At 43.2% G+C, this 272,245-nt stretch overlaps 8 protein-coding genes across 15 annotated transcripts in view; 4 read left to right on the forward strand and 4 right to left on the reverse strand.

Annotated features, from left to right (window-relative positions):
* Positions 1–2,051, reverse strand: part of PDP2 (pyruvate dehydrogenase phosphatase catalytic subunit 2) — a 13,095-nt gene extending 11,044 nt beyond the window's left edge. Inside the window, exons 1-2 of one of the 3 annotated variants that reach the window (XM_084813245.1) lie at positions 1,964–2,051; positions 166–266 (exon numbers count right to left, since the gene is read on the reverse strand). The gene's annotated coding sequence lies outside the window, so the exon portion shown is untranslated. Of the gene's footprint in view, positions 1–165; positions 337–1,537; positions 1,742–1,963 lie in introns of those variants that run through there. The other 2 variants (XM_084813243.1, XM_084813244.1) reach the window with 2 other exon arrangements.
* Positions 2,052–22,736: 20,685 nt separating this feature from the next.
* CA7 (carbonic anhydrase 7) lies at positions 22,737–42,806 on the reverse strand. The gene is made up of 7 exons (XM_084813255.1): positions 42,727–42,806; positions 39,440–39,637; positions 34,991–35,109; positions 31,015–31,110; positions 30,261–30,323; positions 25,571–25,726; positions 22,737–23,918 (listed from the first exon to the last, which is right to left on the reverse strand). The coding sequence occupies exons 1-7, from the start codon at positions 42,764–42,766 to the stop codon at positions 23,796–23,798; spliced, it is 795 nt and encodes a 264-aa protein (XP_084669381.1). The 5' UTR covers positions 42,767–42,806; the 3' UTR covers positions 22,737–23,795.
* A 7,341-nt stretch (positions 42,807–50,147) lies between these two features.
* On the forward strand, positions 50,148–71,244 carry NAE1 (NEDD8 activating enzyme E1 subunit 1). Of its 4 annotated transcripts, XM_084813248.1 has the most exons (21): positions 50,148–50,245; positions 50,936–51,072; positions 53,025–53,128; positions 53,213–53,273; positions 55,387–55,417; positions 56,036–56,107; positions 57,048–57,127; positions 58,701–58,810; positions 59,246–59,355; positions 60,075–60,137; positions 61,223–61,286; positions 61,580–61,671; positions 62,391–62,450; positions 62,535–62,668; positions 63,077–63,152; positions 65,219–65,258; positions 66,036–66,122; positions 66,877–66,969; positions 67,341–67,455; positions 67,536–67,585; positions 69,880–71,242. In XM_084813248.1, exons 2-21 carry the CDS (start codon positions 51,059–51,061, stop codon positions 69,987–69,989), a joined length of 1,566 nt encoding a protein of 521 aa, XP_084669374.1. In that variant the 5' UTR covers positions 50,148–50,245; positions 50,936–51,058; the 3' UTR covers positions 69,990–71,242. The 4 variants fall into 4 exon arrangements, with proteins under 4 accessions (XP_084669374.1, XP_084669373.1, XP_084669377.1 ...); XM_084813247.1 differs by lacking the exon at positions 50,936–51,072 and having other exon boundaries at positions 69,880–71,244; XM_084813251.1 differs by lacking the exon at positions 67,341–67,455.
* Positions 71,245–80,645: 9,401 nt separating this feature from the next.
* On the forward strand, positions 80,646–106,923 carry TERB1 (telomere repeat binding bouquet formation protein 1). The gene is made up of 17 exons (XM_084813252.1): positions 80,646–80,769; positions 80,920–81,048; positions 83,609–83,740; positions 90,330–90,390; positions 90,486–90,598; positions 90,713–90,835; positions 92,251–92,403; positions 92,880–93,011; positions 93,945–94,070; positions 95,743–95,906; positions 100,431–100,801; positions 102,115–102,179; positions 102,630–102,719; positions 103,282–103,452; positions 105,167–105,261; positions 106,299–106,508; positions 106,885–106,923. The coding sequence occupies exons 1-17, from the start codon at positions 80,661–80,663 to the stop codon at positions 106,903–106,905; spliced, it is 2,265 nt and encodes a 754-aa protein (XP_084669378.1). The 5' UTR covers positions 80,646–80,660; the 3' UTR covers positions 106,906–106,923.
* Positions 106,924–116,752: 9,829 nt separating this feature from the next.
* DYNC1LI2 (dynein cytoplasmic 1 light intermediate chain 2) lies at positions 116,753–140,874 on the forward strand. Of its 2 annotated transcripts, XM_084813254.1 has the most exons (14): positions 116,753–116,896; positions 121,617–121,690; positions 122,248–122,364; positions 124,683–124,913; positions 130,315–130,478; positions 131,259–131,352; positions 132,270–132,405; positions 133,530–133,641; positions 135,110–135,169; positions 135,841–135,882; positions 136,480–136,597; positions 137,009–137,125; positions 137,681–137,748; positions 138,795–140,874. In XM_084813254.1, exons 1-14 carry the CDS (start codon positions 116,766–116,768, stop codon positions 138,825–138,827), a joined length of 1,497 nt encoding a protein of 498 aa, XP_084669380.1. In that variant the 5' UTR covers positions 116,753–116,765; the 3' UTR covers positions 138,828–140,874. The 2 variants fall into 2 exon arrangements, with proteins under 2 accessions (XP_084669380.1, XP_084669379.1); XM_084813253.1 differs by lacking the exon at positions 138,795–140,874 and having other exon boundaries at positions 137,681–137,885.
* Positions 140,875–153,296: 12,422 nt separating this feature from the next.
* Positions 153,297–201,114, forward strand: CMTM4 (CKLF like MARVEL transmembrane domain containing 4). The gene is made up of 4 exons (XM_084813256.1): positions 153,297–153,874; positions 177,013–177,189; positions 195,000–195,098; positions 197,115–201,114. The coding sequence occupies exons 1-4, from the start codon at positions 153,689–153,691 to the stop codon at positions 197,286–197,288; spliced, it is 636 nt and encodes a 211-aa protein (XP_084669382.1). The 5' UTR covers positions 153,297–153,688; the 3' UTR covers positions 197,289–201,114.
* A 5,689-nt stretch (positions 201,115–206,803) lies between these two features.
* Positions 206,804–236,570, reverse strand: CMTM3 (CKLF like MARVEL transmembrane domain containing 3). 2 transcript variants are annotated; one of them, XM_084813259.1, is made up of 5 exons: positions 236,153–236,570; positions 219,227–219,382; positions 215,699–215,794; positions 213,466–213,586; positions 206,804–211,512 (listed from the first exon to the last, which is right to left on the reverse strand). In XM_084813259.1, the coding sequence occupies exons 1-5, from the start codon at positions 236,270–236,272 to the stop codon at positions 211,469–211,471; spliced, it is 537 nt and encodes a 178-aa protein (XP_084669385.1). In that variant the 5' UTR covers positions 236,273–236,570; the 3' UTR covers positions 206,804–211,468. The 2 variants fall into 2 exon arrangements, with proteins under 2 accessions (XP_084669385.1, XP_084669383.1); XM_084813257.1 differs by lacking the exon at positions 206,804–211,512 and having other exon boundaries at positions 213,330–213,586.
* Positions 236,571–241,667: 5,097 nt separating this feature from the next.
* On the reverse strand, positions 241,668–257,399 carry LOC146338989 (chemokine-like factor). The gene is made up of 4 exons (XM_084813260.1): positions 257,096–257,399; positions 248,534–248,692; positions 244,227–244,322; positions 241,668–242,233 (listed from the first exon to the last, which is right to left on the reverse strand). Exons 1-4 carry the CDS (start codon positions 257,156–257,158, stop codon positions 242,129–242,131), a joined length of 423 nt encoding a protein of 140 aa, XP_084669386.1. The 5' UTR covers positions 257,159–257,399; the 3' UTR covers positions 241,668–242,128.
* Between the last annotated feature and the right edge of the window lie 14,846 nt (positions 257,400–272,245).

Here is a 272,245-nt window from a genome sequence, read left to right on the forward strand (position 1 = left end):
ACTGGCTTCTGTAGCTGTCCTTTTTACCGCAGTTTTGATCTACAGCAATTAATAGTTGATAGTATTAGGCGATAGCCACCTTGGAAATGTATCTAAATACTGAAAGAGAAGGAAATATTGCAAATGAACAAGCAGTATTTATCTCCAGGCCATGAAAAACCTCACCTGCTGACTTCTTGGACATTTAATTTCTGTCTTTGAAGAAACGCGATCTGGCTAGGTGGTTGGCGCTACTCCCTTCACTCCCCTCAGTTCGCAACCATCCCCTTTCCGTTGCACAGAGAACAAGCGATGAGAAAAATCACCCCATAATTGACAAAGCAAAGCTGGTGTGGTGTGCAGGTAGGAGGGGCAGCAGCTTGGCTCCTCCCCCAGAGCGCACAGCCATTGGCTGTGCCGAGGGGCGTGAGGAGGCAACCGCGGTGGGTGTGGGCGGAGTCGCGAACACGGCCATTCCCGGCCACGCTGGTCTACCTGGGGAAGCGTCTCAGGAAGTGGAGGCTGGTGGCTCTGGTTCCGCTTGGGCCGCGCATCCATTCTGGGTTTTGGGCGGGACCAGCCAGAATTCTAAAGGAGCTGCCCGAGGTGTTGAGCCCTGGCCCCCAAATAGGGTTCAGCACCTTGCGTAACTCCGTTAGAGCGCTGGCTGGCTCCGGCTGAAACCCAGAACGGACCCTCGGCCCCTCCGAGATCGGAGCCACCAGCCGCCCAGCACACTTGTCACAGCGACCAGCGTGCGGCTCGCGCGCGCGCACAGCCCGAGCCCATGCGCGTTTACGCGGGGAAGGCCCCGCCGAGTTCGACGGGGCTACTCGCTCCCCGGGCCCCGCCGCCGCTGCCCCGCCAACGCGCGCGGAGGGCAGTTCGGAGCGCGTCGAGCAGGCGCCGCACGGGCGCGGCTGGGGACTCGGCTCTGCCAGGCGCGCTTCAGCCCCAGCGCCGCCTCTTTTCAGGAAGGCCGGCCAGCCCCAGGCTAGCACGCTTACTCGGGAGCGAGCCCCGCAGCCCGGCGGGGCTCCCTCGCTCGCCGCCTGGGGCCTCACAGTACAATCCCGCTGTTGCTCGGAAGGAAGCCCCTTTCGGCTCAACGGGCCGTGCCCGGCGCCGGTTCTCCGGGGCGCGGACCAAACCGAAGTGAATCGGGGCTAAAAGAGTCGCAGCTGACTCGCCCCATTCATTTCAACGGGTCAACTCTGCGTAGCGCTAACCTCGGACGCGGCCCAGTGGGGGCTGAGGGAGGGAGGGAGGGGGGCTTACTCGTCGGTAAGCGCGGTTAGGGCTGCAGTCTTAGGGCACGATCCGACGCATGTTCCGAGGGAGGAAAAGCCCTCCGGCTCCCGGCACTCCCCAGCCGGCGCCCCCGCGCGAGGAAAGGCCGCCTCACGCGGGCGCCCACGGCTCTCCCGCACGGGCCGCGCGCGGCCTCGCCTCGCCTCCGCCCTCCCCCCGTCCCCGCAGCCTCCGCCCTCGCTGCCGCCGCGTGCGGCGGGCTCCCTTCTCTGCCTCCGAGCGAGCGGGCGGCGCTCGCAGCCCTTACCCGCCGAGCGCGAGCGGGGAGGCCGCCGCTACTCGGCCCGCGCCCCGCCACCGTGTCGGGTCGCCTCAGAGCAGCGACGGCCGCCTTTCGCCGGCCCCGCGCTCTGGGTGTGATCCGCGAGCGACGGCCTCCTCTCCGCGCAGCCCGGCTTCGCCGCCGCCGCCGCCGCCCTGGGCTCGCTTCGCCCTCCGGCGGCTCCGCCTCAGCGGCCGCCCGGCTTCCCTCCCCCAGCTAGGGGCGTGACAGGCAGCCTAAGCCCTGTCTGCCCTCGCCAAGCGAGGCCCGCGCGGGCCCGACCGCGTTATGCATAACCGTTATTTTATATGTCCGTCTGCCGAAGAAAGGGCGGCTTCTCTGCCTCAAGGGGCTTATCGCCCGAACTTAGGAGACGGCCCAGACAAGGAAAGAGGGGCCCATGAGGGTGACCTGTGCCCACTACTCTCCTGCGTGCCCGGTGGCGCTTGCTGTCGCCCTCATAACGCCCCTCTTCCTGAGGGCAGGCTCAAAAAGTCACGAAGGAGGGAGCAAGCTTTCGAATCCACCAAAACTCTTCTTCAAAAATATCGGCGGCTTTGTGTGACGCCTTACACTGCTTGGGAGGGCGACGTGTAGCCCTTCAGACGTTTTGGGCCCACAAGTCCCATCAGCCCTAGCCAGCATAGTTAATGGTGAGGGATGATGGGAGTTGTAGGTGCTGGAGGTCCACAATTCCCATCATCCCTCACCATTATGCTGGCTAGGGCTGATGGGACTTGTAGGCCCTGCAGATATTTTCACCTATGAGTTGCCCGCTCATGCCTTAAAGACTAACATTATTATTACTGTTATTTGCATTTCTATACTGCCCCATAGCCAAAGCTCTCTGGGCAGTTTACAAAGCCGGTGTGGTGTAGTATTTAGACTGAAATAGGCCTGGAGATCTCTAGTTCCTCTGCCTCTTCGAAACACAGCTTGTACTTCCGGTAGTTCTCGGTTCGTATACTGCTGAAGCCTAGCTTGTAGGATTTTGAGCATCACCTTGCTGGCATGTGAAATGAGCGCAATTGTGCGGTAGTTTGAACACTCTTTGGCGTTGCCCTTCTTTGGAATTGGAACGTAAACTGACCTTTTCCAGTCTTGTGGCCACTGTTGAGTGTTCCAAATTTGTTGGCATATTGAGTGCAGCACTTTAACAGCATCATCTTTTAGGATTTTAAATAGCTCAGCTGGAATACTGTCATCTCCGCTAGCTTTGTTGTTAGTAATGCTTCCTAAGGCCCACACAACAAACTGTAGCAAATTCTTAAAGTGATGGGAGTACCAGACCACCTTACCTGTCTCCTGAGAAACCTGTACGAGGGTCAAGAAGCAACAGTAAGAACCGGACATGGAACAACCGATTGGTTCAAAATTGGGAAAGGAGTACGACAAGGCTGCATATTGTCGCCCTGCTTATTTAACTTATATGCAGAGTACATCATGAGAAACGCCGGGTTGGATGAATCACAGGTCGGAATTAAGATTGCCGGGAGAATTATCAACAACCTCCGATATGCAGACGATACCACCCTAATGGCAGAAAGCGAAGAGGATCTCAAGAGCCTCTTGTTGAGGGTGAAAGAGGAGAGTGCAAAAGCTGGTTTGAAACTCAGTATTAAAAAAACGAAGATTATGACATCTGGCCCCATCACTTCCTGGCATATAGAAGGGGAAGAAATGGAAGCAGTGACAGATTTTATTTTCTTGGGCTCCAGGATCACCGCAGACGGTGACTGTAGCCATGAAATTAAAAGACGCTCCTTGGGAGGAAAGCTATGGCAAACCTAGACAGCATAGTAAGAAGCAGAGACATCACCTTGCCGACAAAGGTCCGTCTAATCAAAGCTATGGTTTTCCCAGTAGTAATGTATGGCTGTGAGAGCTGGACTATAAGGAAGGCTGAGTGCCGAAGAATTGATGCTTTCGAACTGTGGTGCTGGAGAAGACTCTTACGAGTCCCCTGGACTGCAAGGAGGTCAAATCAGTCCATCCTAAAGGAAATCAACCCTGAGTGCTCATTGGAAGGACAGATACTGAAGCTGAAGCTCAAATATTTTGGCCACCTAATGCGAAGAGAAAACTCTCTGGAAAAGACCCTGATGCTGGGAAAGACTGAAGGCAAAAGGAGAAGGGGACGGCAGAGGATGAGATGGCTGGATAGCATCACCGATGCGGTGAATATGGACTTGAGCACACTCCGGGAGAGAGTGCAGGACAGGAAGGCCTGGCGTGCTATGGTCCATGGGGTCACGAAGAGTCGGACACGACTGAACGACTGAACAACAACAAAGGCCTGGAGAGGGCCAAGTTTCAAATCCCCACTGAGCCTAACTACCTCACAGTGTTGTAGTGAAAATGGGAGGAGGAAGAATCACTTTGAGCTCCTTGGAGGAAGGGTGGATAGAAATAAGATAAATGTCATGTATTGTGGCATATGCTTTCATGGACTACAATCCCCTTCATCAGATGCATCATGAAGCGTTATCCTCATTTGGCAGGTTGAGTTGTACATGGATGTAGAGGGATGGGGAAATGGTTAACCGTGGGATGAATTGGGCATGAAGTGTAAAAAGGTCAGTCTTTAAAAAAAAATTAAAAACAGAGGGAAAGAGGAAGGGAAAAAAAAAACGGATATCAGTGGGTGTGATGGAAACCCCCGGTCTGATGTTAGTCACAGATCGCAGTGGCAAACTGTGACAAATTGCAGACGGGATTTTCCATCACAGCCAACAGACTTTCTCTTCCCCTTTTAAACTCTTAATTTATTTCTGGGGTGTTTTTGCTTAGTTCTGAGGAACCCAAAAGCTTGATCAGTACTTTGTGAGGTTTTACTTGGACCTAATAAAAGTATTACACTACAATTGCTTGGGGGGGGGGGGCGGGTTGTAATGAGCCAAGACAGCCACCTCCAATTTTTGTTATTTCTGTGAGCCAGTACTATGAAGTGGCTAAAGCACTGGACTTAACCAAGGAAAACTGAGTTCACATCCACACTCTGAATAATAAAATTAAAAAGTGAAAAAATATGTGTTCAGCTCAGAGCTTAATAGGAAGGGTCAACCTCTATCTCCCAGCCTAACCCATCACATTGGGTTGTTGCAAGGATGAAGGATCCTCCAAACACTAACCATGAAAGTTTGCCACGATACATTTGTTGGTCTTTATGGAGCCACAAAGCTTTGTTGTTTCTGTTCCAACAGAAAGAGGCTACCTTTTCTGATTCTTTTCTGAAGGTATCTTAAAGAGGGTCATTTGTAAACACTGTGGGATGGGTAAACCACTATATTGCAGGGGTGGGCAAAAGGGCAGGATCTACTGGTAGATCTCTGGGTGATTTGCAGTAGATTGACAAGGGTTTCTGACTTCCAATTGTCAAACAATAGGTGGGCAATTTCAGAGGGTCTGGGGGTCACTTTCCATCCTCTGAGCTCCCATGGGCCACGCTGTGGTGGCAGAAAAACTCATCGGGTTTGCTACCAAATTTATTATTTGTTCGTATACCGCCCAACAGCTGAAGCTGTCTGGGTGGTTCACAAAATTTCAGCCATAAACCACTATGGAGCCTTCAAAAGAACACATTTAGTTTGAAAACAAGTCAATCTGCCCTTTTAAGCCTCTGTAATGGTTTCCCATCGAAATAAGGAGGCAAAAAGCCTTATTTTTTTTTTTTGGCTGCCTCTGCTGGATTACCAAATTCAGCAGTGCAGTGGCTGGGGACGGGGGGCATAAGATGACAGGGAACTGCATATGACCAACGGGCTGTGTGTTGCCCAGCCCTGCTGTAAAAGAACACTTCCAGGAAAACCAGAAGTGGGTTTTTGCATGAGCTTGGTTCTGGTGCTGATCACAAATTCCTGGGCATGTGCTCAGAGGCCCCCTGTTCCTTAATTCTTAGTGTATGTGTACTTGCCTGAGCCAATATTTTGCACCTGGTTCTCGTTGGTGAATCTCAGTGTTCAAATAAAAAACAAGGTAGATCCTGCAAATCTGAAATCTGCCCACCATCCTATATTGATAGCTTGTATGCTAATCTTTGATCTACTAATTTTGTGTTATTATTATTATTATTAATAGTAATAATGGTGTGCATTTAAAAAAAAAAAAACAATGAGAAGAAGAAAATACAATTCCAGCACTAAGATGCTTTCCACATATTCTAGGTTCCCTGTCGGTGTATTTGTATGAGTAGCAGTCACATCTTAGCTGCATAGAAGCTAATAATGTGATGCAACCAGGTGGGTAGGTGTTATCTGGCCTGATTCAGATGCTACTGTTGTACAGAATCCAGTTGTATATTACACTAGTACCATCCATAAAGAAGAACCATGTAGGCCAGACATAAGTCTCAGGGGCCTAACCTGACCTCTCAAATAGTGCAGCCAACAGCACCTACCATGCCTAACATGGATTACTGAACTATTGTCAGATTTAGCTAGGAAAAGGGCTGGGCTACAAATGGCAGCAATTGCATGCAGCTAGAGCCCAAGGTCTTGTGATTAAACATATATTGTGAGTAATTGGAAACAAACATAACATACTACTGAGTTAATAAGTAATTATGTTTTTGCATAAATAAGTATTTTATTGATAAGGGCATTTAAAGGTTCAGCTCATTCTTCAAGGGCAGGAGCTCTTCCTGCACAAGCCCATTTATGTCTGTCTTCAAAGATAATGTTTAATATTATCCGTTTGAACACTGTTTACTTTTTATAATATTATATTATTATACATAAACCTAACTGGTAAATAGCATTGATTCTATTCTGTACTGTGATCCTGTGTGCTTGTATCCTGTTCATTTTATGCAACCCTCCAGATGTGTTGACTGCAACTCCCATAATTTTCAGCTAGCATGGCCAATGGTGACTGGGAATGATGGGAGTTGTAGTCCAACATATCTGGAGAGCATAAGGTTGTGGAAAGCTGTGGAAAGCTGCACTATAACATGGAACTACCTGCAAATTGCAATAGAGGCTCACTAGCCAAACCAAAACAAGAAATGCCTAGAGAAGAGGTCACCAGATAACAGAAAAACACCTTCGTTATATGACCACTGGAATAACTGCATATTAGGATCATACATCTGATCAAGTGGACTCTAGTGCAAAAACACGTATGCAATTTTGTGTTTAAAATTAAACACTTATTATAAAATAATATGTATAAAAGTATGCATATTTTGCTACAAACCTCTTTGTTGCTTTTGCACATTAGGATATTTACTTTAGGGTAGATAACATTTTTTCTCTGCTCAGTTGTCTTATAGTTCACCATCTGACAAATTTCATTCAGAAAATGGCTTTAAGATACAATTACGTACAATTTTTAAACACTTACAAAATTGCAAAGTTTTTCCCCCCAATGTAAGAATATTTTATTAATGCTGACTGCAGCCCATTCTGTGTTTATTTCCATAAATACAGTCAGGTTTACCCGGCATGATATCAAACCTCACAGAAATACAGTTAGGGCCAGAAATATTGGAACAAGGATAACTGCTTTGGCAGTTGGGCTCTGTACACCACCACACTGAAGTTGAAAGGAAACACACCCAGATGGGAGCGAAGTCAGGACTTTCAGCTGTAATTCAAGGGGTTTGGCAAAAGTGGAGCACTAACCATTCAGGAAGTACACCCATTATTGGTGGCTCATAAGTAATGGAATGAATGGCTGACAAGCAACTGCATGGCCAGGTGTGGCCTATTTCCTGGGTACCCCATGACCAATCAAGCAGATAAAAGGCCTGGAGGTGATTCTGAGTATAACATCTGTGTTTGGTAGCTATTCCCTGGAACTCCCAACATGAGGTCCAAAGAGGTGTCCATGCGAGTGAAGGAGGCCACCATTAGGCTGAGGAAACAAAATAAACCCATCAGAGAGATAGCAAAAACAGTGTGAGTGGCCAACACAACAGTTTGGAACATGCTGAAAAAGAAGGAATTAACTGGCAAGCTCAGCAACAGCAAAAGGCCTGGAAGACCATAGAAAACTAAAGTGGATTACCGCAGAATGCTGCTCATGGTGAAGAGGAACCCTTTCACAACATCTAGCCAGAGCACTCTTGAGGAGATAGGCATGTCATTGTCAACATCTACAGTCAAGAGACGGTTTTATGAATGTAAATACAGAGGCTTTACAACAAGGTGCAAACCAATGGTAACGTTCAAGGACAGGCCAGATTAGCCTTTGCCAGCAAACACCTAAAAAGCCTGCCCAGTTCTGGAATAAGATTGTTTGGACTGATGAAACCAAGATTAACTTGTACCAGATGGGAAAAGTATGGAGAAGGAAAGGAACAGCTCATGATCCAAAGCATACCACATCATCTGTCAAACATGATGGAGGCAGTGTTATGGTATGGGCATGCATGGCTGCCAATGGAACTGGGTCAGTGGTGTTTATTGATGACCTGACTGCTAATCAAAGCAGCAGGATGAATTCTGAAGTGTATAGGCTATACTTTCTGCTCAGATTCAGCCGAATGCTGCCAAACTGATAGGACGCCGCTTCATATTGCAGATGGATAATGACCTAAAACATACAGCAAAAGCTACCCAAGAGTTTCTCAAGGCAAAGAAGTGGGATGTTCTTCAATGGCAAAGTCAATCACCTGATCTCAACCCAATAGAGCATGCTTTTCACTTACTGAAGACGAAACTGAAGGCAGAAAGACCCACAAACAAGCAGCAGCTGAAGGCAGCTGCAGTAAAGGCCTGGCAAAGCATCTCGAGGGAGGAAACTCAGCATTTGGTCATGTCCATGGGTTCCAGACTTCAGTCATTGACTGCAAAGGATTTTCATCCAGGTATTAAAGGCGATCCTTAAGTTTGAAATGATGTTGGTTTGTTCCATTACTTATGAGCCACCAACAACGGGTGTGTGTGTATGCCACTGCCAGTCCTTCCTGAATGATTAGTGTCCCACTTTTGTCAAACCCCTTGAATTACAGCTGAAAGTCCTGACTTCGCTCCCATCTGGGTATGTTTCCTTTCAACTTCAATGTGGTGGTGTACAGAGGCCAACTGCCAAAACAGTTATCCTTGTTCCAGTATTTCTGGCCCTGACAGTATAACTGTGGATAAGGGAGTCGTACGTATAACCCTAGAGGAATTTGCCCATCAAGAGTGTTATGTGTGTGCATATGTATGTATATGAATGGATGTGTGTGTGTTTAATGTGTCGAGGTGTATGACTGGGGCTGTGAAGATGTGGATAGGTGGGAGGGAGGGAGGGAGTGTATGGGATGCCCCTGTCTGCTTTGGCTATGACGAGCCCTAACATTAGGCAAAATGAGGTGGCTGCCTCAGGGACTGAATGGTGGGAGGGATATGGGGTGGCAATGAGCTGTCAGGACAAAACTGTGTGTGTCATGTGGCCTGCCCTGTACCCTCTAAGCTAGCTTGCTGCCTTAAGGAACAGTGGAAGGTGTTGTCCTATCACCAGCTTTGTAGTACAATTTATCTACCAGTCTGTATGTGGACTAGAGTGGATCTTGTCCTTTGCCTCAGGGAGTAAAATAACTTGGACTGGCCCTGGCTTTGGCTCAGCCTATCCCTTCCCCCTGCCCCCCCCCCCAATGTATGGGGAAGCCTATCTGTGCTTTATCAGGACAAAGTAACTTCTACCCTCACACAGAAGGATGTCCTCAGGAAAGGGGAACAGGTTAAGAAGCAGTACTCTGTGCTTTCACATTTTCACAAATGTGATCAACCCTACAGCATATTAATGTTCCACAATCTGCAACAAACTCTCCAAAATATCCGTTTCCTTGTCACACAAAGCCACGGTGCAGGGGGAACGGGGTGCGTGGCGGGTAGGATGCACAATTCAGAATCTTAGGAACAACTACCCAAAACAACCTTGAATGTCTTTTGTTTCAGAAGTGTGTAACACAAACAAGAAACTTATGGCAGAAAAGCACCCAAATATCACTGTCCAGCTTCCTGCCTTGATTAAAATTCCTCAATGTATTAACTGCCAACCAATTGACCCGTATCATCCAGTTTACCCCAAGCAGACAATAGGTGCACCATGTGAAAGTCACCTGAGGAACAGACAGATCTAAGCATCATAAAAAAGTGGAGACTGTTTTTTACCCACAAGTTGATCTCAGATAATGGTAAATATCTCATGACGAGCATGAACAAGCTTTTGTTCAAACACTTCACATTAGTAACAAAGGTTAAGACAGCACAGTTTGCACAGCTGACCGATGGGTACAATGGCTCTAATGCTGTTTCATGCACAGCTCTAAGAGATTGGATTCCAGAAATAACAACAAAAGAAGAGGTGGCTTGGCAAAGGTCCATCTAGTCCAACACCCTGTTTCTGACAGTGACTGGCCAAATGCCTCCAGAGTGTCCCCAAGGAGGGTAGATGGGAAACAGCCTTCCCCACAGTTGCCCTCACCCAGCAACATCTTCTACTTTGGGATATTTCACTGAATGATCATGGGTAACGGTGCAATCCTATGCATGTTTAGACAGAAAAAGTCCTACAATTCCCAGCATTCCCCAGCCAGCATGGGGGGAGTTGTAGGACTTTTTTCTGTCTAAACATCATAGGATTGCATCCTAACAGAAGCACTGACACCGCCAAATGTCATAATTCATTGGCTCATTGGTTAAAACTCGTCCATTTGTAATGGACAAGCAACTTGTCACCTTTGCAGCAAGCCTGGATAAATGTATTGTGAATTCACTATTACATTTAGAATTGATTGTGAGCTTCAGAGCATGTGCAGTCTGCATCTAAACAATATCATTTCTGTGTGCGCACTGAGTTGGTTTAACCCCTGAATGATCTGGCACATCCACCACTGCTTTCCTCATCGCCACCACGGCAACTCTGGTTCTGCGAGGAGGAGGACAATGACTCTGCAAGTGCATCTTCCTCCATACACCCGTAATTGGTGAGTAAAACATCACATGACATCATCACACAAGCAAGCCATGCAACAACAACCAGTCACAAAGGGGACACATAATGTGGTGTCACATGGCATCATGCCACACTACATGATTCCAAACTACAGCTCCCCAGATGTACTCTGATACTGCGCATGCGCAAAAAATCATATGCACGGAATGAGATCTCGTATTAAAGAAGAACTCTCATCTGAACTGAGGTGGACAAATTCATTAGAATCCTGGGGGCAGAAAATTCCATAAGTTAATTAGGTGTTGTTTGAAGAAGTACTTTCTTTTGTTTGCTCTCAATCCACAGCCAATGTCATTGCATGATCCCAAGTTCTAGTGTTGTTATGAGAGGGGGAGAACAAAAATTCCCTCTCTCCATTTTCTCTACACCATGCATAATTGTATAAACCTCTGTTATGTCCCCTCCCTTTCTAGGCTAAAATCTTGTGCAACCTTTGTACGACCAGTTTTGCACCTACCTGAGTGAACAAAAGTCTACTGCCAAATTTTTCTGTATGTATTCAGTGAGTTTTTCTGTATGCATTCAGTGAGTGAATCAAGGCTGCAATCTTGTATAAAGCTAAACTGTTCAAATCCCATTACTACAAAGTGCTGGGCATACTGGAGATGTACAGCCTGATATTATGCTTTTGATATGCTTGTTTTCTCAGAAGCAGATGTTGGATCCAGATGTCGGCATGTGCAACTGGGCTGGCAGAAGTGGACTTCCCCAACCCTCCTCCCCACAGCAGCTCCTCCAGCCCCCTGAAAATGCTACTCAGAGGGTCAGGAGACCCTGCTGAATGGGGTGAGCTGTGGGATGTGTGTGGGGGTCTCTGTGCTTCTCTCCCTCTGCATAGAATGTCTATCAGCCTCTGATTGCTCCCTTAAAAGCTTAAACTTCAGTGAGGGGGCCAAGCCTCAGCATATGCCTCCTTGTGGTTACAGTCCTGCTCAGAAGTAAATTCAGCATGCTTCAGCTATAACTGGAAGAGAGCAGGGATTTACTTCCAAGGAAGTATGCAAAGGCTTCCAGTCCGAATGCATGATGGAATGATTGCCACTGGAAGGCAATGCAGAAAAAATATGCTTTCTATGTTACAATGTTTCCTTTGAGTGTTCAATACATACACCATCTTAATAATCCTTAGAGCAGTCCTGCGGAACAGGCATTATGAACCCCATATTGAAGATAGGGGTCTAAAGATGAGAAATAGCAGGTTCCCTAAGGCTCCATGACTAAGAGCTTTTCTACACAAAGCTGTTAATCCGCTGTATCTACTTTTGGTTTTGTCGCAGAATTGAGATCTGAGCACTACATGAGGAGCATTTCCTTTCCTGCCTTTCCACTACATAACCGCTAGATGGCACTGTCATATAGCGAAATAGTGCAATTACACACATGGAAAAAGTGCTTACTTTCACTTTAACAAATAATATTTCATTTTCCCTGCTCCAAAAAAAACCTCGCCGAAAGTTCTGTTTAAAAACAGAAGCAAAACTGGAGGGTCACAACATCATCTAAAGAACCCATGAACAACTGTGGGTAGGAAATGACAAATGCACAATAAATGTCTTGTGTCGAAGCAAAATTTGGAGCAGGAACTTCCTGGCTCACAGCTCATGCTCTTAATCCCTACTCTGCTACCCAGCTGGGTTTCCATGAAAGCATCCATTCATATGTCATTAATCCAGATTAGTCCTTCAAGGGTTTACTAGGAGTGAACTGCCTGAAAATAGGTAGCTCTTGTGATTAACTTCAATTGACAGCAGGGCAATCTATAAAAAGCACACATGATTCTAATCAGGAAGACTTGCAGGTAGGAACTGGGGGAGGACTAGCCAGAGAAGAGAATCCAGGCTGTCTGTACACATGGGTTGAAACAGGGCACTTGATACTATGAATAGAAACATGTGTGCAATCTCTGTCTCTGTGCCAACTTTGTCCTTTCTGCTCAAAAAGGAGCCATGCAATATGAAGTGGAAAAGGCCAATGTCACTCTAATTCGACTACAAAAACAAAAATAAGCCTTCTTAATTGGATCTACTTATTTTGCCCAGCCAATATATAGCAAGATTCACTCCGTAACTTGGCAAAGGGTTTGGAGTATGAGTGGGGGAAACACCTGAGCAAAGACCCCTTTGCTGTTTATTGTAATGACCACCAAAGGTTGCCAAACTGAGGCAAAAGCTCAGGCAATACTGAGCTAGATGGACAAATAGACTGAGACAGCAATCCTATGGTCCTTGGGCAAGAGTCACTGGGACCATAGGATTGTTTGGACACCCCCTTCTGAGGTCAGAGACAGCGCTCTGACCTCAGAAAGGGGAGTCAGAGATCCGACACTCTCAATCCCCCTCACAGGGGTGTTGCGGACCCATTTGGTGCAGGTTCTGAAGTTAAACAAGACCAAATTTACATTGGTGTGTTGGTTGGGAGTCAAACCTGGGTCAACTGCTTGGAAGGCAGCCATGCTATACCACGGGGGGGGGGGTGTTTCAGTGGGCGGGGAGGGGAGGGGAGGGGAGGAGACCAGACCAGACCAGACCAGACCAGACCAGACCAGAGAGACAAGGATTTAAGTTATCCTAAGACTCCTCCAGCCTCCTTCCTTACACTCCAAAGTGCCCTGGCTAGATGGGCTAGCAAAATCTGCAGGGCAGGACAGAGAGACAAAGATTCCTGGAAAACACCACATCCTATGGCTGTCTAGCCACTGTCTAGCAGCCATAGGATTGCTCCCTAAACCTTTCCTATGCATTGAGGCTTTAATAAAGATTACCAACTGCAAACAGCTAACCCAGGAATACAAAATTCACAAAAGAGCAATCAGATTTTTTACAGCCTACAGCAGCTGATCTCTCCCACTCTCTCATGCTGGTGCAGTTCTCAAGGCTCCAATGGAGACAAAGGTGGTGGTAATGGTGGTGTTTAGCCTCTTCCCCTGTGCTCTGGATGTTTCTGCTAATTGAAACATTACACCTGTACATTTTACATGGTCATTTCAGTAGAGATTATGAATTAAGAATAAGATAAGGAGAATGATGCCTTTGAAAGGGCCAATCTACTGAACACTTTCTACACAGACGGACAGAACTACTCACACTGTCACACACCTGTGCTTTCTCTTTTAAGAATCCTGTGCAGGGAGAGGCTACATTTATATCTGACAGAACTTACAGGGGTAATTTATCACCAAATTATGCTCCCAGCTTCAGTAGGTGGCATTCCCAGTAGCATTTATAGCAGTAAGGTAGCTATTTATGCATCACCAACATAGATGAAATGCATCACCCCCGCCCCCAAAGGATGCAAACACAGTGCATGTTGCCATAATGGTAAAGACTGTGACAAGGTGACCTCTGTGTCTATTATCTCTGTTCTCCAGGTGCTAACTGTTAATGGGCAACTGTCAAGACCCCTAATTGTCAAGGGCTCCTTGGCGGCCTCTTTCAGTCTAATCCAGTAGCCAAGCCCAGACACAGACAAAGGGATTCTTTTCAAAGCTTTATTCCTTTTTTACAACAACTCTACTATTAGCGACTAGCTATGAGCAGCGGAGTACCTATGCCCTCAGTTGGAACAGTTGGTCCCGGTTTGAAGGAGAATCACTGGCAGACCCTGAACCTATGGGCTAGGGAGAGTCCCTCCCCTTTTCCCTTGGATCCTCTGGGCGCAACCGTTGCTTGCGCGCCAGCCAGGCGCTACACCTCCTTTCCACGCCCTCCATTTGGCGCCGCTCCCTGCGTCGGCGTCGTGCGTCCAGCAAGCTCTCTTCCTGCGCTCTCTCACTCCCGGGACTGCTATCTATGTCAGGAATGCCAGCGGGAGGAATCTCTGCCAGCTGTTGGCCCTGGGAAGGATGAGCTCGCTCCTCTCCCAGGAGCGGCTGCTCCACCTCAGAATCAGAACTACTCTGGGATTCTATGGGCTCAGTGTCCACCTTGACACTAATCTCCCTTCTTATTATAGTTCTTTATCTTTAAACTGGATTTGGACTGGACAGACCTTCAAATAGAGGACACCTTCAGATCGAGGACTCTCCTCTGTAATGTAGGACACATGGACACCCTAGCACGTGCCATATTAGTATTTTATATGCACAGCCATATTTTTCATAAGCGTTTTTCAAAATGCCCATCACAGCAAAACATTCTCCTGTTTTATCAGAGCAGACTCTAGCCTTTCAACCTACAACATAAATACCAGAGAGCATGTTCTGTAGCCCCAGAAATGAAAAAACTTTCAAGCAGAGTAAATACAAGAAGGGATAGATATAGTACATCTAAGAGCCAGGGGTCAAAAGGCAACTTTCTTTGCCCTTTAACCTTCATTTCAGTCCCATAAATTCCAGTCATATAAGCGCCAACCATTCTTTGGGTGTTAATTGTTTACCTTCCCTTACTGAGCAAAGCATTTGAGCCTGGCATACAGCCTGATGTGGTACGACCTGGCCCTACTTCCTTATTGTGTTTGTGTGCGTGTCCGTGGGCAATACGCATCCCAGCCCCTGCCAGTTCCACATGCAGCTGGGGTAGTTTAACACTCAACAGCTCACCTGGGGAGAACAAGTACCTGCCCAGATGAGTAGAAATGTTTAAATTGAAGCTGTAACCCTATAGTTTGCATACATACTGTTTAATCCACCCATCCAGGAATTGATGTTGGGTCCTGACATCTGAACATCCTGTATAATAAACCAGCTGGAATTATTCCTCTCATCTGTATAGGCTGGCTGGTTGCAGGAAGAGATCACCTACCTGGCATGAATCTGAGATTAGGGGACAGCATGTCAAGAAGGAGTGATCCTCAATGTTTCTCTTTCTTAAAATTAAAATCTTGTTTTGCTTAGCATGGACAGTGTGGATCATTTATATCAGGGCTGTTGAACTTCTTTCAGCCCATGGGCTGGATTCCATTTCAGAGATGCTCTCAGGGCTGTATTTCAGTGGTGGGCAGGGCCAAAGCCAAATGGGTGAGGCCAAAAATCCCAGCATATTGTAATTTAAATTTCTTGCTGCCAGTGACCAAGGGCCGATCTACACCTATGGGTTTTTTTTTGCTTCCAATGAGGTTTCACCACCCGTCTTTCACACTATGCAGTACCTACCTCAAATTGGAACCGGAATTTCCCGCTTCTGTGCTCCCGCTTTCAATACCCTGATATCCCGGTATTTCCCCTTAATGTGCTCTGATTTTCCGCCTTCGCTACCGTATCTGGTCGTAGTCCCCTCCCCTGTCTGTCCATATACGGCAGTGTTTGTATTTCCCTCCTGTCCAATCACAGCTCTTGACGGCCCCATGTTGTCTTCTGGCTACTGATCACATAGCTTCCTCAGCACTCAATGTTTCCTCAGCAACAAGCAAAGGGCTGCATGTGTGTGTGTTTGTCTGATCTCGGAAGCTAAGCAGGGTCGGTCCCGGTCAGTAGTTGGATGGGCAACTGCATGGGAATCAGGCTTCCTGCACTGAGCAGGGGGTTGTTCTATCCCTTCAAATGAGACTAAGTTTTACCCCCTTCTATCCCCCTCATTGTTTTTATTTTTTTTAATTAAGGCGTTATCTTCGAAGAATCGTGGCTTCTCCACAATGTTTTTTTTTTTCTAATTCAGGCATGATCTCTGAAGATTCGAAAATTCAAAGATGTGAGGCTTCAAGGCTGTCAAGGGCTGGCATGGGGAAAAAAGCATTGGCAGACACCCCCCAGGCGCTCGCCCTGGCCTCCAGCAGGTGGGCGGGGAGAAGAGGATAGGTGCCTCCTACTTCCCTCCACCCCCACCTGCTACAGCAGCGGCAAGGGGCAAGCTGGTTGTTTTCCCCAAGGCCAGGAAAACATGCAGAAAACTACAAGCCTCTCCCATGCCACTGCCCTGCGGTGGGCGTGGAATCAGCAGAAACAGGAAGAGTTTATCATCCTCCAATGAGAGCCGCTGTCTTTAAGAGCAGGAAAACAGCGCAGCACTCAAGTGTGAACCGAGCTCGCACGTTCGATGAAGTACTGCAACGGGAAAAATGTCTGAGTGTGGACAATCACATTTTAATGCAAGAGTGTTTAACCTGACACGACACCGAATTCGTTGCGATGGCAGGCGCAACGTAGATCGGCCCCAAGTGTGAAGAGAGGCATTTCAACCTTTTAGAATGGGGAAAAACTTCATAAGAGCCAGGAAACCACTAAACGCTTGGCAGTCAGGGGCAAAGAGGTGTGGCCAGGGAAAGGGGGCAGGGCCACCTGGTAATCACAAAGAGCCATATTGGGAACCGATGAGGGCCTAATGTGGCCTCAGGGCCTGAGCGTTCTGCACCCCTGACTCATACTGCGCAGATATGACTGCCTCATTTGCACTGGAAAGGATAAAATCCATGGCCCAGTTTATGTCATTAAATAAATAAGCATTTCACAACATCTGCCATTCAGCGCCCAAATATCTTCACTTCGAGAGCAGTCCTATGGCCCCTGGACAGTGTCTGGGAGGCCATAGGATAGTTTGGATTCCTGGATCTGAGGTCAGAAACAGTGCTCTGACCTCGAACTCAGGAGTGTGAGCTCCCTCCCCCCCTTTCCCCTCATAGCCAGCACGAAGAGAACCATGCTGGCTGCCACTCTGAGGCTGCAAAAGTGACCTTGGAGAGGACGGAAAAGGGACGGTTCTGTGGGCAGGGAGGGGAGGGGACTAGGGAAGCAGAGATATGAGCTCTCCCCAGCCTCCTTCCCTCCCCCTCTGAGGAGGCCTAGCTAGAGAGGCAAACACTCCCGTCTAGCAAAAATGCAGAGCGGGAGAGGCACGGAGGCGATGATCACCTCTGCGCTCTGCCCGCTCTGCATAGGATGCTTGTCAGCCTCCAAGTTCAGAGGCTGCTGGGCATCCCGATAGGGCTGCGCCGTTACTCTGCTTCCAGCTTCCTTTCCTGTCAATTCATACACTAGGTTATACTATAGATCACTCAGGACAGCTCAGTGGCAGATCACAGCCTTTGCTTATAGCAGGTCCCCAGCTCCATCCCTGGCATTTCTGGTTTTCTGGAAAGGGTCAGATAGCAGGTGATGGAGAAGACTCCTGCCTGAGACCTTGGAGAGTAGGGCTCAGTAGGCAATGCTGCTGCCACATGGACAAATGGTCTGGCCTGCCTCTGCCATGTCCAAACGCTCACAGTGGAGCGCAAAGCCAGGCCAGACCGATTTGCCAGAAATGCACCAAACAAAATTGCATCTTTTCTTCATACTGGATGGCAACATGATCAATACATTCTTCACATTTTAAACTTATTTCCCAGTCTCTATTGGAAGCAGAGCTGGAATCAAGGGTAGGCATGGTCGGGCACTCGCCGAGGGCCCACACTCTTGAGGGGCCCACTAGAACTGCCTCTCCTCTTCACCCTTGCAACCTGCTTGTTCGCCTGCCCCTTGCTCTGGCCCAAACAACAATGGTCCTGAGAAGGGGGAGCAGGAGATGCCACGGCCTACCTGCTCACTGGCTCTCTGCCTGCCAAGCAAGCAAGTGGTACCAATGATGAGAGAGAGGATGAGGAGCAATAGCTGCTGGTAGCAATGGTGGTGAGAAGGCGGACTCCCTGAGGGAGGGGGCCCACAGGGGGTGTCTTGATCAAGGGCCCTCCAAAACCTGGAGCTGGCACTGATTACAATACATTTCATTTTCTTTTCATTTTGGTCTTTGTACATCTCCTTCCAAAAGGGAGCCCAAAGCAGCTAACAATAACACACTAACCCAAATCCAGTAATATCAAAATCAACTAAACAGTATGTTCGCATTTGACACCAACATACAAATGCATAAAAGGGCTAAACTAAATGTGACAGTAATTTATACAATTAGGAATGATGTGGATTTTTTAAAAAATGAAAAGCATTTAGTAGGTGTGTGGGATCTGGATTGGGACCCTGCCCCTCCATGATGCCTGCTGTGGACTTTAAAAAACAAAAAACAAAACATGCCCTCTCTCATTTCGCCCTCTGATACCACCCTGCTAAAGGAACTGCTTACCTCTCCAATTACCACCCTGTTGTATACTTTCAAAACCTATTATCTGTCCCTGGCATAGTCATGTCTTCAATATTGTTAGTTACATCAATTTCCCAGCCTCTATCAGGGAAATGACAGTGCTCATTTCCAGGCAAGTATGTTTGGAATTACAAGCACAGGAATGATACGGAAGTTTTATGGTGTATCATTTTCAAGGAGAGTGGTCAAGGAAAAGTTGCACACCTGGTAGCGCAATGTGTTTTTCATTCCTATCCAGAATTACCTGAAATGCCTTCAGAAGTGAAAGAGGGGTGTCACTGAAAATGCTTATAAGAGCTCTGTGATAAGGGATTTATCTTACGGCCTTATTATGCAACCATTGTTATTTTTCCTGCTACATTCCCATTTCTATCTTTTCAGCCTTTGTGCAACATTGAAACGCCATTGGTGCAGGTCGCCTCACTGTGCTTTGTCACTTACACCCGTTTCCAGGTCGCTCATGCCTGGCATGTATCTCACACGATTGCTTGTGCTGCAAGAGAGTCTGTGTGTGTTTCTGGCAACACCAACCCTTCGCTCTTTGGGGTCTGGAAGATGAAAGGATTCACAATTCGCTTTTTATTTAATCTCAAGTGTTACATGTGTACAGCTGTAATTGTGACTGAATTGCCAGCTGAAACAATTTTTGTAGATAATGGAGAACTGAAATTTAGAATGATCTCTATTCTTGTAAAGCATTATTTCAAGGCAGTGGCGCAGTCAGGGTTATTTATTTATTTATTTGATTTATAGCCTGCCTTTTTTCCTCTTGCAAGGAACCCCAGGCTGGACCTTGCAGCCATATTCCAGGGACCAATAGCCCAAATGGCCACCCAAAGAGCAGCCAGTGATCAGGAGAACAGAAGCGGACTCCATTTTATTCCTGTAATCATGATGGTGCTATGATTTAAGTGAGTTAAAAATGCAAAACTGCACGTGCTCAGAGTGTTGTTGTTGTTGTTGTTTTAAAAAAATCAGGGTTGGAAAACAGTCTTGTTGATGTTATCCTAACATATCAGGAATGTAGTAGAGCAAGGAAGGGAATGGGGGAAAGAAATGTTGGCTGTGTGCTTCAGGAATACATATGGCCGTCTACAGATCCAGCCCCCCCCCCCCCCACACACACAAACACCATTAAGTCAGGGCGTAAAATTACCTACCTGAACCACTGTTCCCAGGGCATGGTCTTTCCAGGCAAGTTCTGATCACTTGTTTAGTGATGGAAGTGGATCAATAAAAGAATATGCAACAGTGCAATCCTGTGCATGTTTACCTGGAAGGGAATACCATGAATTTCAAGGGGCTTACTCGGCCAAGCCAGGTAGGCTGAGAAGTACATTCAGTGGAGGCTGGTGGCTCTGATGTCAGTGGGGCGGTGAATATGCTTTGGGTTTCAGACAGAACTGCTTTGCACCTTGGAGAGCTCCTTTAGAGTTCTGACTGAAACCCAGAGCAGATGCACCGCCCCACTGACATCAGAGCCACCAGCCTCCACTGAGTACATTCCAATTAAATCAGGACATATGCATAAAATTGCAGACTTACAATCCTATACATGTCTACTCAAAAGTTAGCCCCACTGAGTTCAATGTGACATTCTCAGGGGGGTGTAGAGGATTACAGCCTAAGTTAATCAAGGCCACTAGGTGGCATTTGCAGACCAGTTATTTCATGTATCAAATCAAATTAGGGATGTACGAAAGCCACTTACCTTTTCGAAGGGTGACATTCACGGTGGGGGGGAGGCGCTCCGTCCCTCCCCCCGAAATTCTCTCCGGCCGGCTCCGGGCATCCGGCCGCTGGGCAGCCTGCAGGGACACAAATGGCAGCTGCCGTAGCTGCCCCATTTGCGTCCCTGTATTTTGCCGTGATAGGCTACGTAAATATTTACGTAGCCTATTACGACAAAAGAGATGGGCGCAAATGGCGGCCACTATGCCATTTGCGCCCCTCATTTTTGCCATGATAGGCTACGTAAATATTTACCTAGGCTATCATGGCCAAAAAAAAAGGGGGGGGGAACGCAAATGGCAGCCGCCGTAGTCGCTGCCATTTGCGTTCCCTTTTTTTTGCCGTGATAGGCTATGTAAATACTTACGCAGCCTATCATGGCTTCCGCAGGGATGCAAATGGCATCCCTGCGTTAGCTGTGATAGGCTACGTAAGTATTTACGTAGCCTATCACGGCTATAACGAAGAAGTGAATGGCGGCCGTGGACGCGGCCACCATTCGCAAAGCAGCGCGAATGGCAGCAGGTAGGTGTCCCGTTTTGCGTGCCTTTTGCAGGGTGGGGGGGCAGGGGGCTTCGTTCCACCACGGATTTCGGGGGGCCAAATGCACTGGCATTTGGCCTCACCGAGATCCATGGTGGAATTCTCTGACATCCCTAATCAAAGTCCCTAAAGAGTGATTTATTTGCCATCAGTTTATGGACATGGCCTGCGGCCATAGGGAAATAAGGTGGTTGTGAAGATGGGCCTAGGAGCAGGTTGGTAGCTCAGTGGTAGAGAACATGTATTACACGCAGAAGGCCCCAGGTTCAATCCTCATCATATTCAGGTAAGGCTGGAAAAGACAGTACATTCCAGTTGAATCAGAATTACCAGGCGATATTAATTTGTGTATACTTCATCACTGTCCAGAAAAATGGATGAAAGAAGATGACTCCATTTCTAATTCTTTGCATGTGCATTCCATTTCCAAGAAGTGAGAAGATTCAGGGGTTCCAGTGCTTATTCAGGATTAAGTCCCTTTTGAAGGAGATCTGTTTTCCATCAGATGTCTAACAGAACCCATAGCGCCACAGAATGAGTTGGCTCTCTGCCTCATCTTCAAACATCCTTCCAGAACAACTACATACAGACATCACTCCCTCCCTCTCCTTGCTGAGTAAGGCAAGAAAGATGAGTCACCTCCACCCATCACTTATGCCTTCTTGGGCTATCCTAACTCCCATTGACACACAGCACCACAATATTACTGCCTATGAACTGTCCTTTGAGCAGTATTGCCTCAAGGCACCCACACTAATAGCTCTACTTTCAGAAATCTTAAGAGTCAAGGATTACATAGTTGGAAGAGATCCTGAATCTCTGTGCAATCATAGGCATTAAGGCTGTAAGGGATGTCTGAAAGGTCATTCTGAGCAACCCCGAATCTGTAACTTCTGTTGATGAGATGGCAGGAATGGAATTGTATTTCAGCATCAGTCCTATAGATCTGGAGGAAAACTGGCATGTGAAGATTATCATTAGGCTGAAACTATGTTAAAAAAAAATCTTGGGCAAAGTCAAATTCATAGTACATTTAAACAATTGAGATACAACTTGGAAGAGGACTGACTGAAACAAAAGCTTTGTACCACAAAGTTCAGCCAAGAGCAACGAAATAGCCCACAGCTTTAATCAAGCGAGACATTATTTTTTTCTTTTTATAGGTTTTGCTACAATGAGAACACTTCAGAGTACAGCTATTCTTAGTCAATGACTCTAAATATATATCACCCTCAGTGCCAGGTTAATTCTAGTCAGAAATACTGCAGGACCTTTCTTCTCGTTTCCCAAGTTCTCCTCCTAATTTTCTTTGGTCTACAACAGGCAATTGATTATATAATAATAGCTATCTCAGTTCTACAAGTGTCAGTTATTAGGTAGCCAAAATAGCACCACTCATGCACAAGAGGGACGTAAAAGCAGCCTCATGGGAAACCCTAGGTTTGCGGAAATGCAAAAAATGGAACCCTCTGTGCCCTCCCCCCGGACACACACTCACCAGAACAGCCTGATGAGGACTGAGCATGCTTAGTGGCCACAGAATGGAGTGTTTTTGAAAATAGCATGCCTAAACGCCAGGAACCGTAAACAAGACCACCCAATACTGCAATATTTTGTGAGACTTTGTTTCTCCTGTCTTGGTGTCACACACGTTTATGCCAAGGTAGATGGGTCCATGGTGGTTGCTAGGACTTTTCAATAGTGCATGAACGATTCTCCTCTTCCACACAGTTAGCCTGCACTCGTGCTATGAATAAAACCAAATGATCAGTAGAATTGCTATTATATGAAATATATACTTATCCAAATTTATGGATTCATTCATCTGTAGCTTTTTATCAAAATAGCCACAGATGGAAAGACTTAGGTGACAGTCCTAGGCACACTTAACCTGGGAGTGTACCCAGCTGAACACAGACCATGGGCCTTATTGCTAAGTAAATATGCAAACGATCCAGTAAACCATGCGATTTTAATGTGCTTTATTAGCACAATTTGTTTCAAAAGCCACTTTTGGTTTCTCCAAGAATTCAGTGTTTGTAATAGGCTAAGCAGACTGCTGTAAGGAGCTGTTTGGGGACTAGAACTCCATGTTGCAACTACCAGAGACTCTGCTGAAGGCATCGTTTGCTTTCAAAGCCCTCAGCTATGCCAGTACATTTTCAAACTGTATTCTGCAACCTTGAGGGCAAGAAACTTGCATGCCCCCAAGTTAACAGATGAAAATTGGAACATTCTTGTAAGACCTTACTCTCACACTAAACATGCCTCCTACCTAAACAAGCTTACACAACACCCCCAGCATTTCTCCCAAGGCAGAAGAAGGGCAAAACCGGGGCACAGTGTTCCCCAAAGGATATGGCCACAAAGGGACACAGCAGAGGCACTTTTTTATTAGCAGGCACACTGATGTCATCTGCCACCCCTCTCAGGCATCCCTGTTCCCTCTAAGCTTAGCTACACTCCTCACAATAGCTGGGGGAAATGAATTCTACAGCAACAAAATATTGTCCCCTGTTTTAATGCAAAGTCTTTGGGGGTGGGCTGGTCTTGAACTGGTAATTATGACCCTTCAGCTTTAGCTCTTGGTGATGAAGACTCCTAGAACTGGGTTGTTGGTGTGGATCAACACAGCTGCCTGTATTTTTGGACTGTCCTTGGGGGTGTGGCTATGGGGACTGTCACGAGGACCACCTGCCTGTCAAAATTTATAACTACCCACCGCTTGTCAATAGGGAGCAGTGGAGTCCGTGAACCTGCTTTTTCAGAAAAGAAAGCTGAGATTCTAAGCATGTCTCTTGAGGAAGTGCAGATTAGCATGATTAGCATGAGGGTCTACAACCGATCTTCTTTCATCCATGCTTGGATGGCAAACCCATTTGGCTGTCCCACAGTCTCTTTGATCTGGCTTTCTAAAACTGAGGATCATAGATTATCCAACTTTTGTGTTTGTAGATATGGAAGCAGTTTGGATGTTTTGAAGTTCCCTTGTCGTACGCCCCCGCCACTACCAGTGTTTCTCCTCCTTATGCCTTGAACGATGCACGCACTACCCTTCCCTTCAGAGGCTGAGGAGGACGGAAGTTATTCACCATCTGGATCCTTTCATCTTCTTCTGCAGTAAAGAGGAGAGTTCGGAATTTCTCCATCTGTAAATTCAGGTGCAATAGTATTACTGCTTAGAAAATTGGTCAGTGTCACTGCTCACAAACAAGGAAATGGCAGCCCTTTTCACCATTAATTGATTTTTATTTATTCATTCTATGTAATTTCAATAACAATCGTTCTCTGGGTGACATGCAAACATTGATGAAAACAGTTTAAAGCCCCAAATCTGCATACAATTCTGCATACAATTCTGCAAACAATTCTGCATATAATTCTGTAGAGCAGGACTCACACTAAAAAGCAATCATGTTAAAGCGGAGAAGAAATCTATAAATCACAACAAGCAGCAATCTCTTAAATGATTTTTTAAATATTTTCATATTTTTGTGTGTTATTGTCTTAGTCCCTGCAACGTTGTTTATTATCCTAGTCCCTGGAATGTGATATTGACTTCATGCTGTGTTGGCACAGTTATTAGTGTTATATTATTGATATTAGTGTGATTTTATTAGTATTTTTATCACGACTGTAAAATGTCTAATGAAATTTATTTTATGAGGCATTGAATAGATTTAATAAATAGATAAATACAATTAATCTGAGGCATAACAAATTCTACAGAGTTAAACAATCACAGTAAAATACCAGAGATTAAAATCATGGAGTTTACGAAGCTTGTGACAAAACGAAACAAAACAGAGTGTGTTCTATATTTGAATTCTCCCCCACATCAAAAGCTCCGTTCATAAAATAAACCAGGATATCAGACTATACTAAAGCGTTCTCTCGTTTGATGGCACTAATTTCCTACATACAGAATGTTGTTTGTTTTTAAAGTGTGTGTTGGTGGTGATTCTATTCTTGGTAAGGTGTTGGGCTCGGACCAGGAAAATCTGGGTTCAAATCCTGCTTTAGCTATGAAGGTCACTGAATGATCATGATGGGCCAGTCATGATCTCTCAACCTTCCTTCACAGAGTTGTTGTAAGGATAAAAGTCTGATGCGCTTCAATTCCTTGGCGGAATGGTGAGATACAAATTTAATCCTAATAAGAATGCTGCAGTTAATGGGTGACTGCCATGTATTCATGAACTTGCACTATGCAATAGTGGCATGCCATGATCTTAAAATTTCCCCAACTTTTGAAGATGCATAATACCCCAAATATTAAATCCTTGTGTTTGCTTCCCTGGGCCTGCTAATAGTGAACTTAGGTGGTGAGTGGCAATACAAATGGAGCTAAAATGGGATGACTTAGAAACACAAGGGAGGTATCGGCATGCGTGGGGAGGCCTCCAAGTTTGCAGAAGTACAACAAAAATGTTTCAAACCTAAGAGGGCAAAAGAGCAACAGAGCAACAAAACAATGAGGACTGGGAATTCTCAGTAGCCTCAGGATGTTGCGTGTCATTTGGAAAAGGAAGCCATAGTGCAAGGTGGAGAGAGTGGAATGTCCAGCTGGAATCCCTTACAACATAAGAGGAAAGCATGGCTGGCTGGCAGGAGCCCTGAACAGAAGTACTTCTCCAAATTGGTAGGGATGTACAGCAGCATTTTGTTGCAGACCTTACTTGCCATTCCTATATAAATAAATCAACGTTTTGGGACAGGGGTGGGCAGATTTAACAGCAGACATCATGAACCCTATGGCAAAAAATGGAAGAATAACTCTCCCCCACCCCAAAGGATTTACCTGTTTATCAGATATTCTGATAGTCTCCTTCAGCACTATCCATGTCACACTCTCATTAAGAGGAGGTGTCGTCAGGGATCCAGGATATGTCCAATAATCTAGACATGGGGGCAAGAGGCTGCTTGGATTGAAGCATTTGAACTGGGCTTTGGTTCCCTAAGAAAAGCATTGGCATGAATTAGATTTTTTTAAATTGTTGCCTTTTTAATTAAAAAGCAGAAAATAAAGTTATAAAGTAAACTACATTTACAAAACCTCCTGGAGTCTGCAAACAAAACAAAAAAAGCAAACAAAAATTGTTCTCGCCCAGAACTAGAAAGCTGTGTCAATGCCTTCAGTAACAGAGTGGCTGATCAAAGTACTGGATAAAATTAGCACAATGGATAAGTGAACAGACAAAATACATAGGCAAAATGGATTTTTCTGATGTCAGGTGATTTATGAAGAAAACGGACTTCATTTGTTCCTTATTGGAACACCTATTGTAACTAGATAAGACTGGAAAGAAATATCTTTTGTAAAACCTGTCTTTTGAAAATTACATCTTTTTATTTTGGGCATGGATAATATAATATAATCCAAAATAAAATACAAAATGGCACCTCAGCTCAAAAGGCATCAGTTCTGCAGAAATGAGCACCATCATAATATTGTCTTTACGTAAGACATTTATGTAGAAATATCTTCACTATGACAGTCAAGGTAAAATAGCACCACCATAAACATCTGGTCCTGTGATTTCTAATGAATTCACTGTCATGGAAATGCTATGCCACTCAGAAGTGTTAAAAGTATACCAGGACAACATAGCCAAGACACAAGTTTTTATACTTTTTCACTAGTATTTGTTGCCACAAAAACAGTAACCCTTTAGTAGCTTGATCCTGGCCATGTTTGTTGTTGTTGTTGTTCAGTCGTTAAGTCGTGTCCGACTCTTCGTGACCCCTTGGACCACAGCACGCCAGGCATTCCTGTTTTCTGCTCTCTTCCGGAGTGTGCTCAAGTTCATATTCATTGCATTGGTGATGCTATCTAGCCATCTCATCCTCTGCCGTCCCCTTCTCCTTTTGCCTTCAGTCTTTCCCAGCATCAGGGTCTTTTCCAGTGAGTTTTCTCTTCGCATTAGGTGGCCAAAATATTTGAGCTTCAGCTTCAGTATCTGTCCTTCCAATGAGCAGTCAAGTAATTCCCATTTATTTTAATGGCATTATTTATTTCCAAGTAAGTATGCTTGGATAGCATATGTACAGCACAATTCTAAGCATGTTTACTCACCATTTGCCTATAGGTTTTGCATGTTCACTTATCCTACATAACGATAAGCCAGGAATCCTGGCTTAATAATCCATGATGTGAACAAGCTGAGTGCTGGTGCGTGCAGCTTGTTCGCTCCTCCCTTCGCATGAACAAGCAAGCAGACCAGGAAAGGAGAGCTTTGTCTGACTCCCCACCAAGATGTATGGTTAAGTGCATCCAAACAAGCCAGGATCAAAAGCCAGCTTTAAACCAGGTTTTGTTGGCTTATGAATCCTGGCTTGTTATGTGCCAATATGGCCTCTGAGTTTATCAATGCTTCGGCTGCAATCTTATGCCCACTTACCTGGGAGAAAGTCCCACAGAAATCTATGGGACTTACATCTGAGTAGACACACACAGTAGACACTGTTAAAAACTTAAGACAGGAACCCTGCTGGATCAGTCTTTGCTCCAGTTGGACTTCTCCCTTCCTCACAGAACCAACTAATATCAATTGTCCTGTGGGAAGGAACTTCAAATGCTGGCTGATGCTCAAGTAGAGCTGGTTGTGTTGTTCAATTTTGTTTTTTGACCGTGCAGTTCTTGATGAATCTGTTGTATTTTATCAATGTTGCAAGCCACTTTGAGAAATATAGTTGAAAAGTGAGATATAAATGTACTAAATCAATCAATAAAATAAACATACCCTGCTGGGAAGTGGATGGGAGTGTGTATGTGGCGGGGGAGCATTTTTCCTTTCCCTTTCTTGGCCACTTTTTCACTTTTTCTTGATATTTCCCTCCTACCGGCCCCAATGGGAGGGAAATTATATATGCCAGCTCCAGGTTCCAGGGGCATGTCAGGCAGTGGAGGCGGGCTGCTCCAATTTTGGTGGGGCTGTGAAGCCATTCTGGTTTCAGTCAGAACCAGCCAGAACTTTAAAGGAGCTATCCATGGTGCTTAGCCCTATCCCACAAATAGGCTCAGTACTGTGGAGAGCTCCTTTAGAGTTCTGGCTGTTTCTAACTGAAACCCAGAATGGATGCACAGCCCCACTGAAATTGGAGCTGCCAGCCTCCACTGATGTCAGGGGAATGGGAGTCCCTGTGATCCGCCCCAACACACCCCTGGAATGCTTCCTTTTTGCCCTGTCATTTGTCAGAACACTGACAGTGGAGGCGCAACAATGTCAGAGCTTTCTGCCACTGCTCTGGGGAGGTAGTCCGATTCTTCTGGGATGCCCACCAGTAGAATATGATGAAAGAGGCCCTCCCTGCCTGTATCCTCCGGCAAACGCCATTCAGAGGCACGCTGCCACATCTGCAGCATTTATGTATGTAGTAGAGCAGAAACAGCACTAGAACAGCCTTCCCCAACCTGGTGCCCTCCTGATCCCTTGGACTACAGTTCCCATCACCCCAACCAGCATGATGCCATGGTGGCTGAGGATGACTGGAGTTGTAGTCCAACATCTCTTGGGGGCACCAAGTTGGAGAAGGCTGCCCTAGTCCTCACCAGGGCCTGGTAGGGGGCCTGGCGGGCAGGTGGGCTATAGAATCAGAGACCTGGTTCACATGATCACCGCAGCCCACCATAGCTTATTTAAGCCATGGTGCATTGCGGAGCATGCTGGACGACGTTTGCATATTCAAGTGCAACTGTGCCTCGCTGTATCACGGGAACCCGGCAAGGGTGGGTTGTTGGTGTGGTTAGCAAACCACTCACAACCCTAGAACAGCCCATGGATTGCAGGTGGTTTGTTAGCTATGCCAACAACCCACCCTTGTCAGGCTCATATGACACAACAAGCCACAGTCACAGCTTGAATATGCCAAAAGGTTGCCTGTCCACGTTGCTCAGCCCCGGGGGTGAATTGATCCGTTGTGGCTTAGTGTGACACGCAAACAGGCCCAGAGCTATGTGATCTTGAAAGGGTGAATGGCCCCACTTGCTCCCTGGAAGTAGCTGCTGGGGTGGGGAAGAGACTAAGCTCTACAAAGGTCTTTAATACTGGGGCAGGAGGGAAGACAGACAAAGAGGGAGGACTAGGAGAAAGCCGGTGCTCTCTGACAAATAATGCAGAGGGTTTGTTTTTTCTTGGCGGCTGCTGCATTGTCAAGGTCCTTCAGTAAATATGTACATAGTTTTGTTGCACAATAAACCAGACTATTTGACTTTGTAATTTCTGGCTGAATTTGAGTCTAGCATAATTGCAGGCTATCCATGCAAAGTGATCATGGCCAATAGCTACTGGCGGACCATTAATGCATCAAAACTCCTTTTAAAAAGCTCCCTAAGATAGCAGCCAACTCCACATTCAGTGTGGCAGTGAACTCCACAAGTAAACTCTGCATTGCTTTATGAAGCAATACTTTGTTTTGTCTCTCTTGAACCCACCACCCACCTATTTAAAGCTTAGGGCCAAAGCGGACACTTCTATTTGCATGGGAAGAAAAGCTGCCATTTGTACCATTTTAATTTCCCACAATGCCTCAGCAGGAGCTGATTTTGGGCTACAACTACCATAATCCTTGACCATTCACCATGCTGGCTGGGGCTTATATGGGTTGTAGTCCAAAACATCTGGTTGCTTAACCCTGCTTCAGAGCTTTTCTACATGAGGCATTTATTGTGCACTCATCATTCCTTACTCACAGTTGTTTATAGGTTCATGATGTCATGACCCTCCAGTTTTGCTTCTGTTTTTTAAGAACATTGGGGGGGGGGGTAGAGCAGGGAAAATGGATTATTATTTCTGAAAGCGAAAGAAAATGTATTTTCCTACTTGTGTAATTGCTTTATTCCACTGTGGCACAGTGCTACCTAGAGGTTATGTAGCGGAAAAGCAGGAGAGGAAACTCTCTTTGTGTAGAGATCAGATCTCAGTTCTGCAACAAAACCAAAAGTAGATACAGCGTTTTAACAGCCTTGTGTAGGAAAGCTCTCAGAGTGATACTACAACCAGGCCATTGTGGGAAATTGACATGATAGCTAGACTTGGCCACCTGGTGCTGCTCAAACTACTGTGCTGGAAAAGAAAAAAAATAAAGCGCAGATGTCTGTGGTGGGCCCTGCTGGTGTGCTGGGGCCTTAACTGCTGCCCAAACATGCCAGGCGTTGGTGCTGGCCCTGGCATCCTTAGATCGTCTACTTGATTCTTCAGGTGACGTGCAACCACATCCAATCAGGTTGCATTCCTCCACACAGATCAGCAAAGTCCCCAGCCAACAGTACCTCCGTCTTGTCTCAGTTAAGTTTTGGCTTGTTCCAAACCTGAATAGCCCCCAAACACAGGCTCAGTTTTTTCACTACAGCAGAGTTGAGTGAGAATAATATACACGGAAAACTTATTTTGCATTTTTAAAATTAAAAATACTTTATTTATTACATTTTATATATACAGTAAACAATTTAGAACCACCTTAGCTACTCTGGTTTTTGATTTAATACTTACTTTATATTTGATCATATACAAGGCATCTGTCAGTCTGTTCATACTGGCATGTTCTTGTCCAATCTAAAAGTTTAAAATGACAGAGTTGTATAAGAATGTGTGGAATCTGGAAACAGCGACAGAGAGAGAGAGAGAGAGAGAGAGAGAGTCAACTTCTGCCCCCAGACTTGCTTCTATTACTGATTTGATTTTTAGGCATCTTATTTCCCCCTCAAGCACTACTTTTAAAACAAATGTCTTGGTTCTTAAACACAGGAAAATGTTGCATTAAAAAGGGTGGAGTTCTTTAAGTTCTCCTGATCCCTCAGGCAGCTCTGTCCTGTCTCCCTTCTTGCCCCCTATACCTGGAACTGCCTCCCACGACAGCAGATTGATGCCACCTCTCTTAATTCCTTCAGTACCCTCCTTAAAACCCACTTTTTCCATAGCAGAACCCCTCAGACTTCATCCCTTGCTGCAACTTAAGCCTCTAACAATGAAATCCTATACATGTGCTCAGAAATAAGCCCATTCTGTTCAATGAGAATAACTCCCTGGTACATGTATATATGATTACAGCTTGTGTACATGTAATTAACTGAACACATATCCTTTTCCTGTTAGATTCCCCTCTTTCCCCCTCCCTCCATTACTTCCCTGTGTTGAATTGTAGTATGTAAACTCTTTGGAGCAGTGATCTGTCTTGTTACCCTGTGTCATGCACACTGAGTGCTATCTCTATAATAAATAAAACAGCAACTTCTATATCTCTCACCTCTAAGAAAACGCCAACCACTGCTAAGCCATCTGGGGCTGCCACTGCCTCTCCAAATGTCATATATTTCTTGGCATTCCAGTGAACTAAATGGAGCTGGGGAGGAGAGCCATCCATCATTATTATATAAATGTTAAGCGACAAGGTCCTGTCCTCTCTTTGGATTATTATGTTGAGCAAGCAATAACAGCATTTAATGTATTGCTTTGCTCAGAAGAGAAAGTTGCCAGAATTTCTGGGAAGAACCAATCAGATTCAATGAGCTTGCAAATAGCCATTATTTTATTGGATCAGTCCAACAGCTAGATCCAAAAACACGAGAGAAACTCAAGTTTCAGAACCCAGTCTGTGGATTCATGCATGCGAGCTAACAAGTGCTTAGACCACAAACCTGTTTTTAGAGCTACAGTTTTATTGCGGAACAACATATCTTACATTGTAATAGCTCATTCTCTTAGTACTGATCCTTCTGTAGCCAAAACAGCACCACCCATGCACAAGATGGAGGTATCAACAGGCTCAGGGGAATCCCAAGGTTTGCAGAAGTACCAAAAAAGGGGTTGGGGGGGGGAACCTAAGGAGGGGAAACTTCCAAAACAGTTCAACAAGGACTGTGCACAAGACACCAATCAACTGATGTGGGAGGGGGGCAGAAACAGAGGGAGAGGAATGGTATCCTGGAAGAGGGCTTGGCTAGCTGGCTAGAACCAGGTGCATTCCACACTGCAACATTTTGTTGCAGGTTCCGCTTACAGAGATATAAGAGCCAGTTCTTCAGTTGTGTCTCTTTGTTCATTCTAGCAAAACCAAGAAAGAGCACCCAGAATGGAACTATGCAGATCAGGAACAAGGCTATGTGGATGGGAAAGGCTAAGTTCTCGGTGGGCCTGTTTGCACTTCACGCTAAACCATGGTGGGTTAAATAACTCCCGGGACTTAGGGGTGCAGATGAGCGGCCATTTTGCATATTCAAGCTTGCTGTGTCGTGCAAACCCAGCCAGGGTGGGTTGTTGGCTGGTTAACAAACCACTCACAATCTATGGACTGTTTTAAGGTTGTGGGTGATTTATCAACCATTCCAATAACCCACCAAGGCCATTTCTCTGCCTCCCGCATGTCATCGTGATAGACATTTTACTCCATACAGCTCCCTCTCCAATGAATAGCTGCAGCCGATCTCTGCACATGGAGGTATTTAAGCAGAGGCTGCATGGCCATCTGTCAGGGATGCTGTGCTGCAAGATTCCTGTGCTGAGCAGCGGGTTGGACTAGATGACCTCTAAGATACCATTCAAAAATGCAGTGATCCTATTATTCCATCTGGGATTAGGAGACAAGGCTTTCGGATCTCCCACAACTCATCTGCTTTAGCTGTTGTAATGGCATTTCAGTTCACGGAGGAATCTGGAGAGCCTGAAATCTGTGCTTATTTCAGGCGAGTAGGCCTGTTTCATCTCTAAAAGAAGCCATTCATGGCACCTTGTCGGGACCTCGCAACCATTTTTGGCAGTGGCGTAGTATTACATTTTGAAGTGCAGGCGCTCTTTGTGATAGTCCCTGTAGACACGCCCCCATGGAGAATCCAAAATTGCGGGCAGCTGTGTTGATCCATATCAACAAACCAGTTCTAAGAGTTTTCATCTGTTAGGAGCAGGTCTTTTGTAAAGAAAGTGGGCCTTAATTGCCCGTGCAAGACCAAACCACCTCAAAATACTTTGCATAACAACAAGGGACAATATGTTGTTGCTGGGGGAATTCATTTCCTCCCCACCCCTCCTGCTGCGAGGATTGCAGATAAACTCAGAGGGAACAGGGATGCCTGAGCAGGGTGGCAGATGACATCAGCGTGCCTGCTCATAAAAAAGTGCCCATGCTGCGTCCCTGTGAGCCCTTGCTCCACTACACTACTGTTAACAAGGGAAAGTCGTTATTTTGTGGCCACATCCTTTGGAGCATTTCAGCATTTCTGCACAAGGCTTTTATTGTGCACTTGCGATTGGTCACTCACAGTCTTTTGCAGGCCCCTTACACGATGTCACCAACCTCCAGGGCCCCTCCTGTCCCTTCTGGCGATTATAGCGGCTTAATTCTCTACCGGGGGTGGGGGGCAAACACGATAAGGGACTTCAAAGCATAATAACTTTCTGGTGAAGTTCTGGAGTCATACTATATCGCAGCGCCATCTAGTGGTTGTATAATGAAACATATAGAACTTGCCCAGAAAGAAAACAGTGGATGAAGCCACATGAAAAGGAGCCGACCTTAATCCTGCAAGGAATATGGAAGCAGAAGCCCTGGTAAGGATGCGGGATTTTAGCCTGGTGTAAAAATGCTCTTCATTTCCCCCAGTTACTACGAGAACTGCAGCTTAGCTCAGAGGGAACAAGGAATTCTGAAGGGGTGGTGGTGGTGGTGGCAGATGACATCAGCGTCCCTGCTGATAGAAAGTGTCAGTGCTGCACCTCTGTGAGCCCTGGCTCCACTACACCACCACTGCTTTTAGGAACATAAGAAGCTAGGTCAGACTGCTCGTTCATCGAGCTCAGTATTGTCTTCTACCCTGACTGGCAGTGGCTCTCCAGTGTTTCACGCAGGAGTCTTTCCCCCAGTCCTATGTGGAGATGCCAAGACTGAACCTGGCAAGCAAAGCAGAAGTGCTGCGCTACCGGGCATTTGCATCCTATGCAATCTGTCTGGCCTTTCTTTTAAAATTCTTTTATAGTTGGAAAAAGGGGTGCATCACACAACACATTAAAAAATCTAAATGGAACCCAAATAGCCCCTACCAAGGCAAGCATGCCTTTTGTGTTTTTGGCCTCCTCCCCCTATTCCTCCAGCAGTCTAAAGATTTCATCCACTAAAGCTTATGCCAACCTCCCCCAATGTGGAGCCCTCCAGGTGTGTTGGACTACAACTTCCATCAACCCTAGCTATTCTGGATGGGTGATGGGAGTTGTAGTCTAACACATCTGGAGAATACCAGGTTGGGCAAACTAGTATACTATAGCATTATGACATATGTCATAAAAATGTTATGAGCCTTTACTGCTCATTGGAAGGACAGATACTGAAGCTGAAGCTCAAATATTCTGGCCACCTAATGCGAAGAGAAAACTCCCTGGAAAAGACCCTGATGCTGGGAAAGATTGAAGGCAAAAGGAGAAGGGGACGGCAGAGGATGAGATGGCTAGATAGCATCACCGATGCAATGAATATGAACTTGAGCACACTCCGGGAGAGAGCGCAGGACAGGAAGGCCTGGCGTGCTATGGTCCATGGGGTCACGAAGAGTCGGACACGACTGAACGACTGAACAACACAAGGTGCTAAAAGACTCTTTGCTGGTTTTGTTGCACAGGCTAACAGAGCTACTCCTCTGGAAACATTTTTTGCTTATGAACCTGCAAGCAGGGCCTGTTTTTGTGATTTCACTTTTTATACAGAGCTGAGCATACTTTAGGTGTGCTCATGAGACTTTGTTTTTGGAAATCCTGAGAAAATTAAGTCATTTTTGACTACATGTGAGATTTTTGACGAGAAACTACAGAAATTCAACATCCTACGATTTCCTTTGCTGCCCCAGCACACAGGGGGCAGTATCCAATGGGGCGTTTATGCCCCCACCAATTCTCTTCCACCTCACTGACTGTGTTATGTAACTGACCCCCACCCCTTGCACAACAGTGTTTTAGTGCTTTCGGGGCAACCCGAAATGAGCAGAAACATTCATTTCTGGCAGGAGACAGGGCGGCAGAGCTCACATAAGTGAGCTCCACAAACCTGCTTCCTTCCAGAAACAAGCGTGCAGGGCTTCCCTTAGGGTTGCCACAAGTGCACAATGCAATCAGTGGAACCCACTTCTTGTGGAAGGGAATCAGCGGGGTGGAAAACAATCGGTGGGGGCGTAAGTGCCCCATTGGATTTTGCCAGCATTTCTTTATAAATTTTTATAAGATATCCTAGATTTATGGCTCACCTCACAAGGAAAAGATTTGCCATCAATGGTATGCTCTGATCCGGAATCTTGGCTTGCCCCCCAATGAAAATGGAACTGCTTCAGCCTATAAGGATCTTCCAGCGGTCCCCCACTGACAGCTGCAACCCAAAAAATAAATTGCAAAGGGACAAGGCTTCAGTGAAACCGACAATTGTTAGGCATCCTCCCCTTCCCACCTTCATCAGTAGGCATAGCCCAGCCCAGCCCAGCCCAGCCCATAAACATGTGGACAGGATAAAGGTATTGCAGTGAGAAATTCCAGGCCAATTATACAGGATTTGGTTAACTTTCAGTAAGAGAGAAGCAAAAGAGATTTATACTTCAAGCTTGGAAGGATAAATACCCACCACCTATCTTTCAGTGGACTGAAGATCATACTGCTCTTGCTACATTTGAACTTATCTCCTACAGCCTTCAATCTTATATGGATGCTTATTTAGATATATGGATGGCTTATATTAATGTATATGTTTGAAACAGAAGTGTCAAATCCTTCCTTTCCCCTCTTTTTTACAATGAGAGTGATGTAAATTATTATTGCGTATGGATATGTTTTATGATATGTTTTCCTCCTTTCCCCTGCTTTTTCTTTGTTTTTCTTTTGTGGCTTCCTTTATCCCCTGCTGCCTTTCTTAGTTTTTATTATTGTTATATCTGCAAATAATAATAATACAAAATAAGAGAGCAGCAAAAGAAAACCCATGAAACCTATGGCTGGGGTGGTTTGCAAACCACCCCAGCTATCCACGCTTACCTCTTTGATTGTCAAGGGTATGTCATAATTATGGGTAATTATGCTAATTATGAGGCTTGCAGGTGGGGAGGGAAAATAAGCCACCCTGACTTATTTTTCCTCCATGATCCTGCAAACCAGCTCTCTGTCGATGACCTTAAGGTAGCCATTCTTAAACAAAGGAATTTCAAAGACAGGCATAATTGCTGAAGTATAATTCATCAAAAGATTCAACTGTATTTCCTGTGGTTTGATTAAGGTTCTGATTTAAAAAAAATAAATCACACTACCTATGTTAATTGGGTCTCCATTGCAATGATGTCTGTGTTATAACCCAACAAAAGTGTTGTGAATGGCAACTGTTAAGGTAATTATCACAGTCTGTACTTCTGCAAAGTTTAGGTTAACACTTCAAGCATTTGATGAAGCGGACAGTGTCCATGAAAGCTTCTGCCAGACTTAAGACTAAATTGTTAGTCTTTAAGGTGCTACAGGACTCTTTGTTGTTTTTGCTGCAGCAGACTAACATGACTACCCCTCTGGAATGTATGATGTCGGTTTTGTTACAACCACAGCAGAGCGAAGCAGCAGGCACCCCTACAAGGCAGGTCTTGTGTCAGATCCCCAGCTAAGGTTCTTAGCCCCGAGCCATAGCTCCAAATATCTCTGGGTGTTTCCAGTTGAGGCTCTTATTAAGCAACTGCCCAGCCCCTTGCACGGAATTTTACAGGGGGTCCAGACAGCATCGGTCTTCCACTTCTAACCCTCTCACCATTTCCCACTGCTTTTTCCATCTTTTTTTCCTTTCACCAAAAATCTATCAAGGAGGAAAAGATGGAATAGCTGCACCATGCCTTTTGATCAGTAGTACTAGGAGCCATCTATCACACTCTGTCTCCATCCTATTCTCTCTTAAAGCAAACTGGCTCCAAACTATTCTTTCACCTCCTCCTGCTAGATAAAAGTTGTCACCTTCCCAAACTCTGATGGATATTACACCTCAAAAATTGGAGGGAGATTCCCAGATATCAGAAGATCTCCTGTCTTTAGCTTTTGTTGATGGGCCATCAACCCATTATCCTGGACCATCAGTAAGCCATCAACCTAACAAAGGATGGTCTCCCAGCATGCAACAATATTATGCTAACTAAAAAAGGTAAAGGTGTCCCCAACCAGTCGTGTCCGACTCTAGGGTGCGGTGCTCATCCCCGTTTCTAAGCCGAAGAGCCAGCGCTGTCCGAAGACGCTTCCGTGGTCATGTGGCCAGCATGACTGAACACCGAGGTGCACAGAACGCTGTTACCTTTCCCGCCGAGGCGGTACCTATTTATCTACTTGCAATTTCTTGCTTTCGAACTGCTAGGTTGGCAGAAGCTGGGACTGAAGACGGGAGCTCACTCCGTCATGCGGCACTCGTGTCTCGAACTGCTGACCTGCCGACCTTCCAGTCTGCAGTTCAGTGTCTTAACCACTAAGCCACCGCGGCCCCGTATTATGCTAACTAGCAGGGCCCAAAGTAATTGGAGGGCCAATTTCTTCACCAAGCAGATGCCCAAGCAGATAACTTTTTCCTCCCGTTCTATCTCAATTCGATGAACAGCGGTTAGTTCCCTAAACTCCTCTTCCTGAGACCCATCACCAATGCTACAACCCCTGCTGGTTCAAATGGTTTTGTGTGTGTGTGTGTGTTTGCCATTCACTGCATTTTATTTACTTCACTTTTATTCCACCTGTCTTCCAAGGAGCTCAAGGCAGTGCACATGGTTCTTTTCTCCACCTTTATCCTCATAATAACCCTGTGAGGTAGGCTAGGCTGCAAGATCTTGACTGGCCCAAGGTCACCCAGTGAGCTTTTTGTATTGAGTGGGGATGTGAATCTGGAACTGCCTGGTTCTACTCTACCACACTGGCACAGCAGGAATGAGAGCAGCCCTGGTGCCATCATCTGGCTTCCTTGGGCAGCTGCCTGGGTTCAACTGCCCTGACCAGGCCCACTGGTGCTGACAACTTTTTTGGCTCACCCTCCCACATGCCATCTGGGGTCCTGTCTTACTGATTGGTAGCTGTGGGGTGTTTTGAAGCTGCCATTTCAAACTGTTCAGTGTCCTGGAGTGATGCTATATCAAGCCTTTGTGGGGAACTACTATGTGGGCAGTTACAATGGCAGGTGGCTACACAGATCACACTGCTGCTACTGTTGCTGCCTATTGCCATCAAAGCTTCCCACTAATGATAGAGGGAGAGGGCGCTTTCCCAGGAGCCCCCTTACATCTGGAGCCAGATCTGAGTGAGGGCATCCCCATGCAAACTGAGTGTGTGTGTGTGTGTGTACATCAGAACGACTTGTGACATTGTAGACCTGGGGTCTCCAACATGGTGCCCACAAACGCCAGAGTGCCCATGGACACCTGTTGTGGTGGCTGCCAGCCTCCTTGGCCCGCCTTGTTTTTATTTTGTTTCTTAAAGTTACAACAACAACAACAACAACAACAACAACAACAACAACTGGGATGGTCACTTGCTGCAAAGTAAAGTGCTGCCTTCCAGCACCATCTTTATTCAGGCTCAAAAGAGTGGTTTTGTGTTTTGCAGCTCAGACCCCACTTCTGCCTTGTACTTAGGTTCTTCGGGAAGTTACATCACCAATTTGCCTTCTGGGAAATGAGTTCTGTGCCCACCAAGGGAGCTACTTTATACATGCACAAGTTCCCCCCATGGCAGCCATTTTGTGAGAGCACTCACAACATTCTCTCAAAGTTCCAAATATGCCCACTGATCCAAAAAGGTCAGGGACCCCGGTTGCATAGACTCTATAATGTACAGGGGTTTGAGGCACCAACTGCATACTGAGCTTGCCATGCCAGGAATTGCACATGTCTCATGCATTGTTCCAGCATGGAAAATGTGCTCTATTCAGGGGCCGAGGTCCACTGTGGGACAAAGCTCCAGGGCCCCACTCAGCAGAATGTGCAGGAGGACCTGCTGGCTTATTTTAAATTCAATTAAGTAATATACACTACCCCTTAAAGAGGAGGGTCCCTGTAAGATCATTAAGTCCAAAAATTGCCTAATTGTGCTGCTGCATAGAAGCACCCTTCCTAAATTTTGGTGAGAACAGATTCATTGAAGTCCCTTAACTACAACTGGAAAGTACACATTCATTGATATACATCTGCTACTGGCCTTCCCAAGGAAAGTCTTAAGTGATCTAATGGCTGCAACTTAATACTGTGCTTGATAATGGTAGCAGCATCCTGAATGGCCTCGTGAACGTTCCTCACCTGTCACCGGAGACTCGGCTGCCCCATAACAATAGCAATTTAAACATCTTTCTGTATTGTACTCTGACCAGAGAAAAGCTGGAGCAGCACAGAGAAAAGCTGGAGCAGCACAGCATCAGTGTCTGGCCACAGACAATGAATGACCTGGTTCGCATGTCACAGCAGCAATTCCTGGGTTGTTTAATTTCCGTTTTAAATCAACAACCCAGGAACCCTGTTTTGTGATGTCTGAACCTGGACACTCTGGGTTGTTTAGGGGTTAAACAACCCAGAGTTAACGCAACAACAAACCATGGTCAATTGTTCGGTTAATTGCTGGGTTCTTGATTTTCCACTCAAAAGGCACCAAGCATAGAGACAAGAAGACTGCTATTCTAAGACACTCACTCATCGTACCTGCCACACACCACTTACCTGTTTTGTCATCAACATCCTTAAAGTCCACGGTGACTGAATGTCCATTGTTGGAGATGTTAATAGAAGAACATGACTCATATGAAATGCTAAGGGGCTTCAGACAAGGGTCATAAATGGCTTGTGTGGGGATGATGTCAATGGGAGACTGATGACTTCCCTGGGCAATGGGGTAAGACTTGTACCACTCAGAAGGTCCTTTGGGGGGAAAAAGGAGAAAAGTTACTTGATTCATGTCTTCAGAACCACAGAAGATGTGTGCATTTTTCTCTCTCCCTGGTACTGTGGTTTCCCTTTAACAGGGACAGCCAAAGCTTGTCACAACTGGGATTATCCGGGAAGAAAAATGAATTCATCAGACTAGTAAAGAATTGTTTTGCTGAGTAGATAACTTTACTGAAATATGGTGAGCTAAGGGCAGAAGATCACAGATTCCATCTCTGGCATCTCCAGTTAGAAGCTTTGGATAGCAGGTGATGGGAAATACCTGTGCAGGGACCCTAGAGGCATTTTTAAGGACGGGGAATCATGGCAGTCAGGACATGATGAACATTGCCTATTTTTCAGGAACATTTTTACATTTGCTTATTTAAGGGGCAAACAGGGTACAATTCTATGCATTTTTACATTTGTATATTTAATAGGCAAATAATACAATAGTTAGGATGCAATCCTATGCCTGTTTAAGTCCTACAACTCCCAGCTCCAAGGCTGGGAGTTGTAGGACTTCTTTCTGTCTAAGCAGGCATAGGATTGTGCCCTTAGAAACTATCACATACAGTATTGCTGAAATGAGTTTATAAGAATAACAAATACACTTGAATAATAAAAAAGGAATAAAAGAATTTGTAATTGGTCGAAGTAAGAATTATAGAACATCCATCAGCTTTGACTACAACAGCAGCCTTTTTTGCCTGATCATACTCGGCGGGGTGGGGGGGCCTCTGGCCCCTCCCAGCCAATCTTAGGAAGGGGGGCCTCTAGCCCCTCTGCCCCACTTCCAGGGCCCATGCGCCTTTGCCTGAGACACTGGAAAGCCACCACCAGTCAGAGCAGATGGTACTGGGTGGGATGAAAAATAGCCTCCTCTGTTTGAAGGCAGCTTCTGACCACCCCTTCTGACATTACCTTAGAGCTCTTCCACATGAGGCATTTATTGAGTGCTTGCCATTCTCTATTCATGGTTGTTTACAGGTTCTTTAGACAAAGTTGTGACCCTCCAGTTTTGGTTCTATTTTTAAACAACACTTTCAGCCAGTGTGGATTTTGTTTAGAACAGGGGAAATGTGATATTACTTGTGAAAGTGAAAGAAAATGCTTTTCCACTTCTGTAATTGTGCTGTTCTGCTATACCACAGTTCCATCTAGAGGTTATGTAGCAGAAAAGCAGGAAACACGCTTCGTGTAGTGCTCAGATCTCAATTCTGCAATGAAACTGAAAGTAGATACAGCAGATTAACAGCCTCATGTAGAAAAGCTCTTGGTGGTATGAAACCCACTGTAGCACATCCTCCCTTGCAGCAGTCTGGTAACATCAGAGTATGTGGGTCGGGTCCCTGATGGCAGTGAGGCAGCTAGGACATTTTAGACCAAGGGTTCCCAACCTTTTTGCGTTGGTGAGCACATGTTGAATTTTGAGAGAATGTTGTGGGTGCTCTCACAAAATGGATGCCATTTGGGGTGCTCTCCCAGAATGGGAATATATGGAATGCATGCAGTTACATTACAACAACAAACTCAGAGCTTAAGTATTTTTCCTAGGTGAAAACCTAGGAGAAATGAATAGGGCTTCCAATGAATAAAAGAAAAAATGTACAAAAATAATCAGGATGTTTCCAGCAAGACTACCTACAGAAATAATGGTTGTTGTTGTTTTCAGATGGGCTTTTAAAAATTAGGATCTTCATATGGTTCCAGTGTATGAAACTTGAAGATAACCTAGCCTTTTTGCTTTACTGAGAGGAATGTGTCCGAAACTATCAGTACTTATGTTCATTTGTATTCAGACATTTAGCTTCCAGTGATGTGTAAATGTACAAAAATGTAAATATTTTCAGAAGTAACCCCCCAGCCCCCAAAAAACAAACCTGGGAGGCTGGTATGCTACAAAGTGAAGGGCTGCCCTCCAGCACCATCTTCAGTGGTTTTTGAAAGAGTGGTTTTGTGTTTTGGACCTCAGACCCCACCTCTGCCTTGTAGTTAGGTTCTTGAGCAAGATACTTTTCTTTTAAGCTTAGCTAAGCAGGCTGGGGAACGCTGGGAGCTGTAGGACTTGCTTCTGTCTAAACATGCATAGGATTGCGCCCTTAGTCTCACCAGTTTGCCTTCTGGGAAATGAGTGTTATGTGATCAGCCATGCCCACCATGGCAGCCATTTTGTGAGAGCACCCATGACAAATGACAAGTGTGATCACCAGCCCCAAAAAGGTTAGGGACCCCTGATCTATTCCCACTGGCGAGAGCTCCCCAAGGTCTCAGGCAAACGTCTCTCAAGGGCTTGCCACCTGAGAGCCATTTGTTGGAGAAGCCAAGGACTGAATCTGGGACTTTCTGCATGCAAAGCTCTCATAAGCTCTACTACTGACCTCTGACCATGCCATTTTTTGCCACCTTTGAACACATTCCCGTTGCGCCACTTCATCACAGGAGTGCACATGTAGCCCTTCCAAAACAGAAAAGGGGAACACCAGCAGGGCTATCTTTCCCTGTCAAATAACTTTGTGGACCATTATTTATTTCTTTAATTTATTAATTTTTAAGCTGTGTGCTTCTCCCTGGTCAGTGCTGGAGCACTTCTGTTCCCTCTGTGGTATGGCTTTTCTCCCACAGCTAGGCAATCCCATTTTCCATTGCATGCTGATTGGCGTTTCATTGGCACTAGCCTTCTTCTTGCTGATTATTATCTGGTTATTTGGGAAGACCAAATAACCAGATAGAAGGGGCACAGCTCATGAACAAAGCTCAGTGGCATTATACACCGGAGGTCTTTGCACTTTTCTAATGGAAAAAAAAGACCTTGCAGGAGTATCCTGCAAAGAAAGGTTAAAATGTGACCAGGTTATGCTTTGACTAAGCACACAGAAAGGCAAAGAAATCGGTGCCTCTTCCAAGCAATAATTTAAGAGCGCCTTACTGGTTAACCTTTTGTGTGCCTGTTGCACTTTGCTGGAAATGATGGCATGCAGTTACCATCTGCAAGGAGTGCCACACAAGTATATTGAGAAGAAGAGGAGAGGAAGGATGGGATAGATTAACATCAGAAACAGAAAGGAATGCAAATAACCTACCTTCTTTCTGCCCATAGCCCCAGCTGTTATGACCTGTCATGATGTAGGCTGCTTCCTTCTGCTTTGCTGCTGCCTCTTTTAATCCCAAGCGCTGCAGCTTACCTGCCTTTATAATAGCTCACTTGTGGGACAGTGTCAGTCTCTTAAAGAGGCAGCAACAATTCCTGCTCCTAAGTCCACTGTGCGCAACTGGAAAGGTTGAAAACAGTATCCCAGAAAAGGAGATACCCTGTTACATAGGGTTTTGCATCTCTCTTTCTTGCATAGATTATGCCACACAGCTTCCACAATTCCGCTGGTTCTCTCCATAAGGGCCATCACCAAGAATGATATGGAACATGTGTCAATCTGGTGCATCTGATAGGTGCATTTTAGCTTTGAAGGAAACCCTGTGAAGACACGCCTTTATGGAGTAAGAAAGGTCTTAACTTTGAGCAAGGGCTTGGGAGAACAGTAGCATTTTCCTAAGGTTACATATTGACAGACACATAATATGGGTTGTTTATCCTAACACCCTTTAATCCCCCTGCAGAACTCATAGTCAGGTGGTTAAAGAGGGGCAAAAGCATAGTTTCTCCCCTCTTTCCACACACACTCATGAGCGAAGTGGAAATTCGGATTCATTCTACAGACTGTGAATATGGAATGGCAGATATTTCACATTAACTAGTGTGGAATACAAGGACACTAGTTTGGAATCTGTTGCAGCCAATATTTTTTTTGTGGTAAGGCTATGTAGTGGTTCCTAAACTTTGCATGAAGAGGGGAGGCCTCAAAAATCGACTTCTGGTCTTCTTCATGACACAGTTATTAAGTTGTTAAACATGGCCCAGAAATGAAAGCCCAAGAATTCCGCTGCGTCCAACAGCTACAACCAGGGGTGGCACCACCATTAGATAAAGTGAGGCAGAAGCCTCAGATGACAGATGCTAGGGGGTTGGCAGTGGAAGACTCCTCCCTCACTGTTCCTCCAGAGTGCCCCAACCCCCAACAGGGATAGGATTAGCTGCACATGTAATTCCTCATGGATGAATGCAGCAAAAGTCAGCATTGGGGGACCATGTATAAACCCATAGGATATACTGTACCATGCAGCAAATATTTATCTCTGGCCTTGTCTCAATCCTCCAGAATGAAATTGATGAAGTAGAACTCCTCAAGAAGTTTGATTGTTCATTTGGGTTTGAATTGAGACAATGGTTCCCTGTCCCACTACAGGGGTTAATTAACACAGGAAAGCTTGGATGATTGTATTATTGTCAGTTACTGCTTTACGAATGGTCACTCTGCTTCTCTTAAGCTTTTTGCATTTCATGGCCATTTGGCCCCATTTTCTCCCTCTGTACCCATGTATATATTTACCTACTTATAGTGTATGTTAGCCTACAGTTCCCATCAACCCTAGCCAGCATAGTCAATGGTGAAAGATGATGGGAGTTGTAGGCCAAAAAAACATCTGAGGGGCACAAGTTGCCTAGCCCTGTTGTAATGTATGTTTGTATTCATTACAGTTATATCCCATCCTTCCTCCAAGGAGCTCAGGGTGACATACATGGTTCTCCCCCTTCTCATTTTATCCTCACAACAACCCTGTGGGGTAGGTTAGGCTGAGAGATAGTGACTGGGCACAAGGTCACCCAGCGAGCTTCATGGCAGGGTAGAGATTTGAACTCTGGTCTCCCAAGTCCTAGTATCAACATGGTAACCATTATACCACACTGCCTTTGTTAGTTTTTCAGGTGCTAGAAGACTCTTTTTTGTTGTTTTTGTTGCAACAGGCTAGTATAGCTACCCCTCCGGAATCTATTTATTAATGACATTTTTAAACAAAAATTCTCTGGGTGATGTACAAATTAAAAACATAAAATACAAAGTAACAATAAAACAATGACAATAAAACAAGTCACAGGAAACACAGAATAAAACCAGGTTGAAAACAGCAGTGGAACATGCTAAAACCCCAAAGTAAAACTAGCTACTCAGGTAAAACAGTACAAAGTTGCAGAAGCCTGAAAAAAGTCACTAAAATAACTTGTGGAAAAATAACTGTGGAAAAATAAAAAAGGTCTTCATCTGGTGCCGGAAAAGCCACAAGTGTGCACAAGCGGTGCACCTAGATAATTTTAGGCCCTGGACTTCATGGTCTTGTGGAGGCTCCATTTAGGCGCCCATATGTATTATTAAAGTTGTGAAGCATACAGCTGACATTTTTCCGTGTCCCCCCCATTCAGTTACCACCAGGGCTGGCATCAAAGGTGGGCATAGCTGGGCAGGTGAACAAGCAGACTGCAGTGGTGAAGACAAGGAGCAATTCCAGGGCTCTCTTGTCAGTGGGCCTTCTATTGAGCTGTTGGCCCTCAGCAGGTGCCCAGGCATGCCTACCCTTAACCCAGCTTTGCCACTGCCTATAAGATTAGAATCAGAAGCGAGGAGAAAACTTTGCTCCAACCATGGGAGTGCTCTGGCTTCTTACTGTGTGTGGACACACCCTTGGGGGCAGTATTTACTGACTGCTGGACCTTATGGCAGGACACATGTGAATTTCCTTAGACGTCAGGGCATTATTTGGCTTACCAGCACGGCTAAACCCAAAGCAGATGCTCCATCAGCCCAGTGCATCCAAGTTTAGAAGGGTTGGGGAATTTTGCTTTTTTGCTTTGGAGCCTGACCTGTCCTTGTACAGAGGTAATTTAATTTAGTAACAAGGTTGTAGTTCCTTCTGTATTTGTTAGCTCTTACTGAAGAGAGGCATATCATAAAATAATTTGTTCTGAGTAGGTTGGTGAGAAACACCCATTCAACCTGTAACCTTTGAAGTATACCTGGAAGCAATCATGGGGCATGATCCATCAGGGATGTTTTTCTGTGCAGCACCAATAGGGCTCTGGTACAGGTCCCATTCATTTCAACCTGGCTACTCCAGGACAGCATCTCATTGGATTCTGTCCCCTATGAACCTATCAATTTGCTCCAGAACTTTTTATCATGCTTTTTGTGCATTTTGTTTTCCCCAAACTATGCTACTTTTACACAGCTTCCATTCATTTCTATGGGGTGTGACCAGAAGAACATCCATTGCATTGTGCTAAATATGCTCTGCTCAAGAATTCTCTCCACTCACATTTCTGAAATAGTATCTTATCCTCGTACAGTGTCCTGCCCCTTAAGTTACATTGGAATTACTGATACTCTGCACTAGCTACAGTACTTGTTCAAGTTATGTGCTTAAGGAAGGTATAAATAACCAATTTCTTTATTGTGAGGTTATATCATAAATATGATCCCCCCAAAATAGTTGCACTAGATTTAGAGATCAGACTCCATTATGTTATTTTTTTTCTTTTAAAAAGCCCTTTTTTAATGTTTACTTGGAAATAAATCCCACTGTGTCCAATGGAACTTGCTCACTAGTAATTTTTTAGAAATGCAACCTTCATGTATATTGTCCAGTGAGGATGCACCTTTTTTTAGAAAATCAGTAAAGAACAAACAGTAAAGAACAGCCAGCGTGGTGCAGTGGTTAGTGTCAGACTGGGATTCAGCAGATCCAGGTTCTAGTCCCCACTCAGTCATGAAACCCACCGGGTGACTTTGGGCCAGTCACTGACTCTCGGTCCAAAGAGAGGATAAAATGGAGAGAAGGGGGAACATATGAGCTGCCTTGGGTTCCTTGAAGAGGAAAAAAGTTGAATATAGATGAACTACCAGGCATTTAATGGCATATGTTGGGGCATTTATACCAGCTGTTTGAACAGATCTAGTTTTTACTGAAATTGTTTTTAGCTGTTTGAGGGAGCAATCCCATGGCCACTAGACAGCAGCTAGATGGCCATAGGATATCTGGTTTTCTGGGAAATGACCTTGGAGCCCATGCTCCAAGGTCGGTTCCTGAAGAACTGACCTCCCCCAACTTCTGTGCTGCCTCGCAGGAAGCGTGGAACAGCCCCGTGCTCTGCGCTTGCAAGAGGAGTGCGGAGCAGCCGAAAAGGGGCATTCCTGGAGGACGTTCCAGGGCGGAAATGCCTGTATGACTCATCCAATGTGTCGTGTAGCAGCGTCCTCCCCCGATCTGCCCTCCCGCGGCTACATGGCCGCAATCGGCTGTTTAGCCGAAAATGCAGGGCAGGAGAAGCCCGGAGGGAACAATCCCCTCCGTGCTTCTCCTGTCCTGCATTGGATAGGTGGTCGCCTCCTAGTTTGGAGGCGGCCGCCTATCTGAATAGGATTGTGCCCTAAATTGTTTTAAAATGTTGTATATTTAATTTTTTTGCTGTATTTTATCTTGTGAATTGTTGTGAACCACCCAGAGAGCTTCAGCTATTGGGCAGTATAGAAAATTTTAAAATAAATATAAATAAATAAAATATATCTATAATCCAGCTATATAAGAAGCATTTGCTTGGTGATCAAAATTAAATATTAGGCAGGAATGTTTGGGGCAAAAAATACAATAACTGAATTAAATGGGATTGTTTCATTATTAGTTCTCTTCTGACTACTTGGAGCCTCATGTGGTGCAGAGTGGTAGGCGGCAGTATTGCAACGGAAACTCTCCCCATGACCTGAGTTCGATCCCAAAGGAAGCTGGGTCTCAGGTAGCCGTCTCAGGTCGACTCAGCCCTCCATCCTTCCGAGGTCGGTAAAATGAGTACCCAGCTTGCTGGGGGAAAGGTAGTCACGACTGGGGAAGGCAATGGCAAACCACCCCGCTACAGTCTGCCATGAAAACGCCAGTGCAAGCGGCGTCCCTCTAGGGGTCAGTAATGACCTGGTGCTTGCACAGGAGGAACCTTTCCTTTTTTTCTTTCTGACTACTTATTTATTATTATGTATGTTTACATCCTGCCTTCCTTCTTTCATGGAACTCAAGATGGCGTACATGGGATGCCCAGGCAGTCAGTTCCCATCCAGGCATTGATCAGATCTAGACCTACTTAACTTTAGCAAGGTAGCCAGATCATGTGCCCTCAGAGCACAAAGGAAATCATGGAGGGGGCCATTTGCAGTCAGTTTGACGAGGGAAAGCACCCACAAAAGGATATATCACAGAAAACAATAAATCTCAAAATGTTATTGTTGGATCACTTCAATAAACAGAATGTCAAATATTTCACTGTTGCTAAAATTCCCAGAATGAGGAAGAGTGTTCTGGCATAGCAAATACAAAGCCTGAGAAAAAAGCAAGTGACACGAGATAAGGAGGTTGGGAAAGAGGGAACAGTTCCTCATCATAAATCATTTATTCACTATAAGATATGAAGGCCCATCCCACACGCACTGACCTAGGAATAAGCCCCTGTTGAATGCCGTGGGACTTGCCTCTGTATAAACATGTACAGGATCCAGGTGCAAATCACATGAACATTTATCCTGCTACAACTGCCCTCATTAGCCCAGTTTGCACATAACAAGAAGTCACCATGGGTGAATTTCCCTGCAGGATTTCTCGTTGCAGTGGCAATCGCCATTGTAAATATTCGGGGTGCACTGGGGATGCACTGTACCTTCTTGTGAGACTGGCAAAGGTAGGTTGTTGGGGTGGTTGAAAAGCCACACACAACTCTAAAACAGGCCATGGGTTCTGAGTGGTTTATCAACCACTCCAACAACCCATCCTTGCTGGGTTCGCATGTAATAAGAAGCTGTGGTAGCGAGGGCTTGGATCTCCAATCTGGTGCCCATGGGCATCACTACCTATTGTGGCATATAAGCTTCTCCAGTCCAAATCGCACCACCCCAAAGCCGCTTCACACACAGTAGCAACCACGTCGAGTTTGAAAATGGGGAGAATGAGGTCTACAGTGATCTGGTTCACATGATCACTACAGCCCATTGTGGCATCAAGGGGTAGGCATGGTTGGGAACCTGGCAAGGGCCGACACACCAGCAGGGGCCCACTGACGAGCCCCCTGGAGTTGCTCCTTCTCTTCACCATTGCTACCTGCTTGTTCACCTGCCTTTTGCTCTGGCCCAGACAATAGCATTGGTGAAAAGGATATCATCCATCCATCTTGCCCTTGGTCGGCCCCCCTTTCTTTTGCCTTCCATTTTCCCTAGCATCAGCATCTTCTCCAGGGTATCCTGTCTTCTCATTATGTGGCCAAAGTACTTCAGTTTTGTCTTTAATATCATTCCCTCAAGTGAGCAGTCTGGCTTTACTTCCTAGAGTATGGACTGGTTTGATCTTGCAGTCCAAGGCACTCTCAGAATTTTCCTCCAATACCACAGTTCAAGCGCATCTATCTTCCTTCGCTCAGCCTTCCTTATGGTCCAGCTCTCACAGCCATAGGTTACTACGGGGAATACCATTGCTTTAACTATGTGGACCTTGTTGTCAGCATGATGTCTCTGCTCTTAACTATTTTATCAAGATTTGTCATTGCTCTCCTCCCAAGAAGTAAACGTCTTCTGATTTCCTGGCTGCAGTCAGCATCTGCAATAATCTTTGTGCCTAGAACGACAAAGTCTGTCACTGCCTCCACATTTACTCCCTCTATTTGCCAGTTATCAATCAAGCTGGTTGCCATAAGCTTCGTTTTTTTACACAGCTTCTCTTGTTTCGTGTGTCCCTGATGGACCAAAGCCAATTCCATGAAAATCCGGATAATGCTCCAACATGCTTCATTGTCATGAAGATGCCCCCATGTTAACTGGCCCACCATTGCAATGATGTTTGTGTTATCACCCGACAACGTTTTGTGAATGGCAATTGTTAAGGCAATAATCAGTCTGTACTTTCCTGCATTTCAATTTTGCATTTCAGTGTGAATCCACTCACCATTGCAACGATTGTATTATCGCCCAGCAATGTCTGGTGAACAGCAAATGTTAAGACAATTATCATTGTCTGTACCTCCTTGCATTTCAATTCCTGCTAACAACACTATTGACATCTCCCCCACCCAGCACTGCACCTGAAGTAAACAGCGTCCACGAAATAAATAAGGGCCCGAGCCTGTGCATGTTTAGACAGGAAAAAGTCCTAAAACTTCCAGCATTCCCAGCCAGAATGGGGAATGCGTTAGTCTTCAAGGTGCCACAAGACTCCTCGCTGTTTTTGCATTTTCCACGACTCTCTCCTTTCCCCGATGCTAACTAGATGTACATCTGGAAATGCCCTTTTATCATGCGGGGGGGGGGGCAGCAGAGTAGACGGTGAGAAAAGGATGTCATCTTCTTGCATGCTCCGGCAGAGGTGCAGCAATGCAAATACCAGCAGCCGCAGCTTCAAGCCACCGCGCAGCCCGGGGCGGGGGGGATAAAATCCAAACGGTCAGCAGCAAAAGCAGCACGCGGGTGGGGTGGGGTGGCGGGAATGAAATGAAAAAGACCCTGCGGAGAAACCCGGCCCTGGGGACGCACAGGCGCGGAGGCGGCGCGTTCGGGCGCCCTCTTCAGGGCGGCTTAGGGAGGGCGCGGGCGGGCCGGAGCGAGCGGGCATCATCATGGCGTCGGCGGCCGTGCAGCCCCAGCAGGGCAGAGTCAGCACGAAGGAGCAGCGCTACGACCGGCAGCTCAGGTCGGCCTGGAGGGCGAGGAGGACGGGCTTCAGCTGCGAGAGGGACGGGAGAGCGGCTCCCGTCGCGTAGCCTGTCTTGCTCTGCGCTGGAGGGAGGCGGCTTGGGCAGGGGGTCGGCGGGGAGGCTGCGCCAGCCCCCCGGGCAGGGTCCTTCCTTGGGCTGTTGGCAGGGACGCCCCACGGCTTGCCCTGGTTTCCTCCCGGGGCCTTCCCCGGCAGCAGCAGGAGCACTCGGGCCGGGATTCCTCGTTCCGTCTCTTGCAGCCCTAGCTAGGCCTCTCTGCGTAAGGCTTAGAAACCCTGGGCTTAAAAACCGAACAAAGCTCCTCTTAACAAACTGCTGTACTAAGGCAGTGTGGTCTAGTGGTTACTGTGCTTGATTAGCATTGGGGAGACTGGAGTTCCCCATTCAAATATGAGGCTCACTTGGTGACACACACTCGCCCCCCCCCTCTCTGTCTCCCCCTCCCCGCCCTACTTCTCAGGTTTGTTGTGAGGATGAAATGGGGAGAGGAAGACCCAGGTACATCATCCCAAGTCCCTTGGAGGAAGGGTTGGACATAAATGTATTTATTTAATAGAATTATAAACCGTTTACCATATTAAAATAAATTTATCTAAGCTGTAGTAAATTAATAATTTATTAATATAATTATGAATAACAAATACCATTTTCTAAATGCTGTACAGATATTAAAAGATGAAAGAGGCCTTGCCGGCAGGCTCCTGAACAAATAAACACGATAGGAAAGGGAAAAGAAATGGAGAGAAAGGAGCAAGCAAGCATTGGAGCAATTACTCCTTCTTTGGCCAATGAATGAGGCCAGGTTAGTCTCTCCCTTGGCATGATGTTCTTCCTGGGAGACCAGGGCTTCCACTTCCAAGTGGCCTCTTCATCCTCTGGCTTATGCCAAAGGCCAGATAGTGCCTCCTTTCAGCTCTGCAGAGCCGTTAAGGGCGCAATCCTATGAATGTTTAGACAGAAGAAAGTCCTACAACTCCCAGCATGCCCCAGCCAGTCTTCCTGGCTGGGGCATGCTGGGAGTTGTAGGACATTTTTCTGTCTAAACATGCATAAGATTGCTGCCTAACATGATAAAGGGTAAATAAACAATATTGCAATAACATTTCTCTCCCCACCCCTTTTGCTTTGCTTTTTTTACTTAACATCCAGCCTGAAAATGAATGTCAATAAACTCAGAAACTTGCTCACTTGTTTGTGACTTTTTAGTTGGTCCCAAGATGGCTATTATGGCACTGTTGCTTTTGGATATTTCTCCAATTAAAGACAAACATGGCTGCTCGCAATTTATTTATTTATTTATTTGTAAAATGCCTTTTTGCATCATTGCCCCTATGTGAGCCCCTTGACCAGCAGGCTGACCTAAAATCAGGTCACTAATCAGCTTCATCACCCTTTTGATGCTGATCTAGCTATATAGCTGTTAGCTATCATCACTAAATGGAACCTGCATGTTCAGACACAGCATACCTTTGATTGCTTCCATTATCTGGTAAACCAAGTATGGCCTTTGCTTCTGTCCTGCACTCATGCTTCTGGAGGTATCTGACTGAGTGCTGTGGGAAACAGAAGGCTCAGTAGACCATGGTTTGATCCAGCAAGGCAATTATTTTGTTTTGAATTTCTTTTCTTCACTCAGGGATTGCCAACTTTTGAACTAGACACTGTTGTTGTCCCTTCAGCAGCAGCTTAGCAACAGCTCCATTTGACTCCCCCTCTATGAACCATTTCCATTCCAGGTGGTCATTACAATGATTTATTTAAAATATTTGTAGGCCGCCTTTTAGGGTAAAACCTTCCCAAGGCGGTTTCCAGCATATTAATAAATATACACTATAACAATACATTTGTTAACACTGGCTAAGTAGTGTTCAACCTGTTCTGGAGCGGGTAGCACTCCCTGTAAAGATCAGGTTTGTAGTTTGGAGATGCTCTTGGATCCAGCAACGTCACTGGAAGCACCGGTGGCCTCAGTGGTGTGGAGCACCTTTTATCATCTTAGGCTGATATACCAACTGAGACCCTATCTGGACAGAGGTAGCCTAGTTAGTTATCCAAACTCTGGGCACCTCACGTTTGGATTAATACAATGTGTTATCCGTGGGTTTGTCTTTGGAACAGTCTGGAAACTTCAGCTGGTCCAAAATATGGCAGTGATACCGTTAATAGGGACTGGTCAATATGATCATATTATGCCAGTGCTCTATGATCTGCACTAGCTTCCAGTCCATTTCCCAGCCCAATTCAGAGTGCTGATATTGACTTGTAAAGCCCTAAATGGTTTGGGGTCAGATTACCTGAAGAATCGTCTCCTCCCATATATACCTGACCAGACCTGAAGATCATTTTCAGAGGCCCTCCTGTGAGTACCCCTGCCAAATGAGTTAAGGCAGGTGGCTGTGAAGTAGAGGGCCTTTTCAGTGGTGGCATTTTGATTGTAGAATGCCCTCCCCAGAGAAGCTTGCCTGGCCCCTACATTGTGATCCTTTCAGTGCCAGAAGACCTTTTTATTTTGGCAGCCTTTTTAGTTCAGTTTTGTTTTTAAATGTGTGCTGTTGTGTTTTTAGATCTTTCCCTGATGCTGGTTTTTAGTCTGGTTTTATTCTGTTTTAAACATTCAACGGATTTATGTTATACTTTATCATGTTTTTTTTTAGAGTTTTATTTTTTGTGAACTGCCCAGCGATCTTTGGCTATCCTCTCTCCCCAAAATTGAATTTGTAGTATCATCATCTTGTCTGTATTTTTGTGTTGCAGGTTATGGGGTGACCATGGACAAGAAGCTTTAGAATCTGCTCATGTTTGCATGATAAATGCAACTGCCACAGGAACAGAGATCCTCAAAAACTTAGTTCTGCCAGGTATCAATAAAAACAAAGCTATAAATTTATTTAGTATAAGAACTGTGCTTTGGTATAAAGTCCATCTTTGTTTTTGTCTTCAAGGTGTTGGATCGTTTACAATTGTAGATGGGAACCAAGTCACTGGTGAAGATGTTGGAAATAGGTAATGTTTGTTCAACAAATGTTTGGTATATTTTCATAAACATGAAAATGATGAACTATGGAACCATATAAAAACATATTATGCACTGACTACATAATTAAAAATTGAAAATATATAGAAACTGAAAACAACCAGGTTAAATTGTGAGCAAAAGTCACTGAGATGGAATTTGACCAAATCTTACAGTTCAATCCAGTGCATATTCCATTGAGTTCAATGGGGCTTATTCCCCGATAAATGGGTATGGGATTGCAACCTTAAAATACTTTTGTCCTGCTGCTACAGCAAAATTTGCTACAGCCATTATGACTACAATCCTGCTGCTCCTTAATGGTCTCTGGATGCATTTGCATGTTACAGTTGTAAATGACCCAACGTGCTGGTGTATGCTGCTCAATCCCTCCCCCTTGGCTCCCCCTGGGATTTCTGATCACAGAAGGTCTGTAAGCACATTCAGCCAAATGTGGTTATAGTGCCTGTTTCAAGCCTTTGTGCTGAAAGTGCAAAGCTCTTAAAGGCAGCTGGACGTGCAAGGACATTGAGGGTGGGTCTTACGTGTGTGCCCAGATCCCTGATCTACTTTAGTCCTATGTGTGTTCAGGTAAATGCCTGCCTAGAGCTCATGTTTAGCTCCAAATTAGGGTTTGCAACCATGATTAGAAATAGGCTTACAAACTGATTTGGAGCTGACCATGGTTAGGAAAAATGCAAGCACGGAAAAGATGCTGCACCATAGTTAACTCTGAAAATCAATAGGTTGGGGGAATTTTGTGCAAAGGGTGGGGGGGACTGACAAGCCCATAGGGTGTTCCTAATCTCCAAGCTATGGTAAGAAGGTTGGATAATGCTATGTCTGTATCAGGCCTATTTCAAAATTACCCTTTAAAAGAGATTGTAAATATTCATTGTGGCTCTCCAGAACACGACAACAATGAAACAAAAATGCAGAGATCCTGTATATTCAGCTGTCCAAAGTACTATCACTATGAGTTTATTGAAGAAAGAATGATACTCCAGTTCTAAGCACAGTCAAGCTATCTTGTTGCTGTGTATATGGTTTGGATTGATATGTGGTACTTGTCATATGCTGATGTTGAGTAGTTTACTACATATGCAACTTGCAGCTCAGCCCATGTTCACCATGCCAGTGTTAAGCTCACTCTTGGCACCTTCTTGATAGTGTAACAAATGTTCAGTATGGCTTGAACAGGAAGATGTATATGTCCGAAATAATTAGATGACTATTTCAGATTGGGCTGAATGATGCACAGATCCACACAGCCTGGATTGAAAACACATCAGCTATGTGAATGGGCCACTGTGTCTCATTGATTTCAGAGGGAGCGCAAAGGGTGGCAGCCTGACACTGGCCAGGTTCGCATGATTGCGTGGGTGAAAGGACCCATCATGGGTTCTTTTCCCTTCCCCGAGCATGTTGTTTGTGTGACTGTCATTTGCATCGTTACCCCACAATGCAGTGGGGGTTGCTGCGCCATCTGAACCTGGTGCATGGTGTGGATAGTTTTGCACCCACCCTACAACCCACGATTGCAGTAGGGGTTGTGGGGAGGGTACGAAGCCACCCATGCCATGCCCTGGGTTCAGATGACACAGCAACTCCCACTGCATCGCAGGTAATTATGCAAGTGGTGGTCGCACGACCAGCAGGGACGAGGAAAGAACTCATCATGGGTTCTTTTGCCCCTGTGATAGTCTGAACTGGGTTGTTATCTCTACGACTTCTTGTTTGTAGTTTTCATGATCACTCATGTTGGGAAATGCTGTACAAGAATCAAAAGTACTGATTTCAAACAAATCGTAGGAATCTGGAAAAATTTATTGGAGAGGGGAAACATAGATGAGGTATTTTCTTGGGGTATATTTCATAAAGTAAAACAGCCTTCCCCAACCTGATGCCCTCCCACAGATGTTTTGGACTTCAATTTCCATCAGCCTCTGCCTGCTATCATGGTCTGGAATGCTGGGAGTTGTAGTCTGAAACACCTGGAGGGCACCAGGTTGGGGAAAGATTAAGTGAATTAACATGTTTGACTTCCAGAAATGTTTCATCAGAGTAAAACTCTAAAGGAATGTCTTATTTTTCTGCTTTCAGTTTTTTCCTGCAAAGAAGCAATATTGGCCAGGTAAGAAAAAATTAAATGTGTTTTACTAAAACAGAAACTGTCCATACAAATGCACAGAAGGGCTTATTCTAATTGGTTCACTTTTCACCATACTCCTAGCCACCAGCTTATGTAGGTCAGTGGGTTCTCCTGAACAGAACTGTGGTCAGTTCCTCATCCCCCCATGATACAAGTGCCTGTGAGGAAATAGAGTATACCTCCCCTCTCAGCACTACTTTCCATCAACTGCAATTGCCTGTTCTTTTCTTGGCCCTTTGTGTTTAGCCCTGAATATTCCATGACATCACCCCAAAGCAACCAATGTCTTGTATTTTCAGATTAACAGACACTACCAGTCTCACTGGTTCCTGTGACTCCCCCACCCCTCTGTTCTTTATTATGATAATTCCATTCATATTTCTCCAACCACAATAAGCAGTCAAAAATGGCATCTACCTTGAAACTCTGTTTGGAAATACAACATGCAACCCAATCCTATGTACATTTACTTAGAAAAAAAGTCCCACTGTAATCAGTGGAGTTTTTTTCCCCCCCCCAGGTAAGTGTGTACAGGACTGTAGCCACAGCAATTATTATTATTATTATTATTATTATTATTATTATTATTATTTTAAACAGAATCGAGCCCAGTGTGCTACAGAACTGTTACAAGAATTGAATAATGATGTCTCAGGAAATTTTGTGGAAGAGGTTTGTACCAAACATTTTTGTATACATAAGTGTGTTAGCGTATTGGAAAAGTATAAAAGCAAAGGTTGCACGTCCATACCACCTAGAATAGTGACATATGATTAGAGAAGCTGAAGCGTGGAAAAATTTACTAAAAATTTTAGTAAAACCAGCGGAGTTGTAGCATCTCTCCTCCCCACACACACACACCAACATACTTCCCCGGAATCAACATCATACTGCAGGATAGGCCTATGTCAAAAGTCATCATTGTCCTTACTTTAAAGAGCAAATCCTGATCATGTTGTCTGTATTGATATCACGAAGCAGTAGATTTACTTCAAACATAGACTAGTTTTCTGCAGTTAATGAAGCTTTAAGCAGAATGTGGAGGGGGAATTGTATTACGTATTATCCCTGGCCAAGATGCATCACACAATCAGTTCGGTGTTGTGTGAATGATGCAAGTTCTGGGTTCGCACAGCATGCAGAATAACCCAGGAATGGGGTGTTCTTGGGTTGTTTTGGAAACCAGATGCAAAATGGAAATAGTGAGTAGGCGGGAGGCAGCGCTCTCGCTCCAGTGTGACCCTGGCAACCCACGGGTTGTCATTATGTGGAAACTGGATCAATAGCTGGGCTGATGTGGTACAGTCTGTGTTGAAGAGGCTTCACCCTAACCTTGCAGGTGATGTATGCCAGTTTGGGGATGAGGGAGATACATTTTCAAGGTTGATTTGTCCATATTGGTGCCATTTAGGAAAAATAAATTTAATAAATAAACATTTAGGGAAAAAAGATTAAATTCAGATTACTTCTACATTTATGTATATATTAAAAATATGTTTGCAATTCAGGAAAAGGGGCACCTAACCAGATAAGTGAAAATACTTTAATTTTGCGTTGTTTTGTGTTTATTGCTTTATCCCATATGTGTGTATATCTTTTGTGTTTTTTCAAGAATCCAGATAAACTTCTAGACAATGATCCTTCATTTTTCTGTCGGTTTAATGTAGTGATTGCCACTCAACTCCCAGAGAGGTAAGCGGGAGTCAGCTTGATACTATTGTTGTCTTCATCTAAGATTCATGGTTTGTTTTGAAGATGTATTCTGTGAAAATATAAATCATGGAAAAGATAGTGTTTCATTTTTGTTTTAAACTTTTAATCATTATAACAAATCTGTTTTCCTTATCCCTGAGCATAACCCCATTTACACAAATTGTGCTTTTCTCCATCTTTTTGCCATTCCAGTGAAATCAAGAAAATGTACCATTAGCTTTGAAACTGACTAGATAAGGGCTAAACTAGATGTTCTAGGAACTTGATTTGCCACATCATTACAAAGGGGTGGGGGTAGAATTTGCAGGGGAGAAATGGTGACCCTTCCATCCTCTCTCTCTGTCTGCATTTCCCCACCTGACACACGTCTGGCAACAAAGTGGGTGGGGGTTGCAGGGGGAAAGTGGCAAGCAGGGAAGACCCCTTCTAAGATCTGCTTCTCTGTTATATGTAAATTCCTCCACCCCAGCCACTCCAAACTACCTTGCAGTAGAGAAGCAGCAGCCTGGGTTTGCAGCCCTGCATTTGTTGCTAAATGCTTAAAGGTGGTCTTGCTGAAGCCTTGTTTCTCCACACGCACCATCTCCCATTTTAGCCTGCATTAATCAACTTGTTAACCTTCCCTTCCTCATAAAGGAATACTTTATGAGGAATGTGGTCTGTATTTGGATAATGGATGAATCTGATTCACAAAATCTGGTGCCGTATGTCATCTATTTTACTTTGAAATACATTTCAATTATTTAAGATACTTTGGAGTTTTCTACTTTTGGGGGCAGGGGGCTCATTTGGGCCCTTGTTGATGGCCTTCTGCCATCAGGCAAGAAAACCCTTCTTATTTATGGCGTTTGCCCTACAGAACTTATTTGTTTTTCTGTCTTGTCTCACGTTTTAGTGTATAATTTAATGATGGTTTAACCAGCTACCATTTTTATATATTTTTCTCTGATTTTGGGATGGTTTTATATTGCCTATTTGTTGTTTTTATTATGGATTTTATTATTGTTAAATATTTTTTATGGAAAGATGGGGTACGAATATAATAAATAAATAATATCTTTTGAGGTTTTGCTTAAAATCTCTCTAGTGGTTGTATAACTTTATACAATCATATTCAACAGAAATATAGGCTATTATATAAAACTGCTATTCATAGGAAAAGTTCCTATTTCACAATTTTGCGGTTTGAGTTAGTAATTGTGCAGAACAGTCCTAAGCATGTTTACTGAGAAGCCCACTAAGTTCAATGGAATTCCACAGTAAAAAATATTTAGGACTATAAACATAGGAACGAATGAGTTGTAGATCTACATGTGGAAAGTGTCTTTCATGGAAGTACTCTTCTAAACCTCACACTAGAGTATTGCATGAGAAAAGAGAAACTCAATGCAAAAATGTTCCTCCACTTGAACAAGTGCTTCTGCATGCCTGAGAACTACTTATAGAACCTGTGTATTTTAGCACTGTGCAAACATTTGTGGAATAGTGCTAGTGGCTATATTCCTTCCACTCATTGTTCTTTTGATCTGACCCCTTACTGTATGCTTTTCAGCGCACTGCTCCGGCTAGCTGAAGTTCTCTGGAATTACAGCATCCCACTGTTAGTTTGTAGGACCTATGGATTAATAGGATACATGAGAATCATTATTAAAGAACACTCAGGTAAGATATTTATTTAGTAATTAAAAGTTCCCTTTATCTATCAGTGTCCACCTGTTAAAAGCATAGTGTTGAAGTTGTTTCTGTGGATGACCTTTTAATCATACGTTGCTGGTTTTATGAGGCACTTTGTGTTTAAGTATGATTGTATCTACTAGAAAAATATGTCAAGAAATGGATATGACCTACTGAGAACCAAATATAGCCATAAATTAGCCTGGTGGGTTGCTAAGTAAAATATATAATCCAGTTCCAAACTGTAAATCTGATGGACTATATGTCATGATATGCCATTTTCCAGTCGTATTGTAATGTATGTAACCATTTCAGGATATGATATTAAATAGCCATACAAGTTTATATAGCTTACAGATTCAGATGCAGTCTTTTAATGTCTTCAGCTTTTGTTTCGCACTAAAATGTTTAACTTTTCAATAGTTGTAGAATCTCACCCAGATAATGCATTGGATGATCTGAGACTGGACAATCCATTTCCAGAATTGAGGGAGCATGTTCAGTCTTACGATTTGGATCATATGGAAAAAAAGGTTGGTTCGAGCTTGGTATTCTGCTTAGTAATATGCATGCAAGCTTTAGTCAAATCACAAATTTATTCTAGAAGAACTGGATTACAGGCTGCAGCCACTGCCTACAAAAGACTCTTAAAAAAGAAGAAGTGGGAGGTTGACTTGGAGATTTTCAAGTCAGTTCACCTATTATATATAAAATCTAATTTTATTCTGTTGAAGATTTTAATGAGGCTACTATAGAAATTCATGTGATAAACAGTGTGAGGCCTGTTTTGTTCTAGGAAAAATTTATTAAGCATGCTTTTTGAACAAAATCTTTTGTCACAGGCTTGCCTTCTCTACAAAGTTCCAACATAATCTCATCTTAAAGCCATGGCAGCCAGCCCAACAAGGGTCAAATAACCCCCAAATAACTACAGTATCTGAATATTTTAAAAAATTTGTTATGGCTACACCTGAATATTATTGGGACTTTCAAATACAGAGCCAAACTGTGAATCTTCAGCACTAACTGGGGATTTTCAAAGTCACATATGAACTCCTAGAAGTAGGTTCTTCAGTCTCACAAAGTGAAAGAATTATGGTGCAAATACCTTATGGTGACTGTTATTGAAGGCAATTCTGTTCACCTACCTATTTTTGTTGAACTCTGAATTTCTGTGGTGAATTGAGTTCATTAGCAACACAGCTTCCCAACTTTTTTTTTTGCTATACTTGCTTTAATTTTGCATTTACAGGAACACAGCCACATTCCATGGATTGTGATTGTATCCAAGTATCTAGAAAAATGGTATAATGAGGTATGTAGATACCTTGGTAGTAATCTAACATATATTATCTGTCTTTTATACTGCAGAACTATAGGAATGATGCTTCCCTCCAAAGAGGCTTATGCACTATTATATGTTTTAGGACAAAGGCTATAATCTTTCACACAATTAGGTTGCTTAAATCCTCTTGACTTTAATGGAATAATCAGCCAAACTATGTGTAGGATTGCTGCTAAAAATCAAACCTGTTTAATGCTATATAGAAACTTTTATTGGGTACAAACTTTGGGCCCAGTGCAGTTAAATGTGGATGAAGCACCAGTGTGTTGAGACCCACAGGATTCAGTAGAGCCCTGTTTCGTCATGCTCTCCTTCCCCTCCCCCCACTCCCCACTCAACCACACAAGCTCATGTGCATGAAGAGCATGGAGACATTGCAGGGAATGGAAGGTCTATGTGTACTTCCCATATCCCTATTCAGACCCTGCGCTCTGCACCATGCAAGTTACTTGTGCTCTGGGTACATGGTGTGTGAGGGTGGACAGATAGGGAAAGCAGAGCATTATTGAGGATTCCTCTGTGTGAGGGCTCTGTCTTATGCTTTTGTATTAAGTGCACTTGGTTTAATTTATCATCTCTTAAAGATCTTGCTCCTGGTTTAGCTTGATATTGGTGGTTGCTTTTATGTAAAAGTTTTTTTAAATGTTGGAAGCTACACTGAGTGCTTTCTTTAAAGGAAAAAAGTGGGGCAGATATATATTTCACTGTAGTAAAATTAAGAAGAATACTGGGTTGGATGTAGACAGGTGTAGAGCAGACCCAAGGAAATCAGTGGAACAAGCTAATCATGAATGACTTAAAACCAATTGATTTCAGTAGGTCTATGCCTGGATCCAGTCCATCATGTCTAGGTAGCTTATCTTTGTTACTTTCACATGGTCAGGCAAAGCCTTAAATGGAAATAATTGCCCCAATTCAGTGTCTGGTATGTCCTGGAATACAGATGCACACCCAGTACTCCTCTGTTGCTTGGGCTACTCTATTCACTTCAAGTAGCTTTTAAGATTGAATGTATGTTGTTTTTACATAGTTGAAATGTATAATTTTCCATTTAGAACAGTGGTCAGTTACCTAAGAACTACAAAGAAAAGGAAGCTTTCCGAGAGATGATTATGCAAGGTAATGTCAAGTGAATGCTTCTAACAATATACCAAATGCAGCTGATATGTGTATATTTTTTGCCCGTATTTTATTTTTATCGTGAGTGTTACTGTGTTTAAGGATGCATGTAAAATATACATTTTGATATCTTTTGTTTAATGTATGCTGTTATTAAATTATTAAATTAGTATGCCAGAAACTCATTAACATTTAAGCAAACCTGATGTGTTAACATGAATTTTAAGAAAGCAGTGTAAATAACTTTTATGTTTAAGTCCTGTTCCTTAAGTTGGTAATTTACTTATAACTAGGAATCTTAAAGAATGAAAATGGAGGCCTAGAAGATGAAGAAAACTTTGCAGAAGCTATTAGAAGTGTGAACACAGCTGTAATTGCTACTAAGGTAACGCAAGATCCCTCTCCAAATATTGTAGCTACCTAAATACTCCTTCAATGGAAAAGTTGCTAACATTTCTGGAAACAAATACAGTCTTTAGCTCAAAGAATATTAAAGACTACTATAGAACTAAAGCCAGAAACTTTTTTATTGGGACTAACAGATAAACATGTAAAAGAGAAGGGGGGAACCCTCTTTCTCTACATGATAATGGCTGCAAGGTTATTGTATGCACAAAAGTGGAAGAATGAAACAATACCAACTGTGAGCAAGTGGATCATGAAAATGGTGGAACTGGCAGAGATGGCAAAACTTACTATTATAATTAAAGAAGGGTCAACAACTAAATTTATGTTAGATTGGAAACCTTTTATAGAATTTGTACAAGAAATAGAGAAAAATGATAAATATGTATGTGGATTTTGAACTTTGAGATGGTTGATTCTCTTCTTTCTGTTGTTAAAATTAGGAGAAAGGAGATAATGTCTGTGAACTCAATGTATGATATACAACTAAGATAAGAACTAGAGAATAATAATAATAAGCATTTGTTGTGTAAGGGGAGCCAAAGGTAGATATTTTACAATCTTAAGAGATATTTTAGTGTATGTGTATTGTTGCTGTTGCTGTTGTTGTGTTTTTCTTTTTTTAAAAAATAAAGAATTATTATATCTGAAAAGAAGAAAAGTTGCTAACATTTCTATCTTCTTTAATTTTTCTTATAGATACCAGGTTGTATTGAAGACATTTTCAATGATGATCGTTGTATCAATCTCTCACAGCAGGTAATAAACATAGCTTGAGTTGATGCCCAGTATTCTGCTTCTCTGAATAGAAGAAGTCAGTGTCATATTTTTGTTTACACTTAGACTCCACCCTTTTGGATTTTGGCTCGAGCTTTAAAGGAGTTTGTAGCAAAAGAGGGTCAAGGAAATTTACCTGTCCGGGGCACAATTCCAGATATGATAGCCGATTCTGGTAAATTTATCAAATTGCAAAATGTGTAAGTATTACTTACTCTTTAAAGCTTTATATTATAACAATATTAAAACAAGAAATTTAAATGCTTTCTGTAGTTTCATGTCAGCTGCCTATTTAAGGGGTTACTGTCACTTTGAAATGGTTGTGTCCATAAACTACTTCCAAAGTTGTGGATCCTAATATTGCTAAAAGTGTTAGAGAGAAACCCTTTTTTAAAACCTAGACTATAAATCATAGTAAAAATAGAACAAAACTCTCCCTAATTATACTTGTTAAGAAAAACTTAGCAGATTGAAATAAACAAGGCTTCTTGCACTATCCTCTTCTATGTGTACTGAAGTTTTGACACTTCATTAAATTATCCATGTAAAATAAGCCTACAGATTCTTAGAAACAGTGTTAATGAAGTCTTAATTTTGGCCTTTTAAAGATACCGTGACAAAGCCAAGAAAGATGCTGAAGCTGTGGCTAACTATGCTGCCAAACTGCTACAGTCGATAGGCAAGGTGAGCTAAAGAAAATTATGTTTTTAATCTCTCTGCTCTTCCTTAACATGGAAATGCACTGAAATAAGTAACTCCTACTAATGGTTCAGACTGAAGAAACCATTAGATGTGTTCACATATTTATATGTGATCAACAGGTCTGTTGGCATTGCAAGTGGCTTTTTCAAATTTGGAAGATAAAAATAAAGTTGGGGGGGGTTCAGTTTAGGAGAGTCAGTAAAAACTTGACTTAAAAGTTCGGGTGGCTTTCTCTCTGTGGATCAGTATAATTGCATCTAGGGTGGGCCATAGCTGACAGCCAAATGAATTGACTTTTCATGTACGAAGAACAGTGATGACAGATTAGATTTAGGTAGGAACAAGTGGGAACTTGCTGGGGGAAAAGAACAAAATTCACAGAAGAATCAAATTCTCTTTCCCTTTGCAATCATTTTGGTGGAGGGGGAATTGTGCTGTTGGGCCCAATTCCTTCTCCACTCATAATCAGTTCATTGTTCAAGCAGGCAAGAGTGAGTGCCTGCATGCTGCTTTCTGCTGCAGGTATGCACATATACAACCCTCCCTTGCCCTTTCAGGAGTTTGGGGAGGCTGTGGGTCACTATTGTGGCTAGAGACCCTCAACTACCATTACTCCCTTCCTCATGTCACATGTGGACTTTGGAAACAGACAAACAGGCCTTTGAACTGCTTCATTTTATAATTAGTCCACAGTTGTGACCAATTACAATTGCCTTCTTCAAGCTCCCCCCTCCAGGCTTCCTCTGTTCATCTTATTCTTGTGATGTGTTGCTTCCTTTCCTGTAACCCTTTTTCCAGTGTCCCTCTGTGACATTAGAACAGCTCATCCAACCAGTGGTTGAGGCTTCACTACCAGTAAATCCTTAGCTCTTGATATTTTTTTAGAGAACAATAAAGGAGTGAATTAACTTGCACTGAAGAAAGACTTTCTCTCTTAAATTCTGTCACACCGAAAAGTCTTACCAAATCAATGGCATATTTCTTAATATGCTTGTTTTGTTATTTGCTGTTTGTACTTATGGCAGTGCAAAATGTGGGGATTGACTGTACCAATCTGGTCTCTGGGTCACACGTACCCCAAGCAACTCATACAAATAAAATACATCGAGGAAGTTATTAAGCATGACATGACTCCATTTACAAGTGTTCAAAAAATCCATGCCTTTATTTAGACCTTCCCATTTACAGTAAAACAGTACAGTTGCAGATTAGTTATCAGGGTCAATAATGCCTCCGAAAGATTCTAACTGGGGGGAAAATGTTTACAAATTCAAGTTTGCAAACCTGTGGGCTGGTATTGACCCTTAATACTCTTTGCAGTGATATTAAGGAAAGTGAGTCATTTTTCTATTATGAAAATAGACAAAAAAAAATTTTTCATTCTGTACAATTCTTTCTCATGCAAATGGCCAGAATATGTCCTGGGCTAAGCATCTGTAGACATGACAAATAGCTAATAATTTTAAGTAGGATTTGGTCGGTTCATTTGATCCCTAGCACTTTATGACCCAGTTCACGTGATCAAAATAAGCCATGGTGGCTTGTTTTAATCCCCGGTGCATGCTGGGTGCCATTTCCCCAATTGTTATGTCATTCAGATGACATGACAAGCCATACTTGGGCAGGTAATTATTAGGGAAATGGCCCCCAGCATGCACCAGGGCTTAAAACAAGCCATCCTGGCTTATTTGATTGTGCAAACTGGCCCAATGTGTATGGTTTTTCTGTTGTTCCAGAGATTCCAATAGGGGGAGAATTGACCCCAGAAGCTGCAAGAATGAAAACATAGATTTTCCACTCACTTGAAAGGTGGGAGGACCCAAAACACAACATGGCAGTTCAGACCTCATTGCAGTTGAGGACTGTCTGGAATATGGAGCTGTGGAAGACGTTTTATAACTTTTTCCCAGCACTGTTGGGATGTATTTGACCCCACCTGCTGGTGGAGAATTAAATCAGTGTTTAATTCTATCATTTAACAGGGATTTAGAAAACAACTGTATTAGAGAATTGGCATGTTAACATGAATTTTTTTTTTAATTTCATAGGCACCGGAATCCATTTCTCAGAGAGAATTAAAGCTACTTTGTAAGTATTTTTAAAAATTCTTATATCATAATTACTATGTAACTACTTAGAAACATAGGAAGCTGCCTTATACTGAGTCAGACCATGGGTCTATCTAGCCCAGTATTGTTGACACTGACTGGCAGTGGCTGTCCTCTCTCAGGCATGATTCTTTTGTTGCCCTGCCTGGAGATTGAACCTGGGACATTCTGCATGTAAAGCATGGATTGTATCACTGAGCCGTGGCCCCTCCCATGAACATCATTGCTGAGAACGTCTCAGGATGTTTTAAATTTCATACTTTGTAAATTTTACTAGGTATCTGAGTTGGCTTTGCACAGTAGTTTATATCCCCCTGAATGAAGAAAACATGCTTACCTGAGTAGTCATGCATTGGAGATTCTGTGGAATTTTGTGGCAGGGTTGTTATCTGGCTCTTCCTGGATAATGTTGTATGATAAATCCTACTGATTTTAGGGGAAGTTAGAGGGTGTTCAGCTTTTCTCTGACCAGAAAAAGGCCTAGGAAAAGCTATTAGTAACAAGTCTTTGGATCCGATCTGATCACTTACGTAAAGAAATCACTTAACGTAATTTCAGGAATTACGAGATTGAGTCGCTAAAAGTAAAAGTGATTTTTAAATGAGTGTGAGGTTTATCCATATTCTTTTAAATAATTAAGTTTCAGGAAGCTAGTTTTGTTTTAAAAAGTAATATCCCTGCATAAAGTACTGTTTTGTTTTAGAAAGTAATATCTTTGTATTCAGTACTGTATTCTCTCCCCCCCCCCCCTTTTTAGGCAGTAACTCAGCATTTCTTCAAGTAGTGCGGTGTAGATCTCTTTCTGATGAGTATGGGTTGAGCACTTCAAACAAAGATGAGATAAGTAAGGAGATCACTTAATTATCCATAGACTTATGAATTTTCATCTGCAGTAGTGAGATGAAAATTAAGGCCTATTCAGACCTCAAAGGGGGTGAGTTATACTGCTGCTTTCTTCATTTCTGCTGTAATATGGAAATTAGAATTGGGAGTTTAGTTAAAGGGAGCTAGTGAACCCCATAGGAGTGTTCTGATCTTTGTGTATATCATTACAGGTGGAATTCATGAATTGTTGCTTCTTGTGTTACAGCAGCGATGAGAGCATCAGTGCAGCTTGCTTTAGCTGCTTAATAAGAAAGCTTTCCTTGTTTCTGTGCAATATCTAAACCAGTCCTTGGTGAAAACGTTTTTAGGAACTATTTTGCTAAATCAGTTGAGAGACATATTTTAAAAATTTGTATTGGGTTAGATCCAGAGTTACTTATACTTAGAGTATACCAATTTATATAATAGGATTTCAGTTAGTCATAATTAACAAGTCCAACTGATTTCAGTGGGTCTGCTTTAAGTATGACTAAGTCTGGACCCAACCCACTGAATTTAGAAGGGTAAACTCTTAGGGTAAAAACTCAGATGCCATGCAAATAATTAATCTTTCCCATGAAGAAGAACCATGAAGAACCAATGTGTCTGGTATAGGTTGTGAAATAGTAAACATATATTAAGTTCAGGTGATCTTAGTTTTTTTTAATTAATGAAACTCTCTTCTCCAAATTATTGTTAAGCAATTAACAGAATGTTGTTGTTTTTCCTTAAAGTTTCCCATATGGATAATCCAGATAGTGAGATGGTGCTGTACTTAATGTTACGAGCTGTGGATAGATTCTTTAAACACCATGGTAGATACCCAGGTAAATTAATGTTCAATATTGCCCATTTTCTATACAGCAGTATAAATAAAAACCTAATAGTAGCCATTGATTCTTAGTATAGTATAATTTATTGAACAAATACTTCAGGGGACCCTGTGGTATAAACTTAATAGTATTCAGTGTTAGATTCATAGTTCATAAATGTATAGATTAATTGTATGTCAGACTGGTGTTCTTATGTTTGCGGCATATATTGTTGTTAAACTTCTATATATTTGAACAATCAAATTAAAAAATTACTAAAGCTTTGGAAATGGGAGGGGAACTTTTGTGTTCTCTTGTCTTACAAAATTATATCTTATTTTCAATAAAATGTTAGTTTTGTGTATAACTTTTAAAATTATTTTCAGGGGTTTATAACTACCAAGTGGAGGATGATATTGGAAAACTGAAATCGTGCCTCAATAGTTTTCTTCAGGAATATGGATTACCTGTAACAGTGAAGGATGATTATGTCCATGAATTGTAAGTGCTGTATAAAAGAAAAATAATGTTTTCCTAGATCTTGTTATGATCTCATAAATATTATTGTTTTTTCTCTGTAGTTGCCGCTATGGAGCTGCTGAGCCACATACAATTGCAGCATTTTTGGGAGGTAAGAATACTATTATCTTCACATGTCCATGCCAAATTATAAAATTATCAGCATGTGAAAATATTATTACAACTTTGGATTCTGTTTTTTTTTACATTAGTAGAATTTTGAACACTTGTGCATGCACATTTCTATTTTATTAACCTCTGTGTATGCTGTTGGAATACATGCTGTGTTGAATTAAAGGTTTGATACATCACTGGACTAATGTTTTTGACTTTGCCATTATAAAAACAAATTGCTTCATTTTAAAAACTAAAATATTTCCGAAATGTACACATTGTTCAAGTAAGAACCATACTAAGTTCTGTGTTTATTTTGATGTATGCACTGAGATACTACAGAAGTGAATTTCTCTGTTCGCATTCAGTTTTCTGTAAGTGTCCCTTTTGAGGGTAGTGAGCTTTGTTTGCACGTCTAATGCTGATCAAATTTGCAGATGACACAAAATTGGGCGGGATAGCTAATACTTTGGAAGACAGAAACAACATTCAAAGTGATCTGGATAGACTGGAGCACTGGGCAGAAAACAACAGAATGAAATTTAATAGGGATAAATGCCAAGTTCTGCCCCTAGAAAAAAGAAACCAAATGCACAGTTACCAGATGGGGGATACGTGGCTCAACCACGCTACAAACGAGAAGGATCTTGGAATTGTTGTCGATCACAAGCTGAATATGAGCCAACAATGTGATGTGGCTGCAAAAAAGGCCAGTGCTCTTTTGGGCTGCATTAATAGAAGCACAGCTTCCAAATCCTGGGAAGTACTAGTTCCCCTCTACTCAGCACTGGATAGGCCTCATCTGGAGTCCTGCATCCAGTTCTGGGCACCGCACTTTAAGAAGGATGCAGACAACCTGGAGAGGGTTCAGAGGAGGGCAACGAAGATGATCAGGGGACTGGAAAAAAGCCCTATGAAGAGAGACTGAAAAGACTGGGCATGTTTAGCCTTGAGAAGAGAAGACTGAGGGGAGATATGATAGCACTCATCAAGTATTTGAAAGGTTGTCACAGAGAGGAAGGCCAGAATCTCTTCTTGATCATCCCAGAGTGCAGGACATGGAATAATGGGCTCAAGTGACAGGAAGCCAGATTCCGGCTGAACATCAGGAAAAACGTCCTGACTGTTAGAGCAATACGACAGTGGAACCAATTACCTAGGGAGGTAGTGTGCTCTCCCACACTGGAGGTGTTCAAGATGAGGCTGGACAGCCATCTGTCAAGGATACTCTGACTTGGATTCCTGCATTGAGCAGGGGGTTGGACTAGATGGCCTTGTAGGCCCCTTCCAACCCTACTATTCTATGATTCTAATCTTCCAGTAAAAATCACCAGATTGTAATGTTTGTATTTTAATTGAGGGAACGGCTAAGCTGAATGGAGTATGAAACTCCAGGCTGGTATTTATATATACCATTGATAACATCAGACTGGAATACAGTTAGTTGCCTCAAGACTTTTTTTTAATGAATACAGGAAGCTACCTTATACTGAGTTAGAACAGATAATGTTCCTGAGGCAACTAGCTGTATTCATGTGTTTGTTTGTTTATTTATTTAGCGTATTTATGAATTGCCTTTGTGATCAATTGCTTACAGCAAGGTACAAATAGGATAAAAAACTAATAGAAAATACATCAAATATCAACAAGAGGCAGAAGCAAAAAACAACCTTTATTACAATAAAACCACTGAACAATAATAAAATCAGAGAGTGACATTAACCACTAAAAGCTCAGCGGAACAATGTCTTCACAAGTCATCTAAAGGACACTAAGGAAGGAGCTAACCTGGCTCCCTAGAGAGGGAGTTCCACAATCGGTGTTTCTACGTAAAAAGCCCTGTCTCATGCCTCTGGGTGGATGGACATATAACAGAGCCTCAGATGACAAATGTAAATTACAGGCAGGCTCATAAGGAGGAGCTGGTCTTTCAGATACCCTAGACCCAAACCGTTTAGGGTTTCATAGTCCATCAAGCCCAGTATAGTCTACTCTGACTGGCAGCAGCTCTCCAAGGTCTCAGGCAGAGTTTTCTGGCATGTGAGATCCTTTTAATTGAAGATGCCAGGGACTAAACCTGGGACCTTTTATATGCAAAGCACTGAGCTAAGTCACCTATGGGAATTATTATGCCCTATTTTCAGTTCACTGGCGTAAGGTGGTGGTTGAAGAAAAAATGAAACTAACAGACTTGCATTTGGGTTTGTAGTAATTAGACTTCTAATGTCATGTCAATTCAATTATAAAGTTCTAACTTTTTTTCTTTTTTGCCATTCCCCTGCTGTTTTACAGGAGCTGCTGCCCAGGAGGTTGTGAAAATCATTACAAAACAATTTTTAATTTTTAATAACACTTACATCTACAATGGTATGTCACAGACCTCAGCAACATTCAAGCTGTAGGCTAAGCACAGCACGTTGTTCAAAAGTGTAATTGCCTTTGGTTTGCATTTTGTTCTGTAAAGTAGTTGCTTTTCTTTGTATTTTTCATCATTAAAAGTTCTTTTAAATTGGAATATTTTTATCTTGCATTTTAATAAAAAGTACTGGAACATGGAAGAGAAGTATTTTTTAAAAATAAGAGTAGTCTGTCATTACCATATCTTCATATTACTTTAGGTTGTAAGCACTTTTTTGTCCTGTACTGTTGGGAACAGGATTTAACCTTTTACACAGACTATTAGCTTGCCTGTATGACTCAGGAAAGTCATTGGGTTAAATAAATAACGACATGAAACAAATGTACAGCAAGTAATATGTTTTGCTTTTGAAATAAACTGCCGTTACTTGCTTCTGAGTGAAAAAAAGTGTTTCTTGCAGTGTATATGCACAGGGTTGGAAACAGACTGTCCTGTTCACAGAGAAAACTGGGATCCAGTGGAGGCTTCCTGCTGGAGAGAGGAAGCAAACTGCAATTTTTATTGGTAATTCCTTCCCCCTGCCAGCCCAGCTTCCCCTCCCAGCCCAGTTTCCCCTCTCATGCTGTTCTAGAGGGTCCCCCAGCCCAGCAGAGCAGCTTTTCAGGGGACACAGCTGCAGTGGTAATGAGGAATTGACAAAAATTGCCATTCCAACCCCTTCCTCCAGTGTGAGCAGACCTTTGCTGGGCACAGGTGTGGATCCAACCCATAATAATACACGATGCATATTTGAATATTATAATGGGTCTTAAACAATGAACAAGTTTTAAAGCATTTTGGAAGAGAATGGGTAAGAAGTATTTCATGATACTTGGTGCATTCCTCCAGCTCACATGAAACAATACAAGAAAATGTTTTTTCTAGGTCTTACAATTATATTTGTATGAACAATTTAAGATTTGCTGCTCCTTTATTAGAACTGTTCAGTGCAAAACTATTATTGAAGTCTATAATGTTGCTGGAGAAAGTATTAAATGTGTTTGGGGTTAGTAGGAAGACTTGTACTTGAAGATTACTTGAACAAAATATACCTGATTTTGTTAGCTGTTAATAGCAAAAGACTTTGCTCCAGAACTGGGTTCATTAGAAATCAAACAAGTTAGATGAATACAGTGTTCAACATATAAAAGATTATGTGCCCCAGCTTAAGGTTTTTGTGAACTGCTCTCTAAGGGCTTCATGAGATCCAAAGGCATGTTAAAAGAATTAAAAATAAAGTCTACCTGGATTTTTGTGTGATGGAGGGGTATGCTCATTCCTTACTATCCAAAAGATGAGGAGCAAGCTACCTTTTGAGTATATTAAATCTGTCATTTACCCACCTGTGGCATATTACATTCCATACCTTTGAGAATGGAATGTATTGGCTAGGATAGTTAATATAGTGGGATCATTCAGCCTGAGCCTTGAGGAGCTCAGGCTTGCATGTTCCCTCCCTTTGCATATTGTGATACCCTGCGTCATGATCCTGGGTTGTGCTTTGAAATCAGTTTTTTTACCGTTTGTGCGAAATAATCTTTCTATTAGAATATTCTACAAGCTAAAAGGTAAGCAGTGAAGCAGCATATACCATTCTCTGGAAATACAGGTACGTACACACGAGAGTTTGATGGGCACCAATAACAACTCGTATATTGTGTCATATGCAAATCCTTTCCAGTTTGAGGGATTGACAGCTCTTAAGGATCCAGGTCACAACAGTAAACGTCCAAAGAGATGTGCCATTTTTTTTTTCCATCGTGGAAAAATACACAGATAATTATGTAAGAGGTTTCGTCACAATTTACATAATTTACCTCTGTACTTAACATTTAGTGTATTTGTCCCCCATTCCATTCAACTTTTCAGCAGAAACATGCGTATTTTCCCACAAATAAATACGCATACGTTTCAGGAAAGTAAAGAAAATCCGAAAGTCCGCGGACTTTGTGCGGCTTGAGGGGGTTGCACCGCAGATGATCCTGCAGGTTGGATTCTTAAAAATCTGAACCCATTTTAGTCCATCTGGAATTTCTCCAGCATCCCCACCTTAGATACAATACCCCTTGACTTGGGGTGGGTAGGTGGGCGGCGTAGGGCGGGACAGAAGGATTTGTTGCTCTGCCTCAGGTATCTTGAGCCAGCCCTGGTTTAGTGTGAGGGAGAAAAACTAGCACTACTCCTGAGGACGAGCCAATAAGGTTTCTGAGAAGAGATTTTTGTCTTCCATGTATATCACATTCTTCAGGATATTTCTACACAATCTTATTTCAATAAGTCCTGGGAACTGTAATTTGGTTGAAAAGTGCTGAGGATTCTGTTAGAGCCTAGCCCTTCTCACAGACAATAAAGGCACAGAGAGGCAAGGCACATTTTTGGGTGGGACTTCCCACACATTAAGATTTCTGAAAGGAAAATAATGATTTGCTTCAAAGAAAGCATGATCTACTAGATTTTTGATGGTTAACCGTTCAAGCGGACTGCAATCCATGAAAGTTTACAATTTATTATGGCATAACACCCCCTCCCCGTGTTTATATAGATTGGCCAATCTGAGGTTGATACTTCATGCATCTGATAAAGTGGACAGTGTCCGCAAACGCGTATTCCAGAATAAATGTGTTTGTCTTTAAGATGCCACAGGACTCTGTTTTTGCTGCAACAGACTGATACCGCTAGCTACCTCTCTGGAAATGGCCATAATAAATGTTAGACTTGAGGTGCCACAGGCTTCGTCGTTGTTTTTGCTAGCACAGCTACCCTCCGGAAGCTTTTGAATAAACGTGCTTAGGATTGCAACCCCATCTTAATTTACGTTTTATGATCCACTTCTGTGTCTGTGAGAGGTTCTTTCCCTTCACTGTGGGGATCCAGCGCTAAGGAGGAACGGGAGGGGGCGCTTCGCTCCCTCACCCGTGTTGCCTATGTAAGTATGTATGCCCCAGAATTAGTTTTCAAAGTACTTTTTTTCTTTTAGGAAACCATCTGAGATTTGTAACGTCGATAATAAAACCCATAGTTCACAGCACTCGGGTGGTGGTGAGCAAATAAACTGAACGACAGCGCAGCCGCCCATGCAGCTGAGGCAAATACGCCAGGACAAGGGGGACGGTGGTGGCAACGGAGGAGCGAGTGAGGCGACGGTCCTGCCTTCACCCATCCCCCACCGCTCCGGCACGACCGTCAGTTTGTTTAGGCGGGAAAAGCTCGGCCCGGGACTTTCCCAGCTTCGCCCCTCGCGCTACTAGAAATAAAAATGAAAGGGGAGGTGCGGTGTTCAAACTAGCAGCAGCTCCCGATTAAGGAGAGCCTCCCTTCCCTTGGCTCTCTGACTAGAGAGGATCAATACTGAAATTACGCATCAATAGCACACGGCTTCCCTCGCACTTGTCCGCTGAACCTGGTACACGTCTTCAGCAGCTTCCTGTCAGAAGTGGGAAAACGGGGGTGGCATTTTCCATACCGACACGGGAGAATATCTTAAATTGTGCTAATCATAAGCAGTGGTGCAGCTAAGTAATTTTAGACCCTGAGCTTTATTGGGTGTGGGGGGATCCTTCAGACCAGCCTCCTCCAACCTGGCGCCCTCCAAATGTGTTAGACTACATGCCCCAGCCATGCAAGGAGTTGTAATCCAATACATCTGGAGGGCACCAGGTTGGGGAAGGCTGCTTTAGACAGCCAGGTGTATTACTTCAGTTTCGAAGCATTCAAGTAACATTTCTTCCTTCCCCTCTCAATCTCTCGCTTTGTCCCTTCCCTTCGCCCCCAATCCATGCTTTACAACGACATCTGCATTCCGGATCATAGAATCATAGAATAGTAGGGTTGGAAGGGGCCTACAAGACCATCGAGTCCAACCCTCTGCTCAATGCAGGAATCCAAGTCAGAGCATTTCTGGCAGGTGGCTGTCCAGCCTCATCTTGGATGCCTCCATTGTGGGAGAGCCCACTACCTCCCTAGGTAATTGGTTCCATTGTCGTATTGCTCTAACAGTCAGGAAGTTTTTCCTGATGTTCAGCCAGAATCTGGCTTCCTGTCACTTGAGCCCATTATTCCATGTCCTGCACTCTGGGATGATGGAGAAGAGATCCTGGCCTTCCTCTCTGTGACAACCTTTCAAGTACTTGAAGAGAGCTATCATATCTCCCCTCAGTCTTCTCTTCTCAAGGCTAAACATGCCCAGTTCTTTCAGTCTCTCCTCATAGGGCTTTGTTTCCAGTCCCCTGATCATCTTTGTTGCCCTCCTCTGAACCCTCTCCAGCTTGTCTGCATCCTTCTTAAAGTGCGGTGCTCAGAACTGGACGCAGGACTCCAGATGAGGCCTAAGCAGTGCTGAGTAGAGGGGAACTAGTACTTCCTGGGATTTGGAAGCTGTGTTTCTATTAATGCAGCCCAAAAGAGCATTTGCCTTTTTTGCAGCCACATCACATTGTTGGCTCATATTCAGCTTGTGATCAACAACAATTCCAAGATCCTTCTCACTTGTAGTGTGGTTGAGCCACGTATCCCCCATCTTGTAACTGTGCATTTGGTTTCTTTTTCCTAGGTGCAGAACTTGGCATTTATCCCTATTAAATTTCATTCTGTTGTTTTCTGCCCAGCACTCCAGTCTATTAAGATCCTTTTGAATTCAGTTTCTGTCTTTCAAAGTATTAGCTATCCCACCCAATTTTGTATCATCTGCAAATTTGATCAGCATTCCCTGCACCTCCTCCTCCAAGTCATTAATAAAAATGTTGAAGAGCACTGGGCCCAGGACTGAGCCCTGCCGTATCCTGCTCGTTACCTCTCCCCAGTTTGAGAAGATCCCATTGATAAGCACTCTTGGAGTCCAATTCTGTAGCCAACTGTGGATCCACTGGATCATTGTTTCATCTGGCCCACTTTGAGCTAGTTTGCTCATCAGGATATCATGGGGCACTTTGTTGAAAGCTTTGCTGAAGTCGAGGTATACGATGTCCACAGCATTCCCACAGTCCACAAGGGAGGTGACTTGATCAAAAAATGAGATCAGATTCGTCTGGCAGGACTTGTTCTTGACAAATCCATGTTGGCTTTGAATAATCACTGCATTGTTTTCAAGGTGCTTACAGATGGATTGCTTTATCATCTGCTCCATAATTCTCCTAGGGATTGATGTCAGACTGACTAGTCTGTAGTTCCCAGGTTCCTCCTTTTTGCCCTTTTTGAAGACAGGGACAACATTATCCTTCCTCCAGTCATCTGGCACTTCACCCATCCTGCATGATTTCTCAAAGATAATAGACAGTGGCTCTGAGAGTTCTTCTGCCAGTTCCTTTATTATTCTAGGGTGCAGTTCATCTGGCCCTGGAGATTTGAACTCATTCATATTAATTAGGTGTTCCTTGACCATATGCCTATTGATCTCAAGCTGCAATCCTGTCCCTTCAGCCTGTACTTCGCCTTTGCCAGGGGCGTCATAGACCCTCTTTTAGGAGAAGACTGAGCCAAAGTAGGAATTGAGCACTTCTGCCTTTTCTTTGTCATCTGTTATCATTTTGCCATCCTTATTTAATAGCTGAACCACCATTTCTTTCCTCTGTCTTTTACTATGCACATAGCTCAAGAAAGCTTTTTTGTTGCTTTTAGCATCCCTCGCTAACCCCAGCTCGTTCTCAGCTTTAGCCTTCCTGACGCCATCCCTGCAATTCTGTGCTACCTGCCTGTACTCTTCTTTTGTTGCTTGGCCTTCTTTCCACTTCCTATATGTGTCCTTTTTTGTTTTCAGGTCATCTCTAAGCTTTTTGTGAAGCCACATTGGCTTCTTCTGTTGTCTTCCACCCTTTTTTCTTGTTGGAATTGTTTGTAATTGTGCCTTGAGAATTTCCTTTTTAAAAAACTCCCACCCATCTTGGACTCCTTTTCTCATTAGAGTTGCTTGCCATGGGACCTTACTTATCATTGTTCTGAGTTTATTAAAATCAGCTTTCCTAAAATCCAGGGTACGCGTGAGGCTACACTCAGCTTTTGCTTCCTTTAGAACCATGGATTCAAGTCTAACATGGTCGCTTTCCCCCAGAGTTCCTGTAACTGCTACTTTATCCACTAAGTCATAGGGATGGCGGAGAATTTCTCCCCGAAACTTCGGAGGGCCGAGCGCCAACGTGTTCGGCCCCCCGAACAAGTTTCGGGGAGAAATCCTCCGCACCCCCCCCGCACCCCGCACCCCCCCGGGACAGGAGTTACCTTCCCTGAATGTCCCTCCCGGCGGCGGGTCCGGCTGGCGGTTCGTCCGGTGTTCGAGCGGGGCGGGAGCGGCAGCCGGTCTTTCGACCGGCTGCCACCCCCGCCATTGCAATCAAAGAAAAAAAAAAGTCCCCTGATAGGCTACGTGACGATTCACGTAGCCTATCACGGCTAGATTTGCAAAGTCAGCCGTGATAGGCTACATGAATCGTCACGTAGCCTATCACGGGTGACTTTAAAAAAAAAAAAAAAAGTGTGTACGGATAATGGCGGCCCCCATAGGGAGCCGCCATTCCCGTTCCTTATTTGGTCGCTGTAGTCTACATAAATGTTTACGTAGACTACGGCGAAAATAAGGGCAACGCTATTTGCGTTGCCCTTATTTTCGCCGTAGTCTACGTAAACATTTACGTAGACTACAGCAACTAAATAAGGAACGCGAATGGCGGCTCCCTATGGGGGCCGCCATTCGCGTACGCGCTTTTTTTTTTTTTTAAAGTCACCCGTGATAGGCTACGTGACGATTCACATAGCCTATCACGGCTGACTTTCCAGATCTAGCCATGATAGGCTACGTGAATCGTCACGTAGCCTATCAGGGGACTTTTTTTTTTTTTTTTAACTTTCGTGTTCACGGCCGGGCGAGGCGGGAAGCCTCCCCCCCGGCCTGAATTTCGGCCAGGCGAGGCGGGAAGCCTCCCCCCCCGGCCTGAACTTCGCAGGGGGAGCAGCGAAGCGCTCCCCCCCACCGCGAACAAGCTGCGAGAAAAGGTAAGTGACTTTCGTCCACAACTACTAAGTCATCTCTGTTGGTTAGGATCAAGTCAAGGATAGCCGATCCTCTAGTTCCTTCCTCTACTTTCAGTAGGAGGAAGTTATCTGCCACACAAGTCAGGAATTTCCTGGAGGGGCCATGTTTTGTGGAATTTGTCTCCCAACAAATATTGGGGAAATTGAAGTCCCCCATTACAACTACTTCCTTGAAACATTGGTTATTTGCTTTTCAAAAGTTTTATCCTCGTCTTCTCCTTGATTGGATGGCCGGTAGTAGACTCCAACCACCAGGTTCCTTTTATTCTTTGCTACATTTATTTTAACCCAGATGCTCTCGAAGGGGCTACCAAACTCATCCTCCTGTATTTCTGGACAGATATGTATTTTTCACATATAGTGCGACCCCACCTCCCTTTCTGTTCCTCCTGTTATTTTTGAACAAGTTATATCCTTCAATTGCTGTATTCATGACAGTCATCCCACCAAGTCTCAGTTACACCTATCAAGTCATAATTTCCCTCTTGTATTAAGAGTTCAAGTTCATTCTGTTTGTTTCCCATACTCTGGGCATTAGTATACAGACATCGAAGACCATGTGCTTCATGGACTGGCTTTCTTCCTATATGTTTGTGAAGACTATTATCAGGTGCTATTAGAGCTGTTCTCTCCGTTGCGGTGTATGAGCCTTTGTCCACTGTTATCCCCAATTTTATGTCTCCCTTCCCCATAGCATTCAGTTTAAAGCCCTCCTGATAAAGTTCTTCATGCTGTGGCCAAACACATTCTTCCCAGTCTTTGTGAGGTGCAACCCATCCCTTGCTGACAGTCCATCTTCCAGGAAGTATAGCCCGTGGTCCCAGAATCCAAATCTCTCTCGTTGGCACCACCTTCGTAGCCAGTCATTCACCCGGAGTATTTTTCTTTCCCTTTCTATCCCTCTTCTGACTACTAGAAGGATGGATGAGAAAACTATCTGGGCCCCAAAGTTCTTGAATTTCCTCCGCAAAGCTTCAAAGTCTGACGTGATTTCTTCATAGCTCTGCTTGGTGGTATCATTTGTTCCCACATGGATGAGAAGAAAGGGATACCTGTCAGTGGGATTTCAGGGTGCAGGCAACCTTTCAGTCACATCTCTAATCCATCCTCCTGGGAGACAGCATACCTGGCGAGTCCACGGGTCTTCGCGACATACTTGGGTTTCAATCCCATGCAGCAAGGAGTCTCCCACTACTACTACTCTTCTCTTCTTGTTGTTGTAGGCCTTGGTTTCATCACCTCTGCTTGACTGACCTTCAGCCTCTTGCTCACTCTCATGCAGGTTCCCCTGTAATTCTTCCTCTGCAGGCTGTCCTCCAGTCTCATCCTCAAGTACCTGGAAATGATTCCCTAGTTCCACTGCCTCCACTGGTGCCGAGTGTCTTCTAGTTCTTCGGCTCCTGTCACCCTTTTCCAAGGAGTATCCTCTACTTCATTTTTCTTCACCTCAGCATTTCCCTCTTCTGCCTCAGCTTGCTGCTGCTCTTCTAGCTCCTGTACTTTGCTTTGCTGCTGTAAGTTCCACCGTTCTGTCCAAGAACTCTTCGTGTTCTCTTATTCCCTGGAGGGTCGTCAGTCGCCGTTCCAGTCCTCTTACTTTTTCTTCCAGCAGTGTGATCAACTTGCACTTGATATAATAAGGTATAATAATAACACTCTTTGCCAACCCTCACTTCAAAAACAAAAACACAACTATCAGCATGTGCAGTTGCATTTTAAACTCGCTTAAATCATACCATCACCATGACTACAGGAACAAAATGGAGTTTGGTTCTGCTGCCCTCATCACCTGTTGCTCTCTGGGTGGTCATCTGGTGGCTCCTTGGGCTACAGATCCCTGGACCCAAGGTCCAGCCCTAGCTGCCCCACAGCTAATAAGTATTATACTTATGATTTGTTAAACTGTATTTTTATGTATTTGTACTGAGTACAAGTATGACCTGCCTTTCCCACGCACCCCTTCCTCATTTTATCCTGGAAAAAGGTCACACAGTGAGTTCCATGGCTGAGTGGGGATCTGAGCCTGTGTCTCCCCAGCCTTAGACCAGCACTCTAGCCCTACACAACACTTTAGTCCAGGGGAGGCTGGTGGCTCAATTTCGGTGGGGTACAAATTCCATTCTGAGTTACAACCAGCCAGAAGTCTAAAGCAGCTATCCAAGGTGCTGAACCCTATCCCCAACGTGGGTCCTGCACCCTGGATAGCTCCTTTAGACTTCTGGCTGGTTGTAGCTAAAACCCAGAATGGAATCTCCACCCCACTGAAATTGGAACCACCAGTCTCCCTGTTTAATCCCTCCCTCCAAGGAGCTAAAGGCATTAAAGGGTGTCTGGCAATTCTAGATTTGTGCTGGATTAGCAAACCTCCAGTCACATGCTCACCATACACTTGTAAATTAATTTGTGTGTGAATTTTGGAGAAATTACTCCACCCAGTTCTATACTCACAAAGAGATTCCAGGTCCACAATACACACCGGCAGGGTCCTCCAATAGTGCCCAGAAAGCTTTTTCTTCCCTGCCCCAATAAAAAAATGTTTTAAGGAAATCCTTGGAAAATGTTAGGGCAGTCTTCTTTCCTTTTCTAGCCTCTAGACTTGCTCTTTCTTTCCTTTTCTATCCCTTTGCCTTGCTATTTCCCTCTCCCTTCCAGACTCTAGCCTTGCTATTTCTCTCCCCCGTCTCCACCTCTTTAGCTCACTTTTGACTAGCCAGGCCCTCATGGCAGCCATTATGTGTCTAGCCACATCCACTGTGGGAGCTATATTGTAGTGGTGCCCCACAGCATTTTCTCAATTTGTGAGATGTGCCACTGGCCCCAAAAGGTTGGGGACCCCTGGATTAGACTCCCCACATCACAAAATAATACAATGAAAGGCTTGAGAAAATACTACCCTTTTCCATCTCTTTAGCCTCCCTGCCCCATTAGTATAAGAGGGTGGTTACAGGCATTGGGGATTTATTCACCAAAAAGAAGGGTAGATTTTAGTAAACTGAACACGCTTTCCTTAAATTTCTTTAAAAAAAACAAAACCCCAAACCTCAATAATGGAAACTGCTTGTGCTGTCCCTGGTCCCCTTCTAATTACAGTTAAAGACTAAGAAAAAGAATACAATCAAAATGCAAAATACAAAGGATCAGAAAAGACAATGTGGTAAGTTTGCCAAAATTATTTTATATTCATAATTTTACTTTTCTTTCCCTTAGCAGTTTGTCAGGCTAATCTTCAAACTTCAGTTGACTGGGACAAGGCATGTTCTTCTGAAGAGATATTTTTCATTATCTTGGAACATTATGTTAAGTGATCATAGCAGTGATGGTTTTACTGAGGGAATCTTTGTAGAACATAGGTGGCTTACTGGACTGGGGAATTTCCTACATATGTATTTTTTCTTTAACAGAATATATCCCTTAGGTATTACTTAATTCCAAGAGAAATATAATTCCTATTAATAAAGATCACAAAATATTTAGCAAATATTTGGGAAACACATTTTGTAAACTGGATTTTCATATGAATGGCAGATTTAGTTTCCATGCAATTGCCAAAGGCAGTGGAGTTTTGGCCATTAATTAATATTAAGTTTTCCATGTGTATGAATACAAAATCTATATAAAATAATTCTGGAATCTGCTTCTTTTATCTTTTATAGAGATGAAAACTGATCTGAATTTACTGCTTGAATGTCTGAAGTATCAAATGGACCATCCTGCTTCTCAAAAGGAAGCCTTGGTTGCTATTTATTCAGTGTGTCAACAAAACAGTAAGATGTTGAGTTTTACTATTTTAGTTACGTTGCTCTGTGTTTTGCCCCCTTGGATTATTAAACTGGAAGTAAGTTTGTTCCCTTGGATTATTAAATTGCCTTGTTTTAAAAGGAAACACTTTGTTTATTGTGTCTATTTTGCTACAGGTGATGCAAGTGATTATTTTCGAGAAATAGGTGGTTTGATGTTTGTACATAACCTTGCAAAGTCAAGTGTGCACAGCATGGTCAAGGAAGGAGCTTTATTTACATTAGGAGGTTTAGCTGAGAATAATGGTAATGCACAATTATATTCTTCACATATCATCATGCTTAAGTCATCATGTTTTGATTCTGTTTGTCCATTTTTGCAAAAGAAGTTTTAAAATATATTTAACAATTTACAAAAGCTATCTTAAATCTGATCACCTGAGGATTTCTCCTGACTGGGAGAATCTTCATAGATTATATCTGGATCATTATCATTGGCTTTTAACAATCCTCAGATAGTTCAATTACTCTTTGTGGCTATAGAAGAAAAGCAAGATGAGAAGAGGAATCCTCAATAGATGCTAGGAAAACAGTTTATTGTGGAAAGTCATGGTAGAATTCCCGTCACAAAACTTTTATACTTAGTCAAACCATATGATATATGATTCTGCAGACTTTATCAAGAGATTGTATAGAAGTGATATTTATCAGTGAATATTTTCTGGTGGCACTGGCTTGATGGTCTACACTAGCATCCCATAACAGGAAGTTCCTGAATCTCATTGAAAACACTCTTACAGTGCAATCCTATATATGTCTACTCATAAGTAGTCCCAGAATTGCAACCTTAGGCTACAATCCTAAAACACTCTTATTAGAGAGTAAGCCTCGTTGAATGCAGTGGGCTTCTGAATAAATATACACTGGATTGCACTGCTTAATAATGTAGGATAAGAAAGATAAATGTTGTTTATATCATAATTGCCTATGCAATAAGTTGTATATAAATGCAACATAAAAAATAGAAGAACTAGTGTTCCCGCCCCCATTGCATAATTGTTGGAACACAATCATATAGCTTAACGTTTTTAGCGGGCGGTGGGGGGGATATATACATATAGGTCAGTGTGTCCTGGATTTTTAGGAAAAGCTAATTTTGTTTTATTGAACTTGCTGGGAAGACTATTGAGGAGTTGCTAATCCACCTCTCTTAAAACAATATAAGGACACAATCCTATGGTTGCACCCTCAATGATTGTAAGCCCCTGAACTTGGAGGTTTATGATCATCCAGTGCAGAGTGGGAGGAGCAGTGGAAGCGATCTTCACCTCCCTTCCTTTGGCCCTGCAATTTTACTAGATGGGCTTTTCTGCCTGTCTAGAAAAAGTGTTTCGGAGGGGGAGGGAAAGAGGCTGGAGAGGCCTCAAGATAATACTTATTCTGGCCTCTCCAGTCTCCCCCACTCCCCTCCCACCAAAACACTCCCTTTAACACCTCTCCAAGACTGCATTCCTGACTTTGGAGAGGCAGCCACTACGGTTCTTTCTGCCCCGGTGGGGAGGGGGATGGCAGTAACTGGTATAAAAAATAGTTGTCAAGATGACCTGGATGGTATCCAAACAAAAAATGATGAATTAAAGCCCTATCACTTAGGCCAAACAGTTATTTGACTAATGAACAAGTGTAAGACTATATTATTCCAGGTCAAAAGTATACTTAAAGTTTTTGCTTATCAATTAATGAGCAAAAAATATTGTCTAAGGTATACACATAAAAAAAAACTTGATATATAGATGGCAAGAAAAATATATAGAGCTAGGTTTAATTGGCAGATTTTGAGTAAGAAGTTATCTTCTTAATGGTATAATTCAGAATTGATTGTATCTAGTCTGAAAGGTATACATGTAACCCTTTTTTATATGTTATAATTTTTAAGGAATGTTTAACTGCAATGAGATAATACTGTAAGCTTTAATTTATGGGACAGTAGTTAATATTAGTTATGAGGTAATTTCTACACAAAAAGGTATAAATATGTGCTGATTTTAGAATGTGGGAGCTTCTTATTAGAAGCTCACCAGGCCTGTGTACCTGTCAGCTAAATAGCCTATTCAGTATTGAATGGGGAACTTAGTCCTTAAGATCTCTCCTTTTTAAGCTTTTGGAATAAAAAGTCTAAGAACTAGAAATGTCTAGGAAATTCTATTTCCTCTTAGGCTATTAAGATCTAAGAATCTTTAGCAAAGTTGTTTAACAACAAAAATGTTTTGAAGTAATTTTATGCACATATTTTGATGTGATGCTACAAGTATATTTCTAATAAAAATAAAAAAATGGATCAAAATATTTTCCCTTTACTAATTCTTATTAGTACAAAACCAAAATTGAATCCAGCTAAAACAATGTTTGGTGTATGCTTTGTTTGAAGTGTATTGATCAGCTATGGGTAGTTAATTGGCAGCCAAAGGCTTCCTAAATACTGGAACAACAGTTTGAAAACACTCAGCAAAGGCCAAATCTGTAGCAAGTGTCTATGCAAAAGAATGAACAAATCTGACATTAAAAATGGCAACATTAAGAAATGCATGGGAAAACATTTCAAATTCCCAGGGTTACTGTTTACAATGGGATCCTATACCTGTCTACTCAGAAGCAAGTCCCATGAAGTTCAGTAGGGCTTTCTCTCAGATAAATGGGTATAGGGATTGCAGCATTAGCTTTAGATTTTTCTTAATGGAAAAACCCAGCTACCTGCAATTATTGTAGAATTTATCGTAGGTTGATTATATTTGTTGATTAAATATTTTGTATTTAATGTAATATAACACATTATAAATTTATCAAAGGAATATTTATTTTGTTTCAGTGTTCTGCCAACAGGTGTTATGCACTTCTGGACTATTTGAAGACCTTCGTATGTTTTTAACTAATAAGGATTCCAGTGTGAACTTGAAAAGAATGTCTGTTTATGTCTTATTAGTGCTGGTTTCAAATAACAGTAAGATCTTTCTTCCCTCCACATATAATTACAATTGCTCACTCACAAGTAATTTTTCTTCCATCCTTTTTTTTAACCACAGAAAATCTGTTAAGAAAACAGAATTGCTGCACAATGCCTTCAGACAGTTGGCTCTAGGAGCCCTTTATCTAGAAGCACCCTAAATCACAACGGGTGGCCTGCAGATTAAAGTTAAATACAATTAGGTCAATTAGTCATAAGTTCTCAGTTAAATGCTCTCAAATGGGGTTTAAGCAAGTTCATTATTTTTCTCTAAGCATATGCTTAGCTGCAGCAGTACATAAATCACTACCACACATCAGGTGGATAGGTTGTACTCCCATAGATTGCATAATTCCATGGGCAATTAAGCATCATGTAATTTGGGGAATAAAGTACTCAACACATATCATTTAGGGTAAAAGGCAGTATAACAATTTCCTTTAACTGAATGAACCAGACCTGGAAATTGCAAAGGATAAAATGATTGATATCTAACATTTTTATTAATAAAAAAACACTTCTACAGGCTCTTTGTCACCACTAACCAAGAGGTTGTCATGCACAAGTGGGAGCACTCCTGCGTACCTGCTACTTCCATTTTTACTCAACTTACAATCAGCATGTTCGTATGTTGTTAAGTGTGACATGTGAACAAGTGGCAGTGGCTGGAGCGCTGCAGGCAGTGTGCCTGCTCTCTCCCACTTGTCCCTGATAGCCTAAGGGTTGTTTAACCTATGGGTTGTCATTACATGCAAACTGGCCCTTAAGCCAGGATTCCTAACATCTTGGTTTACTGTGAAAAAGCAGCATGATGATGCTAGTCCGTATGTCCTTTTTGCAAGTGGGTAAAATTACCCAGAAATCTTATCATGATTGATTTAGTTATTTTATGTATTTATATACTGCCTTTCAGGGCAGAGCCTCCCCAAGGCAGTTTACAAAATAAAAAGCAAATAATTACAAGCATAAAATGTCAGTAATATAAAAACAAAACAATAAAATAGCAGCAATCGTTAAAATTCCTCAACTACAGACCAGCAATCAGTAATTAGTCAATAGTACTTTCAATTAAAAGCAGATTTAAACCACTAGGGGCCTGTCTTCACAGATGATTTGCTGCGTATTGGGACCATTTGCAGCACATGACATCGTGGCCAGTCTGCAGCCACCCTGGAGTTTACCTGTGGGGAAGCCACATTTTTGCAGAGCACTTTTACTCTGTTGTTTTTCTTTAATTCGGCTCCCCTGCGGTTCAGCTGCTGTGTGCCCATCCCTCTGCTTTAAATTTGGAACGATGGGGGCATTCCCAAGGGTGTGTCTTTCACCTGGCCATGACCTCAGTAACCTAGGTAACTAGAGTAATTACCCTGCCTTTCCAATACATCAAAGTGCTAGAGTGCGCTCTTTAGCCTTCGGAATCACTCTGCACTTCCTTTTTGCCAGTGGGAGTAACTAGCCTCTGTGATTATGCACTTCTCTGATGTTTGCATTACTTAGCTTCTCTGATGTTGTGTGAAGTCGCTTCTCTGATGTCATGTTGTTTTGTTTCTCTGCTGCTTGCAGTAAAAATGGGTTGGGAAGCATTAGACAAATGAGCATAAGGGCTTTATCACAGTAGCAATCCACTGTGGTCTTGGGATCACAGGAGTAGAGAACCCTGTCATTGTGAGCAGGGAGAAGTGCCAGAGAAGGAGAAAGAAGGGTTGGAAGCTATATCTCCACAACAGTTTGCTGGAATGGGATGAAATTGGGGTGGTGGGGTGTTCTCATGGTAAGGTGCTGCACTGGATAATTGGAGATTTTGGCTTCTTCATGGAAAAGTGCACACATTGGGGGAAAAGGGAGTGGGAGCCATAACTCTTTGATAGTTTGCTGGAATGGGGAGAAATTGGGGTGGTGGGGTGCTGTCATAGGAAGCCTTCAGATGTTGTACTGAATAATTTGGGTGTTTTGCATTGTCTTGGGATCATGGGAGCAGAAAAACCTGTCATTGCAAGCAGGGAGAACTGGCAAGGGAAGGAGAAAGGCGGTTGGAGCTTGTTGTTGTTCAGTCGTTCAGTCGTGTCCGACTCTTCGTGACCCCATGGACCATAGCACGCCAGGCCTTCCTGTCCTGCGCTCTCTCCTGGAGTGTGCTCAAGTTCATATTCATTGCATTGGTGATGATATCTAGCCATCTCATCCTCTATCGTCCCCTTCTCCTTTTGCCTTCAGTCTTTCCCAGCATCAGGGTCTTTTCCAGAGAGTTTTCTCTTCGCATTAGGTGGCCAAAATATTTGAGCTTCAGCTTCAGTATCTGTCCTTCCAATGAGCACTCAGGGTTGATTTCCTTTAGGATGGACTGATTTGACCTCCTTACAGTCCAGGGGACTCGTAAGAGTCTTCTCCAGCACCACAGTTCGAAAGCATCAATTCTTCGGCGCTCAGCCTTCCTTATAGTCCAGCTCTCACAGCCATACATTACTACTGGGAAAACCATAGCTTTGATTAGACGGACCTTTGTCGGCAAGGTGATGTCTCTGCTTCTTACTATGCTGTCTAGGTTTGCCATAGCTTTCCTCCCAAGGAGCAAGCATCTTTTAATTTCATGGCTACAGTCACTGTCTGCGGTGATCTTGGAGCCCAAGAAAGTAAAATCTGTCACTGCTTCCATTTTTTCCCCTTCTATATGCCAGGAAGTGATGGGGCCAGATGCCATGATCTTAGTTTTTTTAATGTTGAGTTTCAAAACAGCTTTTGCACTCTCCTCTTTCACCCTCAACAAGAGGCTCTTGAGATCCTCTTCACTTTCTGCCATTAGGGTGGTATCATCTGCGTATCTGAGGTTGTTGACAATTCTCCCGGCAATCTTAATTCCGACCTGTGATTCATCCAACCCGGCGTTTCTCATGATGTACTCTGCATATAAGTTAAATAAGCAGGGTGACAATATGCAGCCTTGTCGTACTCCTTTCCCAATTTTGAACCAATCGGTTGTTCCATGTCTGGTTCTTACTGTTGCTTCTTGACCCTCGTTCAGGTTTCTCAGGAGACAGGGAAGGTGGTCTGGTACTCCCATCACTTTAGGAATTTGCCACAGTTTGTTGTGATCCACACAATCAAAGGCTTTAGCGTAGTCAATGAAGCAGAAATAGACATTTTTCTGGAATTCTCTTGCTTTCTCCATGATCCAGCGAACGTTGGCGATTTGATCTCTAGTTCCTCTGCCTCTTCGAAACCCAGCTTGTACTTCCGGTAGTTCTCGGTTCGCATACTGCTGAAGCCTAGCTTGTAGGATTTTGAGCATCACCTTGCTGGCATGTGAAATGAGCGCAATTGTGCGGTAGTTTGAACACTCTTTGGCGTTGCCCTTCTTTGGAATTGGAATGTAAACTGACCTTTTCCAGTCTTGCGGCCACTGATGAGTGTTCCAGATTTGTTGGCATATTGAGTGCAGCACTTTAACAGCATCATCTTTTAGGATTTTAAATAGCTCAGCTGGAATGCTGTCATCTCCGTTAGCTTTGTTGTTACTAATGCTTCCTAAGGCCCACTTGACTTCACTCTTGAGGATGTCCGGCTCAAGTTCAGTGACCACACTATCATGGCTATCAGGGACATTCAGATCTTTCCTGTATAGTTCTTCTGTGTACTCTTGCCACCTCTTCTTAATCTCATCTGCTTCTGTTAGGTCCCTGCCTTCTTTGTCCTTTATCATGCCCGTCTTTGCACAAAACGTTCCCTTGAGATCTCCAATTTTCTTGAAGAGATCTCTAGTCTTTCCCATTCTGTTGTTTTCCTCGATTTCTTTGCATTGTTCATTTAAGAAGGCCTTCTTGTCTCTCCTTGCTATTCTCTGGAACTCTGCATTCAGTTGGGTATATCTTCCCCTTTCTCCCTTGCTTTTCGCTTCCCTTCTTTCCTCAGCTACTTGTAAAGCCTCATCAGACAGCCACTTGGCTTGCATTTCTTTTTCTTTGGGATGGATTGAGTTGCTGCCTCCTGAACAATGTTATGGACCTCTGTCCATAGTTCCTCGGGCACTCTGTCTATCAGGTCTAATCCCTGAAATCTATTCCTCACCTCCACTGTATATTCATAAGGGATATGATTGAGGTCATACCTGAATGGTTTAGTGGTTTTCTTCAATTTAAGCTGAAATTTTGCAAGAAGCAGCTCATGATCTGAGCCACAGTCAGCTCCAGGTCTTGTTTTTACGGACTGTATAGAGCTTCTCCATCTTTGACTGCAAAGGACATAATCAATCTGATTTCGATATTGACCATCTGGTGATGTCCATGTGTAGTGTCGTCTCTTGTGCTGTTGGAAAAGAGTGTTTGCTATGATCAGCGTGTTCTCTTGGCAAACTCTATTAGCTTTTGTCCTGCTTCATTTTGTACACCCAGGCCATGCCTGCCTGTTAAGCTGGTGATTTCTTGATTTCCTACTTTAGCATTCCAATTCCCTATGATGAAGAGGACATCTTTTTTTGGTGTTAGTTCTAGAAGGTGTTGTAGGTCTTCATAGAACCCATCAACCTCAGCTTCTTCGGCATCAGTGGTTGGGGCATAGACTTAAATGACTGTGATGTTGAATGGTTTGCCTTGGATTCGTACTGAGATCATTCTATCGTTTTTAAGATTGTACCCCAGTACTGCTTTTCCCACCCTTTTGTTGACTATGAGTGCTACTCCATTTCTTCTAAGGGATTCTTGCCCACAGTAGTAGATATGATGGTCACCTGAATTAAATTTGCCCATGCCTGTCCATTTTAGTTCGCTGATTCCCAAGATGTCGATGTTCAATCTTGCCATCTCATGTTTGACCACCTCCAGCTTACCTTGATTCATTGACCTTACATTCCAGGTTCCTAAACAATATTGTTCTTTAATGCATCGGATTTTCTTTTCACCACCAGACACATCCACAGCTGAGTGCCCTTTCGGCTTTGGCCCAGCCGCTTCACTCTTTCTGGTGCTACTTGGAAATACCCTCTGCTCTTCCCCAGTAGTATATTAGACACCTTCTGACCTGAGGGTCTCATCTTCCGGCATCATATCTTTTAGGCTTGTGATACGTTCCATGGGGTTTTCTTGTCAAGAATACTGGAGTGGGTTGCCATTTCCTTCTCCAGTGGACCAGATTTTGTCAGAACCCTCTGCCATGACCTGTCCGTCTTGGGTGGCCCTGCACGGCATAGCTTATGGCTTCACTGAGTTACGCAAGCCCCTTCGCCACAACAAGGCAGTGATCCATGAAGGGGTTGGAGCTAGAACTCCCTATTTGCTGGAATGGGGCTTATTTGTACTAGCAGGGCGCTCTCATAGGGAGTATCTAGCCTGCCTTTTTAGCACTGTTTCTAGCCTTCAGAATTATGAATCTCCTTTCATAATAATGTTGTAGCAGGGGGAAGCCTCTCTCATTGGTTGAGCAGCACCTGCTGGGTTGATGATGTTCAGTTCTACTTCCCCTACCCAAACCGGAAATATGTTCCTTTCAAGCGCTGTGTGACCTATAAAAAGCAGGTTTTTAAGGTACAGTACACCTGGCTTTTCTTGCTTCTTGTGTCCTTGATGGACCCAAGCTGATTCCATGAAAATCCGGATAATACTCCAACATCTTTCTCATTCCGTTGTCATGAAGATTCCCCATAGGTCTTAAGACCCTGTTTAAAAGCAGTCAGTGACGGAACCAGACGCATTTCCTGAGGGAGGGAGTTCCACAGAGGTGGGGCCACTACTGAAAGGATTGTGTCTCTTGTGCCCACTAACCTAATGGATCTTACCGGCAAGCATGTGAGCAGGCCCTCTGTCACTGACTGTAAACCCTGGGTAGTTTCATATAGGGGCAGGTGGTTCTTCAGGTAACCTGGCCCCGCCATTTAGAGGTTTAAAGGTAACAACCAAGATGTTGTATTGAGCCTGGAAATAAACTGGCGACCAGAGTAGTTAGCACAAAATTGGTGTTATATACTGATTGCCTGGTCCTTACAAGGAACCAGGCAGCTGCATTCTGCATCAGTTGAAACTTTGGAACTGTTTTCAAAAGCAGCCCCACATCAAGTACATTACGGTAGTCCAATCTAGATGAAATCTGTGCATAAATAACTGTGGCAAGGTCTGCCCTCTTAGGATAGGAGCATGGCTGGTGAATCAGTCAGGGTTTGTTGTTGGCTTGCAAATCCTGGCTCCTCTCAAGTGGCCTCTTTTTAATTTGGCTTTTTATATTATGGTTTTAAAGTTTTATCATGTTTATATTTGTTTAGCATTTTTGTTTTTTTAATTGTTGTAAACCACCTTGGTTAGTTCTAGAAGGGCAGTATAGAAAAGCAATAAATACACAGAATTGGTTGCAAACAACAAACTAGAATCCCAGGTTTGGACCCCATCATAAGCTATCAATTTCTGCTTAGTTTTACCTGCTCACAAGATGGAAGAAATGAATAGGTTGCATGCACTAGCATGCTGCTCATGCACAGTAAACCATGTGAACATGGTCAAAGTGTGAAACTGTCTGAAGATTTAACTGAATTATTGTTGCTTGATATTTGAAGTCCTTTAATTTTTTTTAAACATTCATTACATACCAATTTGTGATCATTTTATAGAGAGTGGGCAAACGTATGTGAGAGAATCTGGTTGCCTTGATGTTCTGCTACAATTATTCAGGTAAACACAAAGTTGTTGCTAATAAAGCTGATAACGTAAACTTGTATATGCTTAAATTGCCATTTTCATGGTGTTTTGTCTTTCCCCCCCAACAGAACAATTCTTTCAGTATCTAAGGTAGACCTTTTGGATCAAAATGTTAACCAATATCATCTGTGGTCTTCAGCTTGCAGTGCTCTCTGTGCATGTGTCAATAATCCCCAGAATGGTAAATGATTTTGTATTAAGCATGTGCTTTCATTATTTGTTTGCTAGCAAATGTGAGGGAAAAAAGACAATTATTTTTCAATAAAGTTTTGAGTTATTGTTTTGCTACCTACAGAAGACAACCAGAAAACATGCAGTTTGGTTTTTCCACATGCAAAAGTCTGGCTACAAAGTTGTATAAAGCCTGAGATAGTTCGCCCAATATGTTCATTCATTGGACTCACTGTTGCAAATAATTGTAAGTATCTAACATTGTATGAATATGTTATTTTTCATGGGACAAAGTATCATTCAACAGTAGTGAAAAGCCTGATGGGATATCTCTTGCTCTTTCCAGTGTGCTTAATCACATGCAGGACAGTTAGCTTAATGTCTTTTCCAGGTAAATTGGTTGAAAGCAATATTAGAGATAAAATTAGTAAGCATATAGAAGAAGCTCTGTTCAAAAAGAATCAACATAGCCAACAGCTGTGATTGTTTAGCTTAGAAAAAGGGCAAGTAAGGGGAGACATGGTAAAGGTGTACAAAGTTATGCACGGTGTGGAGAAAGTAGATAGGGGGACATTTTTCTCCCTTTCTCATAATACTAGAACCCGGGGTTATCCCATGAAGCTGATTGGTGGGACATTCAGGACAGTTAAAAGGAAGGACTTCTTCACACAGTGCATAAACTATAGAATCCACAAGATGTAGTGAAGGCCACCACTTTGAATGGCTTTAGAAGAGGATTGGACACATTCATGGTGGATAAAGCTATCAATGGCTACTAGTCCTAATGGCTATATGCTACCTCTGTTATCAGAGGGAGTCTACCTAAGCACACCAGTTGCTGGGGAACTTGGGCAGAAGGGTGCTATTGCACTCATGTCCTGCTGGTGAGTTTCCCGTGGGCAGCTGGTTGGCCACTGTGTGAACAAAATACTGGGCTAGATGGACCCTTGGTCTGATCCAGCATGGCTCTTCTTATGTTTTTATGAAACGCTCTTCATGTAGTGCTCAGATCTCAATTCTGTGATGAAACCAAAAGTCGATACATCACCTCATGTAGAAAAGGTCCTTGTTACATAATGACCAGGTGGAATAGCTGCTGCAGGAGATAGATCTAGGAAGGGAGAAGCCAAATGATAGTTGGTCCCAGGCAGTCAAGAGGGTTGGGGGTCTCACAAGAGTCTCAAGCAAAATTATTTCCAAGACACACCAGAGCCTTCATAAACTCATCTGCAAAAAGTCTTTTTGAACTTTGTGGTATTGGAATTAGCATGCTTCTGGATGAGACTTTTATCATGGAATTTTATGGGGGGGGTCCAAAAAATGTCTTCACTTCATAACTCTCCTGTGTTTTCTCACTGCTTCGTCTGTATATTCTCTTACCACAGATAACCTGGTAAGAAAGAAAAGACGGAACAGTGGAGCAATGTCTTCTCATTAGTAGCACTAGGAGGCTTCCGTATGGAAGCTCCCATTCCTGAGGTTGTTTTTTTGTTTTAGGATGGTTAGTTTTCATTTTAACAACTACATAAGTTTTTTTTTTCCAAAGGATTCCCCCCCCACACACACACACAATCATTTGACCAAACTTGGAAATTGTTGGCTTAAAGCAAACTATGAGGGGCATAGCTGGTAACTGTTATGGTTTTTGTTTATTTCTTCAAGCAAGTATACAGCAATTTTTTGTTTCCATTGGTGGATTAGCTGTTTTGGATGAGCTCCTTGTCAAACTGCTACACAATTCATTTGGGAACTATTCAAGCATAAAACTTGCAGTAGTGGTGACAAAAACCTTGGATGCCTGTATTGCTGATAATCGTGAGTGAACAGACCAAATAGCTTTTTATAACCTCATAACTACAATTTGTATTCTGCAAGTATATTTACCTATGTATCTATCATCTATTTATCTATCTAGGCACTAGTCAGACTCATACCTCCTTATAGAATGAGGTGTTCTCAGACTATTCATTAGTCATATTGCCAGGATCTGCCTTGGTTTCTGACCTCTTCCTATTATTACTGTAAACTTCATTATAATAATTTAACCTAGCTTAGAATACTGCAAAGAGGGTGAGGAAGCTGCAACTTCTAATCTGCTTCAGTTCCTCACACACCACTTCATGTTTGCTGTGCTTTGATATGTTGAACCTGAACTTAGGTGAAAGTGTGAGATACTGTAATTAGAAGGACAGATCCAACAGGTGTTCTAAAAAGTATTAGTTTTTATATAATTTTACTGTCTTTCATGCTTAATTGGCATTTTTTCCTCTTTAAATTATTCTTACCAATAGCTACAGTTGGAGTTAGCTTGCCAAGATATAATATTGTGCCAAATCTTCTGACACTGCTTTCTTACAACATTCTGGATTCAGGAGAACGATTTAGTATTATACTTACCCTTGGACATTGTACAGAAGGCTGTGGTAGGATTCTAGTTTATTTTATGAAATTCTGTCCTTTAAAAATTAAACATATTAAATGCTGCATTCAGATACAGGTTGCTTTAGAATTCCAGTGCACAATTATTCTATATAACAATTAGCTATGAATTACAAAAACTGATGTTGCTAGAATAATCCATTACTGATTTTAACAATCATGCTTTAACTTTCATCTAAATGAGCTAGTGAAAAATAGAGAAAAAAATTAAGGCCCAAGACATACTCTGGTTAGTAACCCAGTAAAAGATGTGTATCATCTCTTCCCTGTCAAAACTTTAAGTGATTAGACATTACTTTGAAATTTACTACATTTAAGCTGAAATCTAATACACATTTATCTGAGAATGTCCCAGTAAATTCAGTGGGTCTTACTTCTTATTATGCATTTCTCAGGATTGCACTGTGAATAAGAATTACAGTTAGGCAATTATTTACTCAAATTGCAGAACCACAGGAGTCATTCTATACAAAGGTGAAACAGATCAGATGTGAGATGTGTGAGTTCTCTCATGGCTCTATTGACACTTTTTTTTACTGTTGTACATGTACTCCATGACCTACCTGTATATGGGCAATACTTGGAGTGAATTATTGAGAGCCTGCTGGGGATTTTGTAACCATCCTACTTCAGGGCTAGCCCTACTATTAGGGAGAATGAGATGGCTATCTCAGACAGCTGATTTGGGGTGTCATGGAAGGGCAGAAAACTGTTAGTGATTTTATTTAATAATTGTTGTAGTTTTACTGACAGGGAGAAGCACTTGTGGGATTTTCTGCCTCAGGTACCATAATAACTTGTATTATTATTCCGTTGCAGATCTATTGCTTTTTCTTCCCAAAATGTTGTGAAGTACTGTGAATTAACTGTTCAGTTTGGTCAAATATGTTTTACTGGAACTAATAATATCTTTTTAGAGGAAAATCAGTATACTCTGATTAAGAACAATGGCCTTCCAGTTATGATTCAGGCACTAAGTGAATCGCAGGATGAAGAACTACATAAGGCTGCTACCTTTGTACTGCAAAACTGCAAACCAATCAGTAAGATTACCATTATTTTGACTTCTGTTTTTAAAACCTTACAGGGCAGGTTTGTAAACAGGCACTTGCCTAGTCACCTGTGATGAGTAAGAATTGTGTTTAGGTGATCAGTCTGGGAAGCCTTTGTAAATTGGAAGTGAGTTGGTTCTTTTCTTTTTCACGCTATATGTGCCACAAATGGTTAATACAGTCTTGTAAATGTTGTGGACTTATTTGCAAGGCTGTTCTAGGCTTCAAAGGTTTAAATGGTATTCTGTAAAGATAATAAATGAAATTAAATATAACTACTTTTTGTTTGAGAATAGCTGCATCTTCACTAACCTAGAACAGTCATAGCATTCAGAGGAACTGGGGAAATTTTAAGAAACATATAAACCAATGTATAACCATGTTGGATTTAACAAAAACAATTTCACTGGAAGCAGCGTTTCATTAAACTCTGCTGCAGTGAGGCAGCCTAAAGGGTTAACCCAAATGCACTTTTCAATGCAGAATTTACACAAGAGTAAATCTACAACATAATCCTCCCAGGATATTGTTGAATACTGTCAACTGCATAACATCCCTAATTTTCAACCACGTACTACTTACCGTTTTCTTTTTGGAAACAAAAACACACCTGGGGCAAAAAATGTGACAAGACTCTCTTAACTTTGCATTTGAGGTGTTTTTATATAATGTGTGGAGGTAAAACATGTCCAAAGAGTTTTGCAAAGAACACAGATCTTAAGTGCTCTGGAGACAGATTCCTCCACTTGTTCGTGGATTGGTGCAGTTCTCTCCCCTGTTAGTGAGTTGGTGCAAAAATGTTCCATGATTTCTTTCAAAGAAAACTGATAGGAGAAACAGGCTTAAGTGCTCTAGAGATAAAAATCCTGCCCCTTTCACCCGTTGGTGGGTTGGCACAATTCTCTCCTGCATTGCTGGGTTGGTGCAATTTTCTCCCATCAGTGGGTTGGTACATTCACCAGATTTGTTATTGTGGTTAGAAAAATACCCCACAACAGCAAACATTTGAGTTCTTTGTAATATTAAAGGTTTACCTCACATTTTCCCTTGACAGTTTCTAATATTTCCAACATTTTGAGTTTAAAAGATAGTTTGTATTTTTTCAAATTGAAAATAAAAATAATAGGTTTTTTTTAAAGGAACAGATATAACGTTGATTACTCTATATGTAGGGGGGAAGGGCAAGTGTGTAATGAAAAGACCCCCCCCCCCATGAAATTGTTTTTTTTTTCTGGCTATGAGTGTTTGAGTATTGTGAAATACTTCTTCTGACACCATAAACCCATGTTCCTTTGTGGAGTATTTTAACACCCAAAGATACATTAGAAAATAACTTGGAACTTGGTAAAATGCCCCACATTTTACCAAGGACATTGGTAAAACGCTCCACAAACAACTTTGCGTATAATTTTTTACAACTGTTGGATGAGGGACTTAAGAGTGACACTATGTTAAACCTTTTGTTGAACAATAAAATCCACAAAAACGGGATATTAATCTTTGGTGAGTGGTAAGATGAGCACACCCTTAGAAGGTTTGGAGCCAAAATTGCTAATGAACAAGTCCTTTATTACATTGTCCCACTCTTCTTGAAACCCATGTAGTATGATATATATTTCTGTTTTTATGAAGCAAAAATATTTTTATTCTCTTTTCCAAAAAGCTGAGAAGTTGTCACTGAAGTTAAATGATCAGTCATTAAAAATGAATGATGCAAGCCAGTTGGAAGTAGATCAGCAGAGCAAAGAGATGATCCTTGAAGACTACTGGGACAAAGCAAAAGAAATTTTATATAGAATAAAAAGGCTTGAAAATGACCATCAACAGGTTCTTCTCCCCCTTTTTAAAAGTAGTAACTGGGGCAATCTGGCAAAATCAGAGGAAAAACAAGGGATTATATGCAAAACAATGGTATCTGTGTTAATTATAAAAAGGGGAATATGAACTCTAGTAAAATTTCTTTCTTATTCTCAAATTCTACCGTATTTTGTACCTGCCTGTAGCTAACTTGTAATTATGCAGCTCCGATTTAGTGTGAGTGATAGTGAGGAAATCTCTACCTGTTCAAATAGGTACAGTGTGGCATAGTATGTGGGCATTACACCTGACAATGCAATCCCTGTTCCACATGATATACAGATAAGAAAAATAGTACAGAGTTGGAGAGAAATGGCATGAAAATTATTCAGGTTGGATTCTCATCTTTTTCAGCAATAGCCAGCAAAACTGCACACGCATTGTCCTGTCTGTAGTATTCAGAGCCAGAGAAATCAGGAATAAGGGTGTCTGCTTGTGTCAGGGTGGACACTGAGCCCATAGAATCCCAGAGTAGTTCTGATTCTGAGCAGGAGCAGTTGCTCCTGGGAGAGGAGCGCGCTCCTCTTTCCCAGGGTCAACAGCTGACGGAGATTCCTCCCACCAGCATTCCTAGCTTAGATAGCAGTCCAGGGAGTGACCGAGCACGGGAAGTAGACTTGGTGGACGCGCGACGCCGATGCAGAGAGCGGCGCCAAATGGAGGGCGCAGAAAGGAGGCGTAGTGCCCGGTTGGCGTGCAAACCACGGCTGCGCCCAGAGGATCCAAGGGAAAAGGGGAGGGACTCTCCCTAGTCCTTAAGTTCAGGGGTCTGCCATTAATTCCCTTTCAAACAGGGACCAAATGTTCCAACTTAGGGCATAGGTACTCTGCGGCTCATATCTAGTTGCTAACGGTAGAGTTGTTAAGTTGTAAAAGAGGAATAAAGCTTTGAAAAGAATCCATTTGTCTGTGTCTGGACTTGGCTACTGGATTAGACTGAGAGAGGCCTCCAAGGAGCCCTTGACAGCTTGCATAATAAAGAACTAACTTCTTGCATTATTTACAGTTACACAGTACTTTTGATAAAGTGCCCTATCTACCCACAGAATTATTGGGTCATGTACCCCCATTCAGTTAGTTATTTAGTTCCACAGTGATCTAATATGAGTCTATGTGGACACACTCTATTCCTCAATAGTTTAATTCCTGATATTCCAAGTTTTGTTGTTGTTCAGTCATTCAGTCATGTCCGACTCTTTGTGACCCCATGGACCATAGCACGCAAGGCCTTCCTGTCCTGCGCTCTCTCCCGGAGCGTGCTCAAGTCCATATTCATTGCATCAGTGATGCTATCTAGCCATCTCATCCTCTGCTGTCCCCTTCTCCTTTTGCTTTCAGTCTTTCCCAGCATCAGGGTCTTTTCCAGAGAGTTTTCTCTTCGCATTAGATGGCCAAAATATTTGAGCTTCACCTTCAGTATCTGTCCTTCCAATGAGCACTCAGGGTTGATTTCCTTTAGGATGGACTGATTTGACCTTCTTGCAGTCCAAGGGATTCGTAAGAGTCTTCTCCAGCACCACAGTTCGAAAGCATCAATTCTTCGGCGCTCAGCCTTCCTTATAGTCCAGCTCTCACAGCCATACATTACTACTGGGAAAACCATAGCTTTGATTAGACGGACCTTTGTCGGCAAGGTGATGTCTCTGCTTCTTACTATGCTGTCTAGGTTTGCCATAGCTTTCCTCCCAAGGAGCAAGCGTCTTTTAATTTCATGGCTACAGTCACCGTCTGCGGTGATCTTGGAGCCCAAGAAAGTAACATCTGTCACTGCTTCCATTTTTTCCCCTTCTATATGCCAGGAAGTGATGGGGCCAGATGCCATGATCTTAGTTTTTTTAATGTTGAGTTTCAAAACAGCTTTTGCACTCTCCTCTTTCACCCTCAACAAGAGGCTCTTGAGATCCTCTTCACTTTCTGCCATTAGGGTGGTATCATCTGCGTATCTGAGGTTGTTGACAATTCTCCCGGCAATCTTAATTCTGACCTGTGATTCATCCAACCCGGCATTTCTCATGATGTACTCTGCATATAAGTTAAATAAGCAGGGCGACAATATGCAGCCTTGTCATACTCCTTTCCCACTTTTGAACCAATCGGTTGTTCCATGTCACCACCAGACACATCCACAGTTTTGGCCCAGCCGCTTCACTCTTTCTGGCGCTACTTGGAAATACCCTCTGCTCTTCCCCAGTAGTATATTGGACACCTTCCGACCTGACGGGCTCATCTTCCGGCGTCATATCTTTTAGCCTTGTGATATGTCCCATGGGGTTTTCTTGGCAAGAATACTGGAGTGGGTTGCCATTTCCTTCTCCAGTGGACCAGATTTTGTCAGAACTCTCTGCCATGACCTGTCCATCATGGGTGGCCCTGCACGGCATAGCTTATGGCTTCACTGAGTTACGCAAGCCCCTTCGCCACAACAAGGCAGTGATCCATGAAGGGGGATATTCCAAGTTCCAAGGTTTTATAAGAAAAGATTTTGATCTGATTAGTCAAGGCTGGAGATATCACAGGATAATGCCTTTTGCTTGTCTATAATGATTTCTGTAATTTTTTGGGAAGTCTACTTTTTTTGTGTTGGAGATCATCTTAGGTGTACTGCTATTTTACTCTAGTTTTGTTGCATTATGTTTGATTTACAGTGCAATCCTATGGATATCTACTCCGGAATAAGCCCCATTGAGTTCAATAGGACCTATTCCTGTGTAAGTGTGTATAGGGTTTCATCCTGAGAGCAGTATTTCCAGCTGCTTATACTGAAGGAACTTGAAATATTTTAAATATCATTTTATCTAAATTTGCCATAAATATTTCTTCAAATGATATATGTAGCTACATTCAAATTGTGGAACCAAAATTCAGCCATCAAAATCAGTATCCAGTTAATCAAATAAAAAATCAGGAATATACCTGAAATGTTCCATAGTAAGTCCTATGAAATAAGTAAAAATGAAGATTTCAAACAGCAGCAGGCCAAATTACAATCATCCTAGGCATATAAATGTGAGTGGACTAAAAGAAAAAATGGAACACAGAGAACTTAATGATATAGAAATACTTGAGTAGTGTTTAAAGTTGTTTAAGCCCTAAAGAACTAAGGACCAGGATACTTAAGAGATCTCCTGACCCCATCTGCCTGCTTGGTTGCTGCATTCATCAGGACATACCATCCTGTTGTTGCCCAAGATTTCAGAAGTCCAATCCATAATGACTTGGAATAGAGCCTTTAGTATTGTAGCACTCACCCTCTGGAACTCCCTACCATTACAAATTAGACAGCACCTAGAGAAAACGTAGTTTTTCCATCAAGGGTTCGCAGGATGGTAATAATGACCCAGTTTGCACATAACGGCAACAAATTGTGGGTTAATTAACTAATCATAGGTTAAGGGTGCAACTCAGGTGACCGCCTATCCAATGCAGGGCAGGAGAAAAACGGAGGGAATTGTTCCCTCTGCGCTCCTCCTGCTCTGCATTTTTGGCTAAACAGCCGATTGGGGCTGTCTGGCTACAGGAGGGCTGATCGGGGGAGGAGGCTGCTGTATGACACATTGCTGTACACCCTCTGGAACACCCCTTTTCAGTCGCTCTGCGCTCCTCTTGCGAGTGTGGAGCATGGGGCTGTTCCGCGCTGCCTCGGAGGCAGCGGAGAAGTTGAAGGAGGTCAGTTCTCTGGGAACCAACCTCAGAGTGCGGGCTCTGAGGTTGGTTCCCAGAAAACCAGATATCCTATGGCTGTCTAGCCACTGTCTAGCAGCCATAGGATTGCTCCCTAACATTAGGTTGTTTTACCCACGAACAACCCAAAGTGTTCAGAATTGCACATGACATAGCAATCTACAGCTGGGCCAATCAAAAGTTGTATATTCACAGTGGCAGCAGCATGAGACCTGGCAAATCATGGGTTAATTAACCCACAATTTGCTAGCATTACATGCAAACTGGCCCACTGTCTTCTGTATACAGTAGTAATATACCATATATAACTATGATCTTATATCGTACTTTTGTACATTGCTTAGAAATCTCTTTCAGTGTAAACCATAAGTATCATTACATATATAAATAGTATTTCTTGTATTCATATTGGTTATTCAGTCAGTGGTGGATTACTGGTACTTCTATATTTCAATCCCCTAGCATGTGCATTATTTCTTTAGTCTGCTGCATAAAAAAATAAATAAATCCCAATATATTTCCTTTCCTGTGTTAGTCAGTACTTCCTTTTTTTTTTTTACTCCCCTTTAGATGCCATATTTCTACCACACATAGGTCTTTGGCTACTTGAAGAGGATTATTAAACCAGTGGAATTATTCCACTGAGATAGATTATTTGACCAAGTTTGCAGCAAACAGCTGGCACATCTTGTTCCATTTAACTCACACAGTCAAGTTAATCCTGGTCTAACCTGTATTGAACTTTCAATAAAAGTTGATATGATTTTCGTTATGCCTTTTGTATTTCTTTTAATTGCTATTTCTTAAACATAGGAAAAAGTGAGAAGACAAATACTTTATGAGAATATACCTCAAGAAGAAATTCTACAGACTACATCCAAACATCCTAAAGCAAATGCAAGCAAACAAACCTCTAATAATGGCATGACATGTACAAAAGTAAATCCACCACTACTAAATTCTACACCTGATAAGCTGATTGCTACTAAATTTGTACATGGTCCTTCCATGAATGAACAATTAAAGCCTTCCAAAAGGAATCCAATTGATGCTTCAGCCAGTCAAAATGAACACAACAACTTTATTCATTCAGCTGATAAAGTGAGAACAGCATGCAAAAACGAAGTCCATATTACAAATGAAAGCACTATTTTGGGGTCCAGTCAACCTGATGTTCAAACAAGGTACTGTATCTAGGATCCTACAAATAAAACTAAATTGCTACTTTTTAATCATATCTGTAAATCAAATTTTCAGAAGAAATATTAATATTATTGGAATGGATCTAGACTTAGTCATGCTTAGAGTAGACCAACTGAAACCAATGGGACTTAGTCATGACTAAATTAGGTCTCACTGATTTAAATGGATCTGCTCAAAGCATGACAATCTGGATCCAAACCACAAAAACCCTTCAGGAGAATGGAGTGGACAGAGCCCTCCCTTAAGGGGCTACAGGGTGCACCTTGTAAGGGCCATGTCTTCACTCAGATGGGGTGCTCTCTGACAGCTGTGTAGGTTTGCTTCAAGTCTTCACTGAATCAAACTAAGGGGTCTTTAGTAGGGACAGAGTTATATGCGTCCTCCCTCCCCATGCTATATAGCCCTGCCCCTTTTTCAGGGGAATGGAGTGGGAAGGCCTCTCCTTCAGGTGGTTATAGGAATGTACTGCGGCATGGGCTGTGCCTACAGGTCATGTGCCTACTTAAACAAGGCAGAGACAATGTGTCCAGTTCTGACAGCTGTGTGAGATTGCTTCCAAACATATGTGAAGCCAGGTCCATTAGCTAATAAAGAATATAAATCTTCTAGATACACTGGAAGAAGAAAATTAAAGTATTTGTTCAAACATGGTACTAACCAAAACAATTATACAGAATACTTGTTTTGTAGTCCATGGCCAGAATCCAAAGAACTATATGCTCAAGGCAGCTAAAGGCTTGTGCTTCTCCAACAGCAGTCTCTGATGTCATGTGGTGAACTAAACCACTTTGGAAACTGAAGGGAATTTAAAAAGCAGTTTATAAATAGGATGGGGACAGCCTTAAAAAAAAAGTTAAAGATCACACTGGACATATGGAATGCACCCCTTGAATAGCTCTTTGGTACTTGGCCCTTTGGATTTTTGCCATAAACTCTGAAGGGGCTAAAATTCCATCCTGAATTATATAGGAAGATGTACTTGCTATTTAAACATTTCTTTCAAAATTAAAATGTAACTTTCAGTTCTCGTATTTCTTCATGGCTTTGGGCAGTCCCATGAATGGGAACTATGTAAACCACCTGGTAAATTTTTTTTGAAGGCTGGTATAAAAATTATCTATATTAAATTGATTGCACAGGGCAATCCACCCCAAGTTTCTGTGAGAACATGAAATGTGGCCTCCTGTTCCATCACTAGAATTTTTCATCAGAATGCATACTGTGGTTGTGAGACATGAATAAACAAGACATATATTAGATTTCATTTTTAAGTATGTTCTTTTCACCCTTTCAGCAAATTCTTGTTTAAGAAACCAGATTTTGTGGTTAACAGCACAACTCAAGAGGTACAAAATACAGGTAGGTACTCTTTGACCTTAATATTGTTCTGATTTCAAATATTACTAAGTTGATTATTGTTAGACATAAAATATTTACTTTAAATGGAAGACAAATAGGCACATATCTATATACCATCATATATCATACTTAATATACCCTGTACATGCATTATATATGCAGTTCAAGAGTGTGAATTGCTTGCATGTGTGGAATATAGTATTAAAACATCATATATTCAACAGTGAATTTGTTTTAAATGTAATTGTCAAATATGACTTTTTAGTGTTAAATCTATTCACAATATAAACGTGCTGTACTGAAATATAAGCAATAAAGATTGTATAAGCAATAAAAATTACCATGGCTTATATCTACTTCAATATATTCACAATATATAAGTATATAAAATAAATCTGAATTTATAATCATGTGTTTCATATTAACCAAATAATATTTTCTCTTTCATAGAGCTACTATGTTCAAGCACAACAAGCAGGGGGATACGCCGTATTCTGACTGCTTCTATAGATCCTAAACTATCAGAGTTAAGGTGCTCAGGTGATTTTTGTTGTTGTTGTTGTGCTTTTGTAACAGTGCAATCCTACACATGTCTGTTCAAAAGTAAATGCCACTGAGTTCAATGGTGCTTACTCCAAGGTAAGTGTGTATAGGACTGTAGCATAAATGGGAAAATCTATCTTGAGATTAACCAATTATTTATTATTTTTGAAGCTCCAAATAACTAAAAAAAAATATTGATGCAATTTTTAAACATTACATCTTAAAGCAAGTAATTGTGTTTTGAAATTTTAGGCAAAGAAAAATCAAATTTTCTCATAATTTTGCATTTTTGGCCAATTATAAGATGTGTACCAGGTTCAATATTAGGTTTACTCGGGACTTCGTAATGGGAATTTGCTGGACTTACAGATGCTTAAACTTGGAAAGTCCAGAAGTAAAAAAATTAAAAGAATATTCATATTTGTCTCAATGTGGTAAAACCAGAAATAATAAATTTAACCTGAAATATTTTTTTTTACATAGATTAATGCCGGTTTCTACACACACTTTAACATGGTGTTTCTATAATAATATCATTCTTATTCTTTCTTTTTTTTAGGTTGTACAACAATAGGACTTTCTTTAAACAGCCGAAATTTTAGTAAGATTTTGCAGTCTTGTCAGTATCTATGTGAACAACACAAAGTTATTCTAGAAACGGAAATGAAATATAAAAGGAAGCTAAAAAGATCTATTATCTCTAGCAGGAATACTACCCCAGGTTATAATGGTAATCATGACAGTTTTTCATAAAACTTAATACAAAGCATGATCACCAAAGCAGAACGTTTTCTAGGTGGAATTGATTTCAATGGGGGAATTAAGTACATACTTGAACTGAAATCAGTAGGACTTAAAAGTTTTGAATTTTGACTGGATTGCGCCCATAATTTAAAAAGTATTTGTAACTGTTAAATTATATTGGGTAAAATCAACATAAGTCTTACTTAAAATAGACCCATTGAAATGATTGGTACTTGAGTCCAATTCATTTCAATGGGTCTACTCTAAATAGGACTTACGTTGGATTTTACCCCTTGAGTTTTTATTGAACTCATTTCAATACTACTGTATGTATGTACACATATAAGTGCTTTCCACTCATGTAGGAATCAATATTACAGTCTTAGGCCATTGACAAAGGACCTGTTCACACATGCACACAGGAACCATAGTTTTTGTCACAGAAGCTCCCACAAATAATTTGTCAATAGTACATGTGTAAACAGTTCCCAGGATTGCAGACCCTTTCATTTAGATTCCTCACTATACCAGGTAACTGGAAAGGCTTGGGTGATCTACCATTTGAATTCAGTTAATGTGAGATAACAGCTAAAATAAAACAACAACACTTACCGTGCAATCCTATGCATGCCTATTCAGAAGTAAGCCCCTTTGAGGGTGATAGAACTTACTCCCAGGTAAGTGAGTATAGGATTGAAGCCCAAGGGTGCAGAACCTCAGGCCCAGGGGCCATATCTAGCCCTCCTGGGATCCCAACCCAGCCCTCCAGGGCTCCCTAGAAGTCAATGCCCCCTACTCCCTTTCCCCTGAACACAGATCATTGGGTGGTTTCCCAGCTTTTGTGCATTTCCCCAATTCTAAAAGGTTGAAATGCCTCTCCTAAGGCTTAGTTATGGTGGTAAGAGCTTTAAACTAAAATATGCTGGGGTTTTTTTTTTGCCCCATCCTTTTCCCTTGGCCCTGTCCACCACTGGAATGCAGCCCGTGGAGATTGTGTTTTTCACATATGCTATTTCACGGAAGCATAGGAGATTGTGTTTTTCTAACAATAAAGCCCCAATGGGTGTGCAGAACTGGCTGTGGTTCTTTTGATTGCTCCCTTGTCTTTAATTTTATACTGACTGTGTTGCTTTGCATGTTTTTAAGATATTTGTGACTTTAATAGAAAAAGGTTAGTATTTATTAAAATTAGCACTTCATGAAAAAAATGTGTGAATGCAACAATAAATACAAAACTGCATATTATACTAGCAGACATGTATTTCTTAAACACGTCTGCTGGTAATTCAAATGACAAATGCAGTGGGGGGCATTTGCAGGGTAGGATCAGCTGGTGGGGAAGGCTTGCTTAACGCTTTCGGCTTAACTCTGTAGATTTTCTCCTTCCAGTCCCCCCAACCCCATGTTTTTTCCTTTAGCACCCAGGTCTCTACTGGGTTTGAACCACTGGGACAGGGGGAACAATAAAAAAAGCAAAAAAAAAAGCCCAAGGGTGCAGTTGCAGGGGAGAATCAACAGCAGAGGAAACAGTTAAGCCTGACCACCAGTTCTGCCCCAGCCTACCCCACCATTAATATTATGAAGTGAGAAACATGGGAGGATGGGAACCCTGTGTTTCCCTCATAACATCTAGTTCTGCCCTCAGTCTTCAGTAGTTTTCAGTAATTTTAACGAAGCAAATATTCTATTGTTTCAAACAGCATATCTTCAAACAAAATGGGATGGATACTCAAAGAAACACAGCCTTAAAGACCAGGATCTCAGTGAAAATCATATTTATTCATTTGAAGATGAGGTATGGCCACCTAAATGGTAACATTTTGCACTTTAATATTTGGGTATAGAGTCTAATAAGTAAGAGAGCACTTTCTACAAAGAGCGCTAACGCCTATACCACGACTCGTGGCATACTGATAAAGGGCATTTATAAGTGGTGTAAGGTTAACTATCCATACCCATTTACTTAAGCTAAGCGATATTTGCTTATGAAAAGGCTGCAATGTGGGTTTGTCTAGAAGTGTTGTAGTTCATTTGCTTGCACTTAAAAGGTTACTATGGGTATAATCCAACTAAAGTCCTGCTTAAAGTAGATCCATTGAAATGAATGAGTCATGACTAACTCAAGTCCCATTCATTTCAATGGGTCTATTCTAAATAGGACTTTAGTTGGATTCTACCCAATGATTGGAACTGTTTGGCTTTGGGAAAAGTGAGAATGGGGAGTTATGTAAACAATGTAAAGGAAGCACATGCTATTGTTTTTAAATTTTTACAAGTATTCCACTAAAATGTCTACATAATACAACATTTAAATCACATTCAGTTTCTTTAATTTCTTTATTCAAATATTTCAAGTCAAATAGCTGTGGTATAGTGGGACAAATAATTAACATGGGGTCAATTTTATCTTTGTTGTTTATTTTACTTGTATTTAGTAAACATGCTAAATTAAATCACTTTCTAATGATTTTCTGATGCAAACTGAACATTTTCTGATACAAAGGACCTATGCAAATTAGCCTAATTTGCGTCGGAAAATTTTCCACTGCAACATTTTCCGGAAAACCCACATCACTCACACACACACACACACACGCAAGAGGTACTAGGGGAAGAGGTGTTTAACCCTTTTCTCTAAACTAAATGGCTCTTACCGAAGCTGCTGTTTGTCCTGCTGCAGAAAAAAATATACATCTATTATGCCTGTATTTGGTTTGGTACTGAACATGGAACCTTAAACATGCAAAGCATGCATGACCACTGAACATGACTACTGAGCTATGGCCTATTCCTATGGCCTAATGAAATTCTGAATTTGTATTAATATTGCAGAATACTGAAATTCCTCTGACAGATATACCTGCAACAGCTTTTAAAAAAAGCAAACGGAGAACCAGGAAAGATTTTACATCTGAAGAAATAAAGTATCTTTTGGATGGTGTAAACAAAATGGGACATCATTGGAATTCAATTTTATGGGCCTATCCATTTCAGAAGGGACGGACAAATGTAGATCTTGCTAAGAAGTACTGCAAATTACAGGTATTGTTATTTCAGATTTATTTTGTGGTAGTATTCTATATGTTCAAGCTGGGTTGAGGGGAATGAGGGAAAGAAATATTGGTCATACTGTGAATATTCACTCTCGTTAGTGGATTGAGGTTTTCCACTTGCTTTGGAGGGAGGGCCATGCAAATGACTGTGCTTGATCCCCTTCAGTAGAAGGAGTCTTTCCTAGTTTCAGGATGAAATGAAGCAGAATACAACACCCCCCCCTTGAACTTTTAATCCAAATAACCACTAACTTCTGTAACAGTAAATGATAAAAATAGAGGAATATTAAGCCCGAAGAACATACAGAGAAGATGAGACTGAAGGTCATTTCCAGGAATGAAATTGTTTTGAATTATTGACTCAGGGCATCAGAGACATCTCCTGAGCTATATGCAGCAGTAAGACAAGCTTTGAGTGACTCTGAATAACCTCCATCTACTGAAGATAATGAACATTCATAGTAAGTCCAATGTTTCTTTCTCCTTTGGTTTGTTGTTGTTGTTCAGTCGTTAGGTTGTGTCCAACTCTTCGTGACCCCATGGACCATAGCACGCCAGGCCTTCCTGTCCTGCGCTCTCTCCCGGAGCGTGCTCAAGTTCATATTCATTGCATCGGTGATGCTATCTAGCCATCTCATCCTCTGCCGTCCCCTTCTCCTTTTGCTTTCAGTCTTTCCCAGCATCAGGGTCTTTTCCAGAGAGTTTTCTCTTCACATTAGATGGCCAAAATATTTGAGCTTCAGCTTCAGTATCTGTCCTTCCAATGAGCACTCAGGGTTGATTTCCTTTAGGATGGACTGATTTGACCTCCTTGCAGTCCAGGGGACTCGTAAGAGTCTTCTCCAGCACCACAGTTCGAAAGCATCAATTCTTCGGCGCTCAGCCTTCCTTATAGTCCAGCTCTCACAGCCATACATTACTACTGGGAAAACCATAGCTTTGATTAGACGGACCTTTGTCGGCAAGGTGATGTCTCTGCTTCTTACTATGCTGTCTAGGTTGGCCATAGCTTTCCTCCCAAGGAGCAAGCGTCTTTTAATTTCATGGCTACAGTCACCGTCTGCAGTGATCTTGGAGCCCAAGAAAGTAAAATCTGTCACTGTTTCCATTTCTTCCCCTTCTATATGCCAGAAAGTAATGGGGCCAGATGCCATGATCTTCGTTTTTTTAATGTTGAGTTTCAAACCAGCTTTTGCACTCTCCTCTTTCACCCTCAACAACAGGCTCTTGAGATACTCTTCACTTTCTGCCATTAGGGTGGTATCGTCTGCATATCGGAGGTTGTTGATAATTCTCCCAGCAATCTTAATTCTGACCTCTGATTCATCCAACCCGGCATTTCTCATGATGTACTCTGCATATAAGTTAAATAAGTAGGGTGACAATATGCAGCCTTGTCGTACTCCTTTCCCAATTTTGAACCAATCGGTTGTTCCATGTCTGGTTCTTACTGTTGCTTCTTGACCCTCGTACAGGTTTCTCAGGAGACAGGGAAGGTGGTCTGGTACTCCCATCACTTTCAGAATTTGCCACAGTTTGTTGTGATCCACACAATCAAAGGCTTTAGCATAGTCAATGAAGCAGAAATAGACGTTTTTCTGGAATTCTCTTGCTTTCTCCATGATGCAGCGAATGTTGGCGATTTGATCTCTAGTTCCTCTGCCTCTTCAAAACCCAGCTTGTACTTCCGGTAGTTCTCGGTTCGCATACTGCTGAAGCCTAGCTTGTAGGATTTTGAGCATCACCTTGCTGGCATGTGAAATGAGCGCAATTGTGCGGTAGTTTGAACACTCTTTGGCATTGCCTTTCTTTGGAATTGGAATGTAAACTGACCTTTTCCAGTCTTGCGGCCATTGCTGAGTGTTCCAAATTTGTTGGCATATTGAATGCAGCACTTTAACAGCATCATCTTTTAGGATTTTAAATAGCTCAGCTGGAATACTGTCATCTCCGCTAGCTTTGTTGTTACTAATGCTTCCTAAGGCCCACTTGACTTCACTCTCGAGGATGTCCAGCTCAAGTTCAGTGACCACACTATCATGGCTATCAGGGACATTCAGATCTTTCCTGTATAGTTCTTCTGTGTATTCTTTCCACCTCTTCTTAATCTCATCTGCTTCTGTTAGGTCCCTGCCTTCTTTGTCCTTTATCATGCCCGTCTTTGCACAAAACGTTCCCTTGAGATCTCCAATTTTCTTGAAGAGATCTCTAGTCTTTCCCATTCTGTTGTTTTCCTCGATTTCTTTGCATTGTTCATTTAAGAAGGCCTTCTTGTCTCTCCTTGCTATTCTCTGGAACTCTGCATTCAGTTGGGTATATCTTCCCCTTTCTCCCTTGCTTTTCGCTTCCCTTCTTTCCTCAGCTACTTGTAAAGCCTCATCAGACAGCCACTTGGCTTGCATTTCTTTTTCTTGGGGATGGATTGAGTTGCTGCCTCCTGAACAATGTTACGGACCTCCGTCCATAGTTCCTCAGGCACTCTGTCTATCAGGTCTAATCCCTGAAATCTATTCCTCACCTCCACTGTGTATTCATAAGGGATATGATTTAGGTCATACCTGAATGGTTTAGTGGTTTTCCCTACGGTCTTCAATTTAGGCCAAAATTTTGCAACAAGAAGCTCATGATCTGAGCTACAGTCAGCTCCAGGTCTTGTTTTTACTGACTGTATAGAGCTTCTCCATCTTTGGCTGCAAAGGACATAATCAATCTGATTTCGATATTGACCATCTGGTGATGTCCATGTGTAGAGTAGTCTCTTGTGCTGTTGGAAAAGAGTGTTTGCTATGATCAGCGTGTTCTCTTGGCAAAACTCTTATTAGCCTTTGTCCTGCTTCATTTTGTACACCAAGGCCATGCCTGCCTGTTATCCCGGTGATTTCTTGACTTTCTACTTTAGCATTCCAATCCCCTATGATGAAGAGGACATCTTTTTTTGGTGTTAGTTCTAGAAGGTGTTGTAGGTCTTCATAGGACTGATCAGCCTCAGCTTCTTCGGCCTTAGTGGTTGGGGCATGGACTTGAATTACTGTGATGTTGAATGGTTTGCCTTGGATTCGTACTGAGATCATTCTATTGTTTTTAAGATTGTACCCCAGTACTGCTTTTCCCACCCTTTTGTTGACTATGAGTGCTACTCCATTTCTTCTAAGGGATTCTTGCCCACAATAGTAGATATGATGGTCACCTGAATTAAATTCGCCCATGCCTGTCCATTTTAGTTCGCTGATTCCCAAGATGTCGATGTTCAATCTTGCCATCTCATGTTTGACCACCTCCAACTTACCTTGATTCATTGATCTTACATTCCAGGTTCCTAAACAATATTGTTCTTTATAGCATTGGATTTTCTTTTCACCACCTTTTCACTCCTTTGGTAGTGGATGTTATTGAGGAGTGAGATGTAAAATAGCTGCATAGCCATCCAATGCAGGGGCACCTTGCTGTGATAAGTTTTTCAGGAAAAAACCTATTGCCATCTGATAGGAGGATGCTTCTAGCCTGGGATGCCTCTTTCCTAAAAATAGCCTGGGAGCTCCTTCCATTCCTTCTTGGCAGCCAGCTTTAGTTTTTTCCTACATGATAGAGAGTTTGCTCTGCTGTCAACTGAAAGGAAGATGCTCTGTGCCTGGGTCACCTCCTTGCCAGCTAACCTGGGAGCTCTGCTCCTCTTTACAGCCAGTTCTGACTTTCTCCTCCATAGGGTATACAGCTGACACATAGTCATAGTGCTGTGCCGAACTTTTCTCCCACATTTTTTTCGACCATTCGCATTCAATTAGATAGAAAAGAAATTATGTTCAAAAAGAAATTCATTTGTGAAGAAATTTCAGAGAAATTATCATGGTTTGGGTTTGTTGCACTTACCTTAGTTAGGAGATTGCCAAGGAGTGTGGACAAGTCTCCTGTCTTTCATTGTACAATCATCTCTCCAGTAACCTGTAGCATTCTTGGCTACCTGCACATCAATGAAAACTCAGGGGAAAACATCATGATGTAATTCCTCCCATAGGGCTATTTCAGATCAGGAAGCGCAGGCAGCCGGAGAGGCTGTAGAACAATGGAGAGATGTATAATAGAAAGAAATCACACACACAGCACCCTCAGCCATCTCACAGTTATTAGGTAAGCTCAAAAACATCACAAAAATGAATGATAAAAAACCCTAAGAATGAGGCAGAACAATGGAAGCCTCTTTCATGGGGGAAGAAATCTTTCAGGAAATTGTAGGACAGATTTTGGCTCAGCCCTAGCTCCACCTCTTCCCTGGAGCTGGACACAGCACTGCCCCCCTCACACCTGCATTGTGGTAGAATCAAAATGGGGTCCAGGCTTCCAGCACAGTTGATACTGTTGCAGGACAAAAGACCCCCCAAAACCTTAGGGGGGAAAAGAAGATGCTGTACTGCAACCCATGCCAATGATGAGCCCTACCTTGGAAAAACTGTTGAGAATTTCTCCTCACCTTGGAGAAATTCGATGAAATTGCCCCACCCCCATCTCTCCCCACAAATAGGGTGGAGAATTTCGGGAGGCCCTTTGCACACAGCTCTATATGGTCATTATTTAAGGTAACTAAGGTTATAATCTGAGGCCTTCTCTAGGTGCCCCTGCCAAATGAGGTGAAGTGGGCGGCTGCAAGAGAGAGAGGGCCTTTTTCAGTGATGGCACTCTTATCTATGGAATGCCCTGGCAGAGAGGCTTGCCGGTCGCCTACATTATGATCTTTGGGCACCAGGTAAAGACCTTTTCTTTTCCCATGCATTTTAAAAACTGGTTTTAGTGCTTTTAGATCACTGCACTTATATTGCTGCTGATTTTACTTTCGTTTACTTTCACATGCTATAGTGTTTTTACACTTTGCTGCTGATTTTTTATTGGTTTTATTCAGTGCTGTTTTTATTCATTGCTTTATCATGTGCATTTCATGTTTTAATAAATTGTACACTGACCAGACAACTCCAGTTATTGGGTGGTTTTAAAGTGTTATAAAATAAATAAAAAAGTATGGGGCATACCGCTGACATATGGCAGAAGGTTCCATCATCAGGGTCAGAAACGGTGAGATAAACAAATATTGAATCTGTATAACAGAAAAAAGTTTGCAGAGCCTGGAACTCTGTAAAAACACTATTGTTTCAAAGCAGGCAAAACTGGAACTAGGAGTGGCTCCTGCCACTGAAAGGGATCAAGCATGAAGCCATTTGCATAGGTGTTCCTCTGAAATATGTGAGAAAAGTAGCTCGCTTATTATGAATAGCCTCCACCACTGAAGGAGAACTTTAACATGTATAGTATATACTAAAAACAAAAACAGAGGTATATAAATAAATAGGTGGACCTTTGAGCTGGATTTCCCAATTGGATCTCTTATAGTGTGATGGAAGTAGCTGGTTCTATGCCACTCTTCAGCATGGTTTGATGACATCACTTTGAGGAAAGGAGGAGATCCCATATGAGCAGCATAGAAAAATGAAAGAAATGGGCTCTGAGAACTTTGAGTTGGAGCAGGAAACTTTTCCTTGCAATCTACTAGAGTCCTAGAAAGCCAATACAATGCAATTTAGTATTACAGCAATTGGCACCCATGCAATTTCGGTTACAAATCCTACAGTCAGTTGATGGTCCTGTTTTGTGAGAGGAGTTTCAGTTATTATGGCTTGAAGATGGGTTATGGGTCACCACATGTCCACTTGACCCTTGTCCTTCTTGGCTGATAACACTGAGCAGAGGGGAACTGACTGGCTGGGCTTTAGGGGTAATTAATGCCACTTCATGAGAGAGCTCAGTGTCAGCCACTTGAAAGAAGTGGTTGTGAGGCCTTTCTAAAAAAACACATCATGATATTGGGGTGATATATCGTCAATATGCAGAAGACCCGTAATTCTATCTCTCCTTTACATCAGATTCAGTTGAGGTGCTGAACTGGTGTATGGAATCAGTGATGAGGGTAAATAAGCTTAAAGTCAATTCTGACAAGATGGGAGGTGATGTAAGTGGTTCATCTGCTCAGGACAATTGCATTCTCCCTATATTATTAGGTTCACAGTCTAGGGATGCTCCTAGATGCAGGTTTGTCACTGGAGGCCCAAGTGGCCTCTGTGGCACAGAGCACCTTTCATCAGCTGAGACTGTTACAATCGCTGTGGTCTCTTCTGGAGTGAGATACCAGAGTGTGGACTACCATGGCCAGGCTAAATCCAGGATTGACTATTAAAATGGGGCTGAAGACTGCCAACAAACTGGTTGGTTTAGAATATGACCACTAGGCTACTAACTTGGACTGAACTCTGGGACCATATCATACCAGTGCTTAAGGAACTGCACTTGCTTCTGTTCCATTTCTGAATGCAATTCCAAGTCCATAAGCACCTCAGACCAGACTATCCTAATGGACTCACCATGGCTGCTTCAGCCTAAACCTCAGCAGGAAGTGGTTTGACAGTGATAAGGAAACTATTTTAAAAATCCCCCAGATCTAAATTGTCATCAACTGCCCCATCAAGCACACAAAGTCAAAGTCAAGGATGTGACCCCTCACATGTGTTGGGCTGATAACATATTGGGACAGCCTCATGATTTTCATGATAGCCATGAAGTCAAGGAGGCCTTCACATGAATGTTGAGGTTTCTCTGACAGAAACTGTCTGACAGCAAAGGTAGAGAAGCTATTAGGCAGAAGGGTGGTCACTACACCAAAAGACTCTGTAATCTGTCCATAGTGCCTAACATAAGATACAGAACTCTCACAGGCTTGACTGGGTAGGGATCCCAGAAAACATGATGAAATTCCTATAGACTACAGTAACCCCTGCCCCTTGACCTTCAAGCCTATGTTGGTGGTGCATGGAAAACTCTGGTGGCTACTACTGAGGGATTCACTCTGCCCAATGTATCTACTCAGGTCTTGGTAAAACATGCCAGGTCAGTACCCTCATCCATGGTCAAATAATGGATAATAGATGGCAGTGAACATCAGTACCTCAAAGCTTGAAGGCAAGTTGGTAGGGTAACTTATGTTACTATGGCTGGAAAGAAGTGTCAGAATGGTGGAGATCAAGTCATAAGTGTTGGAGCCTCCTTCCCCAGACTTGATTTGTCCAACTTCTACAGCCATACCTGAGGCCATGAATCATAGCTTGATATAATATTTCTGCATGCTAGTGTACTGAAGTTTGTTGTGTCTTTGCATTTTCTGTCTTACAGAAGAACAAAAAGAAGAAAAACATATGACATCAAAGAAACTGATTTATCATACAAACTGGATTAATTCTGTATAAAATTAGAATGTTGATATTAATCTACACAGAATACTTCCTTTCTATTTGAGGATTTTGTGTGCTAGAGGCTCTTTCAGTCAGCAATGTTTAATTTTGAATGGTATTTTCACACTGCTATTATGCATGTTGATAATGTATAACAGTAATATTATTGTACTGTTTTTCAAGGAAGTTAATAAGAAAGCATTTGCTTTATCTTACAGTGTTTGACTTGCTTTGGATATAAAGATTCATAAAAATCAATATGAAAATATTACACAAATGAATGAAGTAATGTTATTGCTAAAGTTTATTGTACTTTAAATATGCATTTATATTCACCCAAAAGAAGCATGTGAGCTATAACTATTTTCTTTTTCTTTTATCCTCTGTTACTATTGCATAGCACAGCCAAATTCTTTTACTCCCCCTTCTCAAGGGTTGATTTTTCAGGTGAACTGAAATATTTTGTGGATCTCCAGGCTACTTAATACATAGTGTTTTTCCTGCATGCAGATAACCTTAATGCAGGGGAAAATGTGTGGTGTAATAACAGTTTACTTTGTCATATATTTGAGAATTAATATGTGTACCTACACACTGTGCCGCCAGTGTGTTTATTGGCAGTTAAATAAATTCTAGTGTTGTACTTCATATATGATAGTATGCAGGCTTCCCCCTCTCCCTGCTCCTTACAAAGGGATCTTCTCTTTCTGGAATAAACATCATCTTTGAGGTTTCTCTCACAATAGACTAGGACTACTAAATTTGAAGGAGTTCTGTTGTGTTACCAAAACTCAGCCATTGTCTCTTCCCAGGACATAACAACTTTGTTATATACTTCATGTACTAGTTATATCATTTATCTATACAGTAAATGAGGACATATTCAAACATCCCTTTTGATCTATAACCACACAATTTTCTGTTGGCTCCTGCTTACTTCTAGTCATATTGAGACAAAGGAGCCCTACTGGATCTGACCATGCTCCCCACAACAGCCAGTCAGATGCATCTGGAAAAGCCACTGGAAAACAACGAAGGCAACAGTCCTCTTGGTCTGTTGTTCCTCAGCAACTAGTATTCAGTGGCACAGGCAGGGCCCTACAACAAAATATTGCAGTGCAGAGTGCTTCTGCATCTGCATGACACCTTTGCTACAGCCACCCCAAATCATACACACCCACACATCCAGGCGTACCCTCTACCAGATGTCATTGATTTAGCCCATAGCTTATTGTGGTGTGCAGATCACCAGTTCTATATTCTTTTCTACATATCTGGGTTATATTTTTGCTATAATTGGCATCAGATGGCATGCTTGATAGTTTCCTGCGCATACTGAAAGCTTTGGACTAGACAAGACTCATTGCCCTCTTGTAGAGGACACTTCCTAGATATGTGGGTGTATGATTTGGGCTGGCCCAAAGCTGCTTATTCTTATTCTATTTATTTTTGCTATTATTGCTGTGGGTTTACCAATTTGAGAGTGCTCTGTACAAACAAAAAGCTTTGGGACAGACAGGACTACATGCCATCTGGCAGAGGCCACTCTCCTGGATGTGTGGGCGCGTGATTTTGGGTAGCACAAAGATTGTGCAGTTGAGGGTCCCAGTTTCTTATTTTCTCCCTATTTGGGGTACAATAGGCATGGTGTGCCATGCTTGAGAATGTTCTGCACAAACAGAAAGCTTTGGGTCGGATGTAATTCAGTGCCATCTGGTAGAGGACACTGTCCTGGATGTGTAGGCATATCATTTGGGGTAGCTCAAAGCTTATTGTGGGGTTCATACCTCCATTTTATTTGTCAGTCACCTGGAGTTAATGTGCATTGCACAAAAATGACTATTTTGATTGGACAGAAAAAAAGGAAAGGTTCCTCCTGGGCAAGTACCGGATCATTACTGACCCCTAGAGGGACACCGCTTGCACTGGCGTTTTCATGGCAGACTATAGCGGGGTGGCTGGACAGCATCCTTGTTTATATTGAAGGGGACCATCTTCTGAACACTGAGATGTATGGTGCAATCCTAAGCTTAGCGTGGAGTGCAGGGCCATTCGTTTATTGAGCTTGCTCACAAAGTGTTGCGCAAGTAAGGATATGGGAACTAGTAACCTACTTCAGCATCATTCTGTTCAGGGTGCTCTCCAGGTGCTAACTGTGGATGGGCAACTTCAAGGCCCCCGTTCTCTCTTCTTCTGGTTCTTTAAACCCAACTTGGACATGAACAGCCCTTCAAATAGCGGGTAGGCATCTGTAAAGTAGGGCACTTGGCCACCCTACCAGAGCGGACAGGTCACACTGTCACCCTGAGTTCTAAATCACTGCATCAAACAGGGGAATCTGCAAATCATAAACGCTTAACACTTGCCAACTTTAAAGCATAGCTTACAAATGTAACGCGAAGTCAAGCTTGTATCTCGTGCTATCGTAGAGATGCTACTCTGAATGGCTTGCTTTTCGCATTGTACTTTTTGTGCAACCCCTTCTTTATGACTGTACCGCTTTCTATCCTACTCCAGATACGAGTGAGGAAATGATATTACACTCGTAACCATGTGTAAATTCGCAAGCAATTTTGTCTTTACAACTGAGCCGCGTTCACTTACAACCTCTGGGCGTAGCCAACAGAACCTGCAATGCTTCTCATCGACAATAGGAGTCCCTAATTCGCACAAACACTGGGCGGCGGCCCCTAAAATCTTGAACTCATCGTCCAGAATAAGGTACCGCTACGTTAGATGGCTTTAACGCTGCCTGACGAAAAGGACTCGCTCATCCGCTTGTCGGACCGAAATGCCGCCTTGAAACAGCCGCCTTGCGCCTGCCAGAAGCCGGTGCTGGAGGGAACGAACATGCGAATGAGAATTCGGCGCGGGGAAAAGGGTTCCGGGGCAGCGACAGCGACCAGGCAGCGGCTGGGACAAGCGAGGCCCTTGTCTGAGCGTGCGGGAAAGGCGGGGTCCTCGTGGCAGGGCCTGGGCGGATGAGGTCACTCTTTGTGGTGGCTGCCGTTGGCAAGATGGCGCCGGTGCTGGCGGAGAAGAAGCTGCTGGGGCCGGACGGGCCTGTGGCTGGCGACTTCCCTAGCGAAGAGGAGGAAGGCCAGAGCCTCTGGTGAGGAGCCGCGTCAGGCTGGGCTTGGCCAGGGCGGTGGCTCTGGCAGCCCGTGCTGGTCTTAGATGGGGGGCGGGTGGGGTTTGCACCTTTCCTTACTGATGGGGATTCGGCTAAACCGGGTAGGCTCGAAGCCTCCCTGCTCTTGGTAGTAGCCATTGTCAGGGATGAGCCGAGGTGGTGGTGGGGGGAAGCCTTTGACGCCCCCCACTTCACAATTCCCCACATAGCTCTTCATATATGATTTCTGTATAACTATTGGACAGGCAGAACAGGCTTGGCTTTCTCTGGTTTTGGGAGGGGCGCCTTATGCAGTCGAGGCATAAGAAAGGGCTGGGGGCGGTAGTAGGGATTGGTTCTCCCTCCCCGTTGCTTTCTCGTTTTGCAAGTACGTAGCTGTACATATTTGTGCTCTGTGGACACAGAAGCCAGGGAGCTGTTTTGAGGGCCCAGAACATCCCTATCAAGGAGGAGCATCACTCTGCCCTTCCCTCCTTCCCTCCCTCCTTCCTCCCATTGAAGCATCATGGAGCAAAAACCTTCTCCAAATGGAAGCCCAGGAACAGGATGAAGTGCACCCACAAGGCCCTCTCTTTTTTCAAAGTGTGATACTGGCAGCCCTAATCTTGTCTTAACCAGCAGCTATAGTTGTTAGGAAAATTAATGAGACAAAATGACAGGCTGTGCATCGCTATGCAGAGGACTAGAGAAGCAGCATTTTCAGTGTGAATGCAGCAGAAACCTAATCTCTGCTCTGTATCATATGTCCCGGGAGCTTAATTGTGCATAGGTTGTGCTGACCGCTGAAGTGTTTACATGATGGTATGTTGGAAAAGTGGAATTTTATGATGGCTTCAGTTTCACTTTTATTGAAGTTATCTTGTTTCTGCTCCTGCCCTATTCTCTTGGTATATTTAAAACAACAGCATTTCCTCTAGCTGGACTCCTCTCTTTAGACTGAGTGGAACATTTCAATCTACAGGGAGCTTCTGGTGTGACTGTTTGCCCAAGAGTAATGTACCTGGCTAAACTTGAAGTAGCCACCATTGGCATCCCTGTTCACTTCAAGAGATAAATTATCATCTACTCTTCTTTTTATTGTAAACTACTTTGGTTGTTGTTTTAATAGAAAAATAGGATCCAAATAATAAACCCAAATATTCTTCAGTAGAAAAGGCCTTTCTGAATAGATTTGACATGTTTTACTCTCATTGTGAAGTACTTTAATTAGATGAGGATGTCTGTTAAAAAAAGGCCAAAATTGATCAATTCATTTTTCAAAAATTTTCTGTAATCAACTTTTGCATCCAATTTTTTTCCCTTATATCATGAGCCCTACAGAATCAAGTTGTAGGACTAACTCTCAACTTGCACCACAGAAGTTTCTGCCCTGCTCTGGTGGTCACTTTATTCTTATCCATGTTCTGGTAGTGTTCTCATCAGCAACTGTTTTTGGGAATAGTAGATAACTCTTCTTGGGAGCTTATATGAATAGTTAGTGGAGGGAGCAATCCTGTGGCTGCTAGACAGCGGCTAGACAGCCCTAGGATATGGTGTTTTCCATGAACCGACCTTGGAGCCCGCGCTCTGAGGTTGGTTCCCAGAGAACTGACCTCCCGTCACTTGGAGGCAGCGTGGAACAGCCCCATCCTCCACGCTTGCAAGAGGAGTGCATAGGGCCAAAAGGGGTGTGGCTGGGGGTGTTCTGGGGTGGGGAGGGCAGAACTGCCTGTATGACTCATCCAGTGTGCTCCCGTGGCTCTGTGCTCCTGTGGCTGTCTAGTTAAAAATGCAGGACAGGAGGAGCATGGAGGGAACGATCCCCTCCATGCTTCTGCTACCTTGATTTGGATAGGCGGTCACCTCCAAGTTTGGAGGTGGACGTTTATCTCGATAGGATTGCGCCCTTAGTTATACTGTGATAGACAAAGATGCTCTTTACAAGACCAGAGATGCTCTGTGACCACTGGAGCTTTATCCTCTCTGGTGCTACCTCTTGCATTGGGTCTGAATGCAGGGCTCATGGTTATTTCTGGGGGAATTTTACTGTTGTGGGTCAGATAGCGTTACAACTCCCCTGACTTGTCTCCTGAGAGGAGAAGTATAGCTCATCATTAAAAACAGAGGTGTCCCTCCCAATTCTCTTATGCTCCACCAATTCCATTGCACAGAGGCCCCCCACCGCTTGCACAATGGCGATTTAGTAGTTCTGGGGCAATCCAAAATGAATGGAAACAGTTGTTTCTGGAAGGAGGCAGGTCGGCAGAGCTCGCATACAGGAGCTCCACCAACCTGCCTTTTTTCAGAAATGAACATTTCTGCTCGTTTCTAGGTTTTCTCTAGGAAGAGCTAAATCTTCCCTTGCGGAAGTGATGGGTCCTGCTTGCACAATATAGTTGGGACCCACTGCTTGTGGAAGGGAATCGGCAGAAAGGAATTGGGGCATAAGCGCCCTGTTGGATTCTTCCCAAATACTATTAGGGCCTTTACTTTTATGGTATTTTGCTATATATGTGAAATCTAAGTAGCTCTTGTGTGTCACTATCTCTTTCGCTTACTCTGTTCTTCAGCAGCTAATGAAACTCTAGATGCTTTGTATCAGAATTTGGTGATGCATAGTCATCTGGACTAAAAAAATGGCTATTCCAGCTCCATTTCTGTGATCCAGAAGGAGATCCAGAATTTGGGCAAAGGCGATCAGTGGGATTTAAGTGAGGGTAAAAGAAGGGTTAATATGCTCTTTGCTAATGAGGTTTAAATGGTTAGGGATTTGAGCATTTGTTACCCATGAGTGTCTGTGTTTGCATTCAAGTGGAGACTGATTTGCTGACACATTGCTAGAAGTAAACCACAATTGGGAATATGTTGGCAATCCACTTCAAAGTGGTCTTGCATTTCTTGAAGACAGTTTGAAACCCTACAAAACCAGAGGTTTCACCCATATTTACTTAAAGTGATACAATGTGACACTTGTAAATATATTGTGTATCTCTTTTTGGTTTTTAAATTATTCACTTTAACTATGAAGCAAAATGCCCATCATGGCATAACAATAGACTATGGATGCAATCCTGTGCATGTGTAGACAGAAAAAAGTCCCCATGCTGGCTGGGAGATGCTGGGAATTGTATGACTCCTTTCTGTCTAAACATGTATAGGATTGTGCCCTAATGGGCTTAAAAATATAACACTACCATTTGAGCTAAGTAATGCAGAACAGTCAGTCTCAATACTTAGACAATCACCAGTGAAAACATCAGCTTTCCTCAGAATAGCAGAATTTCATGAGAAATCAGGTTTCCAAAAACCATTTTGCTACTGAATGTCATTGCTGTGCTGCATAGGGAAGAGACATCTTTTAAAACATATCCAGTTGAAGTATCTGAATTTGGTTTTTCTAGATCCAACACATTGGTAGTTCTTCTAAACTAGCCTTCCCCAACTTGGTGCACTCCAGATCTGTTGGATTACAACTTCCATTGGCCTTGATGGGAGTTGTTGCCCAACACATCTAGAGCGCACCAAGCTAAGGAAAGCTGTCTTAAACATAGGAAGCCAACATTAGTGAACCAATTTTAAATCAGTCCAACTTAAATAACTGATTTAAATAAAATTCCCTGCTTGTACATTTCCTGAACAAGCGTACCTAATAATGGTTTGGTGTAACTATAGAAACATACTGGTTTGCAACTAAATAAAGCCTTTATGCTACCTAGTAACATACTACAAAACTTTTGGTCATCCTCCCCCCATATCTTTTTTGTTATAGAACTATATCTGCTTAGGGATGGGTGTGGGTGCTGGACTGTAAAATCAATAGATTTCTATTTGGCCTTGAGTACACATGCATGGACACAAAGCAAGATTGCTTACTTGGAGGCTAAGAACTTTCCAATAAAAGCTAGTGGTTACTGGGCAGAGCAGTGTTTTCCATGAGATTAAAAGTAAACATCCTTGTTTGGGTAATAGAGTCATACCATTCAGCTTAAGAACTGAACACATTGCAGAGCTCAGGTAGATACATGGCATAAAATATATCCCCCATATGGAGTCAGTGGGTGATCGTGGTGAGAGAAAGGATTGTGACTACTGAGTCTTAGCACTTGGAATGAGTAGTCAGTTCCTAGGTCCAGTAGGAAGCCCTTATTAATAAATTCAGTTTATACTGTTTTGGGTCATGATTATAATGCTGGATTTCAAAAGTCAAATACTTCATCTCTGGTTCAATTACATAAAAAGCAGGCTTTAACTCAATTTGTCTGATAAAAGTTCACCGTTTCAGTTTGATATTATAATGTGTTAACACGTCTGCAATAAATGTGCATGCCAGTATTTATTTGTATTTATTTTATTTATTACATTTTTATACTGCCCAATAGCCAAGGCTTTTTGGGCAGTTTACAATTATACACAAGTATAAGTCAGAGTCTTCTTAAAAAGAGTAACTTACAAAGGAGTAACTTACAATAAATGAAATGTAATAAATAAAACATCATTATTTCTTACTTTCTCAGCCAAGGGTGTCCGTAAACCTCTCCTGCACAGAGAGGCACTCAATCTAGAGATGTAAAGCCTGGAAAAAATGCTTTAAAAATGTTGTCATTGTTGTCTCCCCCCCCCCCCCATTTTTTCTGGCCCTTCACATCTCTATCAGTTGCCTTGTTTCATTTGATTTGTGTTATCTGTCAATCAAACTAATAAGAGATTTTGTGTTATACAGGTTCTCAATATTGAGTGAGGTGTCTACGCGTTCCAGATCCAAATTACCCTCGGGCAAAAATATTCTTGTCTTTGGTAAGTATTCGTGATTAGTAGTGGGAAGCTGTTGGTTTTGTGAGCATACTGAGATCTAACTTTTTTTAAAAGCAAGCCTAACTGAAGAAAAAGAGCCATTTAATTTGGTCAAAAGCCTGAGATGCTTAATATAATATTACCTAGGCTTAAGTTGATCTTGTATCTTCTGTGCTGACAAGGTACCTTGAACCTAATCTGTTGACATAAGATTTATGGTGCAGTTATCGGCTTAATGAGATCTTTTCAAAACATTAAAAATGCAAATGTGACCTTTTTGTGAAGTAAAATGAAAGATAAATGGTTCACTGTGCAGCTTAGTAATGTTTATGATGATGATAAAACTTTGTGTGTGAATGTGTGAGAGAGTGAGATTCAGAGAGAGAGACTTATAATGGGGCTGCTGCTTTATGTTGCTGCCCTATAAAATGACAGAACAAATGAATTGCTTCTCCAACACCCACAAAGGATCACTTAAATTCTCAGCTGAAAGGCATGACTCTGTTTCCTGTAAAAGGTGAGCTTGATGTTTCTTTTCTGCCCTGCAAACTTATTGGCAGGTGATGATGGCTCAGGCAAAACAACACTAATGACTAAAATACAAGGAGCAGAGCATGGGAAGAAAGGAAGAGGTCTGGAATACCTGTACCTAAATATCCATGATGAAGACAGAGATGGTAAAGTATTTGCTATATCTGCATTCCTTTTGCTTAAAATAGGAAGCTTGTCCTTTCTCACAGAAACAGTTGGTTGCTAATGTCATTTCACAGCCTCATTCAATGCATGTTTGCATGGAAGTAAGTCTCACTGTTCAGTGGAGATTAGCCCTATATAAGTTTTTATAGGACGTGCAACTGTAATTACATCCATTTGGTCTAATGTGTTGAAAGCAGATGGGATTTGTAAAAGAGAATGTGTAAGAATGTTTTGTGTTTTTTGTGCTCTTGTTGCATGGGTCTCTAGGAAATTAAATGCATTGAATAGTTCTGTCATTATAGATTTTGCTGATGTTTGTTCACTATTAAATGACTCTTTCTGTTTGCATTAGTTTCCACTGTATATTCTTGGTTTTCTTTTTCCAGTCTGCCCCCCGGAGGGGAGCAGGCTGGAAGTTTAATGTAGGTTCAGAGGTGGTGGTGAAGAAAACATACTAGATTAGAAATGTGGATTGTTCCTATAAGAAAGGGCCTCCACTACTAATACTTGAGTAAAAGGAGATCTGGTTTCATCCAATACGGAGACTTTAGGTCTTTTTCTCAGTTGTATCCTCACCTCCACATACCAAATCAGACTGAAGTGTTGCTTACAACTATGCAAATATATAAACTCTAGTAACAAATATATAACTTCTCCAGTAATAACCTTAGCTTTTGTGGGTGCATCCATATGGTCTTGTAGATCTTCAGTATGTTTTTCTAAACTTGTACGTAGTAGTAATTCATGTGGAAGGTAGTGAGTTATCCACCTTTGTTCCCTTAATGCCACTATTTCTGCCAAGAAGGCTTGGCTTTCTCTTTGACACTTCCCTCTTGTATTCTATTCATTGCCAAATCATATCACTTCTCCCAGTACAAAAATATAGTACTACTTTTCTGTCCCCTCAGTAAAAATTCTGATCCACACCCTGGATATCTCCTTTATTACTGCAATCTTCTCCTCTTTGGTCTTCTGTTGTGTTACCATTGTCTGCTCATGTCTATCCCACTCCCTGCAGCTAAAATTATTCATCTCTGTTTTTGCTGCAGTCACGTGACACCCCTCCTTAAAATCCCTATACTGGTTTCCTGTCCACTCCTGGACGCTGCACAAGGTTTCCATCCTTGCTTCAAACCCCTCGATGGCAATTTCCCCTCCCCATGTACCTCTCTGCTCTAATATCCCAAAACATTCTTACCTGTAACCTTTGCTCATCCATTTCCACCACTCTAAGCCATCCTAAGGCCCCCTGTTCCCTGATGATTTTGCCCTTTCTCCCTTGCTATCCTTTATTCCTGGAACTGCCTCTCAGAACACCCTCATGAGTCCAATTCTCCTATTTCTTTCCACTTTCTCATCAAACCCCACCTTTTCTGTGAAGTCTTTGGAACAACCCCTAGTTCCCAACTTGGTGTCAGGGTGGACACTGAGCCCATAGAATCCCAGAGTAGTTCTGATTCTGAGCAGGAGCAGTCGCTCCTGGGAGAGGAGCGCGCTCCTCTTTCCCAGGGCCAACAGCTGACGGACATTCCTCCCACTGGCATTCCTAGCTTAGATAGCAGTCCTGGGAGTGACAGAGCGTGGGAAGCAGACTTGATGGACGCGTGTCGCCGACGCAGAGAGCGGCACCAAATGGAGGGCGCGGAAAGGAGGCATAGTGCCCAGTTGGCGCGCAAACAACGGTTTTGCCCAGAGGATCCAAGGGAAAAGGGGAGGGACTCTCCCTAGCCCTTAAGTTCAGGGTCTGCCAGTGATGCCCTTTCAAACGGGGACCAACTGTTCCAACTTAAGGCATAGGTACTCTGCTGCTCATATCTGGTTGCTAATAGTAGAGTTGTTAAGTTGTAAAGGAGGAATAAAGCTCTGAAAAGAATCCCTTTGTCTGTGTCTGGACTTGGCTACTGGATTAGACTGAGAGAGGCCTCCAAGGAGCCCTTGACACTTGGTGTCCTCCAGATATGTTGGACTGGAACACCCATCATTCCCATGCTGGCTGAGAATGCTTGGAGTTGCAGTCCAGCATACCTGAAGGGCACCAAGTGGGAGAATACTGCCCTATTGTATCGAAGACTAGGTATGTGTAATAGCAATACTCACATATTTTCCCCTGTTTAGCTCTGCCTCATTTTCTTCCTCTATCTCCCGTGTGTCGAATTCTAGATTGCAATCCCTCTTGGGTAGGGACCTATTCTCTTATTCTTTGTAAAGTGCCAAGTACATAGTTGGTGCTACATACATTAAAATTAATACCACCTATGTAAAAGGATCTCTCAATGAGAAGATGTCTTCCTCTTTTCAGATCAGACCCGCTGTAATGTTTGGATTCTTGATGGGGACTTGTACCACAAAGGTCTCTTGAAATTTGCTGTTTCAGCAGAATCATTGCAGGAGACTGTTGTAGTCTTTGTGGCAGATATGTCTAGGCCCTGGACTATTATGGAATGCTTACAAAAATGGGCAAGTGTCTTGCGTGAGCATATTGATAAGCTGAAAATTCCCCCCGAAGACATGAGAGACATGGAACAGCAATGTAAGTAATGCAAGACTTACTTTTTTTTCTTATCTGTGCGTAACTTACTGAGAGGAGTGCTTACATATAGCTTATATATTTTTCTTTATATAGTTGTCGAATGCCTCATAAAATAAATATCTCTTGGCGTTTTACAATAAGAAAAATACAAATAAAATCACAATAAATATCAACAATATAAAACTCATAAACATGCCAACAGCATAAAAGAAATATCACATTGCAGGGACTAGGATAATAAACATTGTAGGGACTAAGATAATAAAACACAAAAATACTAAAAGGTTTAAAGGCATGCTGGGAATTGTAGGCCTTTTTTCTGTTTGCACCGTAAATGTATAGCCTTATACTGAATAAGAACAGTGGTCTATGTAGCCCAGCATGGTATCCTTGTGACTCCTGATTGGGTGTCTTGGCTTCACAGGCATCTCACATGAATGGAAACAGTATTGCTTGTTATGTGGACATTGTGGCTGTGGGCATGTATTCTGTACTTGTTCAGTGAAGCATTTGGTATCTTGAGAACCCTAAAACTTGTAAACAAACAAACAAATAAAATAAAATATTTATTCCTTATACTTAGAGAAAGGTATGGAAACTTTGGAATAGTATAGGTTAACCTGCAATTTGGAATAGTAGAGATTAACACCAATGAGTTTGGGAATGGGTTAGGTGCTACATGACTTGCAGAAATCTTCAAGAGTTCGTGTTGCTAAGTAGCTTCCAGAAATCTCTGGCAAAAAGGTTGGTTATCATGGAGATTTATAAGTATCTCCAACGGCTCCCCCTTATCCAGGCTGAGATGAAATCAACACTGTTTTTCTCAATTGCAGCCAAAGAGAGGCATGGAGTGTGTGAGGACAACAGTGTTGTCCTCACCCCAGTTTTCTGGGTGTTCCAATTGCCACTGCTGCTGATACTCTAGTATAAGTTGATATCTGCGTGACATTAAAAGTAGGCCCAATTCTCTCTCTTCCTTCTTCCCCATCTGTACCTGTGCACTTGCAGTGCCTGGCTTTCTCTTGTAACCTGTACAAAATCTGCTTCTGCAGACTTTGATTTGTTCCACTGGGCACTTTGACAGGTAGCCCTGTGCAAGCTCCACTGAAAAGTCTTCAGAATGGATAGCCTCAGTTGTACTCGGTAAACAAGGTTACATCCTTGAGAATGAACTTATTTCCTGGGCATCTTGGTTAGTAACTACTAGGGCCCTTCTTCTCCAGCAGTTAGTGTCATCCTTTGAAAACCTCACTGAGCGTACACTCTTCCCAAGTTTTATCATATAGTGGAGTTCCCTCCCAACAAATTAACTGTTGTAGAAAGCATTCTGCCTCATTAAACTGACCTGTCCAGATTTTTGGCCAAAGAAGGTGCAAAGAAGGTTTGGCCAAAACCCAAAGAAGGTGCATTGTTGCCTATGTCATTCTGCATGAGAGTACAGCAAGTGGTGGTCTCAACCATGTTTCCACCTCTTCTTTTACTGCATGCAACCCTAACCACAATGGAAAGGAGTGGACTTGAGTGCACTGGCAAATGACACTTCTCTGTTGGTGTACCTCTCTGTTCTTGCAACTTCTTGGACATCTACAAAATGTAATTGCTGCTTCATCATTGTCTTGTGTTTTGCTTACACAGGCCCAGAAAGTATGTATTCTGGTCCATGTAGAATAAGCTAATAACCAAATTCAAACTTTTGTGTGATTCAAGTCTGTTTATGTTTTAGTCCTTTTTAGATTGGTTTTCCAAGTGGTGTTCACTGTATTTGGCTAATGGTGGAGGAGATAATTTTAATTTATTTATTTATTGCATTTATATCCCACCTTTTTTCCTCTTGCAAGGAACCCAAGGTGGCTTACATGATCCTCCTCCTCTCTGTTTTATCCTCACAACAACAACCCTGTGAGGTAGGTTGGGCTGAGAGTCTATGACTGGCCCAAAGTCACCCAGTGAGCTTCCATGGCTGAGTGGGGACTAGAACCCAGATCTCCCAGCTCCCAGTCCAACACTCTTACCACTACACCACACTGGCTCTCTTTAATACTGTAAAATACACTAAGCTGCAATTCACTGTACAATATCAATTAAATATTACATTTCTTGGCAGTCCCATATGAACTATTTCAAGAACATAATGACAATTTTCCAGTCCTCAGAAAGCTGCACTGGTACAAACTTGGTTGAGTTCAATGGTGCTTGCGCTGGTGCTGCAGCTTGAGGATTGCAGTGGGAGAGACCTTATTTAGGGTCTATACTTGGTGCTATGGAGGTAAGGCCGGTATTCTGTCTCTATTATGCAATGCAGAGAGTCTGAAATAAGGTAGCAGCAACATATTCAAGTAACTAATTTCTCCTTTGTGAATGACAAGCATGCATGCAGGATTCTGGTGACTATCATTGTTTGCTAGAGTAGGTGAGACTGTGCAATTCTTGTGCTTTGTTATTGTCTTGAGAGAGGGACCAAAGGTGAGGGAAATACAATCAAGAGCAGATAACTTTTTTGGGGGAGGGAAAGAGAGTGATGATGGAGCATCATTTGCAAGAGGCCAAGAAGTTGAGAGCAGTAATAGTGAGGTATAGAACACAGCCACTTCCCTGTGTGATCGCAGTTTATTTTGCTGAATCCCAGAAACAGGCCCAACTTAAATGTGGTTGTTCTGAAACCCAACACATTTCTTGCAGTATTAGTTTTCCTGTGTTAAGGGGTACAATGTCTCCATGTTCTTCCATGGCACAATCTTGGACTTACTACACTAACTTGGAGAAAACTCTTCACTATTTTCATAGCACTGAAAATACAGTGCATAATATAGGAAAAGAAGTGGTTTTTCAGACTCCTGTTCCAAATATTTTGATACTTCCTTCTTTGTCAAGTGTAATCTGGCAAGAATCTCCCTTCACTTCACACACCTCTGACCTCGGCCTTGCACTCCCACTCATTTTAAATGGTGGTACAAAAAACTGATGCTTTTCAAAACTATGTCATGTGGCTTTATCAAGCCAAGAGATCATCTCAGGTTCAGTGGATAAAAGGATCCCATTCTTCCACTACGAAGTATGTTTATGTTGGGGATTACATCATTCCATGTCTTGTGAGATAAACCATGAGCCTGTGTCTATTGTGACCAAAAATAAATGCCTGCTCCTGAAATTCAGCAAAATACATGGCCATTCTTGTGTCTCCCTGGCTGTAATGTTGTATGCAACAATTGTGGCCATACTTCTGCTGAAATGGAATCTGCCAAGTAAACTGTTGAAAAATGCAAGTGCATAGCCAGTGCTGTGCTTTCTCCCCGTAGAAGGATTTGTTGAATCTGCTAAAAGAGCAGCTTAGGGTAGCATGAGGAAAAATTCACCCTAAGGGAAGACTTTGGGTTTTTCATGCCACTATTGTCTACAAGAGACTCCTCTCAGTCTCTTGTAGAGAGACTGAACATCTCTTTAAATGTCAAAAGAAACTCAGCAATTTAGAGATGGAGCAACTTGGCATCCTATGACTGTTTTTCTGTGTGTTTCTTTGGCTACTGACGTAGGGAAAACAGTGCAGAGTGGGCAGTTGTGCATGCATAGAGGAGAACATATAAAGATGGACCTCTCCCATGCAGAGCACATCAAACCCCTTCCTTCAGGAAAAGGAAGGTTGGCCTTGTTTGACTGTAGTGTTAGCTGCAACCATTGCTAGAACAGAGTAGAAAACAGCTGACAAATCCAGAGCTGGACAGATGACGATGAGGAGGTGAGAGGAGCACAGTAGTTGCAGAATTTCTGGTATCATTTTGTTCAAATGTAGGAATTGGTGCGGGGTGTGTGTGTGAGTGGCTTAAAATGTTGCATCCATTATAGGTTTCCTGTTGTGTCCAGAATTCTGAAATATGTGGTGCCTTATTATCCACTATAGTATATAGTAAATAAGGCGCTCCTCTAAAGCTGTTTTTTCTTTTGGTGGCAGCTGCTTATAGCAGCTGAAAACAAATGACCTGGCCCTGTGCAGCCTTCAGGATTAGGTTGAGCTAAAAATCCATGAAAATAAATTTCAGTGACTAAAGTCTGCCAGTACTGTCTGCTTTTTTAAAAAAAAAAATATTATTGCAGGCAAGGTAAGCTTGCACCATTATTTTATGTTGCATCCAATACTCTGGGTATTGCTCCAGTTAATTGCAAACTGCCAATTCCCTGAACAAGAACAAGCCAATATGCTTGCTGCTTAGAGTGTGAAAAAACATCCTTCTGTCTCATGTCCTAGGAATGGCAGTGAGAAGGAGGCATTTCTGTGAGGGCAATACTAACTTGCAGAAGCTCTCCAGACATGTGGGATATGTGTAAGCTCTAGAAGTATAGTTTATGAAAGCTTAACCCAAGGGCAGTCAGGGTCCTTTGGATTCTCTCATACACTGAGTTCCAGTGTCTCCTGTGGCTGCAGGTGTGGGAAGGCTATGACTTCCTTGGCTCAGGCTCTGCCCTTTTCTAGAATGCATATCTGATGCCATTGGACAGTCCTTGTACACTGTACAGGAAGACCCGCCCTCTTCTAATCCACACTGGCAGGCTTTCAGTCATGTTCCCTGGTTTTCCATAACAGGGGAGGGTAAGCATTTCTCCAGGAAGCGTGGCTATGCCTCAACCTCGCTGATGGCTTTAGCTGCTTTCTGCTGTGCTTGGCTTCCCTGTGGATCATAGAAGGGAGAGGAGAGAGAGCAGCAGCAACACAAGGAATCTAAGCAGGTGCCCTGCTTTACTTCTGCTTGTGAAGCCTGTGGGAAGAACATTTGAGGCTGATCTGCTACATGGGCGTGTCATGCCTAATAGAAAACCATGTTTAGGTTCCTGTTAAGGGAAAGGCTGAAGCGTAGCAAACAGGAACATGCTCTGCATGCAGAAGCTCCAAGGTTCAATTCTCGGCATCTCCAGGTAGGGCTGGAAAAACTCCTGTCTGAAACTCTGGAGAGCCATTGGCAGTCAGTGTTGACAATACTGGACTAGATCAACTGGTGTTCTGGCTTGGTATAAAAGGCAGCTTCTTCTGTTCCTGTCAAATTATTTCTGAAACGGTAAATGCTGCAGTATTGAAGCTTCAAACCGAGACATACACAAATAGTCTTTGAATACTGAATTGGAGCCCCTTAAAGAATACTTCATTTTAAGACCATTGGTGGATGGGTCTGGCTGTTCATTTAAAAAAACCAAATGTACTTTGAACATAAAGTGGGATAACTGGTAGAGCATACAAAACCATCCTTAACTCTTTCCCTGAAGGTCTCTTCAAGCTTATTTATGGTAGCTTATTTTAAGTTAGTTCTGTATCTGTCATTCTACTGTCATGATTTTTATTCTTTGCTTAACTCAGAGATACCCCTTCTTTATAACTTGAACGCATTTTATTAGATTAAAATATTTTTTTCCGTAGTTGTGAAGGCTTTTCAAGAATATGTAGAACCTGAAGAAGGTTATCAGGGATCGCCACAGAGAAGATGTCCATCAGGGCAAGATGATGAAAGTGTTACTCTACCACTTGGCGATAATGTGCTGACTCACAACCTTGGGATCCCTGTGATAGTAGTTTGTACAAAGGTGAGCTTGACCTCTCATTCACCAGCAAACTAAGTAGGCGTTTGATGTTTTGGTACACATCATTTTAACGGAGGCAAAATTCCAGGATTACGTAGACCTTCGCACAAATGGAGCGGGACCTGTTTTACTGGCGAAGTGGTTGGAAGTAACCTTTTCAAACAGCTGGAAGTTCATATTTCTGGGAAGTAGTTCTAGCCTTCCTCTTCTTTCCACTTCCTAAAAGTTGGATTGTGAGTTTTTTCAAGTTTAAAGGGGTTTAGTTGTCAAAACCTGTATTTACATGGAATCATTTAGATTTTAAGAAGTATGTCCAGGAAGAGCAATGAGCACAATGTCTTTCCTTTTTCTTCAGGTTTCCCTTTTCTCTTTCTTGTCATCCTAATTTCCAAATCTGCAAAATGTTTCCAAGTGACATTCAGAGTACAGGAGATCTCAGTTTCTAAGCTTACGTACAAACATACACACAAACTTTTAGGTGTTACAAATTAGAGGTAACCTTGTTGTTTTGGGGTATGAAGATGCAAATTAAAATACCTTTGAGTTTGCTTCAAAGCCAAAGTGTCTTGAAGTATATGATGTCTCAGATGCATGCTTTCGTGATGTTTTAACAAAAGACGTTTTGCCTGTCCAACTTCGGTGATATGCGGTGAAGTATTTTGCTTAAGGGCTTCAAACAAAACTTGCTTTGAACATTTATTTATGCAAAACCATATGTGTTCTGCACATACTTGCACTTCAGGTTTTTAGAACTCATAATTTCTCTTTGTATTTCTTTTTCAGTGTGATGCAATGAGCATATTAGAAAAGGAACATGACTACAGAGAAGAACACTTTGATTTCATTCAGTCGCACATTCGTAGATTCTGCTTACAGTGTATCTTTTTCTTGAGCTTAAGTGATGGAATAAAAATGATGGCATGTTGAGAAATGTTACTTTACATAAACTCAGTATGTCATCATCTCAACCCAATTATGTAATCCAAGTCTGTTATTTCATTCCCCAATATTAGAGTGGGGGGAGATCATCTCTGTGTTCTGTTTCATTTGTTGTACCACATATGTAAGCTTTAAACAACAAAGACCGACACTTTATCTCCCATTGTCCTGATGGTGGCAGTGTTTTCTTTTTACGATACTGGTCTATGAGAATTCTGGCAGCCCTTAAATAAATCCTAAATCAATTTGATCTTAGATTTGCTATACTTTGCAACTAACAGTACAATCCTATGCATATTGACTCAGAAGTAAGTCCTTTCTTCATTGGGGCGTAATCCTAGGTCATTGTGCTGTCCACACTCACATTGAACTCAGTGGAACTTGTTTTCGAGTAGATAGATAGAGGATTGTGCTGTAAATACAATTAGTGAATTATTGTGGTCGTTGATAGAGTATTTGTGAATACTAATGTTTAAACTGATACGCTTATAATATATAATTGTGTTGGTGAATACTGTGGATCACATAGGAATTGCTGTTTATATTTAGACTTTGCATGTTACTGTTAGCCATGTTTGTTGCCTTTATTTTTGACTTTTAGGTACTCTGAATGTTAGGTAATTATCTCCCAATTAAAGTTCTTCCACTCCCATGTCTTTCATTGGACACTGAAATGTCTAGCCCATTTCATTTTAAACAGTTGCATGTTGGGCCCATTCTGCCACAGTACTTGGATTCAAGTGTTTTCTGAAAACTTTGCTCTGTTTTAAAATGTGACTATATATTTAGCGGGTTAACTTCAATTCCTCTTAATGCCACACTCTTCTCAATGCTTTCCTTAAAACAAATGAATAGATGGAGCAGCCTTGATCTATACGTCAGTTAAGGAGGAAAAGAATCTTGACTTGTTGTATAAGTACATTGTACATAAAACATACGGCTTTCACTTTACCACACCTGCCTTAGTGGTAGAAAAGGATGCAGTTTTCATGTAAGTTGAAGAACAAAGCAAGAGGCAGTGCTCTCTTGTACCTTTGCATTAAGGCTTACAAAGTCACTTTAAGTGGAAAATAAGATTTTGCTGGGGGTTGATGGATGAGTAGGAGCTAGTCTCGTAGATGAAGCATAAATAAACTTGCAGAATGTAATCCTAATCATGTTACCTAGAAGTCCATCTCCACTGATTTAATGGAAATATTTTGGAGCTGCTTTGCTGAAACACAGTGTTGTAAGGTCTTGCGTATAGTTCTTGCTGCTTCTACAAAGAGTCAGTTGTCTCCCCTCACTGTTGCCACCGTGACCTCAGAGATGCTGCACTGGTGTTTCTCCATCCAGAATGTCTCTGTGTCACAGTAGTGTCATCCAAGGATGATTATGCTGCTTGAGTGGGAGCAGAGTTAATTTATGTCACTTCAGATGGCATCCTCTGAGATGTTTGGCCCATATAGAGGTTGGTACTAATATGTGCTGGTCATAACTGATAGTAAGGGGCAGTGGTTTTGTGGGACATTACAGCAGCTTATATCTATCTAGGTTTGGGCTGTACTTCTGCAGGTATAAGATTGCTTCACACATTCCATTTGTTAAGGTGCAAACATGACAGTACTTGTTATCAAGCACGTTCATTATATAGCCAGGATTGGAGCCTTCCCCAACCTGATACCCTCCAGATGTTTTGGATGAGAACTCCCGGCAATCCTTGGCCATGCTAGCTGGGGCTGATGGGAATTGGAGTCCAAAACATCCGGCGTGCACCAGGTTGGGGAAGGCAGCTGCAGGTTTCTGCTGAGTGTATGCCTGACATTCCAGGATTTGCTGCTGATATGTGGGTGGCCCTAAGCTGATTCAGATGATTGGGTTGTTGGTTATCCCTGACTACATCTCACAGTCAGGCAAATAGCCCTACACCTCTTGTATGTTTGTTTTTTTAGGACAGTTTTGCTTTTTTTGTGTGGAATAAAGAGTGCTCCATTTAATCTACAGCGTAATAACTGAATTTTTCTCTAATGTGGCAAAAAGGCAAGCTAAACAAATATTTTTTTTAATGTACTGATCATCGTGGTGCTGTACATCTGAAAAAGGATGTATTCACATGAATCATATTTCTTTCTCTAGACCTGCTGGCTGGGACAATGAAAAGAAAATTGCAATTCTACATGAAAACTTCACAACGGTTAAGCCAGAAGATGCATATGAAGACTTCATTGTAAAACCACCTGTAAGAAAGGTACAACAGCTTTGAAGTACATGTTGCTTTATCCTGGTTGCAAGGCTGCTAGTAACTGTTATAGTTAACTCTATATCCTGAATCACGGTAAGGAAATTAAGCCACTAATTTGACTCTATTCTAGCCAAAGGTGTTTCCTTCACACTTGCAACACTTTTGTAATTGCCCTGAGACAGGTTTACTGAAGTCAGGTTGGAGTAATACAGAGGGTTTAAAACAAAACAATGCGGTTCTCTGACCCTGGTAAATAATATTGTGTTGTATTTCAATGTGGGAAGAGACCAAAAGACAATGGCTTCAATCTAATTAACCATGAGCGGGAGAAGAAAATGGATTAGTGCAGTTCCTTGAGTCCTAATATAAATGATAGTAGAAGACTTCTTGCAGTGTACTGTGTCAGAGTTCTGTTATAGTATGAGAAAGACGGTGAATAGAAGATAGAGGTTGTAGCATATGACCTCTAGTCAGGACTGTTCCCTCCATATGACCAACCAAACTCTTCTTGTAGAACTGCTCTTTTGTTATCTAAATCATAATGTGCCATAGTGTTGCTGGCAGCGTAGTTGGCCCTACATAATGCAAAAGAGCAAGCCAAGCCACAGACGATAAATATTTCACTGTTACAATGCATATAACCGTTCTTATTCCTCCAAATTCTTGCATCTCACAGCAGTAGTAATAAATTCCCATTGGTCTGAGGATAAGATCTGTTTGTAATTTTTTTGAACTTGGTGGGGCCGGAGGATTCTAAAGTGAATTAACCTTCCAAGCCTTCCAATATGTCTTTAGCGGGCAGGCACACTAAAGCATGCAGCCAGCTACTGTTGTGTGTGTTCAGATCTGTAGCTCGGGACAACTGATCCAATGCTGGCCTTCAACAGGGCTTCTGAGACTCCTTCCTAAAACCAGCCAGGCAGGAATGGAGGCAGAAGAGTGAGGAGCGCTTGTGGCCAGAAGCTCCCATGCGCTCCCTGCCTTTCTGTAGCTTCTATGGTCAGCATAGTAGTTTGGCAAGCTGCAATGCTAAACCTCTGTTGCTAGAAGGAAAAAATATATCTGCCTTCTGCAGAATTCCCTCCCTGGAACTACATATGTGTAGTAGTATGTATGTAGTGTAAACACACACACACACACACACACACACACTGGTGTCTATTGTATAATATGTGCTATACATCAAAGAGAATAGTAATTTCCCATAATTCTGAGGGCACTGGAGGGATGATTTAGTATGGGGGGGGAGCAGCGTGTTGCCTTCCAGATGTTTTGGACTACAACTCCCATAAGCCCCGACCAGCATGGCCAGTGGTCAGATAATGGGAGCTGTAGTCCAAAACATCTAGAGGGCACTAGGTTGCCTGTTCCTAATTTAGTGGATAGAGGACCTTCAAGATAACTTTGTTATCATTTGGATAGCCATTTTCTATCTGTAAGAAAACTTTGTATTTTTTATCCCCCTCCTCATCAGTTAGTTCATGATAAAGAGCTTGCAGCAGAAGATGAACAAGTGTTTCTTATGAAGCAGCAGGTAAGTAAATGAAATGGTGCATGCTTGTCATGATACCGGGGAATTTCTCTGATGCTTAGAATGTTTTAAAGGTCTTTTGTCTAAATGTCTCTTGCGTATGATCAGAAATCAATATTTGGATGGCAGGACGTGCACAGCCAACTGCTTGGACAGAACGACTGGGGAGCAACGCATTAGATTGGAGATACCATCCTCTTGTGTTTTTATCCATGACCAAAATGAGTTATGATTACTTGTGCTATAAATATATGTATACTATGCAGTTTTACTCCACACTGTCATGACGTTCTCCTAAAGAACCTGGGAATTGCAGTTCTATGAGAAACTCCATGCCCTGCAGTACTGGGATTCCTTTGTTCCTGGGTAGTAAGCCATTACTTTAGACTAGCTTTGAATTGTAGTGTAGTGAATCAAGTGATAAACACTTGACTCTGTGACTTAAAACTAGAGGGCGTGACTCCCTCTCCTTTGTTGATTGTAGCATGCCTTAAATCAGTTACAGGTAAGTAACCTCCTTTCCTCTTTAACTATGATGCCCTCCACTGATAAATATGTGTGTCAAACATGGTAACGTTAACCTTAAGCTCACAAGAGAACAACTTTACTACACGTGTTTAAATTTCAGAACATTTTTCTCTAGTATATTTACAGGCTGTTTGTTCTCTTTGCAGTCTTACCTTGCCAAGCAGCCAGCCACACCTACAAGAGCTTCTGTAAGTATGTGTAGGAAAGTCATTTGCAGTTTAAAATGCAAGTCAAAGTCCCAGGGGCTGAATGATTGAAATACTGAACCTTTTTACGGTGATTGCTTAAAATCTGCTTGGAACATGACATGCAGTTCATAAATGTCATTCCTAAAGCATCTCCCAAGAATTGAAGTTGTTTGACTGTTCTGGTCCAGTGTGTGAATAGGTAGTTTTACCAGTGGAAGCTGCAGAGTTCTCAAAGTGATGTGGGCAGCTGGCAAGAAGGAGGCACAAAAGACTGAATAAAATAGGGAGGAGGAAGGGGGAAAGAAATAGAACACTTTAAAAGTTAGTAAAGAAAGAAAATACTCTGGAGGAGAAAGAACCTATTCCGAGGACACACAATCACTCAAAATGTAGTTGGTGGAAACCCTAAAAGGAAAGTGGTACCATTTTTCTATATATTTCACCAACACCCATGATTCCCTCCTCTTTATTCTAGAGAAGCTGACTACAAGTTGGAAACCTCTGAGCAAAGAAATACTTGGTTTATGCTTCAGTAGTTAAATTTTGGTTTTATTTTGTTCTTGGCTGCAAATTTCATTCTTCCATTATATTGTCCAGGAATCTCCTGCACGAGGGCCTTCCGGATCACCAAGACCCCAGGGCAGGGCAGGCCCTGCTAATGTCCCCAGTGCTTCGCCAATAGCATCTGTTAAGAAACCAGATCCAACTATTAAAAGTATGCACTACAGCTTAATCTATTTTATGTGTAATCTACCCTGTCCCTGGAATTCTGTCTTGTTAGATGAAGGGCAGGTGCAAATGTAGTTGACAGTATTGAATATTCATGCATAATACTCAGCAGACAGCTGTTACAGCTTAGAAATGCCAAGAGTTTATCAATGATGGAGATAATGAATTAACACTCATCTCCATTTAAAAAATCGATACAAAGTTAATTAGCTGTAGTTCATTTAATTATAGTACAAACAGGCAAACAGTATGTGTGTTAGAGATCGCATTCTTTATATATCTTTAATTTATCATTTTGTTTTATATTTGAAAATCAGTTTTTAAGTGTCAGAGGGTTGTTAATCTGTTACAATCATACATGTTTCAAATCTGTTATTGTTTTTTCCATTTTACTTAGATAATGCTGCAAGTGAAGGTGTGCTTGCCAGTTTCTTCAACAGTCTCTTGAGTAAAAAGACTGGTTCTCCTGGGAGTCCTGGTGCAGGAGGAGTTCAGACTACAGCCAAAAAATCAGGTATTATATATAAAAAAGGCTAGTGTAGAGGGTTTTTTTTTTCATATTAACTTACTGGGCTGGCTCACACGTAACACTAAGTCAGCTTCGCAGCCCATGGTTTGAAGTTGCCTTTAGAAACTTATTGGACTCTGTATTTAAACCAGGATCCCCATCTCAAGTATAACACTATGCTGGGATTTTTTAAAAATGAAATTAAACTCTGCCCAACTGTACAGGAGGAGGAATGGGTCTGACCCTTTGCTCGGTCTTGTTTAGGCTTGCCTGCATGGTGCTAAACCATGGTTTAGCATTGCATGCAAACCGGCCTGTTCTGCCTGGACCATACTGAAATAATGGGTAGTTTGGCTAAGGCCACGGTCAAATCTTTTAACATGGATGGCCTTGGGCTTGTGTTTTGTGGAGAACTCAGCAAGCCCAGTCTGTATAATCCCACCCTGGATTCTGTTTGTTGTGATGCTAGAATCTTGGACTTCAAGAGAATGACAGTGGGGGCATGTTTAGAACTGGCTGCAATTTGCATACATGTACTAAAATAGTAACGTCTTTTTTTAGGACAAAAAACTGTTTTGACAAATGTTCAAGAAGAACTGGATAGAATGACTCGCAAGCCAGACTCTATGGTAACGGCCAACTCCTCTCCGACAGAAAATGAAGCTTGATAATGCTTGAACCTGCATATGTAAATGACCAAATAACTATGTATATTGATCTGATAAGACCAGGAGCTCTCTGCTATGGCAGATGCTAAAAGTTTTTCTTGGGGCAGGGGGAAATGAAATTTAACCTTCATTGGCTTGACCCAGTATCAAGTGCACATTCAGGAAGTTTTGCATATAAAATTCCTCTGTTTTAAGATAACCATTTTAGAGTTTAAATAGGGCAATTCTCTTATTTGGGTGGCAAACAAGGCGGCGCAACTGCGGTTCTTAGGGAAGAGCACAGAGACGTGAGATGCCGAATTCCTGTTGAAAAACCACTAGTGGCTGCTGGCACTAAGGAAGAATGAAGTCCCTTTTTCCAAGTTTACTGGAGTTGGCCATTCAAACCATACTTGTACTTGGAGAGAATCTGATGTAGCAAAGTGTTGGTTAGATGAAGAGTGTATAAAATGCTGCGTTTTAAAAGGGGAAATATAAGATCTGTTCAGTAGAAGTGAAAAGCATGTTGGACAGACTAGAGAAAAGCAGTGATGAATATAGATAAGATAATCATGTTTTAAAAACAAGAGCCTTTACAGTTGGGGAGCGCTCAAAGCTTAATACACTGAGCATCATGGGAATTTTTTTAATAAATTGCATTTTTAGTTCTAACAAGAAGATACATGAAATGTGGTTGGTGCCCCTTTTTGTCATAACTGACACAGGGAGAAACTTGCTTAGACCAAGTGCCTGGCACAGTGAGAGATGTGTCTTTTAGAAGGTGCTTGAACCTCTTGTGCACTGTAGTACAAACAGTCTCTGTTTGTTTGACTTTATTTTAAAACTCAGTAACTTTTGATAGTTGTGTTTAATTTTGAATCCTTTTTTTCTGATAGCTTCTGCCTTGGGTTGTTTTTCCCTCCTAAATACCAGCCACCCCGCCTCTTAAGAGAAATGGGTGACGTATCACGTTCCCATAATGAAATGTAACACAGCATATAAACCAGTTCTTTTTTTTTTTTTTTTAGTACCCGATCGTTAACTGCAAAGTTGAAAACTGAATCCTGCTTTAAGGTTTTAAAAACCTGTGATGATTTTCTGGTAGATTTCCAAGAATCTTGTTCCAAATTGCAGTAAACTAGAGAGTTGGTAGGTTTACAATGATAAACAGAGAACGTAATGACTTCAGTACATTTTTATGTAACCCCCTCATTGTCGCCTTTTCAATGTGGAAAGAAATCTTACGGTTGTCCCTCATTGCTACTCAGATTAGTACCCATGGTCACATTGAGCTACTCTGAAAGACTCCCACAGTTACTGAAATGGCACTTTTGAGTTTTTTACGATCTACTTGACAGAGAAACACTACCTTACATTATAGTACCAAACATGTTTGTAATCAACACACAGAAGGGAAAAAACCACCGTATGAATTATGCAGAGTTTACTTTTTATTGATAAAAAAAGATTTGTGTGTTATGCTAAATCTTGTTTCTGAATAGAACACCCCATATATATAAGATACAACATGAATTGACCACTAACACAGTACTGGATGTAATTGCAAACCCTGTGTTACGTAAAGAGGCCATCTCTCTTTGTTTTTGTAGGTCTGTGTAACACTATCTAGAAAGCTAAGAGTATTTACTTGTGTTATAAAAGCATGTTTACTTGTGCCAGTTATGTCTTTTTCATTTTTTTTAACTTTTCTTATAAGTTTTAAAATCTCAGTTACATCTACAGTTGCCTAGATCTTAAACTGAGAAGTAGCGGCCAGGGAATCTGGTGTGTGGTTTTGCTGCCTATTACAATCTGGCGTATGATTTGCGAGATGCACATTAATGAAAACTGTAGCCTTGTACCACCACAGCAGATGTGACTTGAATCTTGTCCTTGCGGTGTGCAGCTTTAGTATACTGTTAGCTGCAATTTTTGTGCCATGTATAAATGCATAGCAAGTTGGCATTTTGGGATGGTTGGGTTCTGGCAGAGAGAATTTCACCATTTTCTTGCCACATTTGCTGAATGCAAGTGGCATAGAATCAGCCTTCTGATGAACTGGCTAGTCCAGAGCTGATTTTGGCTACATGGAGACAACTTCCAGCTGTAGGGAATGAAATCTTTAAAGTAAAATGAGTAAGTTGGATGAGCAAGTGTTTCATGATAGTATGTGGTTCCAGTGCAAGCCTCAGTACACAACTGCCTCTTTTTATTAATGCTTTTATCATTCATGCAGATAATTCACTTTGCATACCAATACTGTGTATGCATGGCTAGTGAAGTATTTTTTTCATTTTCATAAAATGAATGTTAGATCTGCTACAAATGAGCAAAAGCCAACAACATGCCACTTCCCAGTTGTGCAAAAGAGTGTTTGGATCCAAGCAGAGTTTGATTCCCTCCCATTTCCTCTTTGCAAGTGAATACTCCTAGTTTCTCAAAGGAAGGAAGCTGTAAGTAATGTAGTGTTTGTTGGTTGCCAAAGTCTAGCAACTTTGGAAAGCTGCACAGTTGTCTTTTCTGGTGTTCTCAAGCATTGGAACCAAAGGCCAAACTGTAAACAGCCTTTATGTTTTAAAAATACAATTAACTTTATTTTCAGGATACACTTTAATGGTAGACTGTTAAAATTATTACATGGCTATATTTATATACAGTATAGTGATTGCATCTACTGTTCATGTTTAAACTAAAGTAATAATCTCTTGAACTTGAAGAGAAGGCAAATATAAAGGATTAAGGATTGGCCCTCCATCAAAATGCTATGGTTATGCTGCTTGATTTTTTTTTTAAAGTTTGCACTTTTTATTGGCATTTTAAAACTTGTTTAAACTGAACAGAACTTGTTGTATTTAATTTAATTTAACTACATTGAAAGTGACTGAACTTAACCATATCCATGCTGTAAATGAAAGTTCACTCTCCTATATTACTAAGTTTATTGATGTTTTTAACTTCCAATGAGGACTGCAGATGTATCCAACACAACCCTTAGTCCAGTTGTATGGCTTTAACCAGGTGCAGTCATGTGGAATCTTGCTTTCTAGTGCTGGCAAAAATGAGGACATGTCTTTAATTAATGGCTTCAATAAACACCAACCAAGACTGCTTACCTGTGTTGAGTCACTTTTTACAAGGTGGGACAGATCTAGAACTGTGGTTTGAAATAAAGGACATTTTGAACTTGACATACAATGACTTAGTAACATTTTTTTTTTTACCATGTGCAATGACTGCCATAATGGGTCAGACTAAAGGCTGAGCCACCTTGACAATCTACTAACAAACCACAGGGATGGACAGATCAGTCTATTTCTGGTTTGTGTCAGTTTCACATGTGTTTCATCCTAAGCCTGTCGCAGAGTCTGTGATATTTTTTTAAAGTATGAAAATTCACATTTACTTTACTTTCTCTTAAAATATGCATTTTTGTAGCTGAGTTGCATTGTAAGATTTGGAGAAGTGCATAGTCCAAAGGATAAGTATTCTGATCATGTATTAAGAAATGCAAATTAGGTCAGTTTGCTAAAAAAATGCAGACTGTATGAAATTCTCCAACATTTCTAGCCAACAGTAGTCAACTCATAAGGGGGCACAAGATTCTTATGGAATCAGAATCCAGTTTCCCGCTAGGTCCAGCCAGATTCTGCTCATAACCAAGACATGATGGCAACAGGCCTTCCCTGCTGTATGCTGCTAGCATCCCAATATTCAGATGTATGCTGTCTGTTAAAATGGAATTTCCATTTAACTATCACAACTGACTTCTGTGAATCCCTCACACCTGGCACTCAAAGGAATACAGCCTCTGAATAAGGTTGCATTTCTGACTAACCACCAATAAACTCCATGACTGGGTTCACACAACATGATAACTCACACTCAAGGCTGAATGTGGGTTGTTGAAATGTGGATGTTATCTGAACCCAGCTGTGATAACAAATCATGGTGTGTGAACCACGAACAATCCCACAGTTCACAACCCAACGACAAACCATGGATTGTTAGCGCTGCTGGGTTCAGACAACAACCCATGTTTCAATGACAACCCACATTCAACCCATACTCAACCTTGAATGTGGGTTATCGCGTTGTGTGAATCCAGCCTATGACTGCATTAATGAAATCCCTTTTTTAAAGAAATACATTTATGCTAGTGACTGTCACAGCTTCCCTTGGTAAGGAGTTCCATGGGTTAATGCTGCATTGTGTGTTTATTTTCAGTCAACCTGTAAGTCTCAGTGGATGATCTTGAGGTTTGCATTTTGAGTAAATATTTTCCCTTAGTTGCAGTCTGTACTGCAAATCTGGATGCATCATAGAGTTGTATAATACCATTGTGCTGATTTGTTCGCAATTTTGATCCTTTCCTTGATTTCTGATGTTACTTCTATCTCATACTGTCACAGGAGTAAACTGGTGAGTGTACAAAAAGATGCAGATGTGTTACTAATATCCCATGGGGGTCCTTGACCATTGTCTAGTACCACACTATGAACTATTCTTTCATTAAGGTTCTGTGGTTGCCCTCTTTAAGCTTCTCTTCATCATTGCTGGTATGCATGAAATCAGTTTCAACTTGTCTTGCAGAACTAACTTCCTTACCATAGGAAATTAAGGAAGAATTGACTTTTTCAAGGAAGGTAATTTGTTTACTTTTTCACCAGGCTCAGATGCAGTTATCAAACAGTCCTGTAGCAATTCTTAGTGACAAATTAAAAGCATTACTAAACAGTTTACTTGAAAACTTGCCAAAGTTGGGTTGTGGGAGGAGAGAATCAATCTGAATAGGATGTGAATTTAAACAGACGTCTTACCTTAACCCAGGTAATGAGAGTCGCATGCATTGATTGTGTAAGCCATCTGTTATTGAATGTGTCATTTCAATGTTGTATTAGAGTATTAGTAGTTGTCCGCTAGGAAAGATGAACTATTTGGGTAGCTCTGGGTATGTATGTGTTTGCATTTATAGCAAATCCTTTCTGCTGCTTAGACAAACTCTCGTTACTGTTTTGGAGATTTTGGCTTTACTCCTATTTCTTCCGCCTGCAGTGTGCGCCCCCTAAACACACACTGATTATTTTTATTTATTTAGGCATTTTTATCCTGCCTCTTGGCCCAAATGAGTCACTAATGTGGCTTACAACTTAAAAAAAAATGAGAACTAACAACACAATAAAAATGGAGAACAAAAACTAGAGCCAGCTGAAATACACTCAACAGCAAGGGAACACAAAAAATCAAACTGAATGCTCGGCGAAATAAAAATGTTTTTTAAAAGTTTGCTGGAAAGCCATTAAGGAAAGAACCAGTCTGGCTTCCCAGGGTAGTGCCACAAACTGGGTGCTGCAACTGAATAGGCCCTATCACGTATCCCAGCCAGTTGAATCTCGGAGCAATGAGACACACAGCAACACCTCAGCTAACGAGTACAGGTATGTAAGCAGGTTCAGGTGGGAGAAGATGGTTCTTCAAGCCAGGTTCCAAATAGACTTTCCCTCTCCTGTGTCTTTATTTTACCTCTTGGACCTTTCAAAATAGATCTCATTAGACTATATGCTGATTGTATAGTCGTTTCCCCCACCCTTGCACAGATAACCTGAATTTTAGGAGTTCTCCCTCAGTTTGTACTGTGTGTCAATGGCAGAATTTAGAATGAAGTTAAGTATAGTATTTTGAGGTGCCTAAAATGCCTTTAAATTATTAATCATCCCCCATCTTGTGTGCACCCTCCTGTTTCCAGTCTCCTCTTCCCTTGCATCTGGCTAACTTCTTGTGCAAACAGCACATAATCTTTGGTGACTGCTAGCATAATATTGGCCCCCTCAATTGTGCTGATGCTATGCCTAGAATATACTTGTATATACTGTAACAGGAATATAAGAAACTGCCTTTTACTGTCAGACTATTGGTCTGTCTAACTTAGTATTGATCTGGCTCACAAGACACAACAGCTCACCATGGCTTAATTTACCCATGGGGCCTGTCGCGTTGTGCCAGGTGCCCAGCTTCTCGTTGTGTGAACCTAGGCAGCAGGCGTTGTTTGAGGGTTAGACAATGCTTAAATAACCCATTGCTTGTTTTAGGGTTATTTGAGGGTTGTTGTTGTTGTTCAGTCGTGTCCGACTTCGTGACCCCATGGACCATAGCACGCAAGGCCTTCCTGTCCTGTGCTCTCTCCCGGAGCGTGCTCAAGTTCATATTCATTGCATCGGTGATGGTATCTAGCCATCTCATCCTCAGCCGTCCCCTTCTCCTTTTGCCTTCAATCTTTCCCAGCATCAGGGTCTTTTCCAGGGAGGTTTCTCTTCGCATTAGGTGGCCAAAATATTTCAGCTTCAGCTTTAGTATCTGTCCTTCCAATGAGCACTCAGGGTTGATTTCCTTTAGGACTGACTGATCTGACCTTGCAGTCCAGGGGACTCGTAAGAGTCTTCTCCATCACCACAGTTTGAAAGCATCAGTTCTTCGGTGCTCAGCCTTCCTTATAGTCCAGCTCTCACAGCCATACGTTGCTACTGGGAAAATCATAGCTTTGATTAGACGGACCTTTGTCGGCAAGGTGATGTCTCTGCTTCTGACTATGCTGTCTAGGTTTGCCATAGCTTTCCTCCCAAGGAGCAAGCGTCTTTTAATGTCATGGCTACAGTCACCGTCTGCAGTGATCTTGGAGTCCAAGAAAGTAAAATCTGTCCCTGCTTCCATTTGTTCCCCTTCTATATGCCAGGAAGTGATGGGGCCAGATGCCATGATCTTAGTTTTTTTAATGTTGAGTTTCAAACCAGCTTTTGCACTCTCCTCTTTCACCCTCAACAAGAGGCTCTTGAGATCCTCTTCGCTTTCTGCCATTAGGGTCGTATCGTCTGCATATCTGAGGCTGTTGATAATTCTCCCGGCAGTCTTAATTCCGACCTCTGATTCCTCCAACCCGGCGTTTCTCATGATGTACTCTGCATATAAGTTAAATAAGCAGGGCGACAATATGCAGCCTTGTCGTACTCCTTTCCCAATTTTGAACCAATCGGTTGTTCCATGTCTGGTTCTTACTGTTGCTTCTTGACCCTCGTACAGGTTTCTCAGGAGACAGGTAAGGTGGTCTGGTACTCCCATCACTTTCAGAATTTGCCACAGTTTGTTGTGATCCACACAATCAAAGGCTTTAGTGTAGTCAATGAAGCAGAAATAGACGTTTTTCTGGAATTCTCTTGCTTTCTCCATGATCCAGTGAAAGTTGGTGATTTGATCTTTAGTTCCTCTGCCTCTTCAAAACCCAGCTTGTACTTCCGGTAGTTCTTGGTTCACATACTGCTGAAGCCTAGCTTGTAGGATTTTGAGCATCACCTTGCTGGCATGTGAAATGAGCGCAACTGTACGGTAGTTTGAACACTCTTTGGCATTGCCCTTCTTTGGAATTGGAATGTAAACTGACCTTTTCCAGTCTTGTGGCCACTGTTGAGTGTTCCAAATTTGTTGGCATATTGAGTGCAGCACTTTAACAGCATCATCTTTTAGGATTTTAAATAGTTCAGCTGGAATACTGTCATCTCCGCTAGCTTTGTTGTTAGTAATGCTTCCTAAGGCCCATTTGACTTCTCTCTCTAGGATGTCCAGCTCAAGTTCAGTGACCGCACTATCATGTCTAACAGGGACATTAAGATCTTTCCTGTATAGTTCTTCTGTGTATTCTTTCCACCTCTTCTTCATCTCATCTGCTTCTGTTAGGTCCCTGCCTTCTTTGTCCTTTATCATGCCTGTCTTTGCACAAACATTCCCTTGAGATCTCTGATTTTCTTGAAAAGATCTCTATAGTTTTTCCCATTGTATTGATTTCTTTGCATTGTTCATTTAAGAAGGCCTTCTTGTCTCTCCTTGCTATTCCCTGGAATTCTGCATTCAGTTGGATATATCTTCCCCTTTCTCCGTTGCTTTTCGCTTCCCTTCTTTCCTCAGCTACTTGTAAAGCCTCATCAGACAGCCACTTGGCTTTCTTGCATTTCTTTTTCTTGGGGATGGATTGAGTTGCTGCCTCCTGAACAATGTTACGGACCTCCGTCCAGAGTTCCTCAGGCACTCTGTCTATCAGGTCTAATCCTTTAAATCTATTCCTCGCCTCCCCTGCATATTCATAAGGGATATGATTTAGGTCATACCTGAATGGTTTAGTGGTTTTCCCTACGGTCTTCAATTTAAGCTGAAATTTTGCAAGAAGAAGCTCATGATCTGAGCTACAGTCAGTTCCAGGTCTTGTTTTTACTGACTGTATAGAACTTCTCCATCTTTGGCTGCAAAGGACATAATCAATCTGATTTCAATATTGACCATCTGGTGATGTCCATGTGTAGAGTCATCTCTTGTGCTGTTGGAAAAGAGTGTTTGCTATGATCAGCGTGTTCTCTTGGCAAAACTCTATTAGCCTTTGTCCGGCTTCATTTTGTACACCAAGGCCATGCTTCCCTGTTATCCCAGTGATTTCTTGACTCTCTGCTTTGGCATTCCAATCCCCTATGATGAAAAAGACATCTTTTTTTGGTGTTAGTTCTAGAAGGTGTTGTAGGTCTTCATAGGACCGATCAGCCTCAGCTTCTTCGGCCTTAGCGGTTGGGGCATGGGCTTGAATTACTGTGATGTTGAATGGTTTGCCTTGGATTCGTACTGAGATCATTCTGTCGTTTTGGAGATTGTACCCCAGTACTGCTTTTCCCACCCTTTTGTTGACTATGAGTGCTACTCCATTTCTTCTAAGGGATTCTTGCCCACAGTAGTAGATATAATGGTCACCTGAATTAAATTCGCCCATGCTTGTCCATTTTAGTTCGCTGATTCCCAAGATGTCGATGTTCAATCTTGCCATCTCATGTTTGACTACCTCCAGCTTACCTTGATTCATTGATCTTACATTCCAGGTTCCTAAACAATATTGTTCTTTACAGCATCGGATTTACTTTTCACCACCAGACACATCCACAGCTGAGTGTCCTTTTGGCTTTGGCCCAGCCGCTTCACTCTTTCTGGCGCTACTTGGAAATACCCTCTGCTCTTCCCCAGTAGTATATTGGACACCTTCCGACCTGAGGGTCGCATCTTCCGGCGTCATAACTTTTAGCCTTGTGATACGTTCCATGGGGTTTTCTTGGCAAGAATACTGGAGTGGGTTGCCACTTCCTTCTCCAGTGGACCACATTTTGTCAGAACTCTCTGCCATGACCTGTCTGTCTTGGGTGGCCCTGCACAGCATAGCTTATAGCTTCACTGAGTTACGCAAGCCCCTTCGCCACAACAAGGCAGTGATCCATGAAGGGGTATTTGAGGGTTATTTAACCTCAAACAATTCCTGCTGCCTGGGTTCGCACGACACAGCAAATGGTGGCCATGGGCAACCGGCATAAAGCAACAGCCCTGCGGGTAAATTAAACCACGGTGGGCTGTCGAAACATGTGAACAGGCCCATTGTCTACAACACTGTCTCACAGCAGCTTTCTAAGGTCTGGAAAGGGGACTTTCTCAATCCTTCATGGAGATGCCAGGATTCGAACCTGGGTTTGTATGCATGCAAAGTGCATATTCTGCTACTTGAGCAATGGTCCTCAACAGGTCATTTTGGTAAACCAGTCTCTCTCTTAACCTATGTCTTGCTGGCACAATGACCTGAACAACCAAGCATTCCAAGAAATGAAGGAATGGGTGTGTTTGAGTTTCTTTTAAGTAACAGATTGAAGAACGTTTAGTCGTTTTTAAATATTAGGGCAACAGAAGCCACTCGGCAACTTAATACAAAAGGACCTTAATGAAAATGCATGGAACTGAGAAAAGAAGTTGGTGTTTCTTCAGATTGTGCAGCCTTTGATCCTTCTCAAGTGACAGTTCCCAGCTCAGCTTTGCATCACTTTGGTGTGACTATCTTGGTTTCATTTCTTTCCACATCCAGCCTTAAGAGCTGCTACTTAGGTTTTTTTTCACCTTGTTCAAGTATTTATAACCCTATTAGCTATAGATTTTCACTGGTTTTAAAGGAGACAATATATATTTGAATTTGTGCTTTGACTTTCACATCCTGTTAGTGATGAAAGGATATATGCTTGGTAGAGGTTTTTTTTTTTTAAATGTGCATATTATTACTATTTTCAACCATGAGAGTCTCATGTATACCCATTTGTTTCCAATTGAGGGAGCTAGAGAGTATAGCTTGCCAAAAATATCTTGCTTTCAAGAAAAATGTCAGGAAATAAATAAGCTGTTTTGCCAGCAGCTTGTGTCTGCTTTTATTCTTGCTTTATGCTCTATAAAAATGTGCACAGTGAAAAAGGAAAAGCAGCCTCAAGCTCATACCAATTAATTTGATGTCAATCATGATAGCTGACAGGGGGACGGGGACTTACTCAGTTCTTGGGCTAACATATAATGAGATTGTAGCAGATTTACATTATTTAGCCACCTGCAAATTGGAAAAAATCATTAAATTAATTTAGCAGACAAATGCTAAATAGATAAAACTGTTTCCAAAATACAGTTAAGGGGTATGTTGTGCTTATGCAGTAATATTCTTCCTGTGAAATTGTTTGGGGCTAACTTCAAAAGTACAAAACTTGCATCAGCCCTTGAAGAAAATGATATATACTTAAATCATGAGGACTGAAAAACCAATTCATGAAGAGCAGTGCTTCCTTGTTATCTAGCAATTTTCACAAGCAATCCAGCCATGGAAACTAGGAATATTTCCTTTTAAACAAGTATTGGGGTTTGTAGGTTCCCACCAAGCACCTGGATGTGTTGCAAACTTGGAAGAGGGGTTGGGAGTGAAGACAAGACGTACTACCATTCCATGTTTCTAGCCCTGTTAAGCTATGAACATCATTGTCTTCTGTTGCAAATGTAGGAACATAGGAAACTGCATTATACAGAGCCAGACCATTGGTCTATCTAGCCCAGTACTGTCAACGTTAACTGGTAGCAGCTCTGCAGGGTTCAGGCAGGAGTTTTTCCAGCCCTGCCTCAAGATGCAGGGGATTGAACCTGGGACCTTCTATATGCAAAGCATCTGCTCTACCATTGAGCCACAGACCCTTTTCCAGGGTGCTAGACTGGGTGTGTGAAAGTTTGAGGACTACAGAGGAAAGGAAAAGAAAAAGGTCAGGCCTAGAGGCCTGGAGTTTTTTGTCAGAAGGGGGTATCCCTGACAGGAGTAGTTTCATTTCCCCGGTTAAGTTTCAGTTTCATTTCCCCAGTTAAGTTTCATTTCTTCAGGTTTGAAACAGTATTTTCAGTTTTGAGGGAGAGAGAGAGAGAGAGAGAGAGAGAGAGCGCAGAGTCAGGGAGACTAGAGTCTGAAGAGGGAGCAGGAAGAAGCAGCCTGGAGAAGTCTTAAGTACAGCTAGGGTAAAGGAACTTGTGTTTGCAACTTTTATTTTCTCTTAATGCCTTTTGTATCACTCAGCTCTATTGTGTAAATACTTTTAGTTGTAATTTGTTTGCTTTAATTTACCAGTAAACTGTTGTAGTTAAACCCTGTGTCTAGAGTGTCAGTCACCCCATGCCTACAGCCTAAACTCCACATATTGGAAAGGGGTAGGTAAAAGAAGGAAGGTGGGACACTTGAGGAGGCAAGAGATCCTTAAGAGGTTGCTCAGGGGGTACAGGTCAATAATGTAACCCTGACAGGGTGTTAAGAGCTTATTTAGACAGTTAAAAGGGCTTGGGGCCGGAGTATCTAAAAAGGAATGTCTCCTCCCATATGTACCTTCTTGCAGGTGCTCCTTCCAAATCAAGCTAGGCTGGTGGCTACAAGAGGGCTTTCTCAGTTGTGGCACCCTGTTTATGGAGTACCCTTCCCAAGGAGGCGTGCCTGGTGCCCACACTGATATCTTTTTGGTGCCAGGAGAAGTCATTCCTCTTCTCCCAAGTATTGTAAATTCTAGATTATATAGTTTAGATTTGAGAATGTAAGTGCCCAGAGTGTATTGGAATGGCTCCTTTTGCATATTGTTTTTTTTTTTTAATTTCCTGGTGTTGATTATTGTTTTTATTGTGTGTTTTTACTCTTTTAGTATCATATAATCTGCTCAGAGAACTCTTATTATTGAGCTTACTAAAGGTATAATAAATTTGGCAAGCCCCGTGGACTTGGTTTTACTGTGAATAAACATTCCAGTCTTCTATCACAAACTTTTTTTAAAGCCCCCATCCCAGTTTCAAAAGCAGAATTCATAGGGGATCGCCATGCTGCTTATACTTTCAGAACTAGTTGTAGCATGCTTTGGAACCTAGTCCCTGAGGGTGGTTGAGGGAGGAGTGGTGGAGGAAGCAGAAGGCAACACATACATTGTGTATAGTCAAGGCACTTTGGACAACCTCCGCATCCTTTTATGAATGCAAAACGTGTCTGTCAAGTGCCCCCACTATCAGTTTCAGAAGTTTTGACTATCAGTGCTACTTGTCATAATGGCTATATGCAACCTCCAGGACTGGAGGCAGCATGCCTCAGAATTACCAGTTGCTGAAGAACTGCGATGGGAGATAGCTATTGCAATATCTAAGGCTTAGATATTGGCAGTAATACCTAAAATATGCTGGTAGTTTTGCCCCCTGCCCCTTTTATTGCCCTCCCCCACCCTTGGAATGTGGCCCTGAGAGCATCTCCAAAATGGAATTCAACCCTCCAGCTGAAAAAGGTTCAACACCCATGAGATAGGCCTTTGGTTTGATCCAGCAGAGCTCTTCTTACTGCCCCATAGCAGGAGTGGGGAACTGTTTTTGGTCAAGGGCTGCATTCCCTGGGGGGCGGGGGACATAATCTGTGGGAGGTGGGGCATATGCTGGTGGTAGGTGGGGCCAGAGCCTAAAGTAGGTAGGGCCACGTGTTTTTTCTCCTTCTCCCTCCACGTAGGAGGTTGCCTGGATAGGGACACATTGTTCTTCTCCAGAAGTCTGAACTGATTACTTGCAGAGGGTTTTTGAAATTAGGCTGAGAGCTGCCATGTGGCCATAGGTTGCCCACCTGTGTCCTAGAATGAAGGCCCACCATACACACTGCTTTCTTAAGAAATGTCACTATAAGTTTTTTTTAAAAACTTGGTTCCAAGTTGGGTTATGTAATTACTGATTACTGAGTGACACGTTATATTTACTGACTTTTAGAAATACTGTTGTAAACCCATGGTATAGAGTGGGATATAAAGTAAAATATACATAAACAAACTTCATTGTGGTGGTTGTGGGGCAGAAGAATATCAAGTACACAAGAGAAGGATTTGGGCAAAATGAGCATTTGCGTTCTTTGTTTCATCTCTCATATAAATATTGCTGTGACCTTCATTGGTGCCAGGCTATTGATACATTTTTTCAATAGCATAACTAATGCTATGCTTTCTTATTTGCTACTGTATTATGACTGTTGCTTTGCCCCTGACAGAGGCTTTGTGCCCTTAAGAGCTGCATGACAGATGCAGCTTTTCTTGGTGTAGAGATGAACTGACAATTTGAAATGCCACCTGTTGAATTTCTGCCTGCTATCCAACTTATTGATAAAACACAGCCTCTGTCATTAAAAAAAAAATGCTACCCTATTGAGGACCAGTGGGGATTTTTCAAAGGAGGTACTGGAAACTCGGTTTATAGCTTTTGACTAGAACTGTCACCAAGAAATCATAATTAACTCATGATTAATCTGATTAATTCTACATACATTTGTATATGAGAAAAAAAATAATTTTAAAAAGTATTACTTCATTGTAGACATCTGTTGCAGCTATACTCTTGGGAGAGGCACTCCTCTCTCACACACAAAGGAGCAAATGCCTCTTCTAAGATAGCAGTTGTCACCTGCCGTTTTTATAAGCAATGTTAACAGCAATTTTAATATCCCTTAAGGATCTGTTGCCTGATTAACTGGAGCCACATTTATAGCTAATCAAAATATTAACTTATTAATGGGTTTGATTAAGAGATTTTAGGTTGCATCTTAAAACTTATTATATACATTTATACCCTGCCTTTCAAGATGAAAACTCTCCATTTTTACTCTTGACTGGGTGATACCTAAGAACAGCTATGCTGGATCTGACCAAAGCCCTATCTAGCCCTGTATTTTGTTCCTACAGTGGCCAATCACTACAGTACCATCCTGCTCAAGTTCCCCAGCAACTGCTATTCAGAGGCCTCTCATACTAGAGGTAATATATAGGCAAAAGCAGCCATTGATAGCCCCTGTGGTGCAGTAGTTAGAGTGTAGGACTGGGACTGGGGAGAACTGGGTTCTAGTCCCCACTTGGCCATGAAGCTCACTGGGTGATTTTCGGCCAGTCACTGACAGCCTAACAGACCTCACAGGGTTGTGTGTGGGGATAAAATGGAGAGGAGGATCATGTACGCCACCGTGGTCTTCTTGTAGGAAAAGTCAGGATATAAACGTAATAAATAAATTTGTCTAATCCCCATTGAGAGGAATCCAAGTTGGTGGCCATCACTACATCTTGTGCTAGTGAATTCCATAGTTAACTATGTGCTGTGTGAAAAAGAAATTAATTTTGTCCTGAATCTCACTACTCAGCTTCGTTGGATGACCTCGGGTTGTAGAATTATGAGGGAAGGAGAGGGACTCTCCACTTTCTCCACCATGAATAATTTTATACACATCTCCCTTGGGGTATGCAATGGCGAGAACAGAAGGCATTCTGCATGTGCCTAGAGGCATTCTTAATGCCATCTTTGTGCAGGTATTGCCAGTTTACATCTCTCCCACCACGCTGAGATCTCCTGTGCTTTTAACAGTTTAGGCCGCAATCCTATCCATGTTTAGACAGAAATAAGTCCTACAACTCACAGCATTCCCCAGCCACCTTCCCTCTCTGTGTGTGTGTGTATATATATTGCATATATAACACACACACATTCTGTTCCTATTCACACACACTATTCCTTTATCCTCACCCCATTTCATCTCAGCAACACACACGGGATCTACACACAGCAGTTCTACTGTTACCATACCGTTTTCATAACTATCGGTGCCCATCGGTGTCACGTGTACCAATAGTTACGATAACGGTATAAACGCTGTGTGTAGATTCAGCCTGGGAAGAAGGTCGGGCTGCGCGAGACGCCACGCCCAGCCCACGACAGCATTTTGGTGCCCAAGAATTCAACGGGTGAAGCTTTTCCACGGGCCAGGGGGCACCGGGAAAAAGCATTACCTGTTGAATTGCGTGCTTGTGCGTGCGTGTGTGTGTGTGCGTGTGTGTTTTCAACCTCGTCTCGCTGCTCCATACCCACGGGAGAGCCTGTCAGAAGGGGGGAGGAGGCGAAGAAGCCGGCAGCTCTGGACTGTATCCAGTGTTAGTCTAACTTAACCCCCATTCATCGCAATGGGCCTGTTCGGCACCCGCACCGGACTCAACCCTGTGGCTCCCAGCTAGGCTCTGGCCGCCGCCTCAGCAGCGCCTTCTTACCCCCGCTTCAGGGCGGGCTTTCGTGTCCTTCTTTTCCCTCCCTTTCCGCCGCCGAGCCGGAGGAGGAGGAGGAGCGGCGGCGGCGGCGGCGGCGCTATCAAGCCGGGGACGGAGGCAGCGGGAGCGGCGTCGGTGGCCGGAGCTGAGGGGCGGAGAAGAGCGGCGGGAAGGAAAGAAGGGCCGCGACGCCGTCGCCTCAGGCGGGCGCCGCGGGGCTTCCCGAGGCGGGAAACCGGCCTGAAGGGGGCCCCGGAGCGGGCAGCGCGCCCCGCGCAAGGGGCAGGGCGGCCCGCCTCGCGTCGCAGCCTCGGCGGGGACCCAGCATGCCTCCGCCTTCGGCACCATCGCCGCCGTCGCCGCTTTTCCCGGCCGCTGCCGCCGCCTGAAGCGAGCCGCCGCCTTCCTCTTCCCTTCCCCGCCCGCCGGCCGAAGTTCCCAGACGGCCCCGACCCCACCCCGGGCGGCGGCGGCGGCGGCGCAACATGAGGAGCGCCGAGGATCTGGAGGGCTTCGACGGGGAGGCGTCGAGCACCTCCATGATCTCCGGCGCCAGCAGCCCTTACCAGCCCACCACCGAGCCCGTCAGCCAGCGCCGCGGGCTGCGCGGCCTCCGCTGCCACCCCGATTACCTGAGGGGGACCTTCGGCCGCCTCAAGATCGCCCAGGTGGTGGGTACCGACCGAGCCGCCGGGACGCCACGGGGGCGCCGCGCCCCTCCGGCCCGAGGGCATTGTTGGGGTTAGAACTGTCGCCACGATGATGGCGGTTGACGAGTGCTTCTTTCAGGGTCAGGGTTTGTCTCGCGCGTCGGGATGAATCCCCCTTCCCGCTTCTGAGGGCGTGTATCCTCTTTTCTGTTACTTCTTTCGCCCCGCTCCGACTCCCCATGCCCTGGCCCCGCATTTAGAGGATGGGCTTGGAGGCTCCGAATGTTGCTCCTGTCTCTCCAGCCCGACCGCTCCGGGTTGGGACGCCTTCGTCTATAACCGCAGATAAGAAAATAAACGAAGACGCAGCCTCGGGGCTCCTTAAGGGCGTAACAGCTTCATGGTGGCTGAATAGCGGACTACTAGAGCATACTTCGTTAGATGTTAGCCTCGCTTGGCAGATCGATCTATATCTATCACACATACATAGTTATAGGAGGGGCCCCCGCCCCCCCATGACGACCTGTTAATGGAGAAGGCACAGTTCATGTATGTCATGGTTTTTTGGTCTATCTCTTTATAAAACAGGCTCCCCCCACCCCACCCCACCCCCGTCCAAATACCCATGCGTGTAATATTAATCTGCCACCTGAAGGTAACACTTTTTGTATCTGATAAAATGGGCTCTAGTCAAGACAACAAAAACGTCTGCTCCAAAATAGCTAAATAAATAAAAATCTTCAAGTCTTTAAGGTGCCAGAAGCCTCCTCTTGTTAGTTGCTCTTAAATTTAGCAGAACAGGGATTTGGAGGAGAGAGTCGCATAAAATCCCCCCCCCCCTCTCGCCACTCAGTTCCTTGGGGAAGAAGGCTGAAATACAGTTAAAACGAATAGTGCTTTTTACATTGTCCCCAACATCCCTCTTTGAGGAGTTTTGATTTAAACTTCACAATCTCTTTATTGATCCTCCCCTAGCATCATGAAGGAGGCAACATTGCCTTTTTCTCTAGCTATATATATGTGTGTGTGTTTTCTTTATGAGAAGAAAGCCTATTTTCCCTTCATTCCTCCAGTGGCACCATCATTCCTGCTCATGCTTAATCCTGTTTGGCAAGGATTTGAGTTAGGGAGGGAAAGGGAGCAGATGGACAATAGGTGACATTCTGTGCAGGTTATTGGGCTTTATCTAGCCCTGCAAGGTCACCTTTTGTGACTGGGCAAAGAATAGCAAGTAGGAGGTAACTTGTCCTCTTCTGACCCTTTCCTGACTTTCTCAGGAGAGTTGGGTAGGAACATTTTCAGTGTTTGTTTCTCATCTTGATTCAACCAACATGGGTTTATTCCTGCTACTGTTTCAGTCTATTTAATGCAAGGGTAGATTGGGATCTACTGGTAGATTTCTGGTTGATTTGCAGTAAATTAGCAGGGGTTTCTGACTCCCAGTTTAATAATAGCAACAGCAAAATGTTTTCGCCACCTAAATTAGGCTGCAGAAATGAAGAAAGCTTGAGGTAACCAGGAGTTGACTTTTGTGTGGAAGGGCTATGAGCTCAGTTCAGTTCTGGTACTGAAATTAAATTTCTCGGCTCAGAATGTGCTCAGAGGCACTTTGTTCCTTAATTCTAAGGGTATGTCTTTAGTACCTGGCTCTGGTTGGTGGATCTTGGGGTTCTAGTAAAAATTAAAGTCGATCTAATAAGTCAAGTCTGCCCAGCCCTGGTTGAATATATCTGAATAAGTAAGTGGACTTTTGCCTAGAAAGGTTCTTGCTTCAATAGACCAGGTAGTCTCATGGAACACAAACTTATTCATGATTACTCAGAAGTAAGCATACTCCGAGGTAAGTTGCATTGAACTGCAGCATTGAAGTACTTGTGTCTTTCTGCCTCTGTCATCATTTGTTTTGGAATAGGAATAGGTGAAGTTTATGGCTCCAGCTGCTTAGAGGGGAATTTGACCTGCATACCTTCTGCAAACAGTTTACAACCACTAGTAGAAGACAGCTGTGTTTATAACTCTGCTTATAAAGACCATTGTCACACATTGATCCAGTGACTTTAAGATTTATATCCCACCTTTTGGCTACAAGGGCCCCTGAGGCAGTTTACGATATAGATGAAAAGCACGTACAATACAATCACAGTAATATCACAATAAAATACAAAAGACACCAATTGTGGCATTAGGTGGAAAGTTAAAAAAAAAATCCAAAACCTGGTTGAAAGAAGAATGTCTTGACCATTTGCCTGAAGGTTAAGAGAGAGCCAACCTAACGAAGGCCATTCCACAGCCTTGGTGCTGCTACTGAGAAGGTCCTGTCCAATGGCTCAACCAACCATGCCTCTGAAGGCAAAGGAACATAGAACAAGGCCTTCAATTACTATTGTAAAAGGCAGGCAGATTCATGTGGGAGAAGACGGTCCTTCAAATAGTCCAGCCTCAAACCATTTAGGTATTTATAAGTAATCACTAGGGTATTAAATTGTGCTCAGACTTTAATGTAATGGCCAAAAGAAGATTGCAATCTAAAGGAAAAGCAAAACAGAACTGGTGTACAGCCTTCTGAATGTTAGCATGTTGGTGAGAACTAACTGTATTTTTTTTAAAAAACTACAAATGTACTTATTGTAGGCTCTCTGTGATGAAGAGTCTCATGATCCCTGTTTTTGTCAACAGAGTAGTCTAATGTCAGATCAGCTGAGTTAGCAAGGTTTGAAAATCAAGATTTGTCCACCTTCTACAGTCCAGTGATAAGACAATTGTTGATCCATTCAGAGGATCGCAAGCTGTGTGGATCAATTATGATATGACTTGAGAATGTTACCTTGTAATGGAAAAACAGCTATTACCGCCCTTGTTTTTCTGGCATGAAAGGTAGATAGTAAGCCAGAGTCTTATTACCTAGAAAAATTAGAAATAGCTGTGGCAGATGATTGTTAAATGTGAAAAAATACCTAAAGTGACTGATCTATTTTGAGTGTGCTGTAGTATCATTTATTTTTGTGAATATTATTATTTTGTATTTATTTCATTTCTATACTGCCCAATAGCCGAAGCTTTCTGGGCGGTTCACAACAATTCACAAAAAATAACGTACAAAATTTAAAGCAAGTTAAACAGCTAAACACAATTTATGTAAACAATTTCAATAATAGACCTTTTAGCTTCTCTTTTCCTGGCTTGGCTCCTGATTTGTTGGTGTCTTGATAGTTTTAGTTTGTGGCATCTGAGACACCCTATTTTACCTACCATACATGTCATGTGAATTCTGTAACTGACAAAAGAAAATGTGTGTGTGTGTGGGGGGGGTTTACTGACTCTAGAGTATCTTGGGTTTGCTTGCCTTTGTGCTTCTTGCTTTGGTTCTGCTCTTCTTATATCTGTGTTTGAACACTGTAGTGCTAACATCCTGGGTAACTTCTCATTTTTAAAAAATAACATTTCAAGATCAGAGGTATGGCTCTGGGGAACACAAAAGCTATGTTCTGACACAATGCTAAACCATGGTTTAGCCTCACATGTATAAGTAGTCATGAGCATTGGCCTTGGGTGCCCCCCTCATGCACCATAATTAGAATCTTCTCATTGTAATCTATTTTATCTAGTTATTTATTTATTGCTCTTTTAAACCACCCAATAACCCAAGTTCTCTGGGCAGTGTACAGTACAGCAAAAACATAAAATACAAGCAATAAAACAATGAATAGTTCGATCTGAGTTTCCCAAGGAAGGGTATTCCACAAACACTGCGCAAACCATGGTGTGCTCTGTTAATACAGAACAAACTATTTGCTGCTAACCAAAATTAGATGCTCCCAATCGCAGTTTGTAAAGGGGGAGGAGGGAGCATGCAAGTCTGAGGTTTACAGCTGCTCATGTCTGAACAGCCCCAAAGTTTTGCATATTTCTATGTGTTTAAGTGGAGAATTGATTTAGGGTTCTGATTCCAGAGGCTCTTTGTGTTTAGATTTAGCAGGAGCCATAAAATGCATCCTGGTTGGTACTGAAGTTAATCTAGCATAGGAAGGGCACTTAGGGTAATATACTTGTGGGAAGGAACCATGTCATTAGGCATGCCCATGTAGTTCATTTGTATCAGTGTTCTTAGAGTGCCATAGGATCTTATCAGTGGGAAACAGCTCATACACTACCCTGGTTGTGTGAATTGCTGTAGCTAAAAGTTATATTTTGCTTAATTTGCATCAAAGTGGCATTCAGGTACATCTTGATCCTTTTAGTCCTGCTGCTGTTTGAATTAATTGGGCACAGGATGGCCAAAGGCCCTATTCTGTTATTCCTTGGCTTACTTTTTTCATGCTACTAACTTTTCAGTCCTCATTACATTTGTATTTTGCATGACATTTAACATCATTGAGTTAGTTTGCACTTAGGCCTCCATTATACCATATTGGAAAGCCAAACATCTTCTTTAAACTTAGATCAGTGGTATAAAGTTCACAAGCAAAAAGTGAGATTAGCATAGTTCAGTTCTGCTAAAGCAGGTATGTTGACATACTACAAAATTAAAAATACTTAAGAATGTGTACAGACCAATATCTTATTCAGAGTTTGACTTGACTCGGGACTGTGGATATCTGTATGGCTCTTGTAATCATCCATGCCCTTATGAAAGTTAAAATGTGGAGTGGAGTGGCTTGAGCAGAGTTTTGATTATCTCGGGTTTCATTAATAAAGAAGAGTCACATTAATAGCCCTTATGTTTGAGGAGAAAAAAACTGAAAAAATTGGCAGTCTGGTCTGGAATGTTTGGGATATCTCAATGATGGAAGAATTAATCAATTAAAAATTACAGAGGCAAGTGAAATGGGAGCGCTTGCTGTGTGGCTTTTATATCATACCGTCATGTGAAAAAGAAAATACACCCTCTTTGAGTTCTATGGTTTTACATATCAGGACATAATAAAAATCATCTGGTCCTTAGCAGGTCTTAAAATTAGGTAAATACAACCTCAGATGAACAACAACACATGACATATTACACCATGTCATTATTTCTTTTACAGAAATAAAGCCAAAATGGAGAAGCCATGTGTGAAAAACTAAGTACACCTTATGATTCAGTAGCTTGTAGAACTACCTTTAGCAGCAATAACTTGAAGTAATTGTTTTCTGTATGACTTTATCAGTCTGTCACATCGTTGTGGAGGAATTTTGGCCCAGTCTTCTTTACAACATTGCTTCAGTTCATTGAGGTTTGCGGGCATTTGTTTATGCACAGCTCTCTTAAGGTCCCGCCACAGCATTTCAATTGGGTTGAGGTCTGGACTTTGACTGGGCCATTGCAACACCTTGATTTTCTTTTCCAGCCATTCTGTTGTAGATTTGCTGGTGTGCTTGGGATCATTGTCCTGTTGCATGACCCAATTCCGGCCAAGCTTCAGCTGTCAGACAGATGGCCTCACATTGGACTCTAGAATACTTTGGTATACAGAGGAGGTCATGGTCGACTCAATGACTGCAAGGTGCCCAGGTCCTGTGGCTGCAAAACAAGCCCAAATCATCACCCCTCCACCACCGTGCTTGACAGTTGGTATGAGATGTTTGTGCTGATATACTGTGGTTGTCGCCAAACGTGGCGCTGTGCATTATGGCCAAACATCTCCACTTTGGTCTCGTCTGTCCAAAGGACATTGTTCCAGAAGTCTTGTGATTTGTTCAGATGCAACTTTGCAACCCTAAGCCGTGCTGCCATGTTCTTTTCAGAGAGAAGAGGCTTTCTCCTGGCAACCCTTCCAAACAAACCATACTAGTTCAGTCTTTTTCTAATCGTACTGTCATTAACTTTAACATTTAATATGCTAATTGAGGCCTGTAGAGATGTAACTCTTGGATGTTTTGCGATTTCTCTGAGCATTGCATGGTCTGCCCTTGGGGTGAATTTGCTGGGACGTCCACTCCTGGGAAGATTGGCAACTGTCTTGAATGTTTTCCACTTGTGAATAATCTTCCTCACTGTAGATTGATGGACTTTAAATTGTTTGGAAATGGCCTTATAACCCTTCCCAGATTGATGGGCAGCAACAATTGCTTCTCTAAGATCATTGGTGATGTCTTTGCTCTTTGGCATTGTATTAACACACACCTGAATGCTCAAGACCAGAGAACTCCTGAGACTTCTGCTTTTATGGAGGTGATCACACTTGCTGATGATCAAGTTAATCAAGGGCATTTGATTAGCAGCGCCTGGCTGCTACTTAGCCTCTTCATACCTATGGAAGCAGTAAGGGTGTACTTAGCTTTTCACACATGGCTTCTCCGTTTTGGCTTTATTTCTGTAAAATAAATAATGACACGATGTAATATGTCATGGGTTGTTGTTCATCTGAGGTTGTATTTACCTAATTTTAAGACCTGCTAAAGACCAGATGATTTTTGATTATGTCCTGATACGTAAAACCATAGAACTCAAAGAGGGTGTACTTTCTTTTTCACATGACTGTATGTGGAGATTGAAAAGGCTTTCTAAAAGATTTGGTAAATTCTGTAAACTCTAGCTTGCCTTTCTGCATAATAGGTCCCTCAGTAACACTGAAGGATTTCTTTTTATCAAGATACAGAAGATTACATAAAGTTATTTTTCAAATCTTGATGAAAATAGAAAAGATCTGTGTGGGAATTCCATCTCTTAGGGATTGGTACCTTCTTCCTGGGTTCAGTTATCCATGCTTCCCTGACTGCTCATTTGTACCATTTCCCTTATTTTCAGCATTTTTCCATGAGTCCAGCTCTTGCTTTTCTTAGCCCTTCACAATACAGACATGTGTGCACACCTTTCCACATTACAGGACCATACAAATTGGGCAAATATATGTACATTTGTTCTGTTTCCTATTGCAGCTATACAGTTTAGGCTTCGTGGTTGTTGAATCTGAGATTGGCAGAGTTTGCATATAATGCTAACCCACAGCATGTGGTGTTTTGGGTTGTCATGATCTGTAAACATGGTCATGCTAACAAACTGTCATTTGTTAACCATGAACAATCCAGAAAGAGAACCTGTGGTTTGTTGGGTTGTGAACTCTGGGTTATTTAAACCATGGGTTGTTATGTGTGAACCCAGAACTGTGGGTTGTTTCTGGGTTGTTTTACCAAGCTACAGAGGTGGCAGGCAAGAGTGGTAAAAAAAATCCGCTCTACATGGCAGTGCTATAGCTCTGCAAATGCATTTGGGATACAGGAAGGGAGCAGGCGAAGGAGGAGGGAAACAAACAACTCCAGGATTGAGAAAACAAACCATGGTTTCTTTGATAACCTGCCAGACAAACACTAGGTAGGGCAACAAACCATGGGTTAGTGTTATGTGTGAACCAGATCATTGTTTTTAGAACTGAATTTGAGACCCTGGCTCTCAAGTGTGTCACAACAAATTATCTGTTGTCTAAATCGACATGCAAGCTACCCTGCCTTGACTAATGTTACAATTGCATCTTTTACTAAATTACAGCCTAGTGCCTTGATCCTGGAAAAACCTGGGTTATAATTGAACTTCACTGACAATGTTTGAAGTTAATCAGTCACAAGAAATGCTTGCAATTTATAACAAGATTAGTAGGTTGATATAAGAACATTAGGGAAGATATTCTAGTTATAGTGGATTGTTGAAGGTTACAGATGCCTTGGACACCAGCGTTTGCTGTCTTCTCTACATTTCTTTGAACTTGTTTTGGCAGGTATGTGCTTGATAATTCCAAATGGAAAATTATCTCTTCCATTTGTTTGGTTTGATAGAAATGAGTGTTCTTTGCAGAAAAGATTTGCTTGGTTCCTCCCCAGTCCCTGAAACAAATATGGCTACCAATAACACTGACATGTTGTTGGTAGGTAGCATAAACATTGTGCTGGGAAACCTTTGTTAGAGAATATGAAATATTTTTCAAAAATTCAGACAGTAAGGATGTGAAATATTTTTCAAAAATTCAGGCAGTGGGAAATTTATATTTTGGGGGCATAACTTAAAACATATTTGTGTGGCTTTGTTTCAGTCAAGGATAGAAGATAACTTTTCAAACTACTTTGAAAAAATTCATTAAATACCTTGGTTCTGTCGGAATTGCCGTCAAGAGGTAATATTTGAATAGTCGAGGAGTTTTATATGGATATCAATAATCTCCCTCTGTAGTGTATCACTTCCCTAAAGCATGTCATGTTCTGTAGTGGTGGCAGTGAATGCCTGTTTTGAATTGTTAGCTACAGGTTATATGGTAGAAAATACTATTGCTAGTATATTAAACATGTTGAAGTAATTTGCCACAGAGGTTTCTATTTCTCTGTCCTACTATTTGCTTGTGTGTGTGTGTGTGTGTGTGTGTGGTGTGTGTGTGCTCACGCATGCAGGCCATGCAGCAAACCATCTTGGCTGGCAAACTGTTTCTGTTATGCAAAATTTTAATGACAATTTTTAAACCACAAATAGGTAGAGTCTTGCTGTCCTCTTCTTGATTTGATGGTAAAGTTCGCATTCCCTAAGGCAAGGCTCCCTGTTTCTCAAAGGGAACTCAAAGGGAACTCTTCCTATTAGGGAAAGGGACACACTGCACTCATATTAACTGTGGGAGGTTTCTTATCTGTTCAACAAATACTTCATTACATTCAGTTCCCTGTTAAGGAAAAAGGCTGCATATATCAGTGTCCTGAAAGGAACATAAGACATGTCTTCCATATGATGTATAACTGTAGCCTCTGAATTTTTTTTAATGGACCCAAATTATTTATTTATTTTAATTTACAACCACTTTTCTGCCAAAGAATGGCATTCAAGGTGGCTAACAAGAAAATCTAGATTAAAAACAAAGTCTTAATTTGTTTTATGTTATATTTTAATTAAGAACACAATTAAAAACAAGCAGCACCAGCCAATTAAAAAACTCCTCCAGTGGTAGATTAGTTTATGTGCCAAAGGCCTGCCTGAATAAAAATGGTTTGCCTGTTGGTGGAAGCCAACAGAGAGCCACCCAATATGTCTACCTACAATGTTTTGGTATGATTGATTCTACATCTCAGTAAATGAGAGGTTAAATAGGACATTCAGATGTTGCCAGTTTAGGATTGCGTAGGATTGATGTCCTTAGTTTACCCTGAGATCTGTGGCTTCTGCACATTTTGATTCAAAGGGGTGCCTGTACTCATGTTTGTAAGGGAGCAATCCTACTGTGATAGGTGGCCACCTATCCAATGCAGGGTAGGCGGAGCACGGAGGGAATATTCTCCTCCATACTCTGGCCACTCTGCATTCACGGTTAGACAGCTGATTTCAGCTGTCTAGCTGTGGGACTTCAGAGCAGGGGGAGGCCAGATGATGCAAAGGAAGCACCATACTAGCACTCGTGCACTCCTGGCCCCCAGGAACGCCCCTCTGAGTGCGGAGCCTGGGGATGATCCATGCTGCCTACGAGGTGGCGGTGGAAGGGGTGCGGAGGCAGTTTTCCAGACTCTGAGGTTGGTTCCAGGAAACCAAACAATCCTATGGCTGTCTAGCTGCTGTCTAGTGGCCATAGGATTGCTCCCTCTTTGCCCTTTCCTTGAAATTCAGTACAAAATTGTGGAATGCTCTTCCCAGGCATATTTATCTAGTACAGCCTTTCCCAACCTGGGCCATACTGGCTGGGGATGATAAAACTTGTAGTCCGACAAATCTGGAACACACAACATTTCTGCCAGCTCTGTTTATGATTTTTGATTTTCTTTTCAGTTGTTTTGTTGTTTGTTAATAGGTTTGTGTTATGGTTGTTCTTAATTTGATTGTAAGCTGCCTTGGAGGCCTGAAATAGCTGGTGTAAACTTTGTAAATTAAAAATGTGAAAGGGTAGCTTAAATTGTCAGATATCTGAAATTCTTTCAGGGGTTGTCGATTCAGGATTATTAGTGGAACCAATAAACTTTTTTTACACAGACGTGAGATGGCAAGGTGTTAGTAGCACCTCTTGCTCACTGTGGTGCACCATTTTGTGTGTGCACTGAACTCCACCCACCTTTGCATACCTTCAGATAAAACTGTTCTAGTGTGTTTACACAGTTGCTTATCTGAATACCATGGCTATTGTGTGATACGCTTGCTTTCTGTGACAGGGTTGCTTTATGTAAGATGGTCACCTCTATTTATATTTTTCCTTTTGAGTTCAACTGGACAGCATCAGGCAGGGTCTTCTCATGTATGTTAGCTCTGGCAGTATTGTTGAAACCACCTTGTCATATGTACATTTTGGTCCTTATTGAGACATTCAGGGAGAGGAAGGTGGCAAAGAAGAGAAACAGTGGCTGGAAAGAACAGCAGTAGTGAAAAAGTGTTGTGGAAGTACTTTCAAATTTCAGTTCACCTTTTCTGCATTTTGAGGCATTTATTTTGGGTGCAGTGAACATGTGTTCAAACCATTTTTCACCAGACTTTCTGTCTGTCTCTGTCTTCATCCCAAGTTCTTAAGAAGATATCTTTCAACAGTTGAAGCAGATGGAATCCACTGCTGCTGCTTTTTCCTTTCCAGCTTTGCAGTGTTATTGTTGCATCTCCCTCCCAAAGAATGGCACTGCTGCCATTTCTCTCAGCTTCTCAGTAGCACTTGCTTCTTCATTTTTAATCGTCCACCCTGGTTCCTGTTCACCCTTTAACAATCAGACACAATCTCGATGTTTAAACTTTTCTGTCTTTCGTATCTTATTCCAGAGCTACCTCATACTAATTTTCTAAGCCAGCCTTCCCCAACCTGGTGCTCTCCAGATGTTTTGAACTACAACTCCCAGCATTCTTGACCACTGGCCATGCTGGCTGAGACTGATGAGAGTTGTGATCCAAAACATCTGGAGAACACCAGGTTGGGGAAGGCTATTCTAAGCATTCATTTGTCTAAGCATGGTGGCACAAACTGCTGTTCACCAGCTCAGGCTGGTATGCCAGCTGTGGCCTTACCTAGATAATGATAACCTGGCATCAGTCATCCACACTACAGTGACTTGCTGTTTAGATTACTGCAAAGCATTGAATGTGGGGCTGTTTTTGAAAACAGTCTGGAAACTTCAATTGGTGCAATGAATATGAACCTGAGCACACTCCGGGAGAGAGCGGAGGACAGGAAGGCCTGGCGTGCTATGGTCCATGGGGTCACGAAGAGTCGGACACGACTTAACGACTGAACAACAACAACAACCAAATGGCGGCAAGGATACTAACTGGAACCAATTGGTATGACTGTATTATGCCAGTGTGTCATCTCTGCTAGATTCGGGTTTGTTTCACAATTCAAAGTACTCACTTTAAAGTCCTTATATAGGAACGTAGGAAAACTGCCTTATACTGTGGCAGACCATTGGTCCATCTAGCCCAGTACTGTTGACACTGACTGACAGCGGCTCTCCAGGGTGTCAGGCAGGAATTTTTCTAGCTCTACCTGGAGATGCCAGGGATTGACCGATGGACCTTCTGCATGCAAACCATGTGCTCTACGACTGAGCCATAGACCCTCCCTTTATGGCTTGGGGACAGAGTATCCGAAGGACTGCCTTTTTCCATACATTCCTGCCTGTGCCCTGAGATCACCAGCTGATCACCTTGCTTCAAGTGTCTATGCATACTGTGATTTGGTTGGTTGCTACGTTTGACCAGGCCTTTTCAGTGATGGCCCCCAAATTGCGGAATGCCCTTCATAGACTTTGTGACATTCTGGTGCCAGGCAAATACATTTTCATTCTCTTAGGCCTCTAATTATTTTTTTTAGTTTGCTACTTCTTTTACTCATTATATGTTTTACAGCTGCACTTTAAAATTGTCCTTCTCTGTGCTACCTTGTTATTCACCTTCTGCTTCTAAAATGTGTTACTGCTGCTGCTTTTCATTTTTAAGTAATGTTAATGGTTTTACTGTGTTTGTTTTTATTATGTATGTCACCCTGAGAGCTTTGGCTATAGAGTGACTCACTAGTGAAATAAATAAATGAACAGCAAGGTCTCCTATATTTAAGTTGTTTCATATAGGTCTGGTGCATACTTACTGCCTCTTTTCTTGCTGTCACTTAATCTTCTTGGAGAACGTAGTCATTTTTGTAGCCTATTTAATTGTCTCTAATTGCTTGGTTCTTGAATGATACTATGCAATCAACAGCTGAACTGGGCTCTATGGAAGATGCGGTTATTTATTACCTTTGACTTTTGTGACTTGATGCTTCTGTAGATTGGTAACTATGTAATTAAGGACCTGAATTTTAAAATTATGCCACATTACCCTGCAGTTTCCCCTTGGAGATGTTTACAACCTACCAGAATTAATTACTTTGAGAACTCACAGGAGGAAAAACTGCCCTCTTGATTTTGGTGCTGCTGCGACATGGGGGAAGGGAGGGGAGAATACTGTAAACTTGGATTGTGTGCTCGATGCTAAAGCTCGCACCTCAAACATGGAAAATGGGATATATCAGACTAGTCTCCTCTGCCCAGGATAAATGTATCATAACTTTAGTTACATTTTATGTGGCTGTGTCACATTTCACAGCTAAAATAATAGAAAAAAAGTAGTCCAAGTCTTCCATTTTTAGCCATGGCTCACTGGAGTTGGGTTCCAGCAGCCAGTGCCTCCTAGTACAATGTTCAGCCTGTCAGATAAGGCCCCCAAAATTAATTGCAACTTTTGCAGAGGTGCCTTACCTAGTTACTAAGAAGTGTTTTCTATCACTGCAGTCAACCAGGCAATGACTTTTTACAAGAATGCTTTCACTGTGTACTCAAAAGTAATATTATAGACTGCTATGAAATTAATCAGAGACAGAGAGAGAGAGCGCAACAGTTTTGTTATCCCTGGCTTTCAAGTTGTCACATGTTTGGTCACAACTCCCCAAGCAACTGGGGTTGATCTTCTGGCTCTTTTTATAGAAAAGTAATCTCTTACACATACTCAGTTCAGCCCTGTGTGAGGTTTCAATACCCGTGGATGGCTACTGAATGAATGAGCCAGGTTTTTCATTTTTGCTTCTGAAGCTGTATACTTCCTTTGTTTTACAGAGAGTGTGTAGCTATCTTTGTAGTGGGGTTCACACCTAATCAAGACCCATCTTGAGTCAGTCTGATTATCTGTCTATACTGCAGGTTTATCTTGTTCACCTTCACTGGTTCTTCCAGAGGCTGAATAATTTGAAACCTGGGCAGTATGTTGTTACTTTCTTTATTCCTTGTATTTGCAGCTGTTTATCTCTTAAGAGGGGAAACAGACCCACCCAAAATGCTTTTTGGATGCAGTTTATTTCTAGACTTCTAGTTCCTTCAATGACTTCAATTGCCCCCACATTGACTGGATAAATGCATGTTTCCACCATGACAAAGAGGTTAAATTTCTCGGTGTCCTAAACGATTGTGCCCTAGAACAGTTGGTCATGGAAATGACCAGAGGGGAGGCGACTTTGGATTTAATCCTAAATGGATTAAATTAAAAAACTAGCCCAGGAGCTAGTGTGAGATGTAAATGTTGTTGAACCAGTTGGAAACAGTAATCACAGTGCTATCAGATTTAATATATATTTAAGTGGGAAATTGCCCAGAAAGTCCAACATAGTCACATTTGACCTCAAAAGAGGAAACTTCTCTAAAATGAGGGAACTGGTGAAAAGGAAGTTAAAAGGGGGAGTCAAGAGGATTTAATCCCTTCAGAAAGCTTGGAGATTACTCAAAACCACAATAATAGAAGCCTAGCTAAAATGTATACCACAGGTTAGGAAAGGTAGCACCAAGTCCAAGCGGTTGCTGGTGTGGTTAACGAGCAGGGTTAAGGGAGCTATTAGAGGAAAGAGAGTTTCCTTCAGAAAATGGAAGTCTTGCCCAAGAGAGGAAAACAAAAGGCAGCACAAGCTTGCACAAAGGTGATGCAAGCAGACAATAAGAGATGCAAAAAAAGCATTGTGAAGGGCATATCCCTAACAACAGCAAGGCCAACAATAAAGAATTCTTTAAATATAGCAGAAGCAGAAAACCAGCTAGGGAGGCAGTTGGACAATGGAGTCCAATCAATGGATGACAATGAAGTTAAAGGAGTACTGAAGGAGGACAAGGAGAGTGCAGAGAAGCTGAATGAATTCTTTTCATCTGTCTTCACTACAGAAGATATAGGACAGATACCCGTGCCTGAACTCATGTTTTCAGGAAGGGAATCTGAGGAACCGAGGCAAATAGTGGTGACAAAAGATGAAGGTCTCAACCATATTGATAAATTGAAAACAAATAAATCACTGGGCCCAGATGGTATCCATCCTAGAGTTCTCAAAGAACTTCAAATATGAAATTGCTGATCTTCTAACCGTAATATGCAACATGTCCCTAAGATCAGCCTCTCTACACACGAGGACTGGAAGATGGCCAATGTAACACCAATTTTGAAAAAGGGATCCCGGGGGGGATCTGGGAAATTACAGGCAGGTTAGCTTAACATCTGTTCCAGGTAAATTAGTTGAAGGCATTATTAAAGATAACAATAGTAAGCAAATAGAAGGACAAGCCCTGCTCAAAAAGAATTAACATGGCTTCCGCAAAGGTAAGTCCTTTCTCACTAACCTTTTAGAGTTCTTTGAGAGTGTCAATAAACATGTAGACAGGGATGATCTGGTAGACATTGTTTACTTTGACTTCCAAATGGCTTTTGACAAAGCCCCTCACCAAAGACTCCTGAGCAAACTTAGCAGTCATGGAATAAGAGGCCAGGTCCTCTTATGGATCAGTAACTGGTTAAAGAACAGAAAGCAGAGAGTAAGAATAAATTCTCCCAGTGGAGGAAAGTAAATAGTGGGGTCACAGGGATCTGTATTAGGACCAATGCTTTTCAACCTGTTCATAAATGATCTGGAATTAGGAATGAGCAGTGAAGTGGCCAAGTTTGTGGATGACACCAAATTATTTAGGGTGGTTAAAACAAAAAGGGATTGTGAAGAGCTCCAAAAAGATCTCTCCAGATTGGGAGAATGGGCATCTAAATGGCAAATGTGGTTCAATGTAAGGAAGTGTAAAGTGATGCATGTTGGGGCAAAAAATCCCAACTTCAAGAATAGCCTGATGGGATCTGAAGTAGTGGTGACTGACCAGAAAAGAGATCTTGGGGTTGTGGTGGACAGCTCAATGAAAATGTCAACCCAGTGTGTGTAAAAAAGTAAAAAAAGGCAAACTCCATGTTAGGCATAATTAGAAAAGGAATAGAGAATAAAACTGCCAATATCATACTGCCTGTATACAAATCTATGGTGTGACCACACTTGGAATACTGTGTACAGTTGTGGTCACCACATCTAAAAAAAGATATTGTAGAGCTGGGAAAAATGCAGAAAAGGGTAACTAAAATGATCAAGGGGCTGGAGCACCTCCCCTATGAGAGAACGTTACAACAGCTGGGATTGTTTAGCTTGGAAAAAAGGAGAACATAAGAAGAGCCATGCTGGATCGTACCAAGCATCCATCTAGTCCAGCATTCTGTTCATACAGTGGCCAACCAGCTGTCGACTGGGAACCCAAAAGCAGGACATGAGCACAACAGCACCCTCCCACCCATGTTCCCCAGCAAGTGGTGTACATAGGCTCACAGCCTCAGGCACTGGAGGTAGCACGTAGCCATCAAGACTACGTAGCCATTGATAGCCTTTTTCTCCTCCAGGAATTCCCCCTTTTAAAGCCATCCAAATTGGTAGCCATCACTACTTCCTGTGGAAGCGAATTTCGTAGTTTAAGTGAATTCCATAGTTTAACTGTGCGCTGTGTGAAGAAGTACTTTTATCTGTCCTGAATCTCCCACCAATCAGCTTCATAGGATGACCCCATTGGGTACTAGTATTTTGAGAGAGGGAGAAAAATGTCTCCTTATCCACATTCTCCACATCATGCATAATTTTGTACACCTCTGTCATGTCTCTCCTTGTTCACCTCCACTGAAAAGGGGAGAGATGATAGCAGTCTACAAAGTTATGCACGGTGTGGAGAATGTGGATAGGGAGACATTTTTTCCCTCTCTCAAAATACTAGAACCTGGGGTCATCCTATGAAGTTGATTGGTGGGAGATTCAGGACAGATGAAAGGAAGTACTTCACACAGCACATAGTTAAACTATGGAATTTGCCACCACAGGATGTAATGATGGCCACCAATTTGGATGGCTTTAAACAGAGGTTGGAGAAATTCGTGGAGGAAAAGGCCATCAATGGCTATTAGTCCCTATGGCTATGTGTTACCTTCAGTACCAGAGGCAGTGAGCTTATGTACACCCGTTGCTGGGGAACATGGGTGGGGTGGGGGTGCTGTTGCACTCATGCCCTGCTTGAGGGTTCCCGGTCGACAGCTGGTTGGCTACTGAGTGAACAGAATGCTGGAGTAGCTGGACCCTTGGTCTGATCCAGCATGGCTCTTCTTATGTTCCTAGCACACTTATTTGGAAGAAAGTACTCCCAAAGAAATGTGCATGGACTAGCAGTCTGGCCACTCACATTTTAGATCTAAATTTCTTTAAAACAGTAATTCCAGTGTGCAGTTAAGTTCAGTATTTCATAATAAAATAGTTTACATCTATGTGTGTTGAAGTGTGGTGTATTTCATTTGACCTGCTGATGCAGTCATTAAATATGCAAAAGTACCATTGAGTTTTATTGAGTTCCTGACCTGATCCCACATTGATACTTATCATTGGAAAATAATGTTTTATTTTTTAAAATGCAGAAACATTAATTGAAGCATGAAAGCCGCTTGATATTTGTGCCCTTCTGTGAGGTTTAACAGGAGACAGCAAAACCTCCAGGAAGGTTGATCATCATTTCTGGTTTAACTTTGGTCAAATTGTTTTTTGTTGCCCTTTCTTTGGCATAATGCTCTCTCTTCCAATCTAGTTTTAGCGCTGGCATAAAAAATGGCAAGGCTAGCGTGAGGCTATTAAGCATTTTTGGTACAGCTGACAGTGCTCTTAGTGTTGTGGCCGACATTTTTTTTTTTTTTTAGGTTCTATTTTTCCAGTATGTCTAGACTATTTTGCCTTTTAAGGCATGGCATCTAAGGGGGCCATCAGATTGTAAACTTGGGATTCTTCGGATTGTGAATACTTTTCTTTGAGCTGTTGAAATTCTTGTTCTAATGGGTTCTTTTCAGGCCACACTGTTCTCCTGATTATTTCCTCATTAAAATTCTTCTCCTACTCTGGCGCTGGTAGTTGGATACTTGGTATTTACTTAAGACAAATCTTAAACAAGACTTGTGTATAAAGTGATAGCTTTTACTCTAAAGTGGAACTTGCAGTTGAGCTTCTTCCTTAGTCTAGGACAGCCTTCTCCAGCCTGGTACCCTCCAGATGTGTTGGACTACAAGTTCCAGCATCCCCCAGCTAGCATGGAGGGCACCAGGTTGGAGAAGGCTGGTTAGGACCTCCTTTGGACATAATAATTCATGAGTTATTCTTATGGGAATGAGCTGCAGCAAGCCTTGGGGTTGTGTGCTCCCCCCTCCCCCCTGGTGTGACTGGGGGGCATTCTGAAGCATTTACTTCTGTTCTAGATTAACCACAATCACGATTTTCTGCTGTGCATGCCACTGTGTCTTGAAATATGTAGCTTCCCACTGGCCCGATCAGAGGCTGCTCCGTGATGTCCGAATCCAGATACTGTGGCTTAATTGTGGGTTAAACAACCCAAAGTTAACCTACAATTAGTAGCTAGGTGCAAATGGGGCTATTGTTTCATAGGCCACTGTAGTATGGGCTTGTTTTTAATATATGTATTTTAAAATGATTTTTAGACTTTATAGCAGGAATTGAGATTGTTTGTATAAATGATGGTAAGTGGGACCTGCAACATAAATGTTGCAGTTTGGAGTGCTCTCTGTTCAGGATTTCACCCACTCCATTTCACCCCCCACCCCGCAACAATCAGTATTCCTTGCCCACTAAGCATGCTCAGTCGTCATTGGGCTGTTTGGGAGGTCTCTTTCTCTCCCCCCGCCCCCAGTTTTTTTCCTTAAGGTTTTTGGTATTTCCACAAACCTGGTCTGTTGATACCTCCCTCTTGTGTGTGAGATATGCTGTTTTAGCTACCTAAGAACTGACACCTGCAGAATTTAGATCCCTTTTAGTATATGATACTGATGCAGTACACTGCAGTCATAAGCATATCTGATGCTAGGAACAGACTTTATAAACAAGAACAAATTTTATTTTAAAAATGAAAACAACACCAAGAAAACATAATCAGGTCAGACAGTGGCAGTGCTAACATGTGCTATTACAAAATCAAAGACATATGAAACTTATTTTTCTCCAGATGTTATTCCCCTGATTCCACAGTGTACTAGGAGACAGAATAAGAGAAATGCCTGTAAACATAAATGCATATCAAATTTAAATAATAGCCCTTTCAAATTGCAGTGGTCTTCTAAATATAATTTTCTGAGGCAAGATATTCTATAACTATGAAGCTAGTCTCATCAGCTTCATGTCATTAATGCAAGTCTTTAAAAACGGTTGCTAATTTTGGTGTAGTTGAAAAGAAAAATCAACGGGTGTCCAGCTTATTAACTACAGGTCCGTGTCAGAATTCATCACAAACTAGATAGCCAAGAAGTATATATTAGCAGTACGTTACTGACATTGCATTGATAGCATTCTCAGGCATGGCAGCTGTCAAGCAACAGTTGGTCAGCAAACTGCACTAGTCATACAGCATTTTTTTTAAATGACAAATTTGAGTAAACAATTAAGAAAACTTATAGCCACATGAGGTGGAAACATATACAGTAACTAATTTTGTGAACCTCAAAGGGGCTGTAGTTCTTTCTCAAACATTAGCCATGCATGGCAAATGTCGTTTGAAACTCAGCAGCCATGCATGGCAAACATCTTTTGAAACCCATGAGTTTTTGAAACTGCGTTTGATATGGCAAGTAGCTTTTGGGGTTATGGCCAATGTGCTTGGGCTTCATTTTACTTGCCTCACTTGACATCCTTAGAATTCTTTTGCTGGTACAATTTCACATGTTGCAGCTGCATCACAAAACATGGTTGAGGCTTCCAATGAAAGTGGGTGGAGTCGTACTATTTTTTTCTTATAAGGAGGAATTCTGCATCACACATGTAGGTGGTTTTTGTCGGGGGTGTAGCATCTCTGGAGGCATTACACTACTACAGGAACTAACTACATTAACTCCTTCTCTTGGGGTCCTGTGGACATGATGAAAGATTCAATGAATACAATAAAAAGTGGGCTTAAGTGCATAAAGTATGTATACAAATCCACCCCTAGGGATGCCTGATGGGAGCAGGTGGGAAATCGGTCAATGGCATGCGTTGATGAAAGATAGTTTCCTCTTGAAGAAGCAGTGCTGCAATGTAGCCATATTACTGAAAATATTTGTATTTGTGCCAGCCTTTTTAGATGTGGGAAATGCATCCCGCTTTATAAGGAATGAGACCTACTTTAAGTTGACCAATTCAAATGAAAACAATAAATCTAAACTTGAACGTGAGAGAGAGGGTTTAAAACCTTTAAGATATATTTTGAGGTGGTGTAAAAGCAGTTTACTCACTGTACATGACTGTTGTTCATGCTGTGCAACTAGTTTAAGGAAATCAATCCTGGTAGTGTGCCATTCTAAGTAAAATATTGTGGGTATTCTTAAGCAGGAAGAATGTTGACTATTCAGTGGTTTCTAAAATCATGAGTAATTATGTCATTGAACCACACAATAAGTCTTTTTGTGGGCCCTTTCAGATAAACAGGAAAGCTGTTTTTTTAAAAATATTTGTAATGGAACCCTTTTTTCAGTGCTAACGTTGCTCAATTTATCAAAAAATAAAACAGTCAATTTGATAGGGAAAATGTTGTGGTAGCAATCTTTTCCCTAAGAAAACTTCTGTTGAGGTTAAATCTGTATTGCAATACATTCTCCTCATTTTTCTTAAACGGTGGCAGTAGTACTTAGTTTAGATGATCTTCCAAACTAGATCTGGTGCAGTTACCGTTCATTTGCAGCCCTATCTTATGCATGTTTACTTGGGAGTAAATCCTATTAAATCCAATAGGATTGACTTCTGATGGTGTGTGTATAGGATTGTAGACTTAATTAGCTATAGGAATGATGGATTTCTTTCTTTTAAAAAAATAGATGTGAAGGTTCATTCAAAAATACAAAAAGATGTGCTGCAACATCTTTTGCGATAGGACAAAATATTTGGGCAAAGCTCTTTTGGTTGCAGCATGATGACCCACTATAATTATAAGGGAGCTTGCAAAACTAGCTCTTGAATAAGTGAAAGGATTTGGAGAATGCTGTAGAGGTGTTTGCAGCCAATCCCCCTCGATGCCAGTGTGGTTGTACCACCACTTACGTGCTTGCAACACGGCTAGGCCTGTTTTAGGAGTTAGCTGTCCCCTTTGTATGACACATTTTTTCTGCCCAACATGTTTCGGAAATACTCTTACTTCTTCAGGGGCTTCTATAAATGCAAACAAAAAATATATAAAAACATTACTCACATTCAAAACATTTTTAAATATATAAAAGATTACAACAAACAATTTTCTATAACAGCTCCTGCCATAGGGCAGTATCCAATGGTAGTCCTATGTAAAGTAGGCCCATTCACTTCAGTGGGTCTCCTCTGTGTAGGGGTACCATTACATACTGCCCATATCTCCTATCATGGATAAATATAATATATTTATAATTCCTATTAAATTTTCATCACGACTACGCTTAATATTACATCTGTCCACTTCCTAGAATAAAAAGGCTCAGGATTATTTTAATCTGGTGACTTCATATTAGTGAACCTACTTATATATATCTCTACAAACCTGGCTAATAAACCAAACTCATACACAAACACAGTAAAATTTTAATAGGTATTATAAATATGTTTATCAGTCATAGGAGATATGTCTATAGTTGGTTGTACAAAAATGGTTTATTCTAATCTTTTATATTTAAAAAATGTTTTAAATGTGAGTAATAATTTTTATAGAAATGTTTGTGTTTTTAGAAGCCCCTGGAGAAGGAATTGTATGTCTGAAACACTTTGGCAGAATAAATATTTCAGGCACTTTGAGAAATACTTCTCTCTTATTTTTGTGTGACATATGGTGCATTTCTTTTTTCTTTGTTGTGTCCTTTGCATGGCACAAATGCCTATGGCTGGCATAAGCAGGCGAAGCTAAGTTGCAAAGTCAGAGGATAATTTACCATATGATTTTAAATACCTAAAAATATTGTGCTAGTCACATTGCAAGAATAATTTTGCATTATCACCTGTAAGACCCTCTCTATCCTTTAAGGTTTACAGGTGCTTTGCTCTGGGTCTTCCTTCCATGGGAAGGGAATGTAGTAGGATAGATTAAGCCTGGATGCTCTTCAGCAGTCTTGTATTTAGCAGATTGCTTATGTTGAAAGAGTCCTGCGATCCCTTAGCTTAGTGTGACCTGGTGAACTTGAGATGATTCTTGCTTGTATAGGTGCAATAAGGGGTAGAAAGTCATGTAAAAGCAAATGAAAGACCTGACAGGTGGTGTTTATACTGATAGTAATGTGGAATTGGGGAAGGGAAGGCAGAAGGAGTATGATTGAAATCTGAATTAATTCATGTCTGACACATATTGACTTGGTTTGCATGTAATGGCAACTCATGAACTCATTGCCAATTCATGTCAGCTCATGAATTATAAGGGCCGTGTGGGAGTGAGCGAGCATGCTGCCTTCCGCCCGCTTACCACTTCCACTTTGCATCCAGTTTCTCAAACCAGATGTTTGATGCAACCCAGAAGTCTGGGTTGTTGAAGGACAAACAATCCAGAGTTTTAACCCAGTCACAAACCATGTGAAACCAGATGCAAAGTGGAAGTTCTGGGTTCAGACATCACGTCGAACAACCCAGGAACAGGGGGGAACAGTGTTTGTTTGTATCCAAACAAATGCTTGTTTGGATACAAACAAGCATTTCTGCCTGGCTCCAACAGCCAATGGTTTAAACAACCCATGGGTTGTCATTACATACGAACTGGGTTATTGACCAGTTGACCACAGTTCAAGCCAGGAATACAAGTAAATAATTGGCAGTGTTGCCAATGGCAATGGTCTGCAGCTATACCTTTGGGATTCAGTAGATGTTGGCTTGAAAGTAATATCTCAATAAAGTAGTTAATCAGATGCAATATATGGGATATCTCTTCTTCCATCTGCAGTAATGGGGACAATATTATTGGCTATAGCAGTGTTTGTCTCTTAGAACAGCCTTCTCCAATTCGGCACCCTCCAGATTTGTTGGACTACAACCCCCATCATCCCCAGCCAGCATGGCCATTAGAATGATTTTACATTTCACTTCTGCTATGTAAAAAGAGGTATTATCTCTTCGATTTTTGAATCGGCCAAGTAAGGAAGGCTGTTAACAATCCTCATTGTTATAGATAGGAAAGCTGAGGGTGCTTCCAGATAGATGGTTCCTAGCACTGCCAGTCAAAAGATATTCTGCAGCTATTCTGTCTTTCCCTCAGTGGGTTTTCTTAGATAAGAAAAAAGATGGAAGATGTGGTAGAAAAACATTGTAGGCTTACAAATGGAAGATGACATCTGGAACACAATACCCGGCCCCAACATCAAAATCCTATGAACGAGGCAGGGCGATGGCATAATAAAAGCCTCATCTGGAAGACCCCAAGAGTAAGACACTTCACTGTGGAATCATCATTGGCTCAATCTCCTTGCATCTGGTTTATATTTTATAGCATTTCAAAGATTCCCTACTTTCTAATCCTATACTTTTGTATAGTTTTGTTGAATTGAGCTAGGTTTTCATAGTACTACTCAGTAAAGTCCAGTTACTAACCATTCTGAATTCTAGAATGCTTTTTAAAAACCACAAAATGAAGATATAAAATGTATATTTTTCATAGCAGTAGAAACAAGGGCTAGTGACAATACCAGTAGTATTTGATCAACTTACAGTCCCAATGAGTTCACTGGGACTTACTCCCAAGTAAGTGTGCATAAGATTGCAGCTTTAGTACTAACATCTTGTGTTAATTTCTTCATTTAAATCCTGAATCTGACTGAAGTTGCACATTCTTGAGTATCAGTTTCCCAATGAGCATTTCAGGATCATTTGTGACTGTCTTCAGAATGTTGCAGAACTATTTACGTTTTCCCATTTTTCTCCCCCTAGGTTTTGGCATTGATTTCCTTCATCTGTATAGAAACCATCATGGAATGCTCCCCTTGTGAAGGCCTTTATTTCTTTGAATTTGTCAGCTGTAGTGCGTCGGTAGTTACTGGAGTTCTGTTGCTTATGTTCAGTCTAAATCTCCATGCAAGAATACCACAGATCAACTGGAACATTACAGTAAGTTCTCATCCAAACCTTCACTTTATAAAAATAGCTGAATAAACATTTGAAGTTTAGACTTCAAGCTCTGCCTGCCTCATACAGAAACTTGAGACCCTTGGTAAATGCTTTTTGCATAGAGTGCATGTGCTGCTTTATATTCAACGTGAAGCCCACTGGTGTAATAAGCATTATGAAATATTGAATGTTAAAGCATATAAAGCTGAAATTGTGTCTCAAAATATTTTTTCCTCCACATGGTAGGCTTTTCTTCAGTGCAAGTCTTTATTGCTCACAACTGAGGAAAGCACAGTCTGCAATTTTGTAATTGTGTTTAGTATCAACACATGGTTTAAAAATTAAGTACAAATCGAGTATGTTGACCCTGTAAATCAATAAGCCATCAATAGATACTCTTCTAAAAGTAGTCATATTTTGGAATTAACCTACTTTTCTGAGTGTGGAAACAGATGTTTTATGCATTTATTTTCTGTCCTACATTCTTGTTAGGAGTGAAGTTGCCACCTTTTCACTAGCCCTACTCTTGTATCTTTAACAGCAGCTTGAAACGCAGACATTTGGCAGGGGAAGCCTTTCCTGGTATGGAGATATGTAGTGGGAAAAACTTTCTCTGCTAAATTTCTGCAGGTCAAGCACATGTCAGGAAGGTGGCAAGCAACACTGTGTAGGAGCCATAGGTTTCACTGTTTTGTTTGGCCTAATTGTACATAATTGGTCTAAGAGGTCTCGGCATCTTTCATTTAGAGTTCATTAGAATCCCTAATGAACCCTAAAGGCAAACCAAAAATGTTGTCTTAAGTTCTACTAGTGCGTTGGGCTTTGTTGGCCTTTTGCTTCTCTAGCTAGTTTCTCTAGTTAGGTTCCTCTTGACCCTGCCCAATATACCATCAACAGCTTATAACTAGTTCTTTTAATTCACTTGTCTTTTCCCACACCTTCAAAAGGTATGGGTGAGAGGCTAGCAGGTTGGAACACTGGTTCCTAGATCTCTTAGAAACTGATAATCTAGTGAGTGTGTACCCTCACCTTCTAGAACAAATGGCATCTTGGGTCTTGCATACCTGCTGAGAACTTTTGAGGAGTTAAAATTGTGTGGCATCATGACCGTTTCTCTCTGCTGCTGGCTGCAGATGATCACTAGGCCAGCCATTTAATGGCAGTGATCCTCGATAACTGCTAGCCTTTGTGATGAGGAACAGTGTGTTATGGGGTTCTGCCTGTCCCCTTTGTCTTATTGTATATGATAAATATTAATAAGTGTCTGGCAGTAGCAGCATGAAGATTCTGTACAGTATCTTTTTTGGCATCTGTGTTCCTGTTTTCATCCTAACTGTGGAATTGTATGCCATCTGAAATATTCTTCAAAAACACAGCGTATGGAAGGTGAAGACTGTAAATTACTCTATTGTAGTATGTTGGAAAGAGCTGAAAACTGTGTGTCAAGGGTAAAGAGCAGATAAGTCATACTTCTGTCTTAGGAATGACAGCTTTGCTATGAGAGGGGGTGAAAAATGATAGTGGAAATTTCCATTCTCCTTTGTGCTGCTTAACAAATGAATCCAGCTTACAAGGATGTGTGCGAGTAGCATCAAGGAATGTGATGGACATCTGAACAGATGTTCCCCTGAGTTTGTATTCACTCATAGGAATTACTTTAATATGTACTGCAGATAACCATTTAAAAAATGTAATTGGCATAGTTCCCCTCCCTCAAACCTCCCCCCCACATTGTTGGCTTGATTGGATCCTGTTTCAAATAATGCATGGAATGAAGGATAGCCTCAGTTCTTAAGATTTTGATGACAAATGGTGTGGCTAAATGTTGTTGAAGTACGTCTTAGCCCAGGAAAGCACTGTCGGGATAGTAAAAAGGAGTGGGAAATATTCAACATTTAACCCAAGTACCAGCGATGGTTGACTGGTGCATCTTAGTGTTTAGTGCCAGCAATGTGCTATACAAAACATAAGAGTTGTTCTTGTCCAGAAGACTTGCATTTTCAGTAAGGCATGGGAAAGGATGAAAGGGCTAGGACAGGGATTGATAAAGGACCAGCACACATGGTGATACGAGAGGGTTAACTGATACCAGAAGCCTGTAGTGGTCCAGGAACGTGTCTATTGCAAGGTTTGGTTTTGAGGGAGGTTTTGAAAGAGAGGTTGTTGTTTTGGCCGGGAAAGGCTGGTCCAGGCATGCAGAATAGAAGATGTGAAACCAGGAATGAGAGAATTGAACAGAGGGCTGCTCTTTGCTGAGAGCCAAAGTAAATACATTGAAATAAATTGAAATACGTTTTTGATTTCTTTTTTTTACATTTATTACATGATTATATACTTCCATTTTTTGTAGAGTTCTGAAGTTGCCCAACAAATAGCCTCGGATGTCTTGGATGATCTGAGGGGGTTGTCTAGAAAGATAGCAGGAGTCATGGCAGACATCTTCAGCATTTTTCAGTAAAAAAACCTTTGTTGCAGTTGTTTCATGTAGCCCTTTATTCTCTGCTCTTTCTCTATAGAACTTCAAATGGCTTTTGTATGTGGGAATATAAAGGATAGTTCCAAGTAGAAACTTTATTATGCTGTACCATTATATTCTGGCTTTGGCTAAATCGGCTTGGCTCTTGGCTTACATCTAACATAAACACAAGACCCATAATTGCCCAGCATATAAGAAAATCAGTGTGTCTATTCTGAGTTTTTAAATGATATTCTGTGAACTGCAAGATCAGCTTAATCTGTCTCCCCCCCCCCCGCCCCATTTCCATATTGTAATGGAAAGTTTTGGTGTTTGACCTTCATGTTGCCTGAAAATCAACTTCAGCAGCTCTGCAGTTTTAACAGTAAATATGCTGAGATGTACTATATTATATAAATGCCCTGGTAGGGTACCCCAAAGCGATATGTAGAATTATTTGTACTAGTGTAATAATATGCTTCATTTTCAGATGTCAGAATTACAGGGGATCATGAAAGAAAAAGTCAGTTGTTTTTAGATTCTTAGCCTCTTTCATCTTGTATGTGGCATGGAGGCTGGAAAAACTGTTTTCTTCACCTACGTCAAGAGAGAACCCATTTATTTTTATATTTGTCAGGAACTGTCGGCTGAGTAGGGGATTTTCTATGCTTCTGACTTTAAATGCCAGTAGCTGTTTGGATATGAAACTTGAAATGCTTGGTAGAACTGTGCAGAAAGGATGATGAGTAGCACACAAACATGTTGGAAAATGGAGACCAAAGGGAGGATTAAAGGGAAGTCAGAGTTGTGCAATAAGTGCTGCTTTATATAATGAGTGAATGGACTGGGGTTTTCATGGGTTGGAATAGCCCTTAGGCTATTCCTGGATACAGCAAAGCCTTCAAGCAAACTTACACGTGTCCACTGGGACCTATTGGCGCAGCCCCTGCCATGGCATACCCCTATAGCCCTCTGGGGGGGGGGAAGTCCACTCCATTCTCCTAAGGAGGGCTCCCCACTGCAGTGGGGAGGAGCAGGTATATAACTCTGTCCCTCAGTGTGCTAATCTCCCCCGGGTTCAAACTGTATGGCCTGCAAAGCTATGTGCTGGTTAGGGAAGTCTGTCCCTAGTGGCTAAAGATTTTACTGCAGACTTCAACCACACAGACACATTAAAATTAATTCAAATTAATTAATGCATTTTACAAACAAAATAACCCCAAGGTGCATACCCCCAGGGCCCCCTTAGTGTGCATGCCAAGTTTCAGTTGTCTAGGTTTGATGGTCTTGGCGCTGATGGATGAACAGACAGACATATATTCTCTTTTATTATGATAGATGATCAAGGATCTGAAGCTGCAGGGAAGAACATAGTCCCTTGACCAGATGTAAACACTGGAAAGGGACACAAGATGGACTCCAAGTGGTCTAACATACCTTTTGCCCAGCAGTTAATTTCTAAAATAACAGGCTTATGCCGGCTTAGAAGCTTGAGCCCTTTGTCTGGGGGCAGGCTGGGCTATTCAGGGGTTGGGGACAGGTACCCTGCATATACCTTCAGGCTAACCCTTTATTAGTGTTTTGCATGTTGTAAGCTGAAACTTGAAACCAGCTTCTGTTCTGGAGCAGAGACTTTATATGCATGAGCTCAAATTAAGTCCTTCACCTTATACTTTGCCTTCCAGAAACTTGCTCTGTTTGCTATGGCCGGCTGCCTTCCCATTTCATCCATAATGGGTGGGAGGATCAGTCTGGATTCTAAATCTTGTATGCTGGGTGGCAAATGGCTATAGAAAAGATTTCATTCCGTGAGGTGAGAGGCAAGATTAAAAGGCCAATAACTGAATTTTTAAAATGTGCTACATACTTCTGGATGACCTTTCAGAGCAGCCTGTGGAATTGTTTTCCTCTCCTCTCTTTGTGTGTGGAATTTCATGTGGCTTTGGCATGACTGACAGAAGAATGCAGAGTGCAAATCTTTGGTGATAGGTGGGTTAGGGAGGAGTGAATGAGCTGTTGGCAGCAGTCCCAACTTGGAGTACTTAATGAAGGAGACTTTTTCCTAGCTGATCCCTTAAATCTCTTTAGGAGGAATATTATGGCTGTCAAGAGTTTATGGCATTTCTGAACAGCTATTGCTAACTTGACACGTCTCTGATTGGGCTATTCTGTCCTTTATTCTTAGACTGGGCTGATCAAGAACTAGAGTGATGCTTGTTGCTGCTTTGTGGCCGACCGTCTACCCTTGAAATCCTTGGCAAATCTCACTTGCTATAACACAGAGGTGGGCAACTTGTAGTTCTCCAGATGTTTTGGCCTATAATTCCCATCGACCCTAAGCAGCATAGCCAATGGTGAGGGATGATGGGAGTTGTAGGCCAAAGCATTTGGAGTGCCATAAGTTCCCCACCCCTACTATAAGAAGTGTGGTTGTAGCAAATCTTAGATGTTGAGGTGATGCCTATTCTTCCTTCTTCCTCTTTTGCCATCTGTTTGTGTGGGCCTTGCAGGTGGAATTCTTTAGCTTAGCTGGAATCCAGCAGATGCTTTAGGGAAAGATGGAGGCAGATGAAACGGGAAAGCAGGTTGGGCTGGGTAGTCCTTCCCATATGTAGCTTACGCCACATACAAGTAAGAACTGTAAGGTTTGTCAGTGAATTATTTTTTGTTGTTGCTGTATATTAAGAACTGGTATTTTGCCTTTTGCATTTCTGTAGGCCTTCTTGCATAGGCCAGCTCACTAGAAATGAGTGCAAACGTAACTCAGGATAAATCCTGTCTAGCCAAATGGAACAGCGGTGTTCTGGTTTTTTTTCTAGAAACTTGTAGGCATGGGGGCTTTGACCACTGCACACTGGCAGTTTATAACATCCTCTACAAGAATCCAATTCCTGCATACCACCATGTGGCAGACAACCTTTATCTCAGAGGTGGGCAACAAGCAGTTCCCTCCATCCTCACTGCCTCCTTAAATTGTAAAAAAATAAAATAAAACGTTAAAAAAAAAAAAAGGTATCTGGAGTGGCCATTTTGATCCTTTTAGTGCTGCGTAGCTATAACAGAGCTACTAACCCCCAAGGGTCAAAATTAACTTGCAAATAAGTTAATTTTGGCCCTGTGGTGCTCTGTACACCATTTTTTAAATTTTATTTTCTAATGGGGTGTTTTTTGGTGTGGGGGGGGGGGGAGTGCAGCCTGAAAAGGGAGGGGAATGAAAATGGCTTCCCAGACCTTCCAAAGTTGCCCACCCTGCTCTATCTTATTTGCTTCTATATCAGCTCTCTCTTTTTTTTAGTGAGATGGTTTGCCTACACTTTACTCCAAAACCTATGCTCAGATACTTAGGGAGCAATCCTATGGCTCCTAGACAGTGTCTGAGGGTAGTTCGGATTCTCTGATTTGAGGTCGGAGACAGAGCTCCGACCTCGGGGCAGGGAATCAGAGCTCCACTCCCCCTCTTCCTCTAAGGCAGCTCAGAAACAACTGCACCGGCTGCTCTCTGAGGTCAGGAATTGAACTTTGGAGGAGAAAAGGGGGCATTTTAGAGGGCAGGGAGGGGAGGAGACTGGAGAGGCCAGGATATGAGTTATTCCAGCCTCCTTCTCTCCCCCTCTGAAATGCTCCAGATAAGCCGGCAAAAAAGCCTGACTAGCAAAAAATGCAGGGCTGAAGGATGGGGAGGCAAAGATCCACTGCTCCTCCTACCCTGCACTGGATGATCGTAAGCTTCCAAGTTTGAGGTGTTACGTTCATCGAGGGCACAACCCATAGCATTGCACCCTTAAGTTTATAGGGGTCTGCCAGATTCTAAGCCTGAGCGTTTTCCTAAAGTGTTATGGCAAGAGAGTTCATGTAGGTTGTTCTAATTTTAATTGGAATTTATAATTGGCATTGACAGCTTAGTTTCCTGGTGTTAGCTCTTAAGAATGGGGCATATTAGAAATATAAAGAATTTATCCTTACTTGCACCATCAGTCATTGTGAGATAATGCAAAATGTGAGATACACGAGACCTGTTATGATCTAACACTTTTCCTTCATTGGACTGCTTTTTTGAACAGCGTAAGTATATAACTTGCGGTGGGGGGAATAATAACGAAGCAAAGAATCCACAGAGATTTTGTATGGCAGATTGGCAAACAGTATATGTAGATTGGATATATGTAGATTTATTTTTTCATTCCTGTGTAACCTTTTCCACCTGTACTTCTCCCAGTGGAGGAAAGACATTATTGGAAGCAGCCCAAAGAACAATCCTGGTCTTTGACAAGACAACACAATGAATACATATTTCTCCATTTGCCAGAAAGTTCCCTTTTAAATACTGTGTGTTTTGCTTTTTGTTTTGTATTGCTCCGGAAAGCCCAGCCTCACTGCAATATTCAGCGCTGTGCCTGCCAAAGCAAAATAAACATTTGAACAGAGGACAAAAGGCCTGCTAATACTTAAGACACCGCCACTTTGGGAATCATTTTGCAATGTAGGAGTTAGGAGGCATTGCCTAGATATCTGGGCAAAGATTCCGCTTTGAGCTAATACAGTAAAATAATTCCTTTAATTCATAATTTAGACATTTCTTTCCCTTTGAGCAGGGCAGCTAATAAGAATTACTGAATTATAGAGCAAGATGACCTGTAGTAAGAAGGTTACAGCAAATTGCAATTTTTCATTAATCCATTTATGAATGGGATGAAGGACAATTGCAGCTTAGATTGACTTTGATTCTCATCCTAGATGGCCCTGTGGATTCCTGTCCTGTGAACTATTTTATGAAATGAATTTCTGTCCCAAAGCTGCTCTTATTTCAGATGAAACTCTTTTCATCTGTGGATTGTGGTTTGTTTTGTCTAAAGATCTCATAGTAAAGTCTTCACTGGGGTCTAATTCAGAATGTCTCATCTTTTTCAAATTAGTTGTTTTTTTTTACCTTTGTGTGTTTTGAAGTATTTTAAAATAGCATCTCTTTTTGAATACCCCCCTAAGTATCCATTTACTATGGGAAATAGGTATTTGAGCAATCATCAACATCTTCTTTAGGTGAGATTTCATCATACCAGCTCAGATAATACCCCACCCATGCCATGTGCAACATAGGTGATGTTTCACTCCCGAAATGGGCATCGGAACAGTTTTTTGTGGTTTGTGTGCATCACACATATGGGCTCTGCACCTCTGCGGAGCCTTGATTTAGGAAACTTGTAAAGCTGAGAACGTTTTTTGGTGGGAACCCTCCCCCACCATCCCATTGTGCATGTCTGGAGGGGTTCCCGCCTAATCCCTCGGTTCTTCTTTGACTGCCAACTGTGATGCCTTGTCGGGAACTTCATCCATTAGGACTGTGTTTGAAAAAGATTTTTCGTGGAGTTTTTTATTCTATTGGTGTGTCTCCCTATCGTTATTTCATGCTTTGAGGGCTATTGGGCGGTATAGAAATGAAAAATAATAATGATAAAAAATAAAAATCTTTGATCGCCCGTGGATCACCTCAGGGCCTATGGCCTTGAAGACGCCATTTTAAAAGTGTTTCCAGTGTGGGAGTAAACCCTCGGACTCCCTGTGCCTCTTCTGCTTAGGAGAGGGGCATGTGGTAGAGGCATGCCCACTCTGCCAGGGTTTCTCAAAGCAGGCTTGCAGAAACTGGGCAGATAGACTTCGTGCAGAGCTTTGGAAGAGGGTGTTACTTGCTGCTGAGGATCCCAAAGCTCCAGTGGCACAGGTGTCTGCCTCTTCAAAAGAATGGTGAGTGCCCCAAACTGAGGAGAGGGAGAGAGTCTAAACCCCCTCCTCCCCTCCCGTGCCAGCTCTAGCCTTGGGCAGGATAGAGAAACCTCTTACTCCGGGGAGGTCGTTGACACTGTCTACAGCTCAAAAGTTGTCAAAAAAGGCTCGGATGCCTAAGACCTCTGACCCAGAGAAAAAGAAAAAGAGGGCAATTGAGGAAAAATCACACGCAGAACGTCTGAAGGATTTTCTGCCACCGCCACCTCTGCTAAATTCACCAGTACTGAAGAGGTCTGGTACTTTGGTACCTAGACCCGGGGCGATGCAGTTGTCGATACAGAGGATCGACATGGTACGGATCGTTTCGACATCTGAGGGAGAGATTCGGGATTCAACTCCTCCTCCTCCTGGCAGGGAACAAACATGGCCTCATCAACCAGCATACTTACCTCAACATTGACAGTCTCCCAAATCCAGGTCTTTGAGTTACTATGCTCAAGACCATAGGATACTCATTATGTGCCTCGCCCGAGACATCGTTTGCATTCGCCATTGTCAGATTGGGAAGGGAGATTGGAGTGGTCTCTCCCTCCTTGCCCTACCTACTATTGGGATTACTGGAGGCAGCATGATCGCTTTTATGACTATATGGATTTGGACGCGTGTTGCTCAAGACCCATTCCGACAGCTGCTTTGTTGTGTCCCTCAGTAGCTCATCAGCAGGGACAACCTAGGACTGATCAGACCCCCCCGATGCTGCCATCTTTGCCTCCGATGGCTCTGCAGCCTCTGGTACTTCCTCAGGTTGTAGCTTCAGTGACCCCTAGTGTGCGTGAGGAAGATCCCCTATCTCGTCCAGAGGCATCCCCGTACTGTTACAAATGACAGCCAATCCGACACAGCTTCCTATTCTTTGGTGGCCCCATCAATCTCATCACTGGATGGAGTGGTAGGAACTCAGGACCCAGCCTCACCCTCTGTGGACTTGGGCCACTTCTTGGAGCAGATCCTCAGAATGGCACAATCTCTGGGCATAGAAACCCAGCAGCCTGTCGAGAGGCTGAAAGACCCTGTGTTTGACGTAGTCAGCGTGGAGACATCAATGCCAGTGGCTATTCCCTTCTTGCCAACGCTTCTAAAAACTGTCAAACAGTCATGGAAAGCACCGGCATCTATGACCCCTACTTCAAAGAGACTGGAGAGCATGTACAGAGTGTTAGAAAAAGACGCTGACTTCCTGTTTGCTCACCCGTGCCCGAACTCTATAATTGTCAAGTCGACACAGAGCCATTCTCACAAGACTCACTCTGCCCCAATAGATAATGAAGGAGTGAGATTGGATTTCATGGGCTCCAGGATTTATTCATCTGCAGCATTGAGTCTTAGGGTCTCTGACTATCAGGTGATGATGGCACATTATCAACTGTTCCTCTGGGAAAAAGTGGGATCACTTAGTGACCACCTACCTGAAGACCAGAGGGAACAGGCCAGGGTGTTCCAGACGGGAGCGACCCAAGTGACAAGACAACAGATAAACACCACCCATCTTCAGACAGATTGTGGGGTGAAAGGGATGCGCAGTCGCGCTCAGGAGGCATGCGTGGTTGAGGTCAGCTGGATTGTCTCTGGAAGCTAGGTCCAGAATTGAGGACCTCCCTTTTGATGGTGCCAGTTTGTTCAATGCGACTACAAATGACGCCATGGATTCTGCCTGGAAGGTGAAAACTACGGCTAAGAAGATGGGACTTACCCAACCCCCCAGCCCCACTATTGGTTTAGACATCCAGGTTTTCACCAACAAAGAAAGCAGGGCAAACGCTATCAAAGGCAACAACAGCAGTAGCCTTCATCAGCATCAAGGAGGCAACATCTGATGTCCAAATTCAGATCTGCTCACCACAAGTCTGACCCTGATGGCAAGAGTCATCTTTGACTTACAAAGTCAAAGACTTACAAAGCCCTTGCCAGCAAGTACCTTTCCACATTTTTGGAACTCGTCTCTCCCATTTTCTTCAAGCATGGATGCAGATTACATTGGATTCTTGGGTGCTATCAGTAGTCAGCAGAGGATACAAGATCCATCGATCTCAAAGATGCATATTTCCATATAGCGATCAAACAGTCAAGTCAACATTATCTTTGCTTTGCCATTGGCATGCGGGCATACCAGTTCCATGTTCTTCCGTTTGGCCTCTTGACAGCTCTGAGAGTCTTTACGAAGTGCATGGCAGTGGTGTGTGCTTATCTCTGACTGCAGGGAGTCACTCTCTTTCCTTACATTGACAATTGGTTGCTAGTGGCACTATCGCATCGGAGCCTCCTTTGCTCGGTGTCACTTATCTGCGATATTCTGGATGCCCTTGGGCTCTATGTGAATATCCAAAAATCTTGCATGGAACCAACCCAAGTCATCCAATTTAAAGGCGCACTTCTGGATTCTCATCAAGGTCATGCTTTCCTCCCACGGGATCGAGCAGATGTGTTAGTCACCCTAGTGAATCAAGTTCTTCTTTGTGGTCTCTGTGCATCACACATACGGGCTCTGCGCCTGTGCTGAGCCTCATTCAGGAAGCTTCTATAGCTGAGGAACGTTTTGGCAGGAACCCTCCACCACTATCCACTGTGCATGTCCCAGTGGGTTCCCGCCCATTCCCTCAGTTCTCTTTTGACCACCTAGTGGATAGTCTTGTTTGACGCTTCCTCTGTGCTAGAAAGGGAATTACCAGTGGGGTTTTTTTGCTGCTGGTGAGGACTTGTTTGTTATTCTTGTTTGTTCTTTCCATCTTTGTCGTCTTCCACCCCCCCCAATGCCTTTGTTATCGTCCGTCTTTTGTTGTTTGCCATGGCTGCGGCGTCACTTATGGCCACAAAGGCACCTTTTCAAAAGTGTGTCAAGTGTGGGAGTAAGTTGCCCCCCACTGACCCTCATTCCCTCTGCCTTTTTTGTCTGGGTGAAGGCCATTGACCCGATGCCTGCTCCTTGTTCCAATAATTTACTAAACAGGCATGGAAAAACAGATCGGACAGGCTCAAGGCAGAGCTGTGGAGAAGAGCATTACTGGCTATGGATCCAAACAATGTTTGGATTGTTTCCAAACACCATCACTCCCATATGTGCCTGCCCGGACCTTAAGATCATCATCAGCGGCCCTTCTCCGTGAGCCCCTGCCAAAGGAAGTGAGGTGGGTGGCTACTAGGAGGAGGGCTTTTTCTGCTGTGGCACCCCGGCTCTGGAATGAGCTCCCTAGTGAGGTTCGCCTGGCGCCTACATTGTATTCTTTCCGGCGCCAGGTGAAGACCTTTTTATTTTCCCAGGCATTTTAGCATTTTAGCTTTCTAAATTTTTATCTTTGCTGTTTTAAATCTGTATTTTAAACTCCTGCACTGCTACTAGGTTTTATTGTGGTTGTATTGTTATATTGTGGTTTTAATGTTCTGTGTATTTTAAATTGTTTTATTGTGTGTTGTTTGGTTTTAATTTTGTGAACCGCCCAGAGAGCTTCGGCTATTGGGCGGTATAGAAATAAATAAACAAACAAACAAACAAACAATGCTACAGGATCTTCTGCAAAGGACAAAGCAGGGGAGACTGTGTCTTCATCCAAGCCGATGTCCCCCTGCCCGACATCTTCCATCGAACGGGCCGATCCTCCAACTCTGGGGTGCTCCTTAGCGCTCTCGGTTGTGAGAAAGATCACTAAAAAGGCAAAGATTCCAAACTCGGGATTGAATGGCCTTAAAAAACAGAAGAAAAAGAAGGCTGCCGAAAAATCTTCCAAACCGAAGATTCCGGCATCTCCTCCATTGCTGGATTCACCAATTCATGTGTTGTCACCAGTACTGACTGCTCCAGTCATCGAGCCGGTGTTGCTGTAATACCGTCACTGCTTGTACGGTACAGAGACTTCTAGGATTGATGGTGGCTATGATTGTGGTTCACCGATGCAATGAATATGAACTTGAGCACGCTCCGGGAGAGAGCGCAGGACAGGAAGGCCTGGCATGCTATGGTCCATGGGGTCACGAAGAGTCGGACACGACTGAACGACTGAACAACAACAACAACAACGATTGTGGTGGTTCCGTTTGCTCGCCTTCGAATGAGGACCCTCCAACTGTGGTTCATTGGAATCTTCAAGCTCGCAGAGGATGCATGACACACTTGTCTGATGCTCCCTGGAGTGATAAGACAGTCTTTCCATTGGTGGATGTCCCTATCCCACATTCTTCTAGGAGTGCCGTTCCGCCATCCATCCCCCTCGAAAGCGATAACGACTCATGCACCTCTGTGGGGGTGGGGAGCTCATTGTGGATCTCTCAGAGTGCAAGGCCTCTGGATGGGATCGGAAAAGGGCAGACATATAAACTTCCTCGAGTTGCTTGTGGTACAGAAAGCACTGAGGGCTTTCAAATCAGAGGTCCGGGGTTGGATTGTACAAGTTGCATCCGACAACACAACCGTAGTTTATTATTTGAACAAACAAGGCAGAACAAGGTCGGCCCCATTGGTGAAATTGACTCTGGACATTTTCCAGTGGTGTATCGCAAGAGAAATTTCCCTAATGGCAGTTAATGTTGCCGGAGCCGACAACGTTTTGGCAGATCAAATAGGTTTATCTTTTTGGGTGTTGCATGAATGGCAGCTCCATCCCGAAATTGTCCGCTACCTGTTCAGTCAATGCGGGGTGCCTCTAGTAGACCAGTTCACAATGGAGGAAAACACAGTATGCAGAGGTTATTGGAGTGGAGCAGGTGTAAGTCTAACCTCCTTTGGAGATGCCTTCCTCCTGTGATGGACCAAGGGTTTTTACTTCCTTTTCCTGCCATTTCCACTGTTGACTCAGGTGCTATCAAAGATACTAGAAGACTACACAGATTGCATACCCATCCCGCCGCTGGCCAAGGCAGGGGTGGCTTGCCCCACTGCTCAGCAGGGCTCGACATCAGTATCTCTGGCTCCCATTCCTCTTGACCCAGTGAGATTGACGGAGCTGACATCCCGATCTCCAAACACTGCTCTTAATGGTGTGGAGAATTTGAAGTCAATAGATGTGCTGCAGTTCATGGAACTGCTTTGTGTAATCTTTGAGGCAGCTAGGAAACCAGCCACTAGACATTCTTATGCCCTTAAATGGGTGAAGTTCTCTGACTTTATGAATGTGAATAGGGAAGACCTGGTCAACTGCTCACTTCAACAGGTTCTGCAGTCCCTATTTGAAAAAGGACTTAAATTCTCATCTATAAAAGTTTATATGGCGGTGATTTCAGCGTTGCATGCTCTAGTAGAGGCTTTCTCTGTTTTTTCACACCCTCATACCTGACAGTTTCTTCAGGGAGTCAAGAACCTTTGGCCTCCGATTAAACTGCCAATACCGAGCTGGAGCTTGTCGGTTGTCCTCCAGGCTTTAGCGGTTAAGCCTTTCGAACCCCTCGCAACAATTGATTTTTGTTTATTGTCTTGGAAGGTGGCCTTTTTAGTGGCAGTTACATCTGCCTGGCGGGCTAGTGAATTAGCAGGCTTCAGAGTGGGCAATCCCTGCATGATTTTCCACAAAGATAAAGTTGTGCTTCGCTGAGATCTACAGTTTTACTGAAAGTTGTTTCTAGTTTTCATGTTAATCAGGATGTTAACCTTACCTGCATTTTTTCAATCTCCTTACTCAGAGTTGGCATCTTGATTGCATGCTTTGGATGTTCGCAGGGCATTAGCTTTCTATAAATCCAGGACTGAGGTTTTCCAAAAGTCCCCAAGACTTTTTGTGTGTTATGGGGGCAACAAGAAAGGTCTACCAATATCATCCCAGAGACTGGCCTCTTAGGTAGTCCAGACAATTACCCTCGCTTACCACCTGTCAAACCTGGATGTAGGAAAGATGACAGCGCATTCTACATGAGCCATGGTGATGTCCATAGTGTTTGACAGGGGTATTTCTGTTCTGGAATTATGCTGTGCGGCAACATGGCCGGCACCGTCAACCTTTGTGTGGCATTATCGCCATCAACCTTTGTGCGGCATTATTGCCTAGATGTCAGGTCTTGAGCAGACTGTTCCTTTGGCTGTGCTGTTCTTTCATCTGTACTACATTAGAACACCTGCCCCCCCCTTCTATTAAGTGAGCTTGCTACTCACGTATATGTGTGATGCACAGAGACCACAAAGAAGAAAGACAGGTTGCTTACCTGTAACTGTGGTTCCTCGAGTGGTCATCTGTGCATTCACACAACCCACGCACCATCCCCGCTTCGGTGTTCATAATTTGATGTCTGATAATGAGGTGGTTGTTCATTCCATTCCCTTTGGTTGCGAGGCCACATTAGGGTCTCATTGAACCAAGAGATTAGGCGGGAACCCCTCTGGACACACGCAGTGGGATGGTGGGGGAGGATTCCCGCCAAAAAACTTTCTCAGCTTTACAAGTTTCCCGAATCGAGGCTCCACTCAGGTGCAGAGCCCATATGTGTGAATGCACAGATGACCACTCAAAGAACTACAGTTACAGGTAAGCAACCTGTCCTTACTTTGCTTAGCCGTATGGGCCTTTCTCAGTGTGATGATGCCCTGGCATAGTGTGGGTAAAACTTAAACCCAGATACTCGTGGAGGAAAAGGCTATCAATGGCTACTAGTCTTGATGGCTATGTGCTACCTCCAGTACCAGAGGCTGCGAGCCTATGTACACCAGTTGCTGGGGAACATGGGTGGGAGGGTGCTGTTGTGCTCGTGTCCTGCTTATGGGTTCCTGGTTGACAGCTGGTTGGTCACTATGTGAACAGAATGCTGGACTAGATGGACCCTTGGTCTGAACCAGCATGGCTCCTCTTATATTCTTATACTTTGGCTGTGAGGAAGGAACATAACCCCCTGTTGACAGGTGGGGTCAAATGCACCATGACAGCACTGAAAAAATCAATAAAACTTTTATGTCAGCCTTCCACAACTCTTGTTTTCCCCATCCAGATAGTCCTCAACCATGATGAGATGCAAATTGCCATGGGGTATTTTGATGGGCTCCATAATGCAGTAGAAAATTAATGTGTTTATTCTTACAACTTTTGGGGTCAAATCTACCACTATTGGAATAACTGGGAAAACTGAAAAAACATGCACAAAAGGTTCTATGTGGTTAATGTTACAGTCTTTTTTAACGTTTAAAAATCAGTGGGGTCTGTTGTATCCCATTTACTGTTTGTATAGTGTTTTTACATGGTGGGGTATTATTGACCCTGATGACTAATGAAAAAGGGATGTCTCAATAAAGGCAGGGATTTTTTGTTTTTATACTTGCAAATGGTGTTATGCTTAATCACTTCCACCAGGTATTTTATTTGTTTGGTTTTCTTGGGGTACATTTGATTCAGATACCAAATCGTTACAGTCATTTTTTTCTACTGATGTGGGGTCAAGTATGCTTAGAAAGGGGAGGGAGGTATGGTGCCTCTAGAATTCTTCAGAGTTGGTTACATATGGTGCTGATAGAATTCTTCTCTTATTTTTTTGCTTTGGGGGTTTAATTGACTCTTGCCATCCTCAAGCCAGAACATTGTTTCTTTGGCAGTAAGGCTCATGTGTATAGCAGTCTAAACTAATTCCAGTAATGCATACTTGCTTTCCTTGTTTCCCCTTTACGATTGTGTATTTTGTATGTAGAAAAATCTACCCCCATGACTGGACAGAGTACCCAGGTCCTTTACTTGTCTGAGTCATGAGACAGAGAATAGTGTTTCATCCATCGCATTCAGTTTTTATTGCCACAAAAGTTAATGCTGACTGTCTTGTTAATACCACCTGCCCGTACTACCAAAATCTTTCTGCATGTTGAGCTAATGCGTCTTTGGATGCATCCTTGTGGCTGGTTTATCAGCTGTAGTCTGTAAGATCAGATAAAGTAAATATACTGTCAATATCTGAAGGGGATCTGTCATTTAAAAAACCAAGAGATCATGAATAGGTCTCCTAGGTCTAAACCAGGGAAAAGAGTCCACTTTTTCTGGGTGCATCATAAAGGTTATAATACAAAAAAGCAAACAATGCGGGCATAGTTGATCACTTGTAATTAATTTATTTGGCTATACCTGCCCCTCAGTATAATAATATACATAAGTTTGTAGCCATATTGAGGGAAAAGCCTCCCTTTAATTTGAAGGGATACAAAATTTTGGGTTGTTCGTAAAGGCCCAGAATACAGTACCAAGGGAAATATTGGAGCCCTGGACATATGATACATCATTTTGATGTTCTGTATTAGGTAACTAATTTTAATCTGAGCTCTACCCATGGCCCTATCCAGCTGTAATAAAGAAGGAGTTATGAAAATCCATTCTGAATATGCTCCTGGTTTCACAGGTTTGTATTTTGGTTTAAAATTGGCAATTTCCTTAAAACAAAACATCTGCTAAGTTCGAATCCTCAGTTCTGGTTGGAAAACCCTGGATTTAATATTCCAAAGGCGTTGAATCTGTTTTACGTTGAAAAACGAGACTGGGAGAAAAGGCGGAACAGATGAAAGAGATCTTGACGTGTACTTCTGTGAGAGTATTCAGAATATAGTCTGTATCCCTAACTGGAGCACCAAACTTGTTGGCAATCATGTGTGTGTGTGTATGGTTGGGGTGGGGACTATAGAAATTGTATCTGTATATTATAACGTATTTGAATGTTTGTTTGTCATTATTTGCTTATTAACAAGTTAATAAAATACCAAACAAATTTCCTTTATATTTGTAAGTCCTCAAAATTGTAATTATGCCCATAGCAGTGTGTTAATGGCATGGTTTGGAATGCTGTGAGCTTGGAAGCATATGAGCTGCATTGCTAAGCAACAGTTAATTGTGTAAAACTGAACTGCAGGAGTTTCTGAAAGTTTTGCTATGTTTCAGGGGGGAAAAACACATTAAAAGATGTTCCTCCATTGTGCGGAGAACGTGTGTTCATACATGTCAATACAAAATCGATATTACTTATGCAAATGAAATTGCCAAATAGTACAAAGTTTGCATATAGTATGCAGGATTTCCTTGGGCTGTTACTGCTGCTGGGTTTTACTTTGGTTTTACGTCGTGCCAAAGTAAAAAAAAAAAGTTTTATATTATGTCTTGTTAAGTTGTATTTTATGGTTTTAATTGTGAACTGCCCAGAGAGCCTTGGCTATTGGGCAGGATAAAAATGTAATAAATAAAAATAAATTTTAAAATGTCCTATATTATGCAATAGATATATTATGCATGTGGCAGGCATATGAGTAACATTCCAGAGAGCTAGCAATCAAAAAGAAATCTATATATATTCTATGGCTAGGTCATATAACATTTTTGAGGCTGGAAGAATGAACAGTGGTTTTATTTGAGTAGACACGTTGCACAAAGGCTCATCACTTGGAATGGAAGAAGCCCTTTTAAAAAGTTACAGAATGCTTTACTTATTTTTTTACTAACAAATATTGCTTCTGTTCAGTACTACCCCAGGCCCAAAATTACAGTGTAGCAATGATCTATTAGGGTATATAATGTGCATTCTGTGTCAATGTTGCCTCTTCTGCAAAAAAAATCAATTTGTATGAATGGTGAAACTTTTTCTGTTTCATCCAGTCACTTGACATTGTCACTGTGAAATAACTTCCCTAATTCTGTCTTAATAGGATTTGGTCAATACTGGACTCTGCGCTTTCTTCTTTTTCATTGCATCTGTAGTACTTGCTGCCCTTAACCATAAAAAAGGAGCAGAAATTGCAGCTGTGGTAAGAAAAATTACTTTCTTTTCATTCTTTTGCAGGAAAGATAAATGCTTAAATTGTGTCCTCACAATGCTAAGCAGCATTGCATGTTTTGCTCATCTTCCCATTCTGCAGACTCAGCAACCCTGTTTGCAAGTAGTGGGGATACCACTAATAGGATGTGCTTTACTTTTGGCTTCAGCATGCTTGTCCATTCAATATTTTGCAAGTGGTGAATCTTGCACCTGTTTATTCAGGCTTTCCCAGACACATAATTGGTCTGTTCTGTTTTATTGTTTCTGTAATATTTTTAATGTATTTGTTTGTATTGGCTTTTATACTGTATTTTATGTATTTCTTACGCAAACTACCGAAAGGTCTTATGATATCAAAATAAAAATGATCTTGCAGTCACAAATGGGCAGGGTTATGTCAAAATCACCATTTTATGTAGCTCTGCCCTCTTTCAGTAATGAGCCACAATGTTGTTGTTGTTGTTGTTGTTGTTGTTCAGTCGTTAAGTCGTGTCCGACTCTTCGTGACTCCATGGACCATAGCACGCCAGGCCTTCCTGTCCTCCGCTCTCTCCTGGAGTGTGCTAATGAGCCACATTACCTTATGCAATTTTTGAGAATCTTCAGCAAATTTTAAAGGGTTTTTTGAATCAGCCTTCCCCAACCTGTTGCCTTCCAGATGTTTTGGACTACCACCCCGGAGTTCCTGATAGTAGCCATGCTGATGGGAGTTAACGGAAGTTGACGTCCAAAGCATCAGGAGGGCACCAAGTTGGAGAAGGCTGGTCTTAATAGTATTATTTCTGTTGGGCAGTCATCTTTGGGCTTCTAGCAAAGCTGCTTCTCTTCATGCTGGTGACTGTAAGAAGCCTAGGAGTGATTCTTTAAAAAAAAAAAAAATGATTGTAATGGAGTCAGTCCAGAAAAATGTGAACTCTTCAGTATGCTGTCATTTAAATTATCCGGTACAATTTGCTTTATGTAAAAGGTACAGCTAAGCCAAAAATCTCAGCTATTTAAAAATTGCTACAACAAATTTTGGAGGAATTATCCTTGTTACGTACTGTAGGAGTTAATATAATGGCATTTTTTGGAGTTGACGTCATTGCGGCAATCAGGTAAATAAATAACTGATATATTTCAACTGTATTTATGGACTGGAAATAGATCAGCTCCATAGTGGTTGAGATTACTGTCATTCATAATATCTCGATTGTATGCAGAGCAGGGATTGTTGGTTCGTTCCCTACAACCCTCAAATCCTCCTATGATTATTGGCATCCATGTTTATATAATTTTAATTGACAGAACAAGAATGAGACACAAACGAGCCCTTAAATTTAGTGAAGTCTCTTCTGAGACATCAGAGTTATTTGCTGCACTATCAGTATTTCTGGTTAAATCACTCTTCAGGTGCATCTATCACCAGAGTAGTCACTGACATGTTTCTAGTTTCAATTTTAGATGCATTCTTAAAATAGCTCTGGAGTGACATACAGTCTATAGGTAATAAGGCTCCCCACCTCCAAAACTACAGTCTTGTAGCACCTTAAAGACTAACACATTAGATGCATGGGGAAGTTTTTCCTTTATCTAGTATAGCTTCAGCCTACCAAACATTCTCTGATGGATAAAGGGCTATCCTGTTATCATTAGTGGAAAACATTTGGGGTGTGCAGATTCCTTAATTTATGGCTCTAGAGAGGTCATATTAGGAATGTTCAGATGCCTATGGTGATACCTAAGGATTTCCCCATATAAACATACAGCAGTATAGAAAATTCCATAAAAAGAAAAAGGCGAGCATTTGAGTACCCAATCAGCAAAAGGAACAGGACTCTGAAGAGGCATGAGGTGTGAATGCACCCTGTATGTAGAGCATTATAGTTCTACAAGGTTGACAAAAGCATTAAAGCCAGCAATGCAACTGCAGTGTTTCTTCATGAAACAACTAAATTCTTACTCTGTTAAAGGTGAGCCACTATTCACTTCAATAAAATGTCTTTTCTCTGCTTTTTCCCTTTAGGTATTTGGTTTTCTGGCAACTGCAGTCTATGCTGTGAATTCGTTTTTAGCAATTAAAAATTGGAGAATTAACAGCCAGCAGCAAAACACACGACAGACGAGTGATTATATGCGTGCTCGGACAGAATCCAGAGAAGTAGATCATCGCCCAGAGATTCAACGTCTGGATGGGTGAAAATCGCATGCAAAGTGGGATCTCCCTAAGAAGAAGAAAAATAGAAGCATGCAGACCTTTTTTTTTTCTTTAAAAATTATTCACTTTTATAGGAAATGAAGGAGAAGCATGTGGTGGCCGAGAGCATCTGCATGCCCAAAGAGAGGGAGAAGGATTAAGAAGCAATTGACATGAAGGTTACAATGGTTGACCTTTTCAAGTGAAGATACTTGTCCATAAATATGGAGGAAGAGGAGGATACATTAGAGTGAAGAACTGTCTTGATGCACAGATCTTTCTTGAGTTAGCAGACTCAGAGACAGACTTGGTGTTCGGTCTACATTCCCATCCAGTAGAAACATTAGAATTAACACTGGCAATAGATTTTGCTTTTGAAATGGGTAGTTTCCAACAATAGACGTAATGCATTGGGGAGAGAGATAGCAATAACATAAATCAGGTATTGGATTACACAACTGCTGCATACATTTCCTAACAAGATCTGCCAGATAACAGCAGTTCTCACACTCCTACAGTTCCGTTGTATATCTCCAACTTTTAGCTGGAGGATTGCGTAATGTTAACTAAATAAGCTCTTGACTACAGAGAAAGCTTACTCTCATTTGTGACCACAACTAGGTACAAATTGGGATTTAACACCTCCATCAACTACATTTCCTTTTCCACTTTACAAGAGAGTAATACAAAATTGACATTGAGCCTCTCTGTTTATCAAAATCTGTACCGAGTTAAACTTTTTTCTTTTCATGGTCAACCATAGGAAACCCTCATTATAGTCAGATTTAAGGAATGTTTGTGTTGTGTCCATGTACTGCAATGTTTCTGAAATGGTATAATTACCCCGAGAGCTTAATTGGTTTGCCTGCAAATTTCAATTGCCCAAATTAGGTTGATTGGTTTTTCTGAATTAAAATGTTATGTCGAATTTAGTTGAAGATAGCTAAACAATAACTTTTTAGGCATGAAAGCAGATCTACAAAACGTTTCAGTAATTGTCTACAGATGAAGATTTATTTTTGCCAGGGAACATGGATGGAGTAGCATTTATGTGGTCCATTTAGTTTACATACCATTCTATATAACTCCAGTTTTCTCTCTATCTTCCCAGCAAGATTTCATAGGGAAAATAATGTACTCTGCGGGTAGGGAATTTGGAGCCAGTGATTAGAATCTCTTTAGCTTTGTGTTTTGTGTCTCTCACATCCGGTGTTTAGGTCAACCACAAGATTAATATGTGAAGTCAATAAGAGTTGATATCCATTCTTCTCAAAATGTCAGGAATGTTTCCCTAATGATGGTGTAGGCCTGCCTTTCCTTAGTGATGCCCTCCAGATGTTTTGGACAACCACTCCCACTTAGCTGACCATTGGCCATGCTGGCTGGGGCTGATGAGAGTTTGTAGGCCAAAACATTTAGAGGACACTACATGGGGCAAGGCTGGTGCAGACTCTGCTTCCTCTTTCTCCAAGCTCAGTTTTTGTGTGTGTCTTGATAAGGGCAGCGGGTAGAATAGTGAATGTTGGTTAAATGTCGCTAATTGTAGGAGGTGAGATTCCCCATTCCTGTGTTTGTTGACCATGCTGGATGGTATTGGGCAGGAGTGGGTAACCTTTTTGGCCCCAGGAGCCGCATGCACTGTATGGGTCAGGAGCCACACATGCGGGCGCATACACACATCACATAAGAATGGGGAAGTTTAAGCCTTGCCTCCCTGCCCGCTGAGATCAGGGGATGAGATCACTGCTAGTGGTGGTGGGGTGTTATCTCCCTCGCTGTCCCCACCCAGCGGTCCTGATCCAAATTGCTGTTCCGTCACTGCTACTAGTAGTGAAGAAACGGCAACCTCTGCATCAAGATTGCTGGGAGCAGAGTGAGCTTAAAGCCTTGTCTACCCCTCCATCCCCATGGATCTGTTTTCTGCCTCCCAGCTGAAGGCTGTTCTGCTCGGCAGCGGGGAAAAGTGGAGGGGCTTTCATTTGTCAAAAAAGCATGTTTGGAGCACGTTTGTGGAGGTAAGCATGAAAATGTGTGCATTGTCCTGTGGAAGTCACGCTTATAGGGGTTGGAGGGAAATCCAGTTCTCTATATAGATCTAGTGGTCAGTGGAAACAGTATAAGATATACCAAATAAGAAAGTGTGTGTGTGTGTGTGTGTGTACACCCAATTTGCTTAACTGGTTGAAGAATTTGCATTCCACTGGCAAAGAATCATTCATTCTATCTCAACACATGCGCGCGTGCGCGCACACACACACAATACACACATGCTTTTTTTTTTACAAATGGTTCTGGTTACTGCTAGAACAGCTTGGACAGTTCACTAGACCCCTTAAAATGTGGTTCAGAAAATCAGTAGCTCTACTCTGTACTTGATTTAACACTTTATTTCATTGTAAGCTGTAATAGTACCTTCAATGAGTGAGTGGTTGAGGGTTGTGGTTCTCCACAGATTGGCTGCAATAGGGAACCACTTTATGGATTGAAAACTGTCCCTTACCAGGGTAACTTGGATGGCCCAATGACCATCCACCAAATAGATACCAAGCGTTGTGTTTTAACTGGGTTTTTTTTGGTCATCTTTCATTGCTGAAGATGCTAAAATCAAGTTAATTCATGTTAAAACTGCTTACTAAGCATGAATTAAATTTGCACATGTTCAGGTGACTGGACTCGGGTTCTGCGTAGTGAAATATTTTAGTAATGATCCCAGAAACTTTTGCCAACATAAAATAATTTATACTAGTTTTCTAGTTTTCAGATGAGAATTTTATTCAGAATTGGGTAATGAGAGTGCACTGTGCAAGTTGCCATGATTCAAATAATAAGAGTGTATTCAGTTTGCCGTCTGGTTTTTAAAAAGGACTGAAGCTGCCTGAGAACTGTTTCTGTAGTTTTCCCGTGACCCAGGGATTTTAATTAATCTTTTTTTCCTAAGAGATCTTGTGAGCTGCCACAAGTTCATTTGGAAACTAATGCATTTAATCTGAGTGCATTTAAACCATCAGAGTGAGCATTTGCAAAATACCCTTCACTATTATTGACTGCTTGTAGAGCAGGCTCCCTCGTTAATGACCCGGTTTGCACATCATGACTAACTATGGGTTAAACAACCCATAGTCAGGACCCTGCAGGAATGAGCAAGCTTCCTCCTGCGTGCTCACCACTTCTGCTTTGCACCCTCTTTCACAAACAACCCAGAACTTTGTGTTGTTGAGGGAGAAACAATCCAGAGTCTTAACCTATGATTTGTTGTTAGTTTAAAACTCTGGGCTGTTTCTCCCTCAACAACACAGAGTTCTGGGTTTTGCACATCATGAGAACAACCCAGGAATGGGATGTTCCTGGGTTGTTCAGCAAAATGGATGCAAAGAAGAATCAGCTAGTGCACGGGAGGCAGCTCACTCGCTCCTGTGCAGCCCTGACTAACTATGGGTTGTTTAACCCATAGTTATGTTGTTACACGCGAACTGGGTCAGTGTTAGAGAAATACTCTTGTTTCTCAGAGATGCTTCCAATACAGCAAAATATGTGCTCATATATCTTGATTTTATATAGCTATTTTGGCCAGTACCTTTGTCTTTTTCTTTTCCTTTTTAAAAAATCATTGGTACATTGTCAATATCAAAGAAAATACACTTCTAAAGCTTTTGGTTAATGTGTGGGGCTAAAAAAAAAAAGCTTTTTGAGGACGGACCTTAAATTTGCAAGCAAATGCGCATTTGTAATTTATGCTTTAAAATGTTTGGGAGTTGGGACCAAAGTGTTCAGATTGGAGATGCATTAAAAATATGAAAGGGTATGAAGGTATACCAAAATACAGTATACCAAAAAAGAAAAAAAAAGATTGTATAGTTCATTGTACGCTTTGACAATACGATTCAGTGAAATGAAGACAGCCCTGAAGCACAGAAAGATTAGCAAACATTTTTAGAATGCTTCTGCTTTCAACTTTATTACTCTCTCTGCAGTGTTACTTCTCTGCAACATTATGGTACAGTGCTGCGGCTTTGTCTTTAGGATTCTATTGAATTTTAGGAGGAAGGAGGGGCGAGTATTAGACCAGGGTTCCCAAGAAGCATGCACAAAGTTCAACATGTTGAAAGAGTTTTTGGCAAATCTTCGAACTTTTGGTATGGGGAGGAGTTTCAAGAGCAGAGTGTTTGTAATACCTGTTGCAGGAGGAGTCTGCTGTTCAAAGAAAGAGAAAGTAAGACATCTGACCGGGTGTGAGGAAATCACTGGGCACACTTAAAAGGGCTCTCTAGTTTCTATCCGGAGTACATAGGTTAAAATAGAAATATATGAAATGACAAGGATATACAAAAGACTTACAGATGATAATAGGATATTTTCTTATAAGTTTGGCAAACTTCTAAACTACTGACTTAAATGTAAACTGAGTTAGCCCACAAACTAATCTCTGGGCTATGAGTTTGTATTCTTCTTTTGGAATGGTGGGAGCAATCCAGCGGGATACGTGGCTGCCTCCGAACTCGGAGGCAACTGCTCATCCAGTATAGGGCAGGAGAAGCGCGGAGGGGATCGTCCCCTCCGTGCTTCAACTGCCATGCATTTGCGGCTAGACACAATTTTGGCTGTCTAGCCGCGGGAAGTCAGAGTGGGGGAAGCAATGGCTGGATGACACGTTGGATGTGTTGTGCTGGCATTTCTGAGTTCCGTGCCCTGGCACGCCCCCAGGAACGCCCCGTTTTCACCGCTGCGTGCTCCTCTGCAGAGCGTAGGGCTGTTCCACGCTGCCTACAAGACTAGCGGTCATAGGGTTGCTCCCTACGTACAATTTAAGCTGGAACTAACCATCTCTAACACCATGTGGGTTGCACTTCTATTTGGTAGTATGAATATGATCTATTTGAGGGTGACACTTGATTGAATGTGTATGGAATTTAAAGTTGCAGTGGAGAAGAGAGATGGTTGAAGAGGCCTTGGAGATCAAATATCCTTTTTTAACAAGGTATTTTAAGACCAAATTATCTTTAATAAGCAATGGGACTCTGTGTTTGAGTGACTGGTATTTGTATATCTTAATACAATTAATTATTTTTTCATTCCATTTTACATGTGTGATCACTAGTCCAACTGATATGTTGTTATCTGCAAAGTTTTAGGAGCGGTGTTGAATCATGACTTTCTTGGTGTAAGAGATGCAGCGAACACCTTGATTCGCTGTCTGTAACTCTCAGTGGGTAGGGACTCAGGGTGCTTCCAGATGAGACTTTGCCCCATTCATGGAATTTTGCATGAGTGCAGATATCATCTTCAACTTCTAACTCTCCTGTGTTCCCCCCTGGCTTCTTTAGTCTTATTTCTTTCCACAAAACACCTGTTAAGGAGGAAAAGACAGAATAGTTGCACAGTGTCTTTTGATCAGTAGAACTGGAAGCCCTCAATCTGGAAGCACGCTCAGACTTTGTATTCCCTCTAGGATGGATATGTAGGACAGATCCCTCATTTTGCCTAGTGGCTCATTCCCTGTGACAACAGTCAAGTAGTGTTTTTAAAAGCATGACTGAATCAAGCCAAGAACCAAATAAACCACTGTATATATAATGTGTGATGTTATGGAGCTTATGATGGTGCATATAGTAATCACTTACCTGGTAGAGTGCCTGTCTTTACCTGCCCTGGAAGGATGGCTGAATGCCTTTTAGCAGTTGATGGTATGTGAATAACTCCTCCCCACCCCCAGGCTTTGGACCTCATCAGTCCTCTGCCCATGTTAAATATACACCAATTTAAACTTGGCAAAACAATGTGTTTTTATACATTATGCTGTAGCCATGATTCTTTGTTTCATAGTTAATAATGATATAAGAATTCAAGGCAATATTCAGATCTTGAGAGTTGTGGATTCAGTAATGGTTCCTACAGCTGTACTAATAGCCTCTAGGTCAGCCTTCCCCAACCTTGTGTCCTTCAGATGTTTTGGACTATATCTTCCATCATTCCTGATCATTGACCATGCTGGCTGGGGCTGATGGAACTTGTAGCCCAAAACATCTGGATGACACCAGGTTGGAGAAGGCTGCTGTAGGTGACAAACAAGAAATTGGAGGAAGATCTAGTTGTTTTTGACAGCTGCAAATGATTTTGTAGAAGACCGTACCCTTCTGTAGTGGTTTTATTCAAATGGTTTGGGAGGCACAGAATTAGATGCCTTGAAGGAAATACAACTTGTAACTAGTTTGATCGGATCACTTTTATAATCTACATTCCACAAAACCCATTTTACTAGAATTCAAGGTCATAAGTCTACCCTGAAGCAAATGGCTTAGATTGTAGCCTTTTAAAATTTATCTCAGTCTCCAAGATACAGTATGAAATCTCTGGATTCTTCAAGTGTCCTTTCAGTAAAGGTGCAAGCAACTGAAGGGGATATGGAAGTTTCTCACTTGGTATCCCCTGCTAAGCCTTGACTGGACTGAGAGGCAGTTCTTGTTAATATAGCAGGAACCACTGTGTTTTACCTCATTTGCTGTACTGATTGATGGACCCTGCAGTGGGGGCCATAATGGAGAAAATCCATATTTCTGCTTCCCTTGGACTTGAAGATTCACCATGTTTCTTCCCTTTTCTGTTTATCTCTCTGGGACCCATGCATGAGACAGGAGTTGTGAGCTCTGCCAACAAGTAATCTTTCATTTGTCTTAGGCTACAATAATGTACCCACTTTACCTGAACTCAGTGGATCTTGCTTTTGAGTAGATTTGTATAGGATTGCATTGTGAATTATAGGGAGGTTCATCTCATTTGTTTCTTTGCCAGGGATGCTTTCTGTTGCAGAGTTTGAGAGCTTCTATGTCTAAACGTTCCAATAATACTAGATGGAGCCTGATATTTCCAGGGTCAGAGTAGCTCAGACTATAATATCCTGGATTTAATTTTAAGTACTGTTTTTGCTTGTCCTGTGTTTATATTTGGGACTTAGGTGTATGTTGGTACTCCCTTATTGGATGTCACAGCCACCTAGTGCAGTCTTGCACTACTGTTTGTGCACCTTTGGGTGAAAGGTTGCAGTTTGTGTGAGGTAGTGTGTGTTTTGATTTGTTATCGTTTTGACTGACTCTGATAACTCCCATACACTTATTCAGCCTGGAATAAATGATGCACTTAAAATTGTCTTCTGTGGACAAAAGTCTCCTCTTCTGCATTATTGTGGATGGAACTTGTTTGTATATATTGAAGTTTATGTAACTGATATAATACAATAATGAAATGGTAAACTGTATATTTATTACTCATTTTATTGTCCTAGTTTGGATTTGAGAAGTTGATACTTGTTCTGCCTTTTCATACCTGTTGTCAAACATAATCCAGTTTCACCTAGGGTGCCTTTGTATGTGTGTTTGTGTGTATATGGCGCAAATATGGCTCAGTCAAATAGAGATCCTTCACACAAACACTATTTTTATAACCATGAATTGCTAACACATTGTAGTTTAAAAAAAAATTCTGTTAAACACAGCCTTAATGGAATCATCAAGTTTTTCTTTGGCCTGTGCACTAAAGCTTCTGCTTTCTAGGTGGAATTGGAAATTATACGCCCATTGTGTTGCTATGACCATAGTCCAGTATTTTTTGAAGTAGAAGCTGTTTGGTGAAAGACCCCTGTGGATCTGTATAGAAAATAAAATAGGTTTGTTGGGCTACTGGTGGGACCAAATGGAAACGGGGAACAAAGGAAGAATACTGAATTTCTGGGCCAGCCCAAGGCATTACTTTGAAGGTCATGGCATTAGTGAGAGAACAGGTGATTTTTCCTTCAACTAAAACAGTTTCAAATCCATACTAACTGGTGAAGTTGAGTATTAAATTTCCATTCCAGTCTTAAGTAGTGGCAGTCTATGTCTGTTTCCCTCCCATTGACTGAAATTGAGCTCCAGCAGACCTGTTTCACAAACAAAATTATTGTGACCAAGAACGTTATCTAAATTCACCATGGACTTACCTGTCTTGTATTTGTGATATTTCGCCTTCAGGATCATATTTGTGACTCACAGAAGCTTGTTTCTAAGTGTGTTTGGAAATAAAAATTTGGGCTGTTTTAAGTTATATATTATATACTCTTTAAAACCAGAATGTTGCTATGAACTTCTTGCTTAGAGCTTTGTGTTTCAGTCAGTGTCAAGGACAGGAAGGTCAGAAATGCTCACAAAAAATACTTTAGTTAATTGGGAGTTAGTTTTATTTTAATTGACCAACTCTTGAGTTAGATAGAATGGATCCAGTTTTCCTTTTTGGTAGTATGCAGCTGCCCTTGATCATTCTCTCTAGATTTATTGGGCGCTATGAAATAATTCAAACATTCCTAAGTAAAGAAAAGCATTAGAGAATCCAAAGCCTGCATCCACAGCGCTAAACACTCTTGGAAACAAGTCCCATGGACTTAAACATTCTTACTTCGAAATAACTGTGGTTAAATGTTATGTGCCTAGAGCTACAATAGTAAGCTCATTCTGAAGAAAAACTCATAATAATTGAAATGCTGGGGACTTAACTTAGAATTCATGTACTTAGAACTAAGGTTATAAAGTTGTTGAAGTTGCAACTGTGGTATAGGCTTTGCTGAACTGGCTTTCATCCTTGGGCTTTCAATAGTATATTCTGACATGTAGATTGGTCAGATTTCATAGCTGATTTGGGAGCAAATCATAGCAGTTTACACTTAACAAAATCCACCCTCCAAGTGATGTAGTTACTATACAGACATGTCCACTGTAATCCTTTACTTTCCTCTCTAGACCAGTGTCACTTTCTGAGCATTCTGGAATCTGCATCTTCACTTGATATAGCCAACATAGGTCTGATTCATATAGTGTTGGAGTGACATGGGATGGAATTATGACCAACTTGGCTTCATACCTCCTAGCAGGCATTACTAGAGTAGCGTAGAAGCAGCTACCATGATGCTCCAGTGACAAATGGTAAGCTGTTGGCGGCCATTGGCTCATCTGTGTGGCGTAGATGTTGAACGGTCCATGCTGGCATCACAGCAGTGGTATTTTCAGCCCCACTGGTATCTGGGTGTGGGGGGAGTTTCAGCCAGCAACACTCCTCTAAGTGTGGGGTTGTCTTTTTTTGTCTCTTGCTGGTTTAGTGCAGAAAGTAATGAACTTGAGTACACAAGATGCTCCTGTCTCCATTTACAAGAAATCCTATTTGTGCTGTGAATACCTTTTAAAAATTTCATTCAGCTACTCTAAATCTTTATGGAGAAAAGTAGTAGTTGTATGCCATGCACTTCTTTTTTATTTGCAATATCAGTATAAGTTTATACATTTCAAGATGAAGGATTGTAATGATTTTTACTTTTTGTGATACTGAAGGCAATCACTAAATCGCTGCTTGATTATGTCTGTTTTTAAATTCTTATGCGGTGTATTTTATCAGTATTGCTTTGTATATTGGCACTTTTTTTTGTAATTTACAATTTAATGTGGCTATCCTTCTGCCTTTTGATCTTTGCTAATATTTCCTGTTCTTTTTGATACACCAAGATACTGAACTCTACAAAATGTTCATGGTACATGTTTGTTTTCATAGTGTTTTAAAAAAAACTGTATTTTTGTATGTAGGGAAAATCATAGGTTTTCTGAACACTAATCTTGTATGGAATCATTGTAAAGGATTTGTTTAATAAATGGATAAGAGTAAAAATATGTCTATGCTGTCTTTGTATATCTCTTGGGTGAGTTACGATTCAGAATTTTTACCATACATGATAGTGGCTAACTGAATAGAACAATAGCCATTGCTTTATTTTTATGTAGGCAAGTGCCAGTGCCCAGTGAAATTCACCAGTGTGTGCTAACCCGTACAAAGAAAGATGGCAGTTTTTCAAGATCTGAAGCTGCAGTGGAGACCTATTGGTATAAAAATAAGTGATTTTATACCACAGGCCAGAAAGTAAGTTAAATTCCTTCAGAGGCCATTCAAAAGGAGGAAAAGGCTGGACTGTGTTCCTGCAGGATCTGCTTTGGAAAAGAGGCATTTAAAGAATAAATATTAAGTGTCCATGAAAAGCCTACTACAATCCCTCTCCTATCCAAGATACCGAAGTATTTCTGGACACTTATGCTTACCTGATGAGAGCTGATTGGAAGATTAAAACACCTCTGAAGTAAAGCTACACATTTAATCTCATATCGATGGAGTTTATTCCAGCATGGGCCATAAATGCCAATGCCAGTTTTGACATGCAATATGTTAAAAGCTTCAAGTGAAGACACACAGGTATATATAAAATCACATTCAAATGCCTATGGAAAGAGGCAGACATATAAAATGTTCATTTGGAGAGTCTCAAGGCCTATGTCCCAGAACATGGCAGGACTTTAAGTTACACTGAAGGAGCCAGCTCTCAGGGAAGTTACTATATTATCAAGACAAGTCATTTCTGAAAAGCACCTTGATGCGCTGCTGGAGCCTGCTAGCAATATTTGTTGAAATAGAAGGAATATTTTGTCTTAATGACTTCTATATGTATAAAACTCATATTTCATGCATTGTCACTTAACATATGTGTAAATACTGTAAAGAATACATTGTGTCATAGTTTCCTTCAGTAGATATAGTTGAGAAAAAAGGTGGAAAACAAAAGAGTTAAAAGTGTCCTTATAGATCATCTAGTCCAACTCCTTGCTCAATGCAGGATGCCACTACATCATCCCACTCTTAATGGATGGCCGGCCAGCCAGCCTCTACTTAAATACCTCCAGCAAAGGAAAGCTCACCACCTCCCGAAACAATTTATTCCACTGTCAAATAGCTCTCATCGTTAGGATGTTTCTTCTAACATTCAACCAATATCTGCTTCCTTGTCATTTCCACCCATTGTTTCTAGTCCTACCTTCTGGTGCAGTGGAGAACAGGTCTGCTCCATCTTCTGCATGAGAACTCTTCAGCTATTTGAAGACCAGTATCGTGCCTCGCCTTAATCTTCTCCAGGCTAAACAAATCTCTTTTCCAGGCTAAACATACCCAGCTGTGGTCTTTCAACTGTGCCTCAGGATTTTGTTTCCAGACCCCCTCACCACTGTGGTTGCCCTCCCCTGGACATGCTCCAGCTTGTTAATGTCTTTCTTAAAATGTGATGCCCAGAACTGGACACAGTACTGCAGATGCAGCCTGACCAGTGCAAAATAGAGTGGAACTATTACCTCTTGTGAGCTGGGCACTATGCTTCTCTTAATGCATCCCAAGTTTGCATTAGCTTTTTCCCCTCCCATGTATATTTAGAACACTGTTCAAGAATGGGACCGTTCATGTAGGTCATTTTAAAAATACATTTTTGTGCCTTGTTTCCCTTACTTGCATATAATCAGTTAATTTCGCCCCAGAAGTGATGTTCCAGTTTGTGTAACAGTTCTTCAGAACTGTTATTGCTATTCTGCTATTACAGTTCTTCAGAACAGTAAACTACTGCAGTTTTCATCTATCTGTCATTTTTCTTTTCACCTCTTCAATTGCACCTTTTGTATAAATAGGAACAAAATCAGGTGTAGAAGAAAACTGCACCCAAATTTAGCTCCATTTCCAAAGTTTCATTGCTACAAAGCAAGTTCACCTGAAAGCAGGTCTTTGGCACCTGCAGCACAACCACATATACACACGGTTGATGCAACTTTTGATTGACACTGCTGAGATCTGTGCTTGCTCTTATTCTTTAAAGGTCTAGATATACAGTGGAGGAGAGCAGATAATGAATGAGCATCTTTGACTTCCTTAAGTCAGTGCTTGAAAATCTATGCTCGTACTTATTCTTGTCATCTTACTTGTAATTTAGTCATATCATGAAAGCACATGACAGTTGTTACTGGTCCATCAAGTCCATCATGGCCTACTCCGACTCACTGTAGCTTTTTAATGTCTCGAGGACAAATTACGCTCGATGTTAAATGTATCTTTGCATCTAACTTGCAGGCTTTAAAAAGGGCAAATCGCATCAGCTGGAAGAGGCACTAATTATTAGACGCATCAAAGCAAGCAGGGGGTGAACTTGAGCCATTCTTCCTCTGCTGTGGACCTAAGGAAAATACCTTTTCTGAAACTGGCATTTGCTTCTTGGGGGTGTCAGGAAAGTCCCCCATTGGTGCCAGTGGGGGATTCCTCCTGAGGCAAATAGCAGTTTCCAAAACATGTGCTCAACCACTGAGCTACAACCTTTTCTTTTTAAAAAAATGACCAAAAGGAGGGTGTGTGTAGGAAATCAAGACCACACGTTGCTTGGCAGCTGTAAGCCCACCACCATCTATCTGCTCAAGTATGCTGTACCTTAAGAGCTAACTGCATGTTGCATCCAAACAGGACAAGAGCCTTGACCCTGGTTGTTTTTTTAAAAAGGATTCGCAGCTTTGGAAGGGGAGGACATAAGGTGGAGAAGCAGTAGGAATGCTTAACCAATGCCCTACCTGCCAATCCTCTGCTCCAGTTATTTATTCTCCCAGCTTCCCAGTAGAAAGCTGAAGATGGTGTTACCCTTTTTCAGAGTAAGAAATGGTTTCTGTGTGTGTGTGTACATGTGTTGGGGGGCATATGGAGAACAGGAATGGTGGGCAAGACAAGGACTAAGCAATGGTGCAGTTAGGCCTGGGCTAACCCAGGGCTCGGGAGCCTAGCGGGTCCCCAAAGGATCAGCCAGGTAATGAGGACATCAGGGCAGCAGAAGCAGCAAACTCCCATTTTATTTCTGTAGATGTAGTCATGGTGCTATGATCTGAGTGCTTAGAATGTGTTTCTTTTTCATACAGGTGTCAGGAATGAATTGGGAGTGTGTGGAGATATCTAGCAGCTCAGATTCAGAATGGGAATAGCCAGAACAGGGGGAGGCTCTCTCCCTAGTGAGTTCAGATACGGAAAGGCCTTCTTTCCCCAACCTTGGCACACAGATGGCTCAGCCTGATGCCCCCCACTTTCCTCCTCCCTGAGAACCCAGGTCTCGGGGGAGAGCGAGGGGCGTGACTGGAGGGATGCTAGGGTCTGTCGCAGAGCGAAGTGGGAAAGTTAGAGGTGGAACTCAGATGCTCCGCCAGGCTGGTTATGGCTGAAAGCCTATGCAGGAGGGAGCCACCATAAGGAGGGGTGTCCCCCCTATGCTAGTCTGGTGGAGAAGTTCGTGTTCAAACTGCCGGCAACTTCTCTAACTTCCACTTCAGCTCCTCTATTGATATTTGTAATCGTGTGGAGTGGCTGCTTTTTGTAGCCTGAGAGTTTCCTAGAATTTGCATTTGTAAGGAACCTGGTTGTTAACTAATAAAGTAGTGAGCCTGAAGCCTGGTAACCTGGAGTGTGTTGATTGCAAAGGGGGAGGACAAAGGAACATACACACGTTTGGCGAACAGTTCTGTTTTAACAAACCGGGAATGTAGAAGCAGTTATAAAGCAGTTATAAAGCATGGAATGTGGGCAGGGAGGAGATGAGGAATATGAATGGTGCACTCCACAACTGAAGTAATACACATGGCCATCTAAAGGGGACCCCCATAAGACCATTTGTTCCAGGGTCTATAATTCCCTAGCTGAGCTACTGGGACTATGTACCCCTACTGCTTCCTCTATCATATTTCCCCTTTCCAGCTGCTTTCCCTTTAAAAACAAACCAAACGTGTTGGGACTCCTGCACATATTTGCATATAATGTTAGCATCTAATTGTGACGTAATACAACCCCTCTGCATTCTTTTCTTGCATCTGTGTCTCCAGAAGAAGGTGACCCAGCTCTTTGTGGTTACCTCCTTTCTCTCACTTAAAATAAAATTTAAAAAATTTCCATGTAGAAAACCGATTTTTAAGAAGGCTGCCAAAGTTTACAAGTTATGTGCCCAAGACCAAACAGACTCCATGCTTGCCTGGTGCAATGCTCTATATACATTCAACCCTGATTATATCAACTAAGTCTGTTTATAAAAGGTTCAGTTTTAAAGCATGTGTCTATACAGTATGCTGTAGTGCTGAATGAGGAAAGGTAGAGGAAAACACGTTAAGGCTCAAACAGCAGCAGATCACGTTTTTCTGAGTAAGTTCCCTATGTGATTGGAGGTTCTTTGGCAGTGGCTTCGGTCATATTCTGTATAATGATAGAAAAAAAAGTTCATAAAAAGGTTACAAAGGCTCAAATGAAAGGACATGTCCTTTGTCCTCTCTCCATTCTGGTTCTGCGATCCATCACGGTGCTGAGCTTCCATCTGAGTCCGAATCTGAATCATCTTCTGAAAAGAGAAGGGATATGAATTTTAAAAACCCACAAAATTAGGGCTGGGCATATTTTTTGAAAATGTATTTTTGAATACATCGGATTTGGTCTGAGGTGTCACTGGTATGCAGATGGCACCCAATTTTATTTCTCCATTTTATCAGACCCAGGTGACAACATGGCTGTCCTGAATCAGTGCTTGGGCATGGTAATGGACTGGATGAGGGCAAATAAACAGACTCAACCAAGACAAGATGGAGGTACTGATTATCTGTGGTTCATCCACCTGGGTGCATGATGTTCTGCCTGTTCCTCAAGATTATCCTCAGAGGCCCTGCTTTAAGTGCCCCTGCCAAATGGGCCATAAATAAAATGGCACAGAAAGTAGTACAACCTTTTGGTTTCCACAGGCTGATTCAGGCATTGCCATTTTGAAAACGTTCCTACACCTTTGTACAAAAAGTCACAGTATTCGCCACACCCTAGCTCCAGTCAGCCACAACAACAGGTGGGCCTGGACAGGACATGGCATCCACATCTAACGCTACATCTGGCCAAGTCAACGATGCCGTGTCAAGCGCTTCCAGGGAACTGCAGCATATACATGGCCTACCCTGCTCCTATGTTATCTTTCCTCACCGCCTACAGCCCTGTCTGGCTTTTTAAAAATAGAATTTGAAATGTCTGACAAAAACCGAACACCTACATACAAATAATTTATTCTGAAGGGAGAGGATGACATTTCGTCAGTACAGCTTGCACTGAATTGGAGATGAGATATTTGCACCCGACTATCGCCGAAGCAGCCCACACATAGGTAGAGATGTAACATTTCCAGGAATTTTGAAGCCATGGAAAACCCCCGTTTTTTCCTGGTGATTTTCCCCCCAGAAAAAAATGGAAATTTGGGGGGAAATTGAAAAACAAGCAATACTTTTTTTTTAGCATTCTTTACAGACTCAAGTTACTTTGTTGCTTTAGAACAGCCTTCCCTAACCTGGTGCCCTCCATATATTTTGGACTTCAGCTCCTATCAGCCTCAGGCAAGATAGCCAATAGTGCGGAATGCTGGCCACTGCAGTCCAAAACATCTGCAGGGTACCAGGCTGAGGAAGATTGTTTTAGGAATGTCAAGGAGCCTTTATGTTCCTAAAGTTATATTACGTATAACTTGGTTTGTTCATAACATTATCACTATATTTGAAAAGGTTAAAAAAGTGAATTCAGTTAGTAAATTTGTAATTACTGTCTGATTAAACTATACTTTTAAAATGTAGGATACCAAACATGATAATTTTATGAGCAAACCAAGTTATACCTAACACATTTTAGGCTCCTACTTTACATCTAGCCAGAGGGAACTTCAGCAGTAGTGCTTGGAACATTTGAAACATCCTAGAAGCCAGAAGCAGGAACAACTGCAGGCAGAGGAAGACAGTCCAGAAACACTGGACTCAGTAGAACAAAACCCAAACTTGTCAAGAATGTACATTTTCTTCCATGTTATGATATGGTGGCTCAATTCACATGTTGGGAAACTGAGCATGACTTGGAGCATCCCAAAAAGTATATCAGTAAAAGATACATTGGATCAATAATTTTAATAAGAAATGGAAGAAATAACTATGCTGAGAATCTTACAGTGGATTAAAAAACATTTTCCCCGATGGCTTCATTATTTCCAGGCATTTTATATCTCTAGTCTGTCTTCTTATTACATAGCTTTTAGAAATAATTTGTGGGGGAGGAAGTAAAGGCTTGGTAACAATATATAAACACCTTGTCTTAAATTCTAAAAGAAAATATTTCATAATTCAAAGCTGTCCCATTTTTGGGGGGGAAAAACAAAAAATGGTCCTTGTAAAAAACTGTTTCTTTTCCGATTTTTCCAGCCTTTCCCCCCCAGCCTTTCACATCTTTACCTTTGGGTTGATGGGCTGGTGGCCACATAAATGTGGCTTGTACCTACCTTCCGATTTACGTGGCTCAGGGGCATCTGAAGAATCTCCCTGCTTGAGAAGTATCAGCAGGCCGTTAAAGGTAAAGTAGACATAAACGCAATAGACAATTGTGGCGATAAAGCCAAGTACCTAAAGAGCAAAAAGAAGAAGGAGATGGCCTTTGAAAGCATGATGAATGACTTTGAAAGAAACTCCATTTAGACAGGATTTTACTTCCTGTCTTCTAGAATTCGACTTGGGCCAGGAAATCTGATTGTCTTGACACAATAAAGTGCTGAGTTTCAAGTAGAAATATATTATTTACACATACAACCAGTTAGAGTGATATAAAGTACTTTTTATTATAAAGATTCATTCACAACACACCCACCATTCATACTTCATACAGAAACAGAAAAGAAAGAGTTAGACTTATAACAATTCTGCCAGTAGAGGCCCTGTCTCCTCTCTCACCAAAAAGAAGTTCTCTGGGAGTTGAGATAGAACTAGAAGGCAGGAGCCTCACCCATCAGGTAAAATTTCCTTTTATACCCGTAAGTCCTACAGTATGCCATCCCTTTATTTAATACCATACTTGGTATCCACTATGCTATAAGCTTACTGAATGGTTATTATAAGATGGTCTAGCTTCATTTAAGCCCCTTACTCTACATCTAAGTGCCTCCATTCTGAAAGCGTCATTAGTGACGTTTTGATGAATTTCAGAGAATTTTAAAAAGTCTCTAACTTCTCCTTAAGCATGCTGTCTCTATACCGCTGACCATTTTATCTTTCTGACATTGACCACTCTGCCTTCTACTCCTCTGTGTCGAAGGGTGAATTCAACCATTTACAGCCCTCACATGGAAGCAGCTGAAAAGTAGAGCATAACGTTTCATGGTATCACTCCATTGACTTTAACAGAGAGTGGGGAAAAGGGTTCCTTGCCAAAAAAATGGCTGGAAGGAGGAGAAAGCCCACCAGCCTCCAAGGACCCTGATGCCCCAAGGGTCCTTGGTTGGGGGGGGGGGTCCTCCCCACTCAAGCCATTTTTCAGCAGGGCACACTTTCCACCACCTCTCTTGAAATCTATGGAGCAATATCGCTCCATTAACTTCAACAGAGGTAGGGAAAAACAAGCGATCAGGAGGTGAAGGGGCAGCGGGGGTGTGAAAGTTTGAGGCCTACAGAGCAAAGGGAAAAAGGGTCAGGCTTAGAGGCCTGGGGGTTTTTTTTTGTTGGAAAGGGATATCCCTGAGAGGAGTAGTTTCATTTCCCCAGTTCAATTTCATTTCTTCAGGTTTGAAGCAGTACTTTCGGTTTCAAGGGAGGAGGGTACATAAAGAGTGAGAGAGCCAGTAAAAGCAGAGTCAGGGAGACCAGAGCCTGAAGAGAAAGCAGGAAGAAGCAGCCTGGAGAAGTCTACGTGCAGCTAAGGTAAAGGAACTTGCATTTTGCAACTTTTATTTTTTCTTAATGCCTTTTGTATCACTCAGCTCTATTGTGTAAATACTTTTAGTTGTGATTTGCTTGCTTTAATTTATCAGTAAACTGTTGTGGTTAAACCTTGTGTCAAGAGTGTCAGTCACCCCATGTCTACAGCACTAAACCCCATGGTATTTGAAAGGGGAAGGTAAAAGAAGGAAGATGGGATGCGTAAGGAGGCAAGAGATCCTTAAGGAGTTGCTCAGGGGGTCCAGGTCATAAGGGGAACCCCGATGGGGTCAGCGCAAGGGGCCTCACTGGCACAGGGAGTCTTGGTGGGTGCACTTTTCCCACCCCACTCTAAAAGCCGTGCTGAGAGGCAAGGGAGGTTGGGGCAGGGGAGTCAGCTTCCATTGGAACCAGTGGAAGCTTTTAAAAAGCATACTTGCTTAATGGGATGTGTGTGATTATAGCTAGAATCATAGAACAGTAGGGTTGGAAGGGGTCTACAAGACCATCGAGTCCAACTCCCTGCTCAGTGCAGGAATCCAAGTCACAGCATCCCTGACAGATGACTGTCCAGCCTCGTCTTGAATGCCTCCAGTGTGGGAGAGCCCACCACCTCCCTCGGTAATGGGTTCCATTGTCATATTGCTCAAAGAGTCAGGAAGTTTTTCCTGATGCTCAGCTGGAGAAGGTGTGTGCCACAATTTTGCACATGGCTTTGGCTGGTGGACCCGAGTTCTAGTAGAAAACAAAGTAGATCCCACAAGCCTGACGTCTGCCCACTCCTGCTCTAAGGCTCCAGCTCAGAACTAGCCTGAAACAGTAACTTACTCCTGCTGCCTTGGATGCAGTGTCGTTATACCTGGAGACGGCAGCAACTGAGATGGCGAAATATATAATAGCAGCGATGATACCGCATAAGAAATCCTGCAAAATAAAGTGTTTTGAAATCTAGTTAGGGAGGAGGTGACACACAGGATAAAGGTCAAGCTTGCATGCAGGATGTCCCCTTAACAGCTCAAGATAGGAACATAGGAAGTTGCCTTATGCAGAGACCCTTGGTCCATCAAACCCAGTATTGTCAAAACTGACTGGTGATGGCTCTCCAGGGTTTGTGGCAGGAGTCTTTCCTAGCCCTACCTGGAGATTTCATTTCATTTATTTCTATACCAGCCCAGAGCTACAGCTCTCTGGGCGGTTCACAGAAATTGATGCCAGGGGTTGAACCTGGGATCTTCTGCATGCAAGGCGTGCACTTTCCCACTGAGCCACCCTGCCCCCCGAAATCGGAAATCCCCATTAGTAGCTTAGGATCAGAGAGTCAACTGGTAGCCCACAAATCCATTTATTTTCTCTCTGGCAGTCCTACCCAAGCTTTGAACAAGGTGCGGCTGAGATTTTCCCTGCCGTTCCAGTCTAAAGGGGGAAAAAACCATTAGAGATCCCACCGTTGCAGTGCTCTTTGGGCTTTGCATTTGATGCCTCAGCCATGCTCAGGTGGACATGCTCATCAACCACGATGCCCTATTCAGTCTGGATTCTTATGTAACCTCAACAGAATGGGAGCCACAGTAGTGTCACTCCTTTCTGTGCTTGCTGGGCCTAACCTGAGATGCCCAGCCTGCAGCCATCATGAGTTCTTCCACATAGACCGTGGCTTTGTGCGCTACCCCAGAATCATAGAAAAGTGTGTGGCAACTTGGATCCCATGAAGCCAAGGCAAGAACCCAGCCTTTCTTACCTTCCCGCTGCCAAGGGTGGTTAGGCTGGTGAGTACTCCTCTGCTGTGGCACCCCAGCTGCAGAATGAGCTCCCTAGTGAGGTTCGCCTGGCACCTACATTGTATTCCTTCCAGCGCCAGGTGAAGACCATTTTATTTTCCCAGGCATTTTAGCATTTTAGCTTTCTAGTCTTTTAGCTGTGCTGTTTTAAATCTGTATTTTAAATCTCTGCACGGCTGCTAGATTTTATTCTGGTTATATTGTTATATTGTGGTTTTAATGCTTTTATATTGCTTTACTTTGTGCTTTTTGGTTTTAATTTTTGTGAACCACCCAGAGAGCTTCAGCTATTGGGCGGTATAGAGATGAGATGAGATGAAATAAATAAATACTAGTGGGAGGGCCTTCTCAGTGGCGGCCCTGCACCTCTGGAATCAACTTCCACTGAGGGCTGGTCAGGCTCCTTCTTTGCAGGGCTTCAGGAAAGCTCTGAAGACCCACCTGGTTTTGTTGGCCTTCCCTTGAGTTGGGACTGTTGATTTTTATCGGTAAGTTTAATTTCAATGATTTTAATTGGCAATCTCTGTGTTTTTTTTATGGATTTTAAACATTGTATCCACTTTGTGTGGTTTTTATCTTACATGCTGCCTTGAGAGGGTCTCACCCTTAAAGGCAGTCTAGGAATAATTTTAGCTAGATAAATAGTGCAGAATTTGTTTTAGAGCCTTGCCAGCCATGAAGTGAGTGGGTTTGCATGGCAAAAACACATTCCTGGCCCCAGAACCACAATTTATATTGACTGAGTTCTTAAACAGGAAATGAGTTGAATTAAACATTTGGGCCCTGAACCAGCTCTCATGCTGTGCAACAATTAAGAGGTCCCAGATGGGGATGTGCTGCCATATGAAAAGATGAATCCAGCTAGTTCAGTAGGGGCCAGATGAACATTGCAATGCAAATATGTCCAGAGTGTGCAACTTTGTGCCCAGAGTGGCTGCAGACTTGGCAGCCTGCAGGTGGATCTCTCTTGCTATGCTGGGCTGCTGGGTGTTTCGGAACAGCCTCTTTAATTTTTGAGCAGCAGTGGAAGGGGCCGTGGCTCAGTGGTGGAGCCCCTGCTTTGTGTGCAGAAGGTCCCAGGTTCAATCCCCGGCATCTCCGTGTAGGGCTGGAAAAACTCCTGCCTGAAACCCCGGAGAGCCTCTGACAGTCAGCATCGACAATACTGGGGTAGGTGGACCAAAGGTCTGACTCAGTCTAAGGCAGCTTCCGATGTTCCGGAGAACGTGTGTGATGGAGCAAGGTTGCTTCGGTTGTGGTACACAATTATTATTATTATATTTATTTATATCCCGCCTTTTTCCCAGTACTGGGACTCAAGGCAGCAATTACATCTTTTTCTGTCTTGAACACATGGGAGGACTGCAGTTTGTCGTCCCAAGAAGAAAATCCTTTGGAGGTCATAAAGAGGTTCCTTCTGGGTGTAATTCCGCAAGCTGTCCACATGTGTTGTTAACAGACTTAATGTTCATTCAATTTTCCTTTTTATAACTTCGTTAAAGTGGCACAAGGGAGGTGGGCTAATTTATATGTATTTAGGGTCGAGTCATCCTTTGGTTTCTACTGGGGTACTGGTTACATACTTTAGTTATGCTACTAGAGCCTCTGACAGTAAGAGAAATCAGGTGGCTGATGGAAGATAACCAACTATCAGGGAGGAACTAAACTGGAGTGTAACTTTGCATTTTTCCCATGCTGCTTTGCTAAATAAGGCATTGGTTTGGAAGCACATTACCATCTAGTGGTTGGCCTGAAGAATGACCAGTAGCTACTGATGGTACGCTTCTAAGGAGGCAGACAATATCCCCACCCACACCCAGGAACATAAGAAGAGCCCTGCTGGATCAGACCAAGGGTCCATTCATCCAGCATTCTGTTCACACGCTGGCTAACCAGCAGTCTGTGGGAAACTGCCAAGTAGGACATGAGTGCAACAGCACCCTTCAGGTCGTGTTTCCCAGCAACTGGTGTACCTAGGCACACTGCCTCTCATACTGGAGGTCGCACACAGCCATCAGGGCTAGGAGCCATTGAAAGCCTTCTCCTCCGTAAATTTGTCTAACCCCCTTTTAAAGCCATCCAAATGGGTGGCCATCGCCATGTCTTGTGCTGGTAAATTCCAGTGTTTAACTCTGCGCTATGCGAGGGAGAGGGAGGAGGGAGGGAGAGGCAAGCCAGCAAGGCACTGGTGCTGTTGCACTCATGTCCTGCTTGTGGGTTTGCCATGAGCACCTGGTTGGCCACTGTGTGAACTGAATGTTGGGCTAGATGGACCCTTGGTCTGATCCAGCAGGGCTCTTATGATGGACACTCTCCCTTCCCTATGCCTCCCTTTCCACCCTTAGATATTTCAGCCGAGAGAGATTGTAGAGCAAACCTTCCCCAACCTCCAGAGGCCTTGGACTACAATGCCCATTGTCCCCAGCCAGCATGGGCAATGAGTTGTCTTTCAGATATGTTGGACTTTATCAGGTTGGAGAAGACTGAGAGAGAGAGAGAGAGAGAGAGAGGAGACTGGAAGTCTCCAGAATCATCTGGCAAGCTCCACTTGCTTGTTTCCATGTGTGCATCCACGTACCGCCAAAACCCAGTAGATTCCTTTGGACTTCTCATTCAGCTTTAAGGAATTCACAAAGAAAAAGCACAGGGCCAGCAGAAATGTCAGTAATGGTACCATCAAGAAAGCTGCCACTGCCGAGGCAATGTAACAGATGAAGATGATAAACGACAGCACCTGCGGGACAAAGGAGAACACTGCCAGTTATCTATCAAGTTGGAGGGTGGTGTGTGCGCGCCTGCCTGTGCCCTAGGACAGTTTGGGGGATGGTTCTTTTTAATTCTGAAGACCAAGCTAATTTTAATCCACAGTAAAAGTTTGTGGGCTCGAATGCTTAATAATAAAACCATAAGGAGGAAAACAACAACGAGCCGCTGCAGAATGGACAAATTAGGATCTTGTCTAAAAAGGAATCAAGAAGCATTCGAAGATCTAGACTGACTACAGCATGACATTATCAAACTGCCCTGGTTCAACTGCTAGGAATGCTGGGAGTTGTAGTCCAACACATCTGGAGAGCACCGGTTTGGGCAAGGCTGCTCTGTCACTTAAATCTTTGCACTTATATTCAAACTTGTGATAATTCAGGGGTCTCCAACCCCCGGACCAGTACTGGTCCGTGGCCTGTTAGGAACTGGGCTGCAGTAGGGGTGTGCGAAACCCCCTCACCTTGGGTCCGCCGGGGCAGGAGGCGATCCACCCCCCCCCCGGAATCCTTGCCGGCCCCGGCCAGCTCTGCTCCGTGGCAAGTCCACAGAGCTGCTGGCCGGCTCTGGCCACTGGTGGACCTCCGGCCACTGGGATGCAAATGGCGTCTGCTACGCGGATGCCATTTGCATCCCTGTTCTTCAAGTAATAGGCTATGTAAATCTTTACGTAGCCTATTACTGCATCCCTGTTCTTCAAGTAATAGGCTACGTAGATCTTTACGTAGCCTATTACTGCCATTTGCGTCCCAGCGGCCGGAAGTCCGCCAGCAAAACCACTGCTGATTGAATTAGATCTTTGAGTTTGGGGAGGGGGCTATTGAGACCCACAAGTCCAAAGGTTCCTTGGGGACATAGAAGTAGTTGTGCTGTTCTTTGGATCCTGGCCATTCTTTAGTATTACCAACTCCGTGGGACCGACTCCATGGGATGGGTATCGGAGGCACTGTGTTACAGTGGTTCCGGTCCTACCTGTGGGGCCAATTTCAGAAAGTAACATTGGGTTACCATTCCTCAGCCCCTTGGCAGTTGAGCTATGGGGTTCTGCAGGGTACCATCTTGTCCCCAGTCTTATTTGACATCTATATGAAGCCACTGGGAGCAGTCATTAGGGGATTTGGAGCCAAGTGCCATCAGTATGCTGATGACACACACCTCTGTCTCCCTGTGACATCTGAATCAGGAGAGGCTGTGCAAGTACTGGACCAATGCCTGAACTCAATAATGGGCTGGATGAGGGCCAGTAAACTGAAGCTGAATCCTGGCAAGACAGAAGCCCTGAGGGTGAGTGGTTCCTGGGTCTGGAAGATAGGCTCATTGCCTGTTCTGGATGGAGTTGCACTCCCTCTGAAAGATCAGGTCTGTAGTCTGGGGGTACTCCTAGATGCATCATTGTTGCAGGAAGCCCAAGTGGTTGTGGTGGCTCGGAGTGCCTTTTACCAGCTTCAGCTGGTTTGCCAACTACGGCCTCTCTTGGAGAGGGATAGCGTGGCCACAGTGGTACAGGTGTTAGTAACCTCAAGACTGGATTACTGCAATGCACTCTATGTGGGGCTGCCCTGGAGGCTGCCCTGGAAGCTGGAGCTAGTGCAGGATGCAACAGCTCGGCTGCTGTCGGGAGCTGCCCCTTTTCAGCATGTAACCCCTTTGCTGAGGGAACTGCACTGGCTGCCTATTCGCTACCGGGCCAGGATACCTCAGAGAGCTCCTTCTTCCTTACCAACCTGCCAACTGAGGTCATCGGAGGGCTTGCTCCTGGTGGTTCCACATGGACCTATGGCCCGACTGGAGTCCATCAGGAGAAGAGCCTTCAACATGGCGGCCCCCTTTCTTTGGAATTCCCTGCCCCTGGAGGTCAGGCAGTCGCCAACACTATGTTGTTTCCGGTGCCTCCTGAAAACAGCAGTGTTCTGGGAGGCATTCTTTAATTGACCAGTTACAGTTTTTATTGGCATTGTGTTTTCAAACAAGTATAATTTTAATGTGTTTTAATATTTTTATTCTTTTACTGTTTTATTTCTTGTGTTTACCACTCCAAAATCTGTTCCAGATATGGAACGGTATATAAATATTGTAAATAAAAATAAAATAAAAAATAAATTACATTTATATCCCACCTTTTTACCACTTGCAAGGAACTAAGGCAGCTTACGTCATCCTCCTCCTCTCCATTTTATCCTCACAACAACCCCGTGAAGTCACTTAGGCTGAGAGTCAGTGACTGGCCCAAAGTCACCCAGTGAGTTCCATGGCCGAGTGGAAACTAGAATCCAGGTCTCTTGAGTCCCGATCCAACACTCTAACCACTACACCACACTTGTCTTTAACAAACACCACAAAACAAAGTGTCTAAAGCTATTGGGAATCCTACATTCTTACTGCAAATGTCAGTTACATTCTTCTAGTATCACCATCTTATCATCAGATGCTTTCCCACTGTGATTAATAGGTGTATTGCAAAATTTTTTGGAAGTGCTACCTCAGTGTTTCTACTCATTCTAGGCCAGATAATATGGAATGTTTCAGGGGATGCTGACTCTCCATGGAGTTAAAGCAGTGGTGGGCAACTTGTGGTCCTCCAGATGCTTTAGCCTACAACTCCCATGATCCTTCACCATTAGCTATGCTAGCTAGGGCTGAGGGGAGTTGCAGGCGAAAACATCTGGAGGCCCACAAGTTGTCCATCTCTGAGATAAAGGGAACAAATATGCTCTTACAATGGGATACCTTCTAGTATTCACTACAATGCATGAACAAGGTGTGTGGGAAGTTATATAGCAGTTATTCACGAATCTGGAATTTCTGCTTAATATGTGGGCTTATCAGTTGCCCATTATTACTTCTGCTTGGGAAGTCAAACACCCAAGCTTGTTTATGCTTACTGAACATTGTTCAGATTCTGAAAATGATTTGGGAACAAGTCATTATGATGGGTGGGGGCCACCTGCATCCGTCTGCCCCCACTCATTAATACAATCTCTTTTTAGAGAGAAAAGAAAGTAAGAGCCAGCCATTATAATGGAGATCGGCTCACCATCCATGCAGTGAGTGAAATGTGTGTCTTGCTGTCTAAGCTATATTCTAGAATATAGAACGCGCGCATGCTAAATAGTATTCTGGAGTCGAACCTCCAGCAATTTCTCCTGCAAGAGGAGGGACGGAGTTTGGGGCTGCTCCTTGATCCAGCATTGCCACCTGAAGCCCAGGTAGGGCTCAGTGGCACAGAGTGCCTTTTACCAGCTCTAGATGGTTTGCCAGCTGTGGTGGTTCTCGGACTGAGATACCCTGATCACAGCGACAACCGCTGGTTGGATTACTCAGATGCACGGGGGATGCCTTCAGAGACGATTTAGAAACTTCAATTCGTGCAGGACTTTTGGCTGCCAAAATTCTAACTGGTCCAGCTAGGTGGAGTCCATTTATTCCCATTTTGAAAGAACTACATTGGTTGCCTGAGCCAATTCAAGGTGCTGGGACATACCTTTCATTCGGGCCCTAAATCAAAGGGGAGAACCCCTGGCCCACCAGGCTCTCTAATTTGGCCCGTGGAGCCTCATGTCCACCCTCTGGAGGGAATCCTGGCTGTTACGAGACTGAAGGTAACAGGGGTGTGGGTGGCCGAGTTGCTTCACGTCACCCCAGGGAATTGGCCGATGGTGGGAAGAACAGCTGCTCTTCTTGTCGATGGCCAAAAGGGGCACCGGGCAAAACCAGTGACTCAGCCAGTGCTGGGAGGAGTGGCTGGGCCTTCCAGGGTCAGCCAAGTCTCTTTCTCCATGCTCACACAGAAATGCTGAAATTGGCAGGGCGATGACATCAGTGGGTGTGGACACACCCTCTGGCATTATCCGGTCCACGGAGGGCCTGGTGGTGAGGAAATCCAGCCCATCACCATAAAACTGTTCTGTGCCCCTGTCCTGAAGGGTCTGAGGCCCAAATACCTGAAGGAGAGCGCCCTCCCACAGCAGCCTGCCTGAGATCTAAGATCTTCCTTTGAGGCCCTTCCCCGACTGCCTTCCTTAGTAGAGGTGCATCATTTGAGTATTTTGGGATTGCCGCTCTGCTCAAGGCAACGCACAAAGAAAAACAACACAAAAGAATAAAGTACACCAAACTACAAGAATGAACAACTTGATTTGTTCTGATTTTGTTATTCCGCTCGATTATTCTAAGGAAGCTCTTGAGAGGAAACAGAACCCTCCTTGCCTTTTTACGTCCAGGGTATCTGTCAAAGCAAGCAATGCAAAGCAGCACATGCCTACCCCTATGAAAGATGAACTGCAGTGGAAGGTTCATCATCTTTTCAGAAACAGTTACGCAACAGGCTTTATTTAGACACTGGAAATTATTTCTCCTCTGGAAAAGCTTGCAGTCGGACACTGATGTCTCAGTTTCATTGTCGTTTATACCACTGCTGTTGCTAAGTCCTGGCTGAAAATGTACCAGCAATCAAGTTCTATAGTTGAATCTACCGTTACTTGCTGTTGCAGGAAGAGTGTTAGATTGTAGGTGGGAAGGGAGCAGGGCCGTGCCTGAGATCCAGAGCATAGGGTTCAGGTCATGTGTTTGCCAAATAGTGGACCTGCCACCTCCCATTCCCGATTCTACATGGCAAACTGCTTTTGAAATGGAGGAGATTCTCAAGCAGTTTGTCATGTGGCAGTGAAGGGTCTGCCGGGGAAAGAAAAGTTACACTCTTGACTACTTTAGATCCTAGCCTATACTTGCAACCCAATTCCCTGTGTTATGTGCATTCTCTCTCTCTCTCTCTCCCTCTCACACACTCACACATTGATTCACAGGAGCTGTTCACACAACATGCTAACCCACACTCTGTGATTGAGTGTGGGTTGTTTTGAACCATGGGTTGTTTGTTGAACTGTGGGTTATCATGTTGTCTGAACGCAGTCAGGGTGGCTTGTTAACCATGCAGTGTGGCTTATTTTTTCGAACAAGCCACCTTGAGAACCCATGGTTTGTTGTTGGGTAACAAGCCATCCTGGCTGCGTTCAGACAACACAACCCCCAGTTAAGCAAACAACCCATGGTTCAAAACACCCCACACTCAACCACCGAGTGTGGGTTAGCATGTTGCGTGAACAGCCCCACATATACACATCTACCTTCCTCTCTTCTTCCAAAGAGCTCAAGTTGCAATACATGGACGTTACCTAGTTTTCGCTTCACAACAACCTTGTGGGGTAGGCTAGGTGGAGAGAAAGTGAGGCATGGTTGAGCTACAACACTAAACTATTGTTTAGCCTTATGCAAATGAGCCCGCTGAAGCCTCAGAATCAAGTACTCTCCCTGCTGTCTCCTCCTTCAGCCAGACCCAGGAGAAGCACATTGGAAGCATCCACTTCTTGCTTTAAATTAATCACAGTTTGTTACATCTGAACTAAGAACTGTGGTTAGTTTACGCTATGGTTTACTGGAACAAACCAGGATCAGAAGCCACAATCTTGGCTTGTTCCAATAAACTATAGTTTAAACCAGGGATGGGGAACCTCTGGCCCGTGGCCCTAATCTGGCTCGTGGAAGTTCCCCATCTAGCCCATGGAGGCTTGGACTCCACTGCAGGCCTTGGGGGCTACTGGGGACTTGGGGAGGGGGCAGGGAAAGGAATCCCCACTTTTATCTCCAATCAGTGACTCGAGACGAGAGGGGATTCTCCTTAGTGTGCCGCTTCCCCTCCCAACTGGCCACACGCTTTCCTGCCCTGTGTCCTCCTTAATGTGGGAAAGCTATGCCCACTGAGGTGTGGGATGGAGGAGCACACCTCCACCTGGCGCCTTAGCACAGGAGGCTACGGTGTGGCCCTGGCTGGTGAAAGCCTGTGTGCGCTAAAGCTGGGCCCCAGGCCAAGACGCAAGGCAGAGGAGCTCTGGCCAGGAACCAAATGATGTCAAAGGGTGTGGCCGCCCCCATGGCATCAGGCCCATGGAAGGCTGGGTGGGTGGGTGTCATCCAGCCCCCACCCCACTGAAGTTCCCACGCCCCGTTCAAACTAACCACAGTTTGTCCTTGTTAGATGTAACAACAAACCATGTTTGGTTTAAACCTGGAAGCAGATGCTTCTGCTCTTCTCCTCCAGCATTCACTGTAGGAGAAGGGAGATCGCGCAAGCTTGCACAGGCTCATCCACATGGCACAGAACGCTGCTGCTTACTGCTACATGTGCCTCTGCATATCGCTGCTGGTAATATTCATATTGTGCATTAGGTGGTGTTATAACTGCATTCCCTCTTTATTGAAAGGAATGCTATAACTACCCACAGGACAGCATTTGGTCCAACAAGCTGGAGCGGCCAACCTCTACCATATCACGCAATGCAGTCCTCTGAGAAAGCAATTATCCAATCCAGCTCCCCCCCCCCCAGAAAAGCTTCTTTTATAGAGATCACTGCAGAAGAGACAACTGAAGAGAGAGACAGACAGACAGACAAGGGGACAAAGTCAAGGGGACAAAGACAGGCACAACCTCTATTATCATAACCCTGGAGAGATTTAGATCCTCTAGCCACAGCATGCAGATTCCAGTGTGGATGGTTTCTCAGAACAGAAGGGGAAGTGCAGCCTACAGTATTTATGATGTTCTAGTTTAATTTGTCTGGGCTCTGTTAGGGGGCCGCTTTTAAGCAGAGCTGTCGGTCAAAGAATTACCTGTATTCCTGCACTTGAATTTAGCTGTATTAAATGCACTTCTTTTCTAAACCTAAATATAGCTGCCTTTGTTTGGAAACAGGACGTAGTAGGGGCTAACTTACAATAAAGAGAATTTGCCACTCATTAATCAAAGCTACGGTTTTCTCAATAGTAATGTATGGCTGTGACAGCTTGACTATAAGGAAGGCTGAGCGCCGAAGAATTGATGCTTTCGAACTGTGGTGCTGGAGAAGACTCTTACGAGTTCCCTGGACTGCAAGGAGGTCAAATCAGTCAATCCTAAAGGAAATCAACCCGAGTGCTCATTGGAAGGACAGATACTGAAGCTGAAGCTGAAATATTTTGGCCACCTAATGCAAAAACTCCCTGGAAAAGACCCTGATGCTGGGAAAGACTGAAGGCAAAAGGAGAAGGGGACGGCAGAGGATAAGATGGCTAGATAGCATCACCGATGCAATGAATATGAACTTGAGCACGCTTCGGGAGAGAGCACAGGACAGGAAGGCCTGGCGTGCTATGGTCCACAGGGTCACGAAGAGTCGGACACGACTGAACAACAACAAACCGTGTTCTGATGATACACCATGGCTCGTCGTGGGTTAGTTATTGCATTGCATATGCAACTCCTGCATGGGCGCTGTTGTGTCAACCCAGCCAGCATGGGCTATAAGAGGGTTAAACAACCCTTGCATAACCCTAAAACAGACCATGGATCATGCAAGGGGTGCTTAACCCTCACATAATCCACACTTACTGGGTTTGCATGACACGACAACCCCTGAATGGGGGTTGCATATTCAAAATGGCGGCAACACCTACCCTGCAGTCTCACCGCTGGTTATAAATAACCCATGATGGGTTGTTGTGACATGTGAACAGCCTCATGGTCAGAAAGAAAATCTATTTACATTTTTTCTCATTTCCTATTGTAGTAGACCAAAATAGTACTACTAGTAGTAGTGATAATGATGATGATGATTATGTTTTTCCAATTTTGCATATTTATAAAACAACCAAACAAAATGAGTTGGTCCCACCAATCTGAATTTGCCCTCCTTGGTTAAAATTAGCTCAAATAAATATTATGCTGCAATCCTGTATCCACTTGCCCAGGAGTAAGCCCCACTGAAATCAGTAGGACTTACTTCTGGAGTAGACATGTATAGGATTGTGCTTTAAGTGGATTACTCTATTGCAGCTCCACTTTCCCTTGTTTTGGTAGGAATTATGGGAGCGGGGTTCAAACGTTCATGTGCTAGATGAGGGCAAAGAATACCAGAGCCCCAAAGGCTGTGTGGGCTCCAGCCCTTGCGTTTCCTGAAAAGAGATTGGGGAGAAACCAGTAGGAAAGTTCACAGAATAGAAAAAACACACACCCATAAAAACTAGGATTTATTTACCAGGAGGGAAAAAGTGTGAAGCAAGCAAGATGGGTAAGTCTCTAAATAAAAGGGGAAGGAGAACAATGATTAAGTGATCCGCAGGTGAGTTTCTTTGTCCTATTTCCAGCTACACAGTCCTGGGCTGGGATGCAGCTGTTGGTCTCAGTCTATCAGCTGCTGTTGGATGATCACTGCGTGAAGGTAGAAGGTGGCAGTGGCTGCTCTCCCGCCATCTTGTCTGGGTGGTCGGTTTCACTTCTCTCTGTAGCCTTCCCAGGGGTGATGTAGTGGAGACAGGGCTCGCAGGGCACTTTTTTATTAGCAGGGAAACTGACATTGGCCCTGTTCAAAGTAATGAGAAGCCACCATGGGTGAATCCTGGTGGCTGCCATTTTGAATATTCAGGGCGTGGAGTAGTTTCTTGTTAGGTGTCAACCCAGCGACAGTGGGTTGCTGGGGTGGTTGACAAGCCACTTGCAACCCTAAAACAGCCCATGGGTTGTGGGAGGCTTGTCAACCACTCCAACAACCCACCTTCGTTGGGTTTGCACATAATGAAAAGCTATGCTGTGGCTCGAATATTCGAAATGGTGGTCACTGCCATGGCGAGAAGCCCTGCAGGGAAATTCTTTCATGCTGGCTTCTCATTCCAGGTGAACCAGGTCCTATCTACCACCCACTTGGACTTGCCTGTTCCCCCTGAGCTTAGCTACAATCCTCAGAGTAGCCAGAGTAGCAGAGGTGAAATGGATTTTCCCAGCAACAATATATTTTTCCCTGTTGTAATGCAAAGTATTTCTGAGTGTCTTGGCCTTGAATGGGCAATTAAGGTCCAATAGCTTTACAAAAGGACTGCTCCTGGAAGAACTGGTTTGTTGATATGGATCAGCATAGCTGCTTGACTTTTCAGACTCTCCTAGGGGTGAGGGTGGTCATACCACCCGTCATGCTTCGCAGTCTCTCATTCCTCCCTCTGTCTCCTCAGACAACTCTCCTCAATCTCCTCTGAACTGTCTCCCAATCTCCTCAGGCCAAACCCTTCAGTCCCCTATGCCAGCTCCTGACAGCCAAAAAGGGCTGTGCTACAGGCATCCCACAGGGGGGCGAAACTTCACAGGGTTACACTCCCAAAGTCTGCCCCCTTAGTTTCTTTCTCAGCACATCTGTCTCAAAGAGTTCTCAATTCCTATGGAAACAACCCCTACCTGATCGTGCAAAGCACTCTTCTGGGAAAGCAGTTATCCAATTCCACCACCCCCACCCCCCAAGCTGGGACTAACCTTTTTTTTTTTAAACAGAGATCACTGCAAAGGAGATGACTGGAAAGAGAGAAAGACAGACAGAAAAGGAGAAAAAGTCATGGTTTCTATAGGCAGGTGCAACCACTTTTTTGTTATAACCCTGGAGGAATTGGGGGGCGGGGGATATAGATCCTCTAGCCACATCATGTGGACTCCAGTGTGGATGGTTTCTCAGAACAGAAGGGGAAGTGCAGCCTGCGGTATGTATGATGTTCTAATTTAATCTGTCTGGGCTCTGTTAGGGGGCTGCTTTACAGAAAAAGACTGTAACTAACTGATCTTTACTGTATACAGCCAAAGGCCATTACAGTGAAATGAGATTCAATAAAATACCATTTATAACCAACATAGAAGGATTCAATAGGATATCATTAAGGGTGCAATCCTATGGGCATGGCTATAAGCAGGGGTGTTGCTAGGTTCTTAAAAGATCTGGGGCACAGGCCCATAACACACATTTGCATATCCGAGTCTAAGCACACCTGTAATATATATATATGTGTGTGCGTGTGTGTATAGATTACATACATACATACATACATACATAAGAAGTGTGCACTGACCCCCAACCCCACTTCAACTCAGACCCCGATTCAGTGTTTTGGAGAACATCCCATTTCTGCTCATTTCTAGTCAGTCCGCTTCAGTTCAGCACCAAACCTGAGTAAAGGTTTGGAAAAATGAGTGTTTATGCTTCCTGTTGACTACAGTGGGGAATTAGAAAAAAAGCTGTAACCTTGTCTCTTGGTCAGAATGGGATTATAATTTCAGGCATAGAAGCCCCCTAGAAGGTGAGTATACCTGCCCAGTGTCAGAAAAATAGGTGCAGGATTTATATTTTGATTTTCTTTTGAAGGGAACTGCCAATAGCATTTTTATTCCTTGGAAGAATTGGATAAACGTTTCAGGATTCATTGCCCCATCAGAGGAGACCATGTCTGCCACATTTCAGAATGATAGCCACAAGGGTTTTTGTGCAAGGGTGGCCTTGACATTTTGAGATCTCCAAAAGAGGATGCACTTATCTCCCTATTTTCCTTGTGGATTATTGTTCAGACGGCCTAGGGTTGTCCCTAAGTAAGAAACCAGCAACGTTTCAGAAGGATAGGTATAGCAGTTCATGTGGAAGGGGAGTTCTCCAGTTTGGAGCAGGGAGTGATTTGCTTTCCCTTCCCTTTACCCCTTCCCCAATACTTTTTGGGTACATTTGTATGAAAATGCACAGGTCATTAGAGGTGTCCCCCAGGCAAGAAACTTGCAAAGTTTCTGAAGGATATACATGCATGCAAATTTAGAATGACTAGAATTTATTTACACTTCACCAGTGTTAGCAGCTGGGGAACATGGGTGGGAAGGTGCTATTGCACTCATGTCCTGCTTGTGAGTTTCTCGTGGGCATCTGGTTGGCCACTGTGTGAACAGAATGCTGGACTAGATGGAACTTGGTCTGATGCAGCACAGCTGTTTTTATGTTTTTAAACATAAAGTGCCTCTGAGCATATGCAGAATGCTTTTCTTTCACCACTGAGCACTTACATTCTCCCCCTACCAATTCTATTCCCCTCCATGCAACCATCCCTCCTCATCCTACCATCCTCCAGCAACTCTTCATAAGAACAGATCTGTTGTTTTGTGCAACTCTCCTCTATCTCCTCCTTGTTATGCACAAGCTCTCATTGTATCTTCCTCCCCATAACTTCATTTGTGCCAAGACGTCACCAGGTTTCAGCCAATGAGTCTGTTTTCAAAACTAGGGCTAAGTTATGGAGAAACTCTGAGCAGGTACTAAGTGCCTTTCCCTCACCACTGAAGCTAGAGTTCATGCAAAATAAAAAACACACACAAATGACAAAATCTGCATTGGACTGAGCTGAAAGGGTAGTCAATTCATTGGACGGAATTGGGAAGGCACTGTATTTAGCCTGTAGTACCATGCTGATATCTCAGGACTTATTTCTGAGTAAACATGCAGAACATCAAGGTGCAAACCTCCCTGCCAAAGTAACTTTGGCTGGAAACCTATGCACACTTTCCTGAGGGTAAGCCTCATTAAACATGATGGGGCTTCTGAGTAGGCATACATAGGCTTGTATAAATAAGCAGTATTTATCTCCCCTCCACTTAAAAACAAAGCCCAAACTCCTATTAAGCTTTCTGTTCATAGGAACATAGGAAGCTGCCTTATACCGAGTCAGACCCTGGGTCCATCTAGCCCGGTATTGTTGACACTGACTGGCAGCAGTGGCTTTCCAGGGTTGCAGGCGGGATTCTTTCCTAGCCCTACCTGGAGATGCTGGGGATTGAATGTGGGACCTTCTGCATACCAAGCATGTGCTCTACCACTGAGCTACAGCCCTTCCTATTGCTGGATAATGGCAACTGACAAACAAAACAGCCCCAGATTTGTTTCTCTGCAACCGTGTGAACCCAATTTTCTCAAAGACTTTATTGAGGAGAGGGAGAAAAAACAACCCTCTTGTCTGTTTGTATAAAGTCAAACACAGTTCGGAACTTCTTTTGCCCACTGAAGAGAATTCTCTTAAAGAATTCCCCAAGATATGCTCTGGATGGAATAAAGAAGGGAATGAAAGAACAGGACAGGGGATGGAAGAAGAAGAATGGTGACTGGAAATGCGCGCGGGGGGGTGGGTAGGTAGTGAATTCCCTAAGATAAGTGGCTCTTTTCAGAGAGGTAGTACTTCAGAGGAATTTAGGCTGTGGAGGGTTTGTAAGGATTGCAGGTACTTAAATTAACTTTATGAGGTGAGGTGACTGAGGGCTTTTTCAAAACTGCAGAACCTGCTTAAACTCTCAGCAATTCCTCAGTCCTGATGCCACATAGTTCTAGCCCTCTTTTTGGAATAATTTGAGTCCCACATCTACTTCAGAGAAATTAAAGTGGAGGGGGAGAAAGAAGTTTGTGAAGGCTGATTGGATCCTTTGCTGTACTGAAGCTACTAAACTTCTGCAGAAGCCAAAGGTTGCAGTTTGAGGCAGTAAAATCAGATGCTGTGTGAAATACCAGGATTTCACATGGAACTCTTTCTTCCCTTCCTTCTCCCTCTTCAAAATTTCATTGCAAGCAAGTTCCCAACAGTGGGCATGTGAGAACAGAAAAGTAGGGGGAGAGAGGTTTTTTGCACCTCAAGAAAAACCTACACCAGACATTCGGGATAGTGAACTCCTAATGGTCACCTTAAATACCTTCTGATTAGGATCTCTAATCCCCCTTGTGGCTTGACAGTTTTTAGTTTTTGTTTCAGTCTTTGAGAAAAGGAAGCTTTACGCTTGGCTAGCACAAAAACCACTGGAGATTTGGCAGGTTCAGTCAGCTCCATAGGGGCTGCCAGGTCCCCAAATTCCATGAACTTATGTGGAAGAACAAAACATTATAGCTCTTTGATTTGACAGATTTTGTTGAAAATAGCACATTTTACCTGTGACTAGCACAAAAGTCACTGGATCTAACTGCCTGAAATTTGGCAAGTTCAGTCAACTCTATTCGGACTGCCAGGTCCCCAAGATCTATGCACGTATGTGGAAGCACACAAAAAATATAGCTCTTTGCTTTGACATATTTTCTTGAAAATAGCACATTTTACCTGTGACTAGCACAAAAGCCACTAGACCTAACTGCCCGAAACTGGGCAGGTTCTATCAGCTCCATGGGGGATACCAGTTTGCCAAATTTCATATATTTATTGTACAAACTCAAAAAATTATGGCCGTTTCTGTTTTCCAATTCAAGTCAAAGGGAAAATGTAAAAAATTGGCGATTAGGACAGCTCAAAAGATCTGGGGCACAGCTCAAAAACATCCGGGGCCCGTGCCCAGGTGAGCCCTTTTCTGACGACGCCCCTGGCCGTAACCTCCGAACCTGGAGGCTTCCTGCCATGCAATACAGAGCGAGCTTTTGCTAAACAGGCTCCCCACCACCACCCTAACTGAGGCATCAGGGAAGTAGAGGGAAGAAAGCTGGGGAAGCCGGAGGGTTTCTTGTAGGCCATCCTCCCCAGTCCCCTCCCCTGGGAATGCCCCTTTTACCCTCCCTCCGAGGTTGCCTGCACGGTTCTCTCTGCACCAGCTGCGAGAGGGAGGGGAGCTTGGACCCTGGGTCCGAGCGCTGTCTCTGTCCTTGGATCCAGGAATCCGGACTATCCCATAGCTGCCGAGACTCTGTCCAGAGGCCATACGATTGCTCCCTAATTCAGCTTTCCCCAACTTGGTGCTCTCCAGATATGTTGGACTACAATTCCGAGCACCTTTCAGTCAGGATGGCTGGCTGGGAATGCAAGGAAATGTCACCCAATACATCTTGAAGGGACCAGGTAGGGGAAGGCTGCACTCATTAAATTTTAGCAGCCCAAAGAACTGTGCGTGATCTCCTGGCGACCACTCATCTATTTCAACCGAGTTCAACTCTTCCACTATGGTTGCTGGGGCATCGTCAGTTTCACCGCCATTACTTATTAGTTCTATTTCACTCTGAGACATATATATATTTCAATGACAAATATGTATTCTTTCACATTTTTGCTAGGGATAATCACCTGAAAAACATTAACTGCAACTTTTTGGAACTGTCAAACTTGCCTAGTATTGTATTTGTATTTGGCATCCATTCATTATTACTACTGAGATTGTGAAACAGAATATTTTCCATGGAAAAATGAAGCACTGGAAAATTGCTAGCTGCCTCTGGAGAAGCCATAAGCAAGGGTCGGAGGCAAAGCCCACAACTACTGATGTTAAGAACATAAGAATCATTTTTAGGTTGCTTCTCATTGAAGCCCCTGTAAAAATGTGCTCATGTTATTTCCAAATAATTGCTTCTTCATTTAACCTTTTAAGGTGCAATCCTATGCATGTTTAGATAGAAAGAAGTCCTACAACCCCAGCATTCTCCAGCCACCCATGCTGTCTGGGGAATGCTGGGAGTTGATGGACTTTTTCTGTCTAAACATGCATAGGATTGCACCATTAATCTGCTAAATTAACTGATCTGATTGGTACAAGTTATTAATTTGATGACGGCTTTATTTTCTTTCTTTTTTTTTCAGTGACTGACACAGTATCTCAACTGAGTATCTATGGCAGTAGTACATTGTGAAAAGGATTGTAATTAATCACGGGCTGAACTTGAGTCAGCAGTGTGATACAGATGCAAGAAAAGGGGCTAACGTGAATTTAGGCTGCATTAATCAAATCACAGGAAGTAATAGTTCCTCTTTCTTCTGCATTAGTCAGACTTCATCTGGAGTACTGTGTCCAGTTCTGGGAGCTGCACTTTTGAAGACGGATATAAACAAATTGGAATGTTTTCAGAGGAGGGCAACAAAGATGGTTAAGAACGTAAGAACAAAAGAGCAGCCATGCTGGATCAGACCGAGGGTCCATCTAGTCCAGCATTCTGTTCACACCGTTCACTAACCAGCTGCCCACGGGAAACTCACAAGCAGGACATGAGTGCAACTGATACTGGAGATAGCATATAGCCATCAGGGCTAGTAGAGATTGATGGCCTTCTCCTCCATGATATTCACAGGTACAAGGCCTCTGAATATGGAGGTTCCATTGAGCCATCATGGCTAATATGTTGAGAAGACCTATTTTCCTTCATGTATTTGTCTAATCTTGCTACGTGTGTGTGTGTGTGTGTGTGTGTGAGTGAGAGAGAGAGCGCGAGCGCTGTGTTTTTCATTGCATGGAGTTCCCTCTGCTTCATGTGTTCTCAAATGCTAAACCAGACACACAGAGAACTGCTGTACAGTGTGATCATGCAACTTTTTGTGTGTGTGACACACATGCTTTAGAGCAGCCTTCCTCAACCTGGTGCCCTCCAGATGTGCTGGGCTTTAACTCTCACCATGCTCAACATGGCCACCGGGGAAACCACATTTCCCCAGCTCCAGTGCAAACACAAAAGGACACGGACGGACGGACGGACACACACACACGCAGAATAAGCACTTCCAGGCAGAGAGCAGCACTTTCGGGGCAAAACCCTACTTCTTTTTAAATGCAGCACCCTGAAAACACTCTGGAAGTTACCCCTCTGCAGAGCTGCAGTCATAAGGTCAAACCAACAAAGAGTCTTGCAGCACCTTAAAAGGGCTGGACCAACTAAAATGATCCAGGGGCTGGAGCAACTCCCCTATGAAGAATGGTTGCAACAGCTGGGATTGTTTGGAAAAAAGGTGAGTAATGGGAGACATGATAGAAGCATACAAAATTATGCATGGTGTGGAGAAAGTGGATAGGGAGACATTTTACTCCCCCTCTCATAATTCTAGAACCCAGGGTCATCCCATGAAGCTGACTGGTGGGAGATTCAGGACAGATCAAAGGGAGGACTTCTTCACACAGCACATTGTTAAACTATGGAATTCACCGCCACAGGATGTAGTGATGGCCACCAAGACGGACGGCTTTAAAAGGGGATTGGACAAATTCCTGGAGAAGGCTATCAGTGGCTACTAGTCCTGATGGCTACATGCTACTTCTAGCATCAGGAGCAGTACCCCCATGTATACCATTTGCTGAGGAACATAGGTGGGAGAGTGCTGTTGCACTCATGACCTGCTTGTGGTTTTCCTGTGGGCAGCTGGTTGGCCACTATGGGAACGAATGTTGGACTAGACAGACCCTTTGCCTGATCCAGCAGGGCTCCCCTTATAGTCCCCGATTGCTCATTCCACAGTAAATGTGTTCGCCTTTAGGGGTAAAATCCAACGCAAGTCCTACTTGGAGTAAACACACTGAAATGAATGGGACTGAAGTCATGACTAACTGAAGTCTCTTTCGTTTCAGTGGGTCTGTTCCAAGTAGGACTTAGGCTGAGTTTTACCTGCACTGCTGTTTGCTGCAACAGATTAACACGCCGCCCCCTCCTCTGGACACGCTCACGAGGGAAAGCCCCGCCGGGCCCGCGAACTCTGCCGACGCCCGCTCGAGCGGGCGTGGCAGGCGCGCGGATCCCCCGGCCCGGCCGCAAAAGAAGTTCCTGCTTTCTGCCGGGCCGGAGGGGGAGGCCGATCCGCGCGCGGCAGGGTCTGCTGGAGCCAGTCCCGCCTCGGCGACTCCGCGGGGCCGGGGCGCGCGGCTACGAGGGTCCCGTCCGCGCCACTCCAGCAGCCCCGCTCTTGCTTCTCGCCCCCGCGCCCCGCCCCGTCCCGGGCAAACTGCCCGCAGCAGCGGCGAGGGAAGCCTTTGCCAGGAACTGCACTCCGCGGGGCGAAAGACAGCCCTTCCCGGCGGCTCTGCCTCTCTTTGCTGCAGAGGAGCTCGTCGGCTCGCCCCGCCCCGCCCCGCCCCGCCTGCGCTCTCCGCTGTGCGTGCGCAAGGAAATCGGCTCGCCATTTCCCAGCAACGCACCGGCCCCGTCCCGCTTACCGCCTGGGCCAGCAGGAGCAGCCCTTTGCGGGAGCTCAGGAACTCTTTGAAGGCCAGGAGGAGGCGAGCCCCCGGCGCCGCCGCGGCCGGACCGGGGTCTTCCGCCCCGCCCCGCTCCATGCTTTGCGCGCTCCGGCGGAGGAAAGTCCGGTTCGCCTGCAGAGGGAGACGCGGGTCGAACTGCTCCCGCGTTCCCAGAAAGCGCCGCTTCAGCGCTCCGGAGACCGAACAAGCAGCGGAACGGAAATCCGGATGCTGCGGAAACGGGGGCGCGAAGAAGCCTCTTCTCGGCGGCTGCGAAGCGGGGCCGGGCCGATGCTGCGCGCCCCCGCCCGCGGCGCGATCTCCGCCCCCGGCCCTCTGTTCAGCGGGGAGCGAGCGCGGGATCCGCTCGCGGGCTGACGCCGCCGCGCCAGTCCCGCCCAGCCCCTAGGTCTCCTGCAACCGGCGCGCGGGGGAGCACTTCCCTCATCCACGCCCTCCTCCTCGGGCCGCGCTGCAAACCTAGAACGCGACGCGTGTGGACCCGGCGCCGGGCAGCCCGGCTCGCTTGCAAGCAGCGGGCAGCGCCGGAGGGCGGGCGCCCCTCAGGGCGGCCCCTGCAGCCACGCGCCAAGGAGGGCCCACAGATCCCGGCAGCTGCGCTGATCCGTATCGACACACCAGTTCTAGGGAGTTTTCATCTGCTCCAGGAGCAGGCCTTCGGGAAAGGCAATGGGAGGGCAAAATCCCACAGAAGCCCTACCCGTTGAAACGAATGGAACTTCAGTTCGTCACGATTACCCAAGTCCCACTCATTTCAATGGGTCCACTCTAAATAGGGCTCGTGTTGGATTTTACCCTTAGTTGCCCATTCGAGACAAAGCCATCCCCAAAATACTTTGCATTACAACAGGGAAGAATAGACGGTTGCTGGGGGAAGGCTGGAAAAAACAGCCTCCGGCTACTGTGAGGATTGCAGCTAAGCTGGGAGGCGACGGGGGTGGGGGGGATGACATGAGCATAATTCATAAAAAATGCTGGTCCCTGTGAGCCCTGGTGCCACTACAACACTGTTCCCTGTGGCAGGAAATGGAGGAGAGGGCTGGACCACCATTGTCCCCAGCTGATGGGATTCAAAGAGAGAAGTAGGGCCTGCAACAAAATGTTGCGGTGTGGAGTGCTGCTTGCCCAGGGCTCCAGCCCAGTGGAGGCTGGTGACTCTGATATCAGTCTGGTTTTAGTCAGAACTCTGAAGGTGCTATCCAAGGTGCTTCTCAATAGCTCCTTTAGAGTTTTGACTGAAACGCAGAGCGGATCCACTGCCCCAATGTCATTGAAGCCACCAGCCTCCACTGTTCCAGCCACTTCATTTAATTCCCCACCCTTTGCTCCCTCCCCCCCAATAGTCAGCATTCTGTGTGCACTGAGGATGCTCCAAACTGGGACATATTTTGGGGTCCCCCCTCACTTATAGTTTCCTCCCCACCAAGTTATTTTGTACTAGCAGCCTTGGAGTTCCTCGAGCTTGCTGATACTTCCTTCTTGTGGTGCTGTTCTGACTGCATCTGCAATGGCACCAATAGTGTGGGGTTACATTTTGAAGTGCAGAGGTTCATCGTGACAGTCCCTATAGCCACGCCCCAAAGGGGAATAAAAAAAACCCCAGCTGTGTCAATCTATATTTGTGTATTAATAGATGTGTGTTATATACACACAGGATATACACACCAGTTCAAGATTTTCTACAAATTTCTTTCCCCAGTACTAGGGAGAAACATTTTATCTCCCAAGTTAACTAGCCAGTTTTAGCAGTTTTCATCACCACCAGAGGCAGGTCTTTTGTAAAATTAATGGGTGTTAATTGCCTATTCAAAACCAAGCCACCTGAAAAGACTTTGCATTAAGTCAGGGATAGCTCACAGCCTGAATATTGGAAAAAGAGGTAAGAAGTTGAGCTCTGCAAACAAAACCTGTGTGTGTACATGGGGAGGAGCCTCCAAAGTGCTCTGAGTGACCACCATCTGGGCACCTTTCTAAGCAACTCTTCGAACACCTGTCTTTTCCAGATGCTCCACTGCATACACCTGTTCAGGATATGAAAAAGCAAACTCCAGGGTCCCAGCAGGCCCCCTTGAAAGCACCTCTTTCTACCCTTTTTGCATTGGGCTACATAATATCTGTACCCTTAACTTTGCTTCTCTAATTCCCTGTCTCTCTCTTGCCTCTCTAACTCTCATTTACCCATGTTGTCTTGGTGCCAAGATGTTAGTTTTATTTCGGTCCCTTTCCCCAACTTGATTAGACTCCTTGTGTGTCTGTTCCCCTATTATCTTGTATTCCTTTATATGGCATTAATTTCGACTTCCTGATATTCCTCACTTGCTGCTCCATATCACCTTGTCCTTCCCTGATTCTCACCATCTATAGATTTAACCAGAGAATTGCTGCACAGTAATAGGTACCGCTTTGGCGGGAAAGGTAACAGGGTTCCATGCACCTGGGTGTTCAGTCATGCTGGCCACATGACCACGGAAGTGTCTTCGGACAGCGCTGGCTCTTCAGCTTAGAAATGGGGATGAGCACCACACCCTAGAGTCAGACACGACTGGTTGGGGACACTTTTACCTTTACCTAATACTGTTAAAGATCCCAACACCTGTGTTCAGGTACACAGGAAGAGACAATTTAGAACAAAAGTGGGCAACTTGTGGCCCTCCAGATCTCCCATCAGCCCCAGCCAGCATGGCCAGTGGTGAGGAATAATGGGAGTTGTAGCCCAAAATATCTGGAGGGCCTGATGTTGCCCACCCCTGATTTAGAGCATAATAGTTGGGGTCAGAGGGACCTCCTCCTCCTCAACCTGCCCCATGCCTGCCAGTTCTCTGCTCTAAATCACTGCCCCCAAGCTGCTTCCCCAGCAGGGATCCTGTAAGCATATGTTGGGATTTAATTACATGCCTGTATGTGTAATGTTTACATTTGGGCCTGAGTCACTCTGATGTTACACTGTTCATGCAAATAAACTACTTGCATAGGCAGTTTTTGACTTGGTTCCAACGTAACGCTAAACCAGTGGTCCCCAATGTTGTGCCCATGGGTGCCATGCTGCCTGTGGGGACCTCCGGCAGCACCCATGAAGCTCCACTCCACTTTATTTTTTATAAAAACCTTGGAAAGCATTAGAGCACCAGAGTGTCCTTCCTGTTCCTGCTGCAGATCAGCTGTTGGCAGACAGGCAGGCTGGGAAGAGTTCCTTTCTGGCCCACTCAATCTTCCGTCCACACAGACCTTTCTCCTTTGCTCTCCCTCTCCCAGTCTCTAGCCTTGCTCTTCCTCTCCCTTTCTAACCTCACTATTTCTCCCCTCTCTACCTTGCTATCCCCCCTTGCTATTTCTCCCTGCCGCCCACCTTTCCAGTTCACTTTTGACTAGCCAGGCCTTCATGGCAGCCATTATGTGACTAGCCACATCCTCTGTGGGAGCCATTTTGTGGGCGTGCCTACAGCAGTTTATCAAATCCTGAGATGTGCCCATGGGTCCAAAGGGGTTGGGAATTCTGTGCTAAACCACAGTTTAGCGTTACACGCATGAGCCTGCTTTCCTCTCCCCTTTCCTTTTGTGGTGCAGCTACTAGGAGGAGAGCGGAAGCATCCACTTTCTTTTTCTGCAGTTTGTCAGTTCATCTGAACCAGGAACTACATTTTGGCCGAACAAGCCAAGAGTTTCAGAACCCAGCCCCCAGCAGCTTAAACTAACCACAGTTTGTCCTGGTGTAGATGAAACAACAAATTGCAGTTAGTTTAAAATGGAAGTGAATGCTTCCGATCTCTTCATGGCTGTGCAGGAGGAGAGGAGAGGTGCAGGCCATGAGAATGAGGCTCATTTACTTAGCACTAAACTCTGAGTTTTAACATTACATCCAAACATGACCTTTTTCCTGCAAAATTTTGTCTGTGGGTTACTGTCAGACCCAAATCATGAAAACCATAGTTGCACCAAGAGCAAAGTGCCTTTCTACAGTTATTGATTGTAAAAGGTGTGTCTTCCATTCCCATGGTTAGAAAGCTTGGTTTTAAAAAACAAAACAAAAAGGTGCCATTTTACTCTAAACAATTTGCTAAACAATCAAAGTCTATGCTCTAGATTAGGAAAGGCAACCTTTGGCTGGGAGCTCCCCATCCAGCACTTGCCCTCTGATCAGAGATAAGGGATTTGGTCTCATTCCCGGGGCAACTGGGGCTTTAAGAAAGCTTCTACCAGTGACAATACAGACTTTTAAATTCCTAATTACAGCAGGGGGTGGTGGTTCAGGGGAGGTTGCTGCTGGGAAGAGTGAGCATTCCCCTCCCCAGGCGTGGCTCCCTGAAAAATCACTCCTCCCCTGCTGTATTTAGATTTTGTTAAAGCCTCCATTGTTGCTAATGGAGGCCTTTTCAGTGGGGGGTGTCACTATTGGCAAGGGATGGGCTAATTCTCCCCAACACTGTGACCCCTCCCCCCAAATTGCAGTCAGACACCAATGGAGGCCTTTAAAATGTCTCAATGCAATGTGGAGGGTGTTTTTTGGGGAGGGGGGAAGTCATTGCTGGGGATGAAGGGCCAACCCTCCCCTTTCCAATTCCCCCCCAATGACCCCTCCCCCACTGCAAGTAGCCTTTCTAAAAAACCTAAATCCCCACCAAGGGTGGCTTCTAAAAAGCCTGATTGCAGTGTAGGTGTGAACGGGGTCTGGTCAATCACGTTGGGACCGCATGCCAGTAATGGAATGGCCCTGCCCACTTTGGGGGTGTGGCCCCATGGGCCCCCAACATGCTTGCCTGGAACTAATTCAGCCCACAGGCTGAAAAAAAATCCCCACCCCTGCTTTAAATAAAATACCACATTTATATGGTACAACAGCTACTGGCTGGCCATCCTTTCTTAAGCTGAATGCTTAACAGGCAGGGATGATGGTTGATATTACCTCAATGGGAATTAATGGTTCAAATGTGTTGTTTTACCTACTTGAATGGGCAATTAACCTGCAAAGGGTAGGTTCTGAGATCTGTGCTCCTGGAAAGCATTTGGCATTTTTCAATTTAGAGACCAAGGGAGGCAGAGACAGCTGTTTAGCTGGACAGGGCGCAGCTGGGGAGTTAGCCCTATCTATTCATATCCCACTTTTCCATCAAGGAACTTGGAGTGGTGCAAATGGTGCCTCCTTTTTTTATTCTCAAACAACCCTGTGAGGTAGGGTAGGCTGAAACTGACTATTTTTAGGAATTTGCTTGCTTCCACTGTGCTCTGCTGATATATTTGTAAAGAAAGCACAAACTATAAAGGCACCATGAATCACCAGCGCTCTCATTAAAAAAAAAAAAAAAGCCCTTACAGGGCAATCCTATGCCTGTTTACCAGGAAGCAAAACCCATTGAGTTCAATAGGGTTTACTCCTCGAAAGTGTGTTCAGGATTGCAGCCTAAACCCTTCAGTGCTACCGTTGCACTTCTAACCACTTGCAGCAGTAAGGAGTATGTTCAACAATACACACTTGTGACTGGATATTATTACAGGTAAGCCTTTTAATTTTAAACATTAAGATTTATCACACACCATGTCACCTGATAATCATTTGAAATATAACATTGGTTAGAACTGTTATTTCTTAAAATACATGGACCGCTTTTATTTATGGATTGTTCATACTGGTGAAAAGGGAAGACGTTTGGAAAAGAAGGGCAGAAGAACATATTTAAATTCGTAGATACATGTTTTAATCAAAGGGCACAATCCAGCTGAAATCAAGCATTTTTAGATAGAACTGATTTTGACGGGAGAGTTAAGCACATGCTTTAAAACTCTCCTGTTGAAATCAATAAGATTAAAAGTGCTTGTTTGGCTGGACTGGCTCTTTTGTTTTTAGAGAAAAAAACAAGAAAAAGCGACAAGAACAACTGCTCGCTCAACAGGTTTTCCCAAATGGATTATAAATTACACTTTGTGTTGTTGGCTATTCTATCTATGAGAAACATCCCTTGGTGCAGCATTATTAAAAGTAATCTTCCTCAGGAGAAAAGCGGCATCTGCTATACAAAGGACAAACAAAATCAGACAAAACACCTGCAAATGAAATAAAAAGTGGTTCAGATTCCAGAACAAAATGTACTGAACATTATCTTTATTGAATCACATAATGTGAAAGCTAAGTAACTTAGTCCTGGTTTGTCAGTATTCCATTTAAATATTTAATTTGTGATAGATAAATAAGATATTAAATTGCTTCCATCTCACATTCCGTAATTTCTCTCCTTTTACTTGGCAATCATCTCCTCTGGCCTTGCTTGACCATCAGTTGTATCCTACTAGGAAACGCCAAGGACGTTTCGATATCTTACTCCAAAGGCGCAACCCTATGCATGTTTAGACACATAAAAGTCCTACAACTCCCAGCATTCCCCAGCCACCCATGCTGGCTGGGGAATGCTGGTAGTTGTAGAGCTTTTTCCTGTCTAAACATGCGAAGGATTGCGCCCCGACTGTGATAAAATGGGAATGGTTGCTTGTCAGACAAAACTTTGGACATAAGGGAGAAGACTAATTTATGTACTTACCAGGTTTGGACAGCAATGTACACAGTCTGAAAGTAGATGATAGTCTACTTCAGGCTATACAGTCCTGGGCTGGGATACAGCCGTGGGCCTTAATGTCTTACCACTTGCTGTTGAATGATCCCTGTGTGAGGGGAAAAGATGACAGTGGCTCCCGCTGCCCTTCCACCATCTTCTCTGGATGGCTGTTTTTAGTTCTCTCTAGCTTTCGTAGCAGTGGTGTAGCGCAGCCAGGGCTCACAGGGATGGCACATTTTTATTAGCAGGCACACTGACGTCATCTGCCACCCCTCTTGGACTTGCCTGTTCCCTCTGAGGTTAGCTGCAATCCTCACAGTAGCTGGGGGAGAACTGGATTTTCCCTGCAACTGTTCCCTGTTTAATGCCAAGTATTTCTGGGTGTCTTGCCTTGAATGGGAAATTAAGACCCATTACCTTTACAAAATGCCTGCTCCTGGAAATGAAAACTCTTAGAACTAGTTGGTTGATATAGATCAACAAAGTTGCCTGCATTTTTGGACTCTCCTGGTGTGTGTGGAGGGGTATGTGTGTGGAGGGGTCATACGGATGTCATGATGAGTGCCTACACTTCAAAATTTATCACTATACCACTGCTTCCTAGTCTCCCTTTCCTCCCTCACATTCTTTGAACGACTCTCCTCAAAACCTCCTCCAGACATTCTCCCTAATTTATGTACTTAACAGATTTGATCAGCAATGTATGCAGCATCTGATAGTCTTCTCTTTTAAATACGAGATATGATTTGAACTGGTAGGTTGTTGCTCTGTTTTAATGTGCAAAATATGATTACTGGTCTTCCTTGAATAACGATAACTCACTATACATGGACAAGAGTTAACTTTTGCAAAATCCCACCGATTTCACTGTTACTTATGCCAAAGTGGATGTGACACCATTCATGCAATTAGCAACTGTGTGAATGGTGTTTTGTTTACTTTTTAGAATAAGTAGCAGGCATGGGGCCTCCGATCTGGATTGGGACACTGGTGGGGGCAGTTTTAAGCTTTACCCTTTTGCTGGGATCCCATTCTGGATGGGGATCCACACCAGCTGTCTGTATCAGGTAGAAACCTCCTGCCAATGGTTGAGATCCAAACACAGTTTAACAACCACAGTTTAGCAAGCTGGGAAAGTTACATCCCAAAGGACCCATTGGCTCCCATTCAGTTCTATGGAACAAAATACATAGGAAGGCAGGGACGTACACTTTACCCAAGATATTGTAGTCACCAGAGCCAATTAGCAGGTTTAGCCTCCAACCCACTGATGCCCCGAAATATACCCCCTTTACATTCTTCCATGTGAACGAATGGTTGCCATTCATTCCAACAGGGGAAAGTAAAGTGATGTGTTGGGGCACAGCTGTAGTAAGGGCAAAACCTGCTCTCTGACCCTGACTGTCCCGTCCCACACAAACGGAGATCTCACATAGATGCAATGGGTACTTTCAAGCATTACTACTTTAGAACTGTATCTTACTTACTCCTCCAACTAAAGTTTCAACTATGGTCTTAATTATTGTTGCACACAGGCCCACAATGAAGAGGAACAGTGCTGCCACCAGAGAGTTGAAAGCATCCTGAAAAACACCACAATACACAGTGTTGATCCAAGACATTTTGCTGCTTGAGAAAGAGCAGTAAATGGCCCCCTGCCCCCAATACTACTCAAAGTAGTATTTGCATACTAGTCAAAGCCGGCCAAGTTATTTTGGCACTTGAAGCAGAAAATCCCACAAACGAACGTCTCTCCCCACTCCCACTATAGTTGTAAAAATACAATACTAATAACTAAATAACTAACCATTTGCTGTTCTTGCGTGCTTCTCAAAATCAGCTGCCTGAGAGGGCTGCCTTATTCTGTCTAATGGTGCAACACTGGCAAAAGCTACCCAATCCCCATCCTTGATTCAATATTGATACTGGACCTGCACGTCCTTTCCCTTAAGGAACTGTAGCATTTTCAAGTAAGGATACTGGGAACTAATTTATGTGGACGCAGTGGGACCTGCAACAAAATATTGCAGTGTGGAGTGCTTCTGTTCAGTGTGCCTGACCAGAATACTCCACTCCCTTCCCCCACTGTGTGGTTTTCATCACCCCTGCCCACTCAGCATGCTCAGTCCTTGTTAGGCTCTTTTGAGACTGTTTCTTCCCAGTACGGCTCCCCCGCTCACTTTTGTTGTACTTACGTAAATGTTGGGAGCTTTCCCCCCAAGCCTGTTGATCCCTCCTCATGTGTGGGTGGTGCCATTTTGGCTATATAAGGATCGGCACTTGGAGAACTGAATTTGCTATTAGTTTATATGATATGGTCTTCACCAAAACCTACGCTCAGTGAAAGAAGCTCAAATAATATGTATTAATTGTATCATTGCCGAACACCTGACTCCACCATCTTTTCTCTTAGTGCTACCTGTTCATCCACCTCATATATCTGTTCTCTTTTTCTGTGCGTTTATTTATTTTTACCTTTGTTTTATTGAACCAAAATGTAAATTCTAGTAAATACAACAGTGAAAAGTTGCTTATAAAATAATGGAGTGGGTAAGCTTAAATATACATGCTGGACTGGAATTAATCCTATACTGGGCAGCAGAAAAAAGTCTATGGCAAAACAAGTCAATGTAAATCATGTTGAGCCATCTTTCTTACACCATGTAAAAAGCAAAAGATGAGCATCCAAATCCATGCGACAGTGACACCAAGTGGCCTTCCATCAGTAATGCCTGGACTGCTAAGGAGTTCACACTTCATAATTTCCAAACATACCCCAGGTGAAGCACGTGTTCAAGAAATAATATTTAGAATGTATGCTTGCAGGCAGTGTTTTGTCATTGTCAACCTTATGTTATATATGGAACAGAGCCTCGTTTATTATGTGATTAAGAACTAAATATGATAATGATGATGTAGTTCTGACATCTAGAGTAACTTGAGTTGCTTAGCACAGGCTTATCAGCCAGAGCATCCTCCATTACTCCCTGGAAAAGAATATGGACTAACCCTTCCTAGCATGAAGAGCCAAAGAGGATGTAATTCAGCCTTCCCTAGTCTGGCACCTGACAGGTGTGTTAGACTACAACTCCCATCATCCCCACCCAGCATGGCCACCGCCTTCCTGTATGCACTCACATCCATTGGGCATGCTGGCTGGGGAGGATGGGGGTTGTAGTTCACAATACCTGGAGGGCACTAGGTTGGGGAAGGCTAACAACAGTAATATCAGCATGCAGTTACAACAAGCACAGGAATTACTGTGGAAGTCAAATCAATTATCAATTGAGAGCTGGTGAAGCATAGTGGCTAAGAGACTGAGCCATGAATCAGGAAGACTCTGCTTTGAATCTCGCATCTGCAATGAACTCATGAGGCGGCCTTAGCCTTGGTCCACCCATCTGCAATATGCGGGATAGCCACACTGGCCTACCTTACAGGGTTGTTGCAAGGATTACAACTAGATAATGCATGTGAAGTGCTCGCAACATTTGGAGTAAATTATTTTGGAAACATGGAGATAAATGTGAATTTATCCTCTGGTAAATTCTAATCTTTCTAATTTAAATGCTTTTTATTCAGCACAACTCAATTGCAAAATAACTGCCAAGTGTAGCAGAAAAAGGATCAATACCAATAACTAAATGGAATGTTTTAAAATACTGCAAGGAAAGAGGCAATGTATTCTCAGGGTGAAGCTAGATGTGACATGGCAGCCACAGACCCAAGATGAGGAATCTCCTCTTGCCATTTTTTTACAGCTCCCTGTATGTTGCTCCCCCACCCCCTCCTGGAGCCAATAGCAGTTTGTGGGTGGGGAGGATTAAGATCAAGGAATTGATGCCCCCACACTCCCTCACTCAGTAGCACTTCCTTGATCTTCAAAGCATCTAGTGCGGCTGAAAATTAGTTAAAAAGAACAAAATCCTGATCTAGTTTGGTTCTTTAGGAATGGTGTCAATACCTGCCATCCTTCCCACCAGTGCTGGCATCTGGTTTTTTTTCTTTCAGACAAGGCTTTTAGGGCACCACCCTATGCACGTTTAGACAGAAAAAAGACCTACAATTCCCAGCATTGTAGGGGAATGCTGGGAGTTCAGGACTTTTTTCTGTTTAAACATGCATTGGATTGCATCCTTACTGCGCAATTGACCTGACTCATTCACAGAATTTTTGCCGGGGGGGGGGGGGGCATCTGGACAATGATGCCTATCATTTGTAACCATCCCATGTTTCCCAACACTTCCATCTTTTGTTACCGCAGAAAATCCGTTAAGTAGGAAAAGACGGAATAGCTGAATAATGCCTTTTGAACTGTGGTGCTAGGACCATCTGTCTAGAAGCACACCTAGTTTTGACTGTTCCCCCCGTCTGTTCCCCTGGCTTGATTTTACCTAGTGGTTGGCAACTGCGAACCACCTGCCAGGTTAAATTTCCTGCAGTGCCCCGGAATGATGCTACATGCGGCATTACATTTAAAATGGTGGGTGGCTCACAGCGACATGCCCCAGACTGTGGTGGTGGTGCCAGTAAGTCCACCAGAGCACTGTTGACACTGACCGGCAGCAGCTCTTCAGGGTTACAAGCAGTTTTTCCCGCCCTATATGGAAATGCCGGGGATCGAACCTGGGACCTTTTACATGCAAAACGCGTGCTCTACCACTGAACCACAGACACCCCCCCCCCCAGTAAAGAGATTAAGAGAGCAATCCTATGGCCTCTAGACAGCATCTGAAGGGCCATAGGATGGTTCGGATTCCTGGATCAGAAGGCGGAGACAGCGCTCCAACCTCATATCCAGGAGTTTGAGCTCCCCACCCCATGCCCTTCCCCCTCGCAGCCAACGTGGAGAGAACTGCACTGGCTGCCACACGGGGCGGTTCTGTGGGCAGGAAAGGGGAGGGGACTAGGGAGGCTGGCTTATGAAGAATCCTCCAGCCTCCTTCCTTCACACAATGCAAAGTACCAGCTAGATGGGTGAAAACACCCATCAAGCAAAAATGCAGAGCGGGAGGAGTGTGGAGGGGAAGATCACCTCCGTGCTCCTCTGGCTTTGCACAGGATGCCTGTCAGCCTCTGAGTTCCCTCCTGGCATCCCAATAGGATTGTACTGTAAATCTACTGAACCACGTAGTTTTGGGAACCTAGTGAAGGGCCAAAACGTCAGTTACATAATATATTACACTAAGCATGTTGCATCATCAGATACAAAAAGACTAGGAATGATAATTCTCGACCAGCACAAAATTCACAAAACAATTCAAGGTTAGCTTTTGACTTAACACACTTGTTCACTACTCCGTGACTGCAGCATCAAGTGATCATTTCAGATGTGAGGGCCATTTCACACATTAAATGGTAAAGGTATGCTGAACTGGGAGCCACTGACAAATTTTGCTCCCTGATGCTTGTACCTGTGTTTGCAAATATATATTTGTAGCAGTCATATTTTACATTTTTAGGTGTTCACTTAAAACAATTTAAGTAGATTGTATCAAGTGATGTATAGTGCAATCCTATTCACGCTTGCACGGGAGTAAGTCTTAGAGTGTTCAATGGAACTTACTCTCTAGTAAGTGTGCTTAGGAGCGCAGCCTGAGCAAAATATATGCATGTATAAATATATGCATACTACGTCCAGAGACAGAACTGTGTATTAACGGGCAGAAATCTATTTGTCCCTAGCTTATTTTTCAAGAATGATTATATCACCTAGCTATGCTAAGTTCTAGTGCACCTGCCTTTAAAATTGGCCTCAAAATGTATACACAGATTTGCACAAATTAATACTTACAGCCAAGGGCCAAAATAAGCACGTCAACACTCTTTGCAGATCCAGCAGATACATTACAAAGAATAATGAAGTAACGACAAGTTCTATGATAGTGAGTGTTAGATATGCTTCAGGAGAACCACCAACTCCAAAAGAGATGGTTGCTGTGAGAGCTATGACCTGCAAGAAAAAAGGCTGAATATTTATTCGGTGTCATATACTCACACTAAAAATACAAGAGCACTGCCAAATTCTCTACCTGAATCAAGCACAAAGCTTAAAACCCTACCAAAATATATTCATTCAACATTTGTTATTTGCTTAATCAGTGTTCTATTAGGGACAAATTTCATTTATGGTTATTTTGTTCATGGGCTTGAACGGATCTTATATCCCCTCGTGTATTTTATGGCTGTGATACAAAGAGGTAAATACTATACCAAACACAAGGTATACCAGAGATGTGGTGGGAGCGACAAAAAGGGTACCTGTCCATGAGTCCCCAACAGAGTGCATGTGTGTGCACTAGACAAGTAAAATTTCCAGAAATTTTGAAGCCATGGAAAAATCAGAAATTTGGGGGGAAATGGAAAAATATGCAATACTTATTTTTTTTAGCATTTTTTACAGATCGTTGTTGCTTTAGAACAGCTTTCTCCAACCATGTGCCCTCCAGAAGTTTTGCACTTCCAGCTCCTATCAGCCCCAGGCAGCTTGGCCACTGGTCAGGAAGACTGGGAGTTGTACTTCAAAGCATCTGGAGGCACCAGGTAGTGGGAGGCTGCCTTAGGAACCTAAAGGATATTATGTATAACTTGGTTTGCCCATAAAGTTATCATTAAAATTAGAAACTTTTAAAAGTAAACTCTGTAAATTTGAAAGTATTGTTTGAATAAACTATACTTTAATATTTATTATACTAAACATGATAATTTTATGAGCAAGGAAATTATACACAATATATTTTATGTCTGATCAGAAGGAACTTCAACAGGTAGTCCCTGAAACATCTGAATCATCCTGAATCAAGCCAGAAGAAGCAGGAAGAACTGGAGGCAGAGGAAGACTAGTGTACAGCATCTGTTTCTGATTGTGAGGAATTGGTTGAGGTGGAGTTTGGGGAAATCTGATCTGAAGGAAAAGCTATTGGTCGAGTTCGCGTGACACAACAGCCCACTGTGGGTGACAAGCAGCGCAGTGTGGGTTCTTTTGCGAACAACCCACAGTGTGTAGTTTGTGCACCTGATAGAGATTGGGCTCACTGTAGATTGTTTCCCCCCTCCTTCCCCCTTGGTCCTCCAGCAAGCCCTGCCCGGTATTCCAGGGGACGTGGCGGCAGAACCCATGCCCACTCCAATCGCGGCTAGGGCAAAACGGTGTGAAAAAGGGTTGACATGCACTTTTCTATGAAAAACAGTTGCTGTGAAGTTGGGGAGGGGTGGACTTGAAGGGGGAACCCCCAAGGGTTGGGGCAACACTTGAAACATCAGGGATCACCTTGCTAACCGCTGAGAGATTTTATTATATTCAGCGATGTAGAAATGCCACAAATAAAATAAATATATAAAAAAATCTTGAGCACTTTTCTCCACCTGTTAAAGTGCTCAAGATCATCCACTTACCCAGGTGATCCCCAGGATTTATAGGGTTGCCCTGACCCTTGGGGATCCCACAAGTTGGCACCAACTGTTTTTCATAGAAAAGTGCGCCCACCCTGTTTTTTGCTCCCAATCGCAGTAACTGCTTCCAGTTTGACAGCTGTTTTGGGAGTGAAAAATGGGGTGGCAAGTTGGGAACCCTGAAAATGAGTTGCTGGGGGCTTGGGCAAGTGGGGATTCTTAGCAGGGCACCCCCCAAGGTTCAGGGCAACCCTTTGAACCCTGGGGATAAACCTGCTAAGGAGGTGATCTACACCTCATATCCCCACCTGTCAACGGCTGTCAAACCAGCCTCTATACAGCCTAGCTACCTTGCCTGCTACCTTGTATGTTTGAGCTGTCAAACATAAGGGTTCAGGCAGGGCAAGGCTGTATATTTCTGACAGTCGGAGCTGCGCACTTGCGCAACTCCAAAAATGTGATTAAAAAAAGCAGGGCATTGCACGCATTCCACAGGGGCCAGGAAAATGCAATCCCCACCCCACCCCCAGCCCCGCTTTTGTGCAAAAAAGTGAAGGGAAAATAAAAAGGGCTCCAACTGTGACTGAGATCATGACTGGAGTAGGGATGGGGGGAATGGCGGGAGCCAGTGGCAGCCCCTCCAAAGTGCCATTTGGGCACCGTTGGAGGGGCTGTCACTGGCAAGGGGCACGTGCAGCAGCTCGTCTGCAATCACAAACAGCAGTTGCAGTTGAGCTTGGAAAGAGCAGCAGGGTTTTCTGCTGCTCTTGCTGAGCTGCTCGCTGCCCAATGCCCTTTGTTCATGATGGGCTAGCATGTCCAGGTTCAGACAACACGACAACACACTGTGGTAAAACAACCCCCACAACAAGCCACGGGTTGTTGCCGTAGCTTGTTCTAAAAAATTAGCCCACCCTGCGGGGAGATGTTCAGGTTCGGACAACACAACAACCCACCGTGGCTTGTTTCAAACGACAACCCACGATGGGTTGTCATATCGTGCAAACCCAATAATTGGCTGGGTTCGCATGATCAGCAGGGGACCCATGGAGCATGGGTTGTTTCCCCCGCCCCTGCCTGTCATTGTTTAATTATCCGCACTGCATCATGGGTTGCTGTGCCGTCCAAACCTGGTGTGTGGTGTGGCGGGGGTGGCTTCTAGCTCACCCCGCAATCCATGGCTGCACACCAGGTTTGGATGAAATGGCAACCTGCAATGTGGCACAGGTAATTAAGCAAATGCCGGGCACGGGAGCAGCACGCGCAGGGGAAACAACCCAGAGTGCGTGGTTTCCCCCTGTGATTGTGCAAACCCGGCCACTGAGAGCTTATTTAGCTGGGGAAGATTCTCTCACCCAAGGGCATTGCTAGGTTCTTAAAAGATCTGGGGCACAGGCCCATAACACATATTTGCATATATATAAACAGTATATCCGGGTCTAAGTGCACCTCTAATATATATATGTATGTGTGTGCGGTGTGTGCATGTGGTGTGCTTGCATGTGTGTATAGATTACATACATACATCAGAAGTGTGCACTGACCCCCCACCCCACTTCAACTCAGACCCAACTCAGCATTCTGGAAAACATCCCGCTTCTGCTTGGGCCAATTGGTAGTCAGACCATTTCAGCTCAGCACCAAACCTGAGTCAAGGTTTGGAAAAGGAGTCTTTATGCTTCCTGTTGACTACCATTGGAAATCTAAAAAAACCTGTAACTTTTTATCTTGGTCAGAACTGGATGATCATTTCGGGCATAGTAGCCCCCTAGAAGGGGAGTACACCTGCCCAATGTGAGAAAAATAGGTGCAGGGTTTATATTTTGATTTTCTTTTGAAGGGAACTGCCAATTAACATTTTTATTCCTTGGAAGAATTGGATAAACATTTCAGGATTCATTGCCCCATCAGAGGAGATCACGTCTGCCAAATTTCAATGATAGCCACAAGGGTTTTTGTGCAAGGGTGGCCTTGACATTCTGAGATCTCCAAAAGAGGATGCACTTATCTCCCTATTTTTCTTGTGGATCATTGTTCAAAAAATTACAGACAGCCTAGAGTTGTCCCTAAGTAAGAAACCAGCAACGTTTCAGAAGGATAGGTACAGCAGTTCATGTGGAAGGGGAGTTCTCCAGTTTGGAGCAGGGAATGATTTGCTTTCCCTTCCCTTTACCCCTTCTCCTATACTTTTTGGGTGAATTTGTATGAAAATGCATAGGTCATTAGAGGTGTCCCCCAGGCAAGAAACCTGCAAAGTTTCTGGAACTTTGCATGCAAATTTAGAATGACTAGAATTTATTTACACTTCACCAATGTTAGCAGCAGGGGAACATGGGTGGGAAGGTGCTATTGCACTCATGTCCTGCTTGTGAGTTTCCCGTGGGCATCTGGTTGGCCACTGTGTGAACAGAATGCTGGACTAGATGGACCTTGGTCTGATGTAGCGTGACTCTTCTTATGTTCTTAAATATAGATTCCTTGAGCATATGCAGAATGCTTTTCTTTCACCACTGAGCACTTACATTCTCCCCCTACCAATTCTATTCCCCTCCATGCAACCATCCCTCCTCATCCTACCATCCTCCAGCAACTCTTCATAAAAACAGATGTCATGTTTTGTGCAACTCTCCTCTATCTCTTCCTTGTTATGCACAAGCTCTCAATGTATATTCCTCCCCATAACTTCATTTGTGCCAAGACGTCACCAGGTTTCAGCCAATGAGTCTGTTTTCAAAACTAGGGCTAAGTTACGGAGAAACTCTGAGCAGGTACTAAGTGCCTTTCCCTCACCACTGAAGCAAGAGTTCATGCAAAAAAACCCCAAACCCACAAATGACAAAACATGAATAAGACTGAGCTGAAAGGGTAGTCAATTCATTGGATGGAATTGGGAAGGCACTGTATTAAGCCTGCAATACCATGCTCACAACTCAGGACGTATTTTTGAGTAAACATGCAGAACATCAGGATGCAAACCTCCCCGCAAAAGTAACTTGTGCTGGAATCCTATGCACACTTTCCTGAAGGTAAGCCTCATTAAACATAATGGGGTTCCTGAGTAGGCATACATAGGATTGTATAAATGAGCAGTATTTATCTTCCCTCCATTTAAAAAAACAAACCAAAAACTCCTATTTTTATTGAAGCTTTCTGTTCATAGGAACATAGGAAGCTGCCTTATACCGAGTCAGACCCTGGGTCCATCTAGCACAATATTGTTGACACTGACCGGCAGCAGAGGCTCTCCAGAGTTTCAGGCAGGATTCTTTCCTAGCCCTACCTGGAGATGCTGGGGATTGAATGTGGGACCTTCTGCAAGCCAAGCATGTGCTCTACCACTGAGCTACAGCCCTTCCTATTGCTGGATAATGGTAACTGACAAACAAAACAGCCCCAGATTTGTTTCTCTGCAACCATATGAACCCACTTTTCTCAAAGACTTGAGTGAGAAGGAGAAAAACCAACCCTCTTGTCTATTTCTATAAAGTCAAATACAGTTCAGAACTTCTCTTACCCACCAAAGAGAATTCTCTTTAAGAATTCCTCAAGATATGCTCTGGGTGGAATAAAGAAGAGAAAGAAAGAACAGGATGGGGGAGGGAAGAAGAAAAGAAGAATGGTGATTGGAAATGCAGGGGGAGGGGGGTTAGAGAGAATTCCCTAAGCCAAGTGGCTCCTTTCAGGGAGGTAGTATTTCAAAGGAATTTAGGAGGCTTCGAGGGGGGGCGTTTGTAAGGATTGCACATATTTAACTTTATGAGGTGAGCGGCTGAAGGATTTTCTAGCTTTTTTAAAACTGTTAGAACCTGCTTAAAAGCCTTAGCAGTTTCTCGATCATGACGCCACATAGTACTAACCCTCCTTTTGAAATAATTTGAGTCCTACAGCTATTTCGGAGAAATTAAAGTGGAGGGGGAGAAAGAAGTTTGTGGAGGCTGATTGGATCGCTGTACTGAAGCTACTAAACTTTTGCAGAAGACAAAGGTTCCACTTTGGGGCAGTAAAATCAGGTCCTGTGTGAAATACCAGGATTTCACATTAAGCTCTTTCTTCCGTTCCTTCTCCCTCTTCAAAATTTCATTGCAAGCAAGCTCCCAACAGTGGGCATGTAAGAGCAGAAGAGTAGGGGGAGTGGGGTTTTTTGCACCTCAAAAAAAACCTACACCAGAGATTAGGGATAGTGACCTCTTAATTGTCACCTTAAATACCTTCTGATTAGGATCTCTAATCCCCTGTGTGGCTTGGCAGTTTTTACTTATTGTTTCAGTCTTTGAGAAAAGGAAGCTTTACGCATGGCTAGCACAAAAGCCACTGGACCTGTCTGAAATTTGGCAGGTTCAGTCATCTATATAGGGGCTGCCAGGTCCCCAAATTCAATGCACTTCTGTGGAAGAATAAAAAAATTTATAGCTCTTTGCTTTGACACATTTTCTTGAAAAAAGCAATTTTTACCTGTGGCTAGCACAAAAGCCACTAGGCCTGTCTGAAATTTGGCAGATTCTGTCATCTATATAGGGGCTGCCAGGTCCCCAACCTCTATGCACGTATGTGGAAGCACACAAAAATTGTACCTGTGACTAGCACAAAAGCCACTCTACCTAATTGCCTGAAATTGGGCAGGTTCAATCAGCTCCATGGGGGCTACCAGGTCTCCAAATGTCATGTATTTATCATACAAAATAAAAATGTTATGGCCATTTCTGTTTTCTAATGCAAGTCAAAGAGAAAATGTAAAAAAAAAAGGAAATTAGCACAGCTCAAAAGATCCAGAGCCTGTGCCCAGGTGGGCTTTTCTCACGACACCCCTGCTCTCACCTATTAGAAATGGTAAACAACCGTATTTAATTTAAGAACCTTTAAGCAATCTCAACCTAATATCTGAAGAGTGACATTTTATTCTCATTTGTAATGAACATCTTATTTTTTGTTCATTTTGAAAGTTTGTCTCTAGTGGTGGTGTCAATCCCATGCCTATGCCATAGGAATCGGGCTACTGAGTTTCTTTTAGACAACGAGGGTTTATTCTAGTGGCCACAATTAAAGGTTTTGTAGCTGATGCAGCATTCCGTAGTGGTGAAGTCTAATTGGGAACTTTATTAAAAACTGTGGCAGTCAGTTCCATAGACCCAAGCATATAAACACTTTGTCTTAAATATATTATTCATCATTCTAAAAGAAAATATTTCATAATCCAAAGATGTTCAATTTGGGGGGGAAAAAACAAAAAGGGCCCTTGGAAACACCCCCCCTAACACATACACTCCCCCTCCCCAATTTTTCCATTTTTTTCCCCTCAGGCCTTCCATCTCTAATGTGCACTAAATAGGAGCAGCAACAGCTACATGGTTTGGAGTTTTGCTAATCATCAGGCAGGTATTTTATCTGACAAAAAGCCAAACTGTGTGACTTTTCTATTCTGTCTGACAAAAAGTCAAACTAGACATAGCTACTATTTTAAAAAATGTTTAAAACCAAATAAATAAATATATAAACAGTTACATATTTTTTATTTTTTATTATTACATTATTATCCTGCCTTTTTTCCTCTTGCAGGGAACCTCTTGTATACTCTCCATATAATGAAGGGGGCTGGGTTTAACTATATCTGTATCTATATACCCACATACACACACAGTACTGTCCTGTGTGAGTACACGCAACTTTTAATTTGGGAAGATTTGTAATGCAACACCAGAGAGAGAAGAGGGGGAATGCACACAACATAAAGAAGCAAATGAGAGAGAGAGAGAGAGAGAGAGAAATAGCAGGGTTGTGCTTAGAGGAGTTGGAGCAGCCGTCTTGGTATTTGCCATTTCCTTTAAAATGATCAAGGGCACAATCCTATGCAAGGTTTAGACAGAAAAAGGGCCTACATCTCTCAGCATGCCCCAGCCAGCCTGGTTGGCTGGGGCATGCGGGATTTTTTTGCGTCTAAACATGCATAGTATTTACCCTAAAAGGCTCTATAGACACTCCTTCTCCTAGCTATACAGCGAAGGGCAGCCATCTGAAAGAAAGAGCACCAAAGAAAGAAAGAACACCGTTAAGGATGCAATCCTATGCATGTTTAGGCAGAGGAAAGGCCTACAACTCCCAGCATGCCCCAGCCAGCCTGGTTGGCTGGGGCATGCGGGACTTTTTTGCGTCTAAACATGCATAGTATTTACCCTAAAAGGCTCTATAGACACTCCTTCTCCTAGCTATACAGCGAAGGGCAGCCATCTGAAAGAAAGAGCACTAAAGAAAGAAAGAACACCGTTAAGGATGCAATCCTATGCATGTTTAGGCAGAGGAAAAGGCCTACAACTCCCAGCATGCCCCAGCCAGCCTAGGCTGGCTGGGGCATGCTGGGAGTTGTAGGCCTTTCCTCTGCCTAAACATGCATAGGATTGCGCCCTAAAATGCCCACCGTGGCACAGGCATGGGCAAGCGGCACCGCTCATCGCCAGCCACCACCGGGGCATCGCCAGCCACCACCCGGGCAATCCCCGCAGACGTTCAGTTTTTTAGGGCACTCCCTTGGAGAAACGCGGCAAACCGCCCGCAGCAATAAAATACAGAGCATCGTTCTGCCGGGCGTTGAATCGGTACTACCCCCCCCGCCCAAAAAAAGGGAGGAGGGATGCCAGGGCTCCAGGGGAACACCCCTCCCGCTCCACATTTTAGGGACGTGGAATCCCTGAATCCGCGGAGGGGAGGGGAGGGGAGGGGAGGGGAGGGGGGGGCTCTGCGAGGGAAATGCACTCTGCACACGCTCAGAGGCACGTCCTCGCCCACCCTTGCTTCAGCGCTGGGCCTGAAAAAACGCGGAGGAAGGAGGGCCCGAACGAAGAGCCCACACATACACACCGGTCTTAATTAATTTTTAAAAATGGGGGGGGAGAAATTCTGCCCCCTGAGGCAGCCCCCCTCCTCCGGCCCCCCACCCCTCCTCCTCCTCCTCCTCCTCAGCCGGGCCTCGTACCATGCGGGCAATCTTTAGGCCTCCCCTCACGGAGCGCGGGAAAGCCTGGTTCACTTCTATCATGGCCGCTTCTGAGGAGAACTAGAAGCAGCGGCGCCAACAGGCCGGCCCGGCGCGGCGGGCGGCGCCGGAAGGGGCGCCCGGCGCGCGGCGCCCGGCGGCGGCGAGCCCAGGTTGGGCCCCCCGCTTCCTCTCAGGCGCGACCGGCGGGCGGCGGGACGGCCGTTGGGGCGAAGGCCGCCGCCCCAGCTCGGCCCCCGGCGCCGGGTCCAAGCGCTCGCTTCGTCGCGACCCGGCGTCTCCCGCGCCGCCCAGGCCCCCTCGCGGCGGCGTCGTGGCGATAACGCCGGAGGAAGAGGGGCCCGGCCTGCCGCCCCGCGCTCCTCGGCCGGGCGGGCCGGCGGGGTATCCGTGCAGTAAATGAATAAGCGCGTTCTGCCACTTTTTAAAATTTATTTCTTGCGTTTATACCCAAGGCGGTGTGCGTGATCCCCCCCCCCATTCCCCCATTTTAGCCTCACAACATATGGTTGATATGACGCTGGTAGGATTGCTTGTGCGCCGTCCAGGGCTTTATAAACATTGTATAAAAATAATTGGTACCATTGCTTGTGCGCCGTCCAGGGCTTTATTTATAAACATTGTATAAAAATAATTGGTACCATTGCTTGTGCGCCGTCCAGGGCTTTATTTATAAACATTGTATGAAAATAATTGGTAGGATTGCTTGTGCGCCGTCCAGTGCTTTATTTATGAACATTGTGTAGTAAAAATGTAACCTAAAAGCCATTGTATGTGTCTTAAGCAGCACATAGTACTGTAAGAGCTGCGCATGCCTGGAATGAGCAGACAGTAACCCTAAGATAAGGTTGCTAAGCAAACCGCTGGCAACCAATCAAAAGTAACACGCTGGCTGAGGAATGCAAGCTAAGTGATAAAACTGTAGCGCGGAGGTTGCCCAGGGTCGACTCTGCTTTGAGCGTGAGCTCCTTTGTCGAACTGTTTGCAAACAATAAAATCGAGTTGGACCCAGCCTGAAGTTGACTCTCCTCTTTGGGGCAAATTGGACTAGCCTCCAGGGGGCGACACTAGCATTTTGTGCAACAAACTGGGGAGCAGTCAGGAGTCCCTTGGACCACCCTGGGGTCAAACGACAGAACCGGCGAAGGTGCCCGTGGGGCGCGCCGGACCGCCTTTGAGGTCTGCCACGGCACCAGAGAACGGGGGTCGGGACACCCAGGAGGTTAAAGGCGTGGACTCCATTGATTGAGTCAACCAGGCTGAATGGGTCTGAAGAGACGGCACTAGGGTGTTGGGCAGAGTAAGTACTTGATTTCCCTTCTGTCTTTCTGTTTGAGTTGCCTTCGGAGCGGCTGAGGTTTGTCAGACTCTGTGTAAACGTCTGAGGTTTGTCAGGCTCCGTGTCAGTGTCGGAGGTTTGTCAGGCTCCGTGTATGGTTTCAAATAGAGGTAGGCACAATGGGGGCGGGTAGCTCCCGTTTAGAAAGCTCTGCCACTCCCTTGGGATGCATGCTAAAGAACTTTAGCAAAGTCAAGCGTCTGAGGTTTGTCAGACTCCGTGTACTAAGATGTCGAAAGGCAAGCTGGTTACACTCTGTCAATTGGAATGGCCAGCATTTGGAATTAGTTGGCCAGACATAGGATCCTTTGGTGTAAATCTTGTAAATGCTGTATATAAAAATGTGGTGAATAATGGGCAATGGGATCAATTCGCCTATATTGATGGTTGGTTGAATTGGTGCGGAAAGAATCCCCCTTAGTTACAGAAGTGTAAATGTGTAAATGTGTTACTGGCAAAGGACCACAGGGGCAAGAGACCCCGGGTGGTGTCTGAATCAAGTAGTAAGAGATAAATTTGCCTCGGGGAAGGTGAGGTTATCAGCATTTGGATGAGTGCCAACCAAAATCCACTGAAGGTGAGAAAAGGTTGAATATAAAGTTCAATATTGTAAAGTCATGATGGTATGCTCCGAGGTGAAGCCCAAAGCCCCTGTTCCCCCCCCCCCCCGATTCAAGCCCCACGGAAGGAGCTTGAAGACTGGGAGACCCTGCCCAAGATGCCCTGAGCTCCCCCCGGTCTGATTCGGCCTGTTAGGTTGGGAGGAGAGGTTGTTGGGGGAGGGAGGGGGCCCGCCAGAGACAGTTTGTCTGCCACCGTATCCAAGTTTGTTAGAAGAAGCAAAAGCAGTTGAAAAAGTTGCAACTTCTGAAGAAAGAGATTTGTTTGATGACTTAAAGACTGTGGCAAAATCAAGAAACAAAGACAGAGCAAGTTCTTAAAATATCAGAGTCTGTGTGAGCTTATCTCTGTCAGCCTACTCAGAGCAGAGCCAAGGGGGATTTGCCTAACCCCCCTTCGCCGTGGCTGGTTTAGCCTTAGCAAGCAGAGAGGCTGGAAGGTGTCTGTGAGGACCTGACAAAAGAGTGAGATTTGCAAAAAAAAACAAACAAACAAGAAAAGCATCACAGCTGGAAAGCTGAGCAGCACTGCTCTGTTCTTATCTGTGGAGGAATCTAGAAGAGGTGTAAGGTTACACCTTCCCCATTCGAACTGATGAAGAGACACAGAGCTTTTGTTAAAACGCATCCCTTCTTTATGGCCCAAAGCCTTCTTTGTTAGAGGCACTCTGCACATGGACTGGAACTTTGGCCAGTTAAAGACTTGCCGTAAAAAGTACTGTGAGGCTTGTCATAGCCTTAAACTCCCGTTGTTGTAGATTGTGTGTTTGTTTGTGATCAGCTCAGTATACAGTTTGATTTGTGATTTCAACACTCAGATAAAAAGCTGCATTTGACTGAAAGAACTGGGTATATTTAGCCTTGAGAAGAGAAGACGGAGAGGAGATCTGATAGCACTCTTCAAGTACTTAAAAGGTTGTCCCAGAGAGGAAGGCCAGGATCTCTTCTCAATAATCCCAGAGTGCAGGACACGGAATAATGGGCTCAAGTGACAGAAAGCTGGATTCCAGCTGAACATCAGGAGAAACGTCCTAACTGTTAGAGCAATACAACAATGGAACCAATTACCTGGGGAGGTGGTGGGCTCTCCCACCCTGGAGGCATTCAAGACGAGGCTAGACAGCCATCTGTCAGGGATGCTCTGATTTAGATTCCTGCACTAGGCAAGGGGTTGGACTCGATGGCCTTGTAAGCCCCTTCCAACCCTACTATTCTATGATTCTATGATTTCCAAGGCTTTGATTTCATTTAACCTAATGAAGCATACAGATACAAATTACTAGAGATTCATAGACTACAAAGGAAACAGCCTTCAAAAAGTTCAAAGAGAAACTACGAAAGTTAGTTTCCCTTTAAAAAGGGGGCAGCAAATTCTCTTAACTTAAGAGGTGAGAGAGAGAGAGTCCCCCACTCTCCCGTGATACTTCTAAGCCCAGCTGTGTTTCTGAAGCCTAAGAAAGTTCCTGCCCCATGTGTTCCAGCTCTTTCTCAAAATCTGAACTGTTCTGACGTTCCATTTGCTCAGAGGCAAACCTGACACTCTGCCAAAACTCATGCAGTGTGGAGTTGCCGATGCAAAAATGGTGGCTTGGAATTCTTTCCACATATGAGAACGCCCTTCCCTTGATTTTGATGGGCCCTGACCATGCAGTCAGAGGAGCAGTATAATGGTTAGATCTGCTCCACCATGCCCTACTATACAAAACAAATGTTTTCCAGTCATGGTGTTAGATTTTAATGATATGAAAAAGGTATAAAAGAAGGCAGAAGAAAATAGCAGACAAAAAGGCTTAAAAAAGAAAGAAAGCTTATCCCAAATGTGTGTCGTTGAAGATCTAAGCAAGCGAGTCTCTGTCGAAGCAATGGCAAACAGCCTAACTTGCAGAGAAAACAAAAAGTTAAAACTGGTGCATGGCACAGAGAATTTGAAACATGATTTGCAGAACAGGCAAGCCAAAAGATAAGTGTGCCTGTTACAAGAGGGAGGCTATAGTAGCCATAAAAAGGGGTGAAGCCCCCGTATGAAGCTTTAACAAAAATATTACCCACTAGAAGTGGACAATTAAAATAAAAAAGGCTTTTCTTAAATTGAAGCAAGCCTTAATATCACCGCCTGCTTTAGCCTTATCAGACCCCAGATCATGAAGTTTTTAGAGCTATGGTGCACATGAGAGCACATAAAAAAGTGCCATTCCTGGAAAAAGGAAAAGGCAATGCTGGCAGCCACCATGGGCGGAGATATAAACAGCAGCTTGAGAGCACAGAAGTGACCGGGGGGGGGGGGGCAGAAAAGGAAAGGGCCAACTGGGGCTCAATAAATGTGCGTATTGCCGAGAGAAGAGACATTGGAAGAAAGATTGTCCAGAGCTGAAAGAAAAGAGACTCACCCTGAAGGCTGCCAAATGCTGGCAGGGTCCTCCAGTGGGGGGGAGTCTAGCTGAAGGGCCACCGCCCTACGAACAAACGCTTGGGAGAATCCCAAGGTAAAAGTAAGGGTTGGTGGCGAGGACTGTAAAGCCCTAGTAGATACTGGAGCCACATTTTCTATGATCCCTGTGAAGCCCCCCAGCAAGAGAAAGTGGAAAGCATGTAACTATAGAAGAAATTAAAGGGGAAAAAAAACAAACTAAATTGCCCCTGTGTAAGCCCCTCCTCACGAAGACTGGAAATAACATACTGGAACATGCCTTTGTAGTTTCATCTGCATACCTGGTTGCCCTCTTGGGGCGGGACTTGTTAACAAAACTGCAAGCTAAAATCTTCTTCCGTGATAATCAGATTGTAGTACAGCTGCCAGCAATGCAGGGCTCAAATTATCAAATGGCCCTTCAAGCAATCAAGATTGTGTCAGAGGCCAAAGGGACTGAGATTTTAGAGAATGTTAATCCATGTGTGTGGGCAGACAGAACCCCTGCCCGACCAAATGCATAACACAAATTAAAATCTTCTTTAAAAAGGGAGAGCCCTGTGTGCGTGAGGCAGTATCCTCTGAAAAAAGCCACCTGTGCAGGCTTGAAGCCGCTCATTGAGAAGTTCAGAAATTATGGTTAGCTAATAAAGGGATCATCCCCCTTTAGCACCCCGATTTTGAGTGCGCCCGAGGCAGATAGCACCTCCTTCAGGTTGGACCAAGACCTGAGAACAGTGGCTGACTGCCCTTTGTGCCTCAAAAATGATTCAAAGATGCTTGAGCCCCCAGCTCAAATGAGAAGTCGCCCATGCGCTTACTATCCTTTTCAGAGATTTCAAATTGACTTTTCAGAGTTGCCCCAGACTCATGGCTATCGGTACCTGCTAGTAATGATAAAAGCAATTGACTGCGCCGCTCAGACAGTAGCCAAGATCCTGTTAAAAAGTAATCCCTAAGCTCTTGTTACCTAAAGAGAGTGAATCAAATCAGGGGCCCCATTTTGTTGGACAAGTGACGCAAGTAGTGGCCCAGGCATAACAAACTAACTAGAAGCTACACCCCCCTTGGAAACCTCAATCTACAAGTCAAGTTGAGAAGATGAACCGCACCTTAAAGACAATGCTCATTAAAATTTGTTTAAAGATTAAGTTGAAAGGCCACAGGCCTTGCCAATCACCTTGACTCGAGTATGGTGCGCCCCCAAGGGAAGTATTAAATTGACACCTTTTAAACGTTCCACAAGTGCCCACCTCGGATATTACCTATGGCTGATAGCTTAAATGTGAATTTAAAAGTAAAAGTTTTAAGATTCAAGGTTATGTTACTGCTTTGCAGTCTGTTTTGTTTTCACAGGTTTGCGACACCGCACCAATCCTGGCCTTTAGATGCTCCAGTGCATAATCTCAATCCCAGCGATTGGGTGCTAATCCAGTCCTAGAAAGATGAACCACCTACCAAGAAGCAGAAGGGTCTGTTTCAGATCCTACTTACCACTCCCATTGCTATGAAAGTCGCCAAAGAAAAGAAGTGGATTCATCACACTGAATAAAGGCATCACCTGCACCAGAGAGGGTCACACCGGAAGCTGACCCACCTGAAGGTCACCGTTGGAATAATGAACCCCTGAAAGGACTCAAGTAGCTCTACAGAAAGAGGGCGCTCTCGTTTCAAGGGTTCCTGATGAACGGAACAAAACTGAGTTCCAAAAGTTCAAAAAAAAAGTGTTTTTGTTGTCAACATTCTAGTAGCTAGAACAAGGGCGTCCCAGGCCTCACTTGCTGTTTAGAGAAAACCGTCAATGCCACAGCGATAATAGTTTGCGCCTTTAAGTGCGTAGTCCACCGCTGGACCAAAGAGAGTATAAATTTGAGAAAAGCCTTTTGAGGGGGGAATTGTAGTAAAAATGTAACCTAAAAGCCATTGTATGTGTCTTAAGCAGCACATAGTACTGTAAGAGCTGCGCATGCCTGGAATGAGCAGACAGTAACCCTAAGATAAGGTTGCTAAGCAAACCGCTGGCAACCAATCAAAAGTAACACGCTGGCTGAGGAATGCAAGCTAAGTGATAAAACTGTAGCGCGGAGGTTGCCCAGGGTCGACTCTGCTTTGAGCGTGAGCTCCTTTGTCGAACTGTTTGCAAACAATAAAATCGAGTTGGACCCAGCCTGAAGTTGACTCTCCTCTTTGGGGCAAATTGGACTAGCCTCCAGGGGGCGAAACTAGCATTTTGTGCAACAATTGTATAAAAATAATTGGTAGGATTGCTTGTGCATCGTCCAGTGCTTTATTTATGAACATTGTATAAAAATAATTGGTAGGATTGCTTGTGCGCCGTCCAGTGCTTTATTTATGAACATTGTATAAAAATAATTGGTAGGATTGCTTGTGCGCCGTCCAGTGCTTTGTTTATGAACATTGTATAAAAATAATTGGTACCATTGCTTGTGCGCCGTCCAGTGCTTTGTTTATGAACATTGTATAAAAATAATTGGTACCATTGCTTGTGCGCCGTCGCTTTATTTATGAACATTGTATAAAAATAATTGGTACCATTGCTTGTGCGCCGTCCAGTGCTTTATTTATGAACATTGTATAAAAATAATTGGTAGGATTGCTTGTGCACCGTCCAGTGCTTTATTTATGAACATTGTATAAAAATAATTGGTAGGATTGCTTGTGCACCGTCCAGTGCTTTATTTATGAACATTGTATAAAAATAATTGGTAGGATTGCTTGTGCACCGTCCAGTGCTTTATTTATGAACATTGTATAAAAATAATTGGTAGGATTGCTTGTGCACCATCCAGTGCTTTATTTATAAACATTGTATAAAAATAATTGGTAGGATTGCTTGTGCACCATCCAGTGCTTTATTTATAAACATTGTATAAAAATAATTGGTAGGATTGCTTGTGCACCATCCAGTGCTTTATTTATAAACATTGTATAAAAATAATTGGTAGGGTTGCTTGTGCACCATCCAGTGCATTATTTATAAACATTGTATAAAAATAATTGGTAGTGTTGCTTGTGCACCATCCAGTGCATTATTTATAAACATTGTATAAAAATAATTGGTAGGATTGCTTGTGCACCATCCAGTGCATTATTTATAAACACTGTATAGAATTAGTTGGTAGGTTTGCTTGTGTACCATCCAGTGCTTCATTTATAAGCAGTGTATAGAATTATAGGTCCAGCACAGTTATGTTAGATCTCTTGCATCTTGGGTGTTTGTTTTGAGCAGCTAGGCTTGAATCTAGACAATGGGTTGGATCCAGACTTCCTGAATGCTTAGGGTAGACCTATTGACATCAATGGAGCAAGCTAGTCATGAATAAATTACCTCTGATTGATTTCAATAGATCTACTCTGAGCATGACTAAGTCTGGATCCAACTACACTGTCTGGGGAATGCTGGGAGTTGTGGGACTTTATTTTCTCTCAAAATGTGCAGCAATGCAGGGATTTAAAATACAGATTTAAAACAGCAAAGCTAAAAGTCTAAAGAGCTAAAATGTTAAAATGCCTGAGAAAATAAAAAGGTCTTCACCTGGCGCCGGAAAGAATACAATGTAGGTGCCAGGCGAACCTCACTAGGGAGCTCATTCCACAGCTGGGGTGCCACAGCAGAAAAAGCCCTCCTCCTAGTAGCCACCCACCTCACTTTCTTTGGCAGGGGCTTATGGAGAAGGGCCGCTGATGATGATCTTAAGGTCTGGGCAGGCACATATGGGAGGAGGCGATCCTTCAGATAACCCGGCCCCAAGCCGTTAAGGGCTTTGAATGTTAACACCAGCACTTTGAATCGGGCCCGGAAATGGACTGGCAGCCAGTGCAGCTGGAAAAGTATTGGCATAATATGAACTTGTTGGCCAGTCCCTGTTAACAGTCTTGCTTCTCTATTTTGGACCAGCTGAAGTTTCTGGACCACTTTCAAAGGCAGCCCCACGTATAATGCATTGCAGTAATCCAGATGAGAAGTTATCAGGGCATGGATAACTGTAGCTAGGCTTTCTCTGTCCAGATAAGGGCATAGTTGGTATACCAGCCTAAGCTGATAAAAAGTGCTCGGGGCCACTGAATTCATCTGTGCCTCAAGTGACAGTTCTGGATCCAGGAGCACCCCCAAACTACGAACGTGATCCTTTAGGGGGAGTGCAACGCCCTCCAGAACAGGTTGAATATCACCTAGCCAGGCAGGTGCTAACAGTACCTCCGTCTTGTCTGGATTGAGTTTCAGTTTACTGGCCCTCATCCAGTCCATTACCGTGCCCAGGCCCTGATTCAGAACAGCCACTGCCTCACCTGGGTTTGATGAGAAAGAGAGGCAGAGCTGGGTATTGATGGCATCTCAGCCCACACCTCCGGATAACCTCTCCCAGCAGTTTCATGTAGATGTTAAACAGCATGGGGGATAAAATAGAGCCCTGTGGAACCCCATGGGACAATTGCCATGGCACAGAGCAGGAATCCCCCAGCACCACCTTCTGGAGTTGGCCATCCAAGTAGGAGCAGAACAACTGCAGTGCAGTGCCTCCAACTCCCAACCCAGACAATCTATCCAGAAGGATACCATGGTCGATGGTATCGAAAGCCACTGAGAGGTCCAGGAGAATCAACAGGGTCGCACTCCTCCTGTCCCTCTCCCGGCAAAGGTAATCCCACAGGGCGACCAAGGCAGTTTCCGTTCCAAAACCAGGCCTGAAGCCTGATTGAAATGGATCTAGATAATCCATTTCATGCAAGAGTGCCTGGAGCTGTCCTGCAACCACCCTTTCAAGCACCTTGCCCATGAAGGGGATGTTGGCCACTGGCCTATAACTGTTAACATCCTCCGGGTCCAGGTTAGGCTTTTTCAGGAGTGGTCTGATTACCTCCTCTTTTAAAGAGGTCAGCATCATTCCCTCCTTCAAGGAGAAATTTACAACCTCCTGGACCCAGCTGAACATCCCCTCCTTATTTGATTTAATAAGCCATGAAGGGCAAGGGTCAAGCACACAAGTGGTCGATCAGACTTGGCCAAGCACCTTGTCTGCATCCTCAGGCCTCAATAACTGAAACTCATCCAATAGAACTGGACCAGATGGTGCTCTGAACACCTCTACCAATGGAACTACATTAATCGTGGTGTCCATGGTGAATCTGAGCAACTTTATCTTCAAAGTCCGGAGCAAACTTGTCACAGCGTGCAACCAAGGGTTCCACAGTCTCTCTCCCTGGCCCAGAATGTAACAAGCTACGAACCACTCAGAAAAGCTCCGCTGGACAACACTGAGAAGATGCAATGCTGGTGGAAAATAACTGTCTCTTTGCCACCCTCACCACCACAGAGTAGGCTCGATAGTGAGCTCTTACCTGTGTTCGGTCAGACTCAGCACGAGTTTTCCTCAACCTGCATTCTAGCCGTCTCCCCTCTTGCTTCATTGCCCTCAGCTCAGATGTATACCAAGGAGCTGACTGGGCTCTGCTCAGAGGGAGAGGGCGCTTGGGTGCGATCGTGTCAACCGCCCGAGTCATCTCTGCATTCCACAGAGCAACTTCAACAGGAGCACCAGCCATGTTGTTCAGTCGCTCAGTCGTGTCGGACTCTTCGTGACCCCATAGACCATAGCACACCAGGCCTTCCTGTCCTGTGCTCTCTCCCGGAGTGTGCTCAAGTTCATATTCATTGCATCGGTGATGCTATCTAGCCATCTCATCCTCTGTCGTCCCCTTCTCCTTTTGCCTTCAGTCTTTCCCAGCATCAGGGTCTTTTCCAGAGAGTTTTCTCTTTGCATTAGGTGGCCAAAATATTTCAGCTTCAGCTTCAGTATCTGTCCTTCCAATGAGCACTCAGGGTTGATTTCCTTTAGGATGGACTGATTTGACCTCCTTGCAGTCCAGGGGACTCGTAGGAGTCTTCTCCAGCACCACAGTTCGAAAGCATCAATTCTTCGGCGCTCAGCCTTCCTTATAGTCCAGCTCTCACATCCATACATTACTACTGGGAAAACCATAGCTTTGATTAGACGGACCTTTGTCGGCAAGGTGATGTCTCTGCTTCTGACTATGCTGTCTAGGTTTGCCATAGCTTTCCTCCCAAGGAGCAAGCGTCTTTTAATTTCATGGCTACAGTCACCGTGTGCAGTGATCTTGGAGTCCAAGAAAGTAAAATCTGTCACTGCTTCCATTTCTTCCCCTTCTATATGCCAGGAAGTGATGGGGCCAGATGCCATGATCTTCGTTTTTTTAATGTCGAGTTTCAAACCAGCTTTTGCATTCTCCTCTTTCACCCTCAACAAGAGGCTCTTGAGATCCTCTTCGCTTTCTGCCATTAGGGTGGTATCGTCTACATATCGGAGGTTGTCGATAATTCTCCCGGCAATTCTTAATTCTGACCTGTGATTCATCCAACCCAGCGTTTCTCATGATGTACTCTGCATATAAGTTAAATAAGCAGGGCGACAGTATGCAGCCTTGTCGTACTCGTTTCCCAATTTTGAACCACTCGGTTGTTCCATGTCTGGTTCTTACTGTTGCTTCTGGACCCTCGTACAGGTTTCTCAGGAGACAGGTAAGGTTGTCTGGTACTCCCATCACTTTAAGAATTTGCCACATTTTGTTGTGATCCACACAATCAAAGGCTTTAGCGTAGTCAATGAAGCAGAAATAGATGTTTTTCTGGAATTCTCTTGCTTTCTCCATGATGCAGCGAACGCTGGCAATTTGATCTCTAGTTCCTCTGCCTCTTCGAAACCCAGCTTGTACTTCCGGTAGTTCTCGGTTCGCATACTGCTGAAGCCTATCTTGTAGGATTTTGAGCATCACCTTGCTGGCATGTGAAATGAGCGCAATCGTGCGGCAGTTTGAACACTCTTTGGCGTTGCCCTTCTTTGGAATTGGAATGTAAACTGACCTTTTCCAGTCTTGCGGCCATTGTTGAGTGTTCCAAATTTGTTGGCATATTGAATGCAGCACTTTAACAGCATCATCTTTTAGGATTTTAAATAGCTCAGCTGGAAGACTGTCATCTCTGTTAGCTTTGTTATTACTAATGCTTCCTAAGGCCCACTTGACTTCACTCTCGAGGATGTCTGGCTCAAGTTCAGTGACCGCACTATCATGGCTATCAGGGACATTCAGATCTTTCCTGTATAGTTCTTCTGTGTATTCTTTCCACCTCTTCTTAATCTCATCTGCTTCTGTTAGGTCCCTGCCTTCTTTGTCCTTTATCATGCCCGTCTTGGCCCAAAATGTTCCCTTGAGATCTCCGATTTTCTTGAAGAGATCTCTAGTCTTTCCCATTCTGTTGTTTTCCTCGATTTCTTTGCATTGTTCATTTAAGAAGGCCTTCTTGTCTCTCCTTGCTATTCTCTGGAACTCTGCATTCAGTTGGATATATCTTCCTCTTTCTCCCTTGTTTTTCGCTTCCCTTCTTTCCTCAGCTACTTGTAAAGCCTCATCAGACAGCCACTTGGCTTTCTTGCATTTCTTTTTCTTGGGGATGGATTGAGTTGCTGCCTCCTGAACAATGTTATGGACCTCCGTCCATAGTTCCTCAGGCACTCTGTCTATCAGGTCTAATCCCTGAAATCTATTCCTCACCTCCACTGTATATTCATAAGGGATATGATTTAGGTCATACCTGAATGGTTTATTGGTTTTCCCTACGTTCTTCAATTTAAGCCAAAATTTTGCAACAAGAAGCTCATGATCTGAGCCACAGTCAGCTCCAGGTCTTGTTTTTACTGACTGTATAGAGCTTCTCCATCTTTGACTGCAAAGGACATAATCAATCTGATTTCGATATTGACCATCTGGTGATGTCCATGTGTAGAGTCGCCTCTTGTGCTGTTGGAAAAGAGTGTTTGCTATGATCAGCATGTTCTCTTGGCAAAACTCTATTAGCTTTTGTCCTGCTTCATTTTGTACACCAAGGCCATGCCTGCCTGTTATCCCGGTGATTTCTTGACTTCCTACTTTAGCATTCCAATCCCCTATGATGAAGAGGACATCTTTTTTTGGTGTTAGTTCTAGAAGGTGTTGTAGGTCTTCATAGAACCGATCAACCTCAGCTTCTTCGGCCTCAGTGGTTGGAGCATAGACTTGAATTACTGTGATGTTGAATGGTTTGCCTTGGATTTGTACTGAGATCATTCTATCGTTTTTAAGATTGTACCCCAGTACTGCTTTTCCCACCCTTTCGTTGACTATGAGTGCTACTCCATTTCTTCTAAGGGATTCTTGCCCACAGTAGTAGATATGATGGTCACCTGAATTAAATTCGCCCATGCCTGTCCATTTTAGTTTGCTGATTCCCAAGATGTCGATGTTCAATCTTGCCATCTCATGTTTGACCACCTCTAGCTTACCTTGATTCATTGATCTGACATTCCAGGTTCCTAAACAATATTGTTCTTTACAGCATCGGATTTTCTTTTCACCACCAGACACATCCACAGCTGAGTGTCCTTTCGGCTTTGGCCCAGCCGCTTCACTCTTTCTAGCGCTACTTGGAAATACCCTCTGCTCTTCCCCAGTAGTATATTGGACACCTTCCGACCTGAGGGGCTCATCTTCCGGCGTCATCTCTTTTAGCCTTGTGATACGTTCCATGGGGTTTTCTTGGCAAGAATACTGGAGTGGGTTGCCATTTCCTTCTCCAGTGGACCAGATTTTGTCAGAACTCTCTGCCATGACTTGTCCGTCTTGGGTGGCCCTGCACGGCATAGCTTATGGCTTCACTGAGTTACGCAAGCCCCTTTGCCACAACAAGGCAGTGATCCATGAAGGGTCACCAGCCATACCAGCAGGAAAATCCCCCAGAGCCCTCTGGAATCCATTAGCCTCCGGGGGCGGACCATTTTAATAGGTCCCCCACCCTTGCAGAGGGGGAAGGCTGCCAAGAGTCTAAACCTCAACAGGAAGTGATCTGACCATGACAAAGGAACAGAATTAATTCCTCCAGTTTTTGTTATATTTGCAACAATTACACAAATAATTAAAAAGTTCTGCATCCAACCCAATGGTTTCTTGTCTGATGATTATGTAATAACAAATTATTGCTATTACGTGCGGAAACTTTGCTTATACGAAGCTTTACAGAGAATTGTCTCAGACTCTTTCCTTCCTTTCTTTTGCATTTCACAGCCATTTACTCTGTTTACAATCCTCCCCACCCCCATACCATTATGCAACTGTTGAAGTGGGATCTCTAGTCCATAAGACTTTGTGGCAGATTAACGTGTCTTAAGGTGCCAGAAGATGCTTGGTTTTTGCTGCAACAGGAGAATATGGCTACTCCTCTGGAAGTGATATATGGATAACGTGCACTAATTTGAAGCCGGACTAAGCTTCCTGATGTGCTTTCTATGTTGTGGTTTAAGCCTTTCATATTTGCTCAGAAGTAAGCCGAACAGATCTTGCAAGTAAATATGTATAGGTTTGCAGCTGGAGTGTCTTTAAGTACTGATAGAAGATGTCTTATTTACACAAGGTGCTAAAAAGCATCTTTGAGCCTCTCGCAAGCTATTTGTTCATATGTGCTGTACATGCAGGCTAGAAAGTGAGGGAGAGTTCCAGTTTTCACACTGGGATGATGCTAGAAGCAGCTCTGATGTTTATTTATTTAAGGTGCAATCCTATGCATGCTGGGTGGGGAATGCTGGGAGTTGTAGGGCTTTTTTCTGTCAAAACATGCATAGGATTGTGTCATGAAAAGTATTTTTATCCTGCTCCTCAACCCGCCTCCCCGCTCCCCCCTCCCCCAGGCTCTTGGAGCAGCTTACAAAACTAGTCAGCAAAATAAGACAGTCCCTGCCTGCAGGGTTACGGTGAAAAAAGACACGGCACACAAGGAAAAAACTGTATTTTCAGCAGGGCGGATGGAATGGCCCCGCTATGCCTCTTCTCTGGGGGTGGCAGATGTTCCCTCGGCCTGCTCCTGTCTCCCTCCCTCCTTCTTCATTCCCGCAGGGTGGTTGATGTCAGTTTGCAGGGCGGGGCGGGTTTGGGCAGTCCGACTGGATGTTCCCTCTGCCTCTGGGGCGGCCCATCCATATAGGCAACTGCGGTCGGTCGCCTGGCAAGGGCACCAAGTTACGCAAGGTGCCAAATTTGAGGGGAAAAAATACACGCATGTACAGAGGGAATATGACAAGAGGCTGTGGAGGTGAACGAGGCGACATCGGATATCCTTCTACTCCCCTGCTGGTCCCAGTTGGCCGCAGGGAGTGAGGGTCCCCAGAGAGCAGCTGCCACCTTCACCCTCAGAGGGCCAAGCCTAGGGGCTGGCAGTGGGCCCCTTGTAGGCCGTGTCGCCCCAAGGATGAATCCGGGACCCTTCTTCCAGGAACCTCCCCTGGGCGTTGTGGATGGGACGTCTGCTTCTTCTCGGAGCAGACAGCTGTGCTCATCTCCTTAAGGCGCAATCCTATGCATGTTTAGACAGAGAAAAGTCCTACAACTCCCAGCATTCCCCAGCCAGCATGCATTGGATTGGGCATGCTGGCAGTTGTAAGCCTTTTCTCTGTCTAAACATGCATGGGATTGCACCCTTAAGTTGTTTTTATCAGACCCTCTGCGCTGATACAGCGCTGGGTAAAAAAACCCAAACTTTGGGGGCATGTTTTATTATAAACGACGCAATTTCTGCCTCCAAAGATGCGGCAGGGGTGTGCGTGCGGGTCCGCACGTTGCCTCATTAGGTGGAAAACCGGGGCCAAATGTCCCCCAGTTTACCGAAACCCTCAGCCTAGCCCTGCCCTGGGGGTGTGGGG

The sequence above is a fragment of the Heloderma suspectum genome, chromosome 8 (assembly GCF_057233095.1).
Source record: "Heloderma suspectum isolate Gila_16-S chromosome 8, 16-S_ref, whole genome shotgun sequence".
In the NCBI taxonomy this organism is placed as follows: Eukaryota; Metazoa; Chordata; class Lepidosauria; order Squamata; family Helodermatidae; genus Heloderma; species Heloderma suspectum.

Coding starts and splice junctions, on each gene's coding strand:
- CA7 (XM_084813255.1), bottom strand. CDS start 42,766: ATGACAGGTCATAACAGCTGGGGCTATGGGCAGAAAGAAG. Junction 25,727..30,260: donor TGTATATGATCAAATATAAA/GTAAGTATTAAA, acceptor TGCTTTTCTTAG/GGAACCAAAGCCCAGTTCAA. Junction 23,919..25,570: donor TCAGAATATCTGATAAACAG/GTAAATCCTTTG, acceptor CTGAATTTACAG/ATGGAGAAATTCCGAACTCT.
- NAE1 (XM_084813247.1), top strand. CDS start 50,172: ATGGCGTCGGCGGCCGTGCAGCCCCAGCAGGGCAGAGTCAGCACGAAG. Junction 56,108..57,047: donor CAGGAAATTTTGTGGAAGAG/GTTTGTACCAAA, acceptor TGTTTTTTCAAG/AATCCAGATAAACTTCTAGA. Junction 63,153..65,218: donor TGCTACAGTCGATAGGCAAG/GTGAGCTAAAGA, acceptor TTAATTTCATAG/GCACCGGAATCCATTTCTCA.
- TERB1 (XM_084813252.1), top strand. CDS start 80,661: ATGAAAACTGATCTGAATTTACTGCTTGAATGTCTGAAGTATCAAATG. Junction 90,836..92,250: donor ACTCACTGTTGCAAATAATT/GTAAGTATCTAA, acceptor TATTTCTTCAAG/CAAGTATACAGCAATTTTTT. Junction 105,262..106,298: donor TTTATTCATTTGAAGATGAG/GTATGGCCACCT, acceptor TTAATATTGCAG/AATACTGAAATTCCTCTGAC.
- DYNC1LI2 (XM_084813253.1), top strand. CDS start 116,766: ATGAGGTCACTCTTTGTGGTGGCTGCCGTTGGCAAGATGGCGCCGGTG. Junction 122,365..124,682: donor CCATGATGAAGACAGAGATG/GTAAAGTATTTG, acceptor TCCTCTTTTCAG/ATCAGACCCGCTGTAATGTT. Junction 135,170..135,840: donor TGTTTCTTATGAAGCAGCAG/GTAAGTAAATGA, acceptor TTCTCTTTGCAG/TCTTACCTTGCCAAGCAGCC.
- CMTM4 (XM_084813256.1), top strand. CDS start 153,689: ATGAGGAGCGCCGAGGATCTGGAGGGCTTCGACGGGGAGGCGTCGAGC. Junction 153,875..177,012: donor GCCTCAAGATCGCCCAGGTG/GTGGGTACCGAC, acceptor TTCTCCCCCTAG/GTTTTGGCATTGATTTCCTT. Junction 195,099..197,114: donor GAGCAGAAATTGCAGCTGTG/GTAAGAAAAATT, acceptor TTTTCCCTTTAG/GTATTTGGTTTTCTGGCAAC.
- CMTM3 (XM_084813257.1), bottom strand. CDS start 236,272: ATGGAGCGGGGCGGGGCGGAAGACCCCGGTCCGGCCGCGGCGGCGCCG. Junction 219,383..236,152: donor TGCTCCTGCTGGCCCAGGCG/GTAAGCGGGACG, acceptor TTTGTCCCGCAG/GTGCTGTCGTTTATCATCTT. Junction 215,795..219,226: donor GAATCTACTGGGTTTTGGCG/GTACGTGGATGC, acceptor TTTATTTTGCAG/GATTTCTTATGCGGTATCAT.
- LOC146338989 (XM_084813260.1), bottom strand. CDS start 257,158: ATGATAGAAGTGAACCAGGCTTTCCCGCGCTCCGTGAGGGGAGGCCTA. Junction 248,693..257,095: donor GCCTAAAGATTGCCCGCATG/GTACGAGGCCCG, acceptor TTTTTCTTGCAG/GTCATAGCTCTCACAGCAAC. Junction 242,234..244,226: donor TTGAAACTTTAGTTGGAGGA/GTAAGTAAGATA, acceptor TTTCATTTGCAG/GTGTTTTGTCTGATTTTGTT.